This window comes from Phyllobates terribilis, unplaced genomic scaffold (assembly GCF_046119375.1).
Source record: "Phyllobates terribilis strain yellow unplaced genomic scaffold, ASM4611937v1 Scaffold_12__6_contigs__length_324123572, whole genome shotgun sequence".
Lineage (NCBI taxonomy): Eukaryota > Metazoa > Chordata > Amphibia > Anura > Dendrobatidae > Phyllobates > Phyllobates terribilis.
The window spans coordinates 29,850,178-30,138,535 of NW_027362772.1; the positions used below are offsets into that span (position 1 = coordinate 29,850,178).

General features: G+C 44.8%; 2 protein-coding genes and 1 long non-coding RNA gene across 3 annotated transcripts; 1 reads left to right on the forward strand and 2 right to left on the reverse strand.

The window, feature by feature from the left end:
- Window positions 1-34,631: 34,631 nt before the first annotated feature.
- On the reverse strand, window positions 34,632-71,672 carry LOC141171979 (phospholipase A2 inhibitor 25 kDa subunit-like). The gene is made up of 5 exons (XM_073655728.1): window positions 71,485-71,672; window positions 45,321-45,434; window positions 40,992-41,138; window positions 36,960-37,097; window positions 34,632-34,997 (listed from the first exon to the last, which is right to left on the reverse strand). Exons 1-5 carry the CDS (start codon window positions 71,534-71,536, stop codon window positions 34,810-34,812), a joined length of 639 nt encoding a protein of 212 aa, XP_073511829.1. The 5' UTR covers window positions 71,537-71,672; the 3' UTR covers window positions 34,632-34,809.
- Window positions 66,053-218,117, forward strand: LOC141171982 (uncharacterized). Its single transcript, XR_012252403.1, has 3 exons — window positions 66,053-66,525; window positions 138,094-138,238; window positions 217,602-218,117. It is a non-coding gene; the product is annotated as an uncharacterized lncRNA (long non-coding RNA).
- Window positions 128,822-139,290, reverse strand: LOC141171981 (phospholipase A2 inhibitor and Ly6/PLAUR domain-containing protein-like). The gene is made up of 5 exons (XM_073655731.1): window positions 139,199-139,290; window positions 138,138-138,251; window positions 134,336-134,482; window positions 130,017-130,157; window positions 128,822-129,015 (listed from the first exon to the last, which is right to left on the reverse strand). The coding sequence occupies exons 1-5, from the start codon at window positions 139,251-139,253 to the stop codon at window positions 128,822-128,824; spliced, it is 651 nt and encodes a 216-aa protein (XP_073511832.1). The 5' UTR covers window positions 139,254-139,290.
- Window positions 218,118-288,358: the final 70,241 nt, after the last annotated feature.

Sequence of the window (288,358 nt, forward strand, 5' to 3'; positions counted from 1 at the left end):
ATCACCGGAATAGTCATGCTGATAATGGCATCGTCAGCACTAAACATCTTCGTCGCCATTTCAAAACTGTGCAGAAGGGTGCATAGGTCCCTGATCTGAGACCACTCCTCCAGCGTGATTTGCCCCACCTCTGGATCTCGTTGGCCCAGGCTATACGTCAGAACGTATTGCACCAGGGCTTGTCGGTGCTGCCACAGTCGCTGCAACATGTGCAGAGTTGAATTCCACCGGGTAGGCACATCGCATTTTAGCCGGTGAAGTGGCAGGCCCAACGACTTCTGTAGAGATGTAAGTCGCTGAGCTGCGGGATGCGAACGGCGAAAGTGAGCACACAGCGACCGTGCCCTCTGCAGAAGGCCATCTAGTCTGGGATAGTGGGCTAAAAATTGCTGGACAACCACGTTCAACACGTGAGCCATGCAAGGCACGTGTGTGACATTGCCCCGGCGAAGGGCCGCACCCAGGTTTGCAGCATTGTCGCACACGGCCTTCCCTGGTTTCAGGTCCAGTGGAGACAACCATTCATGAAATTGGTTCTCCAGAGCTGACCACAACTCCTCAGCTGTGTGACTCACATTTCCCAGACATTTCAATGTAAAAACCGCCTGATGACGTTGAGCCCTACTGCCAGCATAGTAAGGAGGTGTGCAGGATCCCTTCTGCGCAGTTAGAAAGCTTGTGGCATGACCAGACAGGCTTTGGGTGCAGGTGGAAGACCGAGAGGAGGTTGAGGAGGCAGAAGCAGTGGAGGAACTTTGACATAAAGAGGATTGACGCACAACTCGTGGGGACGGCAAGACTTGGACAGCAGCCCCTTGTCCTGCTGTCACCATAGTTACCCAGTGCCCAGTCAGCGACATGTAACGCCCCTGTCCATGCCTACTCGTCCAAGTGTCTGTGGTGAAATGCACCCTGTCACACACAGAGTTTCTCAAAGAAGCGGTGATGTTGTGTGCGACATGCTGGTGGAGCGCAGGCACACCTTTCTTTGAGAAGTAGTGCCGACTGGGCATCTGGTACTGGGGCACTGCGACGGACATAAGGTCTCGAAAATCCTCTGTGTCCACCAGGCGGAAAGGCAGCATTTCTGTAGCCAAGAACTTGCAGATGGTGAAATTCAACCTCTTAGCTTTCTCATGGCTAGGAGGAAATGGTCTTTTACTTGTCCACATCTGAGGGACCGAGGGCTGGCTATTGTGCTTAGACGGGGTTGATAAGGGTGTCCCCGGCAAACTGCCGGTCTGTGAGGAAGATGCAGGCGGACATGTTAGGTTGCCTTGATCCAAAGGTGGTGCTATCGATGTCGGACAGCGCTCAACACCAGCTGGTGTTACCACCTCCAAAGAAAATGATGACCTGCCAATCACGCTGGCTGTTGCGGGTAAAGAGGTGGCAGGTCTGCGCCCCAAAACAGGTGTGACTGCTGTCCCCCCAGTCACAGAGGATGAAGAGGCCGCGGATGCACAAGATATGGCAGACGGTGGTTGGCCCGGCCGGCTAGGCCGCATTGTAGCACACTGAGCTTCCCACTGCAACTTATGCTTCATGTCCATGTGCCGGTTCATGCATGAAGTACTCAAACTATGTATTTTTTGGCCTCTACTTAGCTTTTGCTGACAAATGTTACAGATAACACGAGTTGGGTCATCTTTATCGATCTGAAAAAATGCCCAGGCTATGCAAGGCTTAGCACCCATGCGACCTGAAGAGCCACCACGACTTGTGGTGAGAGGCAGAGTTGTGTTTGAGGATGCAGTTGTTGACGTGCTTCCAGTACTACGTCTCTGTCCAGGAAGGCGCAACCTGACCTCGTCGTCACTAGCATCTTCCTCCACCTCCTCTGCTGACCTCATCTCTTGGCTGACTGTGGGTTGACAGTAAGTGGGATCTCCAACCTCATCATCATCACCCTGTGCGTTATCACACCCGTCGTCCTCAGAGCCAACCTGTTCCTGCCCTGACAAAAAACTAAAGTTGTCGCTCCAATCAGGTATTTGAGTCTTATCATCATCTTCCTCATTGTCTCCACCAACAGGAGTTACAGTTTGGGAATGAGGGTCTACATTATGGTCAGAACCTTCTGCGTCTGGTCCTGGATCCGACTCATAAAGATTCTGGGCATCAGTGCAGATCATTTCCTCGTCTGGATTCACAGAAGCGCTGGAGTCGACCTCTGATTCCCAGGCTATAGTATGAGTAAACAGCTCTGCAGACTCAACCATCTGTTCTACCTCATACTCAGACGGGCAGCTGGAGATTTGGGAGCTGTGAGGAAGCAAGTGCGATTGGGGTGACACCTTTGAGGACTGGAGTATTTGTGATGTTGAAGTTGATGTGGAGGAGAGCCCACTTAAAGGAGCACTTGATATCCGTTGAAGCACCTGCTGTTTTTGTGCCTCATCTGGAATTTGTAGCGATTGGCGTGGCCGTAAGAAAGGGATCTTATCACATTGTCCGCTAAAAAAAGTAGACATTTTAGTTTGGCTGGAAGATGGTCTTTCTTCTGCAGATGTTACTGTTGCTTTAACACCTACCCCACGGACACAACCTTTTTTCCCCTTCCCAACACGCCTATTCCCCTTTACACCAGCAGCAGGCCTTTTTCCACTCATTTTGGTGGTTAACTAATTAACAACTCTGGAGTTGTTTGCACAAAAAAACAATGGATGGGAACCGAGCAGAGCTGAGTGGCCAAACTGTGGTATTAGGCCAAAACTATTGGCTGGGTTAGATGCAGAAAAAAATTATATTCAATTTGCAACCTGATGGAGGTCAGTATAGATGGACTAATAGAGAAAGTCCCACACACTGCTAGAAGGCCAAATATTTTTTCAGAGCTAGATGCAGATAAAAATTATTTTTAATTTGCAACCTGATGGAGGTCAGTATAGATGGACTAATAGAGAAAGTCCCACACACTGCTAGAAGGCCAAATATTTTTTCAGAGGTAGATGCAGAAAAAAATATATTCATTTTGCAACCTGATGGAGGTCTGTATAGATGGATTAATAGAACAAGTCCCACACACAGCTAGAAGCCCAATATTTTTTCAGAGGTAGATGCAGAAAAAAATATATTCAGTTTGCAACCTGATGGAGGTCAGTATAGATGGACTAATACAACAAGTCCCACACACAGCTAGAAGCCCAATATTTTTTCAGAGGTAGATGCAGAAAAAAATATATTCAGTTTGCAACCTGATGGAGGTCTGTATAGATGGATTAATAGAACAAGTCCCACACACAGCTAGAAGCCCAATATTTTTTCAGAGGTAGATGCAGAAAAAAATATATTCAGTTTGCAACCTGATGGAGGTCAGTATAGATGGACTAATACAACAAGTCCCACACACAGCTAGAAGCCCAATATTTTTTCAGAGGTAGATGCAGAAAAAAATATATTCAGTTTGCAACCTGATGGAGGTCTGTATAGATGGATTAATAGAACAAGTCCCACACACAGCTAGAAGCCCAATATTTTTTCAGAGGTAGATGAAGAAAAAAATATATGCAGTTTGCAACCTGATGGAGGTCAGTATAGATGGACTAATACAACAAGTCCCACACACAGCTAGAAGCCCAATATTTTTTCAGAGCTAGATGCAGAAAAAAATTCTATTCAATTTGCAACCTGATGGAGGTCAGTATAGATGGACTAATAGAATGATGCTATGCCCAAAAGATTTTACTTCACTAGGTGCAGTAAAAAAATTGGTATTCTATACACAGGTGGTATATCTTGCAACACAGATAGGCTACTCCACTGACTAACACACTCTGCAATAGGCCAAAAAGGATTAGCTTTGCTAGATTCAGCCAAATGCTGTGAAAAAAACTTGCACAGCACTGGCACAGACCTGCCTGTCAAAAACTGATAGGAACTCATGTAACCTAGTCCTGAAAAGGACTCCAATTACAATTAGTCTTTACTCCCACAATCTATCTATTTAAGAGCACAGACCTGCCTGATAAAAGTCGTAGAAAATGCTGTAACCTAGTCCTTAAAAGGACTGCAATCACAACTATTCCCTACTCCCAAGCTATCTGTAGATTTGTGCGAAAATTGGCTTGAAATTAACAAGGTATAGCGCACACAGCAACAGCGGTGCCGTCTAACACGCAGCTGCAGCAGTGAGAAAATGGTGGCGACGGGGAAAATGGATTGGTCTTATAGGGCAAGGACATGTGACATGCACTGCCAATGACACATGCCCTTGCTTGTGTGAAAAAAAGCACTTCGCTCCGTGTGTGCGCTGCTGATAGGCTGACAGATTGCACCTCCCCACTGTAAATGCGGGAAAGAGAAAAACAAAATGGAGATCTTCATTGTTCCTGCAGAGATCGATCCCCTGCCCCTCCCCCCACCCCGCTGTACTCTCAAACTGCGTATTAACATTAATTTTCATCATTACTGAGAAAAAATCCAGTTATGATTTTGGTGCACGAACAGTTATCGAACATAACCTCGAACAGCCGAATTTTTCTCAAATTGTTCGTGTTCGCCGAACGGCTCGAACACCGCCCAAAACAGCTCGAATTTGAGATTGGCGAACAGTTCGAGTAGAACAACGCTCATCTCTAGTACCAATATTCAAAAAGGGGTCTAAAAGTGACCCTGGGAACTATAGACCAGTCAGCTTAACGTCTGTTGTGGGTAAATTGTTTGAAGAATTTCTTAGAGATGCTATTGTAGAATATCTTGATGAAAATTACTGTCTAACTCCATATCAACATGGATTCATGAGGGATCGCTCCTGCCAAACAAACCTGATGGCCTTCTACGAGGAGGTGAGCTCACAGCTGGACCGGGGAGAGTCAGTGGATGTTGTATACCTTGACTTCTCCAAAGCGTTTGATACCGTGCCACACAAAAGGTTGGTATATAAAATGAGAATGCTTGGTCTGGGGGATAATGTGTGCAAGTGGGTAAATAGCTGGCTGAGTGATAGAAAGCAGAGGGTGGTTTTCAATGGAGTAAGCTCAGGGTGTGTCAGGGTTACTAGCGGGGTACCTCAAGGGTCTGTCTTGGGCCCTATATTATTTAACCCCTTCAGGACCCAGCCTATTTTGACCCTAAAGACCTTGGCATTTTTGTCAATTCTGACCAGTGTCCCTTTACAAAGTAAAAACTCTGGAACACTTCAACGGATCCTAGCGATTCTGAGACTGTTTTTTCGTGACATATTGGGCTTCATGTTAGTATTAAATTTAGGTCGATAATATTTGCGTTTATTTGTGAAAAAATCAAAAATATGGGAAAAAATGTGAAAATTTTGCAATTTTCAAATTTTGAATTTTTATTCTACTAAACCAGAGAGTGATGTGACACAAAATAGTTAATAAATAACATTTCCCACATGTCTACTTTACATCAGCACAATTTTTGAAAAAAAAAAAAATTTTGGTAGGAAGTTTGAAGGGTTCAAAGTTCATCAGCAATTTATCTTTTTTCCAGCAAAATTTACAAAACCATTTTTTTAGTGACCACATCACATTTGAAGTCCCTTTGAGGGGTCTTTATGACAGAAAACACCCAAAAGTGACACCATTCCAAAAACTGCACCCCTCAAGTTACTCAAAACTACATTCAAGAAGATTATTAACCCTTCAGGTGCATCACAGGAACTAAAGCCACATGGAAGAAAAAAATGAACATTTTTATTTTTCTAACAAAAATTTTCTTTTAGCCTAAATTTTGTAATTTTCACATGGGTAACAGGATAAAATGCATCCTAAAATTTTTTGGTCAATTTCTCCTTAGTACACTGATGCCTCATATGTGGTCATAAACCACTGTTTGGGCACACGGCAGGGCTCAGAATGGAAGGAGCGCCATTTTACTTTTTGAATGGAAAATTAGCTCCAAAAGTCAAATTGCACTCCTTCTCTTCTGAGCCCTGCCATGCGCCCAAACAGTGGTTTATGACCACATATGAGGTATCAGTGTACTCAGGAGAAATTGACCAATACATTTTAGGATGCATTTTATCCTGTTACCCATGTGAAAATTAAAAAATTTAGGCTAAAAGAAATTTTTTGTGAAAAAAAAGTACTTTTTTGTTTTCACAGATCATTTTGTGAAGCACCTGGGGGTTCCAAGTGCTCACTATGCATCTAGATAGGTGCCTTGGGGGGTCTAGTTTCCAAAATGGGGTCACTTGTGGGGGAGCTCCACTGTTTAGGCACATTAGGGGCTCTCCAAACGCAACATGGTGTCCGCTAACAATTTGAGCCGATTTTCCATTCAATTTGTTAGCGGACACCATGTCGAGTTTGGAGAGCCGTTGTGTGGCCAAACATTGGAGCTCCCCCACAATTGACCCCATTTTGGAAACTAGACCCCCCAAGGCACCTATCTAGATGCATAGTGAGCACTTGGAACCCCCAGGTCCTTCACAAATTAATCCGTAAAAATAAAAAAGTGTTTTTTTTTCCACTTTTTCATTTTTATGAATCAATTTGTGAAGCACCTGGGGGTTCCAAGTGCTCACTATGCATCTAGATAGGTGCCTTGGGGGGTCTAGTTTCCAAAATGGGGTCACTTGTGGGGGAGTTCCAATGTTTGGGCACACAGCGGCTCTCCAAATGAAACATGGTGTCCGCTTTCAAATTGTCGGCTCAAATTGTTAGAAGACACCATGTTGCGTTTGGAGAGCCGATGTGTGGTATATTGTAGTGTATACACCACACACACACACACACACACTACAACACACACACCAACCTGACATAGCCTCCTAAGATTAGTACGCCCTAGACTGGGATGAGTGGGACGGGCGGGACATTTTGTGTGCTGTGTGCGTGTGTAAAAAAAAAAAAAATCGAAACTTTATTATAGTGTGAGTGTACGTGTGTGTGTGTGTGTGCTTGGTGTAACCTTCTGCAGTCACATGTGGGGGCTGTCAGGCGTAGGGGGCTGTCAGGCGTAGGGGGGGGCTGAAGAGATGGAGGAGCCAGCAGCTGCAGCAAGGGGGGTGATCACTGGGGCAGGAGCCAGCAGCAGCAAGGGGGGTGATCACTGGGGCAGGAGCCGGCAGCAGCAAGGGGGTGATCACTGGGGCAGGAGCCGGCAGCAGCAAGGGGGGTAGGAGGCCGGCAGCATCAGGGGGGTGATTACTGGGGCAGAAAGGGGAGCAGGAGCCAGCAGCAGGGGGGTGATCACTGGGTTTGCGGGGGGGGGATGATCACTGGGATGGGGGGGTACACACTGGGGATGGGGAGTGAACACTGGGGACAGGTGGGGGTGAACACTGGGGACAGGTGGGGGTGAACACTGGGGACAGGTGGGGGTGAACACTGGGGACAGGTGGGGGTGAACACTGGGGACAGGGAGGGTGAACACTGGGGACAGGGGGGGTGAACACTGGGGGGGTGAACACTGGGGACAGGGGGGGTGAACACTGGGGGGAGGGGTGATTATTGGGAGGTGGGTGGTGATATCACTGGGACTGGGGGATGGTGGGTTTGATCACAGGAGCAGGGCATTTACACTGAGCCTGCTGCTGCTGTGATCACAGTCCACCGGCTGTCAGAAGGAGAGCAGCAGCCGGTGGATGAAGACGTGGGAGAGGGAGCAGAGGGAGCGGAGGTCGGGGTGCAGGTATGAAAGTGCAGGGGGGGTCGGGGGTGGAGGGGGAGTCAAGGTGTAGTGGAGGGGGGGTCGGGGGGAGTGGGGGCAATACTACCTGATGCAGATCAGCGGCGGCAGTAGGCGATCAGCGGCGGCAGCAGGCGATCAGCGGCGGCGGCAGCAGAGGGTCCACGGGGGGGCAGCAGCAGATGGTCCACGGGGGGCAGCAGCAGAGGGTCCACAATGGCCGGCACACGATCCATGGACGGGTAGGAGCTGGGCAGTTGCGGCCATCATGAAAAACTCCCTCCACATCTGATTGGGGCTAGTATCCATGTGACGCTAGCCCCCCAATCAGATCTGGGGGGAGGGGGGGGACAGAGGTGACACTCCCCCCAGCCAATGGCCGATGCTGTAAGCATCAGGCCATGCCCAGATTTAAATATTACACCAATTTTCATTGGTGAAATATTTAATTCATACCGATTGGCAGTTTCACTAAAAGTGAAAATGAAACAGCCAATCGGAGGGGTCCCAGGCACGGGGGGGTTAATCCACCCCCCGGGGGGTCGACTTCAGGATGTCCAGTTGCAGTAGCAACTGTGAAACCTGAGCGACTCCGCTTGCAGGCGCTGCAGGGGCTCTTTCCCTCCATGTCACAGACGCTGTGACATGGGTCGGGAACGAACTGTTTTCCATGTCACAAACAGTGTGACACGGGTCGGGAAGGGGTTAATATATTTATTAATGATCTAGTGGAAGGGTTGCATAGTAAAATAGCAATATTTGCAGATGATACTAAACTTTGTAAAGTAGTTAATACAGATGAGGATAGGGCACAGCTACAGGAGGATTTAGATAAATTGGGGAGTTGGGCCAAAAAATGGCAAATGGGGTTCAATGCCGATAAATGTAAGGTCATGCACATGGGAAAGAAAAACAGCAGTCACCCATACATATTAAATGGGAAACCGTTGGGGAAATCTGACATGGAGAATGACCTGGGTGTCTTGGTTAGCAGCAAATTAAATTGGAGTGCCCAGAGTCAGGCAGCAGCTGCGAAGGCAAATAGAGTCATGGCATGCATCAGAAGAGGAATAGGGGCATATGATGAGAACATTGTTCTTCCTCTGTATAAAGCGCTGGTAAGGCCGCACTTAGAATATTGTGCACAGTTCTGGGCTCCGGTGCTCAGGAAAGACATATTGGAGCTAGAGAGGGAACAAAGGAGGGCGACTAAGGTAATAAAGGGAATGGAGGGGCAAGAATACCCAGAGAGGTTGTCAAAATTAGGCCTATTTACGTTGGAAAAGAGAAGGCTTAGGGGAGACCTCATAAACATGTATAAATACATCAGGGGGCAGTACAGAGATCTCTCCCATGAACTGTTTATACCAAGGATGGTGACAAAGACGAGGCGGCACACTATGTTTCTGGAGGAAAGGAGGTTCCTGCACCAGCATAGAAGGGGCTTCTTTACGGTCAGAGCCATGAGACTCTGGAACTCTCTGGGAGAGGAAGTGGTGATGTCCAACTCACTTAATGAGTTCAAGAGAGGCCTGGACGCCTTTCTTGAGAACAATAAAATTACATCTTATGCTTAGTGATAGTTAATTAATCCAGGGATTTAATCTGACTGCCAGATTGGAGTCGGGAAGTGAATTTTTCCTCAATGATGTAAATTGGCCTATACCGCATGTTTTTTTTTGCCTTCCCCTGGATCAACGCTGCGGAATAGCTGCAGGGCACAAGAAATAGGCTGAACTGGATGGACGCTTGTCTTTTTTCGGCCTTATAAACTATGTAAACTATGTAAACTATGTAAACTATATGTCTTCCATCATGACATATATGTGCTCCATCCTGTGCCCTTGCCTGGTATATACAGTTATATGAAAAAGTTTGGGCACCCCTATTAATCTTAAGCTTAATATTTTATAAAAATTGGTGTTTTTGCAATAGCTATTTCAGTTTGATATATGTAATAACTGTTGGACACAGTAATGCTTCTGCCTTGAAATGAGGTTTATTGTACTAGCAGAAAATGTGCAATCTGCATTCAAACAAAATTTGACAGGTGCATAAGTATGGGCACCTCACCAGAAAAGTGACATTAATATTTAGTAGATTCTGCTTTTGCAAAAATAACAGCCTCTAGTCGCTTCCTGTAGCTTTTAATGAGTTCCTGGATGAAGGTATTTTTGACAATTCCTCTTTACAAAACAATTCCAGTTCAGTTAAGTTTGATGGTCGCCGAGCATGGACAGCCCTCTTCAAATGATCCCACAGATGTTCAATGATATTCAGGTCTGGGGACTGGGATGGCCATTCCAGAAAATTGTAATTGTTCCTCTGCATGAATGCCTGAGTAGATTTGGAGCGGTGTTTTGGATCATTGTCTTGCTGAAAGATCCATCCCCTGCGTAACTTCAACTTTGTCACTGATTCTTGAGCATTATTGTCAAGAATCTGCTGATACTGAATGGAATCCATGTGTCCCTCAACTTTAACAAGATTCCCGGTGCCGGCATTGGCCGCACAGCCCCAAAGCATGATGGAACCTCCACCAAATTTTACTGTGGGTAGCAAGTGTTTTTCTTGGAATGCTGTGTTTTTTTGCCGCCATGCATAACGCCTTTTTGTATGACCAAACAACTCAATCTTGGTTTCATCAGTCCACAGGACCTTCTTCCAAAAAGAAATTGGCTTCTCCAAATGTGCTTTTGCATACCTCAGCCGACTCTGTTTGTGGCGTGCTTGCAGAAACGGCTTCTTTCGCATCACTCTCCCATACAGCTTCTCCTTGTGCAAAGTGCGTTGTATAGTTGACCGATGCACAGTGACACCATCTGCAGCAAGTTGATGCTGCAGCTCTCTGGAGGTGATCTGAGGATTGTCCTTGACTGATCTCACCATTCTTCTTCTCTGCCTTTCTGATGTTTTTCTTGGCCTGCCACTTCTGGCCTTAACAAGAACTGTCCCTGTGTTCTTCCATTTCCTTACTATGTTCCTCACAGTGGAAACTGACAGGTTAAATCGCTGAGACAGCTTTTTGTATCCTTCCCCTGAATAACTATGTTGAATAATCTTTGTTTTCAGATCATTTGACAGTTGTTTTGAGGAGCCCATGATGCCACTCTGCAGAGGAGATTCAAACAGGAGAACAACTTGCAAGTAGCCACTTTAAGTAGCTTTTCTCATGATTGCATACACCTGGCTATGAAGTTCAAAGCTCAATGAGGTTACAAAACCAAAAAAAGTGCTTTAGTAAGTCAGTAAAAAGTAGGTAGGAGTATTTAAAACAAGAAAATGATAAGGGTGCCCATACTTATGCACCTGTCAAATTTTGTTTGAATGCAGATTGCACATTTTCTGTTAGTACAATAAACCTCATTTCAAGGCAGAAACATTACTGTGTCCAACAGTTATTACATATATCAAACTGAAATAGCTGTTGCAAAAACACCAATTTTTATAAAACATTAAGCTTAAGATTAATAGGGGTGCCCAAACTTTTTCATATAACTGTATGTCTTCCATCCTGGTATATATGTCCCCCATCTTGGGCTCATTTCTGGTATACTGTATATGTCCTCTATCCTGGTATATATGTCCCCCATCTTGGTATATATGTCCCCCACCCTGGGCTCCATCCTGGTATACATATCCCTCTTTGTAGTATATATGTCTTCCATCATGACACATATGTGTTCCATCCTGTGCACTTTCTTGGTATATATGTCCCCCATCCTGGTATATATGTTCCCTATTGTGGTATATATGTCCCCCATCCTGGGCCTGTTTATGGTATACATGTCCCCCATACTGGTATATATGTCCCCCATCCTGTGCCCCTTCCTGGTATACATGTTCCCCATCCTGGTATATACTGTATGTACCCCATCTTGGGCCCCTTTCTGGTATATATGTCCCCCATCTTGTTACATATGTCCCCCACCCTGGGGACCATCCTGGTATACATATCCCTTTTCGTAGTATATATGTCTTCCATCATGACATATATGTGCTCCATCCTGTGCCCCTTCCTGGTATACATGTTCCCCATCCTGGTATATATGTCCCCCATCTTGGGCCCCTTTCTGGTATATATGTCCTCCATCCTGGTATATATGTGCCCTATCCTGGGCCCTTTTCTGGCAGAATGCAGTGGGGTATTTTTTGGACAATGAGGCCAAATCCAAGTTAGTCAAGGTAAAACTCCCCATTATCTAAGGCTGGAATTCAAATTACATAAAGGACATGGGGAGTTAGGTAGCCTGTTAAGGATACAATACTCAACCCACATCCATACATAGCTAATAAGGCCCATCAATAACATCAAGAAACCTCTGTCATAGCAAATAAATGCAGTTCTATGCACCACTTATAAAAATAAATAAAAAAAATATTTTCAAAAAAATTATAAAAAGCAATCAAAAAATGATTCAAATAAAATGTTAATTGATAGAACTATATTAAATTATTTTCATAGTAACAGCAACGGGATGAATCGTGCTCCAAATCAGTATTCATAGTTCCAAAATGTGTAAAAAAGGAAAAGAAAAACAAAAATTAGCATCAAGGATAAAATACCCAAACTACACTGTGAAATCATGGGCAGACTTCAAGAGTTGAAAAGAGGGGAAGACAGCCAAGCTAATCTTATATTCCACATTCGACCCCTTAGGACATAAGGTATTTAATCTATGTATCCATTGTAGCTATTTAATTTTTAATAATTTTACCCGATCGCCTCTTCTTCTCAGAGGCGGCACATGGTCAATAAATCTGAATTTGAGATTTTTCTCAATATTTCCACATTCTCTAAAATTTTTCAGAAATGGTGAATCCATTTTTTTATTTCTGATTATATATCTATGGTGTTTTCAATCTCGTTTTTAGATCCCAAGTAGTCTCTCCCATGTACCATAGATTGCAAGGGCATTGCAGTAAATATATGACTGTCATGGGTGTGTCAGAGGTGACAGACAGTCGCCCTGCAGTGGTTTGCTGGAGATCTCTACATTTGGCAATGCAGACATCTGCCTAGATAGGTGGCTGTGTTTAGGACCCAGCGACTACCTCCCTTTAGTCTGGGTGTATTTATTCCTGGTGTGTCTAGGTGGGCGTCGCCGGTTATACTCATTTCTACTTGGAACTTGGCTGAAGCAGCATCACGTCCTCTCTGGAGTCTTGAGGCCATGTGCACTGTTGGAGTTGTTGTTCCCCTGTGTTGTCTTCCCCTTTTGTCTTTAGAGTGCTAGCAAAGGTTGATTAGTGCTCATCTCCTTCCACCCCCAGTTGTAGCCTTACGCCAGGGATATTAGGGCAAGGCACGTGATCGGCGACAGCCGCGGAGGCTGTTTTGAGACGGTAGGGGAAGACAGGGTCAAGCTAGTCCAGTTTAGGAGGTCACCTCTTCCCTTTTCCCTAGTGTCTGGGCTCCTTTTACCTTTCCCCCCTGTCTTGCACTCACACATGGCGTGATTCTCAGTGTTGAACTCACACCTGGCGTGATAATGACTTATTCTGAGTCGGACGTTAAGTAGTGGTTAATGACAAACATTCCTCTGTCTCCCTGTCAATGAAAAATGTTTGTTAACCTTCAACAAGGTCCAACATCTGAATGCTCTAATCTGTCCCTCAATTCTCTAGCACATTTATATGAGAGTAGGGGTGGATTTTCATACTCCACTACTCCATGTACACACCTTCCCAGCATTGGCCAATGTCTTTTAATGATTCCAGCAATCATATTGCTTTCTTTGCAATAGGTAGTAACTAGTGTTGAGCGAGCACTAAAATGCTCGGGTGCTCGAAGCTCGGGCTGAGCTCACCGTGATACTTGACCCGAGCAACGAGCCCAATGTTAGTCAATGGGAGACCCGAGCATTTTTGCGGCGGCACCCCCGGAAGTCTGTAGAAAACCTAAAAGGTGCCCAAAACGATAGTGACAGTGCTCAAATAACATGGGGACAGCATGGGGATCGCCCCAGGAAGCATTTCTGACCCCCAGGTAACTGCTGTCAACAATGTGATCAGAGGTATTAAGCCACTTTTACGGGCTCACAATAAAACGTTCAAAAACAAAACTGAGACTACTTTCCTATGAAATATGTTAAGGAACTTCCTTTCCAGGGTAATGACTTGTGTATAAGGTAAAATAAATAACCAAAAACAAAAATACTCCTCCACACCTTGGGCTATGTTCACAAGTAGCATTTTTTATGTGTTTTTGCACTTTTGTTTTGCTTTCAACCGTGACAAATGCATTCACCAGGAAATGTAATTTTAGCATTTTACAACCTTATCTGGCCATGTGCTGTGTGACACATGCATACAGTGCTGAAAAGACATGGGAACAGCATGGGGAAGACCCCTGGAAGCATCTCTGACACCCAGGTCACTGCCTAAAAGTGTGCCCATCAGAATTGATCCTTGCGCATCAGAAGATGCAGACTTGCAACTATCTCCGTGCAAGTCCTTGTCCCAGGGAAGTGTTCAATTGTACCTCCACAATTCCTTACAATGCAAGCGCAAGTATGCAGCCTGCCACCCACCCACCACCAGGCTGCAATACTATACTGCTTGCTTGCACTTCAAATTGGGCCTTTTAGGCATGTGGAGGCGGAATCTGGCCAAAATGTCATGGCTGCTTCGGCGGCCTGGTATCCATACTCAGTCCCCAGCCGCCCGGTGGCCGGGTGTCCCACACTTGGTGTCCATACTCGGTCCCAAGCCGCCCCGCAGCCGGTTGCACACACACGGTCTCCAGCCGCCTGGGGGCGACCGGGTGTCCATAAACGGTCCCATTCCGCCCCAAATTGTCCCGGTGCACCTTATACACAAGCGCGCATACCAAAACATTACCTGTGCCCTCCCCAGTGCATTTAGTGGGAAGGACAGCCTAACAACAAACACGTGGACAAGTGAATGTGGCCAGGGATGGTCCATCTCACTGACGCCTTCACACTGGGTTAATATTGTGGAAGCTGGAACACAGTTGGACACTGGGATGCAACACGTCCTCCAGACATAGAGGATTGCGTGTCTTGGGTCAATCAGGCTTCAACACAAAGTTCAGAAGGTAGACAGCAGCAGTGGTCAGCCTCCTACACAACGAGTAAATTATTCATGATCATGAGGCCAGCCATCTCCTTATCTTTCTGTTCCTTGGAATGCAAGCGCATGTATGTAGTAGCGGATAGGCCTGAGGTGGTCAGCGTTTTGGCGCATATCCTACCTCCTCCGAGGATAGCTGGATGTTTTCCTGCTACTATCCCAGTTCTATGACACCCGTTAAAACAAAGCTTCAGGTGATGAATGACGTATGATGTGGTGGCAAAGGAGAAAGAGCAGGAGGAACAGGGACCATTCACATCAATATCAGGCCAGTCAACCACACATGTCTTGTAGGATAGTGTTTCTGTACCAAAAGGAGCGGTTCGGCTACACAGTTATAGGGCATACAGTGAGTGCAATGCCTACCAAAAATTTTGATGCACTCCAATGCCCCTTGGAAGTGACATGGAGGTGAGAGGGCCTTAACTAAACCATTTTTTCCATTTATAGCAACTGGGTCTCCTGTACACTGTTGGCCTAAGCAGTGAATGGAAAGCTTTCCAAAAATTATGAGGAACTGCAATGCCCCTTGAAACAGACGTGGATTACAGTGTACTAAAAACCTTCTACCCATTATTGGGGAATAGGTCTCCCTTAGTGCTCGCCTATGCATTGAAAAGCAAAAGCTGACTAAAATTAGGAGGAAATGCAATGCCCGTTTGAAGAGTCGTGGAGGTTAGAGGTAATTGAAAACAACATTTCAATGCCCCTTGGAAGAGCTGTGTGTGGACTGACTGGCGTGAGCATGATTAGTGATCCCACTGGACCATGAACCGAGGAGTGCCTGGAGGGGTGTAAGTAAGTATCAACTCGGTCTGACCAAGGTCACACGGCGGCTCAGTCGACTCCGTGAACCAGGGAGGAACCGAGCAGAGGGACCAGGTGCTACACCAGATCAGACTCCTGTCAAAGCTGTTGACCCACACAGGGGAATGCAGGAACAGACAGGTTAGGCTGGCATACAGACAGGTGGATACTGGCAGGCACGGCTGGTATGCTGACAGGTGGGTATTGGCAGGCACGACTGGTATGCAGACAGGTGGGCACTGGCTGGCACGGCTGGCACGCAGACAGGTGGGCACTGGCAGGCACGGCTGGCATGCAGACAGGCGGGCACTGGCAGGTAGGAACGCAGGGAGGATAGGGACCAGTACAGACTGGGACACAGGAACGGAGCCACAGGTGCGGTAGACAAGCAGAGCAGAGCAAAACCCGCAGATGCGGTAGACAAGCAGAGCAGAGCAAAACCCGCTGATGCGGTAGACAAGCAGAGCAGAGTAAAGCCCGCAGATGTGGAAGACAAGCAGAGCAAAGCCTGCAGATGCGGTAAACAAGCAGAGAAGAGCGAAACCGCAGGTGCGGTGAACAAGCAGAGCAGAGCAAAACCGCAGGTACGGTGAACAAACAGGGCAAAGCATAAACGCAGGTGCAGTGAACAAGCAGACCAAAAGCGCAGGTGCGGTGAACAAGCAGAGCAGAGCAAAACCGCAGGTGCAGTGAACAAGCAGAGCAGAGCAAAACGCAGGTGCGGTGAACAAGCAGAGCAGAGCAAAACCGCAGGTGCGGTGAACAAGCAGAGCAGAGCAAAACCCGCAGATATGGTAGACAAGCAGAGCCGAGCAAAACCCGCAGATGCAGTAGACAAGCAGAGCAGAGCAAAACCCGCAGATGTGGTAGACAAGAAGAGCAGAGCAAAACCCGCAGATGCGGTAGACCAGCAGAGCAGTGCAAAGCCCTAAGATGCGGAAGACAAGCAGAGCAGAGCAAAGCCTGCAGGTGCGGTAAACAAGCAGAGAAGAGTGAAACCGCAGGTGCGGTGAACAAGCACAGCAGAGAAAAACCGCAGGTGCGGTGAGCAAACAGGGCAAAGCATAACCGCAGGTGCAGTGCACAGGCAGAGCAGAGCAAAACCGCAGGTGCGGTGAACAAGCAGAGCAGAACAAAACCGCAGGTGCAGTGAACAAGCAGAGCAAAACCGCAGGTGCAGTGAACAAGCAGAGCAATACCGCAGGTGCGGTGAACAAGCAGAGCAGAGCAAAACCGCAGTTGCGGTGAACAAGCAGAGCAGAGCAAAACTGCAGGTGCGGTGAACAAGCAGAGCAGAGCAAAACTGCAGGTGCGGTGAACAAGCAGAGCAGAACAGAGCAGAAGGTGTAGGCAGACAGGATTGGGCTCTGTTCACATGGAACAGACGGGAAAATACAGGAAGAAGGTTAAAACACAGGAGGTAGATACGGAGGCAGGGAAAGGGGACAAGCAGAACCAGATACACACAAGGTACTTGCAATGAAGTAGCGAGTGGACACAAAACTCACAAACAGAAGTACAGAGACAACGAGTTGAAGTTTGGTGCTGATTCAGACACTGCAGGAAAAGGGAAGGTTCGGACATAGAGAGAAACAAGTAACAGGCTAGGACACAGTTCAGACTGGAACTGAACCAGGAATAAGATACAGGAACAAGCCTGGGAACTCAGCCCCCAGGGAGGCAGAGACAGACTAGAAGTCACTGATAGGTAACAGGCCTGGTTATACAACCCCCAGGGTCGAAAACAGACAAGATACAGGACGGGACCTGGCAACTCTGTTGCACAGAACAAACTGAATGAAAGTGTTGTTCAGGCACCTCCTACTGGGTGGAGGGGGTTTAAATATCCAGTCACTCACAGCAATAGGCTGGGGAAGCATTAGGACTGTGCACACTGTAGCATTAAGAATCAGAAAGTAACAGCGCCGCCGCCCTAAGCCAGCAGACAAGAGACATACAAACAGCAGGTACTGGAGCAAGTGTGCTGCCTGGCCTGATAGGTACGATTGCGGTCTTGCATGGTGGGAGGTGGTAAGCCATGCAAGCACTCCACCAGGGATGTTACAGTACACCCCCCTTTACGCCCCCTCTTCTTCAAGCCTGCAAGGATTTCCTGCAGAGAATTTGGAGGCCGATCCTTCTCTTCAAGAAGATTACCTCTTCTGTCCACTAGAGGGAACGAAACTGGTCTCACCATCTTGGTGACTAGGATGCTTCCGCCCATCGAGCCATCCTCAGCCACAGATAAAGTGGGTGAAGTACCAGGAACAGGACACAGGAAAGTCTCTCTCCATTTGTTAAAATCGGGTAGTACCCCAAAGGATTCACGGGACAACTGGAGATCCTCCACCAGGTTGGAGGGGTGCAGAGACTCGGGGGTAACCACCGCCTTGATGTACACTTTGCCAAGCTTACTGGATGAAGTGGGCAAAGTACCAGGTACGGGGTGCAGAAAAGTCTCTCTCCATTTGTTATCAGATAGCACCCCGGAGGATTCAGGAGACAACTGGAAGTCCTCCGCCTGGTTGGAGGGGTGCAGAGACTTGGAGGTAGCCACCGCCTTGATGGACTTATTGCCAGATTTGTTAGAGATGGAGGATCCTTGCTTAGGGACCAACTTCAGTCTGGTTTCTGAGATGACACGTCTGCGAGGCGGGGCGGTGTCTAAAGCCAGATCATTGGTACAATCATCGAGACTGTGTGGGGACAATGCCTCCGCTACCCTTCCTTCGTAGACTTCAGCGCACAGCGAGTCAGCGACTAGCAGATGAGGTGAAGAAGAAGAAGAAACTGCTGACTGTACTGAAGATATGGGGACTGGACACTCCTTGCACCTCAGCAGTCCCCCAGGAAACACCATGCAGGATCACCAGACCTGAGCAGGCATTAGATCTCTCGGCTCTGGACGACCTGTGGGTAAACCAGACAGCACCTGAAATGTGAACTTCTTCATGTGTAATGCTCCAATCTGGAGCTTAATTTGTACAGACATATTTTGAATGTTTCTGAGTAGGGCTCGTCCTTCCGCTGACAATGCCCAAACTGGCTTCTGGAGTTGTCGGACGAGAATCAGACACTGACTCTTCAAGGCTTTAAGCCCAGAACTTCCGGTTAATCCGAGGCCTTCACCTGCCACGGAGACAGTCACGGTCATCTGTGGAGAGGAAACACTAACACCAAGGGCAACCTCTCCTACAGACCTAATGTCTTGGGATTCTCCAACCTTCGCTGGACAAAGACCGCCCGGGGGTCCCAAACCACCGCAGTGGGACCGCAATCCGATTTTGTGACTGAGTTCTGGCCTCTGCTTTGCATGACGAACATAGTCATCCTTCATGGATTCTATGCAGATAGCTGCCTCTACATGCTTGGGAAACAGGAGGTCCTTGGGAGCACAGAACCTGGCGTGAGGGTTTACCTCTACGCCTTGCACGTCTGGACTGCCTCATGAGGTTGGGAAGAGAAGTATTCTGTGGAGCATTGTCATCCTGTGTGGATTCTGTGTGGGCAGCAGTCTCTTCAGGCTGGAGAACAGGTAGGCTACCTACACACAGTACCCATCGGGGCTGCTCTTAGATATTGGGAAGGGACGCTTTAGCAGAAGCTTCAGGGTCAACTAAGACCATTAGAAAGGCCACCAGGAAGGCCTGCAGGTCCAAGACGATAGGATCCCATGCTTCCCACAGGGGGGTGATCCATTTCAAAGCATCACCCGCTAGGTAGGATATCAGAAATGCTACTTTAACCCGATCAGTGGGAAAATAGTGAGCATAAAATTTGAAATGTAGCATGCATTGATGCACAAACACACGGCTTTGTTTTGGGTCCCCATAATACCGTGGTAGATCGGCAGGAACGAGTGCTGATAGCTCCATTTGGGCTGGTGCGTAAATCGCCTGGACCTCAGCTTGAGAAAAAAATTTTCCTTGGTGCACGTATTTGCCAGACAAGGATTCAAATGTTTCTGAGAGCGAAGGGCCGTGGGGCTCAACAGGAACCATGGCCTGAGCAAACTGTTACACACACGCCCGGACTGACTGGCGTGAGCATGATTAGTGATTCCACTGGACCATGAACCGAGGAGTGCCTGGAGGAGCGTAACTAAATATCAACTCGGTCTGACCAAGGACACACGGCGGCTCAGTTGACTCCGTGAACCAGGGAGGAACTGAGCATAGGGAACAGGTGCTACTCCAGGTCAGACCCCGGTCACAGCTGTTGACCCACACCGGGGAATGAAGCAACAGGCAGGTTAGGCTGGCATACAGACAGGTGGGTATTGGCAGGCACGGCTGGTATGCAGACAGGTGGGCACTGGCTGGCACGGCTGGCATGCAGACAGGTGGGCACTGTCAGGCACGGCTGGCATGCAGACAGGCGGGCACTGGCAGGTAGGAACGAAGGCAGGATAGTGACCAGTACAGATTGGGACACAGGAATGGAGCCGCAGGTGCGGTAGACAAGCAGAGCAGAGCAAAACCCGCAGACGAGGTGAACAAGCAGAGCAGAGCAAAGTCTGCAGGTGCGGTAAACAAGCAGAGCAGAGCAAAACCGCAGGTGCGGTGAACAAGCAGAGCAGAGCAAAATCGCAGGTGCAGTGAACAAGCAGAGCAAAGCAAAACCGCAGGTGCGGTGAACAAGCAGAGCAGAGCAAAACTGCAGGCGCGGTGAACAAGCAGAGCAGAGCAAAACTGCAGGTGCAGTAAACAAGCAGAGCAGAGAAAAAACGCGGGTGCAGTGAACAAGCAGAGCAGAGCAAAACCGCAGGCGCCGTGAACAAGCAGAGCAGAGCAAAACCGCAGGTGTGGTGAACAAGCAGAGCAGAGCAAAACCGCAGATGCGGTGAACAAGCAGAGTAGAGCAAAACCGCAGGTGCGGTGAACAATCAGAGCCGAACAGAGCAGAAGGTGCAGGCAGACAGGACAGGGCTCTGTTCACATGGAACAGACTGGAAAATACAGGAACATGGAGGTAGATACGGAGGCAGGGAAAGGGGACAAGCAGAACCAGATACACACAAGGTACTTACAATGAAGTAGCGAGTGGACACAAAACTCACAAACAGAAATACAGAGACAACAAGTTGGAGTTAGGTGCAGGTTCAGACACTGCAGGAAAAGGGAAGGTTCAGACATAGAGAGAAACAAGTATTGGGCTAGGACACAGTTCAGACAGGAACTGAACCAGGAATAAGATACAGGAACAAGCCTGGGAACTCAGCCCCCAGGGAGGCAGAGACAGACTAGAAGTCACAGATAGGTAACAGGACTGAGTATACAGCCCCCAGGGGCGGAAACAGACAAGATACAGGACGGGACCTGGCAACTCTGTTGCACAGAACAAACTGAATGAAAGTGTTGCTCAGGCACCTCCTACTGGGTGGAGGGTGTTTAAGTATCCAGTGACTCATAGCAATAGGCTGGGGAGGCATTAAGACTGCGCACACTGTAGCTTTAAGAATCTCAAAGTAACAGCCCCACCGCCCTAAGCCAACAGACAAGAGACTTACAAACAGCAGGTACTTGAGCGAAGTGTACAGCCTGGCCTGATAGGTAAGATTGCGGCCTTGCATGGTGGGAGGTGGTAAACCTTGCAAGCACGCCTCCAGGGATGTTACACTGTGGAGTTCAGAGAGGTTTAACAAGACGGTTTTAATGCCCCTTGGAAGAGACATGAAGTTCAGAATGTTTAACAAGATGGTTTTAATGCTACTTTGAAGAGATATGGAGGTCACATTAGCTTAACAAGACGGTTTTAATGCCCCTTGGAAGAGACGTGGAGTTCAGAGTATTTAACAAGACGGTTTTAATGCCTCTTGGAAGAGACGTGGAGTTCACAGTAGCTTAACAAGATGGTTTTAATGTTCCTTGGAAGAGACGTGGAGGTCAGAGTGGTTTGACAAGATGGTTTTAATGCCCCTTGGAAGAGACGTTGAGGTCACAGTAGCTTAACAAGATGGTTTAAGTGCCTCTTGGAAGAGACGTGGATATCACAGTAGCTTAACAAGACGGTTTTAATGCCCCCTGGAAGAGACGTGGAGGTCAGAGTAGCTTAACAAGATGGATTTAATGCCCCTTGGAAGAAACGTGGAGTTCAGAGTGGTTTAACAAGGCGGTTTTAATGCCCCTTGGAAGAGACGTGGAGATCACAGTAGCTTAATAAGACGGTTTTAATGCCACCTCGAAGAGACGTGGAGATCACAGTAGCATAACAAGATGGTTTTAATGCCCCTTGGAAAAGACGTGGAGGTCAGAGTGGTTTAACAAGATGGATTTAATGCCTCTTGGAAGAGACGTCGAGTTCAGGTGGTTTAACAAGACGGTTTTAATGCCCCTTGGAAAAGACGTGGAGTTCAGAGTGGTTTAACAAGGCGGGTTTAATGCTCCTTGGAAGAGACGTGGAGTTCACAGTAGCTTAACAAGATGGTTTTAATGTCCCTTGGAAGAGACGTGGAGGTCAGAGTGGTTTGACAAGACGGTTTTAATGCCCTTGGAAGAGACGTGGAGGTCACAGCAGCTTAACAAGACGGTTTAAGTGCCTCTTGGAAGAGACGCGGATATCACAGTAGCTTAACAAGATGGTTTTAATGCCCCCTGGAAGAGACGTGGAGGTCAGAGAAGCTTAACAAGACGGATTTAATGCCCCTTGGAAGAGACGTGGAGTTCAGAGTGGTTTAACAAGGCGGTTTTAATGCCCCTTGGAAGAGACGTGGAGATCACAGTAGCTTAATAAGACGGTTTTAATGCCACCTCGAAGAGACGTGGAGATCACAATAGCATAACAAGATGGTTTTAATGTCCCTTGGAAGAGACGTGGAGGTCAGAGTGGTTTGACAAGACGGTTTTAATGCCCTTGGAAGAGACGTGGAGGTCACAGCAGCTTAACAAGACGGTTTAAGTGCCTCTTGGAAGAGACGCGGATATCACAGTAGCTTAACAAGATGGTTTTAATGCCCCCTGGAAGAGACGTGGAGGTCAGAGAAGCTTAACAAGACGGATTTAATGCCCCTTGGAAAAGACGTGGAGGTCAGAGTGGTTTAACAAGATGGTTTTAATGCCTCTTGGAAGAAACGTGGAGGTCACAGTAGCTTAAAAAGACGGTTTTAATGCCCCTTGGAAGAGACGTGTAGTTCAGAGTGGTTTAACAAGACGGTTTTAATGCCCCTTGGAAGAGACATGGAGGTCAGAGTGTTTAACAAGTTGCTTTTAATGTCCCTTAGAAGAGTCGTGGAGGTTACAGTAGCTTAACAAGACGGTTTTAATGCCCCTTGGAAGAGATGTGGAGTTCAGAGTGGTTTAACAAGATGGTTTTAATGCCCCTTGGAAGTGACGTGGACGTCACAGTAGCTTAACAGTACGGTTTTAATGCCCCTTGGAAGAGACGTGGAGGTTAGAGTGCTTTAACAAGACCTTTTTAATGCCCCTTGGAAGAGACGTGGAGGTCACAGTAGCTTAAAAAGACGGTTTTAATGCCCCCTGGAAGAGACATGGAGATCACAATTGCTTAACAACATGATTTTAATGCCCCTTAGAAGAGACGTGGAGTTCAGAGAGGTTTAAAAAGATGGTTTCAATGCCTCTTGGAAGAGAAGTGGAGGTCAGAGTGTTTAACAAGATGGTTTTAATGCCCCTTGGAAGAGACGTGGAGTTCAGAGTGTTTAACAAGACGGTTTTAATGCCCCTTGCAAGAGACGTGGAGGTCACAGTAGCTTAACAAGACAGTTTTAATGCCCCTTGGAAGAGACGTGGAGTTCAGAGTGGTTTAACAAGGCTATTTTAATGCTCCTTGGAAGAGACGTGGAGTTCACAGTAGCTTAACAAGATGGTTTTAATGTTCCTTGGAAGAGATGTGGAGGTCAGAGTGGTTTGACAAGACAGTTTTAATGCCCCTTGGAAGAGACGTTGAGGTCACAGAAGCTTAACAAGATGGTTTAAGTGCCTCTTGGAAGAGACGTGGATATCACAGTAGCTTAACAAGACGGTTTTAATGCCCCCTGGAAGAGACGTGGAGGTCAGAGTAGCTTAACAAGATGGATTTAATGCCCCTTGGAAGAAACGTGGAGTTCAGAGTGGTTTAACAAGGCGGTTTTAATGCCCCTTGGAAGAGACATCGAGATCACAGTAGCTTAATAAGACGGTTTTAATGCCACCTCGAAGAGACGTTGAGATCACAATAGCATAACAAGATGGTTTTAATGCCCCATGGAAAAGACGTGGAGGTCAGAGTGGTTTAACAAGATGGATTTAATGCCTCTTGGAAGAGACGTCGAGTTCAGAGTGGTTTAACAAGACGGTTTTAATGCCCCTTGGAAGAGACGTGGAGTTCAGAGTGGTTTAACAAGGCGGGTTTAATGCTCCTTGGAAGAGACGTGGAGTTCACAGTAGCTTAACAAGATGGTTTTAATGTCCCTTGGAAGAGACGTGGAGGTCAGAGTGGTTTGACAAGACGGCTTTAATGCCCTTGGAAGAGACGTGGAGGTCACAGCAGCTTAACAAGACGGCTTAAGAGCCTCTTGGAAGAGACGTGGATATCACAGTAGCTTAACAAGACGGTTTTAATGCCCCCTGGAAGAGACGTGGAGGTCAGAGTAGCTTAACAAGATGGATTTTATGCCCCTTGGAAGAGACGTGGAGTTCAGAGTTGTTTAACAAGGCGGTTTTAATGCCCCTTGGAAGAGACGTGGAGATCATAGTAGCTTAATAAGACGGTTTTAATGCCACCTCGAAGAGACGTGGAGATCACAATAGCATAACAAGATGGTTTTAATGCCCCTTGGAAAAGACGTGGAGGTCAGAGTGGTTTAACAAGATGGTTTTAATGCCTCTTGGAAGAGACGTGGAGGTCACAGTAGCTTAAAAAGACGGTTTTAATGCCCCTTGGAAGAGACGTGTAGTTCAGAGTGGTTTAACAAGACGGTTTTAATGCCCCTTGGAAGAGACATGGAGGTCAGAGTGTTTAACAAGATGGTTTTAATGCCCCTTAGAAGAGTCGTGGAGGTTACAGTAGCTTAACAATACGGTTTTAATGCCCCTTGGAAGAGATGTGGAGTTCAGAGTGGTTTAACAAGATGGTTTTAATGCCCCTTGGAAGTGACGTGGACGTCACAGTAGCTTAACAGTACGGTTTTAATGCCCCTTGGAAGAGACGTGGAGGTCAGAGTGCTTTAACAAGACCTTTTTAATGCCCCTTGGAAGAGACGTGGAGGTCACAGTAGCTTAAAAAGACGGTTTTAATGCCCCCTGGAAGAGACATGGAGATCACAATTGCTTAACAACATGGTTTTAATGCCCCTTAGAAGAGACGTGGAGTTCAGAGAGGTTTAACAAGATGATTTCAATGCCTCTTGGAAGAGAAGTGGAGGTCAGAGTGTTTAACAAAATGGTTTTAATGCCCCTTAGAAGAGATGTGAAGGTTACAGTAGCTTAACAAGACAGCTTTAATTCCCCTTGGAAGAGATGTGGAGTTCAGAGTGGTTTGACAAGACAGTTTTAATGCCCCTTGGAAGAGACGTGGAGGTTACAGTAGCTTAACAAGACGGCTTTAATGCCCCTTGGAAGAGATGTAGAGTTCAGAGTGGTTTAACAAGACGGTTTTAATGCCCCTTGGAAGAGACGTGGAGGTCACAGTAGCTTTACAGTACAGTTTTAATGCCCCTTGGAAGAGATGTGGAGGTCAGAGTGCTTTAACAAGACCTTTTTAGTGCCCCTAGGAAGAGTCGTGGAGGTCACAGTAGCTTAACAAGACGGATTTAATGCCTCTTGGAAGAGATGTGAAGTTCAGAGCGGTTTAACAAGACGGTTTTAATGCCCCTTGGAAGAGACTTGAAGTTCAGAGTGGTTTAACAAGACGGTTTTGATGTCCCTTGGAAGAGACGTGGAGTTCAGAGTGGTTTAACAAGACGGTTTTAATGCCCCTTGGAAGAGACGTGGAGGTCACAGTAGCTTAACAAGACGGATTTAATGCGCCTTGGAAAAGACGTGGAGGTCACAATAGCGTAAAAAGACAGTTTTAATGCCCTTTGGAAGTGACGTAGAGGTCACAGTAGCTTAACAAGATGGTTTTAATGCCCCTTGGAAGAGACGTGGAGGTCACAGTAGCTTAAGAAGACATTTTTAATGCCCCTTACAAGAGCCATGCAGTACACCATATTAAAAACATTATTCCCATTTTTGGGGAGTGCGTCTCCCATAGTCTTTGCCTATGCCTTCCAAGCAAAAGCTGCCAAAAATTAGGACGGAGGATCTTGCAATGCCCCTTACAAGAGCTATGCAGTACAGCATATTAAAAACTTTATTGCCATTATTGGGGAGTTAGTCTCCCATAGTCTTTGCCTATGCCTTCCAAGCAAAAGCTGCCAAAAATTAGGACGGAGCAACTTGCAATGCCCCTTACAAGAGCCATGCAGTACAGCATATTAAAAACATTGTTCCCATTATTTGGGTGTGGTTCTCCCATATTCTTTGCCTATGCCTTCCAAGCAAAAGCAGACAAAGATTAGAACGGAGGAACTGAGGATAAGGAGAAGAGCAAAAACCAGCGGAAATGAGGAAGCGTATACCAATGTATGGGTGTGAATCGGTGCATGGGAATACACCTCCCGAAATAACACAGTGGATTTGACTTTATGTTACTCTGCTGTCATTTGGTGGTGATGAGAAGTCTGGCCCAATCCAACCTTGTTCATTTTAATAAGGGTAAGCTTGTCAGCATTGTCAGTTGACAGGCGAGTGCGCTTATGAGTTATAATTACCCCAGCGACACTAAAAACACGCTCCGATAACACGCTAGCGGCAGGGCAGGCCAGGACCTCCAAGGCGTACAGAGCGAGTTCATTCCAAGTGTCCAGCTTGGATACCCAATAATTAAAAGGCACAGAGGAATCACGGAGGAAGCTGGTACAGTCGGCAAGGTACTCCCTCACCATCTTTTGAAACTTTCCACTCCTTGTGAGAGTACCTTGCGCCTCAGGGCCTGTAAGCTGGGCGGGTCTCAGAAAACTGTCCCAGAACATTGACAGTGTTCCCCTGCCTCTGCTGGATTGGAGTTGTGTCTCTCTCGCCTGTACGCATTGGTTGGGCAACGAACTGTGACCTCTGCCGCTAGCGTGTTCAGATGGGAATTTTTTAACAGTTCTGCAGCAAGGGCCTTCTGGCACTGCCCAATTTTTGTAGACCTCTCCACCTCAGGAAAAGAGAGTGAAAGTTCTCCTTGTAGAGGGGTCTAAAATGTCACCAACCAGTAATGACTGTCACCTGACATTTTGACAACGCGAGGGTCACGGTTAAGGCAGCGTATCATAAAGTCAGCCATGCGGGCCAGACTGGTAACGGGCAAGACTTCCGTGTCCTCACCAAGATGACGACTGACCATGCTCTCCTCCTCCTCCTCCTCCCCCCTGTCCTCAGGCCACCCATGCTGAACTGACGGTATGACAGTTGTACAGGTACTACTGTCTACAGTGCATGATACCAGCTCCTGTTCTTCCTCCTCCTCCTCCTCTCCATCATTTTCCTCCAATGCACATTGGGATGAGATGAGGCTGGACTGTGTGTAATCGCTCGCTACGGCTTCTGGGTCCATCTCATCATGGATCATTCTGGCTGCAGTGCCTCCTCTTTAATTCTCTGCAGAGAGCATTGCAAAAGACAGACAAGTGGGATGCGGACGCTAATTATGGCGTCATCGCCACTCACCATCTTGGTGGACTCCTCAAAGTTTGTCAGGATGGTACATATGTCAGACATCCAGGTCCACTCCTGAGGAGTTATGTGTGGAGTCTGACCTGAAAATCGATGGCCTTGTTGCAGCTGGTACTCCACAACTGCTCTCTTCTGCTCACAAATCCTTTGCAACATGTGGAGGGTAGATTATAAACGTGTGGGGACATCACACACCAGTCGGTGTGCCGGAAGCTGCAAACGCTGCTGCAACACAGCAAGGGCGGCGGAAGCTGTAGCCGACTTCCGAAAATGAGCTGACAGGCGGCGTACTTGTCGAGCAGATCTGGCAACTCGGGATACGATTTAAGAAACCGCTGAACCACAAAGTTAAGCACATGAGCCAGGCATGGAACGTGTGTGATCTCGCCTTGCCTTAGAGCCGCCACCAGGTTACGGCCATTGTCACAAACGACTATGCCTGGATGTAGGTTCCGCGGTCTCAGCCACAGATATGCCTGCTCTTTCACATCTGTCCACAACTCACAAGCAGTGTGAGGTTTATCAACTAAGCTTATGAGTTTCAGCACAGCCTGTTGCCACTTGGCTGAGGCAGTACTGCAGTGCTTCCAGCTTGTAACTGATATAGTGATATCTGAGATGGAGCCTGAACATGAGGAGGAGGAGGATGATGTGCAGGAGCTGTACACTGTGGGGGCAATTCTGACTGACATAGGGCCCGCAATCCTCGGTGTAGGGAGGATGTGTTCCGTCCCAAGTTCCGACTGGGTCCCAACTTCCACTATTTTTACCCAGTGTACCGTCAGGGAGATGTAGCGTCCCCAGCCACAAGCACTTGTCCATGTATCCGTTGTCAGGTGGACTCTCCCAGTAACTGCGTTGTTGAGGGCACGGCAGATGTTTTGGTACACGTGCTTGTGTAATGCGGGGATGGCACACCAGGCAAAATAGTGTCGGCTTGGGACCGAGTACCGAGGGACGGCCACCGCCATAAGGTTGCGGAAGGATTTCGTCTCCACCAGCCTAAAAGGCAACATTTCCAACACAAGCAGTCGTGAAATGTGGAAATTTAGGACTGTGGCCTGTGGGGTGTTGACTGCGAATTTGCGCTTTCGTTCAAAGGTCTGGGATATGAACAATTGAATGCTGCGGTGGGACGTGGACGTTGATGCTGTTTCTTGAGAAACTGCAATAACAAATGAAGACTGAGAGGAGGGGGCATCTTTGCATGCAGTATGGACAGGGGATTGCCTTGCACACACAACAGCGGAAGAAGCAGTGGTGACACCCGTTGACGCTGGTCGTGGACCCTGGGGTTCGCCCCACAAAGTCGGGTGCTTTGCTGCCATGTGCCTGATCATGCTGGTGGTGGTCAGGCTGGTAGTTTTGTCACCCCTGCTGATGCTGGCCTGGCAGGTGGTACAAATGGCCTTTTTGGGGTTATCAGCAGAGTCTTTAAAAAAATTCCAGACTCTAGAAGACCTACCGGTTGTACTGGCAGCGTTCCTCGTGTTGGTGTTACGGGGAACGGTTGCCCGTCTTCTGTGTGCGGTCACCACACTGCTTCTTCCTGCCTGTTGGGGTACTCTACCTCCCTACCCCTGTGTGCTGCTGGTCTCGCTCTGCGTGTCCTCCTGCCACGTTGGGTCAGTTACTAGATCATCCACCATCTCTTCTTCCACTTCAGCACCATGGTCCTCCCCCTCACTTCGTGGCAATTGTGTCTCGTCATCGTCCACCTCTTGTGACAAATTGCCAGCGTCGCCTTCCTGTGGCCGTGGCTGTTCAAATATTTGGCCATCGCTACATGGGATCTCCTCTTCCACCACTTCAAGCAGATCAAGCAAGGGGCACAAATGTGGAAATGGACCAGTGAACAGCTCTTCAGAGTGTCCATCTGTGGGATCAGTTGCTGTCTGACGACACTCGGCATGGTGGGAGGAAGGAGCATCAGGGTGAGGAGGAGTATGCAGTCGAGACTCACGCTACTAACACTTGACTGTGTGGAAGACAGACCGGAGGTGGTGGTGCCCAGGTGACTGGAAGTATTATCTGCTATCCAATTAATAACCTGTTCACACTGATTAGTTTGCAGTAGTGGTGCTGTTGTGTGCTTCCGTAGTAATTCGGTCAAGAACTGGGAGAGAGAAGATGTGGCTGTTGGTTGTGGCACATTTTCACCTTGGCCACGGCCCCATCCTCTGCAGGCACCATCACCAAAACATCCAGTTCCACGTCCCTTGCCACGCGCCTTGCCCATTTTTAATGAAGTGAAATAGCTTACACTCGCACTATCAATGGCAAAAGGATAATAAAAAGGAGATTTGAACCGTGAAAGAGGAAAACCACAGTTCTAGTTATCTGGCCTACACCAGACTCTTTTAAACAGATATATTTGTGTCTGAACAGTCAACGAGACACTCAAAATGTTTTTTTTATGTAAAAAAGGCAAAAAAGTGGATAATACAGAGATTTGAAACGTGGATCTGCAAAACCACATTTCTAGTTATCTGGCCTACACCAGACCCTTTTAAACAGATATATTTGAGTCTGAACAGTCAGCGAGACACTCAAAATATTTTTTTTATGCAAAAAGGTAGATTACACCCAGATTTGAACCGTGGGAGAGGAAAACCACATTTCTAGTTATCTGGCCTACACCAGACTCTTTTAAACCGATATATTTGTGCCTGAACAGTCAGCGAGACACTCAAAATGTTTTTTTTATATGCAAAATGGTGGATTACACCCATATTTGAACCGTGGGAGTGGAAAACCACAGTTCTAGTTATCTGGCGTACACCAGAATCTTTTAAATAGATATGTTGGTGTCTGAACAGTCAGTGAGACACTCAAAATGTTTTTTTTGATGCAAAAAAGTCAAAAAAAGTGGATAATATAGAGATTTGAAGTGTGGAACTGCAAAACCGCAGTTCTAGATATCTGGCCTACACCATACTCTTTTAAACAGATATACCGTACAGACCAAAAGTTTGGACACACCTTCTCATTTAAAGATTTTTCTGTATTTTCATGGCTTTGAAAATTGTACATTCTCACTGAAGACATCAAAACTACGAATTAACACATGTGGAATTATATACTTAACAAAAAAGTGTGAAACAACTGAAAATATGTCTTATATTCTAGGTTCTTCAAAGTAGCCACCTTTTGCTTTGATGACTGCTTTGCACACTCTTGGCATTCTCTTGATGAGCTTCAAGAGGTAGTCACCGGAAATGTTTTTCACTTCACAGGTGTGCCCTGTCAAGTTTAATAAGTGTGATTTCTCGCCTTATAAATGGGGTTGGGACCATCAGTTGTGTTGAACAGAAGTGAGGTGGATACATAGCTGATATTCCTACTGAACAGACTGTTAGAATTTGTATTATGGCAAGAAAAAAGCAGCTAAGTAAAGAAAAACGAGTGGCCATCATTACTTTAAGAAATGAAGGTCAGTCAGTCCGAAAAATTGGGCAAACTTTGAAAGTGTCCCCAAGTGCTGTTGCAAAAACCATCAAGCGCTACAAAAAAATTGACTCACATGAGGACCGCCCCAGAAAAGGAAGACCAAGAGTCACCTCTGCTTCTGAGGATAAGTTTATCCGTGTCACCAGCCTCAGAAATCGCAGGTTAACAGCAGCTCAGATTAGAGACCAGGTCAATGCCACACAGAGTTTTAGCAGCAGACACATCGCTACAATAACTGTTAAGAGGAGACTTTGTGCAGCAGGCCTTCATGGTAAAATAGCTGCTAGGAAACCACTGCTAAGGACAAGCAACAAGCGGAAGAGACTTGCTTAGGTTAAAGAACACAAGGAATGGACATTAGACCAGTGGAAATCTGTGCTGTGGTCTGATGAGTCCAAATTTGAGATCTTTGATTCCAACCACCGTGTCTTTGTGCGACGCAGAAAAGGTGAACGGATGGACTCCATGCCTGGTTCTCTCTGTGAATCATGGAGGAGGAGGTGTGATGGTGTGGGGGTGCTTTGCGGGTGACACTGTTGTTGATTTATTAAAAATTTATGGCATACTGAACCAGCATGGCTTCCACAGCATCTTGCAGCGGCATGCTATTCCATCCGGTTTGCGTTTAGTTGGACCATCATTTATTTTTCAACAGGACAATGACCCCAAACACACCTCCAGGCTGTGTAAGGGCTATTTGATCAAGAAGGAGAGTGATGGGGTGCTACGCCAGATGACCTGGCCTCCACAGTCACCAGACCTGAACCCAATCGAGACGGTTTCTGGTGAGCCGGACCGCAGAGTGAAGGCAAAAGGGCCAACAAGTGCTAAGCATCTCTGGGAACTTCTTCAAGATTGTTGGAAGACCATTTCCGGTGACTACCTCTTGAAGCTCATCAAGAGAATGCCAAGAGTGTGCAAAGCAGTCATCAAAGCAAAAGGTGGCTACTTTGAAGAACCTAGAATATAAGACATATTTTCAGTTGTTTCACACTTTTTTGTTAAGTATATAATTCCACATGTGTTAATTCATAGTTTTGATGCCTTCAGTGTGAATGTACAATTTTCATAGTCATGAAAATACAGAAAAATCTTTAAATGAGAAGGTGTGTCCAAACTTTTGGTCTGTACTGTGTATATTTATATATATATATATATATATATATATATATATTTATATATAATGTCTAAAAATGAATAAATAAACAAATAATAGCAAAAGCATTCAGGAAATGCAGTGTAATTGTGAACATTCCTGTAAGGAATAAATATGAAAAGGCAATAAAAGACAAAGATCAATCATTTATGAAATTTATCTCTAATGCAGAGATGAATAAGGAAGTAAAGTAAAAAAAATATATATGCACCTGTAACCTGGTGTATAAATATCACTTAATTTCTTTAAGACTCACCTTTTCTTGTAAATAATGAAAAGTAGAGCCACATTTTCAAGCAGAGAGAACATTCCGCACTTCTAGTCTTGCAGAGAAATATGTGCGCTGACAGCACGTTCAGCCCTTACAAACATGAGTGAAATGACAATGTAACCAGTTGAGACTGAAGGACATTGACTCCAACTGATAAAATGAGGCAATAGAAAATACATAGAATGTACATGGGAAGCACAGTGGCTCAGTAGTTATCACTGCAGCTTTGCAGCGCTGGGGTCCTGGGTTCAAATCCAACCAAGGACAACATCTGCAAGGAGTTTGTATGTTCTCCCCGTGTTTGCGTGGGTTTCCTTCAGGTTCCGTCCCACACTCCAAAGACATACTGATAGGGAATCTAGCTTGTGAGCCCCAATGGGGACAGCGATGATAATGTCTATAAAGCACTGTGGAATTATTAGTGCTAGACAAGTGAGTAAAATAAATAAATAGTAGAAGCTCAAGAACTTATTCAACTTGCCAAAAAAATGGAGTCTGTGGAAGCTGTCTCTAATTATGTCTTGTTTTAAGACGAATTGCATCAAAAGCTACGATAAAACTGTGATGTGCAGAAATTAGTGTTGAGCGACTATGTTCTATTAACCCTTTCGCCAAGTATGCTCGGGCCGAGCTCCGAGTATTTACAGCTGCTCGGTGATATGGTTGAATCGCTCCAGTGTGCATGATTTGTGACTGTTTGACAGTTATATTACATGGGAGGAATGTCTATTTCTTACACATTCCTCACATGTAATAAAGCTGTCAAACAGTTGCAAATCATACACACGGAAGTGATTCAAACACATCACCGAGCAGCTGTAACTACTCGGAGCTCGGCCCGAGCATACTCAGACAGAACATACTCGCTCAACCCTAGCAGTAATCTATATAGATCAAATGTGGCAGCAACTATTATTGTATCTGTGTGAGTGCCAAATATAGAGTCCAACCTTTTTTTCTAAGGTCCATAATGATTTATTGGTTCTGATCTTGAGTCTGTATTTAGGGGCTTTAGAGCTGTTTATTTTTAGAGCTGGAGCAATTTTTCTTTACTTTCTATATACCAACTCTCACAATTGTTTTGTTCGGCTCCCAAAAACATGGAAAAATTTTTGAACTCTTGGAATGATGAATAGTTATGGGGCAGAAGGGTGGTGCATGGCATGAAAGAAGTACAGCCATGGAGTTACTAAGAAAAGGGGCATTGGTACATGATAAATATTTATGTTAGTTCCTTTACTGCCTATATGCCAACTCTCCCAAATTTTTCATCCAGCACACAAAAACATGTAAACATTTTAGAGCTCTTGCAATAGTTGGTGATGGATGTTTACGGGGCAGAAGGGTGGTGCATGGCATGAAAGAGGTACAGCCGTGGAGTTACTCAGAAAAGGGGCGTTGGTACATGATAAATATTTCTCTTAGTCTGTTTACACAATCCATTAAGAACAAGTATAGAAATAACATCCCAGTGTAGTTACAGTCCAAAGTGCATTTATTAAGTCTTTCTGTGTGTATTGACTCAGCAATGGGCAGAAGAATGACTAAAAGACCAGTGCAGCACGATGCAGAGATTTCCTATGCTTTTTGGTGCAGATTACATGTGTCATTTGTCTAAAGTACATGTTTAATCAAGTTAGTTTTATTCAGAAAAAATGCATAGGTATTTGCTGTTTTTTGCACTTCCCCATTGCTTATTATGGTGAAAAAATGATTCAAAATGCTAAATTGGCATGCTGCAGTTTTTCAAAACAGAGCAGTTTTCCAATTCAGTCAAAAGAAAAAAAAATCAACCATGTGCATGAGATTTCTGTCATTTCATAGCTTTAGTTGGAACTGTAAAAAAAGCAGCTTTTAATTTGTATAAAAAACACAGCAAAAAAGAAAAGTTTCAAAACTTCAATGTGTGAACATAGCCTTAGAAAACTTCATTAAAAATCACTTGAAACTCTTGAAAATCAAGCCAGATTTTCCAGCTTTAAAATATTTGATTTTAAATAAATTAAAATTCTTTACAATTTCCAAGAATTTGTCGAATTTATAATTCCAAATTTTGGCAAATTTTATTTGGGCAAATTCTGGAAAATTTCAGCCAGCGTGAAAGCTTGGGATGTTGTCAAGACATCAGAAATTGCACTTAGGTTTGGTCAACGCTGGTAAAGAGTGATGAGGACACCAGTGGCCGAGTGAAGTGGGCGCCTTACGAAATATCGGTGGAACAGGCGAAGAGCTAGATGATTATTATAATTTACTGTCTTTTTAATCCTTTTCCAGGCTGATACATTTTTTATACTTCAGGGTTGGGAGATCTCAGAGTATAATAACTGTGTGTTTTGGTGTTTGTTTATTTTTAATGTATTTTTTTTTACAGCAATCAGGTCTCATTCAACTTGCGTAAGGTAATTATAACGTGAATCGAATTTCTCTGCAGATTATGGGCGAATCTTCCAAACTGAAGTTTTGGCAGATTCGCTCAACATTACTAATTCAGTTGTATATTTTTTTTTGTCTAAGTGGTTGACGTTTATTTCACAAAGTCATAAATCAGTAGAGGCCATTTTTTGTACAACAAGAGTAATTTTTTTAATAGATGCAGGAGGTCTATTGCTTTTATTCCTGGATATTTTACAGGAAAGATTCAATAAGAAAAAAAAAGAATACAATAGAAAATTTTTTACACCGTACATAGTTGTCATACTTTTTAGTTTAATGCATCCAAAGATCCCTGATAACTGTTAGAAGAACAAGTTCAGCAGCAAGAGACAGATGATGGCCGGAGTCAGGATAACTTGATGGACACTTATGCCACCACTGGTGCAGGTAAATTTCACATCAGCTAATGCACCGCCAACATTTTCTGTCCATTTGCCAAGATCACAGATGGATTTTGTTGCACACCCTCTGATGGCTGTGGAAAATGATCCTAAAAAGATAAAAAATGTAACTCAATATTATTTTTCATCTTAAAACATGGTCTGATCTGTAACTTGATCTCATTGGCAGTAGGGACCATTTACAGTTGAACTTTCACTTTATATATTTTCATGGAAAACCGCTTCATGAAAGATCATTTTCTTTTCTGCCGTACAGTATTCGGAAACAAGGTTTATGGAGTAAAGTTTATAGTAGTTGCTTAAGTTTCTAAATTAAAAGTTTGACAATAGAGATCGGCAAATTTATGCAAGTGGAATTTCACACAAATCCAGATTCTCTGGAATTTAAATGTTTTTAATTTACTCAGTGAGAATTTGGCAAAATGGTGACATTGTGCTGAATCATAGAAGGCTGCCAAACGGTTAATAAAACCAAATAATCACCTCCCTTCTCACTTGTGGTGCTCCCCCACTGCCAGCTGCTTGTCTTCTGTTTCCTTCATGCCTCTCCTTTCTGCAGTCACGCTCCACATTTCCGGCCAGCACTCTAGGCGTGATCAGGCCACTGTGCATCATAAGGACATGACATACGTTGCACTGGCATGATATGCAGGAATGTCCTAGGCCTGGTCACATCTGGAAGTACCAGCCTAGAATGAGGAGGCTGGAGATGACATTCGATGCCAGAAAGAAAAGGCATGGAGCAGCAGACAGCGGGCATTGGGGGTGGCGGGACAGGTGAGTGGTTTGGTGAATATTAGGGAAGTTTTTTTTATTATTCTATGGGGTCTGCAGAGACAGAGAAAGAAGGAAAGGAAGGGAAATTAAAGGAAAAAGCCAGGAAAAGGAAAGGGCAGGAAAGAAAAGGAAGGGAAAGGAAAGAAAAAGAAAGGAAAGGAAATGAGAGGGAATGAAAGGAAAGAAAGGCAAAGGAAAACAAACAAAAGAAAGGGATAAAGGAAGGAAAGGAAAATAAAACAAAAGAAAGTAAGGAAAGGGAAAGTAAGGGAAGGGAAATTAATGGGAAGAAAAAGGAAAGAGAAGGAAGGGAAAGGGAAAGGAATGGAAAGGAGAGAAGAGGGAAGGAAGGGAAAGGAAAGGAAATTAAAGGAAAGGAAAAGGACAGGAAAGGGAAAGGAGAGGAAAGAAAAGGAAGGGAAAGAAATGAAAAAGAAAGGAAAGGAGAGGGAAGGAAGGAAGGGAAAGGAAAGGAAGAGAAGGGAAATTAAAGGAAAGGAAAAGGACAGGAAAGGGAAAGGACAGGAAAGAAAAGGAAGGGAAAGGGAAAGGAATGAGAAAAGGAAGGGAAAGGAAAATGAAGAAAGGAAGCAAGGAAGGAAGGGAAAGAAAGCCATAGGAAAACAAAGAAAAGGAAGGGAAAGGAATGAAAAAAGAAAGGAAAGGAGAAGTAAGGAAGAAAGGAAGGAAGGGAAAGGAAGCCATAGGAAAGCAAAGAAAAGGAAGGGAAAGAAAAGGAAAATAAAGGCAGGAAAAGGAAAGAGAAGGGAAAGAAAAGGAAAGACGTAAAAATGATGGGAAAGGTAAGCAACAGGAAAGGGAAGTAATAGGCAAGGAATGGGAAGGGAAATGGAAATGAAAATGAAGTGTCTATGAGCATGTGCAGTAGGAATCTCTGCTACTGTAACCTAGAGTATAAGGCAAAGGATAATTTTTTAGTTTCAGGTCACAGCAGCAAAACTTCCTACAGCAAATTATGGAAAGGGTGGACAGCAGCCATTACACTGTACTATACTCATCACCTCCATAGACTAATCAATCAAGTCTTGCTAATTAACGGCATTTAGGAAATAAGTTATTTCAACATTTTTTGTATTTACTTATTTTATAATTGATGTTTCTATTTTCTTTTCACATGCACAGTACATCTCTTTTTCTGGCCTGAAGAGCTACCTTGTGCTCATTTCCAAATCATCTTATTCAGAGGACCCATCAGCCTTTGTGTTTGGTTTCCTTTTTAAAGTGATTTATAAAAGGTAAATGATATTTGGTACCTAATTTTGTTGTTTGGAGCAAACACATATGTTCAACCCCTTTACACTTCATTGTGTCTGAAGTGTAACACCAGGTGGAGTCAGAAGATAAGCAGGAGCGGCAGACCAGTCCATTCTCGGTAGAGTTCAGTTTAGGCACTGGAGTCGGAGAGGAGAAAAATAGAAATCAAATCAGATCTTGCTATTATTTATTTTACTCTATAAAGTTTTTCATGTTTAAACCTATGATGAATTGTCATCATTCATTCATCTTTCTCTTTGATAAAGGGTTTGTCCTTCTGCCCGAGCCTACAGAATTATAACCACAAGCACATGGTTTTGTCTAGGCTCAGTGGTCATCTTCTCCATCGACTTAAGCCAAGTTGTTCTAACTAATGGATCCAAGAAATAACACATGCTTCTCGGACATTTTCTATCAGGGCAAATATAAAGACAGAAATCCCATTTACGCTCAAACGTTGTCACGCATTTAAGTAGAAATCATTGAGCAGGAGTAAAATGCGAGTCCCAGCAGGATCACAATCTCCATTCTACTTCACCCTTAAAAGTGTTGGAGGGGCCCAAATTCAGGGCTGTATGTAGTCATTCATGCTCTTCCACTAAACTTCTCAACCATGTCTTCATGTACTTTGTGCCAGGGGCGGACATACCACCCGTGCAGCAGGTTCATTGAACGGGGGGCCACCGAGGGAGAGGGGGCCCCTCCAGCAGGGCCGCCATCAGAGCATGACTGCCCTGACTCCAGCATGGGGCCCGGCCGGTCGGGGCCCCCTCGGAGCCCCGTTGGGGCCCCCCTCATGTGCTTCTCCTCATAGGGTTCCCCCACAGGACCCCCCGCCGTCACATGACCGGAGATGTCCCTGCGCTCAGCATGGGCCCCCGGCCCCATGCTGAGCGCAGGGACATCTCCGGTCATGTGACGGTGCCGGCACAATGCTTACCCCACCCCGTGCCTCCGAAGCGTCTTCTGCGTCCTCTGACTGTGACGTCTCAGGTCAGAGGGCGCGGTGATATCACCGCGCGCGATCTCTCCTGAGCTGTCACAGCGCGAAGACGCGGGCGATGCTGGAGTCCGGATCAGCATCAGGTGAGAAGTGAGGTGAGTGTTTGACTTTTTTTTATGTATGGGGGAATGGGGAATAATATGATGGGGGAGAGTGGGTGTGACATCCTGCATGGGGCATTATATGGGGGGGTGGTGTGACATTCTGCATGGGGCATTATAGGGGAGGGGGGTGTGACATCCGGCATGGGGCATTATATGGGGGGGTGACATACTGCATGGGGCATTATATAGGGGTGTGTGACATACTACATGGGACATTATAAGGGGGAAGTGACATCCTGCATGGGGCATTATAAGAGGGGAAGGGGGAAGTGACATCCTGTATGGGGCATTATAAGAGGGGAAGGGGGGAAGGGACATCCTGCATGGGGAATTTTAAGGGAGGGGGGAAGTGACATCCTGCATGGGGCATTATAAGGGAGGGGGTGTGATATCCTTCATGGGGCATTATAAGAGGGGGAGGGGGGAATTGACATCCTGCATGGGGCATTATAAGGAGGGTGGGTGTGTGACATACTGCATGGGGCATTATAAGGAGGGGGTGTGTGTGACCTCCTGCATGGGGCATTATAAGGGAGGGGGTGGTCTGACATACTGCATGGGGCATTGAAAAGGGGGGAAGTGACATCCTGCAAGGGGCATTATATGGGGGGGGAGAGGTGACATCCTGCATGGGGCATTAAAAGGGGGGTGTTATCCTGCATGGGGCATTATAAGGGGGAAACAGCCTGCATGGTGCGTTACATGGGGGCCAATATTCTGTATGGAGTGTTATATGGGGGTCAGTATTCTGTATGGAGCGTTATATGGGGGTCAGTATTCTGTATTAAGCGTTATATGGGTGCCAGTATTCTGTATGCAGTGTTATATGGGGACCAGTATTCTGTATGGAGCGTTATATGGGGACCAGTATCCTGTATGGAGCATTATAAGGGGGTCAGTATCCTGTATGGAGCATTATATAGTGCCCATAATACTGTATGGAGGACTATACTGTCCGGTCTGCACTGTGCGCTGTGAGGATTCGCCGGTTTCTGAGCTATAGTAGAATTTACAATAGATATCGCTCATGTAATGTAGTAAGTGAAATCCTTGGCCTTGTACTATATATATTTATTTCTCTGTGGTATCTGTGCATCTTGAATCATGATATGTGTTAAAGGGGCCTACTGAAACTCTGTTGCCCAGGGCCCACAAGAACCTGGAGCCGGCCCTGGGGGTAAGTATAATAAGTTTTATTTTTTTTAAATACAATTAATTAACTAGGAGTGGGGGGAATCAGAGATGCACGGGGGGATGAGAGATGCACGGGGCGGGGGGGGGGGCCTTCATGCCCCCTATGAAGGGCAGGGGGGGGGGGCCCAAAAAAATTCTTGCACAGGGGCCCACTACAGTCTGTGTCCGCCCCTGCTTTGTGCACAGTCATAGGGCCTTTTCTCAAACTGTTCCCAAAAAGTTGGTAGCATTCAATTGTACAATATGTCTTAATTTATTGAAGCACTATAATTTCCCTTTACTAAAAGAATGGGCCATGGTTGACCCCTGATAACACCCCATAGTATTACCTATTCCAACAGTAAACTGTACAATGCAGTCAGGGGGTAACATTCTCCTGGAATCAGAAAACCCAGACCCCTCAATCAGACGCAGATAGAGAAGATTTCAGTGGTGGCGGCTTTACACCACTCCAACCGACAGTCGGCATTTTGCTTGGTGATGTACGGCTGCATGCAGCTGCTCTGTCATGAAGCTCCCGGTGGGGGGTAGTGTTTGTGCTGATACCAGAGGAGGTCTGGATTCTAGAGTTATGGGGTCAGCCGAGCGGTGGTGACTTTTCTGCCCTCTGTTCCTCAATACCGGCCCCCACACGCTCTATAACGTTACGTGGTCTCCACTTAATGGCTGAGTTGCTTTAATTCCTTCAACTACTCAATAATATCACTCACAGGTGATGGGGGAAGATTTAAGAGGAAGAAATATCATGGACGGACTAGTTGCCCTAGTGGCTTCTGGTACAGGACCGCCCTGGTATTAGTGAGCTCTTCACCACCATAAGTTCTGTCACATGTTAATAACGGCTGACAGCATGGCGGTGGACCAGATGTTATACACTGAGTGCGAGGGGCCAAATGTTGTACACTGGGGGGTGAGGGTCCAAAGGTTATACACCCATGATGGTGAGGGGTCAGATGTTATACACCAGAGCAATGGGGCCAGAGGTTGTACACCGGGAACAATGGGACCAGAGGTTATACACCGGGAACAATGGGGGCGGAGGTTGTAAATCGGGAACTATGGGACCAGAGGTTATACACCAGGGGGCTAATGAGACAGTAGAAGAAATAAGAATTCAATGATTAAGATATGTATCCCGATACTTTTCTTCATATAGTGTAGCCAGTATGATTGAAAAATAACATAAATTTACCCAGCTCAACGCATTATTTGCAATGAGGCAGAAAACAATTTTTACACACAAAAATAAATGTCCACATTTTAGTTAAAAATTTAATTCGGACTCTACATCTGGCAAATAGGATAAATCCCTGGATGAGTGATCCATCTCAGATGATCTAGTAGTTAAGTAACTTGAATCCCCTTTACAACTATGTCATTGCGTTAACTATAGACAACACTTTGTATCTGTCTTTGTTCATTCCGCTACTTCGGATTCTGCGGTAAAGCGTCAAGATGAAGCGCGAGTGATGTCATGGCATAAGCATAGACAAATAGGGAGCAAGGCAATGATTAACAAGGACGGCAGAAGGGATTTAGAAGGGGAGTGCAATTTTTTGTTCTTTTACCACTTTAATTCAGTATTGTGCACACCCAACCAACCAATGCATCCGTAACAAGGTGGAATCTTAATTGTGCTATGCTATTACACTTGGATCATTGAGTCAATCCATGATTTATTTTCCAAAATTACAGATGCAAGTATAAAAAAGCAGAAATGGCTTACTTACATGAAGGAACATTAGGAGTACAATCGTCACTGTTGCAACATGAAATGGCCATCCTCATATATCCATCCTGTATGGTCATGCTGCCTATCAGGTTACATTGTGATATAAGTGTGCATGACCTCACTAAATTCGTATACATTAATATACCTACAAATAAACATAGCAAATTAAAATGACTGAAATAGAAAAAAACAGTGTCCATTCAAATCAATGGGTTGCCATTTTACTGCAGGACAGGTCCTCTAGAAAGAGAAATAAACTCTCAAATCGGGGTAAGAGATGTGAATCCGGGACCTATTAGTTACAAATTCTCCAACATGGTTTATTTAAGTGTATTTTCTATAGCCAGCAATCTCTTCAATAGCGATGAGGGAGCACTAAAATTCTGGCCACTCGCTTGGTCTGTTCGGAAGTGAATAGAGCTTAAATATGTGGTTTGAAGGAGAGATTAGAGACCAGGATTACCCCAAGAGCTGTTCACTTTGCCATTTATAGATTCAAGCTTCTCGCCTGGCCAGCTTCTAGCAAGGCAACAGAAGATTGCATGTAGCGATGCCCACATATTTGAGCAGCCATGGTCACTCAAAGGTGATGGTGGGAAAGTGCAATTACTGTTGATGAGACACAATGGACAGAAAGTCAGGAGGACCAGGGTGCGGTAGTGAAAGACTAAGCGGTGGATGATGAAGTCACTTACCCAACCTGGCAAGGGGACATGCAGAGTGAGGACAGCAGCGCACAGGGGGAGGCGTAGCACCACAACAGGCAGTAACCAGCAGTGTGGTGGCCACAGACACAAGGCGGGCAATTGCTCCCCAGAACACTAACACGACGGAACTTGCCAGTACAATTGTTAGGTCTTCCCGAGTCTGGTTCTTTTTTAAAGACTGTTTAGATAATCCCAAAAAGGCCATTTGCACCATCTGCCAGGCCAACATCAGCAAGAGCACCAAAACTACCAGCCTGACCAACACCAGCATGGTCAGGCACATGAAAGCAAAGCACCTGACTAGCTGAGCTGAACGCCAGGGTCCAGAAACAGTGTCTGTGGGTGAAGCCACTGTTTGTTCCACTGTTGTGCGTGCACACCAATCCCCTGTCCATGGCACATGCGAATATGCCTCCCACCCTGCACCTGTCAGTGCACACGTGCAACCATCACCATCCACCATCCAGCCGCCACTATTTCTCCCGGTGTCATCCCCACCTTATACAAGAACGGGTCCCAGAATATTACCCGTACCGTCACCAGCGCAGTTAGTGGGAAGGACCGCCTAACCACAAACATGTGGACATGTGGCCAGGGACAATACATCTCACTGATGCATCACTGGGTTAATATTGTGGAAGTCGGGACCCAGTCGGACCCTGGGGCAGAACATGTCTTCCTGATGCATAGGATTGCGGGCCCTGGGTGAATCAAGCTTCAAAACAATGTTCACCAGGTAGACAGCAGCAGTATTCGGTCTCCTAGTCAATGAGCAAATTATTCATGATGCTAGATGCCCCATCTCCTTAGCTTTCTGGTATTTTTCTGAGGGAATGAGCTTGACTCCAATCAGCCAGTGATATTCCCAGTGAATTATGGCACGACGCAATGGTATTATCAGTGCCCCCTGTACCAGAAGTGAAGCCATCCACAGTTTCCTTCTTAGAAATTTTATTTGGTAGACTGAGTGGCTGCCAAAATACATTAGTTTCTCACAAAAGAGCTGAAGATACTGAGTGGCAGTAGGTGCAAGTTTCTCCAGCATGTTAGACCAGAGATTACATAATGGAATATGTTGGGAGATTATCTCACAAATGTACAGAGGAGAAAGGTTATGGATGGCTTTGTATGTCAGTGTTAGTAGTTTGAACTGGATATGCTGGGCAATTGGGAGCCAGTGAATGGATGTTATATATTGCAATCTTATAAATTGCTGGAGCCAGTCCATAGTAAAAAAGCAGCCATATAGTGTCCGGGAACCTTCCCACAGACTTTTCTTAGCCAGGGATGCTTCTTGGGAGGGTTAGATGGGCCTACCAGAGAACCGAAGACTCCTCCGGTAGACCCTGGCTTCACCTTCAGGAGAGTTCATAGTGCAAACCTTGGAGGTCATGATGATGATAAAGGCCACCAATTCCTTAGCTTGCTGCTGGTACTTTTCTGTAGGAGTCCGCTTGTCTCCAACCAGCCTGGAATATTTCCAGTGAATTATGGCACAACACCATGGTATTAGCAGTGCCCCCAGTACCAGAAGTGAAGCCATCGACTATTTTCTCCTCAGGAATGTTATTTGGTAGACTGAGTGACTGCCAAAATACATTAGTTTCTCACAAAGTAGCTGAAGATACTGAGTGGCAATAGGTGCAGGTTTCTCCAGCATGTTAGACCAGAGATTATGTAAGGGAATATATCAGGAGATTAGTTCAGAGATGTACATAGGAGAAAGGTTATGGATGGCTTTGTATGTCTGTGTTAGTAGTTTGAACTGGATGGGCTGGGCAATTGGGAGCCAGTGAAGTGATCTTATAGATTTCAATTTTATAGATTGCGGGAGCCAGTCTATAGTAAAAAAAAAAACAGATATAGAGTGTCCTACAGACTTTTCTTAGTCTGGGCTGTTTCTCGGCAGGGTTGAACGGGCCTACAAGAGAACTTGAGAATCATCTGGTGGGCCCTGGCTTCTCCTTCAGGAGAGTTCATAACACAAACCTTGCCGATGCTATGGGGTTCTTGAGTGGGGGAGAAGTGTGGGCCCTCAGAATCAAATCCTCTGGTGGGCCCAATGTTATTCAGTCTGACACTGTTTCTCGGTGAGAGTTGTATTTCACCACAGCCATATTCTTTAGCTCGGTGAAAGGACTGTCATAGTGGGAAACCGTATCTACTCCAGCTGTCATTTCTCCACCACCAGGTTCCCTGACGTTGTCTCACACCACCATGCCTGGCTGTATTTTCAGGCTGCTGTGCTACAGCTTTCAACAACTCTGCAGCGGTGTGCGATTTGTCACCTAAGCATAAGCATATTATCTTCAGCACAGCCTGTTGCCACTTGGCCGAGGCTGTGCTGCAGTGCTTCCAGCTTGTGACAGATGTGGTCATTTTGGAGATAGAGGCCACACAGGAGGAGGAGGTGCAGGAGCTGTACAATGTTATTACATTGAGATTAAATTGACGAGTCTGGTATTTATGCTAAAGATCCTGCTTTGTTTTTATATATTTTTGTTTTTGCATCTCTTCAAATGCGTATTGGAGTGCGTCCTAATTTTTTCCAGACCTTCTAATTGCTGCATATAGCAAATAACAGTAAAGGAGACACACTCTTTAATAATGGGAAGGATAATTGAAATAGATTCTATATCCTAGAATGTTAACTATCTTATCTGAAATTCATTTACGGGTGAGGTATCGCAGTATGGATAGCGTATTACACTGATCCAGCCAGGTATTATTGCCTTATACTGCGTGCTGCTGGTGCTGAAAAAAAAAATTAAAATCCATTCTATTCCCTATCGATAACACTGTTAGATGCATTTACAATAGGGACAGGTCATAGGTGGTATCATCAGTCCCAAATGAGTGTTCATTCTGGTTGCATAAATTTCTTCCACAGTCCATAACTTTTTTTTAAATTATTTCTTTGGCCTTATTTACAAGTCATTACCCTGGAAAGAATGTTTATTAACATTTTTGCCATTTTAGCTTATTTTTTGTATTTCTTTTTATTGTCAGTCTGTAAAACTGGCGTGATACTCTGACAACATTGTTCATAGATATGCTATTTGTCAGAAACCAACTGTGAATAGGTTTGAACACATAACTAACATACTTTAAATGTAGAGTGATATCTGACACGTTCCCAAAAATTTCTGTATTATTATAGCATTCATATGGGATCATGTTTGATGGCCACAGTTTCAGGCAGTCGCCTAATAGTATGGTATTTGTCCGTGACCAAGTGTCAATTAATTCAACAAAACATTGCTGGTTGACTTTAAATGGAGTGTAATATTTGGCACGCTTCGCAAAATTTCTGTATTATTATGGCAGTCATATGGGATCACGTCTGATGTCTATGGTTTCAGGCAGTCACCTAATAGTACGGTATTTGTCAGCGACCAAGTGTCATTTGGTTCAACAAAACACAGCTGGCTTAGATATGTGTCAAAAGTTTGCTATTTAGAATGTTTGATGAATAAAGAAGATAGAGATAATATTTTAGAAGGATTTTACGGGCATTCAGACATGGAGTTTTGAAGTAAGCATATCAGCCTCCTCAAGTCTATGAAATCTAATCAGTAATGTATGAGGTTTATATTGAGAAATGTAATGTTATAACTCACCAGCACGACTTTCAGAGTAAATGGTTCCACATGAGGATCCGGAAGGACAAGTCACGCTGCTGCCTGTGCATGTAGTCGTATCAGATGTACACTGCGTACACCGGAGAGCGTAACCTGAATCACAAACAGCATATCAGTCAGCACTTTGCTCTACAATGTTAAAGTATTTTCCAACACATATTAGAACTACTGCAAATTTATTTTTAGTATTTATTATTTTAGATCTTTTATTATTATTATTTAATAATTATTAATAACCAGATAATGAGCAAGTGAAAAATATTTCTGGCGCTTCCTTCTGAACTTTAACCCTGTCTATATTTAAGGAATAAGGAATCTGCTCTTGCGTTCTACCAGGAACACTTTCCATCGCTACTGTCATGACCCCTTCCGTTTTCTCCTTTGGGCATATAGAGATTTGTAAACGCTATGCAGGTAGCAGATTTATTCCATAAATGAATCAGAAAAATAAAATGCCTACTCTTAGTAGGTATTCACATGACCATAATAACTTGGAGAATTAATTCAACATGTTATTTGGTGTGATATATGATGAGCAAAAAATATAAATCAAAAAAACAAACAAAATATACTGTACATCGTTGCAAAATATTACAATTTATCTCACATAAAACAAAGCCTTAAATAATAATGTTAAAGGGGTTGTCTACTAATAGGACCACCTTTTCTCGAATTGGATGTCTGGTGCCGATAAAATAAAAACACCTATACTCACCTTCTGTGCCAGCGCCATTCCAGTGGTGTTGGCACTCGTGTTCCTGGGGTCTCGTGTGTTTTTTATGAGCCCTACGCCCAATCAGTGCCGGTTGCAGTGGCCTTGACTTTGGACAAATTGAACATCAACAGGAAGTTCACTTCCTCTTGCTGTTCGATTTTTCCAAAGGGAGGACCAGTGATGCCAGTTCAGATTGGGCACTGGGCTCACATGTCATAAAAACAACATGTGAACCCCGGGAACGTGAGTGCCGACATCGCAGGAATGGCGCCAGCATCGGAGATGAGTACAAGTGTTTTTATTTTATTGGCACAAAACATTCAGATCAATAAGGGGCTGTCCTAGTAGAGGACAACCCCTTTAATGAAAAAAAAAAAAAAAGCATTAGGGCTGCTATATAAAGGAGAGGCAAAAATGCAAAAATTTTTTTAAAATACCTAAGTATTATAGTGAATTATTAATGCGATCAACGAATTCCAGGACCAAGTCCCATTGTGGGTCTATAGGATGTTGGAAATACAAAATATCTTATTAAACGTAAAAAAAAGATAATAAATAATAAATATATATATATATATAAATCTTAAAATAAAAAAATATATATACAGTACAGACCAAAAGTTTGGACACACCTTCTCATTTAAAGATTTTTCTGTATTTTCATGACTTTGAAAATTTTACATTCACACTGAAGGCGTCAAAACTACGAATTAACATGAGTGGAATTATATACTTAACAAAAAAGTGTGAAACAACTGAAAATATGTCTTATATTCTAGGTTCTTCAAAGTAGCCACCTTTTGCTTTGACGACTGCTTTGCACACTCTTGGCATTCTCTTTATGAGCTTCAAGAGGTAGTCACCGGAAATGGTTTTCACTTCACAGGTGTGCCCTGTCAGGTTTAATAAGTGGGATTTCTTGCCTTATAAATGGGGTTGGGACCATCAGTTGTGTTGTGCAGAAGTCTGGTGGATAGACTGTTAGAATTTGTATTATGGCAAGAAAAAAGCAGATAAGTAAAGAAAAACGAGTGGCCATCATTACTTTAAGAAATGAAGGTCAGTCAGTGTGAAAAATTGGGCAACCTTTGAAAGTGTCCCCAAGTGCAGTTTCAAAAACCATCAAACGCTACAAAGAAACTGGCTCACATGAGGACCGCCCCAGGAAAGGAAGACCAAGAGTCACCTCTGCTTCTGAGGATAAGTTTATCCGAGTCACAAGCCTCAGAAATCGCAGGTTAACAGCAGCTCAGATTAGAGACCAGGTCAATGCCACAGAGAGGTGTGATGGTGTGGGGGTGCTTTGCTGGTGACACTGTTGGGAATTTATTCAAAATTGAAGGCATAATGAACCAGCATGGTTATCACAGCATCTTGCAGCGGCATGCAATTCCATCCGGTTTTCGCTTAATTGGACCATCATTTATTTTTCAACAGGACAATGACCCCAAAAACACCTCCAGGCTGTGTAAGGGCTATTTGACCAAGAAAGAGAGTGATGGGGTGTTACACCAGATGACCTGGCCTCCACAGTCACCAGACCTGAACCCAATCGAGATGGTTTGGGGTGAGCTGGACCGCAGAGAGAAGGCAAGAGGGCCAACAAGTGCTAAGCATCTCTGGGAACTCCTTCAAGATTGTTGGAAGACCATTTCCGGTGACTACCTCTTGAAGCTCATCAAGAGAATACAAGATTGTGCAAAGCAGTCATCAAAGCAAAAGGTGGCTACTTTGAAGAACCTAGATTATAAGACATATTTTCAGTTGTTTCACACTTTTTTGTTAAGTATATAATTCCACATGTGTTAATTCATAGTTTTGATGCCTTCAGTGTGAATGTACAATTTTCATAGTCATGAAAATACAGAAAAATCTTTAAATGAGAAGGTGTGTCCAAACTTTTGGTCTTACTATATACCTGACAAGGGCACAGGATGGAACACGTATATGTCATGATGGAAGACATATATACTACGAAAAGCGATATGTATACCAGGATGGAGCCCAGGGTGGGGGACATATATAACAAGATGGAGGACATATAAACTAGAAAGGGGCCCAAGATGGGGTACATATATATCAGGATGGGGAACATGTATACCAGGAAGGGACACAGGATGGGGGACATATATACCAGTATGGGGGACATGTACAGTACAGACCAAAAGTTCGGATGGGACTTCCTGTTTGGTCAGTGGGAGGATTGCTGCTGAGGAATGACGTGTTCCTGTGGAGCTCCCGGGCCGTAAGGCCTTTTGCTTACTCAGAGGGCCCCTCTTTTTTGTCCCAGGAGAGGGAGGTTTTTTTTGGACTATAGTAGGGGCTTGTCCCCGTCTCCCACCCCTCGGTTGATACCGGGGTTGGGAGTCCTGCTTTGTTTTTTTGTTTTTTGTATACTTTACAGCAAACTCTATTTGAACTTTTATTTAACTAAGTCCTGGCCATGAAGGGCAGCTCCCTCAGGGCCAAGCGGGCTAAAGAGGCCAAGGCTAAGCAAGCCAGGCAGGCACAGAAGGCCAAGGCCGGGCCACAGGCGGATGAGATCTCTCCTCCCGGAGAGGAGCCCGGTGCTTTCCGGGGCCCAGCAGCCGTCCATAAGGACTGGGGAGTCCAGGCTGAGGAGGAGCCAATTTCCACCTACAGCTCCCGCCTGGGCCTCTACCTCGGTGAGCACGGGGAGGCAATGAAGTCCCTGAAGCGGCTCAGGGAGGAGCTGCGGTGCGCCCAGCTGGCCGCGAAAAATGTTCCCCGTGGCCCAAGGATGGGCCTGTCAGCGAGGGTGAATGAGCTGAAAAGCTCGATAAAGATCCTGGAGGACCGGAAAAGCCAAATTGTCGCCAATGCGGGGCCCTTCCAAGAAAAACTGAGAAATGATGAACGTTTCATGGGCATGACCACCACCACCGCCGCCGCCAGAGGGGTCTGGCTGCCAAACCCAGGCAGAGGAGGAAGAGGAGGCCGAGGAGTCTGGTGTGATGGAGGAGGAGGAGGCGAACTTGGACAGCCTGCTTGGGGACCTGGTAAGTGCACAACAGCACCAGGTCACACACAGTGGGGAGTTAGAACCTCACCAAATTGCGCTCCCATCGGACGCCAGTAGTGGGGAGGAGGAGGTGGATGATGGGAGTAGTGATAGCAGTGACGGGGGGGGGGTGCCTCATGCGCCAGATCCGGCAGCTCGAATCCCCGGGAGTGGATTTCTCCCAGTTTTCATTTGGGGACGAGGGCTGTCCAGATGAGGCATCAAGGAAGAAGAAAAAAAAGGGGAAGAACAAGATTTTGGCAGAGGAAAAGTACATGTATCTCCCCATTCCTGGGTCCCCCCGGTCCCACTGAGTGCCCGCTTCCCACCCCGGCCTGGGTTCTGAGGTGGGCCCAGTGCATCGGGGCGGGAAGAGTAATGTCATCAGGGTAAAGGCAATCGTCCATGCTGAGGGTAGCATGGGGGAGGGCAAAGTACCAAACAGAAGGATGGTGCCGGAGGTCCGGCTGACCCGGACCCCCACCTCAGTGGTAGGGGGTGTACCTTTGGGGCCCCCGGCGTATGTATTATCTGCTGGGTCTGCGGGGGCACTGGGACCACCCCGCAAGAGTGACGGGTCGGCTGTGATAGCTGTCGCCGTCCTACCCCCGCCCGCACCATCGGCGGGGGGGGGCCGGTCAGCTGGGGCCCCCTGCGAGCCCGCTTCCTGGGGCTATGGGGGCCTTGGCGCCGGTATCTGCAAAGGGCGGAAGGAATGCCGTGGCTGGGGTGCAGCTGGCCGTATCCCGGACCGCGCCATCGGCGGTGGGGGCGGTGACGTCGGGGTCCCCTGTGTGCCTGCCACCATCGGGGGCTATAGGGGCCTCGGCGCCGGCAGTGAGTGAGGGCGGGTGTGTGGGGGTGGCAACGGCGGCTATACAGCCGGCCGTGTCCCAGTCTACCACCTTAACAGGGGGCACAGTGCTGCCGGGGTCTGCAGGGGTTCCGGTGCCAGTTGTCATACCCAAAAAAGCAATAAAAGCAATAAAAACATCTAAAGTAACCACATCTAAAGCAACAACAGCAAAAACATCTGAAGCCCCGCCCCCAGCCGGGGGGGGGGTGTCGCGCCGTCGGGGGCTCCTGCTGGCAGTGTCTCACCTGGGTCAGTGGGGTCCTTGGCGATGGCTGATCCCCCCAGGGGAAGCTTTCAGCGGGCAGAGATGGAGGAGCAATGCTCTGCAGCAGCTCCCATTGTTGCTGCAAGCCAGGCTAAGGGAGGGGGCGTGTCCGGCTCGAGTGGCAGCAGTGAGGGCTGTGGAAACACAGCACACATCCCGCCTACACCAAAGCCCAGGCTCCATACAGGAACTACAGCTGGCCTCAATCAGTGAAAGAAAAGGGAACTGTATGAATAGCAAAGGAGGGGCAATGGAAAGGGGTCTGGAGTGAGTGCTACAGGGTCAGTGATAGGGAAAAAACTGGATGTGATGGGGGGGAGGGGAAAATCGCAGGGCCAGGATGTGAATGGTGAGAATGGTGTTAATGGAGCAAGTAGTGAGAATGGTGATTGTGTGGAAATGGAGGAATGGCCACCTCTGGGAGGTGGCAGTGTGAGTGGTGAGGCTGGCTGTGTGGGTGGAGAGGCTGGTGGGGCCAATAGTGTGAATGGTGGTGTGGGGCCCAGTCCATCGCCCCGCGCAGGTGGTGCCGGCATTGGTAACGCTGACATGAATTATTCTGGTGCAGTGTCGGGGCCCTCCTCACCCCCAGGCTCAGATGGCGGAGATTTCCACCGCCGTTTCGTACAGGCCCTGAGGCATGGGGAACGGTCGATCAATGTAGAGGGGAGGAATGTGGACCTGTCCTTTTGGCTGGATAAGCACGGACAGGCCGCCTTCCAAGAGAAAAGGGGGGGTGAGACCGTATGGTCTCTCCCTACAGCTGGGCGAGGGGTGTCCAGAAGGAATGTGGTCCGTCTTCGGTGGAGGGGCAATGAAGCGTGCCCCACAAGATCTAGGGTGGTGAAGCTCCTTCTGGAGATGGGTTTCAGGGCGGGTGACATCTTTGCCCTGATACATCCTTTTGGTGCCCCTTTTTTCGATGTCAGTTTCGTTCGGCCGGAGGGTATGGAGCTGTTCTGGTCGAATTATGAGCTGGCAAAGGAAAATCCTGACTGGCGGGGTCTCGTCGCGGAGGCGATATCCCGCCAGAATGGGCCAAAGAGAGTGACTGTGCTGACGTGCAACGAGTCACTTTCTGGGGTCGACATAATGACCTGTCTCAGCCGGCACGGTGAGATCACAGAGCCACCCAAGAAAATCATGGACGAGGGCATCTGTTCAGGGGGCTGGACCTTCATGGTGCGATTGAAGAGGTCTGGCGGCACTGTCACCCACATCCCTTCCTCGGCTTTCCTTGGGAGGGATAGGATCCTGATCTTCTACCAGGGCCAGCCGAAGGTGTGCCACAGGTGCGGTGACCCCACACACTTCAGTGCAGCATGCAGGGTGCAGAAATGCACTTTGTGTGGTGGGGTGGGCCATCTCGCTGCCTCCTGTGGTACAGTTAGGTGTCACCTGTGTGATGCCGTCGGGCATCCGTTCAGCCGCTGCCCTCGTTCTTTCGCCAATGCCGTCTTTGGTCAGGCGGAGGATGGCCATGTTGGGGTAAGTCCTGGCAGTGCGCCCAATGCTGAGCCGGAGGCTGGTGAAAGCGGAGGGGCTGAGGGGCCAGTGAAGAACAGTAAGATCCGGGGCCCCTCTTGCCAGAGGAGGCAGGTGGGGCACCTGGTGGGTAAAGGGCAGGGGGGTCCTCAGGCAACTGGGGTGATGACTGTCCCCCCTCCGGGTGCCTCAGCAGGGGCCACTGAGGCCCTGGGGGAGGAAGCACTGAACGAGGAGACCAGGAGGATGGAGAGGGAGGAGGCGGCTGTGCATTCGGATTCCTCCCAATATGAAAGTTTTGGTGAGGACGAGGAAGCGCAGCCTACAGCAAAGGGTGACAGTAAAACCCAGGTAAAGTGGCGTAAGAAGAAAAAGAACAAAGGGAAGGGGGTTATAAAATCTGCCCCCCCCCTGACCAGGGTGGTGCCGACGGAGGGCTCCGCGATCTCCCCTCTGGTCCCCGTCTCCAACCGGTTAACAGCCCTTGAGGACCCTGATGTGGCGGGGGTCAAGGGCAAAGAGCCGGGGGTGCCACCTGAGGGGCCTGTGGGGGGTGGCGAAGTTCCTCCCTCAGGGGGGATACCGTCTTCCTCTGGGGGGAGGGTCTGCCCCTGGACTTGGGGGTGAGGAGGGCCGAGGGGGCTCTATGGATGTATCAGTGTGCCTCAAGCGCCGGGAGCAGGAGGATAGGGGTTTTTCCTCAGAGAGTGAGGGGGGTGGTGGTGGGAAAAAGAAGGCCATCTAATTCGATCACCCAATGGCTGCACCCGCCCCATTGACGCTGGCGTCCATTAATGTCGCCAGCATAAAATCAGATGCGGCTAGATTCACGGCCTTTGATTTTCTCACCCGATTTGAGGCTGAAATTTTGTTTTTGCAGGAGACCAGACTAACGGACATGGGGGCCATTCACAAGGCAAGGAGTGAGTGGAGGTGTGGGCCCTCCTACTGGTCTCTTGCGGCCGAGCCGTATAGTGGGGTGGTGGTCCTTTTTAAGACCGCAGCGGTAGAATGCCGGAGGGTTATTGAAGTAGAAATGGGGAGGTGCTTGGTCCTAGACGTCTTCATGGGGGGACATGAGCTTCGGCTCATATACATCTATGGTCCCCAATCAAAGTGGGACCGTAAGTGTCTCCTCCTGAAGGTCAAGCCCTATCTTTTTACGAGTCGGCAGGTGGTCTTTGGAGGGGACTTCAACACTGTCACAAGATTACGTGACCGGGGAGGCTCCAATGGCCGGCTGGCTTACGATAGCGTGACCCTGAATAGTATAGCTAGTGATGCTCGCCTGGTGGATGTCCACATCCGGTACACCCCGGGTCACAGTGGTTTCACCTATTATAGGGGAAGTTGTAGGTCTAGAATAGACAGGTTTTTTTTGAAGGAGGAAGCCATCTCCTCAGCAGTGTCCGCTGTCGAGGTGGAATTCTCCGACCACTGTTTAATTTTCTTTTCCTTGAATGTTTCAGAGACCCCCCGGATGGGGAGAGGACTGTGGAAGCTGAATTCATCCCTGCTGGAGGAGGTGGAGGTGAGACAATCTTTTGAGGATTTTCTTCAGAGCCAGGTACCCTTAGTGGATCTGTGTAGCGCTAAGTCTGAGTGGTGGGAGATGTTCAAAGATCGGGTTGCTAGTTTCTTCCGCCAGCTCTCCAGCCTCAGGAGCCTGAACAGGTACCGCCTGTACCAGAGCCTGAGGAGGAAACTCGAGCAGCTTGTCTCGACTGGAGGTGACCGCGAGGAAATCTCCAGAGTGAAGTCTTTGCTCAAGAGGAGTCAGTATGATAGGCACACATCTTTGGTTTTTGAGAGGGATTTCGGGAAGTACCGCTCGCCTGACCCCTACAGAAATTGTAAGTGAATAGAAAAGTAGTGACTGGCCTGATTGATGGTACGGGTTCCCTGAACAGATCCAAATCAGGGATCCTGGAAGTCGTCAGTTCCTTCTACTCACGCCTCTTGGGAGAGAGGGAGCTAGATCGAGACGTGTCATCGGCTTTCCTGGCTGAAGCCATTCCTGAGCCAGGGGATGACCCCTCTCTCAGTGTTTTGACTGAGGCAATCAGGGAAGAGGAAGTGAGACTGGCCATTGATGGGCTTCGGCTGAAGAAATCACCAGGTCCAGACGGCTTAACGTCTGAATTTTACAAGACTTTTAGGGACTCTTTGGTCCCCCTCTTAGCGGAGGTGTTTAATGAGTGCCTCTCCTCGGGTACTCTTCCCTGTTCAATGAGGAGGTCGGCCCTGATTATCCTGTGAAAGGGTAAGGACTCGTCCCATATTGAGAACTGGCGTCCCATAGCGCTTCTCAATACGGACCGGAAGGTGCTGGCAAAAGTGCTTTTCAATCGGTTGGTGAAATTTGCACCCGGGCTCCTTTCGGGGTCCCAGCATTGCTCTGTTCCAGGCCGCAGCACATTTAGTGCTGTACTCGGTGTCTGGGAGGTAGTGGAGCAGGGTAGGGCTGGCCTCTGGAAGGGGTTCTTGCTGTCCCTGGATCAGGCGAAGGCTTTTGATCGGGTGAACCACGACTACCTCTGGTCCGTCCTTTTGAGGTACGGTCTGCCTGGGGGGTTCGTAAATTGGTTAAAAGCATTATACGCAGGGGCTGAGACGTTCCCACTGGTGAATGGTTGGTCTGGCCAACCTTTTGAGGTGGGATCTGGGGTTCGCCAGGGCTGTCCGTTGAGCCCGCTGTTATACGTGTTTGCCATCGACCCCTTCTTAAGGAGGATCGAGGGTGGACCGTTGGCGGGAGTCTGGATGGACCGGGCGGCCCCGGAGGCCACCTTCAGGGCAGTGGCGTACGCCGATGATGTCTCCCTGTTTGTATCCTCGAGAGAGGAGGCGGACTGGGTGATGTCTGAAGAGGTCGGTTACTCAGAAGCATCTGGGTCAATGATCAACCAGGAAAAGTGTGAGAGTCTCTGGCTGGGAGGGGGAGACCCTGGTTTTGGTCTCCCGGACACCCTCCCAGAACCCCAAGCCACAGCAAGGATCTTAGGCATCGAGTTCGGCCCAGGGGATTACCCCCTAAAAAATTGGGAGGGCAGGCTGAATATTGCCGCCCAAAAGGTGGACCAGTGGAAGGGTTGGACCTTGACCCTCAGGGAGCGGGTGAACCTGATCAAGGGTTACCTTTTGCCTTTGCTGAGCTATTTGGGCAGCATTTGCCTTTTGCCAGAATCTCTTTGGACAAAGGTCTACGGCCTGTTTTTCCAGATGTTATGGGGAAACAGGCTCAACCTAATCAAGAGGGAGGTCACGTACCGTACGAGGAGACTAGGCGGGTTGGATATGGTCAACCCGGTAGTATTCCTAGTGAATGCCTTCCTTAAGACCAACATTGCCAACCTCTGGCCGGAGAGGGCTCCTCAGTGGGAATTCTCCTGCAGGGGATGGCTTCAGCCCTTCTTCCAGGAATGGGAGGCAGGGGGACGAGTGAAGGATCTGCGCACGCTGCACGGGCACCTCCCGGCTTATGCTGCCCTGGTTTTGAAGGTAATCTGCCAGTGGGGTCTGGGAATGTGGGAGATCAGAGCCATGCCGAGGAAATTCCTTGACAGGAGGGTTCTGTTGACTAGAGATGAGCATGGTTCTACTCGAACTGTTCGCCAATCTCAAATTCGAGCTGTTTTGGGCGGTGTTCGAGCCGTTCGGCGAACACGAACGATTTGAGAAAAATTCGGCTGTTCGAGGTTATGTTCTATAACTGTTCGTGCACCAAAATCATAACTGGATTTTTTCTCAGTAATGATGAAAATTAATGTTAATACGCAGTTTGAGTGTACAGCGGGGTGGGGGGAGGGGCAGGGGATGGATCTCTGCAGGAATAATGAAGATCTCCATTTTTTTTTCTCTTTCCCGCATTTGCAGTGGGGAGGTGCAGTCTGTCAGCCTATCAGCAGCGCACACACGGAGTGAACTGCTGTTTTTCACACAAGCAAGGGCATGTGTTATTGGCAGTGTATGTCACATGTCCTTGCCCTATAAGACCAAGCCATTTTCCCCGTCGCCACCATTTTCTCACTGCTGCAGCTGCGTGTTAGACGGCACCGCTGTTGCTGTGTGCACTATACCTTGTTAATTTCAAGCCAATTTTCGCACAAATCTACAGATAGCTTGGGAGTAGGGAATAGTTGTGATTGCAGTCCTTTTAAGGACTAGGTTACAGCATTTCCCACGACTTTTATCAGGCAGGTCTGTGCTCTTAAATAGATAGATTGTGGGAGTAAAGACTAATTGTAATTGCAGTCCTTTTCAGGACTAGGTTACATCAGTTCCTATCAGTTTTTGCCAGGCAGGTCTGTGCCAGTGCTGTGCAAGTTTTTTTCACAGCATTTGGCTGAATCTAGCAAACAGAGTGTGTTAGTCAGTGGAGTAGCCTATCTGTGTTGCAAGATATACCACCTGTGTATAGAATACCAATTTTTTTACTGCACCTAGTGAAGTAAAATCTTTTGGGCATAGCATCATTCTATTAGTCCATCTATACTGACCTCCATCAGGTTGCAAATTGAATATAATTTTTTTCTGCATCTAGCTCTGAAAAAATATTTGGGCTTCTAGCAGTGTGTGGGACTTTCTCTATTAGTCCATCTATACTGACCTCCATCAGGTTGCAAACTGAATATATTTTTTTTCTGCATCTACCTCTGAAAAAATATTTGGGCTTCTAGCTGTGTGTGGGACTTGTTCTATTAGTCCATCTATACTGACCTCCATCAGGTTTCAAATCGAATATAATTTTTCTCTCCACCTAACCCAGCCAATAGTTTTGGCCTAATACCACAGTTTGGCCACTCAGCTCTGCTCGGTTCCCATCCATTGTTTTTTTGTGCAAACAACTCCAGAGTTGTGAATTAGTTAACCACCAAAATGAGTGGAAAAAGGCCTGCTGCTGGTGGAAAGGGGAATAGGCGTGTTGGTAAGGGGAAAAAAGGTTGTGTCCGTGGGGTAGGTGTTAAAGCAACAGTAACATCTGCAGAAGAAAGACCATCTTCCAGCCAAACTAAAATGTCTACTTCTTTTAGCGGACAATGTGATAAGATCCCTTTCTTACGGCCACGCCAATCGCTACAAATTCCAGATGAGGCACAAAAACAGCAGGTGCTTCAACGGATATCAAGTGCTCCTTTAAGTGGGCTCTCCTCCACATCAACTTCAACATCACAAATACTCCAGTCCTCAAAGGTGTCACCCCAATCGCACTTGCTTCCTCACAGCTCCCAAATCTCCAGCTGCCCGTCTGAGTATGAGGTAGAACAGATGGTTGAGTCTGCAGAGCTGTTTACTCATACTATAGCCTGGGAATCAGAGGTCGACTCCAGCGCTTCTGTGAATCCAGACGAGGAAATGATCTGCACTGATGCCCAGAATCTTTATGAGTCAGATCCAGGACCAGACGCAGAAGGTTCTGACCATAATGTAGACCCTCATTCCCAAACTGTAACTCCTGTTGGTGGAGACAATGAGGAAGACGATGATAAGACTCAAATACCTGATTGGAGCGACAACTTTAGTTTATTGTCAGGGCAGGAACAGGTTGGCTCTGAGGACGACGGGTGTGATAATGCACAGGGTGATGATGATGAGGTTGGAGATCCCACTTACTGTCAACCCACAGTCAGCCAAGAGATGAGGTCAGCAGAGGAGGTGGAGGAAGATGCTAGTGACGACGAGGTCAGGTTGCGCCTTCCTGGACAGAGACGTAGTACTGGAAGCATGTCAACAACTGCATCCTCAAACACAACTCTGCCTCTCACCACAAGTCGTGGTGGCTCTTCAGGTCGCATGGGTGCTAAGCCTTGCATAGCCTGGGCATTTTTTCAGATCGATAAAGATGACCCAACTAGTGTTATCTGTAACATTTGTCAGCAAAAGCTAAGTAGAGGCCAAAAAATACATAGTTTGAGTACTTCATGCATGAACCGGCACATGGACATGAAGCATAAGTTGCAGTGGGAAGCTCAGTGTGCTACAATGCGGCCTAGCCGGCCGGGCCAACCACCGTCTGGCATATCTTGTGCATCCGCGGCCTCTTCATCCTCTGTGACTGGGGGGACAGCAGTCACACCTGTTTTGGGGCGCAGACCTGCCACCTCTTTACCCGCAACAGCCAGCGTGATTGGCAGGTCATCATTTTCTTTGGAGGTGGTAACACCAGCTGGTGTTGAGCGCTGTCCGACATCGATAGCACCACCTTTGGATTAAGGCAACCTAACATGTCCGCCTGCATCTTCCTCACAGACCGGCAGTTTGCCGGGGACACCCTTATCAACCCCGACTAAGCACAATAGCAAGCCCTCGGTCCCTCAGATGTGGACAAGTAAAAGACCATTTCCTCCTAGCCATGAGAAAGCTAAGAGGTTGAATTTCACCATCTGCAAGCTCTTGGCTACAGAAATGCTGCCTTTCCGCCTGGTGGACACAGAGGATTTTCGAGACCTTATGTCCGTCGCAGTGCCCCAGTACCAGATGCCCAGTCGGCACTACTTCTCAAAGAAAGGTGTGCCTGCGCTCCACCAGCATGTCGCACACAACATCACCGCTTCTTTGAGAAACTCTGTGTGTGACAGGGTGCATTTCACCACAGACACTTGGACGAGTAGGCATGGACAGGGGCGTTACATGTCGCTGACTGGGCACTGGGTAACTATGGTGACAGCAGGACAAGGGGCTGCTGTCCAAGTCTTGCCGTCCCCACGAGTTGTGCGTCAATCCTCTTTATGTCAAAGTTCCTCCACTGCTTCTGCCTCCTCAACCTCCTCTCGGTCTTCCACCTGCACCCAAAGCCTGTCTGGTCATGCCACAAGCTTTCTAACTGCGCAGAAGGGATCCTGCACACCTCCTTACTATGCTGGCAGTAGGGCTCAACGTCATCAGGCGGTTTTTACTTTGAAATGTCTGGGAAATGTGAGTCACACAGCTGAGGAGTTGTGGTCAGCTCTGGAGAACCAATTTCATGAATGGTTGTCTCCACTGGACCTGAAACCAGGGAAGGCCGTGTGCGACAATGCTGCAAACCTGGGTGCGGCCCTTTCGCCGTTCGCATCCCGCAGCTCAGCGACTTACATCTCTACAGAAGTCGTTGGGCCTGCCACTTCACCGGCTAAAATGCGATGTGCCTACCCGGTGGAATTCAACTCTGCACATGTTGCAGCGACTGTGGCAGCACCGACAAGCCCTGGTGCAATACGTTCTGATGTATAGCCTGGGCCAACGAGATCCAGAGGTGGGGCAAATCACGCTGGAGGAGTGGTCTCAGATCAGGGACCTATGCACCCTTCTGCACAGTTTTGAAATGGCGACGAAGATGTTTAGTGCTGACGATGCCATTATCAGCATGACTATTCCGGTGATTTACATGCTGGAGCACATGTTAAACAGAATTCGGAGTCACGTGGTGGCACAAGAGGAGGTGGAGGAAGTAGAGGAGGAGGAGTTGTATGCGGAAGGGCTAACATCTGCAAGGTCCAGACGGTCGGCAGCACCAAGGCGGCAGGCATGTGAGGGTGGGGGAGATGGTTTTACCAGGGCGCATGGTAGCAGCCAAACTAGTGAGGAAGGTGCAGGAGCCCAGGAAGAAGTGGAGGACGAACTGATGGAAGACTCATCAGATGAGGGAGACCTTGATCACATTTCTGTTGTGCGAGGTTGGGGGGAGAGGACAGAGGAAGGAAGCATGATTGTTACCTCGCCACCAACACAACAGGGACTTGGTGCTCCTGGATGCGCAACACACATGAGTGCCTTCTTGCTGCACTACCTGCAACATGACCCTCGAATTGTGAGAATTAGAAATTATCCTGACTACTGGGTTGCCACACTGTTAGATCCCCGGTACAAAAGTAAATTTGCCGAAATTATTCCTGCCATAGAAAGGGATGCACGCATGCAGGAGTATCAGCAGAGACTGTTGCAGAATCTTACATGTGCTTTTCCACAAAACACCAGTGGTTCACGTAGTGAATCTCACAGTTCCAACTTGCCAACCGTGGGACCGTCAAGTGTTCAGCACTCAAACCGTAACAGAACCACAGTATCTGCTGGTAACATCAATTTTGCGGAATCATTTCACCACTTTTTTAGCCCATCCTTTGCAAGGCCACAGGAGACAAGAAGTCTGACACATAGTCAACACCTAGAGACGATGGTACAGGAGTATCTCCAAGTAAACATTGAAGCCATGACTGTGTCACTGGACCCTTGCTCTTTTTGGGCTTCCAATCTGGATAAATGGCCGGAGCTAGCCACTTACGCCTTGGAGATCTTGTCATGCCCCGCAGCCAGCGTTCTGTCTGAACGTGTGTTCAGCGCTGCTGGTGGTGTGCTGACAGATAAGCGCACGCGGCTCTCCACTGATAATGTAGACAGACTCATGTTCATAAAGATGAACAAATCATGGATCCGAAACGACTTTTCTACCCCTGTGTCATCCTGGGGAGAGTAAAAGCTTGATGATTGGTTAAAATCACCCTACCAACCGTTTTAAGCTTTCAAATTACTAATCATGTTTATCTGTATCTTGGCTGGAAAATAATTTGGGCTTTGTAGCAGTGTGCAGCACTGATTCTATTAGGCCATCTATAATAAGCTCCACCAGATTTAAAATTACTAATCATGTTTATCTGTATCTTGGCTGGAAAATAATTTGGGCTTTGTAGCAGTGTGCAGCACTGATCCTATTAGGCCATCTATACTAAGCTCCACCAGATTTAAAATTAATAATAATTTTTAGCTGCATCTAGCCCGGAAAATAATTTTGGGGCTCCGAGATGCGCAAGACACATAAGTGCCTTCTTGCTGCACTACCTGCAACATGACCCTCATATTGTCAGAATTCGAAGTAATCATGACTACTGGGTTGCCACACTCTTAGATCCCCCAAACTTTTCGATCAACCTTTTCATTTTAATAAAGACCAAAAAAATGGTCATTTTTGAAATTATAAGCATTAGCAGGTTATTAGAAACTGAAATCAAACAGTTTTCAACTCAAAACTTTATTCTAGGTGATGTTACATTTTCACAAAGGACCCCTTGTTCGAAAGGAGCTTCTGAACTCTCTCGTCCATTGAATTTGTCAGGTTTTGGATGGTTTCTGCTTCAATTGTTTTGCATGAGGACAGAATACCCTCCCAGAGGTGTTGCTTAGATGTGAACTGCCTCCCGCCATCATAGACACTCCAGAGGTTCTGAATGGGGTAGAGGTCAGGGGAGCATGGGGGTCACACCATAAGTTTGTCCCCTTTTATGCCCAGTTTGTCCCCTTTTATGCCCATATCAGCCAGAGATGCAGATGTTTTATGTGCAGCATGAGATGGTGCATTATCATGCAAAAAAATGATCTTGCTGTGAAATACCCGGTTCTTCTTCTTGAACAATGGCAGGAAGTGCTGTTTGAGAAAATCCACATACATTATGGAGTTCATCTTTAGCGCCTTCAGGGATCCTAAAGGGGCCGACAATCTCTCTCCCCATGATTCCAGCCCAAAACATTACTCCAGCTCCTCCTTGTTGGCGCTGTAGCCGTGTTTGCGTGGGGTGTCCATCAACCAGCCATCCTCCACTCCATCCATCTGGACCATCGAGCGCTGCACGGCACTCATCCGTGAACAAAACAGTTTTGAAATCAGTCTTCATGTAATGTTTAGCCCACTGGAGCCGTTTCTGCTTGTGTGAAGTGGATAGAGGAGGTCGACAGGATGGCGTATGCACAGCTGCAAACCTCTGAAGGACCCTGCATCTTGTTGTTCGGGGGACGTTGGAGGCACCAGCAGCTTCAAAAACTTGTCTGCTGCTATGACAAGGCTTTTTTGCCGCTGCTCTTTTAACCTGACGTAATTGCCTGTAGGAAAGAGTCCTCAATTTGCCCTTATCAGCACGCACACGTGTGTACTGTGAATCAGCTACATACTTCTTGATTGCCAAGACACTTCATCCTGATCATCGCACAATGTTGATTGTAGTCATGCCTTGACCTAAACACTCCACAATTTGTTGCTTCTCAGCAGCCGACACATCCTTTTTCTTTCCCATTTTGGCAGAAAATGTAGGCTGCTTAATAATGTGAGACAGCCTTCTTAAGTAGTCTTGCCTTTCATTGGACACACCTGCCAAACTAATTATCACAGGTGTCTGCAATTGCTTACAGTGATATAAAGAGCCCTGACACACATCACCATCAATGAGTTTAACTGACAAACAAACAAATTCTTCCCTTATCACTCCTAAACACTTTTTGCGTAATAATTTGGAACACAGTGTACATGTGCTTTTCCACAAAACACCAGTGGTTCACGTAGTGAATCTTACAGTTCTAACTTGCCAACCGTGGTCTGTATGGAGTTGTTCAATAAAGGGCCCAAAATTAAGATAACATAGATGGGAGAGGTCTCTATGAATAGGAATTCCTAAGTATTTGATACCCTGTGAGGGCCAGGCAAAGGGAAAGTTGGACTGGATGGAATCCTATATGGATTTGGGGAGGGAGACATCGAGGGCCTCAGACTTCGCTGCATTGATTTTAAAATTTGACCATGTAACAAAGTGATCTATTTCAGCCATAACAGCATGGATGGATATATGTGATTGAGTGATATATACTAGGACATCATCAGCAAATAGAGAGCACTTGTACTCGGTGCCTCCCACCTCAATTCACCTAATATTGGGGTTATGGCGAATTGATGAGAGCAGGTGCTCCGTCACTAGGATGTATAAGAGAGGGGACAGAGGACATCCCTGCCTTGTCCCATTGGTGATTGTGAAAGGTGATGAAAATGTTCTGATGCACCCCCTGGGCCTTGGGAGACCCGGAGCCGGACCCTTTTTGGTGGATGCTGGTGGTTGTAGTCTTCATGGCGGCGACCCTGGTCCGTGGCTCAGGGTGGTCAAACCAGTGGCGGAACTATTTATGTGGTTTTGATGTTTAAATGTCCGACTACACCACCCGTGGATTGCGGTCAGAGTGAACCACCGCTGCAGGGCAGACCGCTGAGGCTGGTGTTGTGGGTGCAGCAGAGCGTAGCATAACTTCCCACGGGAGGAGTATAGCCTCAGGGCAGTGTATGCGGAGGATGGGGTTGATGGTGCAGGGCAGCAGCAGTAACGACACGGAGTCAGTGATGCAGTCCAGGGCCTTTACTCACAGTTCTTATTATCCAGACCACGTCTGCAGGTAACAGCTGCCCACGTCGTACTGTGCTCACCAGGTGAGGGGCTCAGACAACTCCCAGATAACTTTGGAGCGCTTCACAGGACCCCCTTTGTGTGTCCTTTGTCTGGCCTTTCTTACCAACCCTTCTGTCCGGCTGCCTCGGGCCTCCTCTTGGTAAACTTGGCGCCAGTTTCCCTGACCCTATGTGGTGCCTTCCTAGTGGGTGTAGCGAGGGGCTGCGCCACATAAAATGTCAGAGCCTCCGGTTTCTAGCTGAGGGTCGTTTCCTGCCTCCACTAGTTTCGGGGACCGGTCTCCCCCTTTGGCCTGACCCCTCCACGCAGGTGGATTCGGGCGTGCGGTGGCGACTCGCCCGTCCGCACCCCTGGGATCCCTTCATTCCTCGTTCCTGGAGCCTTCTCCGCTCCTCTTCCTTCCTTCTCCCTCTTCCAGGCCTGGGCCTCTGTTACTAGGCCCGCCTCCGGAGCAGAGCTCTTGCAGAGACCCTGCTCCCTGCCACTTCTGCTCAGACTTCTCTACACTGAACTAAGATGGTGCCCACCTTTTATACTCCCTTCTCAATGCACCCAGGAACTGCTTCCTCCCTGCTCCTGCACTACAGGGTTCCCCTTCCTCAGTGTTCCCTCCCCCCACTCCAGCCAGGGACAGGGACTGTCGTGCCCATCTCAGAGGCATATTGGTCGCCCTGCCCCACGGCAATGTGGTGTAATGCATGCAGGTGTCGGGTCCTGATCCACACTCCATCCTTACCTGAGAGTGAGATATCACACCTCTGGGTGAGGTGCAATACCTCTGTAGCAACCGAGTCCTCAGGGTGCTACAGTTCCATTTATCTTCAGCCTAGGTGACGTATTGCGATACAAGGCCGTGATTTTGGCTATAAAAGGGTCCCCTAGACCCCTACCCCAAGCTTTTTAAGAGAATCATATATGGCGTGCCAGGAGACTCTATGGAATGCTTTCTCAGCATCCAACGAGAGTATCTAATTACAAATTTTTAACTGCATCTAGCCCAGGAAATACTTTGTGCCTAGTAGCAGTGTCTGCTAGTCAGCGGATTATCCCGGCTGTTAAGCAAGCTACACCACCTGTAGTTTGGACACTTAATTTTTTCAAAGGAAATGCTTCGGGACCACGGGATACTCAGTGAAGAGCATCAGGAGGCACCCCAAGGCATAGGGGCTGGGACTGGCAGTAGGATGCCTTGCGGTGGACAGCCGAGCTCGATCCTTATAAAAGCTTTTTAACTGCAGCAGCTTTAGTGGACGCTACTGGAGCTGGAATTACGCGGCTGCTGGCATGAGACTTGCCCTCCAATAGATCCTTGTAAATGGATTTAAAGTGTATTCATTCAAATTAGAGAGACAATTTAAATTAAAAAGCTTAGAGCTGCCTCCACCACAGGGGGGCTCGCTTGACCCACCAGCGGACAGGCACCAGTATTGGGAGAGGGGGGCTGGCCGTCAGGGTTCACCGCGGCTCTGGCACAAACCCGGCGACACGGAGGTGGCACGGGCAGGAGCGGATTGAACGTGTCGGCTTCTCACTTTTTGGATTTTAGAAGGGCATGACATGCCTATATTTGTGTCTCCCCCTCCTTTTACTCCTCCACCTCTTTTCTTTTCGCATGACTATATGTACTTGTCACTTTTCCATGTGTTAGTTGTGTCTTCTGAGCAGTTTGTCAGCTTTTGGACACCTTTGAAGGTATTTTCTATGTGTTTCTATGTGTTTTTGTTTGCCTGCCATTGGTTTTAATGGTGTTCGAAGGTGTTCGACGAACAGTTCGACGAACAGTTCGGCGAACACACGGGTGTTCGACGAACCGAACCGAACTCGAACACTGCGGGGGTGGCTCAACACTACTGTTGACCCGTTTCCAGAAGCCTCTGGTCCTCAAAGATTGCCCAGGTCGGGATCTGGAGGGGGGGCTAAGGTTGCTGAATTCTACCCGGATCCCCTTGAAGTTTTGGGACTTGGCCTGGCGCTGCTTTCACGGGAGGCTGTATGTAAGGGGCAACCTGAAGTACAGGAATTCCGATGATCGGGGTTGCCCCCGTGAGGAATGCTGCGACGTGCTGGAAAGCATGGAGCACTTCCTCCTCCAGTGCCCCTTTAATACAGGGGTCTACAAAGGGGTGGGTGCTTCCATTGTCTGGCCTAGGCTGGCGCGCCTCTCCTATCCTGAGTGGGTGTATGGTGCATTTGGGTCCCTTGGTGGCCGAGATCGGTGCACGTTATTCTTAGTCAGCATAGTGGTTAGGTTTTACACGTGGAATGCACGCTGTCTAGTGTCTACCCAGCAGAAAATCCTCCCCATGGATGAGGTGGTTAGGAACATTCTGGGTGACCATGGAAAAGTGCGCTCGCTGGAGTTTGACAGGCTGGGCGCGAGGAAGGCCTCCCCGCTCTGGAGGGGTCTCTCCTTCGACGTGCCCTGAGGGACAGTTAACTTTTTTTTTTTCTTTTATGGTTTTCAGATGAAGGGGCAGGTATGAAGAAAGTAGGGAGAGATAACCATAGGGACAGTTAGGGACAGAGGAGGGATAGGTAGTTTAGGTACGTGGTGAGGCAGATAGGGTGATAGGGGCAGGGAGGGACAGATAGGGACAGGTTTTTATGTTTAGGGACAGTTTTCAGATAGCAAGGGAAAGATAGGTTTGTCTTATGTGTCAGGGGAAGTGTCTGTCGCTCCGGCTCCTGGTGGTGGGCTGTCAACTTTCACCGGTAGATTTTTGTTTTCATGAGATATTGAGGTGTATGGGGCTTGCAAGCACCAAGCCATGGCTTAAGTAAAAGCTTAACGTAAGTAGGTGGTTATGACATAGTACAGAGTTATAGTACAGAGTAAGTGCTGTATGGCATATAGTATCATGCTGTTATATTGTGTGGGGTTGGGTGGGGGGTTGTGGAAGGGTATGTTATTTTTGGGTGTTATTTTTTGGCTTTTGGGTTTTCAGTCAGCATTCCGTTTCAGTTAGTATTATTTTCTTTTTCGGTCAAATCTTTTGTATTATGTTGGAGGGCAAGGAAAAAAAAAAATAAAAAAGATTAATAAATAATAATAAAAAAAAAATGTGTATATATATATATATATATATATATATATATATATATATATATATATATATATGTTTATATATATATATATATATATATATATATATATATATATATATATTTATATATGCATATAAAAAAAAAATAAAAAAAATAATGAAAAAAAAAAAGGGGGGGTTTCTTTTTGGAGTGTATAACAAGACATAAGTTTCAGTTAAGGTTTTTTTGGTTTTTGTTTTTGGCAGATAGCCATGGTATTTAAGTTAGGGGCGGTGGACTGGGAGTTATAAGTTGTCAATAGAATGAATGTGTATGTAGTGTGTAACGGCCCCCTTTTTTTCTCTTGCTCTCTCCCTGTTCCTGCGCCGGAGCCTGGGGAGGAAGGGAAGGAGAGAAAAGGTAGCGAAAGAAGAGGAGGAGAAAAAGAAGGAGGGGAAAGGTTGGCACATTCTGAGGAGAGAGGAGCAGAGCCAAGTTGAGGAAGGAAGATGGACTTTGTTTTTCCACCCTCGGGACTGGTAAAGGACGCAGAGACTCTATGGGACTCCTGTGCCTCTCCTTTTTAATGGACTCCTGGGACTCCTGTAGCTTCTGGACGCTGGTAGGGTTCCTACTTAATGTTTGGAATTAAGTAATATGTTTTCTGGACTAAATGCGTGTGTTTTCCTTTTCCTTTTAAGACGGACTTGGGTTAATATTGGGCATGTTCCTTCTTTTTTTTTCCTATGTGGTAGTATGTATGTTTTTATGGATAGGTTTTGATATGGGGGGGGGGGGTTTGTGCTGGGAAAAAGAATGTAGGGGTTTCTTTTACTTTTATAATAAAAAAGAGTTCCAGCTCCAGGAGCGTCCACTAAAGCTGCTGCAGTTAAAAAGCTTTTATAAGGATCGAGCTTGGCGGTCCACCGCAAGGCGTCCTACCGCCAGTCCCAGCCCCTGTGCCTTGGGGTGCCTCCCCGATGCTCTTCACTGAGTGTCCCGGAGGCCCGAACCATTTCCTTTGAAAAAATTAAGTGTCCAAACTACAGGTGGTGTAGCTTGCTTAACAGCTGGGATAATCTTCTGACTAGCAGACACTGCTACTAGGCACAAAGTATTTCCTGGGCTAGATGCAGTTAAAAATTTGTAATTAGATACTCTCGTTGGATGCTGAGAAAGCATTCCAAAGAGTATCCTGGCACGCCATATATTATTCTCTTAAAAAGCTTGGGGTAGGGGTCTAGGGACCCTTATATAGCCAAATTCACGGCCCTGTATCGCAATACGTCACCTAGGCTGAAGATAAATGGAACATTTTCATTTCCTTTCATAATCACCAATGGGACAAGGCAGGGATGTCCTCTGTCCCCTCTCTTATACATCCTAGTGACGGAGCACCTGCTCTCATCAATTCGCCATAACCCCAATATTAGGTGGATTGAGGTGGGAGGCACCGAGTACAAGTGCTCTGCATTTGCTGATGATGTCCTAGTATATATCACTCAATCGCATATATCCATCCCTGCTGTTATGGCTGAAATAGATCACTTTGTTACATGGTCAAATTTTAAAATTAATGCAGCGAAGTCTGAGGCCCTCGATGTCTCCCTCCCCAAATCCATACAGGATTCCATCCAGTCCAACTTTCCCTTTGCCTGGCCCTCACAGGGTATCAAATACTTGGGAATTCCTATTCATAGAGACCTCCCCATCTATGTTATCCTAATTTTGGGCCCTTTATTGAACAACTCTATACAGACCACGGTTGGCAAGTTAGAACTGTAAGATTCACTACGTGAACCACTGGTGTTTTGTGGAAAAGCACTTGTACACTGTGTTCCAAATTATTATGCAAAAAGTGTTTAGAAATGATAAGGGAAGAATTTGTTTGTTTGTCAGTTAAACTCATTGATGGTGATGTGTGTCAGGGCTCTTTATATCACTGTAAGCAATTGCAGACACCTGTGCTAATTAGTTTGGCAGGTGTGTCCAATGAAAGGCAAGACTACTTAAGAAGGCTGTCCCACATTATTAAGCAGCCTGCATTTTCTGCCAAAATGGGAAATAAAAAGGATGTGCCGGCTGCTGAGAAGCAACAAATTGTGGAGTGTTTAGGTCAAGGCATGACCACAATCAAAATTGCCAAGACACTTCATCCTGATCATCGCACAATCAAGAAGTATGTAGCTGATTCACAGTACACACATGTGCGTGCTGATAAGGGAAAATTGAGGACTCTTTTCTACAGGCAATTACGTCAGGTTAAAAGAGCAGCGGCAAAAAAGCCTTGTCATAGCAGCAGACAAGTTTTTGAAGCTGCTGGTGCCTCCAACATCCCCCGAACAACAAGATGTGTAAGCCATCCTGTCGACCTCCTCTATCCACTGTACACAAGCAGAAACGGCTCCAGTGGCCCAAACAATACATGAAGATTGACTTCAAAACTGTTTTGCTCACCGATGAGTGCCGTGCAACGCTCGATGGTCCAGATGGATGAAGTGGAGGATGGCTGGTTGATGGACACCCCATGCAAACATGGCTACGGCGCCAACAAGGAGGAGGTGGAGTAATGTTTTGGGCTGGAATCATGAGGAGAGCGATTGTCGGCTCCTTTAGGATCCCTGAAGGGGTAAAGATGAACTCCATAATGTATGTGGAGTTTCTCAAACAGCGCTTCCTGCCATGGTTCAAGAAGAAGAACCATGTATTCCGCAGCAAGAACAAGTCCCACTCATTGCTACAAGCCAAAATATTTTTTCAGAGCTAGAAGCAGATAAAATTTTTTTTGAATTTGCAACCTGGTGAATGTTAGTATAGATGGACTAATAGAACAAGTCCCACACACTGCTACAAGCCGAAATATTTTTTCAGAGCTAGATGCAGATAAAAATTATTTTGAATTTGCAACCTGGTGGAGGTTAGTATAGATGGACTAATAGAACAAGTCCCACACACTGCTACAAGCCGAAGCCCAAATATTTTTTCAGAGCTAGATGCCAATAAAAATTATTTTGATTTTGCAACCTGGTGGAGGTTAGTATAGATGGACTAATAGAATGATGCTATGCCCAAAAGGTTTTTCTTCATAGGTGCAGTAAAAAAATTGGTATTCTATACACAGGTGGTGTAGCTTGCAACACAGATAGGCTACTCCACTGAATAACACACACTGCAAGAGGCCAAAAAGGATTTGCTTTGCTAGATTTAGCCAAATGCTGTGAAAAAAACTTGCACAGCACTGGCACAGACCTGCCTGGCAAAAAATGATAGGTACTGATGTAACCTAGCCCTCAAAAGGACTGCAATTACAATTAGTCTTACTCCCAACCTATCTATTTAAGAGCAAAGACCTGCCCGATAAAAGTGATAGGAACTGATGTAACCTAGCCCTGAAAAGGAATGCAATTACAATTAGTCTTTACTCCCAACCTATCTATTTCAGAGCAGAGACCTGCCTGATATAAGTCGTAGGAAATTATGTAACGTAGTCCTTAAAAGGACTGCAATCACAACTATTCCCTACTCCCAAGCTATTTGTAGATTTGAGCGAAAATTGGCTTGAAATTAACAAAGTATAGTGCACACAGCAACAGCGGTGCCGTCTAAAACGCAGCTGCAGCAGTGAGAAAATGGTGACGACCGGGAAAATGGCTGGGTCTTATGGGGCAAGGACATGTGACATACACTGCCAATGACACATGCCCTTGCTTGTGTGAAAAAAAGCTGTTTGCTCCGTTGTGCGCTGCTGATAGGCTGACAGATTGCACCTCCCCACTGTAAATGCGGGAAAGGAAAAAAAAAAGGAGATCTTCATTATTTATGCAGAGATCCAGCCCCTGACCCTCCGCACCCCCCCCCGCTGTACACTCAAACATCGTATTAACATTAATTTTCATCATTACTGAGAAAAAATCCAGTTATGATTTTGGTGCACGAACAGTTATCGAACATAACCTCGAACAGCCGAATTTTTTTCAAATTGTTTGTGTTCGCCGAACGGCTCGAACACCGCCCAAAACAGCTCGAATTTGAGATTTGCAAACAGTTCGTGTTGAACACCGCTCATCTTTAGTCTCTAATCTGAGCTGTTGTTAACCTGTGATTTCTGAGGCTGGTGACTCAGATAAACTTATACTCAGTAGCAGAGGTAACTCTTGGTCTTCTTTTCCTGGGGCAGTCCTCATGTGAGCCAGTTTCTTTGTAGCGCTTGATGGTTTTTGCAACTGCACTTGGGGACAAGCTCAAAGTTTTCCCAATTTTTCGGACTGACTGACCTTCATTTCTTAAAGTAATGATGGCCACTCGTTTTTCTTTACTTAGCTGCTTTTTTCTTGCCATAATACAAATTCTAACAGTCTATTCAGTAGGACTATCAGCTGTGTATCCACCATGCTTCTGCACAACACAACTGATGGTCCCAGCCCCATTTATAAGGCAAGAAATCCCACTTATTGAACCTGAGAGGGCACACCTGTGAATTGAAAACCTTTTCCGGTGACTACCTCTTGAAGATCATCAAGAGAATGCCAAGAGTGTGCAAAGCAGTCATCAAAGGAAAAGGTGGCTACTTTGAAGAACATAGAATATAAGATATTTTCAGTTGTTTCACACTTTTTTGTTAAGTATATAATTCCACATGTGTTAATTCATAGTTTTGAAGCCTTCAGTGTGAATGTACTATTTTCATAGTCATGAAAATGCAGAAAAATCTTTAAATGAGAAGGTGTGTCCAAACTTTTGGTCTGTACTGTATATATATATATATATATATATATATATATATATATATATATATATATATATATATATCTATCCTTAAAATATATATGTAGATAAATAAAAAAAAATATATAAATGAATATATATGTATGTATATATATATATATATATATATATATACAGTTTTAATAAGAAGAAATAATTTATTTATAATAATAAAACGTAAAAATGACACATATTTGGAAACGTCATGTTTCTACTGAATGGTGCTATATACCACCTATATACCGGTGCATTGTACCACCTGATGGAATAAAGATATAACAATTATGCCAAATGGTGAATGATGTAAAAGAAGAGAAATTCAGAACGACATATTTTTAGGAGTCTAATACTAAGTGATCAAAAAGTTATATATACAATAAAATGGTACCAATAAAAAAAATTAATTTGCCAGGTAAAACATAAGCCTTTACCCAGCTGTTGGAAAATTTTATAACTTATTAACTTAGAATATAGTTGAATGTGGCTACCCATGAATAAATTCTTTTTTTTGGTAGTGTGTATTTATTGTACAAAATAATAAAATCTTTAAAAATTTGGCATCACCATATCCGTACTGACCTACAGAATAAAGCCAGCACTTTGGGGGAAATTTATGAGTAAGTCACAATATTATTGTGCAACTCAGAAATTCTGCCTGGTCATTCAAAGGTTAATTCTAATAATTATAATAATAATTATAATGATAATGCAACAATAAAAAGAAGAATTTAAAAAAAATGTAGCAAAAAAATCAAAGAAGCTAAAGATAACAAACCAAAACAAAAATTTAAGTTTTGAGATTTTTGAGAAAACTTACTTGTTGCTGCAAGAGTGGAGAGGAGACTCAGAATTACAGTCAGCGAGCTCATCGTTCTACTATTGAGGGCGGCTATTATTGAGAGATGGAAGCTTTGGATCAGGTACTTATCACATAGGTTTTTGAGAAGTGGAGGTTGGATGGGTCTTAGTAATTGCGAAGAAATATAAATCTCACGTTGACCTCCTCTTATAATATCCTGGCTACTCATTAACTGTGACACATCCTAGATTATGGGAGCGGTTTTGCAATGAAAGGTATCGACATTTAATCCTGCACTTGTCTGAGGTAGCGTGCTCAAAAGGAAGCTATCGTCAGAAAATGACCTACTGTTTCAATCAGGTTGTTGTATTATTGCATTTCTGTTTATTAGGAATATTTTATTTTCATATCATGATAATTAGTAAAAAAAACAGTAATCTTGGCTGATTCTTCCTGTCTATTCAGGTAATGTTTTCCGCAATTTCATTATCATCAGAGGCAGCATTGAACAGAAGGTAATATCTCTATATACGCACAGGATTCACACCTCCACCTGATGTCACAGCTCACCTTCTCCTCCTGTACAATGACTGTTAACACCTCTATATACAGTAGATAACACAGCATGCACTATTTACAATAGGTGATGTCACAGCTCACCTCCTCCTCCTCTTGTACAATGACTGATAAAACCATTAAATTATATTGTGAATGGTGGATCCTGTATTATCTACTGTATATAGAGGTATTATCAGTCATTGTACAGGAGGAGGAAGTGGTGAGCTGTGACATCACCTATTGTAAATAGTGGAAGCTGTGCTATCTACTGTATATAGAGGTGTTATCAGTCATTGTACAGGAGGAGGAGGTGAGCTGTGATATCACCTATTGTGAATGGTGGATCATGTTTTCTACTGTATATAGAGGTGTTATCAGTCATTGTACAGGAGGAGGAGGAGGTGAGCTGTGATATCACCTATTGTAAATAGTGGATCCTGTTATCTACTGTATAAAGAGGTGTTATCAGTCATTGTACAGGAGGAGGAGGTGAGCTGTGATATCACCTATTGTGAATGGTGGATCCTGTGTTATCTATGCTATATAGAGGTGTTATCAGTCATTGTACAGGAGGAGGTGAGCTGTGACATCACATATTGTGAATGGTGGATCCTGTGCTATCTACTGTATATAGAGTTGTTATCATTCATTGTACAGGAGGAGGAGGGGAGCTGTGACATCACCTATTGTGAATGGTGAATCCTGTGTTATTTACTATATATAGAGGTGTTATCAGTCATTGTACAGGAGGAGGAGGAGGTGAGCTGTGATATCACCTGTTGTGAATGGTGGATCCTGTGTTATTTACTCTATATAGAGGTGTTATCAGTAGTGATGAGCGAACGTACTCTACACTGCTCCATAATTGCCTGAGCATCACGGTGTCCGACGTGTTCGGCGCTCGGCGAGTATTTCCGGGGTTGCTCGGCGTGAGCTCGGGTCCCCTCCCTGCATGTTTGGCGCTCTTTACAGAGCCAATGAACATGCAGGGATTGCCTGCCATGCACTGTAATGCCGCAGCCATGTTGGTTGTGGCATTACAGTGATTGGCTGGCCGCACAGCGTCATCAGGTCTATATCAGACCAGGCTCCACCATGCTCGTCACAGTCACTCTGAATCAGACAGTGTAGGGAGAGGTGCTGCTGAGCTAGGGAGAGATTTGCTTGTTTCTAGTTAGTGTAGGTGTACCACCGTATATTATTCACATATCCATCTCAACAAACATTCCCTCTGAGGACTAATCCAGCTGCATATAATCAGTGCTAGGCAGGCAGGCAGTGTATCATACAGCACAAGAGGGTCCATTGAACGTCCTGTTAGTCTAGGTATTCCACTATATATATATATATATATATATATATATATATGTACATAAAGTACAGACCAAAAGTTTGGACACACCTCATTTAAAGATTTTTCTGTATTTTCATGACTATGAAAATTGTACATTCACACTGAAAGGCATCAAAACTATGAATTAACACATGTGGAATTATATACTTAACAAAAAAGTGTGAAACAACTGAAAATATGTCTTATATTCTAGGTTCTTCAAAGTAGCCACCTTTTGCTTTGATGACTTCTTTGCACACTCTTGGCATTCTCTTTATGAGCTTCAAGAGGTAGTCACCGGAAATGGTTTTCACTTCACAGGTGTGCCCTGTCAGGTTTAATAAGTGGGATTTCTTGCCTTATAAATGGGGCTGGGACCATCAGTTGTGTTGTGCAGAAGCATGGTGGATACACAGCTGATAGTCCTACTGAATAGACTGTAAGAATTTGTATTATGGCAAGAAAAAAGCAGCTAAGTAACGAAAAATGAGTGGCCATCATTACTTTAAGAAATGAAGGTCAGTCAGTCTGAAAAATTGGGAAAACTTTGAAAGTGTCCCCAAGTGCAGTTGCAAAAACCATCAAGCGCTACAAAGAAACTGGCTCACATGAGGACCGCCCCAGGAAAGGAAGACCAAGAGTCACCTCTGCTTCTGAGGATAAGTTTATCCGAGTCACCAGCCACAGAAATCGCAGGTTAACAGCAGCTCAGATTAGAGACCAGGTCAATGCCACACAGAGTTCTAGCAGCAGACACATCTCTTCAACAACTTCAACAACTTCAAGCAGCAGGCTTTCATGATAAAATAGCTGCTAGGAAACCACTGCTAAGGACAGGCGACAAGCAGAAGAGACTTGTTTGGGCTAAAGAGCACAAGGAATGGAGATTAGACCAGTGGAAATCTGAGCTTTGGTCTGATGAGTCCAATTTTTTTTCTTAATCCTGCTTATTTGCTTAAAAAGCAATCCAGAGTACACTATTTGTCTGATCCATTTGCTTGTTCTTACTGCAGAATAAAGCCAGATCTGTTCCATAGTACAGCGATAAAAATCCAGAAATTTAAACTGAACATGGAAAATATTGGCCTCCTTTTCCATTCTGTTGCAGTGTCTTGGTCAAGCTATTCACACTAGGTGTTTGTGTAGAATAGTATTAGTAAATTACAGGCCTGCTATTTAAAACCGTGGTTTTCTGTCAGACATATCACCTATAGGACTGTTCCAAAATCAGACATTTCTTCCATTTTCATTCCGTTGCAGTGTGTCGGTCAAGTTATTCACACTAGGTGTCTGTGAAGAATAGTATTAGTGAATTACAGACCTGCTATTTAAAACCGTGGTTCTCTGTCAGGCATATCACCTATAACAATGTTCCAAAATCAGATATTTATTCCATTTTCATTTCGTTGCAGTGTGTCAGTCAAGCTATTTACACTAGGTCTCTGTGTTGAATAATATTAGTAAATTACAGGCCTGCTACTTAAAATTGTGTTTCTCTGTCAGACATATCACATATAACTGCGTTCCAAAATCAGCCATTTCTCGTGAACATTGAAGATATTGTCCTCCATTAAAAATGGGCAAGGTGAGTGGCAAGAGACGGGGAAGTGGACGTGGTGGTGATGGTGCATGCAGAGGCCGTTGCCGAGGATGTAACCGTGGGCAAGCTGAAATTGTGCCACAACAAACACCCACATCTTATTGCTTGACCTTCCTGTCCCAATTACTAGGGGACCGCAGAACTCCACTATTGAACACAGAGCAGTGTCAAAAGGTAATTGGTTGGATAGCAGATAATGCTTCCAGTCACTTGGCCACCACCACCTCCACCCTATCTTCCACACGGTCAAGTCTCAGTAGCCATTAGTCTGGACCGCATATTCCTCACCCTGATCCTCCTTCCTCCCACCATGCCGAGTGCCCAGAGACAACTGATCCCACACTTGGACACTCAGAAGAGCTGTTCACTTTTCCATTTGTAGATTCATGCCTATCGCCCGGCCAGCTTCAAGCGAGTCAAGAAGAGAACATGTATAGCGATGCCCAAATATTGGAGCAGCCACGGTTACTCAAAGGCAACTGTGGGATAGTACAATTACTGTCGCAATAGGTGGATGATGATGATGATTAGACACAATTGCCAGATAGGAGGAAAACCAGGGTGCAGAAGTGGAAGAAGAGGTGGTGGATGATATAGTAACTGACCCAACCTGGCAGGGGGACATATAGAGCAAAGACAGCAGCACACAGGGGGAGGGAGGTGTAGCATCACAACAGGCAGGAAGAAGCAGTGTGGTCTCCGCAGACACAAGGCGGGAAAGAGTTCCATGTAACGCCAACACGACGGAAATTGCGAGTACAAATGTTATGTCTTCCTGAGTCTGGTTATTTTTTAAAGACTATGCAGATAACCCCAAAAAGGCCATTTGCACCACCTGCCAGGCTAGCATCAGCAGGGGTTGCAAAACTAGCAGCCTGACCGCCACCAGCATGATCAGGCACCTGGCAGCAAAGCACCCGACCAAGTGAGCCTAACCCCAGGGTCCAGCATTAGTGTCTGCGGGTGACACCACTGCTTGTTCCACTGTTGTGCGTGCACGTCAATCCCCTGTTCAAGCTGCATGCCAAAATGCCTCCCGCACTACACCTGTTGTTGAACACTCTCAAGTAGCACCATCAGCAAACACTTCCACATCCTTGTCCCAGCGCAGCGTTCAGTTGTTCCTACCCCAGTGCTTGGAATGCAAACGCAAATAAGCAGACAATGCCTCACAGGCCACACTACTAAATTCACACATTTCGCGAATTCTTGTGCTCGAAATGTTGCCTTTTAGGCTCATGGAGATGGAAGCTTTCCGCAACCAAATGGCGGCGGCCGTCCCTCTGTACTTGATCCCCAGCCGCCACTGATTCTTCCGGTGTGCCGTCTCCGCATTACACGAGCATGTCTCCCACAACATTAGATGTGCCCTCAACAAAGCAGTAACTGGGAAAGTCCACCTAACCATGGACACGTGGACAAGTGCTTGTGGGCAGGGATGGTACATTTCGCTGACGTTAATATAGTGGATGCTGGGAACCAGTCGGACCTTGGGACAGAACTCGTCCTCCCGATGCCGAGGATTGCGGGCCCTGGGTTGCCCCCACCAATCAGGGTTGCCTCCACATTCTACAGCTCCTGATCCCCCTCCTTCTCCTCCTCCTCTTCAGCCTCCATCTCCAAATGACCACATCAGTCGCAAGCTGGAAGCACTGCAGCACTGCCTCGGCCAAGCGGCAAAAGGTTGTACTGAAGCTAATATGCTTAGCTGAAAAAATGCACAACGCTGAAGAGTTTTGGACAGCTCTTAACCCCTTAAGCCCCGGAGCATTTTCCGTTTTTGCATTTTCGTTTTTGCTCCCCTTGTTCTCAGAGCCATAGCGTTTTTATTTTTTGGTCAATATGGCCATGTGAGGGCTTATTTTTTGCGGGACGAGTTGGACTTTTCAACGCCATTACTAGTTTTACCATATCCTGTACGGGAAAACGGGAAAAAAATTCCAAGTGCGGTAAAATTGCAAAAAAAGTGCAATACCACAGTTGTTTTTTATTTATTTTTTTTACCATGTTCACTGAATGCTAAAACTGACCTACCCTTCTTATTCTACAGGTCATTACGAGTTCATAGACATTAAACATGTATAGGTTCTTTTATATTTAAGTGGTGAAAAAAAATTCCAAAATTTGGTAAAAAAAAAATTAAAAAAATAGCGCCATTTTCTAAGACCCGTAGCGTCTCCATTTTTCGTGATCTGGGGCTGGTTGATGGCTTATTTTTTGCGTGCCAGGCTGACGTTTTTATTGATAACATTTGGGGTAGATCCGATGTTTTTATCACCCGTTATTGCATTTTATTGCAATTTTGCGGCGACCAAAAAATGTAATTCTGGCGTTTAGAATTTTTTTCTCGTTACGCCGTTTACCGATCAGATTAATTCTTTTTTATATTGATAGATCGGGTGATTCTGAACGCGGCGATACCAAATATGTGTATGTGTTTTTTTTTTTCATATATATATATTTTATTTTGAATGGGGCGAAAGGGGGGTGATTTAAACTTTTATATTTTTTTATTTTTTTTATATTTTTAAAAACTTTTTTTTTTTACTTTTTGCATGCTTCTATAGTCTCCATAGGAGACTAGAAGCAGCAACTGTCCGATCGCCTCTGCTACATACAGGGGACGAGCAGGTCCCCTGCATGCAGCAGAAATGGTCCTGTGCTATGAGCGCCGACCACTAGGTGGCGCTCATAGTGACAAGATCATGACAACCACAGGCGTCTGCTGCAGACCCTGGGTTGTCATGCACGCCCATCGGGGACCCGCGATCACGTGACGGGGTCGCCGGTGGGCGGGGCTTATGACGCGCTACCCGGAAGCGCGCGTTAAATGCTTCTGTCGGAGATTGACAGCGGCATTTAACATGTTAACAGCCGCGGGTGGATCACGATTCCACCCGCGGCTGTTGCGGGCACATGTCAGCTGTAAGAATCAGCTGACATGTGCTCCGTTCAGTGAGGGCTCAGCGCAGCAGCCCTCACTGAACAGGCAGTACGCAAATATGCGTACTAATACGTCCCCGGTAAGTAAGGGGTTAAAGAGCAGGCAGATCTGTGGCTGACACCGCTGACCCTACAGCCAGACATGATAGTGTGTGACAATGGCCGGAACCTGCTGGTGGCTCTGAGGCGAGGCGAGCTCACACACGTACCATGCCTAGCCCATGTGCTTAACCTCGTGGTTCAGTGGTTTCTCAAAACATACCCGGATTTGCCAGATCTGCGTGTCAAAGTACACCTCCTGTGTGCCCATTTTAGAAAGTCAGCTAGAGCTTCTGCCGCCCTTGCCGTGCATCAGTAGCATTTGCAGCTTCCTGCTCACTGACTGATAAGCGATGTCCCCACGCATTGTAACTCTACATTGCAGATGTTGGGAAGGATTTTTGAGCAGAATAGGTAATTTGTTGACTACCAGCATCAACAAGGCTGTCGGTATTCAGGTCAGACTCCATACATAAAAGCTCAGGTGTTCACATGGATATCAGACATATGTACCCTCCTCCTAAACTTTGAAGACTCCACCAAGATGGTGAGTGGCGATGACGCCATAATTAGTGTCACCATCCCGCTTCTCTGTCTACTGAAATGCTCTCTGCTCACAATTAAAGAGGATGCATTGCAGGCAGAGCACAATGAGAAGGAGTAAGGAACCATACAGGGTGATTCCACATAGCCCAGCCTCATCTCATCCCAACATGGATTGGTGACAATGAGGAAGAGGAGGAGGAAGAACAGGAGCTAGTTTCCTGCGCTATAGACGGTACTACCTGAACAAATGTCATATTGTCTGCTCAGCATGGATTGCCTGTGGACAGCGAGGAGGAGGAAGAGGAGGAGAAGAGCATGGTCAGTCATCCTCTTGGTGAGGACACGGAAGTCTTGCCTCTTTGCAGTCTGGCACACATGGCAGAGTTTATGTTACTCTGCCTTTCCTGTGAAACTTGCGTTGTCGAAATTTTGGGCGACGGTCATTATTGGTTGGTGACACTTCTAGACACATGCTACAAGAAGAATTTTCTGTCTCGTATTCCCTTGCATGACAGGCCTAATAAAATGGGGAAGTACTAGAAGGTCCTTGTTGCGGAATTGTAGAAAAATTCCCATCTGAAAACAGAGGTCACAGTTCGTTAGACAACCAAGGAGTACAAGCGAGGGAGGCACAAATGCAATCCAGCAGAGGCAAAGGAACACTGTCAAAGTTCTGGGACAGTTTTCTCAGCCTCTCCCATCGCAGAAGCCCTAATGCTCGGGGTACTCTCCCACGGAGGGAAAAGTTGCGGAAGATGCTGACCGTACCAATGTCCTCTGTGATTCCTCTGTGTTATAGTTATTGGGTATACAAGCTGGACACGTGGCATGAATTCGTTCTCTACGCCTTGGAGGTCCTAGCCTGCCATGCCGCTATCGTTTTGTCAGAGCGGATTTTTAGTGCCGCTGGTGGAATTATAACCGATAAGCGCATCCGCCTGTCAACTGGAAATGCTGACAGGCTGACTCCTATAAAAATGAACAAGGGCTAGATTGGGCCAGACTTCTCATCACCACCGAATGATAGCTGCGTAACCTAAACTCAAATAAAGTGTCTTTTTTTGGGGAGGTCTAACTCTATTCCCTTGCACCTCTGTCTTCACACCCAGATATGGGTACACGCTTCATGATTTTGTCTATTAGCTCTAGTCCTCCTCCTTGTCCGCATCCTCATCCTCCACCACCATATCACCACCATATGTACCATATCAACATATCTACGTCTCTTGCAAGGGACATTGGAGTTCCTCCAATTTTTTGACAGCCGTTGCTTCACTGCATAGGCAAACGCTATGGGAGATACACTACCTAATAATGAGAACATTCAGGAGGCCCTCCGACCAGTACGTCTCTTGCAAGGGGCCTTGGAGTGCCTCCAAATTTTTGGCAGCCGTTCCATTCACTGCATAGGCAAACAGTATGGGAGACCCACTTCCTAATAATGGGAACATTCAGGAGGCCCTCCGACCACTACGTCTCTTGCAAGGGGCCTTGGAGTGCCTCCAAATTTTTGACTGCCATTGCAGTCACTGAATCGGCAAACAGTATGGGAGACCCTCTCCTTTCTAATGGGAATATGTCATTACTGAGGCCCACCTTATGTGTCTTTAAATTCTTAGTGGGGTTTTTCCTAAATTTTGGCAGCCGCTTGACTCACTACATACCCAATATCTGGATAGCAGACCCTCTGCTTTCTAATGGGAACATGTCGTTACTGTGGCCCAGCTCCATGTGTCTTTAAATTGTTAGTAGGGTTTTTCCTAAATTTTATCAGCTGTTGCGCTCACTGCATACCCTAAAACTGAATAGCAGACCGTCTCCTTTCTAATGGGAACATGTCATTACTGTGGCCCAGCTCTATGTGTCTTTAAATTGTTCATGGGGTTTTTACAAATTTTGGCAGCCCTTGCAGTCACAGCATGGCCATTACCACTATAGGAGACCCGCTCCTTTATAATGGGAGCATTTTTTTTTTTACTGAGACCCTCCTCTACGTCTCTTCAAAGGGGTATTGGGTTGCGTCCAAACTTTTGGCATCCCTTGCAGTCACTGCAAACGCAATAACTGTATAGGAGACCCACTCGTTAATAATGGGAACAACAAAGCATAGCCGGCTGATGTCTCTCTAACAATAGCGAGGGCCGACTGCTGGCCCTTTAAGAATAGTAAGGGCTGGCTGATGTCCCTATAAAAATAGGCTTTGTTACTTTCAGAGTCCCTCCATCATAAATAAAACAGGTTGTGTCTAATGATGTGTCACACACCACATGGCCAGATAAGGTTGTAAAATGTTAAAATGACATTCCCTTGTGAATGCATTAGTCTTGGTTGAAAGCGATGCAAAAGTGCAAACACGCATCAAAAACACTATGTGTGAACATAGCCAAAGGTGTGGAGGAGCATTTTTGTTTTTGTATATTTATTTTGCCTTATATACAAGTCATTACCCTGGAAAGGATGTTCCTTAACATATTTCCCAGGAAAATCCATTTTGGTTTTGTTTTTGTATGCTTTATTGTGAGTCCGTAAAAGTGGCGTAATACTCTGACAACGTTGTTCACAGCAGTGACTTGGGAGTCAGAAATGCTTCCAGGGGTCTTCCCCATGCTGATCCCATGTCATTTGAGCACTGTTCCCATCGATTTGGGCAATTTTTAGGCCCTCTGCAGACCGCCGTGGGGAGCCACCTGAAAAATGCTCGAGTGTCCCATAGACTTACATTGGGCTCGTTACTCGGTCCGAGCACTCGAGCATTCCAATTTTCTCGACTCGAACAACGAGTACCCAAACATTTTAAAGCTCACTCTCCACTAGTTATCATTGTAAAGGAGGAGGAGGTGAGCTGTGACGTCATCTATTTTGATTTGTAGATCCTGTGTTATCTACTGTATATAAAGGTGTTATCAGTTATTGTACAAGAGGCGGAGGAGGTGAGCTGTGACATCACCTATTGTGAATGGTGGATCCTGTGTTATCTACTCTATATAGCGGTGTTATCAGTCATTGTACAGGAGGAGAAGGATGAGAGCTGTGACATCATCTATTGTGAATGGTGGATCCTCTGTTATCTACTGTATATAGAGGTGTTATCAGTCATTGTACAGGAGGAGGAAGTGAGCTGTGACATAACCTATTGTGAAGGGTGGATTCTGTGTTATCTGTATATTATGTTATCCATATCTTAGAATCCTACTTGTGATGATGTTGATATGATCTCTAAATAGGGAATGGTATCTCTAAAGAACAGGACTTATACTTTTAAAATGATCTGTGACCAGACTGAAAATTACAAAATGTTTTCTTTCTTTTGTGTGTAAATTTTGATATGAAAAATGGTAAAATAATAATAATAGATTTTTTAAAATACAGCATGCTTAATGAAAAAGCGCTGATATGTAAATAGTTCTTTTTAATATCACTGTAATAATAGTGATGCTAAAATCCATAAGTAAAAAGAAAGTCACTGAACTCATCAGGATCTGTCATCAAATATAACCTTCATTACAATTTATTAAAATCTATGCGTAAAAGTCTCAGGACTTTTGGATACAAGGATTTTATTTCATAAACAGTTCACTTTAAAGAAAGAGATATTATGTAAGTAGCAGTAAAGTCTCGTTTTATTATTGATCAGATGTCTTTAAAGATTACGGTATTTAATAGGAGTCTGCATAATTTCCTAGCAATTACCCATAACTAATAATAAACATAGATAAGACTAATCATTACGAAACGTTCAAAAGTGAGAACTAAGCAAGATTGGTTTATCAGGGCTCGGTTATTTGGATCGTTTTTCATCTGGTTATGACACCATAAAGTTGTCAGCCATAACAAGACTCACTGTTAAGATAAGAAACTTATTTGCTAGTGATCATGACATTCTCCATGATTCACTGGCTTGTTGGGTTATCTTCTGCTTCTTGTGCTAGGGAGTTACGACACAAGTGAGTTTGTCATTTTGAATTACGTAACTTATATAAAAGACGCCCAAAAAGACTCAAAACATATATTTCAGGATCTTGGCTGTTATTTCATCCACCATACACATAGACATCGATCATTATAGGACAAGAGAAGGGATCGCGCCCTGATAATAGTCAATTGACGAAAAACTCTTCTTTACAGTGACGTGAGTCAAGATAGCACAACCATCCCTTTTATACTTTGGTCGTAAAATTGTAAGAGACAACATGTCCTACTTATTTCAGGCAAAGAATTTGGATGGTCTATCTTCTATACATAATTGACAAAACCCAAGTAAGAAGCAAAATGAAAATATGCCCTGTTCTTATCATTATTAATGGCCTTCAGTTCGATCTCGAGCCAGGGCGACTTGATGGATGAACGTTCTGTTGGAAGATTGATTTTGTGCAAGCCTAGATAGGTCCACCAGGGTCTTCTCCGCTGTTATCTACAGTAGATAGTATCAAGTCATCCGGTTGCTGGTCTTCCTCTTCGCCTTGTTCCTTTTATTCTTCCGACCATGATGTCCTTCTCCAGTGATTGCTGTATTTCCTGTTTGCCTTGTTCCTTTTATTCTTCCGACCATGATGTCCTTCTCCAGTGATTGCTGGTCTTCGTCTTCGCCTTATTCCTTCTATTCTTCCAACCATGATGTTCTTCTCCAGTGATTACTCTCTTCACATGATGTGTCCAAAGTAGACAAGTCGTAGCTTGGCGATCCTTACTACCAGTGATATGTCTGGATTGATTTGTTCCAAAATCGATTTGTTTGTTCTTCTTACCATCATTGATATTGATAACATCCTATTCCAACAAAACATTTCGAATGCATTGATTCTTCTTTTGTCTTGTTACTTTGTCGTCCATGCCCTGCTGTAAATAAGTAAAAAGTAATAGTAAATATAAATAACATAGGGTGCTAGGAAACACTGTTTTTGATCAAAAAAAGCATAAAAGCCGTCCAACCGCGACAAGGTGTACCCAAATCAGGACGGTCCTATACTGTCTCTTCTATTAAATACCTTATAATATTTATATGTACGATTATTTTTTATTTATTTACAGCAAAGTACTCATTTTTTTCATCTCAGGTTTTTATGTTTAATGGCCAATGTGAACATGCTCCTACACGTTGCATGCATACCAACTTAAACTCTAGTTCATTTTTTTCGATTTTGCTTTAGTTTCTTACACTTGCGTGGTTTCCCTTTCTCTGAGCTGGGCATTATATTTATATAGCTTCCCATGGCTGGGTGTCCATAGTCGAGCCCCTGTCCTGCCCTTATTAACATTGAGGTTGTTTTTGACACATGTTAAGGTTTTAATACTAGAAACAGTATAAGACTGTCCCGGTTTGGGTACACCTTGTCGCGGTGGGATGACTTTTACGCTTTTTTTTATTAAAAATGGTGTTTGCTAAGAAACCTGCTATTATTACTATTATTATTATTTAGCATGGGAGCCTAGTATTATTAGTAATATCTTCCCACTAAGGTGTAGTAAAAAGTTTGAGCTGGTCCGTTCCTCTTCTAAGTGTCTGTAGAATCTTGTCAATGTCCTGTACCAGGAAAATGAAGGAGAAGCACAACTCTGTTTTCCTCTGTATGTGTGATGCCATCCCATGCAGTGACCCACAAAAGTGGGACTTACTAAAAGCACTTTCTGGGTGGCTGCTCCAGGGCATCACCTGAGCCATCCATTTGTAGTTTGAGTCCATCATTCAATACCATCATTCTACTCTTATTTTTCTTTGCACATGGACCACTACACCCAGTTCCAAGAAAAAATAGGATCAGACATAAAATATCCAGATTATAATAGCTATGCCTTGCGATGTTCAGCTTCATACTTGTAAAAGATCATGAAAATTCAGAGGAGAGCAAGAGGAGGGTCACTCACCCCATCAATTTCAGTAAATTGCCCTTTATTTCGTTGACAGGATTGAAGACAGAGACATCAGTGAAATGAACAACAGTTATTTCGCTTGAGTTCAAGCTTCTTTCTGCTCACCTGAAGAAGCTTGTACTCATGCGAAACAGCTATTACTCATTTTACTGATGTTTCTGTTTGCAATCCTGTGACCGAAATAAAGTGCATTTTACTGAAATTGCCGACGGTGAGTGCCACTTCTCTTGCTCTGCTCTGAATTTTCATGATCTTTTTTTTCTTTAAAGCAGGCATAGCGTCAGGAGAAATGTAATTCTAATTAGGGAAGTCATTGCGATGGAAAACTCATTTTTCGTTTAGATCCCGTTACCAAAAAAATAATGTTAAATTTAACGTCAACTTCCCATTTTTGTCTTTAGAAGAATATAAATTTACACACGTTGTCAAAATTGTTAGTAACCCTCGTTTAATGAAAGAACTACCCACAATGGTCACAGAAATAATTTGAATCTAACAAAAGTAATAATAAATTAAAAATCTATGAAAATGAACAAATGAAAGTCATACATTGCTTTTTAACCCTGCTTACACAGAATTTTAAAAAAAATTTAACTCATGAAATAGGCCTGTACAGAAATTATAGTACCCCTGAAAATACTGTGACAAAAGGAACATGGTGTCCACTAATTAGCATCACAGGTGTCTACAATCTTGTAATCAGTCAGTGGGTCTGTATATAGGGCTACAGATACTCACTGTGCTGTTTGGTGACATGGTGTGTACCACACTCAACATGGACCAGAGTAAGCAAAGGAAAGAGTTGTCTCAGGAGATTAGAAAGAAAATTATAGCCAAGCATGTTAAAGGTTAGAGATGAGCGGTGTTCGACTCGAACTGTTCGCCAATCTCAAATTCGAGCTGTTTTGGGCGGTGTTCGAGCCGTTCGGCGAACACGAACGATTTGAAAAAAATTCGACTGTTCGAGGTTATGTTCAATAACTGCTCGTGCACCAAAATCATAACTGGATTTTTTTCTCAGTAATGCTGAAAATTAATGTTAATACGCAGTTTGAGTGTACAGTGGGGCGGGTGGAGGGGCAGGGGATGGATCTCTGCAGGAATAATGAAGATCTCCATTTTTTTTTCTCTTTCCCGCATTTACAGTGGGGAGGTGCAATATGTAAGCCTATCAGCAGCGCACACACGGAGCGAAGTGCTTTTTTTCACACAAGCAAGGGCATGTGTCATTGGCAGTGTATGTCACATGTCCTTGCCCTATAAGACCCAGCCATTTTCCCCGTCGCCACCATTTTATCACTGCTGCAGCTGCGTGTTAGACTGCACCGCTGTTGCTGTGTGCGCTATACTTTCAGTGTTAATTTCAAGCCAATTTTCGGACAAATCTACAGATAGCTTGGGAGTAGGGAATAGTTGTGGTTGCAGTCCTTTTAAGGACTAGGTTACATCATTTCATATGACTTTTATCAGGCAGGTCTGTGCTCTTAAATAGATAGGTTGGGAGAAAAGACTAATTGTAATTGCAGTCCTTTTGAGGACTAAGTTACATCAGTTCCTATCACTTTTATCAGGCAGGTCTGTGCACTTAAATAGATAGGTTGGGAGTAAAGACTAATTGTAATTGCAGTCCTTTTCAGGACTAAGTTACATCATTTCCTATCACTTTTTGCCAGGCTGGTCGGTGCCAGTGCTGTGCAAGTTTTTTTCACAGCATTTGGCTAAATCTAGCAAAGCAAATCCTTTTTGGCCTATTGCAGAGTGTGTTAGTCAGTGGAGTAGCCTATCTGTGTTGCAAGCTATACCACCTGTGTATAGAATACAAATTTTTTTACTGCACCTAGTGAAGTAAAACCTTTTGGGCATAGCATCATTCTATTAGTCCATCTATACTAACCTCCACCAGGTTGCAAATTCAATATAATATTTTTCTGCATCGAGATCTGAAAAAATTTTTCGGCTTCTAGCTGTGTGTGGGACTTGTTCTATTAGTCCATCTATACTAACCTCCATCAGGTTGCAAATTCAATCTAATTTTTTTCTGCATCTAGCTCTGAAAAAATATTTCGGCTTCTAGCAGTGTGTGGGACTTGTTCTATTAGTCCATCTATACTAACCTCCATCAGGTTGCAAATTCATTCTAATTTTTTTCTGCATCTAGCTCTGAAAAAATATTTTGGCTTCTAGCAGTGTGTGGGACTTGTTCTATTAGTCCATCTATACTAACCTCCATCAGGTTGCAAATTCAATCTAATTTTTTTCTGCATCTAGCTCTGAAAAAATATTTCGGCTTCTAGCAGTGTGTGGGACTTGTTCTATCAGTCCATCTATACTAACCTCCATCAGGTTGCAAATTCAATCTAATTTTTTTCTGCATCTAGCTCTGAAAAAATATTTCAGCTTGTAGCAGTGTGTGGGACTTGTTCTATTAGTCCATCTATACTGACCTCCATCAGGTTGCAAATTCAATATAATATTTTTCTGCATCGAGCTCTGAAAAAATTTTTAGGCTTCTAGCAGTGTGTGGGATTTGTTTTATTAGTCCATCTATACCAACCTCCATCAGGTGGCAAATTCAATCTAATATTTTTCTGCATCTAGCTCTGAAAAAATATTTCGGCTTCTAGCAGTGTGTGGGACTTGTTCTATCTGTCCATCTATACTAACCTCCATCAGGTTGCAAATTCAATATAATTTTTTTCTGCATCAAGCTCTGAAAAAAAATTTCAGCTTGTAGCAGTGTGTGGGACTTGTTCTATTAGTCCATCTATACTGACCTCCATCAGGTTGCAATTCAATATAATTTTATTATGCATCTAGCTCTGAAAAAATATTTTGGCATCAAGCACTGTGTGGGACTTGTTCTATTAGTCCATCTATACTAACCTCCATCAGGTTGCAAATTCAATTAAATTTTTTTTCTGCATCTAGCTCTGAAAAAATATTTAGGCTTCTAGCAGTGTGCGGGACTTGTTCTATTCGTCCATCTATACTAACCTCCATCAGGTTGCAAATTCAATATAATTTTTTACTGCATCTAGCTCTGAAAAAATATTTAGGCTTCTAGCAGTGTGTTGGACTTGTTCTATTAGTCCATCTATACTGACCTCTATCAGGTTGCAAATTCAATATAATTTTTTTCTGCATCTAGCTCTGAAAAAATATTTCGGCTTCTAGCAGTGTGTGGGACTAGTTCTATTTGTCCATCTATACTAACCTCCATCAGGTTGCAAATTCAATCTAATTTTTTTCTGCATCTAGCTCTGAAAAAATATTTCAGCTTGTAGCAGTGTGTGGAACTTGTTCTATTAGTCCATCTATACTGACCTCCATCAGGTTGCAAATTCAATATAATTTTTTCTGCATCTAGCTCTGAAAAAATATTTCGGCTTCTAGCAGTGTGTGGGATTTGTTCTTTTAGTCCATCTATACTAACCTCCATCAGGATGCAAATTCAATCTAATTTTTTTCTGCATCTAGCTCTGAAAAAATATTTCAGCTTGTAGCAGTGTGTGGGACTTGTTCTATCAGTCCATCTATACTAACCTCCATCAGGTTGCAAATTCAATATAATTTTTTTCTGCATCGAGCTCTGAAAAAATATTTAGGCTTCTAGCAGTGTGTGGGACTTGTTCTATTAGTCCATCTATACTGACCTCCATCAGGTTGCAAATTCAATATAATTTTTTTCTGCATCGAGCTCTGAAAAAATATTTCAGCTTCTAGCAGTGTGTGGGATTTGTTCTATTAGTCCATCTATACTAACCTCCATCAGGATGCAAATTCAATCTAATTTTTTTCTGCATCTAGCTTTGTTAAAATATTTCAGCTTCTAGCAGTGTATGGGACTTGTTCTATTAGTCCATCTATACTAACCTCCATCAGGTTGCAAATTCAATCTAATTTTTTTCTGCATCTAGCTCTGAAAAAATATTTAGGCTTCTAGCAGTGTGTGGGACTTGTTCTTTTAGTCCATCTATACTAACCTCCATCAGTTTGCAAGTTCAATCTAATTTTTTTCTGCATCAAGTTCTGAAAAAATATTTCAGCTTGTAGCAGTGTGGGGGACTTGTTCTATTAGTCCATCTATACTGACCTCCATCAGGTTGCAAATTCAATATAATTTTTTTCTGCATCTAGCTCTGAAAAAATATTTCAGCTTGTAGCAGTGTGTGGGACTTGTTCTATTAGTCCATCTATACTAAGCTCCATCAGGTTGCAAATTCAATCAAATTTTTTTCTGCATCTAGCTCTGAAAAAATATTTCAGCTTGTAGCAGTGTGTGGGACTTGTTCTATTACTCCATCTATACTGACCTCCATCAGGATGCAAATTCAATATAATTTTTTTCTGCATCTAGCTCTGAAAAAATATGTAGGCTTCTAGCCGTGTGTGGGACTTGTTCTATTAGTCCATGTATACTAACCTCCATCAGGTTGCAAATTGAATCTAATTTTTTTCTGCATCTAGCTCTGAAAAAATATGTAGGCTTCTAGCAGTGTGTGGGACTTGTTCTATTAGTCCATCTATACTAAGCTCCATCAGGTTGCAAATTCAATCTAATTTTTTCTGGATCTAGCTCTGAAAAAATATTTCGTCTTCTAGCAGTGTGTGGGACTTGTTCTATCAGTCCATCTATACGAACCTCCATCAGGTGGAAATTCAATCTAATTTTTTTCTGCATCTAGCTCTGAAAAATATTTCGGCTTCTAGCAGTGTGTGGGACTTGTTCTATTAGTCCATCTATACTAAGCTCCATCAGGTTGCAAATTCAATCAAATTTTTTTCTGCATCTAGCTCTGAAAAAATATTTCGGCTTCTACTAGTATGTGGGACTTGTTCTATCAGTCCATCTATACTAACCTCCATCAAGTTGCAAATTCAATATAATTTTTTTCTGCATCTAGCTCTGAAAAAATATTTCGGCTTCTAACAGTGGGTGGGACTTGATCTCTAAGTCCATCTATACTGACCTCCATCAGGTTGCAAGTTCAATCTATTTTTTTTCTGCATCTAGCTCTGAAAAAATATTTCAGCTTGTAGCAGTGTGTGGGACTTGTTCTATTAGTCCATCTATACTGACCTCCATCAGGTTGCAAATTCAATATAATTTTTTCTGCATCTAGCTCTGAAAAAATATTTCAGCTTGTAGCAGTGTGTGGGACTTGTTCTATTAGTCCATCTATACTGACCTCCATCAGGTTGCAAATTCAATATAATTTTTTTCTGCATCGAGCTCTGAAAAAATATTTAGGCTTCTAGCAGTGTGTGGGATTTGTTCTATTAGTCCATCTATACTAACCTCCATCAGGATGCAAATTGAATCTAATTTTTTTCTGCATCTAGCTTTGAAAAAATATTTCGGCTTCTAGCAGTGTATGGGACTTGTTCTATTAGTTCCTCTATACTAACCTCCATCAGGATGCAAATTCAATAAAATATTTTTCTGCATCGAGCTCTGAAAAAATATTTAGGCTTCTAGCAGTATGTGAGACTTGTTCTATTAGTCCATCTATACTAACCTTCATCAGGTTTCAAATTCAATCTAATTTTTTTCTGCGTCTAGCTCTGAAAAAATATTTCGGCTTTTAGCAGTGTGTGGGACTAGTTCTATTAGTCCATCTATACTAACCTCCATCAGGTTGCAAATTCAATCTAATTTTTTTCTGCATCTAGCTCTGAAAAAATATTTCAGCTTGTAGCAGTGTGTGGGATTTGTTCTATTAGTCCATATATACTGACCTCCATCAGGTTGCAAATTCAATCTAATTTTTTTCTGCATCTAGCTCTGAAAAAATATTTCAGCTTGTAGCAGTGTGTGGGACTTGTTCTATTAGTCCATCTATACTAACCTCCATCAGGTGGCAAATTCAATCTAATTTTTTTCTGCATCTAGCTCTGAAAAAATATTTCTGCTTGTAGCAGTGTGTGGGACTTGTTCTATTAGTCCATCTATACTAACCTCCTTCAGGTTGCAAATTCAATCTAATTTTTTTCTGCATCAAGCTCTGAAAAAATATTTCAGCTTGTAGCAGTGTGTGGGACTTGTTCTATTAGTCCATCTATACTAACCTCCATCAGGTTGCAAATTCAATCTAATTTTTTTCTGCATCCAACTCTGAAAAAATATTTCGGCTTCTAGTATTGTGTGGGACTTGTTCTATCAGTCCATCTATACTAACCTCCATCAGGTTGGATATTCAATCTAATTTTTTTCTGCACCTAGCTCTGAAAAAATATTTCAGCTTGTAGCAGTGTGTGGGACTTGTTCTATTAGTCCATCTATACTGACCTCCATCAGGTTGCAAATTCAATCTAATTTTTTTCTGCATCTAGCTCTGAAAAAAATATTTAGGCTTCTAGCAGTGTGTGGGACATTTTATATTAGTCTATTTATACTAACCTCCATCAGGTTGCAAATTCAATCTAATTTTTTTCTGCATCTAGCTCTGAAAAAATATTTAGGCTTCTAGCAGTGTGTGGGACTTGTTCTATTAGTCCATCTATACTAACCTCCATCAGGTTGCAAATTCAATCTATTTTTTTTCTGCATCTAGCTTTGAAAAAATATTTAGGCTTCTAGCAGTGTGTGGGACATGTTTTATTAGTCCATTTATACTAACCTCCATCAGGTTGCAAATTCAATCTAATTTTTTTCTGCACCTAGCTCTGAAAAAATATTTCGGCTTCTAGCAGTTTGTGGGACTTGTTCTATTAGTCCATCTATACTAACTTCCATCAGGTTGCAAATTCAATCTAATTTTTTTCTGCACCTAGCTCTGAAAAAAAATATCAGCTTGTAGCAGTGTGTGGGACTTGTTCTTTTAGTCCATCTATACTGACCTCCGTGAGGTTGCAAATTCAATATAATTTTTTTCTGCATCTAGCTCTGAAAAAATATTTAGGCTTCTAGCAGTGTGTGGGACTTGTTCTATTAGTCCATGTATACTAAACTCCATCAGGTTGCATATTGAATCTAATTTTTTTCTGCATCTAGCTCTGAAAAAATATTTCGGCTTCTAGCAGTGTGTGGGACTTGTTCGATTAGTCCATTTATACTAACCTCCATCAGGTTGCAAATTCAATCTAATTTTTTTCTGCACCTAGCTCTGAAAAAATATTTCAGCTTTTAGCAGTGTGTGGGACTTGTTCTATTAGTCCATCTATACTGACCTCCATCAGGTTGCAAATTCAATATCATTTTTTTCTGCACCGATCTCTGAAAAATATTTAGGCTTCTAGCAGTGTGTGGGACTAGTTCTATTAGTCCATGTATACTAACCTCCATCAGGTTGCAAATTGAATCTAATTTTTTTCTGCACCTAGCTCTGAAAAAATATTTCGGCTTCTAGCAGTTTGTGGGACTTGTTCTATTAGTCCATCTATACTAACTTCCATCAGGTTGCAAATTCAATCTAATTTTTTTCTGCACCTAGCTCTGAAAAAATATTTCAGCTTGTAGCAGTGTGTGGGACTTGTTCTATTCGTCCATCTATGCTAATCTCCATCAGGTTGCAAATTCAATCTAATTTTTTTCTGCACCGATCTCTGAAAAATATTTAGGCTTCTAGCAGTGTGTGGGACTAGTTCTATTAGTCCATGTATACTAACCTCCATCAGGTTGCAAATTGAATCTAATTTTTTTCTGCACCTAGCTTTGAAAAAATATTTTGGCTTCTAGCAGTGTGTGGCATTTGTTCTATTAGTCCATCTGTACTAACCTTCATCAGGATGCAAATTCAATATAATTTTTTTCTGCATCGAGCTCTGAAAAAATATTTAGGCTTCTAGCAGTTTGTGGGATTTGTTCTTTTAGTCCATCTATACTAACCTCCATCAGGATACAAATTCAATCTAATTTTTTTCTGCATCTAGCTCTGAAAAAATATTTCAGCTTGTAGCAGTGTGTGGGACTTGTTCTATCAGTCCATCTATACTAACCTCCATCAGGTTGCAAATTCAATATAATTTTTTTCTGCATCGAGCTCTGAAAAAATATTTAGGCTTCTAGCAGTGTGTGGGACTTGTTCTATTAGTCCATCTATACTAACCTTCATCAGGTTTCAAATTCAATCTAATTTTTTTCTGCGTCTAGCTCTGAAAAAATATTTCGGCTTTTAGCAGTGTGTGGGACTAGTTCTATTAGTCCATCTATACTAACCTCCATCAGGTTGCAAATTCAATCTAATTTTTTTCTGCATCTAGCTCTGAAAAAATATTTCAGCTTGTAGCAGTGTGTGGGATTTGTTCTATTAGTCCATATATACTGACCTCCATCAGGTTGCAAATTCAATCTAATTTTTTTCTGCATCTAGCTCTGAAAAAATATTTCAGCTTGTAGCAGTGTGTGGGACTTATTCTATTAGTCCATCTATACTAACCTCCATCAGGTGGCAAATTCAATCTAATTTTTTTCTGCATCTAGCTCTGAAAAAATATTTCTGCTTGTAGCAGTGTGTGGGACTTGTTCTATTAGTCCATCTATACTAACCTCCTTCAGGTTGCAAATTCAATCTAATTTTTTTCTGCATCAAGCTCTGAAAAAATATTTCAGCTTGTAGCAGTGTGTGGGACTTGTTCTATTAGTCCATCTATACTAACCTCCATCAGGTTGCAAATTCAATCTAATTTTTTTCTGCATCCAACTCTGAAAAAATATTTCGGCTTCTAGTATTGTGTGGGACTTGTTCTATCAGTCCATCTATACTAACCTCCATCAGGTTGGATATTCAATCTAATTTTTTTCTGCACCTAGCTCTGAAAAAATATTTCAGCTTGTAGCAGTGTGTGGGACTTGTTCTATTAGTCCATCTATACTGACCTCCATCAGGTTGCAAATTCAATCTAATTTTTTTCTGCATCTAGCTCTGAAAAAAATATTTAGGCTTCTAGCAGTGTGTGGGACATTTTATATTAGTCTATTTATACTAACCTCCATCAGGTTGCAAATTCAATCTAATTTTTTTCTGCATCTAGCTCTGAAAAAATATTTAGGCTTCTAGCAGTGTGTGGGACTTGTTCTTTTAGTCCATCTATACTAACCTCCATCAGGTTGCAAATTCAATCTATTTTTTTTCTGCATCTAGCTTTGAAAAAATATTTAGGCTTCTAGCAGTGTGTGGGACATGTTTTATTAGTCCATTTATACTAACCTCCATCAGGTTGCAAATTCAATCTAATTTTTTTCTGCATCTAGCTCTGAAAAAATATTTCGGCTTCTAGCAATGTGTGGGACTTGTTCTATTAGTCCATCTATACTAACCTCCATCAGGTTGCAAATTCAATCTAATTTTTTTCTGCACCTAGCTCTGAAAAAAAATATCAGCTTGTAGCAGTGTGTGGGACTTGTTCTTTTAGTCCATCTATACTGACCTCCGTGAGGTTGCAAATTCAATATAATTTTTTTCTGCATCTAGCTCTGAAAAAATATTTAGGCTTCTAGCAGTGTGTGGGACTTGTTCTATTAGTCCATGTATACTAAACTCCATCAGGTTGCATATTGAATCTAATTTTTTTCTGCATCTAGCTCTGAAAAAATATTTCGGCTTCTAGCAGTGTGTGGGACTTGTTCGATTAGTCCATTTATACTAACCTCCATCAGGTTGCAAATTCAATCTAATTTTTTTCTGCACCTAGCTCTGAAAAAATATTTCAGCTTTTAGCAGTGTGTGGGACTTGTTCTATTAGTCCATCTATACTGACCTCCATCAGGTTGCAAATTCAATATCATTTTTTTCTGCACCGATCTCTGAAAAATATTTAGGCTTCTAGCAGTGTGTGGGACTAGTTCTATTAGTCCATGTATACTAACCTCCATCAGGTTGCAAATTGAATCTAATTTTTTTCTGCACCTAGCTCTGAAAAAATATTTCGGCTTCTAGCAGTTTGTGGGACTTGTTCTATTAGTCCATCTATACTAACTTCCATCAGGTTGCAAATTCAATCTAATTTTTTTCTGCACCTAGCTCTGAAAAAATATTTCAGCTTGTAGCAGTGTGTGGGACTTGTTCTATTCGTCCATCTATGCTAATCTCCATCAGGTTGCAAATTCAATCTAATTTTTTTCTGCACCGATCTCTGAAAAATATTTAGGCTTCTAGCAGTGTGTGGGACTAGTTCTATTAGTCCATGTATACTAACCTCCATCAGGTTGCAAATTGAATCTAATTTTTTTCTGCACCTAGCTTTGAAAAAATATTTTGGCTTCTAGCAGTGTGTGGCATTTGTTCTATTAGTCCATCTGTACTAACCTTCATCAGGATGCAAATTCAATATAATTTTTTTCTGCATCGAGCTCTGAAAAAATATTTAGGCTTCTAGCAGTTTGTGGGATTTGTTCTTTTAGTCCATCTATACTAACCTCCATCAGGATACAAATTCAATCTAATTTTTTTCTGCATCTAGCTCTGAAAAAATATTTCAGCTTGTAGCAGTGTGTGGGACTTGTTCTATCAGTCCATCTATACTAACCTCCATCAGGTTGCAAATTCAACATAATTTTTTTCTGCATCGAGCTCTGAAAAAATATTTAGGCTTCTAGCAGTGTGTGGGACTTGTTCTATTAGTCCATCTATACTGACCTCCATCAGGTTGCAAATTCAATATAATTTTTTTCTGCATCGAGCTCTGAAAAAATATTTCAGCTTCTAGCAGTGTGTGGGATTTGTTCTATTAGTCCATCTATACTAACCTCCATCAGGATGCAAATTCAATCTAATTTTTTTCTGCATCTAGATTTGAAAAAATATTTCGGCTTCTAGCAGTGTGTGGGACTTGTTCTATTAGTTCATCTATACTAACCTCCATCAGGATGCAAATTCAATATAATATTTTTGTGCATCGAGCTCTGAAAAAATATTTAGGCTTCTAGCAGTGTATGGGACTTGTTCTATTAGTCCATCTATACTAACCTCCATCAGGTTGCAAATTCAATCTAATTTTTTTCTGCATCTAGCTCTGAAAAAATATTTCGGCTTCTAGCAGTGTGTGGGACTTGTTCTATTAGTCCATCTATACTAACCTCCATCAGTTTGCAAGTTCAATCTAATTTTTTTCTGCATCTAGCTCTGAAAAAATATTTCAGCTTGTAGCAGTGTGGGGGACTTGTTCTATTAGTCCATCTATACTGACCTCCATCAGGTTGCAAATTCAATATAATTTTTTTCTGCATCTAGCTCTGAAAAAATATTTCAGCTTGTAGCAGTGTGTGGGACTTGTTCTATTACTCCATCTATACTGACCTCCATCAGGATGCAAATTCAATATAAATTTTTTCTGCATCTAGCTCTGAAAAAATATGTAGGCTTCTAGCCGTGTGTGGGACTTGTTCTATTAGTCCATGTATACTAACCCCCATCAGGTTGCAAATTGAATCTAATTTTTTTCTGCATCTAGCTCTGAAAAAATATTTCGGCTTCTAGCAGTGTGTGGGACTTGTTCTATTAGTCCATCTATACTAAGCTCCATCAGGTTGCAAATTCAATCAAATTTTTTTCTACATCTAGCTCTGAAAAAATATTTCGGCTTCTAGCAGTGTGTGGGACTTGTTCTATCAGTCCATCTATACTAACCTCCATCAGGTGGAAATTCAGTCTAATTTTTTTCTGCATCTAGCTCTGAAAAATATTTCGGCTTGTAGCAGTGTGTGGGACTTGTTCTATTACTCCATCTATACTGACCTCCATCAGGATGCAAATTCAATATAATTTTTTTCTGCATCTAGCTCTGAAAAAATATGTAGGCTTCTAGCAGTGTGTGGGACTTGTTCTATTAGTCCATCTATACTAAGCTCCATCAGGTTGCAAATTCAATCAAATTTTTTTCTGCATCTAGCTCTGAAAAAATATTTTGGCTTCTAGCAGTGTGTGGGACTTGTTCTATCAGTCCATCTATACTAACCTCCATCAGGTGGAAATTCAATCTATTTTTTTTCTGCATCTAGCTCTGAAAAAATATTTCAGCTTGTAGCAGTGTGTGGAACTTGTTCTATTACTCCATCTATACTGACCTCCATCAGGATGCAAATTCAATATAATTTTTTTCTGCATCTAGCTCTGAAAAAATATGTAGGCTTCTAGCCGTGTGTGGGACTTGTTCTATTAGTCCATGTATACTAACCTCCATCAGGTTGCAAATTGAATCTAATTTTTTTCTGCATCTAGCTCTGAAAAAATATTTCGGCTTCTAGCAGTGTGTGGGACTTGTTCTATCAGTCCATCTATACTAACCTCCATCAGGTGGAAATTCAATCTAATTTTTTTCTGCATCTAGCTCTGAAAAATATTTCGGCTTCTAACAGTGTGTGGGACTTGTTCTATTAGTCCATCTATACTAAGCTCCATCAGGTTGCAAATTCAATCAAATTTTTTTCTGCATCTAGCTCTGAAAAAATATTTCGGCTTCTACCAGTATGTGGGACTTGTTCTATCAGTCCATCTATACTAACCTCCATCAAGTTGCAAATTCAATATAATTTTTTTCTGCATCTAGCTCTGAAAAAATATTTCGGCTTCCAACAGTGGGTGGGACTTGATCTCTAAGTCCATCTATACTGACCTCCATCAGGTTGCAAGTTCAATCTATTTTTTTTCTGCATCTAGCTCTGAAAAAATATTTCAGCTTGTAGCAGTGTGTGGGACTTGTTCTATTAGTCCATCTATACTGACCTCCATCAGGTTGCAAATTCAATATAATTTTTTCTGCATCTAGCTCTGAAAAAATATTTCAGCTTGTAGCAGTGTGTGGGACTTGTTCTATTAGTCCATCTATACTGACCTCCATCAGGTTGCAAATTCAATATAATTTTTTTCTGCATCGAGCTCTGAAAAAATATTTAGGCTTCTAGCAGTGTGTGGGATTTGTTCTATTAGTCCATCTATACTAACCTCCATCAGGATGCAAATTGAATCTAATTTTTTTCTGCATCTAGCTTTGAAAAAATATTTCGGCTTCTAGCAGTGTATGGGACTTGTTCTATTAGTTCCTCTATACTAACCTCCATCAGGATGCAAATTCAATAAAATATTTTTCTGCATCGAGCTCTGAAAAAATATTTAGGCTTCTAGCAGTATGTGAGACTTGTTCTATTAGTCCATCTATACTAACCTTCATCAGGTTTCAAATTCAATCAAATTTTTTTCTGCATCTAGCTCTGAAAAAATATTTCGGCTTTTAGCAGTGTGTGGGACTAGTTCTATTAGTCCATCTATACTAACCTCCATCAGGTTGCAAATTCAATCTAATTTTTTTCTGCATCTAGCTCTGAAAAAATATTTCAGCTTGTAGCAGTGTGTGGGATTTGTTCTATTAGTCCATATATACTGACCTCCATCAGGTTGCAAATTCAATATAATTTTTTTCTGCATCTAGCTCAGAAAAAATATTTCGGCTTCTAGCAGTGTGTGGGACTTGTTCTATTAGTCCATCTATACTAACCTCCATCAGGTGGCAAATTCAATCTAATTTTTTTCTGCATCAAGCTCTGAAAAATATTTCTGCTTGTAGCAGTGTGTGGGACTTGTTCTATTAGTCCATCTATACTAACCTCCTTCAGGTTGCAAATTCAATCTAATTTTTTTCTGCATCAAGCTCTGAAAAAATATTTCAGATTGTAGCAGTGTGTGGGACTTGTTCTATTAGTCCATCTATACTAACCTCCATCAGGTTTCAAATTCAATATAATTTTTTTCTGCATCCAACTCTGAAAAAATATTTCGGCTTCTAGTATTGTGTGGGACTTGTTCTATCAGTCCATCTATACTAACCTCCATCAGGTTGGATATTCAATCTAATTTTTTTCTGCACCTAGCTCTGAAAAAATATTTCAGCTTGTAGCAGTGTGTGGGACTTGTTCTATTAGTCCATCTATACTGACCTCCATCAGGTTGCAAATTCAATATAATTTTTTTCTGCATCGAGCTCTGAAAAACTATTTAGGCTTCTAGCAGTGTGTGGGACTTGTTCTATTAGTCCATCTATACTAAACTCCATCAGGTAGCAAATTCAATCTATTTTTTTTCTGCATCTAGCTCTGAAAAAATATTTTGGCTCCTAGCAGTGTGTGGGACTTGTTCTATTAGTCCATCCATACTAACCTCCATCAGGTTGCAAATTCAATATAATTTTTTTCTGCATTTAGCTCTGAAAAAATATTTCAGCTTGTAGCAGTGTGTGGGACTTGTTCTATTAGTCCATCTATACTGACCTCCATGAGGTTGCAAATTCAATCTAATTTTTTTCTGCATCTAGCTCTGAAAAAATATTTCGGCTTCTAGCAGTGAGTGGCACTTGTTTTATCAGTCCATCTATACTAACCTCCATCAGGTTGAAAATTCATTCTAATTTTTTTCTGCATCTAGCTTTGAAGAAATATTTCGGCTTCTAGCAGTGTGTGGGAATTGTTCTATTAGTCGAACTATACTAACCTCCATCAGGATGCAAATTCAATATAATATTTTTCTGCATCGAGCTCTAAAAAAGTATTTAGGCTTCTAGCAGTGTGTGGGACTTGTTCTATTAGCCCATCTATATTAACCTCCATCAGGTTGCAAATTCAATCTAATTTTTTTCTGCATCTAGCTCTGAAAAAATATTTTGGCTTCTAACAGTGGGTGGGACTTGTTCTCTTAGTCCATCTATACTGACCTCCATCAGGTTGCAAGTTCAATCTAATTTTTTTCTGCATCTAGCTCTGAAAAAATATTTCAGCTTGTAGCAGTGTGTGGGACTTGTTCTATTAGTGCATCTATACTAACCTCCATCAGGTTGCAAATTCAATCTAATTTTTTTCTGCATCTCGCTCTGAAAAAATATTTTGGCTTTTAGCAGTGTGTGGGACTAGTTCTATTAGTCCATCTATACTAACCTCCATCAGGTTGCAAATTCAATCAATTTTTTTCTGCATCTAGCTCTGAAAAAATATTTCAGCTTGTAGCAGTGTGTGGGATTTGTTCTATTAGTCCATCTATACTGACCTCCATCAGGTTGCAAATTCAATATAATTTTTTTCTGCATCTAGCTCAGAAAAAATATTTCGGCTTCTAGCAGTGTGTGGGACTTGTTCTATTAGTCCATCTATACTAACCTCCATCAGGTCGCAAATTCAATCTAATTTTTTTCTGCATCAAGCTCTGAAAAATATTTCTGCTTGTAGCAGTGTGTGGGACTTGTTCAATTAGTCCATCTATACTAACCTCCATCAGGTTGCAAATTCAATCTAATTTTTTTCTGCATCAAGCTCTGAAAAAATATTTCAGATTGTAGCAGTGTGTGGGACTTGTTCTATTAGTCCATCTATACTAACCTCCATCAGGTTTCAAATTCAATATAATTTTTTTCTGCATCTAGCTCTGAAAAAATATTTCAGCTTGTAGCAGTGTGTGGGACTTGTTCTATTAGTCCATCTATACTAACCTCCATCAGGTTGCAAATTCAATCTAATTTTTTTCCGCATCTAGCTCTGAAAAAATATTTCGGCTTCTAGCAGTGTGTGGGACTTGTTCTGTTAGTCCATCTATACTAACCTCCATCAGGTTGCAAATTCAATCAATTTTTTTTCTGCATCTAGCTCTGAAAAAATATTTCGGCTTCTAGTAGTGTGTGGGACTTGTTCTATCAGTCCATCTATACTAACCTCCATCAGGTTTGATATTCAATCTAATTTCTTTCTGCACCTAGCTCTGAAAAAATATTTCAGCTTGTAGCAGTGTGTGGGACTTGTTCTATTAGTCAATCTATACTGACCTCCATCAGGTTTCAAATTCAATATAATTTTTTTCTGCATCGAGCTCTGAAAAAGTATGTAGGCTTCTAGCAGTGTGTGGGACTTGTTCTATTAGTCCATCTATACTAACCTCCATCAGGTAGCAAATTCAATCTATTTTTTTTTCTATATCTAGCTTTGAAAAAATATTTCGGCTTCTAGCAGTGTGTGTGACTTGTTCTATTAGTCCATGTATACTAACCTCCATCAGGTTGCAAATTGAATCTATTTTTTTTCTGCATCTAGCTCTGAAAAAATATTTCAGCTTGTAGCAGTGTGTGGGACTTGTTCTATTAGTCCATCTATACTAACCTCCATCAGGTTGCAAATTCAATCTAATTTTTTTCCGCATCTAGCTCTGAAAAAATATTTTGGCTTCTAGCAGTGTGTGGGACTTGTTCTATTAGTCCATCTATACTAACCTCCATCAGGTTGCAAATTCAATCTAATTTTTTCTGCACCTAGCTCTGAAAAAATATTTCAGCTTGTAGCATTGTGTGAGACTTGTTCTATTAGTCCATCTATACTGACCTCCATCAGGTTAAAAATTCAATATAATTTTTTTCTGCATCTAGCTCTGAAAAAATATTTCAGCTTGTAGCAGTGTGTGGGACTTGTTCTATTAGTCCATCTATACTGACCTCCATCAGGTTGCAAATTCAATATAATTTTTTTCTGCATCTAGCTCTGAAAAAATATTTAGGCTTCAAGCAGTGTGTGGCACTTGTTCTATTAGTCCACCTACACTAACCTCCATCAGGTTGCAAATTCAATCTAATTTTTTTCTGCATCTAGCTTTGAAAAAATATTTCGGCTTCTAGCAGTGTATGGGACTTGTTCTATTAGTCATTCTATACTAACCTCCATCAGGATGCAAATTCAATATAATATATTTCTGCATCGAGCTGTGAAAAAATATTTAGAATTCTAGCAGTGTGTGGGACTTGTTCTATTAGTCCATCTATACTAACCTCCATCAGGTTGCAAATTCAATCTAATTTTTTTCTGCATCTAGCTCTGAAAAAATATTTCAGCTTGTAGCATTGTGTGGGACTTGTTCTATTAGTCCATCTATACTGACCTCCATCAGGTTGCAAATTCAATATAATTTTTTTCTGCATCGAGCTCTGAAAAAATATTTTGTCTTCTAGCAGTGTGTGGGACTTGTTCTATTAGTCCATCTATACTAACCTCCATCAGGTTGCAAATTCAATCTAATTTTTTTCTGCATCTAGCTCTGAAAAAATTTTTCAGCTTGTAGCAGTGTGTGGGACTTGTTCTATTAGTCAATCTATACTGACCTCCATCAGGATGCAAATTCAATATAATATTTTTCTGCATCGAGCTGTGAAAAAATATTTAGGATTCTAGCAGTGTGTGGGACTTGTTCTATTATTCCATCTATATTAATCTCCATCAGGTTGCAAATTGAATCTAATTTTTTTCTGCATCTAGCTCTGAAAAAATATTTCAGCTTGTAGCAGTGTGTGGGACTTGTTCTATTAGTCCATCTATACTGACCTCCATCAGGTTGCAAATTCAATATAATTTTTTTCTGCATCTAGCTCTGAAAAAATATTTAGGCTTCTAGCAGTGTGTGGGACTTGTTCTATTAGTCCACCTACACTAACCTCCATCAGGTTGCAAATTCAATCTAATTTTTTTCTGCATCTAGCTTTGAAAAATTATTTCGGCTTCTAGCAGTGTGTGGGACTTGTTCCATTAGTCCATCTATACTAACCTCCATCAGGATGCAAATTCAATATAATATTTTTCTACATCGAGCTGTGATAAAATATTTAGGATTCTAGCAGTGTGTGGGACTTGTTCTATTAGTCCATCTATGCTAACCTCCATCAGGTTGCAAATTCAATCTAATTTTTTTCTGCATCTAGCTCTGAAAAAATATTTCGACTTCTAGCAGTGTGTGGGACTTGTTCTATTAGTACATCTATACTGACCTCCATCAGGTTGCAAATTCAATATAATTTTTTTCTGCATTGAGCTCTGAAAAAATATTTAGGCTTCTAGCAGTGTGTGGGACTTGTTCTATTAGTCCATGTATACTAACCTCCATCAGGTTGCAAATTGAATCTAATTTTTTTCTGCATCTAGCGCTGAAAAAATATTTCGGCTTCTAGCAGTGTGTGGGACTTGTTCTATTAGTCCATCTATACTAACCTCCATCAGGTTGCAAATTCAATCTAATTTTTTTCTGCACCTAGCTCTGAAAAAATATTTCAGCTTGTAGCAGTGTGTGGGACTTGTTCTATTAGTCCATCTATACTGACCTCCATCAGGTTGCAAATTCAATATAATTTTTTTCTGCATCGAGCTCTGCAAACATATTTAATCTGCTAGCAGTGTGTGGGACTTGTTCTATTCGTCCATCTACACTAACCTCCATCAGGTTGCAAATTCAATCTAATTTTTTTCTGCATCTAGCTTTGAAAAAATATTTCGGCTTCTAGCAGTGTGTGGGACTTGTTCTATTAGTCCATCTATACTAACCTCCATCAGGATGCAAATTCAATATAATATTTTTCTGCATCGAGCTGTGAAAAAATATTTAGGATTCTAGCAGTGTGTGGGACTTGTTCTATTATTCCATCTATATTAACCTCCATCAGGTTGCAAATTCAATATATTTTTTTTCTGCATGTAGCTCTGAAAAAATATTTCGGCTCCTAGCAGTGTGTGGGATTTGTTCTATTAGTCCATCTATACTAACCTCCATCAGGTTTCAAATTCAATCAAATTTTTTTCTGCATCTAGCTCTGAAAAGATATTTCAGCTTGTAGCAGTGTGTGGGACTTGTTCTATTAGTCCATCTATACTGACCTTCATCAGGTTCAAATTCAATATAATTTTTTTCTGCATCTAGCTCTGAAAAAATATTTCAGCTTGTAGCAGTGTGTGGGACTTGTTCTATTAGTCCATCTATACTGACCTCCATCAGGTTGCAAATTCAATATAATTTTTTTCTGCATCTAGCTCTGAAAAAATATTTAGGCTTCTAGCAGTGTGTGCGACTTGTTCTATTAGTCCATCTATACTGACCTCCATCAGGTTGCAAATTCAATATAATTTTTTTCTGCATCTAGCTCTGAAAAAATATTTAGGCTTCTAGCAGTGTGTGCGACTTGTTCTATTAGTCCATCTATACTGACCTTCATCAGGTTCAAATTCAATCTAATTTTTTTCTGCACCTAGCTCTTAAAAATTATTTCAGCTTGTAGCAGTGTGTGGGACTTGTTCTATTAGTCCATCTATACTGACCTCCATCAGGTTGCAAATTCAATATAATTTTTTTCTGCATTGAGCTCTGAAAAAATATTTAGGCTTCTAGCAGTGTGTGGGACTTGTTCTATTAGTCCATCTATACTAGCCTCCATCAGGTTGCAAATTCAATCTAATTTTTTTCTGCATCTAGCTCTGAAAATATATTTCGGCTTCTAGCAGTGTGTGGGACTTGTTCTATTAGTCCATCTATACTAACCTCCATCAGGTTGCAAATTCCATCTAATTTTTTTCTGCATCCAGCTCTGAAAAAATATTTCAGCTTGTAGCAGTGTGTGGGACTTGTTCTATTAGTCCATCTATACTGACCTCCATCAGGTTGCAAATTCAATATAATTTCTTTCTGCATCGAGCTCTGAAAAAATATTTCGGCTTCTAGCAGTGTGTGGGACTAGTTCTATTAGTCCATCTATACTAGCCTCCATCAGATTGCAAATTCAATATAATTTTTATCTGCATCTAACCCAGCCAATACTTTTGGCCTAATACCACAGTTTGGCCACTCAGCTCTGCTCAGTACCCATCCATTGTTTTTTTGTGCAAACAACTCCAGAGTTGGGAATTAGTTAACCACCAAAATGAGTGGAAAAAGGCCTGCTGCTGGTGGAAAGGAGATTAGGCATGTTGGGAAGGGGAAAAAAGGTTGTGTCCGTGGGGTAGGTGTTAAAGCAACAGTAATATCTGCAGAAGAAAGACCATCCTCCAGCCAAACTAAAATGTCTACTTCTTTTAGTGGACAATGCGATAAGATCCCGTTCTTACGGCCACGCCAATTGCTACAACTTCCAGATGAGGCACAAAAACAGCAGGTTCTTCAACGGATATCAAGTGCTCCTTTAAGTGGGCTCTCCTCCACCTCAACTTCAACAACACAAATACTCCAGTCCTCAGAGGTGTCACCCCAATCGCACTTGCTTCCTCACAGCTCCCCAGTCTCCAGCTGCCCATCTGAGTATGGGGTAGAACAGATGGTTGAGTCTGCAGAGCTGTTTACTCTTACTTTAGCCTGGGAATCAGAGGTCGGCTTCAGAGCTTCTGTGAATCCAGACGAGGAAATGATCTGCATTGATGCCCAGAATCTTTATGAGTCGGATCCAGGACCAGACGCAGAAGGTTCTGACCATAATTTAGACCCTCGTTCCCAAACTGTAACTCCTGTTGGTGGAGACAATGAGGAAGACGATGATGAGACTCAAATACCTGATTGGAGCGACAACTTTAGTTTTTTGTCAGGGCAGGAACAGGTGGGCTCTGAGGATGACGGGTGTGATAACACACAGGGTGATGATGATGAGGTTGGAGATCCCACTTACTGTCAACTAGAGATGAGCGGTGTTCGACTAGAACTGTTCGCCAATCTCAAATTCGAGCTGTTTTGGGCGGTGTTCGAGTTGTTCGACGAACCCGAATGATTTGCAAAAAATTCGGCTGTTCGAGGTTATGTTCGATAACTGTTCGTGCACCAAAAGCGTGTCCTGCATGTCTGGCGCTATTTAGAGCACCAATCATGCAGGGATTGTCTGCCACTCACTGTAATGCCACAGCCATGGTGGTTGTGGCATTACAGTGATTGCCCAAATCGATGGGAACAGTGCCAACAGTGAAACATGAAAAGCCGGCAATTCAGCAGCGGCATACACCTGTACCCGACAATTTAGAACCGAAAGAATAGAGCTTCACACATAGATTAGATAGATAGAAACATGTCAGACACATATATACGAAGTACAGTGAAAGTGCTGCTTACTGTACTTGTCATTTAGTGTAAAGGATTTATCAAAAAAAATAATAGTGTTTTCATGCACCGTCTCTTTAAAAAAGCCGGCCGGCAATTCAGCAGCGCTACCCGACAATTTATAACAGACAGAATAGAGCTTCACACATAGATTAGATAGATAGAAACATGTCAGTCACATATATACGAAGTACAGTGACAGTGTTGCTTACTGTACTTGTCATTTAGCGTAAAGGATTTATCAAAAAAAATAATAGTGTTTTCATGCACCGTCTCTTTAAAAAAGCCGGCCGGCAATTCAGCAGCGGTACCCGACAATTTATAACAGACAGAATAGAGCTTCACACATAGATTAGATAGATAGAAACATGTCAGTCACATATATATGAAGTACAGTGATAGTGTTGGTTACTGTACTTGTCATTTAGTATTAAAATAAAGGATTTATTATTAAAAAAATTGGCGTGGGGTTCACCTTAATTTTAGGCTCTAGCGGAGGTTAAGCAGACGGCTGGGGCAGATGTTTGAAGCCTGGGAAGGGGGTAATACCCACGGAGCTTCCCAGGCTACTAATATCAGCCCCCAGCTGAATACATAGCCTTTACTAGCTATTAAAATGGGGGACCCCCCAAAAAAAATGTCGTGGGGTCCCCCCTAATTTAATAGCTAGCAAAGGCTAGGCAGACAGCTGGGGGCTGATATTAATAGCCCAGGAAGGGAGCCATGAATATTGGCCCCCTCCCAGGCTAGAAACACCAGCCGTCAGCCGCCCCAGAAATGGAGCATTCATAGGATGCGCCAATTCTGGCACTTAGCCTCGCTCTTCCACGCTGCCCTGGTGCGGTGGCAGGGGGTAATAGGGTTGGGGTTGATGTCAGCTTATAATGCCAGCTGACATCAAGCCCAGGTTAGTAATGGAGAGGCGTCTATAAGACACCCCCATTACTAACCCCATAGTCAAAGTTAAAAAAAACAGAAACACCCAGAATAAAGTCCTTTAATTGAAATAAAGACACAATCCTTTATTGTTCTAAATTAAACCATACTTACCGTCACGCCCATTCCAGCTGAAGCCAACGATCTCCTGCAATAAAAGAAAAATAATAAAGCAACCTCATCCTTACCTTTCCATGGTTCCCACGACAGCTTCAGCTCTGCTACATCGAGATGACAGGCTGGACCGCAGCAGAACGCTGCCATCCAGCCTCTCATCCCGCAGACACTGAGAAGCGCAGGCTTGCTTGCGCTGCTCAGCATCTCTCTGTGACGACATCCAGATGAGCCGAGTTCATGTCCAATGAACTCGGCTCACCTCATGCACGTCACTGACAGCGTGGGAAAATTCTCACGCTGAAGCTGTGAGTGCAGGAGAATTCTCCCACGCTGTCAGTGACGTGCATAAGGTGAGCTCATGTCCAATGAACTCAGCTCACCTCCTGCACGTCACTGACAGCGTGGGAGAATTCTCCTGCACTCAGCGCTTCAGCGTGAGAATTCTCCCACGCTGAAGCGCTGAGTGCAGGAGAATTTTCCCACGCTGTCAGTGACGTGCATGAGGTGAGCCGAGTTCATTGGACATAAACTCGGCTCATCTGGATGCCCTCACAGAGAGACACTGTGGAGCGCAAGCAAGCCTGCGCTTCTCAGTGTCTGCGGGATGACAGGCTGGATGGCAGCGTTCTGCTGCGGTCCAGCCTGTCATCTCGATGTAGCAGAGCTGAAGCTGTCATGGGAACCATGGAAAGGTAAGGATGATGTTGCTTTATTATTTTTATTTTATTTCAGGAGATCGTTGGCTTCAGCTGGAATGGGCGTGATGTTAAGTATGGTTTAATTTAGAACAATAAAGAATTGTGTGTTTATTTCAATTAAAGGACTTTTTTCTGGGTGTTGTGTTTTTTTTAAATACTTTACTAGAAATTCATGGTGGTCATGTCTAATATTGGCGTGACCCCATGAATTTCGGGCTTAGGGCCAGCTGATAATGCCAAGCTGGCCCTAACCCCTTTATTACCCAGTGAGCCACCGCATCAGGGCCCTGGATGAGTTGGGTACAGCGCCAGAAGATGGCGCTTCTAAGAACGCGCCATTTTCCGGGGTGGCTGCGGACTGCAATTTGCAGCGGGGGTGGCCCAGAAAGCTTGGGCCTCCCTGCGCTGCGGATTCCAGCCCCCAGCTGCCTAGTTGTACCTGGCTGGACACAAAAACAGGGCGAAGCCCCACGTCAATTTTCTTTAAATTATTTCATGAAATAATTAAGAAAAAAAGGGCTTCCCTATATTGTTGTGTCCGGCCAGGTACAAATAGGCAGCTGGTGGTTGGGGGCAGCCCGTTCCTGCCTGCTGTACCTGGCTGGACACAAATATAGTGCGAAGCCCCACGTCAATTTTTTTTTAATTATTTCATGAATTTCCTGAAATAATTTAAAAAAATTGAAGTGGGGCTTCGCACTATATTTGTGTCCAGCCAGGTACAGCAGGCAGTAATGGGCTGCCCCCAACCACCAGCTGCCTATTTGTACCTGGCCAGACACAACAATATAGGGAAGGCCTTTTTTTCTTAATTATTTCATGAATTTCATGAAATAATTAAAAAAAATTGAAGTGGGGCTTCGCACTATATTTGTGTCCAGCCAGGTACAGCAGGCAGGAACGGGCTGCCCCCAACCACCAGCTGACTATTTGTACCTGGCCGGACACAACAATATAGGGAAGGCCTTTTTTTCTTAATTATTTCATGAATTTCATGAAATAATTAAAAAAAATTGAAGTGGGGCTTCGCACTGTATTTGTGTCCAGCCAGGTACAGCAGGCAGGAACGGGCTGCCCCCATCCACCAGCTGCCTATTTGTACCTGGCCGGACACAACAATATAGGGAAGCCCTTTTTTTCTTAATTATTTCATGAATTTCATGAAATAATTAAAAAAAATTGAAGTGGGGCTTCGCACTATATTTGTGTCCAGCCAGGTACAGCAGGCAGGAACGGGCTGCCCCCATCCACCAGCTGCCTATTTGTACCTGGCCGGACACAACAATATAGGGAAGGCCTTTTTTTCTTAATTATTTCATGAATTTCATGAAATAATTAAAAAAAAAAGTACGTGGGGCTTCGCCCTAATTTTGTGTCCAGCCAGGTACAACTAGGCAGCTGGGGGCTGGAATCTGCAGCGCAGGGAGGCCCAAGCTTTCTGGGCCCCCCCCCGCTACAAATTGCAGTCCGCAGCCACCCCGGAAAATGGCGCGTTCATAGAAGCGCCATCTTCTGGCGCTGTACCCAACTCATCCAGGGCCCTGGTGCGGTGGCTCACTGGGTAATAAAGGGGTTAGGGCCAGCTTGGTATTATCAGCTGGCCCCAAGCCCAAAATTCATGGGGTCACGCCAGTATTAGACATGACCGCCATGAATTTCTAGTAAAGTATTTAAAAAAAACACAACACCCAGAATAAAGTCCTTTAATTGAAATAAAGACACAATTCTTTATTGTTCTAAATTAAACCATACTTACCATCACACCCATTCCAGCTGAAGCCAACGATCTCCTGCAATAAAAGAAAAATAATAAACCAACCTCATCCTTACCTTTCATTGGTTCCCACGACAGCTTCAGCTCTGCTACATCGAGATGACTGGCTGGACCGCAGCAGAACGCTGCCATCCAGTCTGTCATCCCGCAGACACTGAGAAGCGCAGGCATGCTTGCGCTCCTCACTGTCTCGCTGTGACGGCATCCAGATGAGCCGAGGTCATGTCCAATGAACTCGGCTCACCTCATGCACGTCACTGACAGCGTGGGAAAATTCTCACGCTGAAGTGCTGAGTGCAGGAGAATTCTCCCACGCTGTCAGTGATGTGCATGAGGTGAGCTCATGTCCAATGAACTCAGCTCACCTCCTGCACGTCACTGACAGCGTGGGAAAATTCTCCTGCAATCAGCGCTTCAGCGTGAGAATTTTCCCACGCTGTCAGTGACGTGCATGAGGTGAGCCGAGTTCATTGGACATGAACTCGGCTCATCTGGATGTCGTCACAGAGAGACGCTGAGCAGCGCAAGCAAGCCTGCGCTTCTCAGTGTCTGCGGGATGACAGGCTGGATGGCAGCGTTCTGCTGCGGTCCAGCCTGTCATCTCGATGTAGCAGAGCTGAAGCTGTCGTGGGAACCATGGAAAGGTAAGGATGAGGTTGCTTTATTATTTTTCTTTTATTGCAGGAGATCGTTGGCTTCAGCTGGAATGGGCGTGACGGTAAGTATGGTTTAATTTAGAACAATAAAGGATTGTGTCTTTATTTCAATTAAAGGACTTTATTCTGGGTGTTTGTGTTTTTTTTAACTTTGACTATGGGGTTAGTAATGGGGGTGTCTTATAGACGCCTCTCCATTACTAACCTGGGCTTGATGTCAGCTGGCATTATAAGCTGACATCAACCCCAACCCTATTACCCCCTGCCACCGCACCAGGGCAGCGTGGAAGAGCGAGGCTAAATGCCAGAATTGGCGCATCCTATGAATGCGCCATTTCTGGGGCGGCTGACAGCTGGTGTTTCTAGCCTGGGAGGGGGCCAATATTCATGGCTCCCTTCCTGGGCTATTAATATCAGCCCCCAGCTGTCTGCCTAGCCTTTGCTAGCTATTAAATTAGGGGGGACCCCACGTCATTTTTTTTGGGGGGTCCCCCATTTTAATAGCTAGTAAAGGCTATGTATTCAGCTGGGGGCTGATATTAGTAGCCTGGGAAGCTCCGTGGGTATTACCCCCTTCCCAGGCTTCAAACATCTGCCCCAGCCGTCTGCTTAACCTCCGCTAGAGCCTAAAATTAAGGGGAACCCCACGCCAATTTTTTTAATAATAAATCCTTTATTTTAATACTAAATGACAAGTACAGTAACCAACACTATCACTGTACTTCATATATATGTGACTGACATGTTTCTATCTATCTAATCTATGTGTGATGCTCTATCTTTCTGTTCTAAATTGTCGGGTACCGCTGCTGAATTGCCGGCTGGCTTTTTTAAAGAGACGGTGCATGAAAACACTATTATTTTTTTAAATAAATCCTTTACACTAAATGACAAGTATAGTAAGCAACACTATCACTGTACTTATTATATGTGTGACTGACATGTTTCTATCTATCTAATCTATGTGTGATGCTCTATTCCTTCTTGTCTAAATTGTCGGGTACCGGTGTATGCCGCTGCTGAATTTGCCTGCCGGCTTTTTTAAAGAGAGTGTCTTCTGAGCAGTTTGTCAGCTTTTGGACACCTTTGCAGGTGTTTTCTATGTGTTTCTATGTGTTTTTGTTTGCCTGCCATTGGTTTTAACGGTGTTCGACGGTGTTCTAAGGTGTTCGACGAACAGTTCGACGAACAGTTCCTCGAACATCCCGGTGTTCGACGAACCGAACCGAACCCGAACACTACGGGGGTGGCTCAACACTACTGTCAACCCACAGTCAGCCAAGAGATGAGGTCAGAAGAGAAGGTGGAGGAGGATGCTAGTGACGACGAGGTCAGGTTGCGCCTTCCTGGAAAGAGACGTAGTACTGGAAGCACGTCAACAACTGCATCCTCAAACACAACTCTGCCTCTGACCACAAGTCGTGGTGGCTCTTCAGGTCGCATGGGTGCTAAGCCTTGCATAGCCTGGGCATTTTTTCAGATCGATAAAGATGACCCAACTCGTGTTATCTGTAACATTTGTCAGCAAAAGCTAAGTAGAGGCCAAAAAATATATAGTTTGAGTACTTCATGCATGAATCGGCACATGGACATGAAGCATAAGTTGCAGTGGGAAGCTCACTGTGCTACAATGCGGCCTAGCCGGCCGGGCCAACCTCCGTCTGCCACATCTTGTGCATCCGCGGCCTCTTCATCCTCTGTGACTGGGGGGACAGCAGTCACACCTGTTTTGGGACGCAGACCTGCCACCTCTTTACCCGCAACAGCCAGCGTGATTGGCAGGTCATCATTTTCTTTGGAGGTGGTAACACCAGCTGGTGTTGAGCGCTGTCCGACATCGATAGTACCACCTTTGGATCAAGGCAACCTAACATGTCCGCCTGCATCTTCCTCAACCCCGTCTAAGCACAACAGCCAGCCCTCGGTCCCTCAGATGTGGACAAGTAAAAGACCATTTCCTCCTAGCCATGAGAAAGCTAAGAGGTTGAATTTCACCATCTGCAATCTCTTGGCTACAGAAATGCTTCCTTTCCGCCTGGTGGACACAGAGGATTTTCGAGACCTTATGTCCGTCGCAGTGCCCCAGTACCAGATGCCCAGTCGGCACTACTTCTCAAAGAAAGGTGTGACTGCGCTCCACCAGCATGTCGCACACAACATCACCGCTTCTTTGAGAAACTCTGTGTGTGACAGGGTGCATTTCACCACAAACACTTGGACGAGTAGGCATGGACAGGGGCGTTACATGTCGCTGACTGGGCACTGGGTAACTATGGTGACAGCAGGACAAGGGGCTGCTGTCCAAGTCTTGCCGTTCCCATGAGTTGTGCGTCAATCCTCTTTATCTCAAAGTTCCTCCACTGCTTCTGCCTCCTCAACCTCCTCTCGGTCCTCCACCTGCACCCAAAAGCCTGTCTGGTCATGCCACAAGCTTTCTAACTGCGCAGAAGGGATCCTGCACACCTCCTTACTATGCTGGCAGCAGTGCTCAACGTCATCATGCAGTTTTTACGTTGAAATGTCTGGGAAATGTGAGTCACACAGCTGAGGAGTTGTGGTCAGCTCTGGAGAACCAGTTTCATGAATGGTTGTCTCCACTGGACCTGAAACCAGGGAAGGCCGTATGCGACAATGCTGCAAACCTGGGTGCGGCCCTTCACTGGGGCAATGTCACACACGTGCCTTGTATGGCTCACGTGTTGAACCTGGTTGTCCAGCAATTTTTAGCCCACTATCCCGGACTAGATGGCCTTCTGAAGAGGGCACGTTCGCTGTGTTCTCACTTCCGCCGTTCGCATCCCGCAGCTCAGCGACTTATATTTCTACAGAAGTCGTTGGGCCTGCCACTTCACCGGCTAAAATGCGATGTGCCTACACGGTGGAATTCAACTCTGCACATGTTGCAGCGACTGTGGCAGCACCGACAAGCCCTGGTGCAATACGTTCTGACGTATAGCCTGGGCCAACGCGATCCAGAGGTGGGGCAAATCACGCTGGAGGAGTGGTCTCAGATCAGGGACCTATGCACCCTTCTGCACAGTTTTAAAATCGCGACGAAGATGTTTAGTGCTGACGATGCCATTATCAGCATGACTATTCCGGTGATTTACATGATGGAGCACATGTTAAACAGAATTCGGAGTCAGGTGGTGGCACAAGAGGAGGTGGAGGAAGTAGAGGAGAAGGAGTTGTATGCGGAAGGGCTAACATCTGCAAGGTCCAGACGGTGGGCAGCACCAAGGCGGCAGGCATGTGAGGGTGGGGGAGATGGTTTTACCAGGGCGCATGGTAGTAGCCAAACTAGTGAGGAAGGTGCAGGAGCCCAGGAAGAAGTGGAGGACGAACTGATGGAAGACTCATCAGATGAGGGAGACCTTGATCACATTTCTGTTGTGCGAGGTTGGGGGGAGAGGACAGAGGAAGGAAGCATGATTGTTACCTCGCCACCAACACAACAGGGACTTGGTGCTCCTGGATGCGCAAGACACATGAGTGCCTTCTTGCTGCACTACCTGCAACATGACCCTCGAATTGTGAGAATTAGAAATAATCCTAACTACTGGGTTGCCACACTGTTAGATCCCCGGTACAAAAGTAAATTTGCAGAAATTATTCCTGCCTTAGAAAGGGATGCACGTAGTGAATCTCACAGTTCAAACTTGCCAACCGTGGGACCGTCGAGTGTTCAGCACTCAAACCATAACAGAAACACAGTATCTGCTGGTAACATCAATTTTGCGGAATCGTTTCACCACTTTTTTAGCCCATCCTTTGCAAGGCCACAGGAGACAAGAAGTCTGACACATAGTCAACGCCTAGAGACGATGATACAGGAGTATCTCCAAGTAAATATTGAAGCTATGAATGTGTCACTAGACCCTTGCTCTTTTTGGGCATCCACTCTGGATAAATGGCCGGAGCTCGCCAATTACTCCTTGGAGATCTTGTCATGCCCTGCAGCCAGCGTTCTGTCTGAACGTGTGTTCAGCGCTGCTGGTGGTGTGCTGACAGATAAGCGCACGCGGCTCTCCCCTGATAATGTAGACAGACTCACGTTCATAAAGATGAACAAATCATGGATCCAAAACGACTTTTCTACCCCTGTGTCATCCTGGGGAGAGTAAAAGCTTGATGATTTGTTAAAATCACCTCACCAACCGTTTTAAGCTTTAAAATTACTAATCATGTTTATCTGTATCTTGGCTGGAAAATAATTTGGGCTTTGTAGCCGTGTGCAGTACTGATTCTATTAGGCCATCTATACTAAGCTCCACCAGCTTTCAAATTAATAATAATTTTTAGCTGCGTCTAGCCCGGAAAATAATTTTGGGTCTCCTAGATGCTCAAGACACATGAGTGTCTTCTTGCTGCACTACCTGCAACATGACCCTGAGATTGTCAGAATTCGAAGTAATCCTGACTACTGGGTTGCCACAATCTTCGATCCCCCACACTCTTCGATCAACCTTTTCATTTTAATAAAGAACAAAAAAATGGTCATTTTTGAAATTATAAGCAGGTTATTAGAAACTGAAATTAAACAGTTTTCAACTCAAAACTTTATTCTAGGTGATGTTACATTTGCCCATAGGACCCCTTGTTGGAAAGGAGCTTCTGAACTGTCTCGTCCATTGAATTTGTCAGGTTTTGGGTGGTTTCTGCTTCAATTGTTTTGCATGAGGACAGAATACCCTCCCAGAGCTGTTGCTTAGATGTGAACTGCCTCCCGCCATCATAGACACTCCTTTTGATGATGCTCCAGAGGTTCTGAATGGGGTTGAGGTCAGGGGAGCATGGGGGTCACGCCATAAGTTTGTCCCCTTTATGTCCATATCAGCCAGAGATGCAGATGTGTTATTTGCAGCATGAGGTGGTGCATTATCATGCATGAAAATGATCTTGCTGTGGAATACACGGTTCTTCTTCTTGAACCATGGCAGGAAGTGCTGTTCGAGAAACTCCACATACATTATGGAGTTCATCTTAACCCCTTCAGGGATCCTAAATTGGCCGACAATCTCTCTCCCCATGATTCCAGCCCAAAACATTACTCCACCTCCTCCTTGTTGGCGCTGTAGCCGTGTTTGCGTGGAGAGTCCATCAACCAGCCATCCTCCACTCCATCCATCTGGACCATCGAGCGTTGCACGGCACTCATCGGTGAACAAAACAGTTTTGAAGTCAGTCTTCATGTATTGTTTGGCCCACTGGAGCCGTTTCTGCTTGTGTGCAGTGAATAGAGTAGGTCGACAGGATGGCTTCGCACAGCTGCAAACCTCTGAAGGACTCTGCATCTTGTTGTTCGGGGGACGTTGGAGGCACCAGCAGCTTCAAAAACTTGTCTGCTGCTATGACAAGGATTTTTTGCCGCTGCTCTTTTAACCTGACGTAATTGCCTGTAGGAAAGAGTCCTCAATTTTACCTCACGTGTGTACTGTGAATCAGCTACATACTTCTTGCTTGTGCGATGATCGGGATGAAGTGTCTTGGCAATGTTGATTGTAGTCATGCCTTGACCTAAACACTCCACAATTTGTTGCTTCTCAGCAGCCGACACATCCTTTTTCTTTCCCATTTTGGCAGAAAATGTAGGCTGCTTAATAATGTGGGACAGCCTCCTTAAGTAGTCTTGCCTTTCATTGGACACACCTCTCAAACTAATTAGCACAGGGGTCTGCAATTGCTTACAGTGATATAAAGAGCCCTGACGCACATCACCATCAATGAGTTTAACTGACAAACAAACAAATTCTTCCCTTATCACTCCTAAACACTTTTTGCATAATAATTTGGAACACAGTGTACATGTGCTTTTCCACAAAACACCAGTAGTGAATCTTACAGTTCTAACTTGCCAACCGTGGTCTGTATGGAGTTGTTCAATAAAGGGCCCAAAATTAAGATAACATAGACGGGAGAGGTCTCTATGAATAGGAATTCCTAAGTATTTGATACTGTGTGAGGGCCAGGCAAAGGGAAAGTTGGACTGGACGGAATTCTGTATGGATTTGGGGAGGGAAACATCGAGGTCCTCAGACTTCGCTGCATTGATTTTAAAATTTGACCATGTAACAAAGTGATCTATTTCAGCCATAACAGCAGGGATGGATATATGTGATTGAGTGATATATACTAGGACATCATCAGCAAATGCAGAGCACTTGTAATCGGTGCCTCCCACCTCAATCCACCTAATATTGGGGTTATGGCGAATTGATGAGAGCAGGTGCTCTGTCACTAGGATGTATAAGAGAGTGGACAGAGGACATCCCTGCCTTGTCCCATTGGTGATTATGAAAGGTGAGGAAAATGTTCTGACGCGCCCCTTGGGCCTTGGGACACCCGGAGCCGGACCCTTTTTGGTGGATGCTGGTGGTTGTTGTCTCCGTGGCGGCGAACCGGTTCCGTGGCTCAGGGCGTTCAAACCAGTGGTGGAATTATTTATGTGGTTTTGATGTTTAAATGTCCGACTACGCCACCCATGGATTGCGCTCAGAGTGAACCGCCGCTGCAGGGCAGACCACTGAGGCTGGTGTTGTGGGTGCAGCAGAGCGTAGTATAACTCCCAACGGGAGGAGTATAGCCTCAGGGCAGTGTATGCGGAGGATGGGGGTGATGGTGCAGGGCAGCAGCAGTAAGGACACGGAGTCAGTGATGCAGTCCAGGGCCTTTACTCACAGTTCTTATTATCCAGCCCACTTCTGCAGGTAACGGCTGCCCACATCGTACTGTGCTCACCAGGTGAGGGGCTCAGACAACTCCCAGATAATTTTGGAGCGCTTCACAGGACCCCCTTTGTGTGTCCTTTGTCTGGCCTTTCTTACCAACGCTTCTGTCCGGCTGCCTCGGGCCTCCTCTTGGTAAACTTGGCGCCAGTTTCCCTGACCCTATGTGGTGCCTTCCTAATGGGTGTAGAGAGGGGCTGCGCCACATAAAATGTCACAGACTCCGGTTTCTAGCTGAGGGTCGTTTCCCGCCTCCACTAGTTTCGGGGACCGGTCTCCCCCTTTGGCCTGACCCCTCGACGCAGTTGGATTCGGGCGTGCGATGGCGACTCGCCCGTCCGCACCCCTGGGATCCCTTTGTTCCTCGTTCCTGGAGCCTTCTCCGCTCCTCTTCCTTCCTTCTCCCTCTTCCAGGCCTGGGCCTCTGTTACTAGGCCCGCCTCTGGAGCAGAGCTCATGCAGAGCCCCTGCTCCCTGTCACTTCTGCTCAGACTTCTCTGCACTGAACTAAGATGGTGCCTACTTTTTATACTCCCTTCTCAATGCACCCAGGAACTGCTTCCTCCCTGCTCCTGCACTACAGGGTTCCCCTTCCTCGGTGTTCCCTCCCCCTACTCCAGCCAGGGATAAGTACTGTCGTGCCCATCTCAGGGGCATAATAGTCGCCCTGCCCCACGGCAATGTGGTGTAATGCATGCAGGTGTCGGGATCCAGAACCACACTCCATCTTTACCTGAGAGTGAGATATCACACCTCTGGGTGAGGTGCAATACCTCTGTAGCAACCAAGCCCTCGGGGTGCTACAGTTCCATTTATCTTCAGCCTAGGTGACGTATTGCGATACAGGGCCATGATTTTGCCTATAAAAGGGTCCCCTAGACCCCTACCGACAGCTTTTTAAGAGAAAAATATATGGCGTGCCAAGAGACTCTATGGAATGCTTTCTCAGCATCCAACGAGAGTATCTAATTACAAATTTTTAACTGCATCTAGCCCAGGAAATACTTTGTGCCTAGTAGCAGTGTCTGCTAGTCAGCAGATTATCCCAGCTGTTAAGCAAGCTACACCACCTGTAGTTTGGACACTTAATTTTTTCAAAGGAAATGGTTCGGGCCCCCGGGACTCTCAGTGAAGAGCATCGAGGAGGCACCCCAAGGCACAGGGGCTGGGACTGGCTGTAGGACGGCTTGCGGTGGACCGCCAAGCTCGATCCTTATAAAAGCTTTTTAACTGCAGCAGCTTTAGTGGACAATACTGGAGCTGGAATTACGCGGCTGCTGGCATGAGACTTGCCCTCCAATAGATCCTTGTAAAAGGATTTAAAGTGTACTCATTCAAATTACAGAGACAATTTAAATTAAAAAGATTAGACCTGCCTCCACCGCAGGGGGGCTCGCTCGACCCATCAGCGGACAGGCACCAGTATTGGGAGAGGGGGGCTGGCCGTCAGGGTCCACCGCAGCTCTGGCACAAACCCGGTGACACGGAGGTCGCACGGGCAGGAACGGACTGGCCGTGTCGGCTTCGCACTTTTTTGGTTTTAGAAGGGCATGACATGCCTATATCTGTGTCTCCACCTCCTTTTACTCCTCCACCTCTTTTCTTTTCACATGACTATATGTACTTGTCACTTTTCCATGTGTTAGTTGTGTCTTCTGAGCAGTTTGTCAGCTTTTGGACACCTTTGAAGGTGTTTTCTATGTGTTTCTATGTGTTTTTGTTTGCCTGCCATTGGTTTTAACGGTGTTCGAAGGTGTTCGACGAACAGTTCGACGAACAGTTCGGCAAACATACGGGTGTTCGATGAACCGAACCGAACTCGAACACTACGGGGGTGGCTCAACACTATTAAAGGTAAAGGTTATAAGACCATCTACAAGCAGCTTGATGTTCCTGTGATTACAGTTACACATATTATTCAGAAATTTAAGATCCATGGGACTGTAGCCAACCTCACTTGACGTGGCTGCAGGAGGAAAATTGATGACAAATCAAAGAGATGGATAATACCTATGGTAACAGGAGAGCCCAGGATAACTTCTAAATAGATTAAAGATGAACTTCAAGCTCAAGGAACATCAGTGTCAGATTGCACCATCCATCATTGTTTGATCTAAAGTGGACTTCATGGGAGATGACCAAGGAGAACACAACTGTTGAATAAAAAAATCATAAAAAAGCCAGACTGGAACTTGCCAAACTGCTTGTTGACAAGCCACAAAGCTGCTGGGAGAATTTCCTATGGACAGATGAGACAAAAATTGAAGTTTTTGGCAAGGCACATCAGCTCTATGTTCACAGATGGAAAAATGAAGCATTTCAAGAAAATAACACTATCCCTGCTGTGGAACATGGAGGAGGCTCTGTTATGTTCATGTTCTGTAGCTGCTTTGCTCCATTTGGCACAGGGTGTCTTGAATCTGTGCAGGCTACAATGAAATCTCAAGACTATCAAGGGCTTCTAGAGAGAAATGTGCTGCCCAGTGTCAGAAAGCTTGGTCTCAGTCACAGGTCTTGGGTCTTGCAACAGGATAATGACCCAAAACATACAGCTAAAAACACCTAAGAATGGCTAAGAGGAAAACATTGGACTATTCTGAAGTGGCCTTCTATGAGCCCTGACCTAAATCCTATTGAGCATCTTTGGAAAGAGCTGAAACATGCAAAAGGCAACCTTCAAACACGAGACAACTGGAGCAGTTTGCTCATGAGGATTGGGCCAAAATACCTGTCGAGAGGTGCAGAAGTCTCATTGACAGTTACAGGAATCGTTTGATTGCAGTCATTGCCTCAAAAGGTTGTTCAACAAAATATTAAGTTAAGAAGAACCATCCTTTCTGTCAAGGCCTATTTCATCAGTTTAATTTTTTTTTTTAATTCTGTGGAAGCAGAAAAGCAATGTCTGACTTTCATTTGTTAATTTTCATAGATTTTTAATTTATTACTTTTGTCAGATTTAAGTTATTTCTGTAACCATTGTGGGTTTTACTTTCATTAATCGAGGGGTACCAACAATTTTGACCATGTGTGTAACATCAATAATTGACTTATATAGCAATCAGGTTTCTATGGAAATTCTAAATTCTGTGCAAAAGGGTATGCCCCCCCAAAATACATTTTTGCAGAAACTTGTAATAAAAATGCATGTAATGCCATAGTTTCCAATCATGGATTTATTCTGTGAAGCAATGAAAAGTATCACTGTTTTGATTGAGTCTTGAATGTACTTGAAATAAATGAACAGGTAGCCAGTACTAACCAGTGGAGAGGCTGAGATGGTGAACAGCTAGGAATGACAACTTTGCAGACCGAATTGCTGTGCTGGAATTTCCCTGGCTGCTGATCAGGGCTGTCATTAGCAAGAGCAAGGTCATCTACAGAGTAAATCGGCAGCTATGATTTTCAAGAACCTGGCAAAGGGAAGTTACTGATCAAGCTCATGTTATATAGTAGTCAGTACACAGTTGCCATTATGTACAGTGAGTCTGATCAACCCTATATAAAGTTTTGCTGTTCTAGAACAATTTTCATGACATTTCCTTAGTTGAATTTTATAGCAAAAGCAAGCCATGGTTCATAAACAGCTTACAAAACAGCAAAGGGATCATCTCATTGTTGAAAGTTATCAGTCAGGAGAAATGTATAAAAAAATTGCACAACATTAAATTTACTGAGGTTAATGTGCAGGTTTCACTGAGAAGTGTCTTAAGTTTGGCACAACAATGACATTTAGTGATGAGCGAGCACTAAAATGCTCGGGTATTCGTTGTTCAGGTCGAGCAAATTGGAATGCTCGAGTGCTCGGACTGAGTAACGAGCCCAATGTAAGTCTATGGTAAATTCGAGCATTTTTCAGGTGGCTCCCCCCGGAGGCCTGCAGAGGGCCTAAAAATTGCCCAAATCGATGGGAACAGTGCTCAAATGACATGGGAATCAGCATGAGGAAGACCCCTGGAAGCATTTTGGATGCCCAGGTCACTGCTGTCAACAATGTTGTCAGAGATATTACGCCACTTTTATGGACTCACAATAAAACATGCAAAAACGAAACCAAAATGGATGTTCCTGGGAAAAATGTTAAGGAACATCCTTTCCAGGGTAATGACTTGTTTATAAGGCAAAATAAATAAACAAAAATGCTCCTCTACATCTTGGGCTATGTTCACACATAGCGTTTTTGATGCATTTTTGCACTTTTGCATTGCTTTCAACAAAGACAAATACATTCACTGGGAAATGTCATTTTAACATTTTATAACCTTATCTGGCCATGTGGTGTGTGACACATCATCAGACACATGCATACAATGCTGAAAAGACATATTAACATCATGGTTAGGACCCCTGGAATCATCTATGACTTCCATGTCACTGCCTAAAAGTGTGCCCATCACAAGTGATCCTTGGCGCATGCGAAGATGCCTCCCACCATGCACCTGTCATTGCAGACTTGCAACAATCACCGTCCATGTCCTTGTCCCAGTGCAGCGTTCAGTTGTCCCTACCCCATTCCTTGGAATGCAAGCGCAAGTATGCAGCCAGCCACCCACCCACCCATAGGCTGCAATACTATACTGCCAAATTTTTGACATCTGCTTGCACTTGAAATGTGGCCTTTTAGGCTCATGAAGGCAGAAGCTGTCCACAACCATATGGCGGTGGCCGGGTGTCCATACTCCCGGTATCGTCTCCGCCTTCCACAAGCGTGGGTTCCACAATATTACCCATGCCATCCCCAGTGCACTTACTGGGAAGGACCGCCTAACCACAAACATGTGGACAGGTGAATGTGGCCAGAGACGGTACGGAGCCAGTCCACAGCTTGTCGGTGAGAGTTGTATTTCACCACAGCCATATTTTTTATTTTTTTTTAGCTCGGTGAAAGGACTTGGGAAACCGTATCTACTCCAGCTGTCATTTCTCCCAGGAAGTCCTCTAATGCAGCTTGTTGCATAAGCAATGGCAGCCCATCAACCATCAGCTCACACTTGTCGGTGGTGCTTCGACACACATCTTTCTTTGTGCCTTTAACTTCATGTCTACAGAGTTGGGCAATGGCCTGATATGCAATGCGGTTTCAGAAATAACATGCATAAGCACGTCCAATCCATATTAAAAAAGCAGCCATAGAGTGTCCGGAAAACTTCCCATACCATGTATTTTCTTAGCCAGGGCTGCTTCTCGGCAGGGTTGGAAGGGCCCGCCAGAGAACCAGAGACTCCAACGGCGGGCCCTGGCTTCTCATTCAGGAGAGTTCATAGTGCCAAGGTGAGGCCATGATGATGACAGAGGCCACCATTTGCTTAGTTTTCTGTTACTTGGAATGCAAGTGCAAGTATGCAGCCAGCCACCCACCCACAGGCCGCAATAGTAAACTGCCAGATTTCTGGGCGGCTGCTTGCACTTGAAATGTTGCCTTTTAAACTAGTGAAGGTGGAAGCTTTTGACAACCTCATGGCGGCGGCAGCCGGATGTCCATACTCTGTCCCCAGCCGCCACTATTTCTCCCAGTATCATCTCCGCATTCCACAAGCAAGGATCCCTGAACATTACTGCTGGTAATTTTCTGTGGGAATCTGCTTGTCTCCTACCAGCCTGTAATATTTCCAGTGAACTATGGTATGACGCCATGGTATTAGCACTGCCCCCAGTACCAATAGCGAAGCCATCCCCAATTTCCTTCTCAGGAACTCTATTTGGTAGACTGAGTGGCTGTCTGCAGAACCTTTAAAAAATAACCAGACTCGGGAAGACCTAACAGTTGTATTGGCAACTTCCGTCATGTTGGCGTTACGAGAAACGCTTTCCCGCCTTGTGTCTGCAGCCCCACTGCTTCTTCCTGCCTGTTGTGGTGCTACGCCTCCCTCCCCCTGTGTGCTCCTGTCCTCGCTCTGTGTGTCCCCCTGCCAGGTTGGATCAGTTACTGTATCATCCACCACCTCGTCTTCCACTTCAGCACCCTGGTCCTCCTCCTCACTTTCCAGCAATTGTGTCTCATCATCATCATCCACCTCTTGCGACAGTAATTGCACTTTCCCACCCTCACCTTCATGTGACCGTGGCTGCTCCAATATTTGAGCATCGCTACTTTTCCTCTTGACTCGCTTGAAGCTGGCCGAGCGAGATGGCCGAGTCTACAAATGGAAAAATGAACAGTTCTTCTGAGTGTCCAAGTGTGGGATCAGTTGTCTCCGGGCACTTGGCATGGTGGAAGGATGGAGGATTAGGGTGAGGAATATGCGGTCCAGACTCACAGCTGCTGAGACTTGACCGTGTGGAAGACAGGGTGGAGGTGGTGGTGGCCAAGTGACTGGAAGCATTATCTGCTATCCAACCAATAACCTTTTCACACTGCTCTGTGTTCAATAGTAGTGCTCTGCGGTCCCCTAGTAATTGGGAATGGAAGGTCGAGTGAAAAGATGTGGGTGTTTGTTGTGGCACAATTTCACCTTGCCCACGGCCACGTCCTCGGCCTCTGCATGCACCATCGCCATCATGTCCACTTTCCGTCCCTTGCCATGCACTTTGCCCATTTTAAATGGAGGACAATATTTTCCACATTCATGAGAAATGGCTGATTTTGGAACTCAGTTATATGTGATACGTCTGACTGAGAACCACGGCTTTAAATTGTAGGCCTGTAATTTACTAATATTATTATACACTGAGACCTAGTGTGAATAGCTTCACCGACACACTGCAACGGAATGAAAATTGAAGAAATGTCTGATTTTGGGACACTCTTATAGGTGTTATGTCTGACAGAGAACCACGGTTTTAAATAGCAGGCCTGTAGTTTGCTAATACTATCCTTCACAGACACCTAGTTTGAATAGCTTGACCGACACACTGCAACAGAATGAAAATGGAAGAAATGGCTGATTTTGGAACACTCTTACAGGTGATATGTCTGACGGAGAACCACGGTTTTAAATAGCAGGCCCGTTAATTGCTAATACTATCCTTCACAGACACCTAGTGTGAATAGCTTGACCGACACACTGCAACGGAATGAAAATGAAAGAAATGTCTGATTTTGGAACACTCTTATAGGTATTATGTTTGACAGAGAACCACGGTTTTAAATAGCAGGCCTGTAATTTGCTAATACTATCCTTCACAGACCCCTAGTGTGAATAGCTTCACCGACACACTGCAACAAATTGAAAATGGAAGAAATGTCTGATTTTGGAACACTCTTAAAGGTGATATGTCTGACAGAGAACCATGGTTTTAAATAGCAGGCCTGTAATTTACTAATACTATTCTTCACAGACACCTAGTGTGAATAGCTTGACCGACACACTGCAACAGAATGGAAAAGGAGGCCAATATTTTCCACGTTCAGTTTAAATTTCTGGATTTTTATCACTGAAATATGTAACATATCTGGATTTATTCTGCAGTGAGAACAAGTAAATGGAGCATAAAAGTGGTGTTGCTTTTTCTGGTTTGCTTTTTAAGCCAATAACCTGGATTAAGATAAAAAAAATTGCCTTGGCCCCTGATATTTGAGGCTATGTCTACAAATATCTGTAATTATTACAGCAGCAGCAGACAGGACATTAAATGGACCCTCTTGTGCTGTATTATACACTGCCTGCCTAGCACTGAATATATGAAGCTGGATTAGTCCTCAGAATGACTGTTGGTTCAGATGGATATAGATATATGTTGTGGAATAGCTATACTAACTCTAAACAAGCAAATCTCTCCCTGACGCAGCAGCGCTCTCTCTACTTTGCCTGATTCCGGGGTAGACTGTGACGAGCATGGCGGCGCCCAGTCTTATATACACCTGATGACGTGTACGGCAAGCCAATCACTGTAATGCCCACAACCAACATGGCTATGGCATTACAGTGCGTGGCAGGCAATCACTGCATGTTCATTGGCTCTCTAAAGAGAGTTCCCGCCCGAGCAACCCGGAAATACTTGTCGAGTGCTGAACTCATCCAGCACAGTGATGCTCGTGCGAGTACCGAGCAGTGGCGAGTGTGTTCTCTCATCACTAGTGACATTACCTAGAACTGGACATTTCTCAAAAAAATGATGATAAGACAAGAAGAACATAGGTCTTAGAGGCTGCCAAGAGGCCTACATCAATAGTGAAGGAGCTGCTGGGATTTCTGGCAGGTACTAGTTTTATCCTGCATGTGACAACAATCTCCCACATTCTTTATTTGTTGGACCTGTGGGGTAGGATGGCAAGACATAAGCCTCTAAATAGAAAAAAATACAAGTCCTGCTAGGTTTTGCCAAAACCTACATTAAGTCTTCCAAAAACATGTGGGAAAATGAGTAATGATCTGATGAGATCATGGTTGGTCTTTTTAACCATAATTCCAAAAGGTGTGTTTAATGCCAAAACTGTGCATCATCAAAAGATCACCATCCCCACAGTGAGGCATGGTGGAGGGAGCATTTTGCCTTAAATCTGTTATTCAGCAGCTGAAACTGGAGCTCTAGTCAAAGTGGAGGGAATTATGAACAGATCCAATTATCAGTTATTGTTGCAGCAAAAATGTCAGTTCTCTGCTAATATACTGAAGATGAAGAGGAATTTCACCTTGTAGTATGACAAGAACCTTAAGCATAGCTCCATATCAATAGCCTTGGCCAGAAGAAAATCAAAGTTTTGAAATGGACCAGACCAATCCCAGATCTGAACTCAATTAAAAATCTGTGGGTGACCTGCTCATAGACTCCTTCCAAAAAATCTACTGAATGCTTTCAAAAGTTAAAAGGGTATCTGTATGTTACTACCAATCAGTAAGATAATGCGAGATCCAGCAAGGTAGAATGTAATATAAAATATAACTTATAATAAATAATTACTGAAAACAAGCTCTCCAAGCTCTCAGGCTAATACCACATGAGATGACCACAGACAAAAAACCATACAAAACAGAGTGAATACCCAAAGCAGCCAGCTGGCTGAGCAGACACAAATCAAAAACAAATAACAATACATATAATCAGCAGAACAGTTTGTGACAAGACATGGTGTGATTCTTAAAATTTATAGCACACCTCAATGGTCATATGGCTTAACTCATGTGAGAATTTAAAAAAAATGAAACGGTGTCACCATGCTTTCAGGTGTTGTTTTTCACAAAAGAGATCCAAAACATATTCCCATGCTGAGCAAGCCTAATGTAGATCCTAATAAGATGAAGGGGGGGCATTTACTATATAGAACCCACACAACACCCCACCAAATGGACTCCCAGGATCATGACTGTAGTTGCCGCATACCACTTCCGACTCTTTTCTTCTAACAAATCTTCAGGGTAGGAAAAGTGGGTTACATGTACCAGCCGTTAAGGCTGAATGAGTCCCACATCTACTTGTAAAGAGGGTGTTTTGCTTCGCTGTGCATTTATGGACGCGGGAGTTGAAAGTCCCGCCGCCCTAATGACGGACGTCATATTCGGTGCGCTCCCATCCAGGATGCATGGTGGACCGCAGACAACATTTCTGGTGCAGTCCCGTGTCCTAATCGCAGACATCATATCCGGTGCGCTCCCATCTTGGATGCATTGGTAAGCTGCAGACGTCATTTCCATCATTTCATTTTTTGGAGCTCCTGGTATTAGATCAGACAACTGCCCAACACTATACAAGTGCACCCTACAAAGGGAAACACCCCAGTGTTCATAACCAAAATTAAAGGGATTGGCTGCTACACTGCAGAGCTTGCAAACAGGAAAAATATCTGAGATATTGGGTGATATTTTGGCCAAAATTTGCAAGCTCGCAACTTGTGTCAGGTTTCGGTAGATGAATGGATGGTTGGATGATCGGATGGATGAATGAATAGATGGATAGATAGATGGAAAGATAATACATAGATATGAAACTTTGAGTTATTTGAGTCACTGAATGAAGGAGGAGAAGTGCACAAGGTAAGGAATAGCATGGAGATTTGTGGGATCCTGTCCTGGCAGAAATTAAAGCAAAAGGAACAACTAGTGCAGACTAACATCTATGTGAAGTTCCTCACCACGAAGCACCATACCCTCCATAAAACTGTCAGCAATTCTGTGAAAGAAGAACATAGCACGACCAATGAGAGCCCTCAGAGTTGTCCAATAAGTTCTACGGAAAGCATCTTTGTAATGTCGGAATGGACATAGAGGCGGAGAAAAATCTAGTTGTCTTCTTTGGGAAGAATTGCTTCAGTGCCCTCATCAATAAGGCAGTGTGATGATTTACACCTAACTAGAGTCTGGCGTGCTGAGCTTTCCTCCCTTCCTTTCTTGTTCATTTGGATGGCATCTAGACTAGGTGTTAAGTTACTCACTGTTTACTGTTAATGCCGACTGAGAGGGCCCATTCACTCCTCGAGCCCACTTCCTTTCTGCTGCTCAAGTGTCCTCAAGAATGAGATTTGCATACTTACTGTAATGTGCCAACTAGGTTTTCATTGGCTTTTTTCAATGTTTCATATTCTTGTGATCACTTGACTACCCACTCATGCTGATGATAGAGGGGAATCCTGACAGTGAGCACATTACACACTATGAGGATTTGGCAATGTGAAGTCAAAAAGGGAAATTTATTTTGAGCCCGTAAAACACCTTTATGAATTTTGAACTTACCGTATGTCTTGTGCAAGATCATCAAATCAATGAGCATATTACTGGCAACGAAGACACAGCTCGTACATAATATTTTTTTTGGTAACATATGAATGGAAGCCCTGAACTATAAAGAAACAAGACAGAAGATGAATTGATGAAAACCTACAAGCAGACCATATGATATATGCTCTGTGATCCCTATAGAACTAGAAAAACCGACGTGTAATCTATTTTGGGAGAGAGAGATTAACTATAAGGGGAGAACCTCCCCTGATTATAAGTTATATCTCGATCCGCTTATTGGTAGACCCAAAATGACATAAAAGGGATTTTGTATCATAAAATATACATTTTTTTAAATATTGTTTTAAGTTACACAAAGACAATAAATAAGAGAAAGGGAGGGTAAGGAAGAGAGAGGACAGCTATAGAGGCAGGATAAGGTGGAAAAAATCCTGCAAGGAGACTAACATCCCGAAACCAGCATAAGTTATATGACAAATATAGGTATAACCTGCCAGCCAGGTAATATAATGATAAGAAATTCCAAGCCTAGATCACATCAAATAATACCTTCACATAAAGGGCATCGTTAGCACTAAGTAGGTATAATATTTAACGTTCAAGGCAGTATCTTATAAGGTGAATCAGTGACAATGAAGGGTATAGCATGTAGCATGAAAAAAAGCCATAATAGACTATAAATTCAGAGGTTACACTGTAAGAATATCCTTATTGTCAAATCTAGAGCAGCAGCTCTATGAGATTTCCATTACCTTGTGCCATATCAGTGTGATCTAAGGCAGTGTGCACTGAGATGCTGGGGGGGTGTGGTAGCCTTGACACGCGTTTCGCCCGGAAGTGGCTTCGTCAGGAGGCATGGCTGTTGTGAAGGAGGGGAACACCTTATGTATGCGATTAAGCCAATCAGAATTCCTCGCATAACGGGGCTCCGCCTCTGGCGATGACGCGGGCAAACAGGTGCGCCGTACGCAAGCTAGGGAGGGGAGGGGGGAATCTACTCCGTTGCCGCGGCGACGAGCTCTGCCCCGGACGCCGCCAGAGTGAAAGCCTGCATGTGCAATGGTAAATAGTACTAGGTATGTGATATATCAGAAAGACAGAGTGTAAGAGGGCTGGAGGCTGTATTGAACACAGCGCGATGCAGACACATGGAATGGCCACTTCACTGTGTCGCAGAGTGCTGTGCTTCCATCAGCAGGAAATAGGAAACAGGGATATAGTGAATGGCAGATAATGGAAGTCATTCTTACTCAGAAAAAGGAAAAGTAAGTCAATATACAATATATATATATATCCCCCATGGACAAAAAGATTATACAGATTGTGAGCCCATCGGTTGAACATATAAAGAGCCATGGACGTGTGGCTCACAATCAAAACGTCATTGGAAGAAGGTCACAAAGGGGCCTGAAGATCATCAATATGATGTCTAACGACCGCAATATCTGTAAATCATAAATGGAGCTTCTTTAAAAATTCATAAATAGTCAGTGAGAAGGACCTGCATCAAAGAATATAGATATAAGAAAAAAGAAGATTAATCGATGTCTTCGAAATGTGGTGCTAGAGAAGAATGTTATCAATACCATGGATGGAAAGAAGAACAAACAAATTAAATTTGAAACAAATCAAGCCAGACATGTCACTCGAGACAAGGATGACCAAGCTACTGGCTACTTTGGATGAATCATACGAAGAGAGCAATCACTGGAGAAGGACATCATGGTCAGAAGAATAGAAGGAACAAGGCGAAGAGGAAGACCAGCAACCCAATGGCTCGATACTATTAAGATAATGGCAGAGAGGATCCTGGTGGACCTATGTAGGCTTGCACAAGATCGAACTTCCTACAAAGAGTTCATCCATCTAGTTGTCATGGCTCGAGATTGAGCCGAAGGCCATTAAATAATAGTCCTTTGAAAAGCTAAAACTATACAGTAAATGAGTGCGGTGTGTGACAATTTTTCTTTTAATGAAAGTGAGGTAGGATTAACAGTTTGAAAAGTAAGAGTAGTATTACAAGTGAAGGATCACCAGCAAATTCATGGATAAAGCCAAAGTTTATTTAAAAAAAATAAGAAGTTTGGCAATTGAAGCAACAATGTAAAATATTTCATTCTGCAAACATTTGGCATTTTTTTCTAAGGATATTTAAAACAGTTAGTAGAACAATTTCAGCAGAAGAAGACACACGATGGCCGGAGTCAGGACAAACGTATGGACACTTCTGGCACCACTGGTGCAGATAAATTTCACTTCCACTGACATATCAGAAACAGTTTGTGACTGGCTGCCAAGATCACAAATAGATTTTGTTGAGCAACCTCGAAGTGCGGTAGACACGGACTGTGATCCTGCAAAGACGTAAATTATTAGAATTATAATTCGGCATCGAATAAAAAGATTGCTAAAGTAAAAAACAGCCCTGTTGACTATAAAGACCCAAATTTCCTTTTTATTAAATCTTCAGTCATTCAGCATAGTAAAAATTGGATGTTTTGTATGGATTCTGATTTTTTTACATACCCATAGACTTGAATGTGCGAGTCTCATCTGAGATTTGTAAGAAAATAGCGTATTCTGCAATTTATTTCTATTGGATAACCACGACCAAGGAAAAAATTGGTCATCTGAAGAGCCCCATTGAATAACATGGGTTAGTGTGCTCTCCATGTGCAATCCAATCAAAGATTGTAAAGCTCACATCTAATTTATATGCTCGTCTACATAAGACCTTAAAAACAGTTTTGTGCCTTTGACCCCTGAGACTCATACCGTGACCTATTCTCATCCGTCTAAAGTCTACGGGAATATGTGGGACCTGGTTGAAACTAGTAAAATAGACTTTGTACTCTAGAAATCTATTCGAGTTTTAGCCATTTTTAAATGATACATTGTTAAGAGACAATGGATTAAAAAAAGGTCAGACAACCTCCTTCAGTTACAATAAATTGGATGAGAATAAAACTGATGCAACTAGAAAGCAACTTGGATGACACCTGAGAAAAAATTGGTCCACTTCCATCTGATGCTAATACACGAATGTGTGAATTTAGCCTTAACCAAATTAAAGGTGTGAAAAGCTCGTAGATGTCGAGAGACAAAATGGAATTTTTCTTTCAGTTGTCCCTATTACTGTATGCTCTCAATGTCAGTCAGGTGCATGAAATGGGTTATATGTATTTCTTAGTAATTCTTAGTTCTTCTTAATTGATTTACTCCTAATGGACATATCGGAGAACAATATCTAGAGCCCAAAAGTGTTTTCTTTTTGTAGTTCAGTGTTAACAAGAAATTGTATCTAAATGATTTGCCTCTTGAGAAGTGATGTAAAGGAAGAAATTATTTTTGGTACCAGTTATTTTTGTTGTTTGGAGAAGACACATATTCTCATCCCCGGTGCATTGTACAGTATCCGAAGTGTAACACCAGGTAGAATCAGCAGATACGCAAGTTCGGCACACCTGTCCATTAAGGGTAGAGCTTCTTGCTGGTACTAAAGTCAAACAGGAGAAAAAAATAAGTAAAACAATTACATGTCTTCATACATTTTACACCATAATGGTATTTATTATCCCATGAAGAACTATCATCAATCACCCTTCTTTTTGCTTAACTTTCATAGATAACGTCACCAACATTTCTTAGCAAATCAAAAGTTTATCTAAGCTTCAAATTGCCCTGGAAGACATGCATGATGCTATCCCATCCTCTTCACACACCTATCTTGCTATCACACACAATCGGTACAGTTTCCTTAGTGTTTCCCTCCCTATTTCTATTGCTGATCGGTGAGCTGTGACGTTCTCTTACTATCCAGTTCACCACAAAACAGCTACTGCATTCCCTGTCTCTGCTTTTAAAAAAGCTATGAAGTCACTCTCGATTGGCTTCACTATATTGTGTGATTTACATTATTTTTTTCTCGCTAGGCCATTTTCTGATTGGATTAATTATTTTTTATATCGATAGATCGGATGATTTTGAATGCAGCAATACCAAATATGTGTATTTTTTTTATTGTTTTATTTTGAATGGGGTGGAAGGGGTGTGATTTGAACTTTAATATATCAACTAGCTATTGAGCCCTTTCTACACCCGGGTGGCGAGCATTTTTATTGGTATATGGTCTCCCAAGCTGGTATGTGCTGCCCCCATCCTGGTATTTGTGCTCCCCAATCCTGTCCCCCATCCTGTTATGTGCTGCCCTCATCCCTATCCTGGTATGCATGGCACCCCTCATCCTTATCCTGGTATGCCTGGCACCCCTCACCCTCAATCCTGGTATGCATGGCACCCCTCACCCCCAATCCTGGTATGCTTGGCACCCTCACCCCCAATCCTGGTACGCATGGCACCCCTCACCCTCAATCCTGGTATGCATGGTACCCCTCACCCTCAATCCTGGTATGCTTGGCACCCCTCACCCTCAATCCTGGTATGCATGGTACCCCTCACCCCTCAATCCTTGTATGCATGGTACCCCTCACCCCTCAATGCTGGTATGCATGGCACCCCTATTCCCCCAATCCTGGTATGCATGGCACCCCACCATCCCAAATCCTGGTATGCATGGCACCCCCCATCCCTAATCCTGGTATGCATGGCACCCCTCATTTCAAATCTGGTATACATGGCACCCCTCATCAAAATTTGATATACATGGCACCCCTCATCCCAATCCTGATATGTATGGCACCCCTCATCCCCCAATCCTGTTATGCCTGGCACTCCCTCATCCCCCAATCCTGGTATGTATGGTACCCAATCCCTCATCCTGGTATACATGGCTTTCTCATCCCCAATCCTGGTATGTATGGCCCCCTCATCCCTATCCTGGTATGCATGGCACTACTCATCCCCCAATCCTGGTATGCATGGTACCCTTATCCCCCAGTCCTGGCATGCATTGTACCCCTCATCCCCCAATCCTGGTATGCATGTTACCCCTCATCCCCCAATCCTGGAATGCATGGTACCCCTCATCCCCCAATCCTGGTATGCGTGGTACCCCTCATCCCCCAATCCTGGTATGTGAGGTACCCTCACCCCCAATCCTGGTATTCATGGTCCCCTCACCCCCAATTCTGCTATGCATGGTCCCCTCATCCCCAATCCTGGTATGCATGGCACCCGTCATCCCCCAATCCTGGTATGTGTGGTCCCCTCACCCCCAATCCTGGTATGCATGGCCCTGTTCATCCCCCAATCCTGGTATGTATGGTACCCATGATCCCCCAATCCTAGTATGCATGGTCCCCTCATCCCCCAATCCTGGTATGCATGGTCCCCTCATCCCCCCCAATCCTGGTATGTATGGTCCCCTCATCCCCCCAATCCTGGTATGCATGGTCCCCTCATCCCCCCAATCATGGTATGTGTGGCCCCTTCATCCCTCAATCCTGGTATGTATAGTACCCCTCATCCCCCAATCCTGATATGTGTGGCCCCCTCATCCCCCAATCCTGGTATGTGTGGCCCCCTCATCACCCAATCCTGGTATGTGTGGCCCCCTCATCCCCCAATCCTGATATGTATGGCACCCCTCATCCCTTTCACGCTGCATACAGACAAAAAAATAAACACTTATACTCACCTTTCTTCCCTGGGCTCCAGCGCTGCTGTGTCCTGTTCTGCCGGAGGCTGGGGAAGGAGTGTGGCTCTGGAGCACCACGCTGTCCGGCGCCATTTTGCTGAAGACACACTGCAAATGTGTCTTCAGTAAAATGGCGCCGGATAGTGCTATGCGCATGCGCCGATTCCGACGCCTTCACTCTGCCCCCGGTCTCCGGCCAGAAGAGAAGCGCCGAGGCAACGCTCCTCCCTGTCAGGTAAGTATGTAAGTATGGCACCGGAGATCACGGTATGCGTTCATTGTCTACACATACCGCGATCTCCGGCGCCATACATTCCTCTTACCTGTAACGGCTCCATGCGTTATTCTTTCTGGAGCTAGACTGCGCATCGCACATTGGCAGTCTATAGAGGCTTCAGACAGAGGGACACTTAGACAATTATATTATAGATATTTTTTCATATTTTTAACAACATTTTTTTCTACTTTTCGTATGCTTCAATAGTTTCCATGGGAGACTAGAAGCTGCTATTTACTGATTGCCTGTGCTACACACAGAAGAGCTTCAGTGCTGCTGCGTGTAGCAGAAATGCTCACTTGTTATGAGTGCCGACTGCTGGGCAGCGCTCATAGCATCCCTGTAATGACAACTGCAGGAGTCTCTTGCAGATCACGGGTTGTCATGCCAACTCATTGGCGAACCGCAGTCATGTGAGATGGACGGGACTAATGATGTGATTCCACCCGCAACTGTTAGGAGCACATGACAGCTGTACAGATCAGCAGTCATGTGCCCGGAAACATGTGGGCTTATGGCCGGAGCCAGCATGGAGTGCAGGGATGCAACCTTGAACGTACTCCAAGGTTGTAAAGGGGTTAATAGAAACTTTTCTTGTTACATACACCACTGCTCTGGTGTCATGTTCTCTTGATATTACAAAACCAAAAATAGGAAAGTTCAGTTAAAGTTGGGCAGATTGCTAGATATTCAAATTTGCTAGCTTTACTGAAAGCAAAACAGAAATAGAGGTATTCCTGCAGTATCAATCAATTCTCATTGACACTGAGTGACTATGCAGCTCTAGCACTTCCCTATATATATCACACGCAGTGACTATACAGCTACAGTGCTTCACTATGTATCACACTATTTGACTCTACAGCTACATTGCTTACAGCTACATCACCTGTCTATATATTACACTGAGTAAATATACAGCTACAGCACTTCCATATATAACATACTGAGTGACTATTCAGCTACAACACTTTTCTACATATCACACTGAGTAACTTTAAAGCTACAGCACTTTTATATATATCATACTGAGTGAATATACAGCTACAGCAGTTCTCTTTATATCACAATGAGTGAATATACAGCTACAGCACTTCCATAAATATCACACTGAGTGACTATACAGCTTCATTACTTCTCTAAATATTACACTGTGTGGCTATGAAGGTACAGTGCTTCCCTATATATCTTACTGAGCAACTCTACAGCTAAAGCCCTTTTCTATATAACACACTGCACGACTATGCAGCTACAGCAATTCCCTATATAATCACACTGCGTGACTGTACAGCTACAGCACATCCCTATATAGCACTTGAATCTTTAGATTAGCATTCACGTACTGAGGCTATTACTTCCATTTTAAAATTGGCACATAAGCACTGAAGTGGAACATTAGTAGATCACAATTGCATTAGACTTTTTCTATTCCCATGCTGTGTACTCTGAGCTCCTATCCCTGCACATGACAGGCATAAAATGGGATCTCTTGGCTGTTGACCTGTGAATTTAAGGAATTTTCGACTCAAAGTCAATTCTCCGCAGATTAGACCCAGTTAATAAAGGTGAAGTGCAATATAAGGCAACAAGGACAAATAAACATAGCATGGATTAAACACATTCAAAAGATCATATTAAATCCTGAATTATGTAAGCTTTACGAGAACACACTTTAAACTATAATTTTATGCAGAAGTATTAATAAGGAACTGCAAACAGTGTGGTGTGCTTGTAAATTTGGAGCCCATTTGCTTCTCAAGCTACAGGCATTTGTTGAAGGAGGCAGAAGAGGATGACTTACATGAAGGGGTAGTAGGAGTACAGTCATCACTGTTGCAACAGGAAATGCCCATCCTTATGTATCCTTGCTTTATGCTCAAGCTACCACTGAAGCTGCATTGAGCTGGAGCAATGCATGACCTGATGAAAGACACTTGAGTCTGTGCACCTAGAAATAAACAAAAGTTATTTTTTACATACTAAAATTTTCCAACTGACAATCAAGAGTTTTTTTTTTTTTGCATGAGACAATCCTACTTTCTAGAAAAGATTCTACATAAAAAGCTGGTCACAAACTACTTCTAAGTTGTGAAGCGCACAGATCAGTTGTTGTTTATGGAGAAACCTGCAGTGCGCGTCCAGTTTCTCTGCAGAGCCCCCGCAGGGGAAATTAAGTATTACACAATGACTGTTTATGTAATACAAGACTGATGAGATTCACCAGAGTGAAATACGTTATTTGTACAATAGAGTAAATACTCGTTTATACATACATACATATATTTTGCGGACAATAAGACACACCGGAACATAGAAAAATAGGAAAAAAATAGTTTTAAATAAAATGGTGGTGCGCATTATAGTCCATTTTACCGGTAGCTTACCTAGGTGCGGCCGCGTTGGAGCGTGGTCAAAGCAAGCAGGGTCGCTCCTTCATGAGGCTTGTGGCAGAAGAAGTGGGGTGATGCGGTGGACGAGCCGGTGAGTGGAGTCCCCTTTCTCATTGATATCCCTGCGGTGGGCTCTGGGAAAATGCCCACGTGTGCAGATTGAGTTATCGGGAGACCAGATCTCGGCTCCAGAGATCTCAATCTGCACATGTGTCACCTCTGGCAGCCTATTTCCCCGGAGCCCACCGCAGGGAAATCAATGGGAAAGGGGACTCCGCTCATGGGCGCTGACATCTTATGAGAACCCAGGGCCCACAGCATCGCCCCATTCCTGCTGCCGGCCTCCTGAAGCAGCGACTCTGCCCTCCCCAGTAAGCTACCTTCAGATTATAAGATGCATCCCCAGTTTCCTGATAAATTTGGGGGGTGGGAGGGGATATATATATACACACTGCTATCTATATTTTTAACCTTTTGGTGGTACAGAATACTTAAAGGTGAATCCCATTTTACCAACTTATAAGCTATCCATCAGCTTGGTGTTTGTGGAGTGCAATATGGCAAGGACAACTGGCGATCCTGAAAATAGGTCTTTGTAAGAAGGCACCAAGCCTCTGTCCACATATCCCATAGAAATTGAAATGAGTGGTGGCACACGTGCGTGACCACTGCTTCGGAGTATAGCAGGTCACAGTCGACATACTGTACATGATAGGATGGGAACACTTCTTTAAAAGGCAAAGCACTTCACTTTAGAGTCCAGGCTAATAAAGATGAGATGATCAATCAATATTGAAATTCACCAGCTTTTTTTACCCCCAAAAATTGATTTAAGACAAATAAATTCATCTTAATCTCAATACTGGGAAGCTTGTAATGGGGAGAGGACAGAGAGAGGGGGCACTGTTGAACATAAGAGCTTACACTCTATATGAGTGAGAGAGAGACCGCTAGAGAGAGGACCCTGCTGATCATAAGAGTTTAAACTCTACAGGAGAGAAAGTGAGACAGCAAGAGAGAGGATCCCATTGACCATAAGAGCTTACCCTCTATTGGAGAGAGAGAGAGAGGACCCAGCTGATCATAAGAGCTTACACTCTACAGGAGAGAGAGAGAGAAGACCCTACTGACCATAAGATATTTCACTTTACAGGAGAGAGAGAACCTCGTTGAACATAAGAGCTTACACTCAACAGGACAGAGAGGAAGGAACCGATTGACCATAAGAGCTTACAGTCTATTGGATAGAGAGAAAGGACCCAGCTGATCATAAGAGCTTACACTCTATGGGAGAGAGAGAGAGGACCCAGCTGATCATTAGAGCTTACAGTCTATGTGAGGGAGAGAGAGGACCCAGCTGATCATAGGAGCTTACACTCTACAGGAGAGTCCTGCTGACCATAAGAGCTTACACTCTACAAGAGAGAGAGGACCCTGCTGATCATAGGAGCTTAGACTCTACAGAAGAGAGAGAGGACCCTATTGACCATAAGAGCTTACACTCTACAGGAACGAGAGAGAGAGGACCCAGCTGATCATAAGAGCTTACACTCTATAGGAGAGAAAGAGAGAAGACCCCACTGACCATAAGAGCTTACACTACAGGAAAGAGAGAGAGGACCCCACTGACCATAAGATATTACACTTTACAGGAGAGAGAGGACCTCGCTGAACATAAGATCTTACACTCCACAGGATATAGAGGAAGGAACCCACTGACCATAAGAGCTTACACTTTAGAGGAGAGAGAGAGAGAGGACCCCATTGATTATGAGAGCTTACACTCTACAGGAGAGAGAGAGTGCAAGAGAGGACCCCGCTGACAATAATGAAAGCTTACAGTTTACAGGAAAGACAGGAAGGAACCCTTTAACTATAAGAGCTTACAATCTACAGGAGAGAGAACCCTGCTGATCATAAAAGCTTTCAATCTATGGGTGAGAGAGAAGACCTCACTGACCATAATAAGAGCTTACACTCTACAGGAGAGAGAGGACCCAGCTAATCATAAGAGCTTACAGTCTATGGGAGAGAGAGAGAGGACCCAGCTGATCATAAGAGCTTACAGTCTATGGGAGAGAGAGAGAGTACCCAGCTGATCATAAGAGCTTACACTCAACGAGAGAGAAGAAGGAACCCACTGACCATAGGAGCTTACACTCTACAGGAGAGAGAGGATCCCATTGATCATAAGAGCTTACAATCTACAGAAGAGAGAGAGGACTTCACTGACCATAATAAGAGCTTACAGTCTACAGGAAAGACAGGAAGGAACACTTTAACTATAAGAGCTTGTTATCTACAGGTGGGAGAGAGGAACCTGCTGACCATAAGAGATTACACTCTACAGGACAGAGAGGGAACTCTGCTGATCATAAGAGCTTTCAATCTATGGGTGGGAGAGAGAGAAAGAGATGACCCCACTGACCATAATAAGAGCTTACACTCTATGGGAGAGAAAGGATACTGCTGATCATAAGAGCTTACACTTTATTGGAGAGAGACAGAGTACCCAGCTGATCATAGGAGCTTACACTCTACAGGAGAGTCCTGCTGACCATAAGAGCTTACACTCTACAGGAGAGAGAGGGCCCTGCTGATCATAGAAGCTTAGACTCTACAGAAGAGAGAGAGGACCCCGTTGACCATAAGAAATTACACTCTACAGGAGAGAGAGAGAGAGGATCCCACTGGCCATAAGAGCTTACAATCTACAGGAGAGAGGACCCTGCTGATCATAGGAGCTTACACTCTACAGAAGAGAGAGAGGACCCGGTTGACCATAAGGGCTTAGACTGTACAGGAGACTGATATTTATTAAAGTAACATGGTACAGATATTGTGAAAGCAAGAAATCATCACATGAAGGACAGTTGGACTCTTTTTTGTGCTTGTAGGTTTAGAGATCTATTCTTTCTCTGTAGCTCAGCCCTAGATCTGCGTATTGCACCTCCACTGTTCCATAACGCCACTGCCTACTTCTGTTTTCCACAACTGAAAGAATACGGAGTCTCACCAGAGCACTCAAAAACTAGGTTGAAAAGATTAATGACAACCAGAAAGATATTAAAATTGAGAGGAATTTAACAAAAAGGCTATTAGAAGTTTATAGAACTTTTTCCATGATTAAGCTTTATTTATGTAAATCCAATTGAACACCGCTCCACAGCACCACGCTCCACTCCAAAGATTGTCCTCAATCATATAACTCACCAACAACCGTTTCCGTGTATGAGGATCCACACGTAGAGCCTGAAGGACAAGTCACACTGCTGCCTGAGCATGAAGCGGATGTAGAAACGCACTGGGTACAGGTGAGGGCGTTGCCTAAAGAAATGTCGCAAAACCAGAACATTGTTCACTTATTACATTGAAATTGCTTAAATAATCATATATTAACAAATAAATGCTAATTTTCCAATATTTTATTATTGCAATATTTAGATTTTTTTGGATCTGCTATATTTATTTGTAATGTTGTATAATGTTATAATATTTAGTATTATTGCATTATTATTATTATTATTATTATTATTATTATAGTGCCATTAATTCCATGGCGCTTTACATGTTATTGCCTAATTTCTATTTACTTCTTTAATGCATTATTTTTATTATTGGTAATATTGCTTATTGTATTATATTTAGATTATTCTGCTATTGTCTTACTATTATTATTAGTACTGTTATTATTTATTTATTTTTGCTTAAGTATTCTTGCTATTATTAATATTGCACTTCACTATGATATTTAGAAATTATTATTGCATTATTTTTATACATTTCTGGTAATTTGTATTAACAGAATTATTTATTAAATTTAGATTATTATAGTTTTGTAATTTCTTAGTATTATTATTTAGCTTTATGATATTTACTAGTAGCATAATTGTGCATTATAATAATATTTAGGGATATTATAATGATACATTTTTTTATTTATATACTGAATTATATCTTGTATTAATAGTATTTTTTATTAGACTTTTTTTTATTAGATTTAGACTATGTTATTGATTTTCTTTTCTGCATTATTCTTGTAATTAGTAATATAGCTTTTTATTAAAATATTTCTGAATTACTATTGTATCATTTTTATTTATTTCCTGTAATGTCATAATTATAAAAAAAAAAATTAAAAATTGTAATGTTATTTTATTTATTTTTTTGCAGTATTATTTCACTATTGTTTATTTTTTAATATCTAATGTTTTTTAAATCATTATAGTACTAATATTATTAATGGATCCATAAAAATAAATCTAACAACTTACTTGTTGCTGAAAGAGTTGACAGGAGGCTTAGAATTCCAATTAGGGAGCTCATCATGTATTGTGCAATAGTAATGTTCGTTGAGGTCTTGTTGTTTCAAATGATATAGGAATCTTAGCTGAGCTTCATATTTATACTTATTATTTGAGGTAGGGCATGGGAGGATATTAAGAATTGTGAAAAAATGTAAACTTACTCACAAGGAAATAAAAATTCAAAGTTTATTTACCACCAATTTAATGTATTTAAAAAGAAAAGGGAAATATGTATATAGTACAGAAATGTTTGTTTGTTGAGAATTCAATTAAAAATCATATCAAGAAGAATTTTCGAACCTTGTTTTTGGTTTACTTTTTGATGAGAAGTATGATCATGGTTCCTCTTATTTCTTTTATGTGACTAGTTATTTTCTGATGAGCAAATACATGATGATATTTCCTTTATTTTTTGTCTGAATTTTCAGCTTTACTGTTTAGACTAAGACAGAATCCATCGAGTCACCACATAATCATCAAAGTCTTTTTATCATCATCTGTGGGTGGAGTCGATAGAGTCTTCTTGTTTTTGGTTTACTTTTTTGATGAGAAGTATGATCATGGTTCCTCTTATTTCTTTTATGTGACTAGTTATTTTCTGATCAGCAAATACATGATGATATTTCCTTTATTTTTTGAGTCTGAATTTTCAACTTTACTGTTTAGACTAAGACAGAATCCATCGAGTCACCACATAATCATCAAAGTCTATTTATTAGCATCTCAGGGTGGAGTCTTCTTGTCTTTGGTTTTGTTTTCAATGTTTTATTTATTGAAGGAAAAGAAATATCAGATAAATAACATACACACATTTTTCAATCAGAATCAAATCGCATAAAGAAAAGTGTACAACAAATTTTAAATATTTCAAATGTAGGTACATGGATTTGTCATGAAGATGGCAGCAAAACAAAGTAATACAGATGATGCAATTTGAATATACGATCAATGTATAACATAAAAGAGAGACGTAATTGTCTCAATATATAAGTAATGACAATATTAGTAAAACAAGGATAAGGATGTGTAAAAAAGAAGAGAATCAAAAAATCAACTGGGTAATGAGGAGAGAGAAAACTTGGATATAAAAGGGGGGACAGACAAGGTGGGAGGAATAGAATGAGAGGGGAAAGTGAAGAGGGGGGGAGTGGTCCAGTCACTGTATGAAGAAGTTAAAAATAAAAATAGCATATATTAAAATGTTGAGACGGTTTATGTGATAGAGGATAGGTAGGAGGCAGAGTTTCTAAATTTCTGCAAAGGAGTCCAACCCCAATGAAAGGAGGTGAGATTTTGCATTGACAAGGCTGCCAGTTGTTCAGTTGGGAATAATTGGTTGATTTTTAGAAGCAATTGCTTCTTGCTTGGTAAATCAGCTGTACGCCAAAGAGGTGGTATGAGCAGCTTACCCGCCGATAGAACAAAAGAGACTAATTTAGGTGGAAACTTTTTGTTCGATTTAATTGAGAGGTTTAAGAATATTTGTTGAGTGGTTAAGTTCAGGCATATGTGTAGTAATTCAAATAGGGTTTGAGCTATCATTTTCCAGAATCTTTGAATAACCGGGCAATTCCACCATATTTAGAAGTATGATCCTTTTTCTTTTTCACACCTCCAACAAAGGTCTGGGGTAGTAGAAAACTATTTATGAGTCTGGATGGTTGTTGTGTACCATTGAGAGATTATTTTATAGGAATTCTCTTGAACCTTGACACATTGTGAAGGACCATGTGAGAAATTGTATATTTGTTTGATTTGGGGATCAGTAAAAGAGATACCTAACTCTTTTCCCATTTTAACAAGAATGCTCTCTTCTGAGAAATAGCCTTCAAGAGTGAGATGTTATAGAGAGAAGAGAGGATTATCTTTGCCGGGTTTGTTTGTGCGCAAAGAGATTCATAAGCAGTGAGTGGTCTAGAGGTATCTCCCTTTATCAAGGCTTGATGAATTGCCTTTTTTAAGGATTCGTAATGGAGAAAATTAAAGTTGGACATTGTAGGCAAGGTTTTCATTTCTTGGAAGGTGACGAAGGAGCCATCCTTCAGTAATTGCTCTATTAAGGGGGAGGTTTCTATATGTCTTTCTGCAATAAGTGATTTGGGTTTTCCTAAGCTTGGGATGAGGAAGTCCAATGCTCGAGATAATGGAGATAGGAGGGGAGCTAAAGCGTCAGTGACTGTTAACCAATGTTTGACCATCGTGTGGGTTAGTTGGTTGTGAAATGTAATTTTATGTGTTAAAATGAGTTTAGACAGTATTATTCAATGCAGTGGTATAGGTGACATATGTTCTTCTATGGAGAGCCATAGCTTCTCCCCCGGTTTTCTGATCCAATTTGTAGTTCTGGAGAATATGGCGGCTTGGTAGTATTTATGGATATTGGGTACTCCCATACCGCCCGATCTCTTGGGGAGCAATAAAGCTAGAGAGTTCAATTTTGGTTGGTGTTTGTTCCAAATGTAATTAAAAAAGAGTGAGTTAATTTTGGATAAGTATATTTTGGACAGAGAAATGGGAAACATTTGAAAAAGTTAAATTAATTTGGGTAAAAGAACGCTTTTAATTAGGTTTTTTCTACCAAACCAAGAGAGATAAGGAGCCCTCCATTTCTTGATGTAGTCTGGGACTGTAACAAGAAGAGGTTTATAGTTAAGTTTAAATAAGTCTTTATAAGATGCACTAATCTTGATGCCCAAATAAGTGTTGACTTTCTGACTATCTGAATGGGAATTGGGTTTTAAAGTGGTTTATGGTGTGTATTGGTATGCTTTTTCCCAGTGCAGATTTGGAAAGATTTATTTTGAAGTTGGACAAGGAACCATATTTGTCTAGAATCTGCATAAGGGCCGGGATCCCTTTGTGGGGTTGTGTCATTGAGATGAGAAGGTCATCAGCGAAGCCCATGGTTTTATGGTGGATGCCATTGATATTGACCCCCACTATGTCCTCACATAAATTAATGGGTTTAATCAAGGGTTCCATCATCATAATAAATAAAAGTGGTGAAAGGGGGCGGCCTTGCCTTGTTCCATTATGAATGGTGAAAGGATTAGAGGGAATTGTTGATTTTAATTTTAGCTGAGGGATGAGAGTACTTTTGGAGTATTGCCGTTGTCACAACAGGAGAAAAATGAAAGCTATTAAGTGTGTCTTGTAAGAGGGTCCAGTCTACCCTGTCAAAAGCTTTCTCTGCATCGGTGCCTAAGAGCACCAGTGGAAGTTTATGGTGTATAAAGTACTGCAGCAATACTCCCTTCCCTTAATAAAACCAGTTTGATCTGGTGATATCAATTTTGGAAAAAATTCTGCTATACGTTTTGCCAGCATGCTAGAGTAAGTTTTGAGATCAACGTTTAATAAAGAAATCGGTCTGTAGTTACTACAACATTCAGGATCTTTACCTTCTTTATGTAAGAGGGTGATGTGGGCTTCAAGCGTTTGGGAAGGAAAGGATTCATCCTGGAGTACTCCATTGCACATATTGAGAAGGTGGGGTTTAAGTATCGAGGAGAAGGTCTTATAATATGTAATAGGGAGACCATCAGGGCCTGGTGCCTTCCCTTTGGGGCTATTTGACAGGATAGACCTAACCTAATTTTTAGCAAATGGCCTGGAAAGTGCTGCTTGTTGGTCCTTAGTAAGTTTTGGTAGTTTGAGTTTTGTTAAGAAGGATTGTATGTCTAAACGTTTCCTAGTTTTTTCTTGAGCATATTCGTCAGGAAAAAGGTTATATAGATTTGAATAGTATTTTAAGAATTCTGATGTTATGTTGTGATCTGTTGTACGGTGGCCGCTGGAGGTTTTCAGAGTATGAGTATAGGTTGCCTAATTGTAATTAAGGACATCATCAATTTGGAAGCCTTATCACCATGTACAAACATGCGATTTTTCCAGTTAAGGTATTGTTTAGCAGATTGCTTATTTAATAAGTCTTTTAGTTGTTGGCATTTAGCTGTAAGTGCTTCCAAAGTTTGATGCAGCAGAGTTCTTTTGTATTGTGTTTTTAGATCTGCTATTTCCTTGTAAAGGGTTTGTGTATGTTTTTTACATTGTTTGTTTATGTAGGACGACATGGAAATCAGTTCTTCTCTGATCACTGATTTGTGAGCTTCCCATAAGGTTGAGAATTTGATTTCTGGTGTTGCATTGATTTAGAAGAAATCAGTTAGGGTGGTTTGGATGCGCTTTTTATTGACGTCAGACAGTAAGATTGATTTGTTCAATCTCCATGTGCAGTGGATAGAATGGGGTCAAACTGAGACTACTGAATGGTCAGAATGAACCGAAGGAAGTATTTCTGATTTAATGGTTGGTGAAAGGAGAGACTTGGGTAGGAAAACATAGTCTATCCTATGATAGGAATTAAGAGCGATAGAGAAAAAAGTATAGTCTAGCTCAGTGGGATGACAAAATCTCCATATGTCAATGAGTGAGAGTGTATGTAGAGATTTTTTTAGGTCCCTGAGGGAGATATGACCTTTTTTTGGAGAGGAGTCCAGAGAAGGCTCCAGAGGAGTGTTAAAGTCCCCTCCACTAATTGGAGTGTCGTCAATAAAGGCCCGAAATTTGTTTAATTTGGATAATATCCATCTGATCTGCTTCTTGTTAGGGGCGTATAAATTACCAATCATAACCAAGGATCCTGCTAAGAGGCCCTTCACAAATATAAAGTGTCCCTCAGGGTCAAATAAAGATTCGCTTAGTATAAAGTGTATCTTTAGCAAAAGCTATCGAAACACCTATAGAACCTTACTGGGGTGAAGTAGCATGGTGCCATTGGTTGAAATGAGCTTTTTCAAAGGAGTGTAGTTTCCCTGTTTGGAAATGGGTTTCTTGAAGAAGAAGTATGTCAAAATTTTCTTTTCTGAATCTAGCCAATGTTTGGGATCTTGGAATAGGTGAGTTAAACCATGTGTGTTGAAATTTGCTAATTTGAATGTTTCTTGTTTAGCTACCATGGTTAAAGGGGATGTGGTGGAGAACAATTATACTTATTGTCAGTTGAGTTGGACCAAGGAGTGGGTTGAGTCATTGGGAAAAAAGAGGGGAAAAAAGACATTCATTAGAACAATGGAATTAGTGATAGAACAAAAAACAGTTGTAGTTACATGTAACAACAACGTTAACCAGTAAAGCTAGAGGGGGAAAAGGGAGGTTTTAAGCATAAAGGGGAACATGATGGTGCCACAGAGGTATGCTCTGTAGATCTTGGGAAAAATCCGGGTCTCCTATGGGACTAACCGCACCACATCTCTTCAACATGAAGGTAACTATGGCGGTAAAAAAAAAGGCCCACAGGTGAGAGAGGTCTAATTAGTATGTTGAAATACAGAGTTAGGAATCAAACTAGGCAAATTACAAATAACAAAAGTACAGTCTCAGAAACGCTTTCTGTTTGAATGGGTAAGAGAAAAAGAAAAAATAGACAACAAATTTTTAGGTTAACCCCTTAAGCCCCGCGGGTGGTTTGCACGTTAATGACCGGGCCAATTTTTACAATTCTGACCACTGTCACTTTGAGGTAATTACTCTGGAACGCTTCAACGGATCCCCCTGATTCTGAGACTGTTTTTTCGTGACATATTGTACTTCATGATTGTGGAAAAATTTCTTCGATATCACTTGCGTTTATTTGTGAAAAAAACGGAAATTTGGCGAAAATTTTGAACATTTTGCAATTTTCAAAATTTGAATTTTTAAGCCCTGAAATCAGAGCGATATGTCACACAAAAGAGTTAATAAATAACATTTCCCACATGTCTACTTTACATCAGTACAATTTTGGAACCAAAATTTTTTTTTGTTAGGGCGCTATAAGGGTTAAAAGTTGACCAGCGATTTCTCATTTTTCCAACAAAATTTCTAAAACCATTTTTTTAGGGACCACATCACATTTGAAGTCACTTGGAGAGGTCTTTATGACAGAAAATACCCAAAAGTGACACCATTCTAAAAACTGCACCCCTCAAGGTGCTCAAAACCACATTCAAGAACTTTATTAACCCTTCAGGTGCTTCACAGGAATTTTTTGAATGTGGAAGAAAAAAATGAACATTTAACTTTTTTCACAAAAATGTTACTTTAGACCCAATTTTTTTTATTTTCACAGGGGTAGCAAGAAAAAATGGACCACAAAATTTGTTGTGCAATTTCCACTGGGCACGCAGATACCCAATATTTGGGGAAAAAACACTGTTTGGGCGCACAGCAGGGCTCGGAAGGGAAGGAGCGCCATTTGACTTTTTGATTGTAAAATTTGCTTGAATAATTAGCGGACGCCATGTTCTGTTTGGAGAGCCCCTGTGTGCCCAAACTTTGGAGCTCCCCTACAAGTGACACCATTTTGGAAACTAGACCCCCCAAGGCACCTTTATAGATGCATAGTGAGCACTTGGAACCCCCAGGTGCTTCACAAATTGATTCGTAAAACTTAAAAAGTGAAAAAAAAAAAACTTTTTCATTTTTACGAATCAATTTGTGAAGCACCTAGGGGTTCCAAGTGCTCACTATGCATCTAGATAGGTGCCTTGAGGGGTCTAGTTTCCAAAATGGGGTCACTTGTGGGGGAGCTCCAATGTTTGGGCACACAGGGACTCTCTAAATACAACATGGTATCCGCTAACAAATTGAATGGAAAATCGGCTCAAATTGTTAGCGGACACCACATTGCGTTTGGAGAGCCCCTCTGTGCCCAAACTTTGGAGCTCCCCCACAAGTGACCCCATTTTGGAAACTAGACCCCCCAAGGCACCTATCTAGATGCATAGTAAGCACTTGGAACCCCCAGGTGTTTCACAAATTGATTCGTAAAAATGAAAAAGTGAAAAAAAAACCACTTTTTCATTTTTATGAATCAATTTGTGAAGCACCTGGGGTTCCAAGTGATCACTATGCATCTAGAAAGGTGCCTTGGGGGGTCTAGTTTCCAAAATGGGGTCACTTGTGGGGGAGCTCCAATGTTTGGGCACACAGGGACTCTCCAAATGCAACATGATATCCGCTAACAATTTGAGCCGACAATTTGTTAGCGGATATCATGTTGCATTTGGAGAGTCCCTGTGTGCCCAAACATTGGAGCTCCCCCACAAGTGACCCCATTTTGGAAACTAGACCCCCCAAGGCACCTATCTAGATTCATAGTGAGCACTTGGAACCCCAGGTGCTTCACAAATTGATTCATAAAAATGAAAAAGTGTTTTTTTTTTCACTTTTTCATTTTTACGAATCAATTTGTGAAGCACCTGGGGGTTCCAAGTGCTCACTATGCATCTAGATAGGTGCCTTGGGGGGTCTAGTTTCCAAAATGGGGTCACTTGTGGGGGAGCTCCAATGTTTGGGCACACAGGGGCTCTCCAAACGCAACATGGCGTCCGCTAACAATTTGAGCCGATTTTCCATTCAATTTGTTAGCGGACACCATGTCGCGTTTGGAGAGCCCGTGATGTGCCTAAACAGTGGAGCTCCCCCACAAGTGTCCCCATTTTGGAAACTATACCCCTCAAGGATTTTATTAAGGTGTATAGTGAACATTTTGAACCCAGAGGTACGGCACAGAATTTGTTTACATTAGGTCATCATATTGAATAAGTTGTCATTATTCTTGAGCGCAAGTGCTCGCTACTTGAGTTTGCATCGGGTACTCAGGTATGCACCATGTACAGCGTGTGCTTGAGTGACATGCTCGAGTCCCTGCTCCGCATGTTTCACGGTTATTAGACACCCAAAAAAAAACATGCGGGGATCGCTCGTGCATGGCAGGCAATCCCCGTAAAGTTTTTTGGCCGCGAAGCATATGGGGCAGAGACTCGAGCATGTCACTCAAATACCCACGATACTCAATGCATACCAGAGCACCCGATGCAAACTCAAGTAGCGAGCACTTGCTCTCAACACTAGTCGCCATATCGTCATCTTTTTTTCTTACTTTTAAAAAAAATCCCAACCCCAGCCCTAACCCTAGCACAACCCTAGCCCTAGCACAACCCTAGCCCTAGCACAACCCTAGCCCTAGCACAACCCTAGCCCCAGCACAACCCTAGCCCCAGCACAACCCTAGCCCCAGCACAACCCTAGCCCCAAACCCAGCCCTAACCCTAGCCCAATCCTAACCCAAGAATTTATTTTTGACGCCGTTCCTTGTGCGGTATAAGTGATTAGACGACTTTATTCTTCGGGTCGGTGTGATTACAGCAATGCCAGAATCATATGGGGTTTTTATGACTGACAGCTGTCACACACCTAAAGACGCATTTTTTGTAAAATCTAGTTTTTGCATCGCCATATTTTGAGAGCTATAATTTTTCCAGATTTTGGCAGACAGTCATGTGACGGCTCATTTTTTGCGGGATGACTTGATGTTGTTATTGGTGCCATTTTCAGGCACGTGACATTTTTTGATCGCTTTCTATTCCGATTTTTGGGAGGCAGAATAAACAAAAACCAACAATTCAGGAATTGTTTTTTTTTTTTTTTTTATTCTGTTCCGCGTGTGGTAAAATTGATGAGGTAGCTTTATTCTTCGGGTCAGTACGTTTACAGCGGTACCACATTTGTATAATTTTTCTATGTTTTGGCGCTTATACACAATAAAAGCTATTTTATAGAAAAAAATATTTTTTAGCATTGCTTTATTCTGAGAGCTATAACTTTTTTATTTTTTGGCTGATGGAGCTGTATGGCGGCTTGTTTTTTGCGGGACAAGATGACGTTTTCAGCTGTATCATTTGTATTTATATGCGTCTTTTTTATCGCGTGTTATTCCACTTTTTGTTTGGCGGTATGGTGATAAAGCATTGTTTTTTGCTTTTTTTTTTTTTTTTTTTTTTTACCGTGTTCACTGAAGGGGTTAACTAGTGGGACAGTTTTATAGGTCAGGTTGTTCCGGACGCGGCGATACCAAATATGTGTACTTTTATTGTTTTTTTTTATTTTTTTTATAATAATATTTATTGATGGGTACATTATATTTTTATTTTTGGTGTATTATTTTTTTTATTTTTTTTATAATATTTTTGCACATTTTTTTTTTTGCACTTTCAGACAGTTTGTACACTTTATTACTTTGTCCCACTCTGGGACTTTCACTTTTTTTTTTCTGATCGCCTGCATGGCACAGGAATGGAGCACCATCCCTATGCCATGAAGGCTGTCAGAAGTGCACAATGTGAAGATTGCTTGGAGATGCACTGCGCATGTCCAAGCAATCTTCCTGCTCTCTGGTGACCCGGATGTTGTCATGACGACATCGTGTCGTCATGGCAACACCCAGGAAGCCGCTGCAGACTGCGCTGGAAGCTGGAAGAGGAGGTGAGTATCGCCGATCACCTCCCCTTGCCCCCGCAATGCCGCGATCGATTTCGATCGACTTCTATCGCAGCATAGCGGGGGTTAATGTGCTGGGAGCGGTGCAGGACCGCTCCCTGCACATAGTACCGGGTGTCAGCTGTGACAATCAGCTGACACCCGGCGGCGATCGCGCCCGCACAGCCTGTGTGCGGGCGCGATCGCGATGACGTACTAATACGGGTCTGGGTCTTAAGTCCCAGGGCACAGACGCGTATTAGTACGTCAGATGTTATTAAGGGGTTAATACCAAAAAATTTTCAAAACAAGGTTGGAATTAGTCTTGAGCGAGCACTAAAATGCTTGGGTGCTCGAAGCTCGGGCCGAGCTCACTGTGATAATCGGGTGCTCAACCCGAGCAACGAGCCCAATGTTAGACTATGGAAGACACGAGCATTTTTGCTGCGGCACCCCCAGCAGTCTGTAGAAAGCCTAAAAAGTGCACAAAACGATAGTGACAGTGCTCAAATGACAAGGGGACAGCATTGGGATCGCCCCAGGAAGCATTTCTGACCCCCAGGTCACTGCTGTCAACAATGTGGTCAGAGGTATTAAGCCATTTTTACGGACTCACAATAAAACGTTCAAAAACTAAAATGTAACGGTTTTCCTGTGAAATATGTTAAGGAACATCCATTCCAGGGTAAAGACTTGTGTATAAGGTAAAGTAAATAACCAAAAACAAAAATACTCCTCCACACCTTGGGCTATATTCACAAGTAGCATTTTTTATGAGTTTTTGCACTTTTGTATTGCTATCAACCATGTCAAATGCATTCACCGGGAAATGTAATTTTAACATTTTACAACCTTATCTGACCATATGCTGTATGACACATGCATACAGTGCTGAAAAGATATGGGAACAGCATGTGGAAGACCCCTGGAAGCATCTCTGACACCCAGGTCACTGCCTAAAAGTGTGCCCATCAGAAGTGATCCTTTCCGCATCAGAAGATGCAGACTTGCAACTATCCCCGTGCAAGTCCTTGTCCCAGGGCAGTGTTCAATTGTACCTTCCCCATTCCTTGCAATGCAAGCGCAAATATGCAGCCAACCACCCACCCACCCGGAGGCTGCAATACTATACTGCTAGCTTGCACTTGAAATGGGGCCTTTTAGTTTGGAGGAGGCCAAAGCTGGCCACTAACTCATGGCTGCGTCGGAGGCGAGGTCTCCATACTCAGTCCCCAGCCCCACACTTTTCTTAGCCTGGCCTGCTTTAGGGCAGCATTGGACAAGCCCACTAGACAACCAGAGACTCCTCTGGTGGGCACTGGCTTCTCCATCAGGGGAGTTGAGAGTGCCAATGTGAGGAGCATGATGAAGATGATAGAAGTTAGCATCTGCCTTGTTTTCTTGGAATGCAAGCGTAAGTGTGTAGCCTTGCACCCACCCCCAGGCTGCAATACCATACTGCTAGCTTGCACTTGAAATGGGGCCTTTAGTTTGGAGGAGGCCAAAGCTGGCCACTACCTCATGGCTGCTTTGGCAGCGAGGTCTCCATACTCAGTCCCCAGCCGCCACTATATGTCCCGGTTACCTTCCTCTCACTTTTCTTAGCCTGGCCTGCTTTAGGGCAGCATTGGACGAGCCGTCCAGACAACCAGACTCCTCCTATGGGCCCTGGCTTCTCCATCAGGCGAGTTAATAGTGCCAAGGTGAGGAGCATGATGATGATGGTAGAAGTTAGCATCTGCTTTTTTTCTTGGAATGCAAGCGTAAGTGTGCAGCCCGCCACCCACCCACCCCAGGCTGCAATACCATACTGCTAGCTTGCTTGCACTTGAAATGAGGCCTTATAAGCTTGTGGAGGCAGACGCTGGCCACCATTTCTTGGCTGCGTTGGCGGCCTAGTATCCATATTCAGTCCCCCGCCGCTCGGAGGCCGGGTGTACACAATCGGTCCCCAGCCGCCAGGGGGCGGCCGGGTCTCCATACTTGGTCCCCAGCTGCCCTCATTTGTCCTGGTGTGCCTTATACACAAGCGCGCATACCAAAACATTACCTGTGCCCTCCCCAGTGCATTTAGTGGGAAGGACAGCTTAACCACAAACACGTGGACAAATGAATGTGGCCAGGGATGGTCCATCTCACTGATGCCTTCACACTGGGCTAATATTGTGGAAGCCAGGACACAGTTGGACACTGGGATGCAACATGTCCTCCAGACATAGAGGATTGTGGGTCCTGGGTCAATCAGGCTTCAACACAAAGTTCAGAAGGTAGACAGAAGCAGTGGTCGGCCTCCTACACAATGAGTAAATTATTCATGATCATGAGGCCATCCATCTCCTTAGCTTTCTGTTCCTTGGAATGCAAGCGCATGTATGTAGTAGTGGCTAGGCCTGAGGTGGTCAGCGTTTTGGCGCATATCCTACCTCCTCCGAGGATTGCTGGATGTTTTCCTGCTACTTTCCCAATTCTATGACTCCCGTTAAAACAAAGCTTCAGGTGATGAATGATGGATGAGGTGGTGGCAAAGGAGAAAGAGCAGGAGGAACAGGGACCATTCACATCAATATCAGGCCAGTCAATCACACATGTCTTGTAGGATATGTTTCTGTACCAAAAGGAGCGGTTCAGCTACACAGTTATAGGGCATACAGTGCAATGTCTAACAAAAATTTTGAGGCACTCCAATGCCCTTGGAAGTGACATGGAGGTCAGAGGGCCTTAACTAAACCGTTTTTTACATTTATAGCAACTTGGTCTCCTGTACACTGTTGGCCTAAGCAGTGAATGGAAAGCTTTCCAAAAATTATGAGGAACTGCAATGCTCCTTGAAACAGACGTGGATTACAGTGTACTAAAAACCTTCTACCCATTATTGGTGAGTGGGTCTTCCTTAGTGTTTGCATATGCATTGAAAAGCAAAAGCTGACTAAAATTAAGAGGAAATGCAATGCCCATTGGAAGAGTCGTGGAGGTTAGAGGTAATTAAAAACAACATTTCAATGCCCCTCGGAAGAGCCGTGGAGTTCAGAGTGGTTTAACAAGATGGTTTTAATGCCCCTTGGAAGGGATGTGGAGGTCACAGTAGCTTAACAAGATGGTTTAAATGCCCCTTGGAAGAGACGTGGAGTTCAGAGTGGTTTAACAAGCCGGTTTTAATGCCCCTTACAAGAGACGTGGAATAAAAAGACAATTTCAATGCCCCTTGGAAGAGTGGTGGATGTCCCAGTCGAATAAAAAGACAATATCAATGCCCCTTGGAAGAGTGGTGGAGGTCCCAGTGGAATAAAAAGACAATATCAATGACCCTTGGAAGAGACGTGGAGGTCACAGCAGCTTAATAAGACGAATTTAATGCCACTTGGAAGAGACTTGGAGTACAGAGTGGTTTAACAGGACGGTTTTAATGCCCATTGGAAGAGACGTGGAGTTCAGAGTGCATTAACAAGATGGTTTTAATGCCCCTTGGAAGAGTGGTGGAGGTCCCAGTAAAATAAAAAGACAATATCAATGCCCCTTGGAAGATTGGTGGAGGTTACAGTGGAATAAAAAGACAATATCAATGCCCCTTGGAAGAGTGGTGGAGGTCGCAGTGGAATAAAAATACAATATCAATGCCCCTTGGAAGAGTGGTGGAGGTCGCAGTGGAATAAAAATGCAATATCAATGCCCCTTGGAAGAGTGTTGGAGGTCCCAGTAGAATAAAAAGACAATATCAATGACCCTTGGAAAAGATGTGGAGGTCACAGTAGCTTAGCAAGGTGATTTTAATGCCCCTTGGAAGAGGCGTGGAGTTCAGAGTGGTTTAACAAGATGGTCTTAATGCCCCTTGGAAGAGACGTGGAGGTCACAGTAGCTAAAGAAGATGGTTTTAATGCCCCTTGGAAGAGACGTGGAGGTCCCAGTGGAATAAAAAGGCAATATCAATGCCCCTTGGAAGAGTGGTGGAGGTTGCAGAGGAATAAAAATACAATATCAATGCCCCTTGGAAGAGTGGTGGAGGTCCCAGTGGAATAAAAAGACAATATCAATGAAACTTGGAAGAGATGTGGAGGTCACAGTAACTTAACAAGACGGTTTTTATTCCCCTTGGAAGAGGCATGGAGGTTACAGTGGAATAAAAAGACAATATTAATGCCCCTTGGAAGAGGCATGGAGATCACAGTGGAATAAAAAGACAATATCAATGACCCTTGGAAGAGACGTGGAGGTCACAGTAGCTTAACAAGACAATTTTAATACCTCTTACAAGAGCCATGCAGTACAGCATATTAAAAACATTATTCCCATTATTAGGGAGTGGGTCTCCCATAGTCTTTGCCTATGCCTTCCAAGCAAAAGCTGCCAAAAATTAGGACGGAGGAACTTTCAATGCCCCTTACAAGAGCCATGCAGTACAGCATATTAAAAACATTATTCCCATTACTGGGGAGTGGGTCTCCCATAGTCTTTGCCTATGCCTTCCAAGCAAAAGCTGCCAAAAATTAGGACGGAGGAACTTGCAATGCTGGCAACACGGACCACAGTCACCCTGGTGGTATAGTGGTGGTGGAAGCTGAGGATAAGGAGAAGAGCAAAAAACAGCTGAAATGAGGAAGGGTATACCCATGTGTGGGTGTGAAGCGGTGCATGGGAATACACCTCCCGAAATAACACAGTGGATTTGAGTTTATGTTACTCTGCTGTCATTTGGTGGTGATGAGTAGTCTGGCCCAATCCATCCCTTGTTCATTTTGATAAGGGTCAGCTTGTCAGCATTGTCAGTTGACAGGCGAGTGCGCTTATCAGTTATAATTCCACCAGTGGCACTAAAAACACGCTCTGATAATGCGCTAGCGGCAGGGCAGGCCAGGACCTCCAAGGCGTACAGAGTAGAGATGAGCGGTGTTCGACTCAAACTGTTTGCCAATCTCAAATTCGAGCTGTTTTGGGCGGTGTTCGAGCCATTTGGCGAACACGAACAATTTGAAAAAAATTTGGCTGTTCGAGGTTATGTTCGATAACTGTAGGTGCACCAAAATCATAACTGGATTTTTTCTCAATAATGCTGAGAATTAATGTTAATACGCAGTTTGAGTGTACAGCGGGGCAGGGGGAGGGGCAGGGGATGGATCTCTGCAGAAATAATGAAGATCTCCATTTTTTTTTCTCTTTCCCACATTTACAGTGAGGAGGTGCAATCTGTCAGCCTATCTGGAGCGCACACACAGAGAGAACTACTTTTTTTCACACAAGCAAGGGCATGTGTCATTGGCAGTGTATGTCACATGTCCTTGCCCTATAAGACCCAGCCATTTTCCCCGTTGCAACCATTTTCTCACTGCTGCAGCTGCGTGTTAGACGGCACCACTGTTGCTGTGTGCGCTATACTTTCAGTGTTAATTTCAAGCCAATTTTCGCACAAATCTACAGATAGCTTGAGAGTAGGGAATAGTTGTGATTGCAGTCCTTTTGAGGACAAGGTTACATCATTTCCTACGACTTTTATCAGGCAGGTCTGTGCTCTTAAATAGAAAGGTTGGGAGTAAAGTCTAATTGTAATTGGAGTCCTTTTGAGGGCTAGGTTACATCAGTTCCTATCACTTTTATCAGGCAGGTCTGAGCCAGTGTTGTGCAAGTTTTTTTCACAGCATTTGGCTAAATCTAGCTAAGCAAATCCTTTTTGGCTTATTGCAGTGTGTGTTAGTCAGTGGAGTAGCCTATCTGTGTTGCAAGCTACACCACCTGTGTATAGAATACAATTTTTTTTTACTGCACCTAGCCAAGCAAAACCTTTTGGGCATAGCATCATTCTATTAGTCCATCTATACTAACCTCCACCAGGCTGCAAATTCAATATAATTTTTACCTGCATCTAGCTCTGAAAAAATATTTGGGCTTCGGCTTGTAGCAGTGTGTGGACTTGTTCTATTAGTCAATCTATACTAAACTCCACCAGGTTGCAAATTCAATATAATTTTTATCTGCATCCAGCTCTGAAAAAATATTTGGGCTTCGGCTTGTAACAGTGTGTGGGACTTGTTCTATTAGTCCATCTATACTAATCTCCACCAGGTTGCAAATTCAATATAATTTTTATCTGCATCTAGCTCTGAAAAAATATGTGGACTTCGGCTTGTAGCAGTGTGTGGGACTTGTTCTATTAGTCCATCTATATTAACCTCCAACAGGTTGCAAATTCAATATAATTTTATCTGCATCCAGCTCTGAAAAAATATTTGGGCTTGTAGCAGTGTGTGGGACTTGTTCTATTAGTCCATCTATACTAATCTCCACCAGGTTGCAAATTCAAAATAATTTTTATCTGCATCTTGGTCTGAAAAAATATTTGGGCTTCGGCATGTAGCAGTGTGTGGGACTTGTTCTATTAGTCCATCTATACTAACCTCCACCAGGTTGCAAATTCAAAATAATTTTTAGCTGCATCTAGCCCGGAAAATAATTTTGGGCTTAGTAGCAGTGTGTGGTACTCATTCTATTAGGCCATCTATACTAAGCTCCACCAGCTTTGAAATTACTAATAATTTTTAGCTGCATCTTGCCTGGAAAATAATTTTGGGCATAGTAGCAGTGTGTGGTACTCATTGTATTAGGCCATCTATACAAAGCTCCACCAGCTTTGAAATTAATAAAAAATTTAAGCTGCATCTAGCCTGGAAAAAATTTTTTCTTCCCAATAGTGGTAGCAATAGAAATATGGGGCGCGCTCTTGGCTAACAAAAATATACGCTTCATAACAAAAAACACCAGCCTAGCGCGCTGCATTAATAAGATGGCATAATCGTCTCTCCCAGTGGTAGGCCTACTACGCCGGCTAGCATTCCTGTGCCTAAAACACAATGTATGGGTCCGCGCTAGCCACGATACTGAGGGGTCTAAAGCTGCTGCTAATGCTTTATTACAATTCAATTGGCAGATTTTCACAGAGCTCCTACCCAACACCCACCCATTGGTCAACAGTTGCCCACCCTTCCTATGGGATCTAGTGGCGAATAGTTGATGACATTAATCAGAGCGTCAGTTGCCCCGTCGACGTGTCAAGCATACGGTAAGGCATGGGAAGAGTGGACATGACTAGTAGCAGGCAGACGGGTTGACCAATGTGAACAAGCCAGAATACAAGTCACCATAGAATTTCTCCACCAGCTAATGATGAGGGGCATATCAGGGGCATCAGCGCAGCAGTGTCTGACCGGAGTAGCATTTCACTTCCAACTACTGAATTGGGGAGATGTGACAAAGAGATTCATCATCAGACAATCCATAAAAGTGTGGAAAAGGGGTCAGCCAAGTCAGGAGTGTAGACATCCCATTCCGTGTCACTAAAACTGATTTCTCACATCATATCCCTAACATGACACTCACAATTTGAAGCAACACTACTGTCTACTGCATTTGCAATCGCCTTCTTTGGGGCGCTATGCATAAGCGAGTTAGTCCCTCAATCCAAAATTACCACCAGTGGAGGCTTATTACACCAGGACGTAGTCATAGCCAATAATGCAATACGTCTACGCATACGCCAATCGAAAACGGTTCCAGCGGGCAGGGGCACTTGGGTACTTCTACAACCCACAAACGGTACACTGAGTTGGGTAACAATAGTAAAAACATATATAACCATCAGATCACAAAGTAATTTCTTCCTATCACACATTGATGGAATGCCATTATCAAGATACCAGTTCCAAGCTATATTTAATAAATGCATAACATCGGCAGGGAACCACCCCAAAGATTATTGGACACACTCATTCCACATAGTCGCGGCCACGGAAGCAGCAAGAGCAGGACTGTCAGAAATGGAAGTTCAGAGGATAGGGAGATGGCGATCCACGTGTTTGGCGAGATACAGAAGACCGGACTTGTTATCCTAACGTGGTTTGTTTCTTTTACAGGTGACGCTAAGCCAACAGTGTGGGTGATATGCCACTCGTATATATATTGGGCAGAAAAAAGGGCGAAAGTCTGCCCAGGCGGGAGGAAATTAGAGTTTCAAACACATATTTCAACTGGAGAGGTATTAGAGGCCTGCTATGGCCACAGGTACTAATAGAGGTAATCAAGGTAGGGAGAGAGGCAAGAGGTCCTGTCATCTTAGCTATACAGGCCGGGGGTAACGACCTAGGTCATCACAAGAGCGCATAACTAATGGCAATAATGAAACTAGACACTGAGAGCTTCAGAGAATTTTTCACAAAACTAACTGTAGTATGGTCAGAGATTGTGCCGATAGCGGTATGGCAAGGTGCGCGAGACATCACGGCCATCTAACGGACAAGGCGGGTAATAAATATTCGCATGGCAAAATTTAGAAGAGACAGAGGCGGTGTAGCCATACAACACCGACAACTGGAAGGAGATAAAGCAGGCCTTATACGGCCCGACAGTGTTCACTTAATGGATATTGGACTGGACATATTCCTGTCAGGACTCCAGGATGGAGTGGAACAAGCATTAAGAGTGATGGATGGGGGTCAGAGTCCTGCATTCGAGTACGCAGGATCCTCCGTGGCCTGGAAATATAAAGGACATGTTGGAGAGTTACACTTGTTGGCCAACTTGCCGGAGTGGAGACCCAGGGCATGATGCAACAAGCTGAATTATTTTAGAAATAAAATGCCTTTCTAATGGAATGAGTATAAAGAGTTAATAAAGCTATGACCGTTCCTCACTCATCCAGTTGTAAAAGTTACATTATTTTATTGTCAAGGAAAGGAGAGCGGTAGGGGGGCTGAGCGTCTGGGTTTGGGTGGGGGTCCCCACAGTCTGCCTAGGCTAGATGCATTTAAATTTTTTTATTAGATACACAAGCAGTGCAGCTTGCTTCGCAGCTGGGCTACTACGCCAAAAGTATTGCCTAGGCTAGATGCAGTTAAAAATTCTACGCTGACTAGCAGACACTGAAGATGTGGAGCAGACCTCTGAGTAAACAGCTCTTCAGACTCAACAATCTGTGTTACCCCAAGCCATAGTGTATGTAGTTTCTTACAGTTAAAAGGGGGAGGCAGCGAACCAACCCACCTGGAATTGACAATGCCAAAGTCACGTAAGACACAGCAAAGGGACTCCAAAAAGAGTCTCCATTTTTTCCCAAAATTGTGGCACAGACACCACATAAGTGGCATCAATTGCCCCAGAGTAGCTTAAAACGGTTGTTGAGGTGATTTTACCAAATACTCAAGCTTTTAGTCTCCCCAGGATGACACAGGGGTAGAAAAGTCCTTGCGGATCCATGATTTGTTCATCTTTATGAACGTGAATCTGAGGAGGAGGTTGAGGAGGCAGAAGCAGCGCTGAACACACGTTCAGAGAGAACGCTGGCTGCAGGGCATGACAAGATCTCCAAGGCGTAAGTGGCGAGCTGCGGCCATTTATCCAGATTGGAAGCCCAAAATTAGCAAGGGTCCAGTGATACAGTCATAGCTTTGATGTTCACTTGGAGATACTCCTGTACCATCCTCTCTAGGAGTTGACTTTGAGTCAGACTTCTTGTCTCCTGTGGCCTTGCAAAGGATGGTCTAAAAAAAGTGGTGAATCGATTCCACAAAATCGCTGTTACCAGCAGATACTGTGTTGCTCTTACGGTTTGAGTGATGAAGACTCGAAAGTCCCACGGTTTGCAAGTTAGAACTGTGAGATTCACTACTTGCACCACTGGTGTTTTGTGGAAAAGCACATGTAAGATTCTGCAACAGCCTCTGCTGAAACTCCTGCATGCGTGAATCCCTTTCTATGGCAGGAATTATTTCAGCAAATTTACTTTTGTACCGGGGATCTAAGATTTTGGCAACCCAGTTGTCGGGATTACTTCGAATTCTGACAATCCAAGGGGCATGTTGAAGGTAGTGCAGCAAGAAGGCACTCATGTGTCTTGCGCATCCAGGAGAACCAAGTCCTTATTGTGTTGCTAGTGAGGTAAGAATCATGATTCCTTCCTCTGCCCTCTCCCCCCAACCTCGCACAACAGAAATGTGATCAAGGTCTCCCTCATCTGATGAGACTTACATGCCCATCGCCAGTTCGTCCTCCACTTCTTCCTCGGCTCCTGCACCTTCCTCAACAGTTTGGCTGCTACCATGCGCCCTGGTTAATCCCTCTCCCCCACCCTCTCATGCCTGCCGCCTTGGTGCTGCCGACCGTCTGGACCTTGGAGATATTATCCCTTCTGCATACGACTCCTCCTCTACTTCCTCCACCTCCTCTTGTCCCACAACCTGACTCTGAATTCTGTTTAACGTGTGCTCCAGCATGTAAAGCACCAGAATAGTCATGCTGATAATGGCATATTCATCAGCACTAAACATCTTTGTCGCCATTTCAAAACTGTGCAGAAGGCTGTGTGGTGCCCCTGAGGGTTCAGTCGCCACAGAGGTACTGCATCTCACCCAGAGGTGTGGTATCTCACCCTCAGGTAAGGAAGGAGTATGGCTCGGGATCCTAACACCAGCATCCAACATATACCCGCAATGGGGGTAGGGCGAGATTGCTCCTAAGGGAGAGCACAGTCCCAGGTCACTAGCTGGTGGGAGGCTCCTATGCAGTGGGTGTCGGTGGAGAAAGCAGCTTAGGGGAGCACATGACAGGGAGAGCATAAATAGGAAGCCAACTTAGAAAGAGCAAGCCAGTCAGAGGAGAAGTGACTGGAGCAGAGGCTCTGCATGAGCTCTGCTCTGGTGGCGGGCCTAGCCTGGGAGGGCCAGGACTGAAGGAGAGAAGAGGGGAGTGGGAGCTGGAAGGCTCCAGAAACCAAAGGGACCCTAGAGGTACGGGCCATGCAGAAGGCCACCTGTACGCCCGCTGCTACCAGGAGGTAGAGGGGTCAGGCCAGAAAAGGGGAACCGGTCCCTCAACTTGCGGAGAAACAGCAAGGCTCAACTAGAAACTGGAGGCTGCAGCATTTCATGTACTGCAGGCTAAAGTCCACACCAGTTTCACTAAGAAGGTAGCCACATAGGACCCAGGAGACGGAACACAAGTCGCCCGCCAAGGCCCGAGGATACCGGATAGAAGTGTCACTGGGTGTGAGGTGCAGGGAGAAGGCCAGAGGAAGGACACACAGAAGGGGGTCCTGCTAAGTACTCCGGAGCTATCTGGGGGTGGACTGAGCCCCTCACTGAGTACGCACAACACAACGGGGCAGATTGCTCTGGTACCTGTTATCTGGACTGCAACAACTGTGAGTAAAGATCTTGGGACTGCATCACATGGACTCTGTCTTCATTACTGACTCCCTGCACTACAACCACCATCATCCACCCACACTACCCTGAAGCTACACTCTTCCTGTGGGGACTAATAATACCATTGCTGCAAAACCACCAGCTTCAGAGGACTGTTCCGCAGCGGCAGCCCCTTTGGCCCCCTCCACAGGTGGCGTAGTCGGACATTATAAAACCCATATATACAAATTACTCTTGGATTGACCGCCCTGGGTCACGGACCGGGTCGCCGCCACAGTGAATACAAACCCCAGCATCTACCGACCCGGCTCCGGGTACCCCATGGCCCAGGCTGCGCGTCAACTTCATAGGTCCCTGATCTGAGACCACTCCTGCAGCGTGATTTGCCCCCCCTTTGGATCTCGTTGGCCCAGACTATACGTCAGAACGTATTGCACAAGGGCTTGTCGGTGCTGCCACAGTCGCTGCAGCATGTGCAGAGTTGAATTCCACTGTGTGGGCACATCGCATTTCAGCCAGTGAACTGGCAGGCCCAACGACTTCTGTAGAGATGTAAGTCGTTGAGCTGCGGGATGCGAACGGCGGAATTGAGCACACAGCAACCGTGCCCTCTGCAGAAGGCCATCTAGTCCGGGATAGTGAGCTAAAAATTGCTGAACAACCAGGTTCAACATGTGAGCCATACAAGGCACGTGTATGAAATTGCCCCGGCGAAGGGCTGCACCCAGGTTTGGAGCATTGTCGCACACGGCCTTCCCTGGTTGCAGGTCCAGTGGAGACAATCATTCATGAAACTGGGTCTCCAGAGCTGACCACAACTTCTCAGCTGTGTGACTCACATTTCACAGATATTTCAAAGTAAACATCGCCTGATGCTGTTGAGCCCTGCTGCCAGCATAGTAAGGAGGTGAGCAGGATTCCTTTTGTGCAGTTAGAAAGCGGGTGACATTACCAGACAGGTTTTAGATGCAGGTGGAGGACCGAGAGGAGGTTGAGGAGGCAGAAGCAGTGTAGGAACTTCTAGATAAAGAGGAATGATGTACAACTCATGGGGAGGGCAACACTTGGACAGCAACCCCTTGTCCTGCTGTCACCATAGTTACCCAGTGCCCAGTCAGCGACATGTAACGCCCCTGTCCATGCCTACTCGCCCAAATGTCTGTGGTGAAATGCACTCTGTCACACACAGAGTTTCTCAAAGAAGCGGTGATGTTGTGTGCGACATGCTGGTGGAGCGCAGGCACACCTTGTTTTGAGAAGTAGTGCTGACTGGGCATCTGGTACTGGGGCACTGCGACGGACATAAAGTCTCGAAAATCCTCTGTGTCCACCAGGCGGAAATTCAGCATTTCTGTAGCCAACAGCTTGCAGATGGTGAAATTCAAGCTCTTAGCTTTGTCATGGCTAGGAGGAAATGATCTTTTACTTGTCCACATCTGAGGGACCGAGGGCTGGCTGTTGTGCTTAGACGGGGTTGAGTCGGATGTCCCCGGCAAACTTGCCGGTCTGTGAGGAAGACGCAAGCGGAAAAGTTAGATTGCCTTGATCCAAAGGTGGTGCTCTCGATGTCGGAGAGCGCTCAACACCAGCTGGTGTTTCCACTTCCAAATGAAATGATGACCTGCCAATCACGCTGGCTGTTGCGGGTAAAGAGGTGGCAGGTCTGCATCCAAAAACATGTGTGACTGCTGTCCCCCCAGTCACAGAGGATGAAGAGGCTGTGGATGCACAAGATGGGGCAGACGGTGGTTGCCCCGGCCCGCTAGGCCGCATTGTAGCAAAGTGAGCTTCCCACTGCAACTTATGCTTCATATCCATGTGACGGTTCATGCATGAATTACTCAAAGTATGGATTTTTTGGCCTCTACTTAGCTTTTGGTGACAAATATTACAGATAACACGAGTTGGGTCATCCTTATCGATCTGAAAAAATACCCAGGAAATGCACGGCTTAGAGCCCATGCGATCTGAAGAGCCACTACAACTTGTCAGAGGCAGAGTTTTGGTTGAGGATGCAGTTGTTGATGTGCTTCCAGTACTCCGTCTCTGTCCTGGAAGGTGCAACCTAACCTCATCGTCACTAGCATCCTCCTCCACCTCCTCTGCTGATCTCATCGACTGGCTGACTGTGGGTTGACAGTAAGTGACATCTCCAACCTCGTCATCATCACCCTGTGTGTTCTCACACCCGTCGTCCTCAGAGCCAACCTCTTCCTGCCCTGACCGAAAAGTCAAGTTGTCGCTCCAATCAGGTATTTCAGTCTCATTATCGTCTTCATCATTATCTCCACCAACAGGAGTTACAGTTTGGGAATGAGGGTCTACATTATGCTCAGAATGTTCTTCATCTGGTCCTGGATCCGACTCATACAGATTCTGGGCATCAGTGCAGATCATTTCCTCATCTGGATTCACAGAAGCTCTGGAGGAGACCTCCGTTTCCCAGCCTATAATATGAGTAAACAGCTGTGCAGACTCAACCATCTGTGTTACCCCATACTCAGACGGGCAGCTGGAGTCTTGGGAGCTGTGAGGAAGCAAGCGCGATTGGGGTGACACCTCTGAGGACTGGAGTATTTGTGATGTTGAAGTTGAGGTGGAGGAGAGCCCACTTAAAGGAGCACTTGAAATCCGTTGAAGCACCCGCTGTTTTTGTGCCTCATCTGGAATTTGTAGCGATGGGAGTGTCCGTAAGAAAGGGATCGTATCACATTGCCACAAAAAGAAGTAGACATCTTAATTTGGCTGGAAGATGGTCTTTCTTCTGCAGATGTTACTCCCCCCCAAAGCGGGGGGGCTCGACACACCTGCGGACAGGCACCAGTATTGGGAGAGGGGGGCTGCCTGTCAGGGTCCACCACGGCTCTGGCACAAACCCGGCAACATGGAGGTCGCATGGGCAGGAACGGACTGGCCTTGTCGGCTTCGCATTCCAGCATAGTCTGCCTGCTCGCACCCGTAACCTCAAAGGGATGCGCAAGCGGATTTTCTTCCCAGGGCTGTTCCCCGCCGAGCAGGAACGTGGGGGAGCTCAGGTCAGCCTTCCACTGTACTCCCTTACCTCCCTCGCCCTCTTTCCTTCTTCCGTTCTCTATCTAAGCCCTCGGCTCTGTGGTGTCCGCTCTCCCTCCAGCTCTCTCCTTCTAACAGGTGGACTACCGTGTGTATTCACACTGTGGCGAATCTTTTGGGCCCAGGCATAAGAAGTTGTCGAGGTAATGGTTAATATGTGCCCCTTAGAAACATCCATGACAACCCATTTGAGGAAGCAACTAAAAGCCTCAAATAGTGAGCAGGATCTGGTGCACCCCATGGGCAAACAGCGATCTATATAGTATGCTCATTCCCAGAAGCAGCCCAATAGGTGGACACTATTCGGAGGCACAGGTAGTAAGTAACCGGAATGCCGCATCAATGTCTGTTTTGGCCATTAGGGTGACCCTTCCCAACTTCTTGATCCGCCTGATTGCCTTGTCAAAGGATGTGCAGTATATACTACTGTACTTGGTTCCGCATCATTGTTGTCGTTTACGGACCTGCCCCTTGGATATGACAAATGGTGGATTAGTCCAAATGTATTGGGTTCCATTTTTGGCACAACTCACAACGGGGATACCACTACGTCTTGTAAGGAAAGTGATCTGAATGGAACTGCTATTCTACCTAAAGATATTTCTTTTTTTAATTTTCTTGTCACGACGTCTGGGTGTTGGAAGGCTGATTTTAGATTTTTACTCCAGCCTTTCTTGATTTTAGAAGGGCATGACATGCCTATATCTATGTCTCCCCCTCCTTTTTCTCCTCCACATCTTTTCTTTGCGCATGACTATATGTACTTGTCACTTTTCCATGTGTTAGTTGTGTCTTCTGAGCAGTTTGTCAGCTTTTGGACACCTTTGAAGGTATATTCTATGTGTTTCTATGTGTTTTTGTTTGCCTGCCATTGGTTTTAACCGTGTTCGAAGGTGTTCGACAAACAGTTCGACGAACAGTACGGCGAACATAAGGGGGTTCGACAAACCGAACCGAACTCGAACACTATGGGGATGGCTCAACACTAGTACAGAGCGAGTTCATTCCAAGTGTCCAGCTTGGATACCCAATAATTAAAAGGCAGAGAGGAATCACGGAGGATGCTGGTACGGTCGGCAATGTTCTCCCTCTCCATCTTTTGAAACTTTCCACTTCTTGTGAGAGTATCCCGCGCCTCAGGGCCTGTAAGCTGGGCGGGTCTCAGAAAACTGTCCCAAAATGTTGACAGTGTTCCCCTGCCTCTGCTGGATTGGAGTTGCATCTCGCCTGTACGCCTTTGTTAGTCAACGAACTGTGAGCTCTGCCACTAGCGTGTTCAGATGGGAAATTTTTAACAGTTCTGCAGCAAGGGCCTTCTGGTACTGCCACATTTTTGTAGACCTCTCCACCTCAGGAATAAGAGAGTGAAAGTTCTTTTAGTAGCGGGGGTCTAAAAGTGTCACCAACCAGTAATGACTGTCACCCATCATTTTGACAACGCGAGGGTCATGGTTAAGGCAGCGTAGCAAAGTCAGCCATGTGTGTCAGTCTGGTAACAGGCAAGACTTCCATGTACTCACCAAGATGACGACTGACCATGCTCTCCTCCTCCTCTTCCCCCCTGTCCTCAGGCCACCCATGCTGAACCGACGGTATGACAGTTGTACAGGTACTACCGTCTACAGCGCATGTTGCCAGCTCCTGTTCTTCCTTCTCCCCCTCCTCCTCCTCTCCCTCATTGCCCCCCAATGCACATTGGGATGAGATAAGGCTGGGCTGTCTGAAATCACCCGCTATGGCTTCTTGATCCATCTCATCATACTCTGGCTGCAATGACTCCTCTTTAATTCTCTGCAGAGAGCATTGCAAAAGACAGACAAGTGGGATGCTAACGCTAATGATGGCGTCATCGCCACTCACCGTCTTGGTAGACTCCTCAAAGTTTGTCAGTATGGTACATATGTCAGATATCCAGGTCCAATCCTGAGGTCTTATGTGTGGAGTCTGACCTGAATATCGACGGCCTTGTTGCAGCTGGTACTCCACAACTGCTCTCTTCTGCTCACAAATCCTTTGCAACATGTGAAGGTTAGAATTCCAATGTGTGGGGACATCACACACCAGTCGGTGTGCCGAAGCTGCAAACGCTGCTGCAACACAGCAAGGGTAACCAAAGGTGTAGCCGACTTGCGAAAATGAGCTGACAGGCGGCGTATTTTGACGAGCAGATCTGACAACTCGGAGTACGATTTATGAAACCACTGAACCACGAGGTTAAGCACATGAGCCAGGCATGGTACGTGTGTGATCTCGCATCTCGCTTCAGAGCCGCCACCAGGTTATGGCCATTGTCACACATGACCATGCCTGGATATAGGTTCAGCGGTCTCAGCCACAGATCTGCCTGCTCTTTCACAGCTGTCCACAACTCACAAGCAGGTGAGGTTTATGACCTAAGCTTATGAGTTTCAGCACAGCCTGTTGCCGCTTGGCTGAGGCAGTACTGCAGTGCTTCCAGCTTGTAACTGATGTGGTAATATCTGAGATGGAGGCTGAACTTGAGGAGGAGGAGGAGGATGATGCACAGGAGCTGTACACTGTGGGGGCAACTCTGACTGACATAGGGCCCGCAATCCTTGGTGTGGGGAGGATGTGTTCTGTCCCAAGGTCCGAATGGGTTCTGGCTTCCACTATGTTTACCCAGTGTGCCGTCAGGAGATGTACTGTCCCTGGCCACAAGCACTTGTCCACGTGTCCGTTGTCAGTTGGACTCTCCCAGTAACTGCATTGTTGAAGGCACGGCAGATGTTTTGGGACACATGCTTGTGTAGTGCGCCGGGCAAAATATTGTCGGCTGGGGACCGAGTACCGAGGGACGGCCACCGCCATAAGGTTGCAGAAGGTTTCTGTCTCCACCAGCAAAAAAGGCAGCATTTCCAATGCAAGAAGTCATGAAATGTGCGAATTTAGGACTGTGGCCTGTGGGGCATTGGCTGCAAATTTGGGCTTTTGTTCAAAGGCCCGGGATATGGATAATTGAACGCTGTGGTGGGACGTGGACGTGGACGTTGATGCAGTTTCTTGAGAAACTGCCATAACAAGTGAAGACTGAGGGGAGGGGGCATCTTTGCATGCAGTATAGACAGGGGATTGCCTTGCACGCACAACAGGGGGTTCTCTTACATGCACAACAGCGAAAGAAGCAGTGGTGACACGCACTGACACTGGTCGTGGACCCTGGGGTTCGACCCACAAGGTCGGGTGCTTTGCTGACATGTGCCTGATCATGTTGGTGGTGGTCAGGCTGGTAGTTTTGTCACCCCTGCTGATGCTGACCTGGCAGGTGGTACAAATGGCCTTTTTGGGGTTATCAGCAGAGTCTTTAAAAAAATTCCAGATTCTGGAAGACCTACCAGTTGTATTGGCATCGTCCCTCGTGTTGGTGTAACGGGGAACAGTTGCCCACCTTCCGTCTGCGGCCACCACACTGCTTCTTCCTGCCTGTTGAGGTACTCTGCCTCCCACCCCCTGTGTGCTGCTGGCCTCGCTCTGCATGTCCTCCTGCCACATTGGGTAAGTTACTAGATCATCCCCCTTCTCCTCCTCTTCCACTTCCGCACCACGGTCCTCCTCCTCATTTCATGACAATTGTGTCTTGTCATCGTCCACCTCTTGTGACAAATTGCCAGCGTCGCCTTAATGTGGCTGTGGCTGTTCAAATATTTGGGCATCACTACATGGGATTTCCTCTTCCACCACTTAAAGCGGAGCAAGCGAGGGGCCCAAATATGGAAATGGACCAGTGAACAGCTCTTCAGAGTGTCCAACTGTGGGATCAGTTGCTGTCTGACGACACTCGGCATGGTGGGAGGAAGGAACATCAGGGTGAGGAGGAGTATGCGGTCGAGATTCACGGCTACTAAGACTTGACCGTGTGGAAGACAGACCAGAGGTGGTGGTTCCCAGGTGACTGGAAATATTATCTGCTATTCAATTAATAACCTGTTCACACTGATCAGTTGGCAATAGTGGTGTTGTTGTGTGCTTCCTTAGTAATTCGGTCAAGAACAGGAAGCGAGAAGATGTGGCTGTTGGTTGTGGCACATTTTCACCTTGGCCACTGCCCCATCCTCTGCACGCACCATCACCAGAACATCCAGTTCCACATCCCTTGCCACGTGCCTTGCCAATTGTAAATGAAGTAACTATCAATGGCAAAAGGGTAATAGAAAGGAGATTAGAACCGTGGAAGAGGAAAACCACAGTTCTATTTCTCTGGCCTACACCAGAATCTTTTACACAGATATATTTGTGTCTGAACAGTCAGCGAGACACTCAAACTGTTTTTTTTAAGTAAAAAAGGCAAAAAGATGAATTACACACAGATTTGAACCATGGAAGAGGAAAACCACAGTTCTAGTTCTCTGGCCTACACCAGAATCTTTTAAACAGATTTATTTGTGTCTGAACAGTCAGCGAGACACTCAAACTGTTTTTTTTAATGTAAAAAAGGCAAAAAGGTGGATTACACCCAGATTTGTACCATGGAAGAGGAAAACCACAGTTCTAATTTCCTGTCATATGCCAGACTCTTTTAAATAGATATATTTGTGTCTGAACAGTCAGCGAGACACTCAAACTTTTTTTTTTATGGAAAAAAGGCGAAAAAGTGGATAATACAGATAACCATGGAAATGCAAAACCACAGTTCTAGTAATCTGGCCGAAACCAGACTCTTTTAAACAGATAACTTTGTGTCTGAACACTCACAGACACACTCAATGTTTTTTTTTTGGGGGGGGATACCAAAAGGTTAATAAGATGGGTATTTGTACAGTCTGACTGATGAAAAAAAAAAAGAGGATTTAGATTAAAAAAAAGGATTTTTCCTAGCCCCTGAGACCTGGGGCTAAGTCTAGCAATTTGAGCAGCAGCAGCAGCACACAGGACTGTAATGCAGTGTTTTTTTAAATAACCACTTTGTCTCCTATACAGCCTGCCTGCCTGATATCTGGGATGGATATTAGTCCTCAGAAGAACTGTTTGATTTTGCAGGCTTTAGAGACCTTGCACTAACTATTTCACAGTATAAATCTCTCCCTAGCTCAGCAGCACTCTCCCTACACTGTCTGATATGGAGCGACTGTGTCCAAGATGGTGGAGCCCGGTTTTAAATATTCAAGGTGACCCAGTGCGGCCAGCCAATCACTGTAATGCCCACAACCAACATTGCTGTGGCATTACAGTGACAGGCTGGCAATCCCTGCATGTTCATTGGCTCTGTAAAAAGCACCAAATATGCAGGGCAGAGACCCGAGCTTCCGCCCGGTGTTCGACGAGTAGTGAGATGCTCAGGCGAGTACCGAGCAGTGTTGAGAATGCTCGCTCAACACTAGTTGTAATACTAAAGGTATTTTAAATTATAGGAAAAGACTAGATCTTGGAAACCTTGGATCAGCCATTTTCACCATCTTTAGGAGCAGACATATGTTTAGCTGATTTGAACCTCTGGCGCTGTGATTTAGAAGTTGGAGCCGCACTCCATGGTGGAGGACAGGAAATGTGCTTTAGAGGAGCTGTATATTGGGATGCTTCTAAATCTGGATATTTTTCCAGAGTTATTCCCAGTTCATTGCAGGCTTCAATGATTTCTGTTGAAGATCTGTCTTTGATACGTTTGTCTTTAGTGGTAATTGCTCTGCCAAAAGGATACAACCAGCAGTATTGGTATTGGTTTTGGCATAGGGTTTCAGTGAAGGGTCTCAACAATTGCCTCTTATTTAAAGTTGAGGAGGCCAAGTCCTGAAAAATCGAAATCGATGAGTCTTAGAAAGATACAGTACAGACCAAAAGTTTGGACACACCTTCTCATTTAAAGATTTTTCTGTATTTTCATGACCATGAAAATTGTACATTCACATTGAAGGCATCAAAACTATGAATTATCACATGTAGAATTATATACTTAACAAAAAAGTGTGAAACAACTGAAAATATGTCTTATATTCTAGGTTCTTCAAAGAAGCCACATTTTGCCTTGATGACTGCTTTGCACACTCTTGGCATTCTCTTGATGAGCTTCAAGAGGTAGTCACCGGAAATGGTCTTCCAACAATCTTGAAGGAGTTCCCAGAGATGCTTAGCACTTGTTGGCCCTTTTGCCTTCACTCTGCGGTCCAGCTCACCCCAAACCATCTCGATTGGGTTCAGGTCTGGTGACTGTGGAGGCCAGGTCATCTGGCGTATCACCCATCACTCTCCTTCTTCGTCAAATAGCCCTTACACAGCCTGGAGGTGTGTTTGGGGTCATTGTCCTGTTGAAAAATAAATGATGGTCCAACTAAACGCAAACTGGATGGAATAGCATGCCGCTGCAAGATTCTGTGGTAGCCATGCTGGTTCAGTATGCCTTCTATTTTGAATAAAGCCCCAACAGTGTCACCAGTAGTGTTGAGCCACCCCGTAGTGTTCGAGTTCGGTTCGTCGAACACCCGTATGTTCGCCGAACTGTTCGTCGAACTGTTCGTCGAACACCTTCGAACACCGTTAAAACCAATGGCAGGCAAACAAAAACACATAGAAAACACCTTCAAAGGTGTCCAAAAGCTGACAAACTGCTCAGAAGACACAACTAACACATGGAAAAGTGACAAGTACATATAGTCATGCGAAAAGAAAAGAGGTGGAGGAGTAAAAGGAGGGGGAGACACAGATATAGGCATGTCATGCTCTTCTAAAACCAAAAAAGTGCGAAGCCGACACGGCCAGTCCGTTCCTGCCCTTGTGACCTCCGTGTCTCCAGGTTTGTGCCAGAGCTGCGGTGGACCCTGACGGCCAGCCCCCCTCTCCCAATACTGGTGCCTGTCCCCTGGTGGGTCGAGCGAGCCCCCCTGTGGTGGAGGCAGGTCTAAGCTTTTTAATTTAAATTCTCTCTATAATTTGAATGAATACACTTTAAATCATTTTACAAGGATCTATTGGAGGGCAAGCCTCATGCCAGCAGCAGCGTAATTCCAGCCCCAGTAGCGTCCACTAAAGCTGCTGCAGTTAAAAAGCTTTTATAAGGATCGAGCTTGGCGGTCCACCGCAAGGCGTCCTACCGCCAGTCCCAGCCCCTGTGCCTTGGGGTGCCTCCCCGATGCTCTTCACTGAGTGTCCCAGGGGCCCGAACCATTTCCTTTGAAAAAATTAAGTGTCCAAACTACAGGAGGTGTAGCTTGCTTAACAGCTGGGATAATCCGCTGACTAGAAGACACTGCTACTATGCACAAACTATTTCCTGGGCTAGATGCAGTTAAAAATTTGTAATTAGATAGTCTCGTTGGATGCTGAGAAAGCACTCTATGGAGTCTCCTGGCACGCCATATTTTATTCCCTTAAAAAGCTTGGGGTAGGGGTCTAGGGGACACTTTCATAGGCAAAATCACGGCCCTGTATCGCAATACGTCACCTAGGCTGAAGATGAATGGAACATTTTCATCACCTTCATAATCACCAATGGGACAAGGCAGGGATGTCCTCTGTCCCATCTCTTATACATCTTAGTAACGGAGCACCTGTTCTCATCAATTCGCCATAACCCCAATATTAGGTGGATTGAGGTGGGAGGCACCGAGTACAAGTGCTCTGCATTTGCTGATGATGTCCTAGTATATATCACTCAATCACATATATCCATCAATGCTGTTATGGTTGAAATAGATCACTTTGTTACATGGTCAAATTTTAAAATCAATGTAGTGAAGTTTGAGGACCTCGATGTCTCCCTCCCCAAATCCATACAGGATTCCATCCAGTCCAACTTTCCCTTTGCCTGGCCCTCACAAGGTATCAAATACTTAGGAATTCCTATTCATAGAGACGTCTCCCGTCTATGTTATCTTAATTTTGGGCCCTTTATTGAACAACTCCATACAAACCACGGTTGGCAAGTTAGAACTGTAAGATTCACTACGTGAACCACTGGTGTTTTGTGGAAAAGCACATGTACACTGTGTTCCAAATTATTATGCAAAAAGTGTTTAGGAGTGATAAGGGAAGAATTTTTTTGTTTGTCAGTTAAACTCATTGATGGTGTTGTGTGTCAGGGCTCTTTATATCATTGTAAGCAATTGCAGACACCTGTGCTAATTAGTTTGGCAGGTGTGTTCAATGAATGTCAAGACTACTTAAGAAGGCTGTCCCACATTATTAAGCAGCCTACATTTTCTGCCAAAATGGGAAAGAAAAAGGATGTGTCGGCTGCTGAGAAGCAACAAATTGTGGAGTGTTTAGGTCAAGGCATGACTACAATCAACATTGACAGGACACTTCATCCTGATCATCGCACAATCAAGAAGTATGTAGCTGATTCACAGTACACACGTGTGCGTGCTGATAAGGGAAATTTGAGGACTCTTTCCTACAGGCAATTACGTCAGGTTACAAGGGCAGCGGCAAAAAAGCCTTGTCATAGCAACAGACAAGTTTTTGAAGCTGCTGGTGCCTCCATCGTCCCCCGAACAACAAGATGCAGAGTCCATCAGAGGTTTGCAGCTGTGCGTAAGCCATCCTGTCGACCTCCTCTATCCACCGCACACAAGCAGAAACGGCTCTAGTGCGCCAAACAATACATGAAGACTGACTTCAAAACTGTTTTGTTTACCGATGAGTGCCGTGCAGTGCTCGATGGTCCAGATGGATGGAGTGGAGGATGGCTGGTTGATGGACACCCCACGCAAACACGGCTACAGCACCAACAAGGAGGAGGTGGACTAATGTTTTGGGCTGGAATCAAGGGGAGAGAGATTGTCGGCCCCTTTAGGAACCCTGAAGGGGTAAAGATGAACTCCATAATGTATGTGGAGTTTCTCAAACAGCACTTCCTGCCATGGTTCAAGAAGAAGAACCGTGTATTCCACAGCAAGATCATTTTCATGCATGATAATGCACCGTCTCATGCTGCACATAACACATGGGCATCTCTGGCTGCTATGGGCATAAAAGGGGACAAACTTATGGTGTGACCCCCATGCTCCCCTGACCTCAACCCCATTCAGAACCTCTGGAGCATCATCAAAAGGAGTGTCTATGATGGCGGGAGGCAGTTCACATCTAAGCAACAGCTCTGGGAGGGTATTCTGTCCTCATGCAAAACAATTGAATCAGAAATCATCCAAAACCTGACAAATTCAATGGACGAGAGAGTTCAGAAGCTCCTTTCGAACAAGGGGTCCTATGAGCAAATGTAATATCAACTAGAATAAAGTTTTGAGTTGAAAACTGTTTGATTTCAGTTTCTAATAACCTGCTAATGCTTATAATTTCAAAAATGAGCATTTTTCTGTTCTTTATTAAAATGAAAAGGTTGATCGAAGAGTGTGGGGGAACTAAGAGTGTGGCAACCCAGTAGTCAGGATTACTTCGAATTCTGACATTCTGAGGGTCATGTTGCAGGAAGTGCAGCAAGAAGGCACTCATGTGTCTTGCGCATCTAGGAGCCCCAAAATTATTTTCCAGGCTAGATGCAGCTAAAAATTATTATTAATTTTAAAGCTGGTGGAGCTTACTATAGATGGCCTGATAGAATCAGTACTGCAAACTGCTACAAGGCCAAAATTATTTTCCAGCCAAGATACAGATAAACATGATTAGTAATTTTAAATCTTGTGGAGTTTAGTATAGATGGCCTAATTGAATCAGTACTGCACACTTCTACAAGGCCAAAATTATTTTCCAGCCAAGATACAGATAAACATGATTAGTATTTTGAAAGCTTAAAACGGTTGGTGTGGTGATTTTAACAAATCATCAAGCTTTTACTCTCCCCAGGATGACACAGGGGTAGAAAAGTCGTTTCGGATCCATGATTTGTTCATCTTTATGAACGTGAGTCTGTCTACATTATCAGTGGAGAGCCGCGTGCGCTTATCAGTCAGCACACCACCAACAGCGCTGAACACACGTTCAGACAGAACGCTGGCTGTGGGGCATGACAAGATCTCCAAGGCATAAGTGGCTAGCTCCGGCCATTTATCCAGATTGGAAGCCCAAAAAGAGCAAGGGTCCAGTGACACAGTCATGGCTTCAATGTTTACTTGGAGATACTCCTGTACCATCGTCTCTAGGCGTTGACTATGTGTCAGACTTCTTGTCTCCTGTGGCCTTGCAAAGGCTGGGCTAAAAATGTGGTGAAATGATTCCGCAAAATTGATGTTACCAGCAGATACTGTGGTTCTGTTACGTTTTGAGAGCTGAACACTCGATGGTCCCACGGTTGGCAAATTGAAACTGTGAGATTCACTACGTGAATCACTGGTGTTTTGTGGAAAAGCACATATAAGATTCTGCAACAGTCTCTGCTGATACTTCTGCATGCGTGCATCCCTTTCTATGGCAGGAATAATTTCTGCAAATTTACTTTTGTACCAGGGATCTAACAGTGTGGCAACCCAGTAGTCAGGATTATTTATAATTCTCACAATTCAAGGGTCATGTTGCAGGTTGTGCAGAAAGAAGGCACTCATGGGTCTTGCGCATCCAGGAGCACCAAGTCCCTGTTGTGTTGGTGGCGAGTTAACAATCATGCTTCCTTCCTCTGTCCTCTCCCCCCAACCTCGCACAACAGAAATGTGATCAAGGTCTCTCTCATCTGATGAGTCTTCCATCAGTTCGTTCTTCACTTCTTCCTGGGCTCCTGCACCTTCCTCACTAGTTTGGCTGCTACCATGCACCCTGGAAAAACCATCTCCCCCACCCTCACATGCCTGCCGCCTTGGTGCTGCCGACCGTCTTGACCTTGCAGATGTTAGCCCTTCTGCATAAAACTCCTCATCCTCTACTTCCTCCTCCTCCTCTTGTGCCACCACCTGACTCTGAATTCTGTTTAACATGTGCTCCAGCATGAAAAAATGAAAGAAAAAAGAAAAGCGACAACAAAGCCCCAAATAAGCAAAGAAAAAATATATAATTTTATTAAATACACAAGTCAAAAAGGTAATACATGAAAGAGCTTAAAGGCACAGGGTGCCACATATGTGATAAAAAACCAAGGACACCAAAAGACCCCCCCCGCACACAATAACCCAATATAGACAACAATTAGAGGTGTATATTAATAACACCACAAAGACATATATTGGTAATAGCACCGATAAGGGACAATTCCCAAATACCTGAAAGTATACAGGAGAAGGGCAAATAGAGCATATGAAAAGTAGAAGACAAAATATCAAAAAATAAATAGCCAATAATTACCCAAATTGCAAATACCAATGGTGCATCAAATGGGGGAAAGAAAGGGAAGGGGGGCCTAATGGTGTCATATGCTCTATTTGCCCTTCTCCTGCATACTTTCAGGTATTTGGGAATTGTCCCTTATCGGTGCTATTACCAATATATGTCTTTGTGGTGTTATTAATATACACCTCTAATTGTTGTCTATATTGGGTTATTGTGTGCGGGGGGGGGTCTTTTGGTGTCCTTGGTTTTTTATCACATATGTGGCACCCTGTGCCTTTAAGCTCTTTCATGTATTACCTTTTTGACTTGTGTATTTAATAAAATTATATATTTTTTCTTTGCTTATTTGGGGCTTTGTTGTCGCTTTTCTTTTTTCTTTCATTTTTTCATGTTCCCTTGCGAAGCCCCCTGTACCCATATTACTATATCCTTATGTCTGCAGACTAGTATTCCATGATTGATTGATATGATTATGCGGGCGTTTCTGTGGTTTATTCTTTATGTGCTCCAGCATGTAAATCACCGGAATAGCAAAGCTGATAATGGCATCGTCAACACTAAACATCTTCGTCGCCATTTCAAAACTGTGCAGAAGAGTGCATAGGTCCCTAATCTGAGACCACTCCTCCAGCGTGATTTGCCCCACCTCTGGATCTCGTTGGCCCAGGATATACGTCACAATGTATTGCACCAGGGCTTGTCAGTGCTGCCACAGTCGCTGCAACATGTGCAGAGTTGAATTCCACCGGGTAGGCACATCGCATTTTAGCCGGTGAAGTGGCAGGCCCAACGACTTCTGTAGAGATGTAAGTTGCTGGGCTGCGGGATGCGAACGGCAGAAGTGAGCACACAGCGACCGTGCCCTCTGCAGAAGGCCATCTTGTCAGGGATAGTGGGCTAAAAATTGCTGAACAACCAGGCTCAACACGTGAGCCATACAAGGCACGTGTGTGACATTACCCCGGCAAGGGGCCACACCCTGGTTTGCTGCATTAGCGCACACGGCCTTCCCTGGTTTCAGGTCCAGTGGAGACAACCTTTCATGAAACTGGTTCTCCAGAGCTGACCACAACTCCTCAGCTGTGTGACTCAAATTTACCAGACATTTCAAAGTAAAAACCGCCTGATGACGTTGAGCCCTGCTGCCAGCATAGTAAGGAGGTGTGCAGGATCCCTTCTACGCAGTTAGAAAGCTTGTGGCATGACAAGACAGGCTTTGGGTGCAGGTGGAGGACGGAGAGGAGGTTGAGAAGGAAGAAGCAGGGGGGAAACTTTGAGATAAAGAGGATTGACGCACAACTCGTGGGGATGGCAAGACTTGGACAGCAGCCCCTTGTCCTGCTGTCACCATAGTTACCCAGTGCCCAGTCAGCAACATGTAACGCCCCTGTCCATGCCTACTCGTCCAAGTGTCTGTGGTGAAATGCACCCTTTCACACACAGAGTTTCTCAAAGAAGCGGTGATGTTGTGTGCGACATGCTGGTGGAGCGCAGGCACACCTTGTTTTGAGAAGTAGTGCCGACTGGGCATCTGGGACATAAAGTCTCGAAAATCCTCTGTGTCCACCAGGCGGAAAAGAAGCATTTCTGTGGCCAAGAGCTTGCAGATGGTGAAATTCAACCTCTTAGCTTTCTAATGGCTAGGAGGAAATGGTCTTTTACTTTTCCACATCTGAGAGACCGAGGGCTGGCTGTTGTGCTTACACGGGGTTGAGAAGGGTGTCCCCGGTCTGTGAGGAAGATGCAGGTGGACATGTTAGGTTGCCTTGATCCAAAGGTGGTGCTATAGATGTCAGACAGCGCTGAACACCAGCTGGTGTTTCCACCTCCAAAGAAAATGATGACCTGCCAATCACGCTGTCGCGGGTAAAGAGGTGGCAGGTCTGCATCCCAAAACAGGTGTGACTGCTGTCCCCCCAGTCACAGGGGATGAAGAGGCCACGGATGCACAAGATGTGGCAGACGGCGGTTGGCCCGGCCGGCTAGGCCGCATTGTAGCACAATGAGCTTCCCACTGCAACTTATGCTTCATATCCATGTGCCGGTTCATGGTTGAATTACTCAAACTATGTATTTTTTGGCCTCTACTTAGCTTTTGCTAACAAATGTTACAGATAACACGAGCTGGGTCATCTTTATCGATCTGAAAAAATGCCCAGGCTACGCAAGGCTTAGCACCCATACGACCTGAAGAACCACCACGACTTGTGGTCAGAGGCAGAGTTGTGTTTGAGGATGCAGTTGTTGACGTGCTTCCAGTACTACGTCTCTGTCCAGGAAGGCGCAACCTGACCTCGTCGTCACTAGCATCCTCCTCCACCTCCTCTGCTGACCTCATCTCTTGGCTGACTGTGGGTTGACAGTAAGTGGGATCTCCAACCTCATCATCATCACCCTGTGTGTTATCACACCCGTCGTCCTCAGAGCTAACCTCTTCCTGCCCTGACAAAAAACTAAAGTTGTCGCTCCACTCAGGTATTTGAGTCTCATCATCATCTTCCTCATTGTCTCCACCAACAGGAGTTACAGTTTGGGAACGAGGGTCTACATTATGGTAAGAACCTTCTGCGTCTCGTCCTGGATCCGACTCATAAAGATTCTGGGCATCATTGCAGATAATTTACTCGTCTGGATTCACAGAAGCTCTGGAGCCGACCTCTGATTCCCAGGCTATAGTATGAGCAAACAGCTCTGCAGACTCAACCATCTGTTCTACCCTATACTCAGACGGGCAGCTGGAGACTTGGGAGCTGTGAGGAAGCAAGTGCGATTGGGGTGACACCTCTGAGGACTGGAGAATTTGTGATGTTGAAGTTGAGGTGGAGGAGAGCCCACTTAAAGGAGCACTTGATATCCGTTGAAGCACCTGCTGTTTTTGTGCCTCATCTGGAATTTGTAGCGATTGGCGTGGCCGTAAGAAAGGGATCTTTTCAAAGTGTCCGCTAAAAGAAGTAGACATCTTAGTTTGGCTGGAAGATGTTTTTTCTTCTGCAGATGTTACTGTTGCTTTAACACCTACCCCACGGACACAACCATTTTTTTCCCTTCCCAACACGCCTATTCCCCTTTCCACCAGCAGCAGGCCTTTTTCCACTCATTTTGGTTGTTAACTAATTCACAACTCTGGAGTTGTTTGCCCAAAAAACAATGGATTGGAACCGAGAAGAGCTCAGTGGCCAAACTGTGGAATTAGCCCAAAAGTATTGGCTGGGCTAGATGCAGATTAAAATTATTTTGAATTTGCAAACTGCTAGAGGTTAGTATAGATGGACTAATAGAACAAGTCCCACACACTGCTAGAAGCCTAAATATTTTTTCAGAGCTAGATGCAGAAAAAAATTATATTGAATTTGCAACCTGATGGAGGTTAGTATAGATGGACGAATAGAAAAAGTCCCACACACTGCTAGAAGCCGAAATATTTTTTCAGAGCTCGATGCAGAAAAAAATTATATTGAATTTGCAACCTGATGGAGGTTAGTGTAGATGGACTAATAGAACAAGTCCCACACACTGCTATAAGCCTAAATATTTTTTCAGAGCTAGATGCAGAAAAAAATTATATTGAATTTGCAACCTGATGGAGGTTAGTATAGATGGACTAATAGAACAAGTCCCACACACTGCTAGAAGCCAAAATATTTTTTCAAAGCTATATTCAGAAAACAATTATATTGAATTTGCAACCTGATGGAGGTCATTATAGATGGACTAATAGAACAAGTCCCACACACTGCTACAAGCCTAAATATTTTTTCAGAGATAGATACAGAAAAAAATTATATTGAATTTGCAACCTGATGGAGGTTAGTATAGATGGACTAATAGAACAAGTCCCACACACTGCTAGAAGCCGAAATATTTTTTCAGAGCTAGATGCAGAAAAAAATTATATTGAATTTGCAACCTGATGGAGGTTAGGATAGATGGACTAATAGAACAAGTCCCACACACTGCTAGAAGACGAAATATTTTTTCAGCGCCAGATGCAGAAAAAAATTATATTGAATTTGCAACCTGATGGAGGTTAGTGTAGATGGACTAATAGAACAAGTCCCACACACTGCTATAAGCCTAAATATTTTTTCAGAGCTAGATGCAGAAAAAAATTATATTGAATTTGCAACCTGATGGAGGTTAGTATAGATGGACTAATAGAACAAGTCCCACACACTGCTAGAAGCCAAAATATTTTTTCAAAGCTATAATCAGAAAACAATTATATTGAATTTGCAACCTGATGGAGGTTAGTGTAGATGTACTAATAGAACAAGTCCCACACACTGCTATAAGCCTAAATATTTTTTCAGAGCTAGATGCAGAAAAAAATTATATTGAATTTGCAACCTGATGGAGGTTAGTATAGATGGACTAATAGAACAAGTCCCACACACTGCTAGAAGCCAAAATATTTTTTCAAAGCTATATTCAGAAAACAATTATATTGAATTTGCAACCTGATGGAGGTTAGTGTAGATGGACTAATAGAACAAGTCCCACACACTGCTATAAGCCTAAATATTTTTTCAGAGCTAGATGCAGAAAAAAATTATATTGAATTTGCAACCTGATGGAGGTTAGTATAGATGGACTAATAGAACAAGTCCCACACACTGCTAGAAGCCAAAATATTTTTTCAAAGCTATATTCAGAAAACAATTATATTGAATTTGCAACCTGATGGAGGTTAGTGTAGATGGACTAATAGAACAAGTCCCACACACTGCTATAAGCCTAAATATTTTTTCAGAGCTAGATGCAGAAAAAAATTATATTGAATTTGCAACCTGATGGAGGTTAGTATAGATGGACTAATAGAACAAGTCCCACACACTGCTAGAAGCCAAAATATTTTTTCAAAGCTATATTCAGAAAACAATTATATTGAATTTGCAACCTGATGGAGGTTAGTGTAGATGGACTAATAGAACAAGTCCCACACACTGCTATAAGCCTAAATATTTTTTCAGAGCTAGATGCAGAAAAAAATTATATTGAATTTGCAACCTGATGGAGGTTAGTATAGATGGACTAATAGAACAAGTCCCACACACTGCTAGAAGCCAAAATATTTTTTCAAAGCTATATTCAGAAAACAATTATATTGAATTTGCAACCTGATGGAGGTTAGTGTAGATGGACTAATAGAACAAGTCCCACACACTGCTATAAGCCTAAATATTTTTTCAGAGCTAGATGCAGAAAAAAATTATATTGAATTTGCAACCTGATGGAGGTTAGTATAGATGGACTAATAGAACAAATCCCACACACTGCTAGAAGCCAAAATATTTTTTCAAAGCTATATTCAGAAAACAATTATATTGAATTTGCAACCTGATGGAGGTCAGTATAGATGGACTAATAGAACAAGTCCCACACACTGCTACAAGCCTAAATATTTTTTCAGAGATAGATACAGAAAAAAATTATATTGAATTTGCAACCTGATGGAGGTTAGTATAGATGGACTAATAGAACAAGTCCCACATACTGCTAGAAGCCGAAATATTTTTTCAGAGCTAGATGCAGAAAAAAATTATATTGAATTTGCAACCTGATGGAGGTTAGGATAGATGGACTAATAGAACAAGTCCCACACACTGCTAGAAGACGAAATATTTTTTCAGCGCCAGATGCAGAAAAAAATTATATTGCATTTGCAACCTGATGGAGGTTAGTATAGATGGACTAATAGAATGATGCTATGCCCAAAAGGTTTTACTTCACTAGGTGCAGTAAAAAAATTGGTATTCTATACACAGGTGTTGTAGCTTGCAACACAGATAGGCTTCTCCACTGACTAACATACACTACAAGAGGACAAAAAGGATTTGCTTTGCTAGATTTAGCCAAATGCTGTGAAAAAAACTTGCACAGCACTGGCACAGACCTGCCTGGCAAAAAGTGATAGGAACTGATGTAACCTAGCCCTGAAAAGGACTGCAATTACAATTAGTCTTTACTCCCAATCTATCTAATTAAGAGCACAGACCTGCCTGATAAAAGTCATAGGAAATGATGTAACCTAGTCCTTAAAAGGACTGCAATCACAACTATTCCCTACTCTCAAGCTATCTGTAGATTTGTGCGAAAATTGGCTTGAAATTAACAAAGTATAGCGCACACAGCAACAGCGGTGCCGTCTAACACGCAGCTGCAGCAGAGAGAAAATGGTGGCGACGGGGAAAATGGCTTGATCTTATAAGGCAAAGACATGTGACATACACTGCCAATGACACATGCCCTTGCTTGAGTGAAAAAAAGCACTTCGCTCCGTGTGTGCACTGCTGATAGGCTGACAGATTGCACCTCCTCACTGTAAATGCGGGAAAGAGAAAAAAAAATGGAGATCTTCATTTTTTCTGCAGAGATCCATCCCCTGCCTCTCCCCCCACCCCGCTGTACACTCAAACTGCGTAATAACAATAATTTTCAGCATTACTGAGAAAAAATCCAGTTATGATTTTGGTGCACAAACAGTTATCGAACATAACCTCGAACAGCCGAATTTTTTTCAAATCGTTCGTCTTCGCCGAACGGCTCAAACACTGACCAAAACAGCTCGAATTTGAGATTGGCCAACAGTTCGAGTCGAACACTGCTCATTTCTAGTCACCAGCAAAGCACCCCCACACCATTACATCTCCTCCTCCATGCTTCACTGTGGGAACAAGGCATGTAGAGTCCATCCGTTCACCTTTCCTGTGTCGCACAAAGACACGGTGGTTGGAACCAAAGATCTCAAATTGGGACGCATCAGACCAAAGCACAGATTTCCTCTGGTCTAATGTCCATTCCTTGTGTTCTGTAGACCAAATAAGTCTCTTCTGCTTGTTGCCTGTCCTTAGTTAGCAGTGGTTTCCTAGCAGCTATTTTACCATGAAGGCCTGCTGCACAAAGTCTCCTCTTAACTGTTGCTGAAGAGATGTGTCTGCTGCTAGAACTCTGTGTGGCATTGACCTGGTCGCTAATCTGAGCTGCTGTTAACCTGCGATTTCTGAGGCTGGTGACTCAGATAAACTTATCCTCAGAAGCAGAGGTGACTCTTGGTCTTCCTTTCCTGGGGCGGTCCTCATGTGAACCAGTGTCTTTGTAGCACTAGATAATTTTTGCAACTACACTTGGGGTCACTTTCAAAGTTTGCCCAATTTTTCGCACTGACAGACCTTCATTTCTTAAAGTAATGATGGCCACTCATTTTTCTTTACTTAGAATTTGTATTATGGCAAGTAAAAAGCAGCTAACAGTCTATTCAGTAGGACTATCAGCTGTGTATCCACCTGACTTCTGCACAACACAACTGATGGTCCCAACTCCATTTATAAGGCAAGAAATCCCACTTATTAAACCTGACAGGGCACACCTGTGAAGTGAAACCCATTTCCGGTGACTATCTCTTGAAGCTCATCAAGAGAATGCCAAGAGTGTGCAAAGCAGTCATCAAAGCAAAAGGTGACTACTTTGAAGAACCTAGAATATAAGACATATTTTCAGTTGTTTCACACTTTTTTGTTAAGTATATAATTCCACATGTGTTAATTCATAGTTTTGATGCCTTCTGTGTGAATGTGCAATTTTCATAGTCATGAAAGTACAGAAAAATCTTTATATGAGAAGGTGTGTCCAAACTTTTGGTCTGTACTGTATATCAGTTCCTTCTCTTGCTCTTTTAAAAATTAAGTCTTTGGTGCAAAAATCCAAGAAACGTCAAATGATATCACGTGGGGGGTCATTCATTTTAGGTCTGGGTCTTAGTGCTCTATGGGCTCTCACTATTTCAATTTGTGGGGTATCTTCTTAATTCAGGATTTTGGAGAAGATCTCGAGAAGTGTTGGAGTGACTATTTCTGATGCTACACCCTCCTGGAGGCCCTTTATGCGCAGATTGTTCCATCTTTCTCTGTTTTCATGGTCCTCCAGGATGGAATATAATTGGTTGATTTGGCTTTCTTGAGACTGAGCACGGGTTACCATGGCATTAGTTTGTTGGATCATAGAAGACTGTGTGGATTCTAGAGAGTCAACTCTTTGGCCTCTTTGTGATATTTCTTGTTTAATATCAGAAAGATCCTTTACAACATGTTCTAATGATTTGACTAAAATCCTTTTCATGAAGGAGCGGGATACTGGATGTTCATTTGATGATCGACAGTCTTCTAAATCACTTTCCACTTCAGAATCTGAGTCACGTGTTGGTAAGTGGTCTGTGGGTGGGGGTGATGTAGACTTTGATGTAGATGTTTTATTCTGTTATTTTTTAAGACATTTGCCCATGTCTATTTGTGTGACAGATGTAGACAATTTAGAAGTGGCCCCTGATTCTTTGTTGCCGATTTTGACCATTGTGAAGATAAAAAATTAGAATTGCCTACAGTATGTTGAAGTAGCACCTGTCACATTCCCCAAAACATGTTAGAGGTGGTAGAGGATTAATACATGTTTAGTACATACCGGAGGGTCTGCGGTCACACCCCGTCTCTAGGGCAGGACAGTCTCTGGACTCCCCTTTCTCTCGCTGTCTCCAGGCGTCCAGTGGTCAGTGGTCCGGTGTTTGAGAGAGGCAGTGCCACGTGCAGCATGCAGCTCGCGGTCTCCAGGGAATTCCCGAACACCAGCACCAGCAGGCGCGTGAGGGATCAGACCGCAGGAACTGGACCTCACCTTGCTGTTTTCTCCTCTCCAGTGACCCGGGACAGTGGCTCCAGCGGGTGGGTCTTGCAGTGCCAGGCTCCAGATCAGGTAAGTGCTGTATGGCGTGGGTCCAATGTTCCGGTCTGCAGGATTTTCAAGACCGAGCTGCTCAGGGTGGTCTCCGTGGAATCCCTACACCGGGAAGGGCTGGGTGTGCAGTGGAGAAAAAAAATCTAGGCTGAGGCTTCAGGCCTACATGCAGACCCCGATTAGGCCTTGAGCTCAAATGAGACAAATTGGCTCCAGGGGAGAAAGTCTCAGGGTCATACAGTCTAGAAGATCCTTCTAAAAGGATATAGGATGCTGGATGGTGAGTAAAACCCCGTGATTTGGAGGGATTTTAAGCAGCAAGGCAGAGAGCTCACAGATGTGTGTCTTGCTCCTCCAGTGCCTAGACATGCTCCTTTTTGTTTTTGGTTTACTTTTTTGATGAGTAGTATGATCATGGTTCCTCTTCTTTCTTCTATGTGACCAGATGTTTCCTTTTGAGAAGACACATGATGATATTTCCTTTATTTTTTGCATCTGAATTTTGAGCTTTACTATGCAGACTAAGACAGGATACATCGAATAATCACATAATCAAAGTTTTTTAATATAATCTGAAAGTGGAGTCAACAGAGTCTTCTCATTATCATTACAGAGCTGAATCAGAACAGCTATTTCATTACTCTCAGGGTACGTGTACATGATCAGTAATCACTGCGGATTGGACACAGCGCACGTGCACTAATGCAAACCGCAGCCGCCAGATGTTACAATATAGTGGATGGGATTTCTAGAAGTCCCATGCCCACTATGCATTTCCGTGCACCTGCGGCTCACCCGTGGACACACACATGTGGTGCTTCTTTCCAGACCACTAGTTTCCGCAAGAGAAATTATTTTACTGTACTTTATAGGATGCGGTGAATCTGCATGGTTCAATGAACACATGCAAATTCACCAATACCGACCATGTGCACATACCCTTAAATTGTGACATGAACAGAGTCACCCTAACAGAGACAGTTAGGGTGATCAATGTGTGGAACAGGCTGCCACGAGAGGTGGTGAGTTCCCCTTCAATGGAAGTCTTCACACAGAGGCTGGACAGATATCTGTCTGAGATGATTTAGTGAATCCTGCTTTGAGCAGGGGGTTGGACTAGATGACCCAGGAGGTCCCCTCCAACTCTACCACTGTGGGATTTTATGATTCTATGACTTCATTACCTATACAGAACACGGCTATCACAGTCATCTTAGTACTTTTATATGGCAATTCTGACAGTCATTCTTACTTACTATGCTCCTTATTACTGGGGCCTGGTTAAAGGCGGGTCAATGGTTACTACTGTTGCTTTTCAGCTCTGGAGTCCCAGGTTCAAATCCCACCAAGGGAATTATCTGAAAGAAGTTTGTATGTTCTCCCCGTGTTTGCGTGGGTTTCCTTCAGATTCTCCGGCGTCCTCCCACACTCCAAAGACATACTAATAGGGAATTTAGATCATAAGCCCAAATGGAGACAGAGATTATGATGCTGTAAAGTGCTGCCGAATATAATGGCGCTATATAAGGGGTAGATAAATAAATACAATTCCTAAATGGGTAAAAGTGCAACTTTTCAAAGTTAGAAATCATCTCCCTTATCAAGGATAAAGGATTTCTAATTTTACAGTGAGCTGGTAACTGGCTATCATTGCAAACTTTTGGAGGTGGCCAATTTCCTCTTCAAAGAATGTGCACTTGCAAGCTCTTTGCTTTGGAGCCCAGTGCTCTGCAGTTGGTTGGATTGCTGGAGTGTCCTGGACAATCCTTCAATGCTGCAGAGGCAAAATATACCTCTGCTAAGAGTATCTAAGAGAGCACAGTTCAGAATAGTGGCATGACTGTGTCTCTTGATTGATCTGTCAATCTTCAGAAGAACACAACCACTTGGACAAAAAAGGAAACTGGGAGCAATGAACTATGGGAAAAAAATCAACAATACAAACAACTCCTTTAGGGCAGAATACACAGTTAGGGCACACTACACCCAGAACAAGAGAACATTCCGTTACACTTATTGTTTACATCAAGCTTCCTTTATTAAAGGAACAAAGAAGAAAAACACAATTTAGGATGCAACCCTTCCTTATTTTGCAATATATTACTTTTCAGATTATATTTGGCAGTTATTCTGTCATCATAAATCATAACCAGTTGCTTTGAATGTGATCACGAGATATAGTATTGTGTAAACTTACTGTCATACTATGCGATTATTCCATGGGAAAGCAATATTTTTCTCTTGTATTGACCAAATGTTCTGTCAAATGTCATCTATTGAAGGACTGATAGAGAAATGTCTGTCCTCTGATCCATCAGAGACATGTGTAGGAGATGCTAATATGATGTGCAACATTGGAATACATATATGTTCTTGCCTCAACGTACGACCCTTGCACTGCCATATTAATAATTTGCTATATTTGACTGTATATATTCAGTGGGGAAAAAAGTATTTGATACACTGAGTATTTTGCATGTTTTCCCACCTACAAAGAATAGAGAGACCTGTAATTTTTATTGTAGGTACACTGCACCTGTGAGACAGAATCTAAAAAGAATCCAGAAGATCCCATTGTATGAATTCATTTGCATTTTATAGCATCAAAAACGTATTTGATACAATAGAAAAACAGAATTTAATATTTGGTCCTGAAACCTTTGTTTGCAATTACAGAGGTCAGACGTTTCCTGTAGCTCTTGACCAGGTTTGCACACAGTGCAGCAGGGATTTTGTCCGACTCCTCCATACAGATGTTCTTCAGATCTTTGAGGATTTGGGGTTGTCGCTGGGTAACATTGAGTTTCAGCTCCCTCTAAAGATTTTTTATTGGGTTTAGCCCTGGAGACTGGCTAGGCCACTCCAGGACCTTAAAATGATTCTTACAGAGCCACTTCTTAGTTGCCCTGGCTATGTGTTTTGGGTCATTGTAATTAGTGTTGAGCCACCCCCGTAGTGTTCGAGTTCGGTTCGGTTCGTCGAACACCCGTGTGTTCGCCGAACTGTTCGTCGAACACCTTCGAACACCGTTAAAACCAATGGCAGGCAAACAAAAACACATAGAAACACATAGAAAACACCTTCAAAGGTGTCCAAAAGCTGACAAACTGCTCAGAACACATAACTAACACATGGAAAAGTGACAAGTACATATAGTCATGCGAAAAGAAAAGAGGTGGAGGAGTAAAAGGAGGGGGAGACACAGATATAGGCATGTCATGCCCTTCTAAAATCCAAAAAGTGAGAAGCCGACACGGCCAGATCGTTCCTGCCCGTGCCACCTCCGTGTCGCCGGGTTTGTGCCAGAGCCGCGGTGGACCCTGACGGCCAGCCCCCCTCTCCCAATACTGGTGCCTGTCCGCTGGTGGGTCGAGCCCCCCCCGCAGTGGGGGGGGGGGAACATCTGCAGAAGAAAGACCATCTTCCAGCCAAGCTAAGATGTCGACTTCTTTTCGTGGACAATGTGATACGATCCCTTTCTTACGGACACGCCCATCGCTACAAATTCCAGATGAGGCACAAAAACAGCAGGTGCTTCAGCGGATATCAAGTGCTCCTTCAAGTGGGCTCTCCTCCACCTCAATTTCAACATCACAAATATTCCAGTCCTCAGAGGTGTCACCCCAATCGCACTTGCTTCCTCACAGCTCCCAAGTCTCCAGCTGCCCGTCTGAGTATGGGGTAACACAGATGGTTGAGTCTGCAGAGCTGTTTACTCATACTATAGCCTGGGAAATGTAAGTCTGCTCCAGAGCTTCTGTTAATCCAGACGAGGAAATGATCTGCACTGATGCCCAGAATCTTTATAAGTCGGATCCAGGACCAGATGAAGAAGGTTCTGAGCATAATGTAGACCCTCGTTCCCAAACTGTCACTCCTGTTGGTGGAGACAATGATGAAGACGATGATGAGACTCAAATACCTGATTGGAGCGACAACTTGACTTTTCGGTCAGGGCAGGAAGAGGTTGGCTTTGAGGACGACGGGTGTGATAACACACAGGCTGATGATGACGAGGTTGGAGATCCCACTTACTGTCAACCAACAGTCAGCCAGTCGATGAGGTCAACGGAGGAGGTGGAGGAGGATGTGACTAGCCCAGGGGATGGGGATGACTCGGTACCCGGGCCTTTGCCTGGCCTTGGGGATGTCGCGGTGGTCGGCTCCCTGGCCCGTACCCTGGGGTCACTCTTTAAAAGAGTGGATAATTGTTAATTTTATAAGAGTTTGTGATGCCACCTGTGGTATCTGGTGAGAAGCACCAGCGCTGCAGCAGTCCACTGAGACCCGTGATAAGGCTGCTCGATGGTATAGCTCCCCACAGGTGGAGCTAGGTCTCAGGGCAGCGTATGCAGGGGGAATGCAGGACAGGCGAGACCCAGCTGGGTCAGAGCAAGAACGGGAACGGACACGGTAGTCACTTCATTACCTTTTACTGGAGGAAATTCAGGCACATCCCGGAGCACTGTAGGGTGAAGGGTGAATATCAGGATCCTCCCCAATGAGCGGGTGTAGGGCCTCCTGTTTCTTGCCTCTGCGTAGTAAGTTTCTGACCTGCCTGGAGCTAGGCCTAACTTTGTCTCTGTCCTGCGCTGGCTGACCTTGTGGTAGGGCCTTCTCTTGGAGTTCACGCTCCCACTATGCGGGGCCTAAGCGTCTCCTGGCTCTGTTATGTATCAGCACCTTAGCCATCCTGGGACTTGTAGTTCTCCAGGGATTCCGGTTATGCCTTACTGAATCTAGTTAGCAGGAGCCTCGTGCTCCACTGCTGAACTATTAACTGAGTTCTCTAGACTAGACTGAGCTCCACTGCAGACTGACCTCTCTTAGGCTTCTCTACTGCAGGAACTCTTCAGAGGAACTGAACTGCCTAGCTCCACCTTCCCTATTTATATCCCTAACGGGCTCCCTCTGCTGGTCTGAGGTGGAAGGTGGAGATGTGTGAATGTTTATGGGGGCCTCTTGTGGAGGATTCCATCAATACACTCTTCTAGGATATGTGATACCAAGCACAGCGGGGCGTCACAGATGCTATTGATGACGAAGTTAGGTTGCGCCTTCCTGGACACAGATGGAGTAGTGGAAGCACGTCAACAACTGCATCCTCAACCACAACTCTGCCTCTGACCACAAGTCGTAGTGGCTCTTCAGGTCGCATGGGCTCTAAGCCTTGCATAGCTTGGGCATTTATTCAGAATGATAAGGATGACCCAACTCGTGTTATCTGTAATATTTGTAACCAAAACATAAGTAGAGGCCAAAAAATCCATAGTTTGAGTACTTCATGCATGAACCGGCACATGGATATGAAGCATAAGTTGCAGTGGGAAGCTCACTGTGCTACAAGGAGGCCTAGCAGGCTGGGCCAACCACCATCTGCCCCATCTTCTGCATCCGTGGCCTCTTCATCCTCTGTGACTGGGGGGACAGCAGTCACACATGTTTTTGGACGCAGACCTGCCACCTCTTTACCTGCAACAGCCAGTGTGATTGGCAGGTCATCAGTTCATTGGGAAGTGGAAACACCTGCTGGTGTTGAGCGCTCTCTGACATCGAGAGCACCAGCTTTGGATCAAGGCAATCTAACATGTCCGCCTGCATCTTCCTCACAGACCGGCAGTTTGCCGGGGACATCCTATTCAACCCCGTCTAAGCACAACAGCCAGCCCTCGGTCCCTCAGATGTGGAAAAGTAAAAGACCATTTCCTCCTAGCCATGAGAAAGCTAAGAGGTTGAATTTCACCATCTGCAAGCTCTTGGCTACAGAAATGCTGCCTTTCCGCCTGGAGGACACAGTGGATTTTCGAGACCTTATGTCCGTCTCAGTGCCCCAGTACCAGATGCTCAGTCGGCACTACTTCTCAAAGAAAGGTGTGCCTGCGCTCCACCAGCATGTCGCACACAACATCACCGCTTCTTTGAGAAACTCTGTGTGTGACAGGGTGCATTTCACCACAGACACTTGGACAAGTAGGCATGGACAGGGGCGTTACATGTCGCTGACTGGGCACTGGTAACTACGGTGACAGCAGGACAAGAGGCTGCTGTCCAAGTCTTACCGTCCCCACGAGTTGTGCGTCAATCCTCTTTATCTCGAAGTTCCTCCACTGCTTCTGCCTCTCCAACCTCCTCTCGGTCCTCCACCTGCACCCAAAGCCTGTCTGGTAATGGCACCTGCATTCTAACTGCGCAGAAGGAATCCTGCACACCTCCTTACTATGCTGGCAGCAGGGCTCAAGGCATCAGTGTTTACTATGAAATGTCTGGGAAATGTGAGTCACACAGCTGAGGAGTTGTGGTCAGCTCTGGAGACCCAGTTTCATGAATGGTTGTCTCCACTGGACCTGCAACCAGGGAAGGCCGTGTGCGACAATACTGCATCGCCGGGGCAATGTCACACACGTGCCTTGTATGGCTCACGTGTTGAACCTGGTTGTCCATAAATTGTTAGCCCACTATCCCGGACTAGATGGCCTTCTGCAGGGGGCACGGTCGCTGTGTGCTCACTTCCGCCGTTCGCATCCCGCAGCTCAATGACTTACATCTCTACAGAAGTCGTTGGGCCTGCCAGTTCACCGGCTGAAATGCGATGTGCCGACACGGTGGAATTCAACTCTGACCATGTTGCAGCGACTGTGGCAGCACCGACAAGCCCTGGTGCAATACGTTCTGACGTATAGCCTGGGCCAACGAGATCCAGAGGTGGGGCAAATCACGCTGCAGGAGTGGTCTCAGATCAGGGACCTATGAAGTTGACGCGCCCCCTGGGCCGTGGGGTACCCTGAGCCGGGCCGGTAGACGCTGGGGGTTGTAGTCACTGTGGCGGTGACCCGGTCCGTGATCCAGGGCGGTCAATCCAAGGGTAATTTGTATATATGGGTTTTATAATGTCCGACTACGCCACCTCTGGAGTGGGGCAAAAGGGGCCGCCGCTGCGGAACAGTCCTCTGAAGCTGGTGGTTTTGCAGCAATGGTATTATTACTCACCACAGGAAGAGTGTAGCTTGAGGGCAGTGTGGGTGGATGATGGTGGTTGTAGTGCAGGGAGTCAGTAATGAATACAGAATCCGTGTGATGCAGTCCCAAGATCTTTACTCACAGTTGTTGCAGTCCAGATAACAGGTACCAGAGCAATCTCACCCGTCGTGCTGTGCGTACTCAGTGAGGGGCTCAGTCCACCCCCAGATAGCTCTGGAGTACTTAGCAGGACCCCCTTCTGTGTGTCCTTTCTCTGGCCTTCTACCTGCACCTCACACCCAGTGACACTTCTATCCGGTATCCTCGGGCCTTGGCGGGCGACTTGTGTTCCGTCCCCTGGGTCCTATGTGGCTACCTTCTTAGTGAGACTGGTGTGGACTTTTACCTGCAGTATATGAAATGCTGCAGCCTCCGGTTTCTAGTTGAGCCTTGCTGTTTCTCCGCTAGTTGAGGGACCGGTTCCCCTTATCTGGTCTGACCCCTCTACCTCCTGGTAGCAGCAGGAGTACGGGTGGCCTTCTGCACGGCCCATAGCCCTAGGGTCCCTTCGGTTCCTGGAGCCTTCCTGCTCCCACTCCTCTCTTCTCTCCTTCAGTCCTGGGCCTCCCAGGCTAGGCCCGCCTCTGGAGCAGAGCTCATGCCGAGCCTCTGCTCCTGTCACTTTTCCTCCTCTGACTGGCTTGCTCTTTCTAAGATAGCTTCCTATTTATACTCTCCCTGTCATGTGCTCCGCTAAGCTGCTCCCCTAAGCACCCACTACATAGGACCCTTCCACCAGCTAGGGACCTGGGACTGTGCTCTCCCTTAGGAGCAATCTTGCCCTACCCCCACTGCGGGTATGTGTTGGATGCAGGTGTTAGGGTCCCGAGCCATATGCCTTCCTTACCTGAGGGTGAGATACCACACCTCTGGGTGAGATGCAGTAACTCTGTGGCGACTGAACCCTCAGGGGCGCCACACACCCTTCTGCACAGTTTTGAAATGGCGACGAAGATGTTTAGTGCTGACGACGATGCCATTATCAGCATGACTATTCCGGTGATTTACATGCTGGAGTACACACTAAACAGAATTCAGAGTCAGGTGGTGGGACAAGAGGAGGTGGAGGAAGTAGAGGAGGAGTCGTATGCGGAAGGGATAACATCTCCAAGGTCCAGACGGTTGGCAGCACCAAGGCGGCAGGCATGGGAGGGTGGGGGAGAGGGATTAACCAGGGCGCATGGTAGCAGCCAAACTGTTGAGGAAGGTGCAGGAGCCGAGGAAGAAGTGGAGGACGAACTGGCGATGGGCATGGGAGACTCATCAGATGAGGGAGACCTTGATCACATTTCTGTTGTGCGAGGTTGAGGGGAGAGGGCAGAGGAAGGAAGCATGATTCTTACCTCGCTACCAACACAACAAGGACTTGGTCCTCCTGGATGCGCAAGACTCATGAATGCCTTCTTGCTGCACTACCTGCAACATGACCCTCAGATTGTCAGAATTCGAAGTAATCCCGACTACTGGGCTGCCACACTCTTAGATCCCCGGTACAAAAGTAAATTTGCCGAAATAATTCCTACCATAAAAAGGGATTGACGCATGCAGGAATATCTGCAGACGCTGTTGCAGAATCTTACATGTGCTTTTCCACAAAACACCAGTGGTGCACGTAGTGAATCTCACAGTTCTAACTTGCCAACCGTGGGACTGTCGAGTCTTCATCACTCAAACCGTAACAGTAACATAGTATCTGCTGGTAACAGCAATTTTGTGGAATCGTTTCACCACTTTTTTAGACCATCCTTTGCAAGGCCACAGGAGACAAGAAGTCTGACACATAGACAACGCCTAGAGAGGATGGTGCAGGAGTATCTCCAAGTGAACATCGAAGCCATGACTGTGTCACTGGACCCTTGCTCATTTTGGTATTCCAATCTGGAAAAATGGCCGAAGCTCGCCACTCACGCCTTGGAGATCTTGTCATGCCCTGCAGCCAGTGTTCTCTCTGAACGTGTGTTCAGCGCTGCTGGTGGTGTGCTGACAGATAAGCGCACGCGTCTGTCCACTGAGAATGTAGACAGACTCACGTTCATAAAGATGAACAAATCATGGATTCGCAAGATTTTTCTACCCCTGTGTTATCCTTGGGAGACTAAAACCTTGAGGATTTGGTAAAATCACCTCACCAACCGTTTTAAGCAACTGTGGGGCAATTGATGCCACTTAACCCTAGAACGCATGACCATAAAAATCTACACTTTAATATACCTGGGGCCTTTTAGGCTCGTGTGCAAATAACATGGAATAACTCAAACTCAAATGACAAACAACTATATACATGAAGAATACCTAGAGTTTCAAAATTCTAACTAAAGTAATCTTGCAGAAAATAGAAAACAATTAACAGGGCGGGCCTGCGAGGCCCCAGGTATGCGTTCTAGGGTTAAGTGGTGTCTGTGTCACAATTTTGGGAAAAAATGGAGACTCTTTTTGGAGTCCCCTTGCTGTGTCTTACGTGACGTTGGCATCGTCAATTCCAGGTGGGTTGGGTCGCTCCCCCCCCTTTTTAACTGTAAGAAACTAGATACACTATGGCTTGGGGTAACGCAGATGGTTGAGTCTGAAGAGCTCAGAGGTCTGCTCCAAAGCTTCAGTGTCTGCTAGTCAGCGTAGAATTTTTAACTGCATCTAGCCTAGGCAATACTTTGGGTGTAGTAGCCCAGCTGCGAAGCAAGCTGCACCGCCTGTGTATCTAATAAGAATTTTTAAATGCATCTAGCCTAGGCAGACTGTGGGGACCCCCAACCAAACCCAGACGCTCAGCCCCCCTACCGCCCCCCTTTCCTTGACAATACAATAATGTAACTCTTACAACTGGATGGGTGAGGATCGGTCACAGCTTTATTAACTCTTTATACTCATTCCATTAGAAAGGCATTTTATTTCTAAAATAATTCAGCTTGTTGCAGCATGCCCTGGGTCTCCACTCCGGCAAGTTGGCCAACAAGTGTAACTCTCCAACATGTCCTTTCTATTTCCAGGCCACGGAGGATCCTGCGTACTCGTATGCAGGACTCTGACCCCCACCCATCACTCTTAACGCTTGTTCCACTCCGTCCTGGAGTCCTGACAGGAATATGTCCAGTTCAATATTCATTAAGTGAACAACGTCGGGCCGTATGAGGCCTGCTTTATCTCCTTCCAGTTGTCGGTGTCGTACCACTACACCGCCTCTGTTCTTCTAAATTTTGCCATCCGAATATTAATTACCCGCCTTGTCCGTTCGATGGCCGTGATGTCTCGCGCACCTTGCCATACCGCTATCGGCACAATCTCTGACCATACTATCGCTAGTTTTGTGAAAAATTCTCTGAAGCGCTCAGTGTCTAGTTTCATTATTGCCATTAGTTATGCGCTGTTATGATGACCTAGGTTGTTTCCCCCGGCCTGTATAACTAAGATGACCGGACATCTTGCCTCTCTCCCTACCTTGATTACCTCCATTAGTACCTGTGGCCATAGCAGGCCTCTAATACCTCTCTAGTTGAAATATGTGTTATGAAACTCTAATTTCCTCCCGCCTGGGCAGACTTTCGCCCTTTTTTCTGCCCAATACATATACGAGTGGCCTATCACCCACACTGTTGGCTTAGCGTCACCTGTAAAAGAAACAAACCACGTTAGGATAACAAGTCCGGTCTTATGTATCTTGCCAAACACGTGGATCGCCATCTCCCTATCCTCTGAACTTCCGTTTCTGACAGTATTGCTCTTGCTGCTTCCGTGGCCGCGCCTATGCAGAATGAGTGTTTCCCGTAATCTTTGGGGTGGTTCCCTGCCGATGTTATGCATTTATTAAATATAGCTTGGAACTGGTATCTTGATAATGGCATTCCATCAATGTGTGATAGGAAGAAATTACTTTGTGATCTGATGGTTAGATATGTTTTTACTATTGTTACCCAACTCAGTGTACCGTTTGTGGGTTGTAGAAGTACCCAAGTGCCCCTGCCCGCTGAAACCGTTTTCGATTTGTGTATGCGTAGACGTATTGCATTATTGGCTATGACTACGTCCTGGTGTAATAAGCCACCACTGGTGGTAATTTTGGATTGAGGGACTAATTCGCTTATGCATAGAGCCCCGAAGAAGGCGATCACAAATGCAGTAGACAGTAGTGTTGCTTCAAATTGTGACTGTCATGTTAATGGTATTAGGGATATGATGTGAGAGATCAGTTTTAGTGACACGGGACGGGACGTCTACACTCCTGACTTGGCTGACCCCTTTTCCACCCTTTTATGGATTGTCTGATGATGAACCTTTGTCACATCTCCCCAATTCAGTAGTTGGAAGTGAAATGCTACTCCGGTCAGACACCGCTGCGCTGACGCCCCTGATATGCCCCTCATAATTAGCTGGTGGAGAAATTCTATGGTGACTTGTGATCTGGCTTGTTCACATTGGTCAACCCGTCTGCCTGCTACTAGTCATGTCCACTCTTCCCATACCTTACCGTATGCTTGCCACGTCGACGGGGCAACTGACGCTCTGATTAATGGCATCAACTATTCGCCACTAGATCCCATAGGGAAAGTGGGCAACTGTTGCCCGATGGGTGGGGGTTGTGGAAGAGTTCTGTGAAAATCTGCCAATTGAATTGTTATAAAGCGTTAGCAGCAGCTTTAGACCCCCTCAGCATAGTGACTAGCGCGGACCCATACATTGTGTTTTAGTCACAGGAATGCTAGCCTGGGTAGTAGGCCTAGCACTGGGGGAGACGATGATGCCATCTTATTAATGCAGTGCGCTAGGCTGGTGTTTTTTGATATGAAGCGTATATTTTTGTAAGCCAGGCGCGCGCCCCATATTTCTATTGCTACCACTATTGGGAAGAAAAATTATTTTCAGGGCTAGATGCAGCTAAAAATTATTATTAATTTAAAAGCTGGTGGAGCTTGGTATAGATGGACTAATACAATGAGTCCCACACACTGCTAGAAGGCCAAATATTTTTTCAGAGCTAGATGCAGACAAAAAATTATTTTGAATTTGCAACCTGATGGAGGTCAGTATAGATAGATGGACTAATAGAACAAGTCACAAACACAGCTAGAAGGCCAAATATTTTTTCAGAGGTAGATGCAGAAAAAAATTATATTCAGTTTGCAACCTGATGGAGGTCTGTATAGATGGATTAATAGAACAAGTCCCACACACAGCTAGAAGCCCAATATTTTTCAGAGGTAGATGCAGAAAAAAAATATATTCAGTTTGCAACCTGATGGAGGTCAGTATAGATGGACTAATAGAGAAAGTCCCACACACTGCTAGAAGGCCAAATATTTTTTCAGAGCTAGATGCAGACAAAAAAATATTTTTAATTTGCAACCTGATGGAGGTCAGTATAGATGGACTAATAGAGAAAGTCCGACACACTGCTAGAAGGCCAAATATTTTTTCAGAACTGGATGCAGATAAAAATTATTTTTAATTTGCAACCTGATGGAGGTCAGTATAGATGGACTAATAGAGAAAGTCCCACACACTGATAGAAGGGCAAATATTTTTTCAGAGCTGGATGCAGATAAAAATTATTTTTAATTTGCAACCTGATGGAGGTCAGTATAGATGGACTAATAGAGAAAGTCCCACACACTGCTAGAAGGCCAAATATTTTTTCAGAGCTGGATGCAGATAAAAATTATTTTTAATTTGTAACCTGATGGAGGTCAGTATAGATGGACTAATAGAGAAAGTCCCACACACTGCTAGAAGGCCAAATATTTTTTCAGAGCTAGATGCAGAAAAAAATTATATTCAGTTTGCAACCTGATGGAGGTCAGTATAGATGGATTAATAGAACAAGTCCCACACACAGCTAGAAGCCCAAATATTTTTTCAGAGGTAGATGCAGATAAAAATTATTTTTAATTTGCAACCTGATGGAGGTCAGCATAGATGGACTAATAGAGAATGTCCCACACACTGCTAGAAGGCCAAATATTTTTTCAGAGCTAGATGCAGACAAAAAAATATTTTCGTTTGCAACCTGATGGAGGTCAGTATAGATGGACTAATAGAACAAGTCCCACACACAGCTAGAAGCCCAAATATTTTTTCAGAGGTAGATGCAGAAAAAAAATTATATTCAGTTTGCAACCTGATGGAGGTCTGTATAGATGGATTAATAGAACAAGTCCCACACACAGCTAGAAGCCCAATATTTTTTCAGAGGTAGATGCAGAAAAAAAATATATTCAGTTTGCAACCTGATGGAGGTCAGTATAGATGGACTAATAGAGAAAGTCCCACACACTGCTAGAAGGCCAAATATTTTTTCAGAGCTAGATGCAGACAAAAAATTATTTTTAATTTGCAACCTGATGGAGGTCAGTATAGATGGACTAATAGAGAAAGTCCCACACACAGCTAGAAGCCCAAATATTTTTTCAGAGGTAGATGCAGAAAAAAATTATATTCAGTTTGCAACCTGATGGAGGTCTGTATAGATGGATTAATAGAACAAGTCCCACACACTGCTAGAAGGCCAAATATTTTTTCAGAGCTAGATGCAGAAAAAAGTTATATTCAGTTTGCAACCTGATGGAGGTCAGTATAGATGGACTAATAGAACAAGTCCCACGCACAGCTAGAAGCCAAAATATTTTTTCAGAGGTAGATGCAGAAAAAAATTATATTCAGTTTGCAACCTGATGGAGGTCTGTATAGATGGATTAATAGAACAAGTCCCACACACAGCTAGAAGCCCAATATTTTTTCAGAGGTAGATGCAGAAAAAAAATATATTCAGTTTGCAATCTGATGGAGGTCAGTATAGATGGACTAATAGAACAAGTCCCACACACAGCTAGAAGCCAAAATATTTTTTCAGAGGTAGATGCAGAAAAAAATTATATTCAGTTTGCAACCTGATGGAGGTCTGTATAGATGGATTAATAGAACAAGTCCCACACACAGCTAGAAGCCCAATATTTTTTCAGAGGTAGATGCAGAAAAAATATATATTCAGTTTGCAACCTGATGGAGGTCAGTATAGATGGACTAATAGAGAAAGTCCCACACACTGCTAGAAGGCCAAATATTTTTTCAGAGCTAGATGCAGAAAAAAATTATATTCAGTTTGCAACCTGATGGAGGTCAGTATAGATGGACTAATAGAACAAGTCCCACACACTGCTAGAAGCCCAAATATTTTTTCAGAGCTAGATGCAGAAAAAAATTATATTCAATTTGCAACCTGATGGAGGTCAGTATAGATGGACTAATAGAATGATGCTATGCCCAAAAGATTTTACTTCACTAGGTGCAGTAAAAAAAATTGGTATTCTATACACAGGTGGTATATCTTGCAACACAGATAGGCTACTCCACTGAATAACACACTCTGCAATAGGCCAAAAAGGATTAGCTTTGCTAGTTTCAGCCAAATGCTGTGAAAAAAACTTGCACAGCACTGGCACAGACCTGCCTGGCAAAAACTGATAGGAACTGATGTAACCTAGTCCTGAAAAGGACTGCAATTACAATTAGTCTTTACTCCCACAATCTATCTATTTAAGAGCACAGACCTGCCTGATAAAAGTCATAGGAAATGCTGTAACCTAGTCCTTAAAAGGACTGCAATCACAACTATTCCCTACTCCCAAGCTATCTGTAGATTTGTGCGAAAATTGGCTTGAAATTAACAAGGTATAGCGCACACAGCAACAGCGGTGCCGTCTAACACGCAGCTGCAGCAGTGAGAAAATGGTGGCGACGGGGAAAATGGCTTGGTCTTATAGGGCAAGGACATGTGACATACACTGCCAATGACACATGCCCTTGCTTGTGTGAAAAAAGCACTTCGCTCCGTGTGTGTGCTGCTGATAGGCTGACAGATTGCACCTCCCCACTGTAAATGCGGGAAAGAGAAAAAAAAATGGAGATCTTCATTATTCCTGCAGAGATCCATCCCCTGCCCCTCCCCCCACCCCGCTGTACACTCAAACTGCGTATTAACATTAATTTTCATCATTACTGAGAAAAAATCCAGTTATGATTTTGGTGCATGAACAGTTATCGAACATAACCTCGAACAGCCGAATTTTTCTCAAATCGTTCGTGTTCGCAAACGGCTCGAACACCGCCCAAAACAGCTTGAATTTGAGATTGGCGAACAGTTCGAGTAGAACAACACTCATCTCTAATTGTAATGCTGGAAGACCCAGCCACGACCTTTTTTCAATGCTCTGAGAGAAGGGGGTTGTTGGCCAAAATCTCGAGATACATGATCCCACTCACTCTCCCTTCAATGCGGTGCAGTTGTCCTGTCCCATTTGCAGAAAAGCACCCCCAAAGTATGTTTTCCCCACCTTGCTTTAAAGTTGGGATGGTGTTCTTAGGGTTGTACTCATCCTTCTTCTTCCTCCAAACACATCGATGGAGTTGATACCAAAAAGTTCTATTTTAGTCTCATCTGACCACATGACCTTCTCCCATGCCTCCTCTGGATTATCCGAAGGGTCATTGGCGAATTTAAAATGGGCCTGGACATGTGATTGTTTGAGCCAGGCGACCTTGCATGCCCAGCAGGATTTTAATTCATGACAGCGTAGTGTGTTACTAACGGTAATGTTTGAGACTTTGGTCCCAGCTCTCTTCAGGTCATTGACCAGGTTCTCCCATGTAGTTCTGGGCTGATTCATGACTTTCTCAGAATCATCCTTACCCCATGAGCAAGATCCTGCATGGAACCCCAGATCGAAGAAGACTGACAGTCATCATGTGTTTCTTCCATTTTCTAAAAATTGTACCAATAGTTGTTGCCTTCTCAACAATCTGCTTGCCAATTGTCCTGTAGCCCATCCCAGCCTTGTGCACGTCTACAATTTTGTCCCTGGTGTCCTCAGACAGCTCTTTGGTGTTGACCATGGTGGAGAGGTTGGAGTGTGATTAATTGTGTGGACAGGTGTCTTTTATACAGGTAATGAGTTCAAACAGATGCAATTAATCCAGATAATGAGTGCAGAGTAGGAAGACTTCATAAAGAAAAACTAATAGGTCTGTAAGAGCAAGTTGGTTGGTTGTTGATCAAATACTTATTTCATGCACTAAAATGCAAAAAAATCATGCAATTTGATTTTCTTGGTTTTATTTTCAGATTTTTCCCCAGCAACATGTCCGCATTCTTGGGGTCATATTTGATTCAGATCTTTCCTTCACTCCTCACATCAAATCACTCGCTCGTTCATGTCATCTACACCTCAAAAACATCTCAAGAATCAGAACTTTTCTTAAATATGACTTGGCAAAAACTCTTACTGTAGCTCTTATGCATTTTTGTTTGGACTATTGCAACTTTTTACTAATAGGCCTCCCTCTTATAAAACTTTACCAACTTCAATCTGTCCTGAACACAGCAGCCAGGATCATATTCCTCACCAACCGCTACACCGATGCCTCTTTCCTGTGCCAGTCATTGCACTGGTTGCCCATCCAATACAGAGTTCAATATAAACTTATCACTCTTACCCACAAAGCGCTCAATGCTTCATCACCCTCCTACATCTACTCCCTCGTCTCAGTCTACCACCCTACCCATGCCCTCCATTCTGCCAATGACTTAAAACTAAAATCCTCCATAATCCGAACTTCCCACTCCAGTCTCCAAGATTTCTCATGTGCTGCGCCAACTCTTTGGAATGCACTACCCAGGACAACTTGATTAATTCCCAATACCTACAGTGTTAAGCATGCCCTAAAAACGCATTTCTGTAGACTTGCCTATCACCTCAACATAATTATCTAACTGTCCTAGTTTGGACCAAATTAAAATTTTCTTCAAATTCATGTTCATACCATCCATGCACTGATTAGCCTCTGTCTGTACTGTACATTTATTGGCTGGAGACCAGTTCATGTTGTGTTATGTACATACCCGATTTAGTATATTATGGCTGTATTATACAACATATGTACATGTTACCTTTTCTGTCACCCCTATTTCGTTATAGACTGTAAGCTTGCGAGCAGGGCCCTCACTCCTTTCGATATGAGATATGCTTATTCTGTATTGTCTGTATAAGTCCCCCCTAAAATTGTAAAGTGCTGCGGAATATGTTGGCGCTATAAAATTTTTTATTATTATTATTATGTCTCTAACAGTTGATATGTGCCTACGATAAAAAATACAGAACTTTCCATTCTTTGTAGGTGGGAAAACTTGTAAAATTGACAGTGTATCAAATACTTATTTTCCCCACTGTATGTGTGTTCTTTGTATGGAGGAATATGAAGAAGCATATATAGGTATAGTGTGTAAACAGTATGTCTCTGAATACTCTCAGTATTATTCATAGATTTTTGGTCATGGCAATATAAGTCAATTAAGATCCTTTCTATCTGTAGACCATTGCCCTCTGTATACTTGTTCTTAAGCTGTAATTCAGACCAAGCAAAATAAATTGCAGCACCCTCCATTATCCTCAATGCTCATTTATATGAAATAACAAACAATCCAACTTGTAGATATAAATCTTTATTTCAAAACAAAATCATCATTACATCCACCAACTTGATCACCGTCGTGAAGTTGAGTCCAATTTTGAGGTTCTTAGGCTTTCCAAACTATTCATGGTTGGGCAGAAACTCTCGAAAGATAGAATTCAGCATCCGTGCATGTTGCCCTATTTTGGGTACCTCTTCTTTATCAAGCAGTTGATCATGGCATGCAGGGTAAGCTGGGTAATTTGGGCATGACAGTTATGGCAGGATATCACTTGTCCATCTGAAATCCATAATGTTGCCCTTTTCAGATAGAGAGGTCACTTTTTTATGCCATGGCATTAAGATCTAAAAAATATGCCCGCAGTCTTGTTCGCATCATCAAACGACTTTGAGGCCGGACATACACAGTTGGCCAACAGATATCTCCCCTGACATTCTTAATGTTTAGGTCGGCCAATAGTTCTGATGTTCTTTATGTGGAATAATTGGTCATTTGGAATCTATCTGTCCGATCTTTATATTCCCGGACACAATTAGTTGGCGTAGTAAAGAAGTCCCCATACACATTAAAAAGAATCTGTCAGCAGGTTTTTGCTATGTTAATTGAGAACAGCATGATGTAGGGGCAGAGACCCTGATTCCAGTGATTAGAAATATAGAAACCAGGTTCATTTTCAAATAATGTCTCCCTTGTGCTGAAAATAGCTATAAAAAGGAGACAGGCGAAAATGAAACAGCATGTGTGCAAACGCATCACTCCTGAAGTCATATATTAACATATTAAAAACATCGATGGACCGGAATGGGTGGTTCATCAAAAATACACCAACAATTAAAACAGAAAAATGCAAGTAACACAAAAAAAAAACAATAAAAACAAAGAAAAAAACAATTGCTAGGTATATAGAGGGTTAGTCTCACTAAACAGGTAAGTCAAGATACAAGGAGGTTGCACATTAAAACATCCCAAAGATCTTGATTACATAAAGTACAATCACATATCTGTTGATTAGTCAAAATGTAACCACACAAAGTCAGCACATATTATTAGTGGTCATAGCCATGTGGCTAGAGTAATCTTACCCTTTTGGCAGTGAGACCCCTACTAAGGAATCAAACGCAGCCCCCCCAACGCACGTTTCATATTCTTTTTCAAGGGGTAGTGATGAATAGCAAGGCAGCAGTACCTTCCAGCATGTGACTGAAGTCACATGTGAATATTGCAGCCAATCACCAAGTGATGAAATAGCAAGGCAGCAGTACCTTTAACCATGTGACCGGAGTAGTGCGAATGGACGGGAGCGAGGACGCATTGCCTAGGCTTCTGGTAACGTGCACACCCATCTAAAAAGACGCCAGAGCATGAGCGGAGGTAGCAGGCGGGGAGAGGCGCATGCGCATACCGAAAGGAGGTCTAGGCAAGTATGCTGAATTCTATTATTTACAGGAGCCATACTCATCATTGGACCATAACACAAACAGAAAATACAGGCCAAAACCAAATACTATATGGCGACAGGACAAAATGCCACACATCCCATTATAAATCATATATCGAATAAATTATATTCTGTCTTCATCTTTTCAGGGATGGTAGACAATCATAAGCAATGTCCATATCTGTAGTGGTCCTCTTTGTTGTCATAATTGTTGAGCGAATTTGTTCGGCATTTCAAATTCGGGTTCATGTTTGGGGTTCCGGCTTGTTTGCGCCAAAAATATCGGCTCCGCCCATGAACATCCGTGATTTGCCACACTGTCACGCAGCGTGTTATCTTTGTGGAAAATCAGTTATTTAGAAGAACAGCAGAAAAAAGTGACAGGTGTCAAACTGCAGAAAAGAAGAGAAGCTCGATGCCTCATTTAGACCTGCAGGGGTCATTGTCCCCAAGGAAACAATCCACATTGCATCAGAAGTCTCTTTGCATCTCCTCCCTTGATGCCCATGTGAATGATGTCGATCCCTCCAACCTTGAGGGTTTTGGAGTCAGTCATGGTGCATCAGAAAATGACATGGGATGGTTTTAAGATCTGACGTGTCAGTCGCAGCCTTGGCCGCACCAATATCCCTCACATGCTCACGGATCCTAACTCGTACCTCCCTAGTCATGAGCCCGACATAGATCTTTGGGCATCCACATGTAGCATAGTATACAATGTGAGTGCTTCCACACATTATATATTGTTAAATGGGAAACCGCCGTGATCCGTCCGCAGAGACAAAAGAAGAGCAGCGAAGTTAGTTCGTAACACTACATCTGTCATAAGAACAGTCCAGTGTTTACTCAAGATCTTCCGCATGTTCTGCCATTCATGATAGTATGTTGAAATGAACCTCAGTTGACCATCCTACTTATTAGTCTTGGGTGGAGGAAACCGGAGGGAGCCACGGAAAGTGGTCTTTGCTCTCCTGTAACCTCTTCTGATGCACCTATGACTGTAACCCCTAGCCTCAAATCTTGACTTTAAGTCCTTGGCCTGGGCCTCAAATTGGTCCTCCGTGGAACAGATCTGCCTCATCGTGAGGTACTGACCCACCGGGATGGCCCTAATGGTGGATGCACTGTGTGCAGATGTAGCATGGATCAATGAGTTCACAGAGGTGGTCTTTCTGAACACATCAGTCTGTATATATCCTCCTGCATCCACCTCAATACTGATATCCAGAAAGTCCAACCTCTTGTGATCCGCTTTATATATCAATTTGATGTTAAATGCATTAGCATTCAATTGATCCATGCAGTGGTCGAGCTGCTCGAACGTCCCCTTCCACAAAAGTGGGTCCTCATACACATTAAAGAAAATCTGTCAGCAGGTTTTTGCTCTGTAAATTGAGAGCAGCATGATGTAGGGGCAGAGACCCTGATTCCAGCGATATATCACTTACTGGACTGCTTGGTGCAATTTTGATAGAATCCCTGTTTTATCTGCACTAAATTTGGCAATACAATGACTGCTTAACTGTGTATAACCTCGCCCACATCTCTGATTGGCAACTTCCTATGTACACTGTTCATTGTAAGTAATCTGCCAATCAGTGGTGAGGGTGGGGTTATAAATATTAGCCTGACTGCCTTGCACATGACACCTAGTCCTGCAGTGATAATCTTCTACTGATAAAACGCTGATTGTATTGAAACTATAGCACACAGCCTAAAAGGTGACATATTCCTGGAATCAGGCTGTCTGCCCCTACATAATGCTACTCTCAGATTAAAAAGCAAAAACCTCCTAACAGATTCCCTTAAAATGGTTGGGTCATCCCACTAAAATCAGTGGACCAGGTTGACCTTTTTTTGTTATATGTATGATGATATTACAATTCCAACCTCTGTTATTTTTCGGAATGACTTAGCCTGACTGGTAAAATGTATACATGGCAGCTATCATAAGGATGCTTTCACATTACATTTAGGGACATGTTCTTTGGTCCCGTCGGGGCATACGTCTGAACTCCCCCCACAAAACGGGATCCAGATGTATGCACCGGCGGGGCCATAGACTGTATTGGTGATGGCATAATTTTCGGAGTGTATGCCTACAGGAGGTGAACACTTAGACGTGGTCTACTACATCTAACTGTGCTACAATGAGCTACTCCTGGGGACACCATCAGGATTTCACACCCCAAGCTTGTTACATGCTTATGTAGGTCTTTCAAAGACAAGTCCAGCAATCTTTTTACATGGCCAGTCCATTCCTTCTTTACTGAGAAATCAGCATTTGAATTGATATGCAAATGAGGCTGAAAAGCTATGATAGATCTGAAGTCTCCGTCACTCCAGCTTTATTCCCCGCCCAGAGCTTCCTCCTCCTGCTTGACTGAGGAATCATCTACCTGAAGTCACGCATCAAAAATGATGTCAGTAAAAATTTCAATTCAATCACTGGTTTCTCTGTAATGAAGGAACAGACTGGTCATGTAAAGTTGTTGCTAGATTTATCTTTGAAAGAGTTGCTTGTGTAGCGCCCCGAGGGTTCGGCCGCTACAGGGGTATTGCACCTCAGACCAGAGGTGTGATATTCCACTCCCAGGTAAGGATGGAGTATGGACCAGGGCTCAGTTAGCTGCATACAGCACACACACCCCATTTCCGAGGGACAGCTCAACGGTGCTCCCACTAGACAGAAGTGCAGGCACGACCGACCATGTCCCTGCTGGAGTGGGGAGGGGGGTGGAACACCCAGTGATGTAGGGGCAGATAGGGGGCGGTTTCTGAGTGTAGGAAGGAGCCCATTGGTTGCTGGTCACCTGGGCTCATGGCTAGAAGGAGGTATAAAAGGTGGGCACCATCTTAGATCTAGGTTCGTTCGTTCTGTGGAGAGGAGAAGACAGGGAGCAGCAGCTCAGGCTGAGTGCTGCTCCAGAGGCAGGCCTAGGGAAGAGGCCGGGGCCTGAGAGGAGAAGGAGAAGTGGGCCTAGAGAAGAGGCCGAGGAGGAGGTGAAGGGGAGCTGAGATTCTGGCTCATTTCAGCTCCAAGAGAAAGGAACAGAAAGGAACAGAACAGGAACTGCAAAGAAGGAGAGACAGAGAAACAGAAGGGCTCAGGAACAAGAAGGTGGAAGGGACCCTAAGAACCCACGAGAATCCAGGGTGCAGGGTCAGGCAGATTAAGGGTAACGGATCCCAAGTTGGTGGAGGAGAAACAACCCTCAGCCAAAGACCGGTCGTCGTGATCATATATTGGTGCGACACCTCATCAAACCTGCTGGGAAGGCACCATATAGGACAGCGGAGGACGGGGCCCACGTTTAACCGCACAGGTCCGCGGCAGCTGGACAAAAGTGGGTCACTGGTGAGGCAGGCCAGAGAAAGGATAAAAGGGGGTCCTGTGCCATGCTCCTGAACTGCCTGGGAGTTGACCGAGCCCCTCACCTGGTGGACGCAGCACGGCTCGGGCGGTCACTGCTGGCCGAAGTGACCTGGAACAAACGAACTGTGAGTAAAGACCCTGGACTGTAACTTGTTGTCTGTGTGCTCCTTCGCGCCTCCAGCACTATTAGCACCGGGACTCGCACTACCATCGCTCCCACCATTCACTACACTGCCCTGGGGCTGCACTCTTCCCGTGGGGAGTCACATCACCTCGGCTGCACCCATCATCAGCCCCAGCGGACTGCCTTGCAGCGGCGGTTCCTAATAACCGCAATCCACAGGTGGCGTAGTCGGACATTATTTGGAGCACATAGCAGACTACCATTGATCTGACTACCCTGAGCCGCGGGACAGGGCCGCCACTACTACCCCCATCGTTCCCCTATCGCCCGGTTCCGCGTGCCCCACGGCCCAGGGGCCGAGTCAGCTTTGGCGTAGTCGGCAGGATCGTGACCAACCCGCCACAAACGGGTATTGCGTGCCTGAAGAAAACTGCACATGTACCTTAAAAAGAAGTTTCCCGCCGTCCGGAGTCGTTTCCCGCCATCCGGAGCCGATTCCCGCCATCAGACGCCATCTTGGACCGTTTCCCGCCATCTTCATCCGTCTTTCCCGCCCTGGCAGAGCGGACGCCATTATGTGCGCACCAAAAGACAGCAGGAAGCCACCTCCCATCGTGGGCCAGGTCCCAGAATGGCGCCAAAGAAGGAGCCCGCCCCCACCAGCCATGAATGCAGCAGTGGAGATGTCCATCAACATGGGGGGGCTGCCCCTGAAAGTGATTGTCAGCAGAATGCCCCAGGACCACCCCCTCTGGGGGCGGAGAGAGAAGAAAACTGTGGGGCAGGGCGCAGTCTGGATCAGTCTGGCCAGGCCGCACCCGAACATGGAGGGGGAAACCAGTTCCGGTACCCTGGCAAAGGGCCTGCTGCAAGCTACACCACCATGCAGCCTCACCGAGCTGTTAGCCCATCTCCCCAAGGAGGACCCCGAATACACACGGGCGGCGTTGGAAGAACTGGACCGGAGGATGGTCCGGGTGCAGCAGGACGTGATCGCCGGATGGAAGAAGAAAGTGGCCCGGCGGGCTGTGATCCTGCAGCCGAAGGCGCCATCAACGAGCAGCGCACCAGCCACCGAGGGCAGTGAAGGCCGAGTGGAGGCCGAGGACGACGCCGCGGAGGAGGCCGTGACAGCAGAGGCAGGTACCGGAGACGCCCCTGCACCGAATCCTAAGGCCGCCGACCTGCCCCTGCACCCCGTCGCGGAGCCCAATGCACCGGGACCCGCCGTCGACACCGTGCCCTCACCGCCATCAACCGGCCCCCAGGCCGTCGACGCTGCCAGTGAGCCCCGCCCCACGCCGTGCCCTCTGACCCCGGGCGTGCTCAGCCAACCGCCACCGCAGGCCTGGTCGCAAGGTCACGTGCCCCCGGGCGCCGCCAACCCACCTGTGCCCCCTGCTACTGCAGTACCACCACTGGGTGCGGATCTCTTCGCCCAATACACCACTCTGGATGGGCTGCCTTTCATCTGGCCCCCCGAGTTTGTCAACCTCCGCTTCCGGAGGAGCCCGTCCGCGGAGGTCGAAGTACCCTCTGAGCCCCTCATACCTGCTCCCCCAGCTGCCATTGGAAGATGCCCAGTTCGAATGGGACCCCACAGGGGAGGACCTGATGGGGTTCACGAAAGAAACGCGAGCGGGCGCAGCTGAGCGGCGGGATGCCTGCCGCCAACAGCTGGAGATGTTTGAGAAGGAGCAGCGAGAGCGGCGGGTGAAGCAAGAGAAGCTGCAGGTCCAGAGCGCGGAGCAGAAAATGAAGGCGCGGCGAGATCCCCAAACTGCCCGCAGACCCCGAGTCACCGGGACTGTGGTGAAGTTCCAGATGGAGCGCGGCTGGGGTTTCATCCGAGACCCCGAGACCATCAGTGACGTGTTTGTGACAAGGAGAGATGTGGAGAGTCACCTACCGGAAGGCCATCGTGGGCGGGATCTAATCCCAGGCGATGTGGTGTCTTACACCCGACACCAAGGCGTGAAGGGGTGGTACGCCCTACACGTCCGCCGAGTAGTAGAGGAGGAGGAACAGCACTACTCGGACGCTGAGTACCAGGAGGGCCCGGACGGGCCTGAAGATCCGTATGAGGAGGAAGAAGGAGCGTCACAAAGACACCGTTACCAGTGAACGGTAAAGTGGCATTGTAAATAGTTACCCGTAAGGGTGTAAAGGAACTGTGTGGGACTGTTACTAGATTGAGGTGTGGTCCCCGTTGGGACTGATATAGGACTGTGTGAACGTTATGCCCTATCCCCTAAGTAACCTGGCTAAGGACTGAGAACAGCAATCCCTCTTCCCCTAACAGGCTGAGGACTGTGAGCAGCCATTCCACTATCCCCACCGGCCGAGGACTGGGAATGGCCAATACCATGTATATAGTTGCGCTTCTTAAAGCGCCCCCTACTGGTTTTATACAAGAACCGCAACGTCTACCTCAAAGTTAAAATGGACTGTTGCACCTTTAAAAAGAAAGAGCACCTGGTCGCAAGTTGCACCGCAGCCAAGAATCCAAGAATGTGCTTTAATTAAAAAAATGTTTTATGTGAAAAGGTTTTATATGCTGCTAAATAGTCATGTGAAAGTTTTCTATAATGTTTTATACAAAAGAGTTCCGGAAGTATTGAAAAAGTTTTCTATAATGTCTAGTGAAAAGAAAAGTGTGTCCCATAAAGGGAGTTGAACCGTAATGTCTGTTTCTAATGTAAAAAGTTATTGAAAAAGTTTTGTATGTCCTGTGATCAACTGTTTTTGCTCTTTTCCAGCCCGAGGACGTGCTGTGCTTTACCAGGGGGGAATGTAGCGCCCCGAGGGTTCGGCCGCTACAGGGGTATTGCACCTCAGACCAGAGGTGTGATATTCCACTCCCAGGTAAGGATGGAGTATGGACCAGGGCTCAGTTAGCTGCATACAGCACACACACCCCATTTCCGAGGGACAGCTCAACGGTGCTCCCACTAGACAGAAGTGCAGGCACGACCGACCATGTCCCTGCTGGAGTGGGGAGGGAGGGGTGGAACACCCAGTGCTGTAGGGGCAGATAGGGGGCAGTTTCTGAGTGTAGGAAGGAGCACATTGGCTGCTGGTCACCTGGGCTCATGGCTAGAAGGAGGTATAAAAGGTGGGCACCATCTTAGATCTAGGTTCGTTCGTTCTGTGGAGAGGAGAAGACAGGGAGCAGCAGCTCAGGCTGAGTGCTGCTCCAGAGGCAGGCCTAGGGACGAGGCCGGGGCCTGAGAGGAGAAGGAGAAGTGGGCCTGGAGAAGAGGCCGAGGAGGAGGTGAAGGGGAGCTGAGATTCTGGCTCATCTCAGCTCCAAGAGAAAGGAACAGAAACAGAAAGGAACTGCAAAGAAGGAGAGACAGAGAAACAGAAGGGCTCAGGAACAAGAAGGTGGAAGGGACCCTAAGAACCCACGAGAATCCAGGGTGCAGGGTCAGGCAGATTAAGGGTACCGGATCCCAAGTTGGTGGAGGAGAAACAACCCTCAGCCAAAGACCGGTCGTCGTGATCATATATTGGTGCGACACCTCATCAAACCTGCTAGGAAGGCACCATATAGGACAGCGGAGGACGGGGCCCACGTTTAACCGCACAGGTCCGCGGCAGCTGGACAAAAGTGGGTCACTGGTGAGGCAGGCCAGAGAAATGATAAAAGGGGGTCCTGTCCCATGCTCCTGAACTGCCTGGGAGTTGACCGAGCCCCTCACCTGGTGGACGCAGCACGGCTCGGGCGGTCACTGCTGGCCGAAGTGACCTGGAACAAACGAACTGTGAGTAAAGACCCTGGACTGTAACTTGTTGTCTGTGTGCTCCTTCGCGCCTCCAGCACTATTAGCACCGGGACTCACACTACCATCGCTCCCACCATTCACTACACTGCCCTGGGGCTGCACTCTTCCCGTGGGGAGTCACATCACCTCGGCTGCACCCATCATCAGCCCCAGCGGACTGCCTTGCAGCGGCAGTTCCTAATAACCGCAATCCACGGGTGGCGTAGTCGGACATTATTTGGAGCGCATAGCAGACTATCATTGGTCTGACCACCCTGAGCCGCGGGACCGGGCCGCCACTACTACCCCCATCGTTCCCCTATCGCCCGGTTCCGCGTGCCCCACGGCCCAGGGGGCGAGTCACTTGCACATAAAAGAATCTCAAAGTCTGAATAGTCTGATCTTCACAAAACATGTTTGGGAAAGTATATCATGGCATGAACAAAGGAGATTTTTGAGGACCTCAGAAGAAAAGTTGTTGATGCTCTTCATCAGGCTTGAAAAGGTTGCAATATCATCCCCGAAGAGTTTGGACTCCACCAATCCAGTCTGAAAAATTGTCTAGAAATGGAGGAACTTCTAGACTGTATGAAGATGTGATGTAATTTTTGGTCAAATTATATTTAGAAGTTTGGAAAATTCTGAAGGGTTGACAAACTTTCAAGCTTCACTTTAAAATACTACAACCCTCCAATGTTCTATAAATGTATTATTCCTAAAATTCAGCTAATTTTTTATTTCATTTTATTTGCAAAGCTAAAGAAAATTTACAAGAAAATTGAAAAGCATAGATGCAGAAGATGATTATTTTGTCACTTATATTCTTGGATACAAGAACAACATAAAAGTAGTCTATCATGGAAACATTTGTCTTTTCTTTCTTGACCTCATTCATCCAAAGATCGTCAATAGATGTTAGAAGAATAATTTCAGCAGCAGAAGACACACAACGGCTGGAGTCAGGAGGACTTTATGTACACTTGTGCCGCCACTGGAGCAAGTAAATGTAATATCTATTTTGACTCCGTCAACATCAAAATTCTGGGTTCCAAGATCACATAAATTCTTTGTTGCACACCCTCGATAAGCTAAAAGAGGGACAACACCTGCAAAAAATTTCATGATATATTTAAAAACTTCACTTAAATTAAAAGGTGTTACAGCAACAACATTATTCATTGGCTATTCTTAGACTAGGACATCAATATCAAATTGGTAAGAAGCCAACTCTTGCAGCCCTGCCAGCCAACCTGGAACTGGGGGAAGTATTCACTGGCAAATGCGTTTCAAACCAAAGTTCTTAATCATTGCAATGATAAAGAACTTCGGTTTGAAACGCGTTTGCCAGTGAATAATTCCCCCCTTATTCATGTTTTTTTTTTGTGATTATTTTTGGGATATGACCATACACATCTATGTGTTTTTAAATAATTTGCGTACATGTTTGCTGACTTGTGTAGATAGGCTAGTAAGTATCTACCATATTGATGATATTTTAACATCCTGGATTGCCTCTTCTAAAGAGGACATTTCTGTGATACCCTTATATGCAAACTTTCCCTTTCCCTCACCTTAATCCTAATCTACATTTCTTAACACTAGCTCTTAGAGATGAGCAAATTGATTGTATATTCATGAAATGCAGGCAGAATTTCCTAAAAATTGTGAATTTAGATGAATTAAAATTTTTGGTGACTCACTTTATGTAAATCCTGCAAAATGGAGATTGGCCAGCTATAATATTTCTTCTTGGACTTTAAGGGTTGGCAAGGCATTTACAAAAGCAATAAATGCTTTTACTGTCCTTTTTTTGGCCTTCCCAATAACTGTGCCCTCTTTATACAGTCTGCTCTTAAGCTCTATTTGTTCTCTTATTTCCTTCAGGGCTTAAAAGTCTCCTGACCTTGGCATGTCAGCCTTGATATGTCACTCTCCACAAGGAGAAACATTACCCCTTGGATCCCAGTCAGATGCCTCTCACCCAGCCAAACCAGATCTCACACTTTGGACTGACGAGGGGCAGTACCCGAAACACAGTGTCTGCAAATTGAGATTTCTGGTTTGGTTTTTATCTTAAGTCATGTGGCAAGGCCTGTTAGAGAGTCGATATTTACTTTTATTATCGCTACTTCCAATAGGTGGCACCAGAGTTCAAGTACTCTTCCTCTCTGAAGGGACAATTTGCATATTTCCCAGAGCATTGAAAGGCTTAAAAGGCTCCTCACTTTGACTTGCCATGTCACTCTCTGCAAGGAGAAACGTTACCCCTTAGATCTCTGTCCGACGCCTCTCACCTAGCCAAACCAGATCTCACACTTTGCACTGGTGAGAGTGAACACCCCAAAGCACAGTGTCTGCAAATTGAGATTCCTGGTTTGGCTTTTATCCTAAGTCATAGGACAAGTCTCCTTAAAGAGTCAATATTGACTTTTAGGATTGCTACTTCCAATAGGTGACACTAGAGTTCGAGTCCTCTTCCTCTCTGAAGAACCAATTTGCTTATTTCCTTCAGTGCCTGACTTTCTTCATCTTCACTCTGCACGAGGACATCCAACACTGAGTAATCCAATAACTTCACAATGCTCAAGCAATGCATGTTGTGAGGCCTCATCGGTGTTGGAAGCCTTGATGCAGAGTAAAAAAGGAAGGATGTCTCATACAGAAGGTAAGAAGAGGCCGGATGTAAAAAAAATCCAAACATTTGGATGACGAGTGATAGTAGAAGGATGAAAATCGTCCATTTTTTAGTGATGATTTTCATAATTTTTTCTGGATTACTCTCAATAATCCAGTGTTTAAAGGCTGTTTGTTTTGGCCAGAAGATCTAAGGTTAATCCAAACATGTGAAGCCAGCTTTAATCTTTAAATATGCACCCAAATATTCTGTACACGTTTTCTAACTTTTTCCTAATACACAATTAAAAAAAAAATAAAGACTAAAATGATGTAATTTGATCTTTTAAATTACAATTAAAACATTTTTCTTTAAAAAAAATCTGTTCTCAATTTGTGACCACTGTCATGGCCGATGGATTGGGATGTGGGAATAAATTTGCACCAAAGCTAGTTCTAAAAAAAGAAATGTTTCTGTGTTAAGAAAAATTTACAAAGTAACTCAAAATGTAATTTATCTTTGGACTTATGCAATAAATAGAAAGGTAAAATCATTTTTTTAGTTTAATATTAAAATTGTAATGTAATATATAGCTACGCAAAATTTAAGTCAGCATCAAATTGCCTTACAATATTTCACACTTTGCCTTAAACATGCCAGCCATTCTACAAAATTTAAGGAGGAAAACGATTCTAAGAGAATAAAGTTTTCTTTATAATTTCCAAAAATATGTGGATTCTAACAAATCCTAATTTTTATGAAATTTGATTTACCCAAATCCCAAGAAATGGTGGCCAGCAGGTTACTAGTTGGCTGGATTTATATGGACAGGGAATGGGGTTAAAAACAATAAAACCTCAAATCCACCTGGCCTCCTTCTTTATGCCACAGTGGTCCACCACTGGCTTCCTAGTCCCCTGCTTCACTCTGGCAACAACCTCTTTACTCTTCACCTTCACTTCTGAAGATGGTGTCACGCAAGGTGTGGGAAAAACTAAGTGCAACATGAAGGGAGGAGGGGAAGGGAGCCCACATACTAGGGAAAGGGGGGGGTAGAGACCTCCTAGGCTGATCTGTCTCCCCTATCGTCCCTATATTGGTTCCTCATCAATGGCTTCACAGGAACCCAAACCTGTAATTCCCCAGAGCTTGGCCCTGGATATGGAAGGAGTGGATGAGCACTAGTCAGTCTCCAAGAACAACAAAAGACAACAAGGGAGACAAACCAGAGGAAATAACTTAGCTTGAGCTGACGTCAGAGAGATTACACCACATGTCCTCTTAGAACCAGAAAGGAAGTAAGTAGACTGCAATAACTCCAAGCCTTTACAAGGAAACATTTGAATATCACTGGCACCTCCCTGTAGCATACAAAGTATTTAAACACCCAGGACTGGGTGTCAATTAGCAGGAGGGAGGTAGCTCCTGGATCCTAGAGAGAGACAGTTATGCAAAGGTGTCTGTAATGCCAAATGAAGAGATCTTCTGCAACCAACTGCAGGGCGACTGTCTGTCACATCTGACACACCCATGAGAGATGATTAGGTTTTGTCGTCAAGATGTCATGACATGCACCATCTCAAGGGACCATATTAGTTCATGTGTCAAGGCATAACCAGCTCTGAAAGTGAGAAGAAGAGACCAGTGTTGGAGCAAAGTGAGGGCCTTGGAAGCCAGCAGCAGACTATCTAGAAGATGTGGTGGCAGGGACAACTGAGGGGCTTGCTGAAGATAACTATTTTATTGTTTTTTCAACCCCATCATAGTCCATCCATTTATTATACTTTGCAATCAAAAGACCCTAAAGAATGATACATTTCTCTTTTTAAAAGCAATCAGGACTCATTCGATTCACGTTGAATATATCTGATACAAATCAAATTTTCTACTGGAATTTGAGTGTATTTGCCAAATTAGAATTTTGGCAATCAGACAAATTTCTAATAAAATGCCTTGGTTTCTTATAGAAGGACAGGATTTCATTCTTTTCCTGCAGAATGGTAAATGTAATATTACACTTCGCACTTACAAAGTCTAAAAATAACAGCCAACAGTAGGTTGAAAGTGATCAAGCTTTGTGTTAGTCAAATTTATTACCCAGTTGTAAAATGGGGTAAGCTACAATCTGTGGTTTACTTTATTATCATTATTGTTGTGAGGCCTCAAGTCCAATAAGTAGCAGGAAAGTCCTCCAAACGTCAGTGCTTCTCTGCCACTATTTTTTTCAATAAATGTTAATGTTTTAACTTCATATTGTGTAAAAGTAAAGAATAATTTGTGATACCTGTTGTTTTTGTTGTCTGGAGAAGACATGTATTCTCATTTCCGTTGCATTGTAAAGTGTTTGAAGAGTCACACGAGTCAGAGGAAGTAGTCATGCAGGATGGACAGACTTTACCATTGAGGGTAGAGTCCACTGATGGTGCTGGAATTGGGCAAGAGAATAAGAGAGAAGCGTAAATCGGAGACTTTTAAATGTATAAAAATATTGTTTTTATAACTTTTACCCCATAATGTTTTTCATGTATGATCCTGTGAGGAACATTTATCATTCAGCTTTAGGATAGTAGAAGGAGATGGATGGTTTTCCGGTGCTGCTAATATCCCACAAAGGAAAATGGAGATTCAAGAAGAAAAAAACACGTGTTTCGAGATACTCCAACCTCGTCCTCAGGAACCAAACACATCATCCAGCTTTCTCTTTGTTAAAGAGGTTGTCCCTTGACTTGAGCACATTAAAATGTTTTCCCAAAGTTCCTTCTTATCACTATTCCATGAGATAGATGATAAATGTTCGATCACTTGTGACTCCACCACTGAGACCTCCACTGATCACAAGAATGAAGGTTTGAAAAAACATACTAATCCTTTCTATATACCATACACTGTACTTTATTTGCGGGGCAGGTGGTTTTTTTTGTGAGTTTGTGATGGACTAGCCCATAAACCCCTATGGCACTCAAACTGGTACTTAATGTAATCAATAGCTGAGTGCCACAAAAAAATGAGTGGAAGCCATCAATGGATGAATCAGGATTTATGTTAAAAATATATCAGTTTATAATGCAACTTAAATTATAGTTTTCTTGTAATTTTGGACAATGTCAATGAGGCAATATGTGCTAGGAGTACATGGAGAAAAGCAATAATGAAATAGATGACTTACATGAAGGAATCGAAGGATAACAGTTATCGGTGCTGCAACAAGAAATACTTGTCCATATTCTCCCTTGTTGTATGTTCATGCTGCCCATGAAGCCACATTGGGATGCAGGCATGCATGTCCTGATAGAAACTGGAACAAGAGCTCCATCTACAAATAAACATTTATATCCAAATTAAAGACAATTCTGAATGGATCCTGGCACAGTGGTAAGACACATCGGATTTTGCCTGATAGGGTTTGTCAGTCTGCTGGACTTTAGAACTTTTACAGTCCTGATCCCCCTCCACCCATACCATCTCATTGCCTGACTAAGCTTATGGTCACATTGCTTCCTCTTCTGGCAAGGAAGCTATGTCTCCAATGTGGCCATTGATTTGAGATATACATTTCCAAAGTATCACAAGCCTGGGTGACTACAGACATATCTTTACGGAGATAGTTGACTTTGAAGTGGACAAATTTTCTAGTTACAAAAGAGAAATTTCCAGTGGCGGGGAAAAATCCTTATAAAATGGCTAATATGTGAGAGCTTATTCCTACTATTCTAGGCTGGATGTGTGAACTGGCCTCAAACAAGATTATATGAGACATGTTGGCAGATCATAGTGCCATGGTAATGTTCATTCAGGATATGGGTGTGCAAACGTTTCTGGTCAAATAGACCCCGATTCACCAAAGTGTTTTTGGCAGATTTCTGGCATCAAACATTTTGAAAAGTCTCTAAATTTTTGTACATCTAGAAGTTGCACAAACGTTTTGGCACTTTCATGCTAGTCTGGGCAAGGACCATTAAAGTTCATGGACAGTATAGGACATGGACATGCTCATCTGTCAAATTTTTCAAAAGTTGCCCCCATGTTAAAAGCAAGACCCCAATGATAATAGTCTCTGCTTAATTCATTAAGTGGTGTGCACTTCCTAATGATTTAGTTATATTTTACACCACTACACTCTATCATAAAGACTAGCGTACACTATGTCAGTATTAAGTATTTGTGCCTAAAGGGTCAGGCATGAATTGGTGTCCAAAAGTGTTGTTGTTTGCTTTGAGCGAATTTGACAAAATAGCATCCAACCACCATTTACCTAGATTTTAAAAGGTTGATAAAAGGCTAAAAGTAATCATTCTTATATTCACTCATGTTGGCACTTAATGAGGACCTTTAACCAAATTTTTCATGTTGAGCTGGACACGCAATGCATAGCGGAACAAAACTTTTTTTTTTGGCGGAGTTATCTGCAATCAAAGTATTTGGCACCTAATGAGTTAACTTTTATTAAGTCCAAGTGGGTGTTAACAGATAGTTTTCACTGATGGGATGTACTTTCTCTCTCTGTATCAGTTCCCATCCGATAACACCCACTTAGACATTGTCTCACCACCATTAGTCCTCCAAATTGACTTTTCTTTTCCCACTAGGAAGTGCGTAACTTATATTAATTTCAAAGTTGTGCTATTAGGGTGAGTCTTTATCACTCATAAAATATTTGGGCGTCTTTATGAAAATGTTAATACCAAGGATTCCAGTATAGTTGCATAAACTGGGACTCAAAGTTAAATAAAATTCAAATAATTGCCTCCGATGATCTTTTACTAATGGGAGAGGACAGAAACTCAAGGAAAATCACAAGTTTACGAAATATCACATAATAAAGTATCATATCACTTACTATACATGCTTTTTGTCGATATGGATGCACATTGATAGCCTGAAAGACAAGTCGTAATGCTGGATCCTGTGCATGGCAGATTGGAATTCACAGATGAACACGAGACGCACGAGAGAGCGTAACCTACAGAGGCATCAACACAATCAGTGAGTTAATCACTTATTTCAATGAACATTGACTTTAATGTTACGTAGATGATGTAGTAAGAAAGTTGTTGGCTACAGAAATAGATTATTTTAGAAACATTAATGAGATTAGTTTTAAAAAAAAAAAAATTAAAAAAGTAAAAAAAAACTCAATCCACAATTTTGTGCAATACAAAGTAAAGGCAGAAGATTGGAAGACATTCCCGTGAACTGTCACGACAACCACTTCTGCATCTATGTTCTAAAGATCATTGCGTAATGGATGTGACAATGGTTACTCCCAACCTGAGGGTTCAATCACAGCTCAGAAAATTCTAGTGGCAGTTCTTTTGGAAAAGACATTTACGAGCCACCCAGCCAATAATATTATGAAAATCAAAGGTGTCTGCCAAGGTTCAACTTACAAAACCAATAACTAGGATCACTCAGCAAACTTATTTGTTTTAATTTTTGTAATTAGTAAAATATCTTTTTATTAGAAGATTTGAGAATTATCATTTTATTATTTTAATTTATTTTAATATATAATATTGATTTATTGTTATTATATATTATATTTTTATGCTTTATTTTATTTCTTTTTAATTATCTAATCATTTGTATTATATATTTTATTACATTTGCATTATGTTATTTTAGCATTTAGAATTTTTATGCCGTATTATTTTGCTATTGTTTATTTTTGTATATATTTTATAATACTAATAATAAATCAATTAAAATAAACTTAAAAACTTACTTGTTGCTGAAAGAGTTGAGAGGAGGCTTAGAATTCCAATTAGGTAGCTCATCTTTTAATGTGCAATGCAAATTTTTGTTGAGGTCTTGTTGCTTCAAATGAAATAGAAATCTAAGTTGAGATTCATATTTATGCTTTATTATTTGAGGTAGGGCATGGGAGGATGTCAAAAATGTCAAAGAACTCAAAACTTTCTCATTGAGAACTGGAACTTCAAGTATACTCACCACAAATTGTATTTGTTAAAAAAGCATGGAATGATTCTATAATACAGAAATTTTAAAATATTTCCTCCTGAAATGATTCATCTGTTGAGAATTCAAAGAAAAATCATATCAAGAGGATTTTTCTAAGATTATTCTTGGCTTACTTTTATAATGAGTAGCTTGATAATTGTTCCTCTTTTTTCTTCTATATGACTAGATCCTTCCTGATGAGCACACACATGATGATACTTCCTGTGTTATTTCCTTCTGGATTTTCAGCTTCACTGTGTAGACTAGGACAGGATCCATTGAGTCATCTCACAATCATCAGATTATTTTTATCATGATCTGAGGCTGAAATTAATGGAGTCTTCTTATCATTAAAGAGCTGAATCAGAAGAGCTATTTTATTACTATTCCCCAGGGATATGTTGACTGATCAGAGGACCGAATTGTCTAATCTGATGATAAGTCTCTGCAAAAAATACAAGTGCAGCCTCTATCATCTGCAGACCAATGGGCTAAGCGGATATTTTAATGGTATTCTAAAACAAATACTTAAGATGCTGGTGGAGACTGAAGGAAGAGATTGAGAACATTGCTTCCCTCATCCCTCAGGTGTAAAAAGGAAAAATACAGGAGATCGTTTGTTCCAACAGCTATGGGGGTGTTTAACAAATGTCTGAAAAGCAATGTCTAAAGCATTCCAAATGTTATGTTATCATATGTGTCATGTTCGAGATCTGTGTTCTGCTGCTGTGATACCGCAATTTCCTCCGGGATAAATAAAGTATATCTTATCTTATCTTATCTTATCTTATCTTATCTTCACAGGGTCAGAAACTTTTTCTTGATAATATGTTGAAAACTCATCATGACAGGGAGGCCTGTGTCTTGCCTGCCTGCGGGATGCTTGAGAAGGGGAAGGGTGACCTGTTGTTGGACTTTGTTGCTGGGAGTCAGTGTATGGAGTCCCTGGAATCATCAAAGTTTAACCTTGAGCTATCTTTCAGTCAGGGACTGGAGCTAGAGATGTGCTCTGAAGGTGGCAAGTAAGCCAATCTCCTATGCACTATCAAAAAAGGGAAGGTGTAAGGGAAATGTATAACATCAGTAAAGCTACGTGAAGTTATATTAATTTGAGTCTGCCATCCACATGACTGTCTCTCTCTACAAAAAAGGAATGACAATAAGGGTTTTGCTGAAAATACAGAGGTGTCAATTGTGACACCTTAACTTGGTGGTCTCAAAGATTTAAAGCTTCAAACAGTGGGCAAATGGTCACTGTAGCCAGGCTGGATATTTCATATTAATTTTATGGAGGGGGGAGGTGGAGTTGCAAGCATAAACAAATTAAAATGCAAGGTGCTAGCCTCTAAATTAGCCTATGGTCCAGTCACAGACCAGTAATTTTAATACTGTAATCTATGCCGTCCTGGAAATGTGAACCCTGGACCAGGCATAAAAAAGACAGGTTGCACAGTAGGAAGGTGTTCACGTGTGGGAGTCAACCATGATTGGTTGTGATTAGTGATGAGTGAACATGCTCGCCACTGCTCGGTACTCGCCCGAGCATCACTGTGCTCGACAAGCTTGGCGCTCGGTGAGAATTTCCGGGGTTGTTCAGGTGGGAGCTCAGGTCCCCTCCCTGCATGTTTGGCGCTCTTTAGAGAGCCAATGAACATGCAGGGATTGCCTGCCATGGACTGTAATGCCGTAGCCATGTTGGTGGTGAGCATTACAGTGATTGGCTGGCCAAACGCATCATCAGGTGTATATAAGACCAGGCGCTGCCATGCTAGTCACAGTCTGCCCCAGATTCAGACAGATTAGGGAGAGCTGCTGCTTAGTCAGGGAGAGATTTGCCTGTTTAAAGTTAGTATAGGTATTCCACAACATATATCTATATCTATCTGAAATAACAGTCCTTCTGAGGACTAATCCAGCTTCGTATATTCAGTGCTAGGCAGGCAGAGTATAATACAGCACAAGAGGGTCAATTTTATGTCCTGTCTGCTGCTGCTGTAATAATTACAGATATTTGTAGACATAGGATTAGGCATTGGTCTGGTGCTGGATTTGAAATGGGTACAGGACCTTCTGTGATCTCCCATTTCAGTCCAGCCAGGGCTGATGCTGCTCAGCATCATCATCAGCCCCAACGGCTAGCTGGTCCGCGAGCACTGTTTATCTCCCAGATAGTTGTGCCTAACAATGTTAAGCCTGGTTTGCTGAGGGAGACAGTGCTTGAGGATTCTATGTCCAGAGTTTGCCGTTTTGAGCATGTCCGTGAACTGGCGGAACATGATTTGTGGTTTGGCACCCACCTGACCCGGTGACCTGGCACCGCCTGATTGGTCACAGGTGTCGTCACCAATGGTGCGACAGTGGGGCAGGGCTTAATCTTTAAAAGGCCCGCCCACAAACATGGCGGCGCGCTCAGATCATTTGAGCTGGTTGTTTGTGGTGTGCACGCTGAAACTCTTGGGCTCCTCTAAGAGCCATAGCTTTATGCAGGCAGGTAGCCATATAGAGCGGGTCTGCTCAGTCCGGTAGCACGCCGGCTGAGTGCACAAATACCCAGCGGGTATCACACCCACATACTAGCACCGACTGCTATAGCGTAGCGCCTGTACCGAATACAGGGCTACTGCTCCTAGTCCGGTCACACGTCTCCCTGCGGTTCTTGGAGAATGTGTGAACCGCTTTAGCGCCAATCCCCTAGCGTAGCGCCTGTATCAAAGACTGGGCTACTGCTGTTCCCATGGTCGCACATCTCCCTGCAGTTCTTGGAGATTGTGCGAACGTCTTACCCTTCCGTGTGCCTTAACACGAAGGGTTAAGATAATTGTTAGGTGCGTCGCCGGTCGCTCTCTCCTCCGTGCAGTTAACGGAGATAGAGCGTACCGCTTTACCCGGTCCGGTGTGCTGTTAACACGGATGGGTTATCTGTTTAGTTGTCGTTTTTCCTTTCCGCCCGGAAAGTGTTCGGCAGCAGTCCATTAGGCTGCACTGCGGACCCCGGGGTCGGTTGCGTTCCATTTAAATAAAGTTGTCTGCAACCGCCCTCCTAACACATAGCCCCAGAAATCAAGGGCAAGGGGCAATTTTTTTTATCTTAATCCTGGTTATTTGCTTAAAAATCAATCCAGAGTACACCATTTTTCTGCTCCATTTTCTTGTTCTCACTGCAGATTAAATCCAGATCTGTTCCATATTTCAGTGATAAAAATCCAGAAATTTGAACTGAACGTGGAAAATATTGGCCTCGTTTTCCATTCTGTTGCAGTGTGTCGGTGAAGCTATTCACACTAGTTGTCTGTGAAGAATAGTATTAGTAAATTACAGGCCAGCTATTTAAAACTGTGGTTCTCTGTCAGACGTATCACCTATAAGACTATTCCAAAATCAGACATTTTTTCCATTTTCATTTCATTGCAGTGTGTCGGTCAAGCTATTCACACTAGGTTTCTGTGTAGAATAATATTAGTAAATTACAGGCCTGCTATTTAAAATTGTCGTTCTCTGTCAGACGTATCACATATAACTGCATTCCAAAATCAGTAATTTCCTGTGAGCGTAGAAAATATTGTCCTCCATTAAAAATGGACATGGTAGGGACAAGGGACGGGGAAGTGGACATGATGGTGATGGTGCATGCAGAGACCAAGGCTGAGGACGTGGCCATGGGCAAGCTGAAATTGTGCCACAACAAACACCCACATCTTCTCGCTCGACCTTCCCGTCCCAATTACTAGAGGACCGCAGAGCACCACTTTTGAACACAGAGCAGTGTCAAAAGGTTTTTGGTTGGATATCAGATAATGCTTCGGCTATGTGCCCATGATGCGTTTTTGAAGTGTTTCCGCAGCAGCAAAAACGCTGCAGAAATGCTTCAAAAACACACGGTAGACGGCCTGCGATGTTCCCCAATGATAATCCGCATGTGCTGTGCACATGCTTCTCAAATTTCCGCTGCGGATTATCATGGGGAAAAAAAACGCCGCAGTACCAATTATTTTGCGAAAGCGCTGCGTTTTCGCTGCCATTGACTTTCATTGGAATGCTTGGATTCCACATCACTGGATCTGTACATGAGGAATCGAAGTGTTTCAATGTGCGGATGGTGCCCGGGTCTGGAGGACAGGAGACTCTCCTCCGGACCCGGGTATCATAGAACTTGTAAAAAAAGAATAAAATAAAAAATAAATATTACATTTACCTTCTGACGAGCCCCGCTGCGCTCGTCCTCCCTTGCCGGCAGATCACGGTTGGACTGAAGCACCTGCGCTGACATCATAGTCATGTGACGGCAGGTCCTTCAGTGTACCGCGATCTGCCAGCAGCCAGGACGGAGCAAAGCAAGACCGCGGGTGCCATCAGAAGGTAAGTAAAGATTTATTTTTTTATTTTTAAACATTCTTTAAGGTCACACCATATAAATCCATGCCGTATGCATGGATTTATATAATGTGACCAAGTTGACAAGCACTTTCCAAGTGATGCTAAAAACTAGTGTTGAGCCACCCCCGTAGTGTTCGAGTTCGGTTCGGTTCGTCGAACACCCGTGTGTTCGCCGAACTGTTCGTCGAACTGTTCGTCGAACACCTTTGAACACCGTTAAAACCAATGGCAGGCAAACAAAAACACATAGAAACACATAGAAAACACCTTCAAAGGTGTCCAAAAGCTGACAAACTGCTCAGAAGACACAACTAACACATGGAAAAGTGACAAGTACATATAGTCATGCGAAAAGAAAAGAGGTGGAGGAGTAAAAGGAGGGGGAGACACAGATATAGGCATGTCATGCCCTTCTAAAATCCAAAAAGTGAGAAGCCGAGACGGCCAGTCCGCTCCTGCCCGTGCCACCTCCGTGTCGCCGGGTTTGTGCCAGAGCCGCGGTGAACCCTGACGGCCAGCCCCCCTCTCCCAATACTGGTGCCTGTCCGCTGGTGGGTCGAGAGAGCCCCCCTGTGGTGGAGGCAGCTCTAAGCTTTTTAATTTAAATTGTCCCTCTAATTTGAATGAATACACTTTAAATCCATTTACAAGGATCTATTGGAGGGCAAGTCTCATGCCAGCAGCCGCGTAATTCCAGCTCCAGTAGCGTCCACTAAAGCTGCTGCAGTTAAAAAGCTTTTATAAGGATCGAGCTCGGCTGTCCACCGCAAGGCATCCTAGTGCCAGTCCCAGCCCCTATGCCTTGGGGTGCCTCCTGATGCTCTTCACTAAGTATCCCGTGGTCCCGAAGCATTTCCTTTGAAAAAATTAAGTGTCCAAACTACAGGTGGTGTAGCTTGCTTAACAGCCGGGATAATCCGCTGACTAGCAGACACTGCTACTAGGCACAAAGTATTTCCTGGGCTAGATGCAGTTAAAAATTTGTAAGTAGATACTCTCGTTGGATGCTGAGAAAGCATTCCATAGAGTCTCCTGGCACGCCATATATGATTCTCTTAAAAAGCTTGGGGTAGGGGTCTAGGGGACCCTTTTATAGCCAAAATCACGGCCCTGTATCACAATACGTCACCTAGGCTGAAGATAAATGGAACTGTAGCACCGAGGGCTCGGTTGCTACAGACGTATTGCACCTCACCCAGAGGTGTGATATCTCACTCTCAGATAAGGATGGAGTGTGGATCAGGACCCGACACCTGCATGCATTACACCACATTGCCGTGGGGCAGGGCGACCAATATGCCCCTGAGATGGGCACGACAGTCCCTGTCCCTGGCTGGAGTTAGGGGAGGGAACACTGAGGAAGGGGAACCCTGCAGTGCAGGAGCAGGGAGGAAGCAGTTCCTGGGTGCATTGAGAAGGGAGTATAAAAGGTGGGCACCATCTTAGTTCAGTGCAGAGAAGTCTGAGCAGAAGTGGCAGGGAGCAGGGGCTCTGCATGAGCTCTGCTCCGGAGGCGGGCCTAGTAACAGAGGCCCAGGCCTGCAAGAGGGAGAAGGAAGGAAGAGGAGCGGAGAAGGCTCCAGGAACGAGGAATGAAGGGATCCCAGGGGTGCGGACGGGCGAGTCGCCACCGCACGCCCGAATCCACCTGCGTGGAGGGGTCAGGCCAAAGGGGGAGACCGGTCCCCGAACTAGTGGAGGCAGGAAACGACCCTCAGCTAGAAACCGGAGGCTCTGACATTTTATGTGGCGCAGCCCCTTGCTCCACCCGCTAGGAAGGCACCACATAGGGTCAGGGAAACTGGCGCCAAGTTTACCAAGAGGAGGCCCGAGGCAGCCGGACAGAAGTGTTGGTAAGAAAGGCCAGACAAAGGACACACAAAGGGGGTCCTGTGAAGCGCTCCAAAGTTATCTGGGAGTTGTCTGAGCCCCTCACCTGGTGAGCACAGTACGACGTGGGCAGCCGTTACCTGCAGACGTGGTCTGGATAATAAGAACTGTGAGTAAAGGCCCTGAACTGCATCACTGACTCCGTGTCGTTACTGCTGCTGCCCTGCACCATCACCCCCATCCTCCGCATACACTTCCCTGAGGCTATACTCCTCCCGTGGGGAGTTATGCTACGCTCTGCTGCACCCACAACACCAGCCTTAGCGGTCTGCCCTGTAGCGGCGGTTCACGCTGACCGCAATCCACGGGTGGCGTAGTCGGACATTTAAACATCAAAACCACATAAATAGTTCCGCCACTGGTTTGACCGCCCTGAGCCACGGAACCGGATCGCAGCCACGAAGACTACAACCACCAGCATCCACCAAAAAGGGTCCGGCTCCGGGTGTCCCAAGGCCCAGGGGGTGCGTCAGAACATTTTCATCACCTTTCACAATCACCAATGGGACAAGGCAGGGATGTCCTCTGTCCCCTCTCTTATACATCCTAGTGACGGAGCACCTGCTCTCATCAATTCGCCATAACCCCAATATTAGGTGGATTGAGGTGGGAGGCACCGAGTACAAGTGCTCTCTATTTGCTGATGATGTCCTAGTATATATCACTCAATCACATATATCCATCCCTGCTGTTATGGCTGAAATAGATCACTTTGTTACATGGTAAAATTTTAAAATCAATGCAGCGAAGTCTGAGGCCCTCGATGTCTCCCTCCCTAAATCCATATAGGATTCCATCCAGTCCAACTTTCCCTTTGCCTGGCCCTCACAGGGTATCAAATACTTAGGAATTCCTATTCATAGAGACCTCTCCCATCTATGTTATCTTAATTTTGGGCCCTTTATTGAACAATTCCATACAGACCACGGTTGGCAAGTTGGAACTGTGAGATTCACTACGTGCACCACTGGTATTTTGTGGAAAAGCACATGTAAGATTCTGCAACAGTCTCTGCTGATACTCCTGCATGCGTGCATCCCTTTCTATGGCAGGAATAATTTCTGCAAATTTACTTTTGTACCGGGGATCTAACAGTGTGGCAACCCAGTAGTCAGGATTATTTCTAATTCTCACAATTCGAGGGTCATGTTGCAGGTAGTGCAGCAAGAAGGCACTCATGTGTGTTGCGCATCCAGGAGCACCAAGTCCCTGTTGTGTTGGTGGCGAGGTAACAATCATGCTTCCTTCCTCTGTCCTCTCCCCCCAACCTCGCACAACAGAAATGTGATCAAGGTCTCTCTCATCTGATGAGTCTTCCATCAGTTCGTCCTCCACTTCTTCCTGGGCTTCTGCACCTTCCTCACTAGTTTGGCTGCTACCATGCGCCCTGGTAAAATCATCTCCCCCACCCTCACATGCCTGCCGCCCTGGTGCTGCCGACCGTCTGGACCTTGCAGATGTTAGCCCTTCCGCATACAACTCCTCCTCCTCTACTTCCTCCACCTCCTCTTGTGCCACCACCTGACTCCGAATTCTGTTTAACATGTGCTCCAGCATGTAAATCACCGGAATAGTCATGCTGATAATGGCATCGTCAGCACTAAACATCTTCGTCGCCATTTCAAAACTGTGCAGAAGGGTGCATAGGTCCCTGATCTGAGACCACTCCTCCAGCGTGATTTGCCCCACCTCTGAATCTCGTTGGCCCAGGCTATACGTCAGAACGTATTGCACCAGGGCTTGTCGGTGCTGCCACAGTCGCTGCAACATGTGCAGAGTTGAATTCCACCGGGTAGGCACATCGCATTTTAGCCGGTGAAGTGGCAGGCCCAACGACTTCTGTAGAGATGTAAGTCGCTGAGCTGCGGGATGCGAACGGCGGAAGTGAGCACACAGCGACCGTGCCCTCTGCAGAAGGCCATCTAGTCTGGGATAGTGGGCTAAAAATTGCTGGACAACCAGGTTCAACACGTGAGCCATACAAGGCACGTGTGTGACATTGCCCCGGCGAAGGGCCGCACCCAGGTTTGCAGCATTGTCGCACACGGCCTTCCCTGGTTTCAGGTCCAGTGGAGACAACCATTCATGAAATTGGTTCTCCAGAGCTGACTACAACTCCTCAGCTGTGTGACTCACATTTCCCAGACATTTCAATGTAAAAACCGCCTGATGACGTTGAGCCCTACTGCCAGCATAGTAAGGAGGTGTGCAGGATCCCTTCTGCGCAGTTAGAAAGCTTGTGGCATGACCAGACAGGCTTTGGGTGCAGGTGGAAGACCGAGAGGAGGTTGAGGAGGCAGAAGCAGTGGAGGAAAAATGACATAATGAGGATTGACGCACAACTCGTGGGGACGGCAAGACTTGGACAGCAGCCCCTTGTCCTGCTGTCACCATAGTTACCCAGTGCCCAGTCAGCGACATGTAACGCCCCTGTCCATGCCTACTCGTCCAAGTGTCTGTGGTGAAATGCACCCTGTCACACACAGAGTTTCTCAAAGAAGCGGTGATGTTGTGTGCGACATGCTGGTGGAGCGCAGGCACACCTTTCTTTGAGAAGTAGTGCCGACTGGGCATCTGGTACTGGGGCACTGTGACGGACATAAGGTCTCGAAAATCCTCTGTGTCCACCAGGCGGAAAGGCAGCATTTCTGTAGCCAAGAGCTTGCAGATGGTGAAATTCAACCTCTTAGCTTTCTCATGGCTAGGAGGAAATGGTCTTTTACTTGTCCACATCTGAGGGACCGAGGGCTGGCTATTGTGCTTAGACGGGGTTGATAAGGGTGTCCCCGGCAAACTGCCGGTCTGTGAGGAAGATGCAGGCGGACATGTTAGGTTGCCTTGATCCAAAGGTGGTGCTATCGATGTCGGACAGCGCTCAAGACCAGCTGGTGTTACCACCTCCAAAGAAAATGATGACCTGCCAATCACGCTGGCTGTTCCGGGTAAAGAGGTGGCAGGTCTGCGCCCCAAAACAGGTGTGACTGCTGTCCCCCCAGTCACAGAGGATGAAGAGGCCGCGGATGCACAAGATATGGCAGACGGTGGTTGGCCCGGCCGGCTAGACCGCATTGTAGCACACTGAGCTTCCCACTGCAACTTATGCTTCATGTCCATGTGCCGGTTCATGCATGAAGTACTCAAACTATGTATTTTTTGGCCTCTACTTAGCTTTTGCTGACAAATGTTACAGATAACACGAGTTGGGTCATCTTTATCGATCTGAAAAAATGCCCAGGCTATGCAAGGCTTAGCACCCATGCGACCTGAAGAGCCACCACGACTTGTGGTGAGAGGCAGAGTTGTGTTTGAGGATGCAGTTGTTGACGTGCTTCCAGTACTACGTCTTTGTCCAGGAAGGCGCAACCTGACCTCGTCGTCACTAGCATCTTCCTCCACCTCCTCTGCTGACCTCATCTCTTGGCTGACTGTGGGTTGACAGTAAGTGGGATCTCCGACCTCATCATCATCACCCTGTGCGTTATCACACCCGTCGTCCTCAGAGCCAACCTGTTCCTGCCCTGACAAAAAACTAAAGTTGTCGCTCCAATCAGGTATTTGAGTCTTATCATCGTCTTCCTCATTGTCTCCACCAACAGGAGTTACAGTTTGGGAATGAGGGTCTACATTATGGTCAGAACCTTCTGCGTCTGGTCCTGGATACGACTCATAAAGATTCTGGGCATCAGTGCAGATCATTTCCTCGTCTGGATTCACAGAAGCGCTGGAGTCGACCTCTGATTCCCAGGCTATAGTATGAGTAAACAGCTCTGCAGACTCAACCATCTGTTCTACCTCATACTCAGACGGGCAGCTGGAGATTTGGGAGCTGTGAGGAAGCAAGTGCGATTTGGGTGACACCTTTGAGGACTGGAGTATTTGTGATGTTGAAGTTGATGTGGAGGAGAGCCCACTTAAAGGAGCACTTGATATCCGTTGAAGCACCTGCTGTTTTTGGGCCTCATCTGGAATTTGTAGCGATTGGCGTGGCCGTAAGAAAGGGATCTTATCACATTGTCCGCTAAAAGAAGTAGACATTTTAGTTTGGCTGGAAGATGGTCTTTCTTCTGCACCTACCCCACGGACACAACCTTTTTTCCCCTTCCCAACACGCCTATTCCCCTTTCCACCAGCAGCAGGCCTTTTTCCACTCATTTTGGTGGTTAACTAATTCACAACTCTGGAGTTGTTTGCACAAAAAAACAATGGATGGTAACCGAGCAGAGCTGAGTGGCCAAACTGTGGTATTAGGCCAAAACTATTGGCTGGGTTAGATGCAGAAAAAAATTATTTTTAATTTGCAACCTGATGGAGGTCAGTATAGATGGACTAATAGACCAAGTCCCACACACCGCTAGAAGCCCAAATATTTTTTCAGAGCTAGATGCAGAAAATTTTTTTATTCAATTTGCAACCTGATGGAGGTCAGTATAGATGGACTAATAGACCAAGTCCCACACACTGCTAGAAGCCCAAATATTTTTTCAGAGCTAGATGCAGAAAAAAATTATTTTTAATTTGCAACCTGATGGAGGTCAGTATAGATGGACTAATAGACCAAGTCCCACACACCGCTAGAAGCCCAAATATTTTTTCAGAGCTAGATGCAGAAAAATTTTTTATTCAATTTGCAACCTGATGGAGGTCAGTATAGATGGACTAATAGACCAAGTCCCACACACTGCTAGAAGCCCAAATATTTTTTCAGAGCTAGATGCAGAAAAAAATTATTTTTAATTTGCAACCTGATGGAGGTCAGTATAGATGGACTAATAGACCAAGTCCCACACACTGCTAGAAGCCCAAATATTTTTTCAGAGCTAGATGCAGAAAAAAGTTATTTTTAATTTGCAACCTGTTGGAGGTCAGTATAGATGGACTAATAGAACAAGTCCCACACGCTGCTAGAAGAGCAAATATTTTTTCAGAGCTAAATGAAGAAAAAAATTATTTTTAATTTGCAACCTGATGGAAGTCAGTATAGATGGACTAATAGACCAAGTCCCACACACTGCTAGAAGCCCAAATATTTTTTCAGAGCTAGATGCAGAAAAAAATTATATTCAGTTTGCAACCTGATGGAGGTCAGTATAGATGGACTAATAGAATGATGCTATGCCCAAAAGATTTTACTTCACTAGGTGCAGTAAAAAAATTGGTATTCTATACACAGGTGGTATATCTTGCAACACATTAGGCTACTCCACTGACTAACACACTCTGCAATAGGCCAAAAAGGATTAGCTTTGCTAGATTCAGCCAAATGCTGTGAAAAAAACTTGCACAGCACTGGCACAGACCTGCCTGGCAAAAACTGATAGGAACTGATGTAACCTAGTCCTGAAAAGGACTCCAATTACAATTAGTCTTTACTCCCACAATCTATCTATTTAAGAGCACAGACCTGCCTGATAAAAGTCGTAGGAAATGCTGTAACCTAGTCCTTAAAAGGACTGCAATCACAACTATTCCCTACTCCCAAGCTATCTGTATATTTGTGCGAAAATTGGCTTGAAATTAACAAGGTATAGCGCACACAGCAACAGCGGTGCCGTCTAACACGCAGCTGCAGCAGTGAGAAAATGGTGGCGACGGGGAAAATGGCTTGGTCTTATAGGGCAAGGACATGTGACATACACTGCCAATCACACATGCCCTTGCTTGTGTGAAAAAAAGCACTTCGCTCCGTGTGTGCGCTGCTGATAGGCTGACAGATTGCACCTCCCCACTGCAAATGCGGGAAAGAGAAAAAAAAATGGAGATCTTCATTGTTCCTGCAGAGATCCATCCCCTGCCCCTCCCCCCGCCCCGCTGTACACTCAAACTGCGTATTAACATTAATTTTCATCATTACTGAGAAAAAATCCAGTTATGATTTTGGTGCACGAACAGTTATCGAACATAACCTCGAACAGCCGACTTTTTCTCAAATTGTTCGTGTTCGCCGACCGGCTCGAACACCGCCCAAAACAGCTCGAATTTGAGATTGGCGAACAGTTCGAGTAGAACAACGCTCATCTCTACTAAAAACGTTTGGAAAGCGTTTGTCAACCCGCATGCAAAAATGCATGTGAAGAACGCTTCACATCCACATATCCCTGGCAGGAAAAACGCATGCACAATCCACGTGCATTTTTTTCTGCCAGGGAGATGCAGAAACACTCAGGAAAAAATCCAGAGCATTTCTGCATCGTGGGCACATAGCATTCCAGTCACTTAGCCACTACCACCACCCTGTCTTCCACATGGTCAAGTCTAAGTAGCCGTGAGTCTGGACCGCATATTCGTCACCCTGATCCTCCTTTCTCCCACCATGCCAGGTACCCAGAGACAACTGATCCAACACTTGGACACTCAGAAGAGCTGTTCACTTTTCCATTCGGGCCTCTCACCCGGCCAGCTTCAAGCGAGTCAAGAGGAGAACGTGTTTAGCGATCCCCAAATATTGGAGCAACCACGGTCACACGAAGGCGACGGTGGTAAACTGCAATTACTGTCGCACGAGGTGGATGATGATGATGCTGAGACACAATTGCCAGAAAGTCAGGAGGATGACAAAGGTGCGGAAGTGGAAGACGAGGTGGTGGATGATATAGTAACTGATCCAACCTGGCAGGGGGACATACAGAGCGAGGACAGCAGCACACAGGGGGAGGGAGGTGTAGCACTACATCAGCCAGAAAGAAGCAGTGTGGTGGCCGCAGACACAAGGCGGGAAAGCATTCCTCGTAACGCCAACACAACAGAAGTTGCCAGTAAAACTGTTAGGTCTTCCTGAGTCTGGTTATTTTTCAAAGACTCTGTAGATAACCCTAAAAAGGCCATTTGCACCACATGCCAGGCCAGCATCAGCAGGGGTAGCAAAACTAGCAGCATGACCACCACCAGCATGATCAGGCAAATGGCAGCAAAGCACTCGACTAAGTGGGCCGGGCCCCAGGGTCCAGCAGCAGTATCTGCAAGTGACACCACTGCTTGTTCCGCTGTTGTGCGTGCACCCCAATCCCCTGTCCATGGCACATGCCAAGATGCCTCCCGCCCTGTACCTGTCATTGAACACTCTCAACTAGCACCAACAGCAAGCACGTCCACATCCTTGTCCCACCGCAGCATTCAGTTGTCCCTACCCCAGTCTTTGGAACGCAAGTGCAAATACGCAGCCAACGCCCCACTGGCCACACTAATAATTTCACACACTTTGCAAATGCTTGCGCTCGAAATGTTGCCTTTTAGGCTTGTGGAGATGGAAGCTTTCTGCAGCTTGATAGCGGTGGCTGTCCCTCAGTACTTGGTCCCCAGCAGAAACTATTTCTCCCGTTGTGCTGTCCCCGCATTACACGAGCAAATGTCCCACAACATTAGTCTTGCCCTCAACAACGCAGTCACTGGGAAAATCCACCTTACCACAGGCACGTGGACAAGTGCTTGTGGACAGGGATGGTGCATCTCGCTGATGGCAAACTTGGTTAATATAGTGGAAGCCGGGACCCAGTTAGACCTTGAGATGGAATACGTCCTCTTGACGGCAAGGATTGCGAGCCCTGGGTCAATCAGGGTTGGCCCCACATTCTACAGCTGCTGCACCTCCTCCTCTTCAGCCTCCATCTCTGAAATGACCACATCAGTCGCATGCTGGAAGCACTGCAGCAGTGCCTCAGCCAAGCGGCAACAGGCTGTGTTGAAGCTAATATGCTTAGGTGACAAACCACACAAAGCTGAAGAGTTGTGAACAGCTCTGAAAGCGCAGGCAGATCTGTGGCTGACACCGCTGACTCTACAGCCAGGCATGGTCATGAGACAATGGCCAGAACCTGGTGGCAGCTCTGAGGCGAGATGAGCTCACACATGTACCATGCCTGGTCCATGTGCTTAACCTTGTGGTTAAGCGGTTTCTCAAAACCTACCCGGTTCTGCCAGATCTGCTTGTCAAAGTACACCACCTGTGTGCCCATTTTAGAAAGTCAGCTACAGCTTCCGCCACCCTAGCCGTGCTTCAACAGCATTTGCAGCTTCCAGATCCCCGACTGATCTGCGATGTCCCCACGCGTTGGAACTTTGCATTGCAGATGTTGGGAAGGATTTTTGAGCAGAAGAGGGCAGTTGCCTACCAGCATCAACAAGGCCATCGGTATTCAGTTCAGACTCCACAGATAAGACCTCAGGAGTGGATATGGATGTCAGACATATGTACCATCCTCCAAAACTTTGAGGACTCCACCAAGATGATGAGCAGCGATGACCCCATAATATGCGTCGCCATCCCACTTCTCTGTCTTCTGAAACGCTCTCTGCTCACAATTAAAGAGTATGAATTGCAGACGGAGTATGATGAGATGGAGCAAGGAACCATAGAGAGTGATTCCACATAGCCCAGCCTCATCTCATTCCAACGTGGATTGGGTGACAATGAGGAAAAGGAGGCGGAGGAGGAAGAACAGGAGCTAGTTTCATGGGCTATAGATAGTACTACTTGCACAACTGTCATACCGTCTGTTCAGTGTGGATGGCCTGAGGACAGGGAGGAGGGGGAAGAGGAGGAGAAGGAGAGCTGGGTCAGTTGTCCTCTTGGTGAGGACTTGGAAGTCTTGCCTTTTTGCAGTCTAGCACACATGGCTGAGTTTATGTTACGCTGGCTTTCCCGTGACCCTCGCGTTGTCCATATTTTGGGTAATAGTCATTACTGGTTGGTGACACTTCTAGACCCACGCTACAAGGAGAACTTTATGTCTCTTATTCCGCACAGGACAGGCCTAATAAAATGGGGCAGTGTGAGAAGGCCCTTATTGCGGAATTATTGAAATAAATTCCTATCTGAAAATGCTGGTAGCAGAGGACACAGTTCGTTGGACAACCAAGAAGTACACGCTAGAGATACACAAATTCAATCCAGCAGAGGCAGGGGAACACTGACAAAGTTCTGGGACAGTTTTCACAGACCCTCCCATCGCACAGGCCCTGAGGCGCGGGGTACTCTCCCAAGGAGGGAAAAGTTTCGGAAGATGCTGAGGGAGTACCTTGCCAACCGTACCAATGTCCTCTGTGATTCCTCTGTGCCTTATAATTATTGGGTATCCAAGCTGGACACGTGGCATGAACTGGCTCTCTACTCCTTGGAGGTTTTGGCCTGCCCGGCCGCTAGAGTTTTGTCAGAATGAGCTTATAGTGTCACTGGTGGAATTATTACCGACAGACGCATCCGTCTGTCAACTGAAAATGCTGAAAGGCTGAAGCTTATAAAAATGAACAAGGGCTGGATTGGGCAAGACTTCTCAACACCACAGAATCATGGCAGTGTAAAATAAACTCAAGTACAGTGTCTTTTTTTGAGAGGTCTAACTCTATTCCCATGCACCTCTGTCTTCACACCCAGACATGGGTATACTCTTCCTGATTTTGTCTATTTGCTCTTGTCCTCCTCCTTCTCCAGATCCTTATCCTCCACCACCATCTTATCACCACCATATGTACCTTATCAACATATCTATGTTTCTCTTGCAAGGGACATTGAAGTTCCTCCAAATTTTTGATAGCCGTTTCTTCACTGCATAGGCCAACAGTATGGGAGACCCACTTTCTAATAATGGAAACATTGTTTTCAGGAGGCCCTCCGACTTCTATGTCTCTTGCAAGGGCATTGGAGTCCCTCCAATTTTTTGGCAGCCGTTGCAGTAACTGCATACACAATAACAGTATAGGAGACCCACTCGTCAATAACGGTAACAACAAAGCATAGCCAGCTGACGGCTGTCTCACAATAGTGATGGCCAACTGCTGGCCTTTTAAGAATTGTAAGGGCCGCCTGATGGCACTATAAAAATAGTCTTTGTGACTTTCAGGGTCCCTCCATTATAAATGAAGCAGGATGTGTCTGATGATGTGTCAACCACCACATGGCCAGATAAGGTTGTAAAATGTTAAAATGACATTTCCTGGTGAATGCATTTGTCTTGGTTGAAAGCAATGCAAAAGTGCAAAAATGCATCAAAAACGCTATGTGTGAACATAGCCCAACGTGTGGAGGAGCATTTTTGCTTTTGTATATTTATTTAGCCTTATATACAAGTCATTACCCTGGAAATGATGTTTCTTAACATATTTCCCAGGAAAATCCATTTTGGTTTAGTTTTTGTATGTTTTATTGTGAGTCCGTAAAAGTGGCGTAATACCTTTGACAACATTGTTGACAGCAGAGACCTGGGAGTCAGAAATGATTCCAGGGGTCTTCCCTATGCTATTCCCATGTCATTCGAGTACTGTTCCCTTCGATTTGAGCAATTTTTAGGCCCTCTGCAGACCGCCGGGGGGAGCTGCCGGAAAGATGCTCAAGTTTCCCATAGACTTACATTGGGCTCATTACTCGGACCGAGCACTCGAGCTTTCCAATTTGCTCAACTTGAACAATTAGTACCAGTGCATTTTAGTGCTCGATCATCACTAGTTGTGATCCATAATTAGTTTCTCCTTCCCTCAAGGAAACAAAACAATTACTTTAAACTGAAATGTTTAAGTATTTCTGTTATTTCTCCCTTTTTATAACTATTTTGCATATTTGTTTGTCATTTAATTTTTATCCTTTTCTTTTAATCACTGTATTTTTTACAGTAGAGCTTAAAACTTTTATAAGTTTGGACTTGTATGCTCTAACTAATCCACAGCTTTTCAAAGAGTGTATGTCCTTTATGATTGTCAGACAATAGCCTATTTTGGGGACTCATCATCCTGTGTATTGATGAGTGGTGGCAGCGTGTTGTGTAACCGGGGTGTGTGGACTGTGTTGGGGTGTGATATATGTTGACTTTGCAGCTTATAACAGAGCTTGAGAGCTGGATTGAGTGAGAAGATATAAATTAACCAATGAAGGCACACCCCATGTCACATGCTTAAAACTGTGTACATGACAACTGTTAGATGACAGCATCAACAGAGTAATTTCATTACCAAAACAAAATATGGATATCAGAGCCATCTTATTACTTTTATATGGCAGGTTTGGCAGAGTCGTCTTCTCGTTATTCCTCACTAGAATTCTTTACTATTGGGTCTTGTCTTAGTGGTTAGCACTTTTGCTTCGCAGCACTGGGGCCTGGGTTTAAATCCCGCCAACGACATCTGCAAGAAGTTTGTATGTTCTTTCTGTTGTTTTCTAGGTTTTCTCTGGGTTCTCTAGTTTCCTCCCACATTTCAAAGACATACTGATAGGGAACTCAGATCTTGAGCACCAGTGGAGACAAGGATGATAATGTCTGTAAAAGTGCCATAGAAGTAATGCTGCTATATAAAGGAGGAAATAAATAAATAAACTTCTTAAATGGGTACAATTGAAAATAAGCAACTTTGCAATTTACCTCTTGCTAAAAATCCTTTTCCTTATCAAGAATGAAGGTATTTTTAGTTCTACAGTGAGCTCCATGTTGCCTAAGTTACTGACTACCTGGCTAATTAGCTGTCTCTCTGTCTCCAATTACTGCCAGTTGTAGATTATTCTCCGTTGTGTCTGTGTGCCTTGTGTTCCTGTGCTCAGTCTCAGATCTATTGTAATCCGAACTTTGCTCATAACTTTGACCATCCATTTGCTTAGCCCCTCTGTCTTGATTCGCTACCTTCTTGAAATCCTGACCTCGGATCATGACCTGACTTTGTATTACCCCTTTGTTTGTGCCAAGCTCTCTTGGTATCTGACCCTGGACCTCTTGACTAACCAGCTACCCAGTCTGCCCCTGAATAGGGACTAACGTCACAATATTTAGAGCTTTCAGTGGATCACTCCTCTCACTATGTACTCCATCTCATTCTGCGGACTGTAAAAAAAATGTAGAAATAAATTGTATATCTTCTCTATGGCTGTCCCCTAAAAGTTATTTAAATGAAAAATAAAATAGCACATCAAAAAACACTGATTGGTTTGCTCCATTATTTATTTTTTATAAACTCTTAGGGAGCTTTCACATAGCATTCATGCATCCATTCAGTGGCCTCGTCGAGGTTTAAGTCCGAACCCACCGCAAAATGTGATTCAAACGTAGGCGCTGATGGGGCTATAGACTATAATGTTGCCAAATTGTACAATCACACTGAAGGCATCAAAACTATGAATTAACATATGTGGAATTATATACTTAAGAAAAAAGTGTGAAACAACTGAAAATATGTCTTATATTCTAGGTTCTTCAAAGTAGCCACCTTTTGCTTTGATGACTGCTTTGCACACTCTTGGCATTCTCATGATGAGCTTCAAGAGGTAGTCACCCGAAATGGTCTTCCAACAATTTTGAAGGAGTTCCCAGAGATGCTTAGCACTTGTTGGCCCTGTTGCCTTCACTCTGCGGTCCAGCTTACCCCAAACCATCTCGATTGGGTTCAGGTCTGGTGACTGTGGAGGCCAGGTCATCTGGCGTATTACCCCATCACTCTCCTTCATGGTCAAATATCCCTTACACAGCCTGGAGGTGTGTTTGGGGTCATTGTCCTGTTGAAAAATAAATGATGGTCCAACTAAACGCAAACCGGATGGAATAGCATGCCGCTGCAAGATGCTGTGGCAGCCATGCTGGTTAAGTATGCCTTCAATTTTGAATAAATCCCCAACAGTGTCACGAGCAAAACACCCCCACGCCATTTCACCTCTTTATCCGTTCACCTTATCTGCGTCGCACAAAGACATGGTGGTTGGAACCAAAGAAATCAAATTTGGACTCATCAGACAAAAGCACAGATTTCCAGTGGTCTAATGTCCATTCCTTGTGTTCTTTAGCCCAAACAAGTCTCTTCTGCTTGTCGCTTGTTCTTAGCAGTGGTTTCCTAGCAGCTATATTACCATGAAGGCCTGCTGCACAAAGTCTCCTCTTAACAGTTGTTGAAGAGATGTGTCTGCTGCTAGAATTCTGTGTGGCATGGACCTGGTCTCTAATCTGAGCTGCTGTTAACCTGCGATTTCTGAGGCTGGTGACTCGGATAAACTTATTCTCAGAAGCAGAGGAGACTCTTAATCTTCCTTTCCTGGGGCGGTCCTCATGTGAGCCAGTTTCTTGGTTGCGCTTGATGGTTTTTGCAACTGCACTTGGGGACACTTTCAAAGTTTGCCCAGTTTTTCGCACTGACTGACCTTCATTTCTTAAAGTAATGATGGCCACTCGTTTTTCTTTACTTAGAATTTGTATTATGGCAAGAAAAAAGCAGATAACAGTCTATTCAGTAGGACTATCAGCTGGGTATCCACCAGACTTCTGCACAACACGACTGATGGTCCCAACACCATTTATAAGGCAACAAATCTCACTTATTAAACCTGACAGGGCACACCAGTGAAGTGAAAACGATTTCCGGTGACTACCTCTTGAAGCTAATCAAGAGAATGCCAAGAGTGTGCAAAGCAGTCATCAAAGCAAAAGGTGGCTACTTTGAATAACCTAGAATATAGGTATACAGCACAGACCAAAAGTTTGGACACACCTTCTCATTTAAAGATTTTTCTGTATTTTCATGACTATGAAAATTGTACATTCACACTGAAGGCATCAAAACTATGAATTAACACATGTGGAATTATATACTTAACAAAAAAGTGTGAAACAACTGAAAATATGTCTTATATTCAAGGTTCTTCAAAGTAGCCACCTTTTGCTTTGATGACTGCTTTGCACATTATTGGCATTCTCTTGATGAGCTTCAAGAGGTAGTCACCGGAAATGGTTTTCACTTCACAGGTGTGCCCTGTCAGGTTTAATAAGTGGGATTTCTTGCCTTATAAATGGGGTTGGGAACATCAGTTGTGTTGTGCAGAAGTCTAGTGGATGCACAGCTGATAGTCCTACTGAACAGACTGTTAGAATTTGCATTATGGCAAGAAAAAAGCAGCTAAGTAAAGAAAAACTAGTGGCCATCATTACTTTAAGAAATGAAAGTCAGTCAGTCTGAAAAATTGGGAAAACTTTGAAAGTGTCCCCAAGTGCAGTTGTAAAAACCATCAAGCGCTACAAAGAAACTGGCTCACATAAGGACCACCCCAGGAAAGGAAGAACAAGAGTCACCTCTGCTTCTGAAGATAAGTTTATCCGAGTCACCAGCCTCAGAAATCGCAGGTTAGCAGTAGATATGAGCGGTGTTCAACTAGAACTGTTCGCCAATCTCAAATTCGAGCTGTTTTGGGCGGTGTTCGAGTCGTTCAACGAACGAGAACGTTTTGCAAAAAATTCGGCTGTTCAAGTTTATGTTCGATAACTGTTCATGCATTCAAAGCGTGTCCTGCATGTCTGGCACTATTTAGAGCAAAAATCATGCAGGGCTTGTCTGCCACTCACTGTAATGACACAACCATGGTGGTTGTGGCATTACAGTGGTTGCCCAAATCGATGGGAATAGTGCTCACAGTGAAACATGAAATGCCGGCAATTCATCAGCAGCATACACCGGTACCCGACAATTTAGAACAGAAAGAAAAGAGCATCAAACATAGATTAGATAGATAGAAACATGTCAGTCACATATATAAGAAGTACAGTGACAGTGTTGGTTACTGTACTTGTCATTTAGTGTAAAAGGATTTATTAAAAAAAAATAATAGTGTTTTCATGCACCTGTCTCTTTAAGAAAGCCGGCCGGCAATTCAGCATCTGTACCCGACAATTTAGAATAGAAAGAATAGAGCATCACACATAGATTAGATAGATAGGAACATGTCAGTCACATATATAATAAGTACAGTGACAGTGTTGATTACTGTACTTGTCATTTAGTGTTAAAATAAAGGATTTATTAAAATTAAAATTGGCGTGGGGTTCCCCGTAATTTTAGTCTCTAGCGGAGGTTAAGCAGACGGCTGGGGCAGATGTTTGAAGCCTGGGAAGGGGGTAATACCCACGGAGTTTCCCAGGCTGCTAATATCAGCCCCCAGCTGAATACCTAGCCTGTAATAGCTATTAAAATGGGGGACCCAAAAAAAAATGAAGTGGGGTTCCCACTATTTTAATAGCTAGCAAAGGCTAGGCAGACAGCTGGGGGCAGATATTAATAGCCCAGGAAGGGTGCCATGAATATTGGCCCCCTCTCAGGCTAGAAACACCAGCCGTCAGCCTCCCCAGAAAAGGCGCATCCATAGGGTGCGCCAATTCTGCCACTTAGTCTCTCTCTTCCCACTGCCATGTACCGGTGGCAGTGGGGTAATAGGGCTGGGGTTGATGTCAGCTTATAATGCCAGCTGACATCAAGCCCAGGTTAGTAATGGAGAGGCGTCTATAAGACACCCCCATTACTAACCCCATAGTCAAAGTTAAAAAAAAACAACAAACACCCAGAATAAAGTCCTTTAATTGAAATAAACACACAATTCTTTATTGTTCTAAATTAAACCATACTTACCATCACGCCCCCATTCCAGCTGAAGCCAATGTCTTCTGCAATTAAAGTAAAATAAGAAACCAACATCATCCTTACCTTTCCATTTTTCCCACGACGGTGCAGGCATGCTTGCGCTCCTCAGTGTCTGGCTGTGACGACATAAAGATGAGACGAGGTCATGTCCAATGAACTCTGCTCAACTCATGCACGTCACTGACAGCGTGGGAAAATTCTCCTGCGCTTGCAGTGAGCGTGAGAGAATTCTCCTCCTGAAGCGATGAGTGCAGGAGAATTTTCCCACGCTGTCAGTGACGTGAATGAGGTGAGCTCATGTCCAATGAACTCAGCTCACCTCATGCACGTCACTGACAGCGTGGGAGTATTCTCCTGTGCTCAGCGCTTGAGCAGGAGAATTCTCCCACGCTGGGATGGCATTGAGATGACAGGCTGGATCGCAGCTGAATGCTGCCATCCAGCTTGTCATCCTTCAGAGACACTGAAGAGTGCAAGCATGCCTGCGCTCTGCAGTGTCTATGAAGAATGGCATGCTGGATGGCAGCGCTCAGCTGCGATCCAGCCTTTCATCTCAATGCCATCCCAGCATGGGAGAATTCTCCTGCTGAAGTGCTGAGCGCAGGAGAATTCTCCCATGCTGTCAGTGACGTGCATGAGGTGAGCTGAGTTCATTGGACATGACCTCGGCTCATCTGGATGCCGTCACAGCCGGACACTGCAGAGCGCATGCATGCCTGCGCTTCTCAGTGTCTGGGCATGGCAAGCTGGATGGCAGCTTTCGGCTGCGATCCAGCCTGTCATGTCAATGTAGCAGAGCTGGAGCCGTCCTGGGAACCATGGAAAGGTAAGGATGAGGGTGCTTTATTATTTTACTTTTATTGCAGAAGACATTGGCTTCAGCTGGAATGGGTGTGATGATAAGTATGGTTTAATTTTGAACATTAAAAAATGGTGTGTTTATTTCAATTAAAGGACTTTATTCTGGGTGTCATGTTTTTTTAAATACTTTACTAGAAATTCATGGCGGTCATGTCCAATATTGGCATGACCCCATGAATTTCGGGCTTAGGGCCAGCTGATAATGCCAGCTGGCCCTAACCCCTATATTACCCAGTGAGCCACCGCACCAGGGCCCTGGATGAGTTGGCTACAGCGCCAGAAGATGGCGCTTCTATGAATGCGCCATTTTCTGGGGTGGCTGCTGACTGCAATTTGCAGCAGGGGGGGGGCCCAGAAAGCTTGGGCCTCCCTGCGCTGCGGATTTCAGCCCCCAGCTGCCTAGTTGTACCTGGCTGGACACAAAAATAGGGCGAAGCCCCACGTATTTTTTTCTTTAATTATTTCACGAAATTCATGAAATAATTAAGAAAAAAAGGGCTTCCCTATATTGTTGTGTCCTGCCAGGTACAAAAATGCAGCTGGTGGTTGGGGGCAGCCCGTTCCTGCCTCTTGTACCTTGCTGGACACAAAAATAGGGCGAAGCCTCGCGTATTTTTTTTTTAATTCTTTAATGAAATTCATGAAATAATAATAATAAAAAAGGGTTACCTATATTGTTGTGTCCGGCCAGGTACAAATAGGCATCTGGTGGTTGGGGGTAGAGATGAGCGGTGTTCGACTAGAACTGTTCGCCAATCTCAAATTCGAGCTGTTTTGGGCGGTGTTCGAGTTGTTCGACGAACCCGAACGATTTGCAAAAAATTCGGCTGTTCGAGGTTATGTTCGATAACTGTTCGTGCACCAAAAGCGTGTCCTGCATGTCTGGCGCTATTTAGAGCACCAATCATGCAGGGACTGTCTGCCACTCACTGTAATGCCACAGCCATGGTGGTTGTGGCATTACAGTGATTGCCCAAATCGATGGGAACAGTGCCAACAGTGAAACATGAAAAGCCGGCAATTCAGCAGCGGCATACACCTGTACCCGACAATTTAGAACCGAAAGAATAGAGCTTCACACATAGATTAGATAGATAGAAACATGTCAGCCACATATATACGAAGTACAGTGACAGTGCTGCTTACTGTACTTGTCATTTAGTGTAAAGGATTTATCAAAAAAAATAATAGTGTTTTCATGCACTGTCTCTTTAAAAAAGCCGGCCGGCAATTCAGCAGCGGTACCCGACAATTTATAACAGACAGAATAGAGCTTCACACATAGATTAGATAGATAGAAACATGTCAGTCACATATATATGAAGTACAGTGATAGTGTTGGTTACTGTACTTGTCATTTAGTATTAAAACAAAGGATTTATTATTAAAAAAATTGGCGTGGGGTTCCCCTTAATTTTAGGCTCTAGCGGAGGTTAAGCAGACGGCTGGGGCAGATATTTGAAGCCTGGGAAGGGGGTAATACCCACGGAGCTTCCCAGGCTACTAATATCAGCCCCCAGCTGAATACATAGCCTTTACTAGCTATTAAAATGGGGGACCCCCCAAAAAAAATGACGTGGGGTCCCCCCTAATTTAATAGCTAGCAAAGGCTAGGCAGACAGCTGGGGGCTGATATTAATAGCCCAGGAAGGGAGCCATGAATATTGGCCCCCTCCCAGGCTAGAAACACCAGCCGTCAGCCGCCCCAGAAATGGCGCATTCATAGGATGCGCCAATTCTGGCACTTAGCCTCGCTCTTCCACGCTGCCCTGGTGCGGTGGCAGGGGGTAATAGGGTTGGGGTTGATGTCAGCTTATAATGCCAGCTGACATCAAGCCCAGGTTAGTAATGGAGAGGCGTCTATAAGACACCCCCATTACTAACCCCATAGTCAAAGTTAAAAAAAACACAAACACCCAGAATAAAGTCCTTTAATTGAAATAAAGACACAATCCTTTATTGTTCTAAATTAAACCATACTTACCGTCACGCCCATTCCAGCTGAAGCCAACGATCTCCTGCAATAAAAGAAAAAAAAATAAAGCAACCTCATCCTTACCTTTCCATGGTTCCCACGACAGCTTCAGCTCTGCTACATCGAGATGACAGGCTGGACCGCAGCAGAACGCTGCCATCCAGCCTCTCATCCCGCAGACACTGAGAAGCGCAGGCTTGCTTGCGCTGCTCAGCGTCTCTCTGTGACGACATCCAGATGAGCCGAGTTCATGTCCAATGAACTCAGCTCACCTCCTGCACGTCACTGACAGCGTGGGAGAATTCTCCTGCACTCAGCGCTTCAGCGTGAGAATTCTCCCTCACTGAAGCGCTGAGTGCAGGAGAATTTTCCCACGCTGTCAGTGACGTGCATAAGGTGAGCTCATGTCCAATGAACTCAGCTCACCTCCTGCACGTCACTGACAGCGTGGGAGAATTCTCCTGCACTCAGCGCTTCAGTGTGAGAATTCTCCCACGCTGAAGCGCTGAGTGCAGGAGAATTTTCCCACGCTGTCAGTGACGTGCATGAGGTGAGCCGAGTTCATTGGACATTAACTCGGCTCATCTGGATGCCCTCACAGAGAGACACTGTGGAGCGCAAGCAAGCCTGCGCTTCTCAGTGTCTGCGGGATGACAGGCTGGATGGCAGCGTTCTGCTGCGGTCCAGCCTGTCATCTCGATGTAGCAGAGCTGAAGCTGTCATGGGAACCATGGAAAGGTAAGGATGATGTTGCTTTATTATTTTTCTTTTATTTCAGGAGATCGTTGGCTTCAGCTGGAATGGGCGTGATGGTATGTATGGTTTAATTTAGAACAATAAAGAATTGTGTGTTTATTTCAATTAAAGGACTTTTTTCTGGGTGTTGTGTTTTTTTTAAATACTTTACTAGAAATTCATGGTGGTCATGTCTAATATTGGCGTGACCCCATGAATTTCGGGCTTAGGGCCAGCTGATAATGCCAAGCTGGCCCTAACCCCTTTATTACCCAGTGAGCCACCGCATCAGGGCCCTGGATGAGTTGGGTACAGCGCCAGAAGATGGCGCTTCTATGAACGCGCCATTTTCCGGGGTGGCTGCGGACTGCAATTTGCAGCGGGGGTGGCCCAGAAAGCTTGGGCCTCCCTGCGCTGCGGATTCCAGCCCCCAGCTGCCTAGTTGTACCTGGCTGGACACAAAAACAGGGCGAAGCCCCACGTCAGTTTTCTTTAAATTATTTCATGAAATAATTAAGAAAAAAAGGGCTTCCCTATATTGTTGTGTCCGGCCAGGTACAAATAGGCAGCTGGTGGTTGGGGGCAGCCCGTTCCTGCCTGCTGTACCTGGCTGGACACAAATATAGCGCGAAGCCACACGTCAATTTTTTTTAAATTATTTCATGAATTTCCTGAAATAATTTAAAAAAATTGAAGTGGGGCTTCGCACAATATTTGTGTCCAGCCAGGTACAGCAGGCAGGAACGGGCTGCCCCCATCCACCAGCTGCCTATTTGTACCTGGCCGGACACAACAATATAGGGAAGCCCTTTTTTTCTTAATTATTTCATGAATTTCATGAAATAATTAAAAAAAATTGAAGTGGGGCTTCGCACTATATTTGTGTCCAGCCAGGTACAGCAGGCAGGAACGGGCTGCCCCCAACCACCAGCTGCCTATTTGTACCTGGCCGGACACAACAATATAGGGAAGGCCTTTTTTTCTTAATTATTTCATGAATTTCATGAAATAATTAAAAAAAAAGTACGTGGGGCTTCGCCCTATTTTTGTGTCCAGCCAGGTACAACTAGGCAGCTGGGGGCTGGAATCTGCAGCGCAGGGAGGCCCAAGCTTTCTGGGCCCCCCCCCCGCTACAAATTGCAGTCCGCAGCCTCCCCGGAAAATGGCGCGTTCATAGAAGCGCCATCTTCTGGCGCTGTACCCAACTCATCCAGGGCCCTGGTGCGGTGGCTCACTGGGTAATAAAGGGGTTAGGGCCAGCTTGGTATTATCAGCTGGCCCCAAGCCCAAAATTCATGGGGTCACGCCAGTATTAGACATGACCGCCATGAATTTCTAGTAAAGTATTTAAAAAAAACACAACACCCAGAATAAAGTCCTTTAATTGAAATAAAGACACAATTCTTTATTGTTCTAAATTAAACCATACTTACCATCACACCCATTCCAGCTGAAGCCAACGATCTCCTGCAATAAAAGAAAAATAATAAACCAACCTCATCCTTACCTTTCCATGGTTCCCACGACAGCTTCAGCTCTGCTACATCGAGATGACAGGCTGGACCGCAGCAGAACGCTGCCATCCAGTCTGTCATCCCGCAGACACTGAGAAGCGCAGGCATGCTTGCGCTCCTCACTGTCTCGCTGTGACGGCATCCAGATGAGCCGAGGTCATGTCCAATGAACTCGGCTCACCTCATGCACGTCACTGACAGCGTGGGAAAATTCTCACGCTGAAGTGCTGAGTGCAGGAGAATTCTCCCACGCTGTCAGTGATGTGCATGAGGTGAGCTCATGTCCAATGAACTCAGCTCACCTCCTGCACGTCACTGACAGCGTGGGAAAATTCTCCTGCAATCAGCGCTTCAGCGTGAGAATTTTCCCACGCTGTCAGTGACGTGCATGAGGTGAGCCGAGTTCATTGGACATGAACTCGGCTCATCTGGATGTCGTCACAGAGAGACGCTGAGCAGCGCAAGCAAGCCTGCGCTTCTCAGTGTCTGCGGGATGACAGGCTGGATGGCAGCGTTCTGCTGCGGTCCAGCCTGTCATCTCGATGTAGCAGAGCTGAAGCTGTCGTGGGAACCATGGAAAGGTAAGAATGAGGTTGCTTTATTATTTTTCTTTTATTGCAGGAGATCGTTGGCTTCAGCTGGAATGGGCGTGATGGTAAGTATGGTTTAATTTAGAACAATAAAGGATTGTGTCTTTATTTCAATTAAAGGACTTTATTCTGGGTGTTTGTGTTTTTTTTAACTTTGACTATGGGGTTAGTAATGGGGGTGTCTTATAGACGCCTCTCCATTACTAACCTGGGCTTGATGTCAGCTGGCATTATAAGCTCACATCAACCCCAACCCTATTACCCCCTGCCACCGCACCAGGGCAGCGTGGAAGAGCGAGGCTAAGTGCCAGAATTGGCGCATCCTATGAATGCGCCATTTCTGGGGCGGCTGACGGCTGGTGTTTCTAGCCTGGGAGGGGGCCAATATTCATGGCTCCCTTCCTGGGCTATTAATATCAGCCCCCAGCTGTCTGCCTAGCCTTTACTAGCTATTAAATTAGGGGGGACCCCACGTCATTTTTTTTGGGGGGTCCCCCATTTTAATAGCTAGTAAAGGCTATGTATTCAGCTGGGGGCTGATATTAGTAGCCTGGGAAGCTCCGTGGGTATTACCCCCTTCCCAGGCTTCAAACATCTGCCCCAGCCGTCTGCTTAACCTCCGCTAGAGCCTAAAATTAAGGGGAACCCCACGCCAATTTTTTTAATAATAAATCCTTTATTTTAATACTAAATGACAAGTACAGTAACCAACACTATCACTGTACTTCATATATATGTGACTGACATGTTTCTATCTATCTAATCTATGTGTGATGCTCTATCTTTCTGTTCTAAATTGTCGGGTACCGCTGCTGAATTGCCGGCCGGCTTTTTTAAAGAGACGGTGCATGAAAACACTATTATTTCTTTAAATAAATCCTTTACACTAAATGACAAGTACAGTAAGCAACACTATCACTGTACTTATTATATATGTGACTGACATGTTTCTATCTATCTAATCTATGTGTGAAGCTCTATTCTTTCTGTTCTAAATTGTCGGGTACAGATGCTGAATTGCCGGCCGGCTTTTTTAAAGAGACGGTGCATGAAAACACTAATATTTTTTTTAATAAATCCTTTACACTAAATGACAAGTGCAGTAACCAACACTGTCACTGTGCTTCTTATATGTGTGACTGACATGTTTCTATCTATCTAATCTATGTGTGATGCTCTATTCCTTCTTGTCTAAATTGTGGGGTACCGGTGTATGCCGCTGCTGAATTTGCCGGCCGGCTTTTTTAAAGAGAGTGTCTTCTGAGCAGTTTGTCAGCTTTTGGACACCTTTGCAGGTGTTTTCTATGTGTTTCTATGTGTTTTTGTTTGCCTGCCATTGGTTTTAACGGTGTTCGACGGTGTTCTAAGGTGTTCGACGAACAGTTCGACGAACAGTTCCTCGAACATCCCGGTGTTCGACGAACCGAACCAAACCCGAACACTACGGGGGTGGCTCAACACTAGTTGGGGGCAGCCCGTTCCTGGATGCTGTACCTGGCTGGCATATAAAAATATGGCGAATCCCAAGTCAAAATTTTTGGGAAAAATTAATTTAAAAATATTTAAAAAAAATAATAATTTAGAGACTGCATCTTTATTAACCCCTCACGTGGAGGGGTTAATAAAGATGCAGTCCCTAAATGTGTTTTTTTTTTAAATTATTGAATTTTTCACCAAAACTTTGACGTGGCCTTCACCATATTTTTGTGTCCAGCCAGGTACAGCAGGCAGGAATGGGCTGCCCCCAACCCCCAGATGCCTATTTGTACCTGCTGGAAACAAAAATACAGGGAAGCCCTTTTTTTAATTATTTAATGAATTTAATGAAATAATAAAAAAAAAAAATACGAGGGTCTTCACCCTATTTTTGTGTCCAGCCAGGTACATCTAGGCAGCTGGGGGCTGGAATCTGCAGGGCAGGGAGAACCCAGCTTTCTGGGCCCCCCCGCTGCAAATTGAAGTCCGCAGCCACCCCAGAAAATGGCGCGTTCATAGAAGCGCCATCTTCTGGTGCTGTACCCAACACATCCAGGGCCCTAGTGTGGTGGCTCACTGGGTAATAAAGGGGTTAGGGCCAGCTTGGCATTATCAGCTGGCCCTAAGCCCGAAATTCATGGGGTCACGCCAATATTGGACATGACCGCCATGAATTTCTAGTAAAATATTTAAAAAAACACAACACACAGAATAAAGTCCTTTAATTGAAATAAACACACAATTTTTTAATGTTCTAAATTAAACCATACTTACCATCATGCCCATTCCAGCTGAAGCCAATGTCTTCTGCAATAAAAGTAAAATAATAAACCAACATCATCCTTACCTTTCCATGGTTCCCACGACGGCTCCAGCTCTGCTACATTGACATGACAAAAAACCAAGCAATGTGAACTGAGGTCTAAGATGGTAGACATGCAAGAAATAGGAGCATGTTCACACTAGCAAAAAGAAGCAAAACCTACAAAAGACAAAAAATATATCTCATACCCTACCATCATTATATATAAATGTAAAGCAAAGTTGCATAATAAATATAGGGTACTTAGTGAACTATTTTTGATCAAAAAAAGTATACAAGCCGTCACACCAGCGGCAAGGTGACCCTAAATTGGGACGGTACCTATACTGTCTATATTAAAAACTTTACTGTTTATCAAAGATGAAGTAATGCATATAAAAGGGTAGACAAATAGGACCGGGTCCCAACTCCAGACCACCTAGGCCCGTGGTAAGCTACATATATACTAATCAGCTCAACAAAGGGGATGCCACACCCTTAAATTGCACAGAATGCAAACAAGACAAAAAAATAAAGCAATGTGAACTGAGGTCTAAGATGGTAGACATGCAAGAAATAGGAGCATGTTCACACTAGCAAAAAGAAGCAAAACCTACAAAAGACAAAAAATATATCTCATACCCTACCATCATTATATATAAATGTAAAGCAAAGTTGCATAATAAATATAGGGTACTTGGTGAACTATTTTTGATCAAAAAAAGTATACAAGCCGTCCCACCAGCGCAAGGTGACCCTAAATTGGGACGGTACCTATACTGTCTATATTAAAAACCTTACTGTATATCAAAGTTGAAGTAATGCATATAAAAGGGTAGACAAATAGGACCAGGTCCCAACTCCAGACCACCTAGGCCCGTGGTAAGCTACATATATACTAATCAGCTCAACAAAGGGGATGCCACACCCTTAAATTGCACAGAATGCAAACAAGACAAAAAACCAAGCAATGTGAACTGAGGTCTAAGATGGTAGACATGCAAGATATAGGAGCATGTTCACACTAGCAAAAAGAAGCAAAACCTACAAAAGACAAAAAATATATCATACCCTATCATCATTATATATGAATGTAAAGCAAAGTTGCATAATAAATATAGGGTACTTAGTGAACTATTTTTGATCAAAAAAAGTATACAAGCCGCTGGTGGGACGGCTTGTATACTTTTTTTGATCAAAAATAGTTCACTAAGTAGCCTATATTTATTATGCAACTTCTGCAATAAAAGTAAAATAAGAAACCAACATCATCCTTACCTTTCATTTTTTCCCACGACGGCTCCAGCTCTGCTGCATTCACAGGACAGGCTGGATCGCAGCCGAAAGCTGCCATCCAGCTTGCCATGCCGCAGACACTGAAAAGCGCAGGCATGCTTGCGCTCTGCAGTGTCCGGCTGTGACGGCATCTAGATAAGTCGAGGTCATGTCCAATGAACTCAGCTCACCTCATGCACGTCACTGACAGCGTGGGAAAATACTCCTGCGCTCAGCACTTCAGCAGGAGAATACTCCCACGCTGGGATGGCATTGAGATGGCAGGCTGGATCGCAGCTAAGCACTGCCATCCAGAATGCCATCCTTCATAGACACTGCAGAGCGCAGGCATGTTTGTGCTCTGCAGTGTCTCTGAAGGATGACAAGCTGGATGGCAGCGTTCAGCTGTGATCCAGCCTGTCATCTCAATGCCATCCCAGCGTGGGAGAATTCCCCTGCTCAAGCGCTGAGCGCAGGAGAATACTCCGAAGCTGTCAGTGACGTGCATGAGGCGAGCTTAGTTCATTGGACATGACCTCGGCTCATCTTTATGCCGTCACAGACAGACACTGAGGAGCGCAAGCATGCCTGCGCTTCTCAGTGTCTGCGGCATGGCAAGCTGGATGGCAGCTTTCGGCTGCGATCCAGCCTGTCCTGTGAATGCAGCAGAGCTGGAGCCGTCGTGGGAAAAATGGAAAGGTAAGGATGATGTTGGTTTCTTATTTTACTTTTATTGCAGAAGACATTGGCTTCAGCTGGAATGGGGGCATGATGGTAAGTATGGTTTAATTTAGAACAATAAAGAATTGTGTCTTTATTTCAATTAAAGGACTTTATTCTGGGTGTTTGTGGTTTTTTTTAACTTTGACTATGGGGTTAGTAATGGGGGTGTCTTATAGACGCCTCTCCATTGCTAACCTGGGCTTGACGTCAGCTGGTATTATAAGCTGACATCAACCCCAGCCCTATTACCCCACTGCCACCACTACAGGGCAGTGCGAAGAGCGAGGCTAAGTGTCAGAATTGGCGCATCCTATGGATGCGCCTTTTCTGGGGCTGCTGATGGCTGGTGTTTCTAGCCTGGGAGGGGGCCAATATTCATGGCACCCTTCCTGGGCTATTAATATCAGCCCCCAGCTGTCTGCCTAGCCTTTGCTAGCTATTAACCCCTTAACCCCCGAGGGTGGTTTGCACGTTAATGACCAGGCCAATTTTTACAATTCTGACCACTGTCACTTTATGAGGTAATTACTCTGGAACGCTTCAACGGATCCCCTGATTCTGAGACTGCTTTTTCGTGACATATTGTACTTCATTATTGTGGTAAAATTTCTTTGATATCACTTGCGTTTATTTGTGAAAAAAACAGAAATTTGGCGAAAATTTTGAAAATTTTGAAATTTTCAAAATTTTAAATTTTATGCCCTTAAATCAGAGCGATATGTCACACAAAAGAGTTAATAAATAACATTTCCCACATGTCTACTTTACATCAGCACAATTTTGGAACCAAAATTTTTTTTTGTTAGGGAGCTATAAGGGTTAAAATTTGACCAGGGATTTCTCATTTTTCCAACAAAATTTACAAAACCATTTTTTTAGGGACCACATCACATTTGAAGTCACTTTGAGAGGTCTTTTTGACAGAAAATACCCAAAAGTGACACCATTCTAAGAACTGCACCCCTCAAGGTGCTCAATACCACATTCAAGAACTTTATTAACCCTTCAGGTGCTTCACAGGAATTTTTGGAATGTGGAAGAAAAAAATGAACATTTAACTTTTTTCACAAAAATGTGACTTTAGACGCAATTTTTTTTTTTTCACAGGGGTAACAGGAAAAAATGGACGCCAAAATTTGTTGTGCAATTTCCCTTGGACACACAGATACCCCATATGTGGGGAAAAAACACTGTTTGGGCGCACGGCAGGGCTCGGAAGGGAAGGAGCGCCATTTGACTTTTTGATAGTAAAATTTGCTTGAATAATTAGCGGACGTCATGTTGCATTTGGAGAGCCCCTGTGTGGCCAAAAATTGGAGCTCCCCCACAAGTGACCCTATTTTGGAAACTAAACCCCCAAAGGCACCTATCTAGATGCATAGTGAGCACTTGGAACCCCCAGGTGCTTCACAAATTGATTCGTAAAAATGAAAAAGTGTTTTTTTTTTCACTTTTTCATTTTTACGAATCAATTTGTGAAGCACCTTGGGGTTCCAAGTGCTCACTATGCATCTAGATAGGTGCCTTGGGGGGTCTAGTTTCCAAAATGGGGTCACTTGTGGGGGAGCTACAATGTTTGGGCACACAGAGACTCTCCAAATGCAACATGGTATCCGCTAACAAATTGAATGGAAAATCGGCTCAAATTGTTAGCGGACACCATGTTGCGTTTGGAGAGCCCCTGTGTGCCCAAACATTGGAGCTCCCCCACAAGTGACCCCATTTTGGAAACTAGACCCAAGAAGGCACCTATCTAGATGCATAGTGAGCACTTGGAACCCCTCAGGTGCTTCACAAATTGATTCGTAAAAATGAAAAAGTGAAAAAAAAAACACTTTTTCATTTTTATGAATCAATTTGTGAAGCACCTAGGGGTTCCAAGTGCTCACAATGCATCTAGATAGGTGAATTGGGGGGTCTAGTTTCCAAAATGGGGTCACTTGTGGGGGAGCTCCAATGTTTGGGCTCAAATGGACTCTCCAAATGCAACATGGTATCCCCTAACAAATTGTCGGCTCAAATTGTTAGCGGACACCATGTTGCGTTTGGAGAGCCCCTGTGTGCCCAAACATTGGAGATCCCCCACAAGTGACCCCATTTTGGAAACAAAACCCCCAAAGGCACCTATATAGATGCATAGTGAGCACTTGTAACCCCCAGGTGCTTCACAAATTGATTCGTAAAAATGAAAAAGTGTTTTTTTTTCACTTTTTCATTTTTACGAATCAATTTGTGAAGCACCTAGGGGTTCCAAGTGCTCACTATGCATCTAGATAGGTGCCTTGGGGGGTCTAGTTTCCAAAATGGGGTCACTTGTGGTAAAGCTACAATGTTTGGGCACACAGAGACTCTCCAAATGCAACATGGTATCCGCTAACAAATTGAATGGAAAATCGGCTTAAATTGTTAGCGGACACCATGTTGCGTTTGGAGAGCCCCTGTGTGCCCAAACATTGGAGCTGCCCCACAACTGACCCCATTTTGGAAACTAGACCCCCCAAGGCACCTATCTAGATGCATAGTGAGCACTTGGATCCTCCAGGTGCTTCACAAATTGATTCGTAAAAATGAAAAAGTGAAAAAAAAACACTTTTTAATTTTTACGACTCAATTTGTGAAGCACCTGGGGGTTCCAAGTGCTCACTATGCATCTAGATAGGTGCCTTGGGGGGTCTAGTTTCCAAAATGGGGTCACTTGTCGGGGAGCTCCAATGTTTGGGCACACAGGGGCTCTCCAAACGTAGCATGGTGTCCGCTAACAAATTGTCGGCTCAAATTGTTAGCGGACACCATGTTGCGTTTTGAGAGCCCCTGTGTGCCAAAACATTGGAGCTGCCCCACAAGTGACCCTATTTTGGAAACTAGACCCCCCAAGGCACCTTTCTAGATGCATAGTGAGCACTTGGAACCCCCAGGTGCTTCACAAAATGATTAATAAAAATGAAAAAGTGAAAAAAAAAACACTTTTTCATTTTTATGAATCAATTTGTGAAGCACCTGGGGGTTCCAAGTGCTCACTATGCATCTAGATAGGTGCCTTGGGGGGTCCAGTTTCCAAAATGGGGTCACTTGTGGGGTAGCTTTAATGTTTGGGCACGCAAGGGCTCTCCAAATGCAACATGGCGTCCGCTAACAATTTGAGCCGATTTTCCATTCAATTTGTTAGCGGACACCATGTCACGTTTGGAGAGCCCGCGATGTGCCTAAACAATGGATCTACCCCACAAGTGACCCCATTTAGGAAACTATACCCCTCAAGGATTTTATTAAGGTGTATAGTGAACATTTTGAACCCAGAGGTACGACACAGAATTTGATAACATTAGGTCATCATATTGAATAAGTTGCCATTAGTCTTGAGCGCAAGTGCTCGCTACTTGAGTTTGCATCGGGTACTCAGGTATGCACCATGTACAGCGTGTGCTCGAGTTACATGCTCGAGTCCCTGCTCCGCATGTTTCACGGTTATTAGACACCCAAAAAAAAACATGCGGGGATCGCTCGTGCGTGACAGGCAATCCCCGTCAAGTTTTTTTGGCCGCGAAGCATATGGGGAGGAGACTCGAGCATGTCACTCAAATACCCATGATACTCAATGCATACCAGAGCACCTGATGCAAACTCAAGTAGCGAGCACTTGCGCTCAACACTAGTCGCCATATCGTCATCTTTTTTTCTTACTTTTGAAAAAAATCCCAACCCCATCACAACCCTAACCCCAAACCCAGCCCTAACCCTAGCCCAACCCTAACCCGAGAGTTTATTTTTGACGCCGTTCCTCGTGCTGTATAAGTGATTAGACGACCTTATTCTTGGGGTCGGTGTGATTACAGCAATACCAGAATCATATGGGGTTTTTATTAGAGATGAGCGTTGTTCGACTCGAACTGTTCGCCAATCTCAAATTCAAGCTGTTTTGGGCGGTGTTCGAGCCGTTCGGCGAACACGAACGATTTGAGAAAAATTGGGTTGTTCGAGGTTATGTTCGATAACTGTTCGTGCAACAAAATCATAACTGGATTTTTTCTCAGTAATGATGAAAATTAATGTTAATACGCAGTTTGAGTGTACAGCGGGGCGGGGGGAGGGGCAGGGGATGGATCTCTGCAGGAATAATGAAGATCTCCATTTTTTTTTCTCTTTCCCGCATTTACAGTGGGGAGGTGCAATCTGTCAGCCTATCAGCAGCGCACACACGGAGCGAAGTGCTTTTTTTCACACAAGCAAGGGCATGTGTCATTGGCAGTGTATGTCACATGTCCTTGCCCTATAAGACCAAGCCATTTTCCCCGTCGCCACCATTTTCTCACTGCTGCAGCTGCGTGTTAGACGGCACCGTTGTTGCTGTGTGCGCTATACCTTGTTAATTTCAAGCCAATTTTTGCACAAATCTACAGATAGCTTGGGAGTAGGGAAGAGTTGTGATTGTAGTCCTTTTAAGGACTAGGTTACAGCATTTCCTACGACTTTTATCAGGCAGGTCTGTGCTCTTAAATAGATAGATTGTGGGAGTAAAGACTAATTGTAATTGCAGTCCTTTTCAGGACTAGGTTACATCAGTTCCTATCAGTTTTTGCCAGGCAGGTCTGTGCCAGTGCTGTGCAAGTTTTTTTCACAGCATTTGGCTGAATCTAGCAAAGCTAATCCTTTTTGGCCTATTGCAGAGTGTGTTAGTCAGTGGAGTAGCCTATCTGTGTTGCAAGATATACCACCTGTGTATAGAATACCAATTTTTTTACTGCACCTAGTGAAGTAAAATCTTTTGGGCATAGCATCATTCTATTAGTCCATCTATACTGACCTCCATCAGGTTGCAAATTGAATATAATTTTTTTCTGCATCTAGCTCTGAAAAAATATTTGGGCTTCTAGCAGTGTGTGGGACTTGTTCTATTAGTCCATCTATACTGACCTCCATCAGGTTGCAAACTGTATATAATTTTTTTCTGCATCTAGCTCTGAAAAAATATTTGGCCTTCTAGCAGTGTGTGGGACTTTCTCTATTAGTCCATCTATACTGACCTCCATCAGGTTGCAAATTAAAAATTATTTTTTGTCTGCATCTAGCTCTGAAAAAATATTTGGCCTTCTAGCAGTGTGTGGGACTTTCTCTATTAGTCCATCTATACTGACCTCCATCAGGCTACAAATTAAAAATAATTTTTATCTGCATCTACCTCTGAAAAAATATTTGGCCTTCTAGCAGTGTGTGGGACTTTCTCTATTAGTCCATCTATACTGACCTCCATCAGGTTGCAAATTAAAAATAATTTTTTGTCTGCATCTAGCTCTGAAAAAATATTTGGCCTTCTAGCAGTGTGTGGGACTTTCTCTATTAGTCCATCTATATTGACCTCCATCAGGTTGCAAATTCAAAATAATTTTTTGTCTGCATCTAGCTCTGAAAAAATATTTGGCCTTCTAGCAGTGTGTGGGACTTTCTCTTTTAGTCCATCTATACTGACCTCCATCAGGCTGCAAATTAAAAATAATTTTTATCTGCATCTACCTCTGAAAAAATATTTGGCCTTCTAGCTGTGTGTGGGACTTGTTCTATTAGTCCATCTATACTGACCTCCATCAGGTTGCAAACTGAATATAATTTTTTTCTGCATCTAGCTCTGAAAAAATATTTGGCCTTCTAGCAGTGTGTGGGACTTTCTCTATTAGTCCATCTATACTGACCTCCATCAGGTTGCAAATTAAAAATAATTTATATCTGCATCTAGCTCTGAAAAAAATATTTGGCCTTCTAGCAGTGTGTGGGACTTTCTCTATTAGTCCATCTATACTGACCTCCATCAGGTTGCAAACTGAATATATTTTTTTTCTGCATCTACCTCTGAAAAAATATTGGGCTTCTAGCTGTGTGTGGGACTTGTTCTATTAATCTATCTATACAGACCTCCATCAGGTTGAAAACTGAATATAATTTTTTTCTGCATCTACCTCTGAAAAAATATTTGGGCTTTTAGCTGTGTGTGGGACTTGTTCTATTAGTCCATCTATACTGACCTCCATCAGGTTGCAAACCTAATATAATTTTTTTCTGCATCTAGCTCTGAAAAAATATTTGGGCTTCTAGCAGTGTGTGGGACTTGTTCTATTAGTCCATCTATACTGACCTCCATCAGGTTGCAAACTGTATATAATTTTTTTCTGCATCTAGCTCTGAAAAAATATTTGGCCTTCTAGCAGTGTGTGGGACTATCTCTATTAGTCCATCTATACTGACCTCCATCAGGTTGCAAATTCAAAATAATTTTTTGTCTGCATCTAGCTCTGAAAAAATATTTGGATTTCTAGCAGTGTGTGGGACTTTCTCTATTAGTCCATCTATACTGACCTCCATCAGGCTACAAATTAAAAATAATTTTTATCTGCATCTACCTCTGAAAAAATATTTGGCCTTCTAGCAGTGTGTGGGACTTTCTCTATTAGTCCATCTATACTGACCTCTATCAGGTTGCAAATTAAAAATAATTTTTTGTCTGCATCTAGCTCTGAAAAAATATTTGGCCTTCTAGCAATGTGTGGGACTTTCTCTATTAGTCCATCTATATTGACCTCCATCAGGTTGCAAATTCAAAATAATTTTTTGTCTGCATCTAGCTCTGAAAAAATATTTGGCCTTCTAGCAGTGTGTGGGACTTTCTCTTTTAGTCCATCTATACTGACCTCCATCAGGCTGCAAATTAAAAATAATTTTTATCTGCATCTACCTCTGAAAAAATATTTGGCCTTCTAGCTGTGTGTGTGACTTGTTCTATTAGTCCATCTATACTGACCTCCATCAGGTTGCAAACTGAATATAATTTTTTTCTGCATCTAGCTCTGAAAAAATATTTGGCCTTCTAGCAGTGTGTGGGACTTTCTCTATTAGTCCATCTATACTGACCTCCATCAGGTTGCAAATTAAAAATAATTTATATCTGCATCTAGCTCTGAAAAAAATATTTGGCCTTCTAGCAGTGTGTGGGACTTTCTCTATTAGTCCATCTATACTGACCTCCATCAGGTTGCAAACTGAATATATTTTTTTTCTGCATCTACCTCTGAAAAAATATTGGGCTTCTAGCTGTGTGTGGGACTTGTTCTATTAATCCATCTATACAGACCTCCATCAGGTTGCAAACTGAATATAATTTTTTTCTGCATCTACCTCTGAAAAAATATTTGGGCTTCTAGCTGTGTGTGGGACTTGTTCTATTAGTCCATCTATACTGACCTCCATCAGGTTGCAAACTGAATATAATTTTTTCTGCATCTAGCTCTGAAAAAATATTTGGCCTTCTAGCAGTGTGTGGGACTTTCTCTATTAGTCCATCTATACTGACCTCCATCAGGTTGCAAACTGAATATATATTTTTTCTGCATCTACCTCTGAAAAAATATTTGGGCTTCTAGCTGTGTGTGGGACTTGTTCTATTAGTCCATCTATACTGACCTCCATCAGTTTGCAAACTGAATATAATTTTTTTCTGCATCTACCTCTGAAAAAATATTTGGGCTTCTAGCTGTGTGTAGGACTTGTTCTATTAGTCCATCTATACTGACCTCCATCAGGTTGCAAACTGAATACAATTCTTTTCTGCAACTACCTCTGAAAAAATATTTGGGCTTCTAGCAGTGTGTGGGACTTGTTCTATTAGTCCATCTATACTGACCTCCATCAGGTTTCAAATTGAATATAATTTTGTTCTGCATCTAACCCAGCCAATAGTTTTGGCCTAATACCACAGTTTGGCCACTCAGCTCTGCTCGGTTCCCATCCATTGTTTTTTTGTGCAAACAACTCCAGAGTTGTGAATTAGTTAACCACCAAAATGAGTGGAAAAAGGCCTGCTGCTGGTGGAAAGGGGAATAGGCATGTTGGGAAGGGGAAAAAAGGTTGTGTCCGTGGGGTAGGTGTTAAAGCAACAGTAACATCTGCAGAAGAAAGACCATCTTCCAGCCAAACTAAAATGTCTACTTCTTTTAGCGGACAATGTAATAAGATCCCTTTCTTACGGCCACGCCAATCGCTACAAATTCCAGATGAGGCACAAAAACAGCAGGTGTTTCAACGGATATCAAGTGCTCCTTTTAGTGGGCTCTCCTCCACATCAACTTCAATATCACAAATACTCCAGTCCTCAAAGGTGTCACCCCAATCGCACTTGCTTCCTCACAGCTCCCAAATCTCCAGCTGCCCGTCTGAGTATGAGGTAGAACAGATGGTTGAGTCTGCAGAGCTGTTTACTCATACTATAGCCTGGGAATCAGAGGTCGACTCCAGCGCTTCTGTGAATCCAGACGAGGAAATGATCTGCACTGATGCCCAGAATCTTTATGAGTCGGATCCAGGACCAGACGCAGAAGGTTCTGACCATAATGTAGACCCTCATTCCCAAACTGTAACTCCTGTTGGTGGAGACAATGAGGAAGACGATGATGAGACTCAAATACCTGATTGGAGCAACAACTTTAGTTTTTTGTCAGGGCAGGAACAGGTTGGCTCTGAGGACGACGGGTGTGATAACGCACAGGGTGATGATGATGAGGTTGGAGATCCCACTTACTGTCAACCCACAGTCAGCCAAGAGATGAGGTCAGCAGAGGAGGTGGAGGAAGATGCTAGTGACGACGAGGTCAGGTTGCGCCTTCTTGGACAGAGACGTAGTACTGGAAGCACGTCAACAACTGCATCCTCAAACACAACTCTGCCTCTCACCACAATTCGTGGTGGCTCTTCAGGTCGCATGGGTGCTAAGCCTTGCATAGCCTGGGCATTTTTTCAGATCGATAAAGATGACCCAACTCGTGTTATCTGTAACTTTTGTCAGCAAAAGCTAAGTAGGGGCCAGAAAATACATAGTTTGAGTACTTCATGCATGAACCGGCACATGGACATGAAGCATAAGTTGCAGTGGGAAGCTCAGTGTGCTACAATGCGGCCTAGCCGGCCGGGCCAACCACCGTCTGCCATATTTTGTGCATCCGCAGCCTCTTCATCCTCTGTGACTGGGGGGACAGCAGTCACACCTGTTTTGGGGCGCAGACCTGCCACCTATTTACCCGCAACAGCCAGTGTGATTGGCAGGTCATCATTTTCTTTGGAGGTGGTAACACCAGCTGGTGTTGAGCGCTGTCCGACATCGATAGCACCACCTTTGGATCAAGGCAACCTAACATGTCCGCCTGCATCTTCCTCACAGACCGGCAGTTTGCCGGGGACACCCTTATCAACCCCGTCTAAGCACAATAGCCAGCCCTCGGTCCCTCAGATGTGGACAAGTAAAAGACCATTTCCTCCTAGCCATGAGAAAGCTAAGAGGTTGAATTTCACCATCTGCTAGCTCTTGGCTACAGAAATGCTGCCTTTCCGCCTGGTGGACACAGAGGATTTTCAATACCTTATGTCCGTCGCAGTGCCCCAGTACCAGATGCCCAGTCGGCACTACTTCTCAAAGAAAGGTGTGCCTGCGCTCCACCAGCATGTCGTACACAACATCACCGCTTCTTTGAGAAACTCTGTGTGTGACAGGGTGCATTTCACCACAGACACTTGGACGAGTAGGCATGGACAGGGGCGTTACATGTCGCTGACTGGGCACTGGGTAACTATGGTGACAGCAGGACAAGGGGCTGCTGTCCAAGTCTTGCCGTCCCCACGAGTTGTGCGTCAATCCTCTTTATGTCAAAGTTCCTCCACTGCTTCTGCCTCCTCAACCTCCTCTCGGTCTTCCACCTGCACCCAAAGCCTGTCTGGTCATGCCACAAGCTTTCTAACTGCTCAGAAGGGATCCTGCACACCTCCTTACTATGTTGGCAGTAGGGCTCAACGTCATCTGGCGGTTTTTACTTTGAAATGTCTGGGAAATGTGAGTCACACAGCTGAGGAGTTGTGGTCAGCTCTGGAGAACCAATTTCATGAATGGTTGTCTCCACTGGACCTGAAACCAGGGAAGGCCGTGTGCGACAATGCTGCAAACCTGGGTGCGGCCCTTCGCCGGGGCAATGTCACACACGTGCCTTGTATGGCTCACGTGTTGAACCTGGTTGTCCAGCAATTTTTAGCCCACTATCCCAGACTAGATGGCCTTCTGCAGAGGGCACAGTCGCTGTGTGATCACTTCTGCAATTCGCATCCCGCAGCTCAGCGACTTACATCTCTACAGAAGTCGTTGGGCCTGCCACTTCACCGGCTAAAATGCGATGTGCCTACCCGGTGGAATTCAACTCTGCACATGTTGCAGCGACTGTGGCAGCACCGACAAGCCCTGGTGCAATACGTTCTGACGTATAGCCTGGGCCAACGAGATCCAGAGGTGGGGCAAATCACGCTGGAGGAGTGGTCTCAGATCAGGGACCTATGCACCCTTCTGCACAGTTTTGAAATGGCGACGAAGATGTTTAATGCTGACGATGCCATTATCAGCATGACTATTCCGGTGATTTACATGCGGGAGCACATGTTAAACAGAATTCGGAGTCAGGTGGTGGCATAAGAGGAGGTGGAGGAAGTAGAGGAGGAGGAGTTGTATGTGGAAGGGCTAACATCTGCAAGGTCCAGACGGTCGGCAGCACCAAGGCGGCAGGCATGTGAGGGTGGGGGAGATGGTTTTACCAGGGCGCATGGTAGCAGCCAAACTAGTGAGGAAGGTGCAGGAGCCCAGGAAGAAGTGGAGGACGAACTGATGGAAGACTCATCAGATGAGGGAGACCTTGATCACATTTCTGTTGTGCGAGGTTGGGGGGAGAGGACAGAGGAAGGAAGCATGATTGTTACCTCGCCACCAACACAACAGGGACTTGGTGCCCCTGGATGCGCAACACACATGAGTGCCTTCTTGCTGCACTACCTGCAACATGACCCTTGAATTGTGAGAATTAGAAATAATCCTGACTACTGGGTTGCCACACTGTTAGATCCCCGGTACAAAAGTAAATTTACAGAAATTATTCCTGCCATAGAAAGAGATGCACGCATGCAGGAGTATCAGCAGAGACTGTTGCAGAATCTTACATGTGCTTTTCCACAAAACACCAGTGGTGCACGTAGTGAATCTCACAGTTCCAACTTGCCAACCGTGGAACCGTCAAGTGTTCAGCACTCAATCCGTAACAGAACCACAGTATCTGCTGGTAACATCAATTTTGCGGAATCATTTCACCACTTTTTTAGCCCATCCTTTGCAAGGCCACAGGAGACAAGAAGTCTGACACATAGTCAACGCCTAGAGACGATGGTACAGGAGTATCTCCAAGTAAACATTGAAGCCATGACTGTGTCACTGGACCCTTGCTCTTTTTGGGCTTCCAATCTGGATAAATGGCCGGAGCTAGCCACTTACGCCTTGGAGATCTTGTCATGCCCTTCAGCCAGCGTTCTGTCTGAACGTGTGTTCAGCGCTGCTGGTGGTGTGCTGACTAGAGATGAGCGTTGTTCTACTCGAACTGTTCGCCAATCTCAAATTCGAGCTGTTTTGGGCGGTGTTCGAGCCGGTCGGCGAACACGAACAATTTGAGAAAAATTCGGCTGTTCGAGGTTATGTTCGATAACTGTTCGTGCACCAAAATCATAACTGGATTTTTTCTCAGTAATGATGAAAATTAATGTTAATACGCAGTTTGAGTGTACAGCGGGGCGGGGGGAGGGGCAGGGGATGGATCTCTGCAGGAACAATGAAGATCTCCATTTTTTTTTCTCTTTCCCGCATTTGCAGTGGGGAGGTGCAATCTGTCAGCCTATCAGCAGCGCACACACGGAGCGAAGTGCTTTTTTTCACACAAGCAAGGGCATGTGTGATTGGCAGTGTATGTCACATGTCCTTGCCCTATAAGACCAAGCCATTTTCCCCGTCGCCACCATTTTCTCACTGCTGCAGCTGCGTGTTAGACGGCACCGCTGTTGCTGTGTGCGCTATACCTTGTTAATTTCAAGCCAATTTTCGCACAAATATACAGATAGCTTGGGGGTAGGGAATAGTTGTGATTGCAGTCCTTTTAAGGACTAGGTTACAGCATTTCCTACGACTTTTATCAGGCAGGTCTGTGCTCTTAAATAGATAGATTGTGGGAGTAAAGACTAATTGTAATTGGAGTCCTTTTCAGGACTAGGTTACATCAGTTCCTATCAGTTTTTGCCAGGCAGGTCTGTGCCAGTGCTGTGCAAGTTTTTTTCACAGCATTTGGCTGAATCTAGCAAAGCTAATCCTTTTTGGCCTATTGCAGAGTGTGTTAGTCAGTGGAGTAGCCTATCTGTGTTGCAAGATATACCACCTGTGTATAGAATACCAATTTTTTTACTGCACCTAGTGAAGTAAAATCTTTTGGGCATAGCATCATTCTATTAGTCCATCTATACTGACCTCCATCAGGTTGCAAACTGAATATAATTTTTTTCTGCATCTAGCTCTGAAAAAATATTTGGGCTTCTAGCAGTGTGTGGGACTTGGTCTATTAGTCCATCTATACTGACCTCCATCAGGTTGCAAATTAAAAATAATTTTTTTCTTCATTTAGCTCTGAAAAAATATTTGGGCTTCTAGCAGTGTGTGGGACTTGTTCTATTAGTCCTTCTATACTGACCTCCAGCAGGTTGCAAATTGAATATAATTTTTTTCTGCATCTAGCTCTGAAAAAATATTTGGGCTTCTAGCGGTGTGTGGGACTTGGTCTATTAGTCCATCTATACTGACCTCCATCAGGTTGCAAATTAAAAATAATTTTTTTCTGCATCTAGCTCTGAAAAAATATTTGGGCTTCTAGCAGTGTGTGGGACTTGGTCTATTAGTCCATCTATACTGACCTCCATCAGGTTGCAAATTAAAAATAATTTTTTTCTTCATTTATCTCTGAAAAAATATTTGGGCTTCTAGCAGCGTGTGGGACTTGTTCTATTAGTCCATCTATACTGACCTCCATCAGGTTGCAAATTAAAAATAATTTTTTTCTGCATCTAGCTCTGAAAAAATATTTGGGCTTCTAGCAGTGTGTGGGACTTGGTCTATTAGTCCATCTATACTGACCTCCATCAGGTTGCAAATTAAAAATAATTTTTTTCTGCATCTAGCTCTGAAAAAATATTTGGGCTTCTAGCAGTGTGTGGGACTTGGTCTATTAGTCCATCTATACTGACCTCCATCAGGTTGCAAATTGAATAAAAAAAATTTCTGCATCTAGCTCTGAAAAAATATTTGGGCTTCCAGCGGTGTGTGGGACTTGGCCTATTAGTCCATCTATACTGACCTCCATCAGGTTGCAAATTAAAAATAATTTTTTTCTGCATCTAGCTCTGAAAAAATATTTGGGCTTCTAGCAGTGTGTGGGACTTGGTCTATTAGTCCATCTATACTGACCTCCATCAGGTTGCAAATTAAAAATAATTTTTTTCTTCATTTAGCTCTGAAAAAATATTTGGGCTTCTAGCAGTGTGTGGGACTTGTTCTATTAGTCCTTCTATACTGACCTCCAGCAGGTTGCAAATTGAATATAATTTTTTTCTGCATCTAGCTCTGAAAAAATATTTGGGCTTCTAGCGGTGTGTGGGACTTGGTCTATTAGTCGATCTATACTGACCTCCATCAGGTTGCAAATTAAAAATAATTTTTTTCTGCATCTAGCTCTGAAAAAATATTTGGGCTTCTAGCAGTGTGTGGGACTTGGTCTATTAGTCCATCTATACTGACCTCCATCAGGTTGCAAATTAAAAATAATTTTTTTCTTCATTTATCTCTGAAAAAATATTTGGGCTTCTAGCAGCGTGTGGGACTTGTTCTATTAGTCCATCTATACTGACCTCCATCAGGTTGCAAATTAAAAATAATTTTTTTCTGCATCTAGCTCTGAAAAAATATTTGGGCTTCTAGCAGTGTGTGGGACTTGGTCTATTAGTCCATCTATACTGACCTCCAACAGGTTGCAAATTAAAAATAATTTTTTTCTGCATCTAGCTCTGAAAAAATATTTGGGCTTCTAGCAGTGTGTGGGACTTGGTCTATTAGTCCATCTATACTGACCTCCATCAGGTTGCAAATTGAATAAAAAAAATTTCTGCATCTAGCTCTGAAAAAATATTTGGGCTTCCAGCGGTGTGTGGGACTTGGCCTATTAGTCCATCTATACTGACCTCCATCAGGTTGCAAATTAAAAATAATTTTTTTCTGCATCTAGCTCTGAAAAAATATTTGGGCTTCTAGCAGTGTGTGGGACTTGGTCTATTAGTCCATCTATACTGACCTCCATCAGGTTGCAAATTAAAAATAATTTTTTTCTTCATTTAGCTCTGAAAAAATATTTGGGCTTCTAGCAGTGTGTGGGACTTGTTCTATTAGTCCTTCTATACTGACGTCCAGCAGGTTGCAAATTGAATATAATTTTTTTCTGCATCTAGCTCTGAAAAAATATTTGGGCTTCTAGCGGTGTGTGGGACTTGGTCTATTAGTCCATCTATACTGACCTCCATCAGGTTGCAAATTAAAAATAATTTTTTTCTGCATCTAGCTCTGAAAAAATATTTGGGCTTCTAGCAGTGTGTGGGACTTGGTCTATTAGTCCATCTATACTGACCTCCATCAGGTTGCAAATTAAAAATAATTTTTTTCTGCATCTAGCTCTGAAAAAATATTTGGGCTTCTAGAAGTGTGTGGGACTTGGTCTATTAGTCCATCTATACTGACCTCCATCAGGTTGCAAATTAAAAATAATTTTTTTCTTCATTTAGCTCTGAAAAAATATTTGGGCTTCTAGCAGTGTGTGGGACTTGTTCTATTAGTCCTTCTATACTGACCTCCAGCAGGTTGCAAATTGAATATGATTTTTTTCTGCATCTAGCTCTGAAAAAATATTTGGGCTTCTAGCGGTGTGTGGGACTTGGTCTATTAGTCCATCTATACTGACCTCCATCAGGTTGCAAATTAAAAATAATTTTTTTCTGCATCTAGCTCTGAAAAAATATTTGGGCTTCTAGCGGTGTGTGGGACTTGGTCTATTAGTCCATCTATACTGACCTCCATCAGGTTGCAAATTAAAAATAATTTTTTTCTGCATCTAGCTCTGAAAAAATATTTGGGCTTCTAGCAGTGTGTGGGACTTGGTCTATTAGTCCATCTATACTGACCTCCATCAGGTTGCAAATTGAATAAAAAAATTTTCTGCATCTAGCTCTGAAAAAATATTTGGGCTTCTAGCGGTGTGTGGGATTTGGTCTATTAGTCCATCTATACTGACCTCCATCAGGTTGCAAATTAAAAATAATTTTTTTCTGCATCTAACCCAGCCAATAGTTTTGGCCTAATACCACAGTTTGGCCACTCAGCTCTGCTCGGTTACCATCCATTGTTTTTTTGTGCAAACAACTCCAGAGTTGTGAATTAGTTAACCACCAAAATGAGTGGAAAAAGGCCTGCTGCTGGTGGAAAGGGGAATAGGCGTGTTGGGAAGGGGAAAAAAGGTTGTGTCCGTGGGGTAGGTGCAGAAGAAAGACCATCTTCCAGCCAAACTAAAATGTCTACTTCTTTTAGCGGACAATGTGATAAGATCCCTTTCTTATGGCCACGCCAATCGCTACAAATTCCAGATGAGGCACAAAAACAGCAGGTGCTTCAACGGATATCAAGTGCTCCTTTAAGTGGGCTCTCCTCCACATCAACTTCAACATCACAAATACTCCAGTCCTCAAAGGTGTCACCCAAATCGCACTTGCTTCCTCACAGCTCCCAAATCTCCAGCTGCCCGTCTGAGTATGAGGTAGAACAGATGGTTGAGTCTGCAGAGCTGTTTACTCATACTATAGCCTGGGAATCAGAGGTCGACTCCAGCGCTTCTGTGAATCCAGACGAGGAAATGATCTGCACTGATGCCCAGAATCTTTATGAGTCGGATCCAGGACCAGACGCAGAAGGTTCTGACCATAATGTAGACCCTCATTCCCAAACTGTAACTCCTGTTGGTGGAGACAATGAGGAAGACGATGATAAGACTCAAATACCTGATTGGAGCGACAACTTTAGTTTTTTGTCAGGGCAGGAACAGGTTGGCTCTGAGGACGACGGGTGTGATAACGCACAGGGTGATGATGATGAGGTCGGAGATCCCACTTACTGTCAACCCACAGTCAGCCAAGAGATGAGGTCAGCAGAGGAGGTGGAGGAAGATGCTAGTGACGACGAGGTCAGGTTGCGCCTTCCTGGACAGAGACGTAGTACTGGAAGCACGTCAACAACTGCATCCTCAAACACAACTCTGCCTCTCACCACAAGTCGTGGTGGCTCTTCAGGTCGCATGGGTGCTAAGCCTTGCATAGCCTGGGCATTTTTTCAGATCGATAAAGATGACCCAACTCGTGTTATCTGTAACATTTGTCAGCAAAAGCTAAGTAGAGGCCAAAAAATACATAGTTTGAGTACTTCATGCATGAACCGGCACATGGACATGAAGCATAAGTTGCAGTGGGAAGCTCAGTGTGCTACAATGCGGTCTAGCCGGCCGGGCCAACCACCGTCTGCCATATCTTGTGCATCCGCGGCCTCTTCATCCTCTGTGACTGGGGGGACAGCAGTCACACCTGTTTTGGGGCGCAGACCTGCCACCTCTTTACCCGCAACAGCCAGCGTGATTGGCAGGTCATCATTTTCTTTGGAGGTGGTAACACCAGCTGGTCTTGAGCGCTGTCCGACATCGATAGCACCACCTTTGGATCAAGGCAACCTAACATGTCCGCCTGCATCTTCCTCACAGACCGGCAGTTTGCCGGGGACACCCTTATCAACCCCGTCTAAGCACAATAGCCAGCCCTCGGTCCCTCAAATGTGGACAAGTAAAAGACCATTTCCTCCTAGCCATGAGAAAGCTAAGAGGTTGAATTTCACCATCTGCAAGCTCTTGGCTACAGAAATGCTGCCTTTCCGCCTGGTGGACACAGAGGATTTTCAATACCTTATGTCCGTCGCAGTGCCCCAGTACCAGATGCCCAGTCGGCACTACTTCTCAAAGAAAGGTGTGCCTGCGCTCCACCAGCATGTCGCACACAACATCACCGCTTCTTTGAGAAACTCTGTGTGTGACAGGGTGCATTTCACCACAGACACTTGGACGAGTAGGCATGGACAGGGGCGTTACATGTCGCTGACTGGGCACTGGGTAACTATGGTGACAGCAGGACAAGGGGCTGCTGTCCAAGTCTTGCCGTCCCCACGAGTTGTGCGTCAATCCTCTTTATGTCATTTTTCCTCCACTGCTTCTGCCTCCTCAACCTCCTCTCGGTCTTCCACCTGCACCCAAAGCCTGTCTGGTCATGCCACAAGCTTTCTAACTGCGCAGAAGGGATCCTGCACACCTCCTTACTATGCAGGCAGTAGGGCTCAACGTCATCAGGCGGTTTTTACATTGAAATGTCTGGGAAATGTGAGTCACACAGCTGAGGAGTTGTGGTCAGCTCTGGAGAACCAATTTCATGAATGGTTGTCTCCACTGGACCTGAAACCAGGGAAGGTCGTGTGCGACAATGCTGCAAACCTGGGTGCGGCCCTTCGCCGGGGCAATGTCACACACGTGCCTTGTATGGCTCACGTGTTGAACCTGGTTGTCCAGCAATTTTTATCCCACTATCCCAGACTAGATGGCCTTCTGCAGAGGGCACGGTCGCTGTGTGCTCACTTTCGCCGTTCGCATCCCGCAGCTCAGCGACTTACATCTCTACAGAAGTCGTTGGGCCTGCCACTTCACCGGCTAAAATGCGATGTGCCTACCCGGTGGAATTCAACTCTGCACATGTTGCAGCGACTGTGGCAGCACCGACAAGCCCTGGTGCAATACGTTCTGACGTATAGCCTGGGCCAACGAGATTCAGAGGTGGGGCAAATCACGCTGGAGGAGTGGTCTCAGATCAGGGACCTATGCACCCTTCTGCACAGTTTTGAAATGGCGACGAAGATGTTTAGTGCTGACGATGCCATTATCAGCATGACTATTCCGGTGATTTACATGCTGGAGCACATGTTAAACAGAATTCGGAGTCAGGTGGTGGCACAAGAGGAGGTGGAGGAAGTAGAGGAGGAGGAGTTGTATGCGGAAGGGCTAACATCTGCAAGGTCCAGACGGTCGGCAGCACCAGGGCGGCAGGCATGTGAGGGTGGGGGAGATGATTTTACCAGGGCGCATGGTAGCAGCCAAACTAGTGAGGAAGGTGCAGGAGCCCAGGAAGAAGTGGAGGACGAACTGATGGAAGACTCATCAGATGAGGGAGACCTTGATCACATTTCTGTTGTGCTAGGTTGGGGGGAGAGGACAGAGGAAGGAAGCATGATTGTTACCTCGCCACCAACACAACAGGGACTTGGTGCTCCTGGATGCGCAACACACATGAGTGCCTTCTTGCTGCACTACCTGCAACATGACCCTCGAATTGTGAGAATTAGAAATAATCCTGACTACTGGGTTGCCACACTGTTAGATCCCCGGTACAAAAGTAAATTTGCAGAAATTACTCCTGCCATAGAAAGGGATGCACGCATGCAGGAGTATCAGCAGAGACTGTTGCAGAATCTTACATGTGCTTTTCCACAAAATACCAGTGGTGCACGTAGTGAATCTCACAGTTCCAACTTGCCAACCGTGGTCTGTATGGAATTGTTCAATAAAGGGCCCAAAATTAAGATAACATAGATGGGAGAGGTCTCTATGAATAGGAATTCCTAAGTATTTGATACCCTGTGAGGGCCAGGCAAAGGGAAAGTTGGACTGGATGGAATCCTATATGGATTTAGGGAGGGAGACATCGAGGGCCTCAGACTTCGCTGCATTGATTTTAAAATTTTACCATGTAACAAAGTGATCTATTTCAGCCATAACAGCAGGGATGGATATATGTGATTGAGTGATATATACTAGGACATCATCAGCAAATAGAGAGCACTTGTACTCGGTGCCTCCCACCTCAATCCACCTAATATTGGGGTTATGGCGAATTGATGAGAGCAGGTGCTCCGTCACTAGGATGTATAAGAGAGGGGACAGAGGACATCCCTGCCTTGTCCCATTGGTGATTGTGAAAGGTGATGAAAATGTTCTGACGCACCCCCTGGGCCTTGGGACACCCGGAGCCGGACCCTTTTTGGTGGATGCTGGTGGTTGTAGTCTTCGTGGCGGCGATCCGGTTCCGTGGCTCAGGGCGGTCAAACCAGTGGCGGAACTATTTATGTGGTTTTGATGTTTAAATGTCCGACTACGCCACCCGTGGATTGCGGTCAGAGTGAACCGCCGCTACAGGGCAGACCGCTAAGGCTGGTGTTGTGGGTGCAGCAGAGCGTAGCATAACTCCCCACGGGAGGCGTATAGCCTCAGGGCAGTGTATGCGGAGGATGGGGGTGATGGTGCAGGGCAGCAGCAGTAATGACACGGATTCAGTGATGCAGTTCAGGGCCTTTACTCACAGTTCTTATTATCCAGACCACGTCTGCAGGTAACGGCTGCCCACGTCGTACTGTGCTCACCAGGTGAGGGGCTCAGACAACTCCCAGATAACTTTGGAGCGCTTCACAGGACCCCCTTTGTGTGTCCTTTGTCTGGCCTTTCTTACCAACACTTCTGTCCGGCTGCCTCGGGCCTCCTCTTGGTAAACTTGGCACCAGTTTCCCTGACCCTATGTGGTGCCTTCCTAGCGGGTGGAGCAAGGGGCTGCGCCACATAAAATGTCAGAGCCTCCGGTTTCTAGCTGAGGGTCGTTTCCTGCCTCCACTAGTTTGGGGACCGGTCTCCCCCTTTGGCCTGACCCCTCCACGCAGGTGGATTCGGGCGTGCGGTGGCGACTCGCCCGTCCGCACCCCTGGGATCCCTTCATTCCTCGTTCCTGGAGCCTTCTCCGCTCCTCTTCCTTCCTTCTCCCTCTTGCAGGCCTGGGCCTCTGTTACTAGGCCCGCCTCCGGAGCAGAGCTCATGCAGAGCCCCTGCTCCCTGCCACTTCTGCTCAGACTTCTCTGCACTGAACTAAGATGGTGCCCACCTTTTATACTCCCTTCTCAATGCACCCAGGAACTGCTTCCTCCCTGCTCCTGCACTGCAGGGTTCCCCTTCCTCAGTGTTCCCTCCCCCCACTCCAGCCAGGGACAGGGACTGTCGTGCCCATCTCAGGGGCATATTGGTCACCCTGCCCCACGGCAAAGTGGTGTAATGCATGCAGGTGTCGGGTCCTGATCCACACTCCATCCTTATCTGAGAGTGAGATATCACACCTCTGGGTGAGGTGCAATACGTCTGTAGCAACCGAGCCCTCGGTGCTACAGTTCCATTTATCTTCAGCCTAGGTGACGTATTGTGATACAGGGCCGTGATTTTGGCTATAAAAGGGTCCCCTAGACCCCTACCCCAAGCTTTTTAAGAGAATCATATATGGCGTGCCAGGAGACTCTATGGAATGCTTTCTCAGCTTCCAACGAGAGTATCTACTTACAAATTTTTAACTGCATCTAGCCCAGGAAATACTTTGTGCCTAGTAGCAGTGTCTGCTAGTCAGCGGATTATCCCGGCTGTTAAGCAAGCTACACCACCTGTAGTTTGGACACTTAATTTTTTCAAAGGAAATGCTTCGGGACCACGGGATACTTAGTGAAGAGCATCAGGAGGCACCCCAAGGCATAGGGGCTGGGACTGGCACTAGGATGCCTTGCGGTGGACAGCCGAGCTCGATCCTTATAAAAGCTTTTTAACTGCAGCAGCTTTAGTGGACGCTACTGGAGCTGGAGTTACGCGGCTGCTGGCATGAGACTTGCCCTCCAATAGATCCTTGTAAATGGATTTAAAGTGTATTCATTCAAATTAGAGGGACAATTTAAATTAAAAAGCTTAGAGCTGCCTCCACCACAGGGGGGCTCTCTCGACCCACCAGCGGACAGGCACCAGTATTGGGAGAGGGGGGCTGGCCGTCAGGGTTCACCGCGGCTCTGGCACAAACCCGGCGACACGGAGGTGGCACGGGCAGGAGCGGACTGGCCGTCTCGGCTTCTCACTTTTTGGATTTTAGAAGGGCATGACATGCCTATATCTGTGTCTCCCCCTCCTTTTACTCCTCCACCTCTTTTCTTTTCGCATGACTATATGTACTTGTCACTTTTCCATGTGTTAGTTGTGTCTTCTGAGCAGTTTGTCAGCTTTTGGACACCTTTGAAGGTGTTTTCTATGTGTTTCTATGTGTTTTTGTTTGCCTGCCATTGGTTTTAACGGTGTTCGAAGGTGTTCGACGAACAGTTCGACGAACAGTTCGGCGAACACACGGGTGTTCGACGAACCGAACCGAACTCGAACACTACGGGGGTGGCTCAACACTAGTGCTGACAGATAAGCGCACGCGGCTCTCCACTGATAATGTAGACAGACTCACGTTCATAAAGATGAACAAATCATGGATCCGAAACGACTTTTCTACCCCTGTGTCATCCTGGGGAGAGTAAAAGCTTGATGATTGGTTAAAATCACCCTACCAACCGTTTTAAGCTTTCAAATTACTAATCATGTTTATCTGTATCTTGGCTGGAAAATAATTTGGGCTTTGTAGCAGTGTGCAGCACTGATTCTATTAGGCCATCTATAATAAGCTCCACCAGATTTAAAATTACTAATAGTGTTGAGCCACCCCCGTAGTGTTCGAGTTCGGTTCGGTTCGTCGAACAACCGTGTGTTCGCCGAACTGTTCGTCGAACTGTTCGTCGAACACCTTCGAACACCGTTAAAACCAATGGCAGGCAAACAAAAACACATAGAAACACATAGAAAACACCTTCAAAGGTGTCCAAAAGCTGACAAACTGCTCAGAAGACACAACTAACACATGGAAAAGTGACAAGTACATATAGTCATGCGAAAAGAAAAGAGGTGGAGGAGTAAAAGGAGGGGGAGACACAGATATAGGCATGTCATGCCCTTCTAAAATCCAAAAAGTGAGAAGCCGAGACGGCCAGTCCGCTCCTGCCCGTGCCACCTCCGTGTCGCCGGGTTTGTGCCAGAGCCGCGGTGAACCCTGACGGCCAGCCCCCCTCTCCCAATACTGGTGCCTGTCCGCTGGTGGGTCGAGAGAGCCCCCCTGTGGTGGAGGCAGCTCTAAGCTTTTTAATTTAAATTGTCCCTCTAATTTGATTGAATACACTTTAAATCCATTTACAAGGATCTATTGGAGGGCAAGTCTCATGCCAGCAGCCGCGTAATTCCAGCTCCAGTAGCGTCCACTAAAGCTGCTGCAGTTAAAAAGCTTTTATAAGGATCGAGCTCGGCTGTCCACCGCAAGGCATCCTAGTGCCAGTCCCAGCCCCTATGCCTTGGGGTGCCTCCTGATGCTCTTCACTGAGTATCCCGTGGTCCCGAAGCATTTCCTTTGAAAAAATTAAGTGTCCAAACTACAGGTGGTGTAGCTTGCTTAACAGCCGGGATAATCCGCTGACTAGCAGACACTGCTACTAGGCACAAAGTATTTCCTGGGCTAGATGCAGTTAAAAATTTGTAAGTAGATACTCTCGTTGGATGCTGAGAAAGCATTCAATAGAGTCTCCTGGCACGCCATATATGATTCTCTTAAAAATTTTGGGGTAGGGGTCTAGGGGACCCTTTTATAGCCAAAATCACGGCCCTGTATCACAATACGTCACCTAGGCTGAAGATAAATGGAACTGTAGCACCGAGGGCTCGGTTGCTACAGACGTATTGCACCTCACCCAGAGGTGTGATATCTCACTCTCAGATAAGGATGGAGTGTGGATCAGGACCCGACACCTGCATGCATTACACCACATTGCCGTGGGGCAGGGCGACCAATATGCCCCTGAGATGGGCACGACAGTCCCTGTCCCTGGCTGGAGTGGGGGGAGGGAACACTGAGGAAGGGGAACCCTGCAGTGCAGGAGCAGGGAGGAAGCAGTTCCTGGGTGCATTGAGAAGGGAGTATAAAAGGTGGGCACCATCTTAGTTCAGTGCAGAGAAGTCTGAGCAGAAGTGGCAGGGAGCAGGGGCTCTGCATGAGCTCTGCTCCAGAGGCGGGCCTAGTAACAGAGGCCCAGGCCTGCAAGAGGGAGAAGGAAGGAAGAGGAGCGGAGAAGGCTCCAGGAACGAGGAATGAAGGGATCCCAGGGGTGCGGACGGGCGAGTCGCCACCGCACGCCCGAATCCACCTGCGTGGAGGGGTCAGGCCAAAGTGGGAGACCGGTCCCCGAACTAGTGGAGGCAGGAAACGACCCTCAGCTAGAAACCGGAGGCTCTGACATTTTATGTGGCGCAGCCCCTTGCTCTACCCGCTAGGAAGGCACCACATAGGGTCAGGGAAACTGGCGCCAAGTTTACCAAGAGGAGGCCCGAGGCAGCCGGACAGAAGTGTTGGTAAGAAAGGCCAGACAAAGGACACACAAAGGGGGTCCTGTGAAGCGCTCCAAAGTTATCTGGGAGTTGTCTGAGCCCCTCACCTGGTGAGCACAGTACGACGTGGGCAGCCGTTACCTGCAGACGTGGTCTGGATAATAAGAACTGTGAGTAAAGGCCCTGAACTGCATCACTGACTCCGTGTCGTTACTGCTGCTGCCCTGCACCATCACCCCCATCCTCCGCATACACTGCCCTGAGGCTATACTCCTCCCGTGGGGAGTTATGCTACGCTCTGCTGCACCCACAACACCAGCCTTAGCGGTCTGCCCTGTAGCGGCGGTTCACTCTGACCGCAATCCACGGGTGGCGTAGTCGGACATTTAAACATCAAAACCACATAAATAGTTCCGCCACTGGTTTGACCGCCCTGAGCCATGGAACCGGATCGCCGCCACGAAGACTACAACCACCAGCATCCACCAAAAAGGGTCCGGCTCCGGGTGTCCCAAGGCCCAGGGGGTGCGTCAGAACATTTTCATCACCTTTCACAATCACCAATGGGACAAGGCAGGGATGTCCTCTGTCCCCTCTCTTATACATCCTAGTGACGGAGCACCTGCTCTCATCAATTCGCCATAACCCCAATATTAGGTGGATTGAGGTGGGAGGCACCGAGTACAAGTGCTCTCTATTTGCTGATGATGTCCTAGTATATATCACTCAATCACATATATCCATCCCTGCTGTTATGGCTGAAATAGATCACTTTGTTACATGGTAAAATTTTAAAATCAATGCAGCGAAGTCTGAGGCCCTCGATGTCTCCCTCCCTAAATCCATATAGGATTCCATCCAGTCCAACTTTCCCTTTGCCTGGCCCTCACAGGGTATCAAATACTTAGGAATTCCTATTCATAGAGACCTCTCCCATCTATGTTATCTTAATTTTGGGCCCTTTATTGAACAATTCCATACAGACCACGGTTGGCAAGTTGGAACTGTGAGATTCACTACGTGCACCACTGGTATTTTGTGGAAAAGCACATGTAAGATTCTGCAACAGTCTCTGCTGATACTCCTGCATGCGTGCATCCCTTTCTATGGCAGGAATAATTTCTGCAAATTTACTTTCGTACCGGGGATCTAACAGTGTTGCAACCCAGTAGTCAGGATTATTTCTAATTCTCACAATTCGAGGGTCATGTTGCAGGTAGTGCAGCAAGAAGGCACTCATGTGTGTTGCGCATCCAGGAGCACCAAGACCCTGTTGTGTTGGTGGCGAGGTAACAATCATGCTTCCTTCCTCTGTCCTCTCCCCCCAACCTCGCACAACAGAAATGTGATCAAGGTCTCCCTCATCTGATGAGTCTTCCATCAGTTCGTCCTCCACTTCTTCCTGGGCTCCTGCACCTTCCTCACTAGTTTGGCTGCTACCATGCGCCCTGGTAAAATCATCTCCCCAACCCTCACATGCCTGCCGCCTTGGTGCTGCCGACCGTCTGGACCTTGCAGATGTTATCCCTTCCGCATACAACTCCTCCTCCTCTACTTCCTCCGCCTCCTCTTGTGCCACCACCTGACTCCGAATTCTGTTTAACATGTGCTCCAGCATGTAAATCACCGGAATAGTCATGCTGATAATGGCATCGTCAGCACTAAACATCTTCGTCGCCATTTCAAAACTGTGCAGAAGGGTGCATAGGTCCCTGATCTGAGACCACTCCTCCAGCGTGATTTGCCCCACCTCTGAATCTCGTTGGCCCAGGCTATACGTCAGAACGTATTGCACCAGGGCTTGTCGGTGCTGCCACAGTCGCTGCAACATGTGCAGAGTTGAATTCCACCGGGTAGGCACATCGCATTTTAGCCGGTGAAGTGGCAGGCCCAACGACTTCTGTAGAGATGTAAGTCGCTGAGCTGCGGGATGCGAACGGCGGAAGTGAGCACACAGCGACCGTGCCCTCTGCAGAAGGCCATCTAGTCTGGGATAGTGGGCTAAAAATTGCTGGACAACCAGGTTCAACACGTGAGCCATACAAGGCACGTGTGTGACATTGCCCCGGCGAAGGGCCGCACCCAGGTTTGCAGCATTGTCGCACACGGCCTTCCCTGGTTTCAGGTCCAGTGGAGACAACCATTCATGAAATTGGTTCTCCAGAGCTGACCACAACTCCTCAGCTGTGTGACTCACATTTCCCAGACATTTCAATGTAAAAACCGCCTGATGACGTTGAGCCCTACTGCCAGCATAGTAAGGAGGTGTGCAGGATCCCTTCTGCGCAGTTAGAAAGCTTGTGGCATGACCAGACAGGCTTTGGGTGCAGGTGGAAGACCGAGAGGAGGTTGAGGAGGCAGAAGCAGTGGAGGAAAAATGACATAAAGAGGATTGACGCACAACTCGTGGGGACGGCAAGACTTGGACAGCAGCCCCTTGTCCTGCTGTCACCATAGTTACCCAGTGCCCAGTCAGCGACATGTAACGCCCCTGTCCATGCCTACTCGTCCAAGTGTCTGTGGTGAAATGCACCCTGTCACACACAAAGAAGCGGTGATGTTGTGTGCGACATGCTGGTGGAGCGCAGGCACACCTTTCTTTGAGAAGTAGTGCCGACTGGGCATCTGGTACTGGGGCACTGCGACGGACATAAGGTCTCGAAAATCCTCTGTGTCCACCAGGCGGAAAGGCAGCATTTCTGTAGCCAAGAGCTTGCAGATGGTGAAATTCAACCTCTTAGCTTTCTCATGGCTAGGAGGAAATGGTCTTTTACTTGTCCACATCTGAGGGACCGAGGGCTGGCTATTGTGCTTAGACAGGGTTGATAAGGGTGTCCCCGGCAAACTGCCGGTCTGTGAGGAAGATGCAGGCGGACATGTTAGGTTGCCTTGATCCAAAGGTGGTGCTATCGATGTCGGACAGCGCTCAAGACCAGCTGGTGTTACCACCTCCAAAGAAAATGATGACCTGCCAATCACGCTGGCTGTTGCGGGTAAAGAGGTGGCAGGTCTGCGCCCCAAAACAGGTGTGACTGCTGTCCCCCCAGTCACAGAGGATGAAGAGGCCGCGGATGCACAAGATATGGCAGACGGTGGTTGGCCCGGCCGGCTAGACCGCATTGTAGCACACTGAGCTTCCCACTGCAACTTATGCTTCATGTCCATGTGCCGGTTCATGCATGAAGTACTCAAACTATGTATTTTTTGGCCTCTACTTAGCTTTTGCTGACAAATGTTACAGATAACACGAGTTGGGTCATCTTTATCGATCTGAAAAAATGCCCAGGCTATGCAAGGCTTAGCACCCATGCGACCTGAAGAGCCACCACGACTTGTGGTGAGAGGCAGAGTTGTGTTTGAGGATGCAGTTGTTGACGTGCTTCCAGTACTACGTCTCTGTCCAGGAAGGCGCAACCTGACCTCGTCGTCACTAGCATCTTCCTCCACCTCCTCTGCTGACCTCATCTCTTGGCTGACTGTGGGTTGACAGTAAGTGGGATCTCCGACCTCATCATCATCACCCTGTGCGTTATCACACCCGTCGTCCTCAGAGCCAACCTGTTCCTGCCCTGACAAAAAACTAAAGTTGTCGCTCCAATCAGGTATTTGAGTCTTATCATCGTCTTCCTCATTGTCTCCACCAACAGGAGTTACAGTTTGGGAATGAGGGTCTACATTATGGTCAGAACCTTCTGCGTCTGGTCCTGGATCCGACTCATAAAGATTCTGGGCATCAGTGCAGATCATTTCCTCGTCTGGATTCACAGAAGCGCTGGAGTCGACCTCTGATTCCCAGGCTATAGTATGAGTAAACAGCTCTGCAGACTCAACCATCTGTTCTACCTCATACTCAGACGGGCAGCTGGAGATTTGGGAGCTGTGAGGAAGCAAGTGCGATTTGGGTGACACCTTTGAGGACTGGAGTATTTGTGATGTTGAAGTTGATGTGGAGGAGAGCCCACTTAAAGGAGCACTTGATATCCGTTGAAGCACCTGCTGTTTTTGTGCCTCATCTGGAATTTGTAGCGATTGGCGTGGCCGTAAGAAAGGAATCTTATCACATTGTCCGCTAAAAGAAGTAGACATTTTAGTTTGGCTGGAAGATGGTCTTTCTTCTGCACCTACCCCACGGACACAACCTTTTTTCCCCTTCCCAACACGCCTATTCCCCTTTCCACCAGCAGCAGGCCTTTTTCCACTCATTTTGGTGGTTAACTAATTCACAACTCTGGAGTTGTTTGCACAAAAAAACAATGGATGGTAACCGAGCAGAGCTGAGTGGCCAAACTGTGGTATTAGGTCAAAACTATTGGCTGGGTTAGATGCAGAAAAAAATTATTTTTAATTTGCAACCTGATGGAGGTCAGTATAGATGGACTAATAGACCAAGTCCCACACACCGCTAGAAGCCCAAATATTTTTTCAGAGCTAGATGCAGAAAATTTTTTTATTCAATTTGCAACCTGATGGAGGTCAGTATAGATGGACTAATAGACCAAGTCCCACACACTGCTAGAAGCCCAAATATTTTTTCAGAGCTAGATGCAGAAAAAAATTATTTTTAATTTGCAACCTGATGGAGGTCAGTATAGATGGACTAATAGACCAAGTCCCACACACCGCTAGAAGCCCAAATATTTTTTCAGAGCTAGATGCAGAAAAAAATTATATTCAATTTGCAACCTGCTGGAGGTCAGTATAGAAGGACTAATAGAACAAGTCCCACACACTGCTAGAAGCCCAAATATTTTTTCAGAGCTAAATGAAGAAAAAAATTATTTTTAATTTGCAACCTGATGGAGGTCAGTATAGATGGACTAATAGACCAAGTCCCACACACTGCTAGAAGCCCAAATATTTTTTCAGAGCTAGATGCAGAAAAAAATTATTTTTAATTTGCAACCTGATGGAGGTCAGTATAGATGGACTAATAGACCAAGTCCCACACACCGCTAGAAGCCCAAATATTTTTTCAGAGCTAGATGCAGAAAATTTTTTTATTCAATTTGCAACCTGATGGAGGTCAGTATAGATGGACTAATAGACCAAGTCCCACACACTGCTAGAAGCCCAAATATTTTTTCAGAGCTAGATGCAGAAAAAAATTATTTTTAATTTGCAACCTGATGGAGGTCAGTATAGATGGACTAATAGACCAAGTCCCACACACTGCTAGAAGCCCAAATATTTTTTCAGAGCTAGATGCAGAAAAAAATTATTTTTAATTTGCAACCTGATGGAGGTCAGTATAGATGGACTAATAGAACAAGTCCCACACGCTGCTAGAAGCCCAAATATTTTTTCAGAGATAAATGAAGAAAAAAATTATTTTTAATTTGCAACCTGATGGAGGTCAGTATAGATGGACTAATAGACCAAGTCCCACACACTGCTAGAAGCCCAAATATTTTTTCAGAGCTAGATGCAGAAAAAAATTATTTTTAATTTGCAACCTGATGGAGGTCAGTATAGATGGACTAATAGACCAAGTCCCACACACCGCTAGAAGCCCAAATATTTTTTCAGAGCTAGATGCAGAAAAAAATTATATTCAATTTGCAACCTGCTGGAGGTCAGTATAGAAGGACTAATAGAACAAGTCCCACACACTGCTAGAAGCCCAAATATTTTTTCAGAGCTAAATGAAGAAAAAAATTATTTTTAATTTCCAACCTAATGGAGGTCAGTATAGATGGACTAATAGAACAAGTCCCACACACTGCTAGAAGGCCAAATATTTTTTCAGAGCTAGATGCAGAAAAAAATTATATTCAGTTTGCAACCTGATGGAGGTCAGTATAGATGGACTAATAGACCAAGTCCCATACACTGCTAGAAGCCCAAATATTTTTTCAGAGCTAGATGCAGAAAAAAATTATATTCAGTTTGCAACCTGATGGAGGTCAGTATAGATGGACTAATAGAATGATGCTATGCCCAAAAGATTTTACTTCACTAGGTGCAGTAAAAAAATTGGTATTCTATACACAGGTGGTATATCTTGCAACACAGATAGGCTACTCCACTGACTAACACACTCTGCAATAGGCCAATAAGTATTAGCTTTGCTAGATTCAGCCAAATGCTGTGAAAAAAACTTGCACAGCACTGGCACAGACCTGCCTGGCAAAAACTGATAGGAACTGATGTAACCTAGTCCTGAAAAGGACTCCAATTACAATTAGTCTTTACTCCCACAATCTATCTATTTAAGAGCACAGACCTGCCTGATAAAAGTCGTAGGAAATGCTGTAACCTAGTCCTTAAAAGGACTGCAATCACAACTATTCCCTACTCCCAAGCTATCTGTATATTTGTGCGAAAATTGGCTTGAAATTAACAAGGTATAGCGCACACAGCAACAGCGGTGCCGTCTAACACGCAGCTGCAGCAGTGAGAAAATGGTGGCGACGGGGAAAATGGCTTGGTCTTATAGGGCAAGGACATGTGACATACACTGCCAATCACACATGCCCTTGCTTGTGTGAAAAAAAGCACTTCGCTCCGTGTGTGCGCTGCTGATAGGCTGACAGATTGCACCTCCCCACTGCAAATGCGGGAAAGAGAAAAAAAAATGGAGATCTTCATTGTTCCTGCAGAGATCCATCCCCTGCCCCTCCCCCCGCCCCGCTGTACACTCAAACTGTGTATTAACATTAATTTTCATCATTACTGAGAAAAAATCCAGTTATGATTTTGGTGCACGAACATTTATCGAACATAACCTCGAACAGCCGAATTTTTCTCAAATTGTTCGTGTTCGCCGACCGGCTCGAACACCGCCCAAAACAGCTCGAATTTGAGATTGGCGAACAGTTCGAGTAGAACAACGCTCATCTCTAATTACTAATCATGTTTATCTGTATCTTGACTGGAAAATAATTTGGGCTTTGTAGCAGTGTGCAGCACTGATCCTATTAGGCCATCTATACTAAGCTCCACCAGATTTAAAATTAATAATAATTTTTAGCTGCATCTAGCCCGGAAAATAATTTTGGGGCTCCGAGATGCGCTAGACACATAAGTGCCTTCTTGCTGCACTACCTGCAAAATGACCCTCATATTGTCAGAATTCGAAGTAATCATGACTACTGGGTTGCCACACTCTTAGATCCCCCAAACTTTTCGATCAACCTTTACATTTTAATAAAGACCAAAAAAATGGTCATTTTTGAAATTATAAGCATTAGCAGGTTATTAGAAACTGAAATCAAACAGTTTTCAACTCAAAACTTTATTCTAGGTGATGTTACATTTTCACATAGGACCCCTTGTTCGAAAGGAGCTTCTGAACTCTCTCGTCCATTGAATTTGTCAGGTTTTGGATGGTTTCTGCTTCAATTGTTTTGCATGAGGACAGAATACCCTCCCAGAGCTGTTGCTTAGATGTGAACTGCCTCCCGCCATCATAGACACTCCTTTTGATGATGCTCCAAAGGTTCTGAATGGGGTAGAGGTCAGGGGAGCATGGGGGTCACACCATAAGTTTGTCCCCTTTTATGCCCATATCAGCCAGAGATGCAGATGTTTTATGTGCAGCATGAGATGGTGCATTATCATGCAAAAAATGATCTTGCTGTGAAATACACGGTTCTTCTTCTTGAACCATGGCAGGAAGTGCTGTTTGAGAAAATCCACATACATTATGGAGTTCATATTTACCCCTTCAGGGATCCTAAAGGGGCCGACAATCTCTCTCCCCATGATTCCAGCCCAAAACTTTACTCCACCTCCTCCTTGTTGGCGCTGTAGCCGTGTTTGCGTGGGGTGTCCATCAACCAGCCATCCTCCACTCCATCCATCTGGACCATCGAGCGCTGCTCGGCACTCATCCGTGAACAAAACAGTTTTGAAATCAGTCTTCATGTAATGTTTGGCCCACTGGAGCCGTTTCTGCTTGTGTGAAGTGGATAGAGGAGGCCGACAGGATGGCGTATGCACAGCTGCAAACCTCTGAATGACCCTGCATCTTGTTGTTCGGGGGACCTCTGGCAAAAACCGGCGACACGGAGGTGGCACGGGCAGGAGCGGACTGAACGTGTCGGCTTCTCACTTTTTGGATTTTAGAAGGGCATGACATGCCTATATCTGTGTCTCCCCCTCCTTTTACTCCTCCACCTCATTTCTTTTCGCATGACTATATGTACTTGTCACTTTTCCATGTGCTAGTTGTGTCTTCTGAGAAGTTTGTCAGCTTTTGGACACCTTTGAAGGTGTTTTCTATGTGTTTCTATGTGTTTTTGTTTGCCTGCCATTGGTTTTAACGGTGTTCGAAGGTGTTCGACGAACAGTTCGACGAACAGTTCGGCGAACACACGGGTGTTCGACGAACCGAACCGAACTCGAACACTACGGGGGTGGCTCAACACTAGTTTTTATGACTGACTGCTGTCACACACTAAAAGACGCATTTTTTGTAAAATCTAGTTTTTGCATCGCCATATTTTGAGAGCTATAATTTTTCCAGATTTTGGCAGACAGTCAAGTGACAGCTCGTTTTTTGCGGGATGAGTTGACGTTGTTATTGGTGCCATTTTCAGGCACGTGACATTTTTTGATCGCTTTCTACTCAGATTTTTGGGAGGCAGAATAAACAAAAACCAACAATTCAGGAATTGTTTTTTTTTTTTTTTTTTTTATTCTGTTCCGCGTGTGGTAAAATTGATAAGGCAGCTTTATTCTTTGGGTCAGTACGTTTACAGCGGTACCACATTTATATCATTTTTCTATGTTTTGCACTTTTACATAATAAAAGCAATTTTATAGAAAAAAATATTTTTTAGCAAAGCTTTATTCTGAGAGCTATAAGTCGGCTTGTTTTTTGCGGGACAAGATGAAGTTTACAGCGGTACCATTTTTATTTATATTCGTCTTTTTGATCGCGTGTTATTCCATTTTTTGTTGGGCGGTATGGTGATAAAGCATTGTTTTTTGCTTCGTTTTTTTTTTTTTTTTACAGTGTTCACTAAAGGGGTTAACTAGTGGGACAGTTTTATAGGTCAGGTTGTTCCGGACGCGGCAATACCAAATATGTGTACTTTTATTTTTTTTTTATTTATTTTTTTTATAATAATATTTATTGATGGGTACATTATAGTTTTATTTTTGGTGGATTATTTTTTTTATTTTTTTTTAACCCCTTAATAACATCTGACGTACTAATACGCGTCTGTGCCCTGGGACTTTAGAGCCAGACCCGTATTAGTACGTCATATCTTTAATGCAATGTGATTGCCGGAAACAGTGATCTGCAGCCTAGGATCGGTGCTCCTATGAGCACCGATCCTAGACTGTTGCTAGGACACCCCAGCCCTGGCCCCGGACTGCTATAATTGGTGCGATCGCCGATCACATCAATCGCACCGATCGTAGCGCGACCGCGCGGTGACAGGGCGGTCATGGGGCGGTGACCGGCTTGTGACCTGCCTGTCACCGCCCTATGACCCCCTGTAATGTGACTCAAGCCCCCAGACTGCTGTGATTGGAGCGATCGATGATGACATCAGAGTACCTGAATACAGGTGACCAGGCGGTCACAGGGAGGTGTCACCCCTCTGTGACCCCCTGTGGTGCGTGCTCTGCTCCAGCCATGTCTGATTGGTGCAATCAGTGTCACCAATCAGATGGCTGGGGCACAACATGCACCACAGGGGGTCACAGAGGGGTGACGCCTCCCTGTGACCGCCTGGTCACCTGTATTCAGGTACTCTGATTGGAGCGATCGATGTCATCAATGATTGCTCCAATCAGATTACCTCCACCTGTCACCACCCCATCATCACCCTGTGACCGCCCTGCAGACCCTCACATTTGGTGAGGATTTCTACAGAGCGATCACATCTGATGTGTTTGTGCTGGGCCTTGTAGTGCCACAGAATATTCTGTGACACCACAAGACCATCTTCTCACTGTTCCAGTCGCTGCTGCTGCCGCTGCTCCTGGATCTTCTCTTCCAGCGTCCTGGATCTTCTGCTCCAGCTCCTGGATCTTCTGCTCCTGACCTGCTGTGGTTCCTGCTCCAGAGCCTGCTGCTGATCCTGCAGAGAAGACTTTGGTAAGTCTGTTCTCCCCTCATCCACCCCAATCCCCCCTCCCCCCTCTTTTTACCCCCCCTTACCTTTTTTTTCTGCGTCCTGCAGCGGTCTCCAGCTCTGGTCCGAGTCTCCAGCTCCACTCCCGGTCACCAGCGCCGGGCTCCTGGTCACCAGTGCCGGGCTCCTGGTCACCAGCGCCGGGCTCCCGGTCTCCTGCTCTGGGTCTTCTGTTCCAGTCCTGCTGACCCTTTGGAAAGTCCATCTCTGATCTCCCCTCATTCACCCCAATCCCCCTCTTCCCACTCCCCTGTCTTTTTACCCCTCTTCCCACTCCCCTGTCTTTTAACCCCCCCTTCCCACCCCAGTGTCCCTGTTAATTCTTTTGCTTCTGATCTCCAGCTCCAGTACCAGTCTCCTGCACTGGGCTCCTGGTCTCCTGCACCGGGCTCCTGGTCTCCTGCACCGGGTTCCTGGTCTCCTGCACCGGGCTCCTGGTCTCCTGCTCCGGGCTCCTGGTCTCCTGCTCCGGGCTCCTGGTCTCCTGCTCCGGGTTCCTGGTCTCCTGCTCCGGGTTCCTGGTCTCCTGCTCTGGGTCTTCTGTTCCAGTCCTGCTGACCCTTTGGTAAGTCCATCTCTGATCTCCCCTCATCCACCCCAATCCCCCTCTTCCCCCTCTTCCCACTCCCCTGTCTTTTTACCCCTCTTCCCACTCCCCTGTCTTTTAACCCCCTTCCCACCCCAGTGTCCCTGTTAATTCTTTTGCTTCTGATCTCCAGCTCCAGTACCGGTCTCCTGCACTGGGCTCCTGGTCTCCTGCACCGGGCTCCTGGTCTCCTGCACCGGGCTCCTGGTCTCCTGCACCGGGCTCCTGGTCTCCTGCACCTGGCTCCTGGTCTCCTGCTCCGGGCTCCTGGTCTCCTGCTCCGGGCTCCTGGTCTCCTGCTCCAGGTTCCTGGTCTCCTGCTCCGGATTCCTGGTCTCCTGCTCTGGGTCTTCTGTTCCAGTCCTGCTGACCCTTTGGTAAGTCCATCTCTGATCTCCCCTCTCCCCCCCATCCCCCTCTTCCCCCTCTTCCCACTCCCCTGCATTTTTACCCCTCTTCCCACTCCCCTGTCTTTTAACCCCCCTTCCCACCCCAGTGTCCCTGTTAATTCTTTTGCTTCTGATCTCCAGCTCCAGTACCGGTCTCCTGCACCGGGCTCCTGGTCTCCTGCACCGGGCTCCTGGTCTCCTGCACCGGGCTCCTGGTCTCCTGCACCGGGCTCCTGGTCTCCTGCTCTGGGTCTTCTGTTCCAGTCCTGCTGACCCTTTGGTAAGTCCATCTCTGATCTCCCCTCATCCACCCCAATCCCCCTCTTCCCACTCCCCTGTCTTTTTACCCCTCTTCCCACTCCCCTGTCTTTTAACCCCCCTTCCCACCCCAGTGTCCCTGTTAATTCTTTTGCTTCTGATCTCCAGCTCCAGTACCGGTCTCCTGCACCGGGCTCCTGGTCTCCTGCACCGGGCTCCTGGTCTCCTGCACCGGGCTCCTGGTCTCCTGCACCGGGCTCCTGGTCTCCTGCACCGGGCTCCTGGTCTCCTGCTCTGGGTCTTCTGTTCCAGTCCTGCTGACCCTTTGGTAAGTCCATCTCTGATCTCCCCTCATCCACCCCAATCCCCCTCTTCCCACTCCCCTGTCTTTTTACCCCTCTTCCCACTCCCCTGTCTTTTTACCCCCCTTACCACCCCAATCCGCCTCACCCCAGTGTCCCTGTTAATTCTTTTGCTTCTGATCTCCAGCTCCAGTACCGGTCTCCTGCTCCGGGCTCCTGGTCTCCTGCTCCGGGCTCCTGGTCTACTGCTCCCGGGCTCCTGGTCTACTGCTCCCGGGCTCCTGTGCCGGGCTCCCGGTCACCAGCTTCGGGCTCCCGGTCAACAGCGCCGGGCTCCTGGTCTCCTGCACCGGGCTCCTGGTCTCCTGCACCGGGCTCCTGGTCTCCTGCTCCGGGTTCCTGGTCTCCTGCTCCGGGCTCCCGGGCTCCTGCTCTGGGTCTTCTGTTCCAGTCCTGCTGACCCTTTGGTAAGTCCATCTCTGATCTCCCCTCATCCACCCCAATCCCCCTCTTCCCACTCTCCTGTCTTTTTACCCCTCTTCCCACTCCCCTGTCTTTTTACCCTCCTTCCCATCCCAATCCGCCTCACCCCAGTGTCCCTGTTAATTCTTTTGCTTCTGATCTCCAGCTCCAGTACCAGTCTCTTGCTCCGTGCTCTTGGTCTCCTGCTCCGGGCTCCCGTCTTCCTGCTCCGGGCTCCCGGTCTCCTGCTCCGGGCTCCCGTCTTCCTGCTCCGGGCTGCCGTCTTCCTGCTCCGGGCTCCCGGTCTCCTGCTCCGGGCTCCCGGTCTCCTGCTCCGGGCTCCCGTCTTCCTGCTCCGGGCTCCCGGTCTCCTGCTCCGGGCTCCCGGTCTCCTGCTCCGGGCTCCCGTCTTCCTGCTCCGGGCTCCCGGTCTCCTGCTCCGGGCTCCCGGTCTCCTGCTCCGGGCTCCCGTCTTCCTGCTCCGGGCTTCCGGTCTCCTGCTCCGGGCCCCCGGTCTCCTGCTCCGGGCCCCCGGTCTCCTGCTCCGGGCCCCCGGTCTCCTGCTCCGGGCTCCCGGTCACCAGCGCCGGGCTCCCGGTCACCAGCGCCGGGCTCCTGCTACGGGCTCCCGGTCCTGAAAGAACAGAGAGGACTTTGGTAAGTAATCTGATCTCCCCTCATCCAACCCAATTCCCCTCTTCCCACTCCCCACACATTTGTGCGCACATCCAGCAGCCGCTGAGTATTGATCGGTGGCATAGTTCACCAATCCACACTCGTGCTCGCTGTTTGCACCACGTACAGTATTTCCTTTTTCCACACACTCTAAATAAAGTACTGACACACACACACTCTCAAAGAATTGACACACACGCACCACATACATAACAAACAATGTCCTGCTCATCCCAAACTCATTATTCAGCGGAGGAGGCATACGCTATTCTTGCCTCCGACACTGACAGTGAGGGTGAGGATCCCACATTTCTTTGTTTTTCCGACTCCTCGTCGTCTTCCTCCTTCTCTTCTTCCTCCTCTTCCTCAGGTTCTGCTGGCCCGCCCCGCCGTCGTCGCAGGAGAGATGTTCCAGCGCCCCCCACTACTGAGCCTATATGGACTTCGCCCCCCGAAAATTATGAGCCGCTGATTCCTGATTTCGTAGCGGAATCAGGAATCAAGTTTGACACCACCGGCTTCACAGAAATAGACTTTTTCAAAGTCTTTTTCTCTGAGTATTTTATAAACCTCATGGTGGGCTAAACTAATTTATACGCTCATCAATTTTTAGAACAAAACCCCTCTTCATCATTTTCTAACTGGTCTCCTGTAGACGCAGTAGAAATGATGAAGTTTTGGGGCCTGGTCCTTCTTATGGGGATCTTGAAGAAGCCCGAGCTTCGGCAATACTGGAGTGTTGACGTTTTGTATAACACTCCAGTGTTCCGAATGGTCATGCCCCGGACACGTTTTCAGGCCATCTACAAGTTCTTGCATTACCAAGATAATGCAAGGTGTTCTGCACGCGATGACCCGAACTTTGATCGTCTTTTCAAAGTTCGGCCGGTCATCGAACACTTCAACAACAAGTTTGGTGAAGTGTACGTGCCCCAAAGGGACATTTGTGTGGATGAGTCCTTAATTTCTTTTAAGGGGCGGCTTGGATTCTGGCAGTACCTGCCCAGTAAGAGTGCAAGGTATGGGATCAAGCTGTATAAACTTTGTGAGAGTACCTCAGGATACACTCACAAGTTTAGAGTTTATGAAGGGAAGGACTCCCGGATTGAACCCCCTGAATGCCCCCCTGTTCTGGGAGTGAGTGGGAAAATTGTGTGGGACTTGGTGCACCCACTGCTTGATAAAGGTTATCACCTCTACGTGGATAACTTTTATACAAGTATCCCGCTCTTCCAGTCCCTCTCTGCGCGACGTACTGCAGCCTGCGGTACTGTCCGCAAAATTCAGAAAGGCCTCCCAAAGACGCTAATTGGGCAGCTGCTCAAAAGGGGTGAGAGCAGAGCCCAATGTAGCGACCACCTGTTGATGGTCAAGTACAAGGACAAAAGGGATGTGCTTTTCTTGACCACCATACATGGTGATGGCAGCACACTCAGCACTGTACGAGGTTCCACTACACAGGTCGTCAAACCAGACTGTGTAGTGGGGTACAACAAGTACATGGGGGGAGTTGATCTCTCTGATGAAGTCCTCCAGCCATACAGTGCTTTGAGAAAGTCCAGAGTGTGGTACAAGAAGCTGGCCGTGCACATTGTACAGATGGCAATGCACAATGCTTTCCTTCTGTCACAATGTGCAGGCCAGACTTCTGCGTCGTACCTTCAGTTTCAGGAAACAGTTATCAAGGCCCTGATATTTGGCAGCGGTGACAGAGAGGGCCCCAGTACTTCTGGAATTGAAGGACCAAGAATTGTACCAGGCCAGCATTTCCCAGGGCAGATCCCTCACAGCGGAAAAAAAGGAAAGTCACAAAAGAGGTGCCGAGTGTGTTATAAAAGTGGAATACGCAAGGGAACCATTTATCAATGTGACACCTGCCCTGACAAACCTGGCCTGTGTATGAAAGACTGCTTCAAAAGGTACCATACTTCGATGGACTATTGAATTAATTTCTGAAGTATGACAACCTGACGAACACTGCACAGCTGACGTAGTGTTCGTCAGGTTGTCATACATCAGTTGTGTAGTGTTCGTCAGATTGTCCTACACAACTGATGTATAACACTACATTACAAAATTCAAAAATCAACTAACACTACCAAAAAGGGGGCACTTGTTAGGCATTTCACTGTTTAGGCACATCAAGGGCTCTGAGAACATGACATGACGCCCGCAGACCATTCCATCAAAGTCTGCATTCAAAAGCGTCACTCCTTCCCTTCCGAGCCCTTACATGCGCCCAAACAGTAGTTTTTTTCCAACACATGGGGTATATGAGTACTCAGGAGAAATTGCACAACAACTTATGGGGTGCAATTTCTCCTAGTACCCTTGTGAAAATATTTTCTCTTGCATTTTTGTGGAAAAAATGTTTTTTTTTTATTTTCACAAGTCAACATTATGATTTTCTGAGAGGCACCTGGTGGTTCAATGGGCTCACCACACATCTATATAAGTTCCCTGGGGGGTCTAGTTTCCAAAATGGGGTCACTTGTGGGGGAGCTCCAATGTTTAGACACACAGGGGCTCTCGAAACGCAACATGGTGTCCGCTAACAAATTGGAACCATGTTGCGTTTGGAGAGATCCTGTGTGTCTAAACATTGGAGCTCCCCCACAAGTGACCCCATTTTGGAAACTAGACCCCCCAAGGCACCTATCTAGATGCATAGTGAGCACTTGGAACCCCCAGGTGCTTCACAAATTGATCCATAAAAATGAAAAAGTGTTTTTTTTTCACTTATTCAATTTTACGAATCAATTTGTGAAGCACCTGGGGGTTCCAAGTGCTCATTATGCATCTAGATAGGTGCCTTGGGGGGTCTAGTTTCCAAAATGGGGTCACTTGTGGGGGAGCTCCAATGTTTGGGCACACAGGGACTCTTCAAATGCAACATGGTATCCGCTAACAAATTGTCGGCTCAAATTGTTAGCGGATACCATGTTGCATTTGAAGAGTCCCTGTGTGCCCAAACATTGGAACTCCCCAACAAGTGACCCCATTTTGGAAACTAGACCCCCCAAGGCACCTATATAGATGCATAATGAGCACTTGTAACCCCCAGGTGCTTCACAAATTGATTCGTAAAATTGAATAAGTGAAAAAAACCACATTTTCATTTTTATGGATCAATTTGTGAAGCACCTGGGGGTTCCAAGTGCTCACTATGCATCTCAATAGGTGCCTTGGGGGGTCTAGTTTCCAAAATGGGGTCACTTGTGGGGGAGCTCCAATATTTGGGCACACAGCGGCTCTCCAAATGCAACATGGTGTCCGCTAACAAATTTA

What these genes read in the sequence shown, in the direction of transcription:
- LOC141171979 (XM_073655728.1), bottom strand. Translation starts at nt 71,536, where the DNA reads ATGAGCTCGCTGACTGTAATTCTGAGTCTCCTCTCCACTCTTGCAGCA. An exon ending in TACTCCTAATGTTCCTTCAT is followed by an intron (nt 37,098 to 40,991) that starts GTAAGTAAGCCA and finishes CTCCGACTCCAG; the next exon opens with TGCCTAAACTGAACTCTACC. An exon ending in GCTCCAAACAACAAAATTAG is followed by an intron (nt 34,998 to 36,959) that starts GTACCAAATATC and finishes TTATCTTTTTAG; the next exon opens with GATCATTTTCCACAGCCATC.
- LOC141171981 (XM_073655731.1), bottom strand. Translation starts at nt 139,253, where the DNA reads ATGATGAGCTCCCTAATTGGAATTCTAAGCCTCCTGTCAACTCTTTCA. An exon ending in GTCAACTCTTTCAGCAACAA is followed by an intron (nt 138,252 to 139,198) that starts GTAAGTTGTTAG and finishes ACATTTCTTTAG; the next exon opens with GCAACGCCCTCACCTGTACC. An exon ending in TACTCCTACTACCCCTTCAT is followed by an intron (nt 130,158 to 134,335) that starts GTAAGTCATCCT and finishes GTTTGACTTTAG; the next exon opens with TACCAGCAAGAAGCTCTACC.